The following is a 260,676-nucleotide window of genomic DNA, read 5'->3' as shown; positions in this document are numbered from 1 at the left end:
GCTCCCCCCCCTGCCCCCGCTCCCCCCCCTGCCCCCGCTCCCCCCTTCCCCCGCTCCCCCCCTTCCCCCGCTCCCCCCCCGCCCCCGCTCCCCCCCCGCCGCCGCTCCCCCCCTGCTGCCCCCGCTCCCCCCTGCTGCCCCCGCTCCCCCCCTGCTGCCCCCGCTCCCCCCCTGCTGCCCCCGCTCCCCCCCTGCTGCCCCCGCTCCCCCCCTGCTGCCCCCGCTCCCCCCCTGCTGCCCCCGCTCCCCCCCTGCTGCCCCCGCTCCCCCCCTGCTGCCCCCGCTCCCCCCCTGCTGCCCCCGCTCCCCCCCTGCTGCCCCCGCTCCCCCCCTGCTGCCCCCGCTCCCCCCCTGCTGCCCCCGCTCCCCCCCTGCTGCCCCCGCTCCCCCCCTGCTGCCCCCGCTCCCGCCCTGCTGCCCCTGCTGCCCCCGCTCCCCCCCTGCCCCCGCTCCCCCGCTCCCCCTCTGCCCCCGCTCCCCCCCGCCCCCGCTCCCCCCCCCGCCCCCCTGCTGCCCCCGCTCCCCCCCCCCCGCTCCCGCCCCCGCTCCCCCCCGCCCCCCTGCTGCCCCCGCTCCCCCCCTGCTGCCCCCGCTCCCCCCCTGCTGCCCCCGCTCCCACCTCGCCCCCGCCCCCACAGTTGGGGCCCGAGGGAGAAGGCAGTGATGCTGTCACCACTGTCCTGTGCTGTCTCCCCGCTTACTCCTGCAGTCAACAGGAAACTTTAAAGCAAAGGGTTGTGCCGAGCTGTATGATTATCGGAGATTGGGGGTTTATTATTTGGCCCTGATTGACCGGCGTTAATATCTTTATTAAATTTCTCCTCCTTCTAGGTGGTCCCTCCACAGTCAGTGCTGACGCTGACCCCCGCCTACAGTCTGCCGCCTGGATCCGCCCTCCCTGCTCACACCGCTCGGCACACAGGTAAGGCCAGAAGGCCTATCTCGCCCTCTCTCTCTATCTCGCCCTCTCTCTCTTTATCTCGCCCTCTCTCTCTTTATCTCGCCCTCTCTCTCTTTATCTCGCCCTCTCTCTCTTTATCTCGCCCTCTCTCTCTTTATCTCGCCCTCTCTCTCTTTATCTCGCCCTCTCTCTCTCTCTCTCTCGCCCTCTCTCTCTCTCTCTCGCCCTCTCTCTCTCTCTCGCCCTCTCTCTCTCGCCCTCTCTCTCTCTCCCGCCCTCTCTCTCTCTCCCGCCCTCTCTCTCTCTCTCGCCCTCTCTCTCTCTCTCGCCCTCTCTCTCTCTCTCGCCCTCTCTCTCTCTCTCGCCCTCTCTCTCTCGCCCTCTCTCTCTCGCCCTCTCTCTCTCTCTCTCTCTCTCTCGCCCTCTCTCTCTCTCTCGCCCTCTCTCTCTCTCTCGCCCTCTCTCTCTCGCCCTCTCTCTCTCGCCCTCTCTCTCTCTCCCGCCCTCTCTCTCTCTCTCTCTCGCCCTCTCTCTCTCTCTCTCGCCCTCTCTCTCGCCCTCTCTCTCTCTCTCTCTCTCTCGCCCTCTCTCTCTCTCTCTCTCGCCCTCTCTCTCTCTCTCGCCCTCTCTCTCTCTCTCTCTCTCTCGCCCTCTCTCTCTCTCTCGCCCTCTCTCTCTCTCTCGCCCTCTCTCTCTCTCTCTCGCCCTCTCTCTCTCTCTCGCCCTCTCTCTCTCGCCCTCTCTCTCTCTCTCTCTCGCCCTCTCGCCCTCTCTCCCTCTCACTCCCCTCGCTCTCTTCCCCCACTCCCCATCTCTCGGGTGATCACAGCCAGGATAGGGGTGACACAGTTGGCCTCAGTATCCCTGGACGAGGGGTGACACACAGTTGGCCTCAGTATCCCTGGACGAGGGGTGACACACAGTTGCCCTCGGTATACCTGGACGAGGGTTGGCGTTGGAAGGTGTGTGTGTTGGTGAGGATGGATGGTCCCGGCCGTGATGTCCCCTGTGGTGGATGAGCTGCTGACACCCACTGTCCCGGCTCACTCCCGGAGAAAGGAGCAAGGGTGTGGATATATTTCCTCTTCTGATTTCCCACCCTCCGAAACCGAGGTACTACGCCTCCATTGTCAGTCTGGGGGAGGCCAGCTCAGTGAGCACAGGCCGGGGATTGAGCCTGGACTTTGCTGGTGTGGGGACCATCACAGTGCTCATCCTGCACCAGTGGGGGAACTGGTACATTTGCTGCACCGTGTCCCAGTGATTTGTGCCGTGCCCCCCCATGGGTTGTGCCGTGCCCTCGATGGTTTGCCCCGATGGGTTGAGCCGTGCCCCTGATGGTTTTCCCCCATGGGTTGAGCCGTGCCCCTGATGGTTTGCCCCCATGGGTTGTGCCGTGCCCTCAATGGTTTGCCCCCATGGGTTGAGCCGTGCCCCTGATGGTTTGCCCCCATGGGTTGTGCCGTGCCCTCAATGGTTTGCCCCCATGGGTTGAGCCGTGCCCCTGATGGTTTGCCCCCATGGGTTGTGCCGTGCCCTCAATGGTTTGCCCCCATGGGTTGTGCCGTGCCCCCGATGGTTTGCCCCGATGGGTTGAGCCGTGGCCCCGATGGGTTGAGCCGTGCCCCCGATGGTTTGCACCAATGGGTTGTGCCGTGCCCGCGATGGTTCCAATGTGTGTGGGGAGGGTGCAGGTTAAACTCGATGAGAACCCTCCAGCAATGTCCCGGTGTCTCCAGGAAATATAGATTAATCCCGGGGACACTGCCGCGATCAGCCCAGGGAGAAGAGTCACAGGCTGCTGTCGGAGTGGATTCACTGCTAACTAAAACTGCCGACCACTGGCGTCAATGCCTTGAATCCTGCTTCCTGATCCCACCCTGCGACAAGTCGCGGACCCCCGTTGCTGCCGCGGCTCCAAGCTATGTCGGTGCACATCTCCCCTGAATCCTGTGGTCGGTGATTTTAGGGAAGGAAGCCTGCCGTCCTTATCAATCACACTCCACATTACCAGTCCATCCCTGTGACTCTTCTCCCTGGGCTGATCGCGGCAGTGTACCCGGGATCAATCTATATTTCCTGGAGACGCCGGGACAATGCTGGAGGGTTGGCGATGGGGTCAATTCCAGCATGCCGCAGATCGGGGCACGGCTCAACCAATCGGGGCAAACCATCGGGGCACGGCTCAACCCATCGGGGCAAACCATCGGGGCACGGCTCAACCAATCGGGGCAAACCATCGGGGCACGGCTCAACCCATCGGGGCAAACCATCGGGGCACGGCTCAACGCATCGGGGCAAACCATCGGGGCACGGCTCAACCCATCGGGGCAAACCATCGGGGCACGGCTCAACCCATCGGGGCAAACCATCGGGGCACGGCTCAACGCATCGGGGCAAACCATCGGGGCAAACCATTGGGGCACGGCTCAACCCATCGGGGCAAACCATCGGGGCACGGCTCAACGCATCGGGGCAACCCATCGAGGGCACGGCTCAACCCATCGGGGCAAACCATCGGGGCACGGCTCAACCCATCGGGGCAACCCATCGAGGGCACGGCTCAACCCATCGGGGCAAACCATCGGGGGCACGGCACAACCCATCGAGGCAAACCATCGGGGCACGGCTCAACCCATCGGGGGCTAAGCCACTCACAACTCGACAGCTCTACAAACCTGTGAGCATCCTCACCGTTCCATACATTCCATCGTCTAACCAGAATTAGCAACCGGACCAGGATGACGTGCGCTGCTGCAGTCGTCCTGCCCCGCCCCTCCCCCCACCTCCCCTTCGCCCCTCCCCCCACCTCCCCTTCTCCCCTCCCCCCACCTCCCCTTCGCCCCTCCCCCCACCTCCCCTTCTCCCCTCCCCCCACCTCTCCTTCTCCCCTCCCCCCACCTCACCTTCTCCCCTCCCCCCACCTCCCCTTCGCCCCTCCCCCCACCTCCCCTTCTCCCCTCCCCCCACCTCCCCTTCACCCCTCCCCCCACCTCCCCTTCTCCCCTCCCCCCACCTCTTCTTCTCCCCTCCCCCCACCTCACCTTCTCCCCTCCCCCCACCTCACCTTCTCCCCTCCCTCCACCTCCCCTTCGCCTCTCCCCCCACCTCCCCTTCGCCTCTCCCCCCCACCTCTCCTTCGCCCCTCCCACCACCTCTCCTTCACCCCTCCCCCCACCTCTCCTTCGCCCCATCCCCCACCTCTCCTTCGCCCCATCCCCCACCTCTCCTTTGCCCCTGCCCCCACCTCCCCTTCGCCCCTCCCCCACCTCCCCTTCGCCCCTCCCGCCCCTCCCCCCACCTCCCCTTCGCCCCTCCCCCCTCCCCTTCGCCCCTATCTCCCCTTCGCCCCTCCCCCCACCTCCCATCCCCCCACCTCCCCTCAGCCCCACCTCCCCTCCGCCCCTCCCCCCACCTCCCCTCCGCCCCTCCCCCCACCTCCCCTCCGCCCCTCCCCCACCCCCCCTCCCCCCACCTCCCATCCGCCACTCGCTCCCACCTCCGCTCCGCCCACCTCCGCTCCCCCCACCTCTCCCCACCTCCCCCCCCCACCTCCCATCCGCCCCTCCCCCCACCTCCCCATCACCCCACCCCCCACCTCCCCTTCGCCCCTCCCCCCCCGCTTCCCGCCCCTCCCCTCCCTCGCCCGCCCACCTCCCTGTGCCACCCGCTCTGTTCTCCGGGCGATATTGTTCTGGGACTGAACGTAGCTTCAGCTCCCCCGCACGGTCACGTCACGTTACTGCTCCCCCCCCACCCCCCAATGGTCAATGCATTCTGTTCAGGAATAAGCCGCTGCTTCTTGTTCCAGGCACAAACCCTCCGGAGATTGCCGGGGCTGAGCTGATCAGCTTGGAGTTCGACCCTCTCAGCAACATGACCTACAACACAGAGTAAGTCTCCAATCAGTCCCTCCTGGGTTAGCGGGGCAGTGGGGGCCACTGAGTCTTTCAAATATGTTCATTCTCTGGCTGTGGGCGTCGTTGGCAAGGCCAGAATTTATTGTCCAACCCATCGTGGCCCCGAGACGGTGATGCCGGGTCATCTTGAACCGCTGGTAGCAATTTGATCCAACGGAGTGGCTCGCTCAGCCCGCTACTGAGCGCAGTTAAGAATCGAGCACATTTGGTGTGGGTCTGGACAGGATAAGGACAGCCGGCTCCCTTCCCTAAAAGGACATTAGTGAATACGATCAGTTTTCCCAACAATCTGACAACTTTTCAGGGCCTTGTTTAACGACACCTCCGACAGTGCAGGTTCGAGATAGTGGCCGCTGTACCCCCATCAACCTCGGGTCGATTTTGATTGGACCAAAATGGGTGATACGTGAGTTGCTCAATGGAATTCAATTCGAAGAAGTGTGAGGTAATGCATCTGGGGGGCTCTAACAAGGTAAGGGAATACACATTAAATGGTAGGACACTGATAAGTGTAGAGGAACAAAGGACCTTGGAGTGCAGGTCCACAGATCCCTGAAGGTAGCAGGCCAGGTGGTTAAGAAGGCATACGGAATGCTTGCCTTTATTGGCCGAGGTGTAGAATACAAGAGCAGGAAGGTTATGCTTGAACTGTATAAAACACTAGTTAGGCCACAGCTGGAGTACTGCGTACAGTTCTGGTCACCGCATTACAGGAAAGATATGATTGCACTGGAGAGGGTACAGAGGAGATTTACGAGGGTGTTCCCTAGACTGGAGAATTTTAGCGATGAGGAAAGATTGGATAGGCTGGGTTTGTTTTCTTTGGAACAGAGGAGGCTGAGGGGAGACCTTATTGAGGTGTACAAAATTATGAGGGGCCTAGATAGCGGATAGGAAGGACCTGTTTCCCTTGGCAGAGGGGTCAACAACCAGGGGGCATAGATTTAAAGTCATTGGGGGGAGGTTTAAAGGGGATTTGAGGGGAACTTTCTTCACCCAGCGGGTGGTGGGGGTCTGGGGTGGAACTCACGGCCTGAAAGGGTGGTAGAGGCAGAAACCCTCACCACATTTAAACAGTACTTGGATGTGCTTGAAGTGCCGTAACCTGCAGGGCTACGGACCGAGAGCTGGAAAGTGGGATTAGGCTGGGTAGCTCTTTGTCGGCCGGCGCGGACACGATGGGCCGACTGGCCTCCTTCCGTGCTGTAAATTTTAATGATTCGATGTCACCAAACAAGAATTGGCACAACAATTGCCTCAGAGGAGGTCCACAGTTGAATGTTAACACTTAGCAACGAAACGACAATATTATTGTCTGTAGCTGTAAGGCACTCGAAGTACTGAGCTCTCCAGATTAATGGGCCAGTCATCACACAGACAGAAATAAGAGTGTCCGTTAACCAGTAACAGAGGCCTCGTGCTCTGCTGGTTCGGGAACCGGTCACAGGGCCAGTGAGTCACAAAGGCAGCTGTCTGTACTGGGGTGAGATAAGGAGGGATGGGACACAAACACCGGCTCGGACCCGTTGGGGGTGAATGGCCTGTGTCTGCACTCTACATTCTGTGCAATTCGATGTCTGGAAACGATTATAAAAATTGTGGGAAATTGTCCTGAATAAATTATGCAAATGCGAGCCAGGATGCAGTGCCCTGCAGGTTAATGGAGTCAAGGGAGATGATTACCATGGAGAAAGGGATGGACCTCAACTACATCACATTCATTGCCAGAGAATAATGGGTTGTTATCGGGACGTATCCTGAGAAACGTGACTAGCTGCTGCAGGTATCGATCATTGAGCGAGAATACCAACCCGCGACACGTGGACTGTCGCAACACAAATAGAAGATGAATGAAAATATGAAGGAGAGTGCAAACACGGAGTTTGATCCTGGGTTCCAGAGCCACATCCATCACACGAGTGTTTATACAGTGCGGTCCAAATCGCTGCATTAGGTTTCAGTCTGTGCCACACCCCAGGAGCCTGTTCCAGTACTGGTTACTCGGGTTTAAATCCTGTCGATTCATAGTGATGCTGCACACAACGAGGCCATTCAGCCCATCGAGCCTGCGCTGGAGCTTTCCGATCCGATCAGTTCCCGGCCCCACCCACTGCCCTTTCCCCACAGCCCATTTTCTCCCATTCAAGGAGGGAGGGTAAGCTGAGGGAAATGCGTTTTGAGAGCCTGGGTGAGAATGAGTTAGTGTGGAAGACTGCACGCCAACACTCCCAGCACCCCCTGGGCCCAGTGCGGCCCATTCACATTCCTGCACAAGCGTGGCTTTTCTGCTTAAACACCAGTGCACAGCCGCACCGCTTCACGGGAACATCAGTGGCTCCCTCATTCACAGAGTGGCACCTCCGACAGCGCTGCCCCTCCCCCCGACAGCGCTGCCCCTCCCCCCGACAGCGCTGCCCCTCCCCCCGACAGCGCTGCCCCTCCCCCCGACAGCGCTGCCCCTCCCCCCGACAGCGCTGCCCCTCCCCCCGACAGCGCTGCCCCTCCCCCCGACAGCGCTGCCCCTCCCCCCGACAGCGCTGCCCCTCCCCCCTGACAGCGCTGCCCCTCCCCCCTGACAGCGCTGCCCCTCCCCCCTGACATCGCTGCCCCTCCCCCCGACAGCGCTGCCCCTCCCCCCGACAGCGCTGCCCCTCCCCCCGACAGCGCTGCCCCTCCCCCCGACAGCGCTGCCCCTCCCCCCGACAGCGCTGCCCCCCCTCCCCCCGACAGCGCTGCCCCCCCTCCCCCCGACAGCGCTGCCCCTCCCCCCGACAGCGCTGCCCCTCCCCCCGACAGCGCTGCCCCTCCCCCCGACAGCGCTGCCCCTCCACCCTGACAGCGCTGCCCCTCCCCCCTGACAGCGCTGCCCCTCCCCCCGACAGCGCTGCGCTGCCCCTCCCCCCGACATCGCTGCCCCCTCCCCCCGACAGCGCTGCCCCTCCCCCCGACAGCGCTGCCCCTCCCTCCGACAGCGCTGGCCCCCCCTCCCCCCCGACAGCGCTGCCCCTCCCCCCGACAGCGCTGCCTCCCCTCCCGACGGCGCTGCCCCTCCCCCCGACGGCGCTGGCCCCCCCTCCCCCCCGACAGCGCTGCCCCTCCCTCCGACAGCGCTGGCCCCCCCTCCCCCCCGACAGCGCTGCCCCTCCCCCCGACAGCGCTGCCTCCCCTCCCGACGGCGCTGCCCCTCCCCCCGACGGCGCTGCCCCTCCCCCCGACAGCGCTGCCTCCCCTCCCGACGGCGCTGCCCCTCCCCCCGACGGCGCTGGCCCTCCCCCCTGACAGCGCTGCCCCCCCCTCCCGACAGCGCTGCCCCCCCCCGACAGCGCTGCCCCCCCCCCCGACAGCGCTGCCCCCCCCCCGACAGCGCTGCCCCTCCCCCCGACAGCGCTGCCCCTCCCCCCGACAGCGCTGCCCCTCCCCCCGACAGCGCTGCCCCTCCCCCCGACAGCGCTGCCCCTCCCCCGACAGCGCTGCCCCTCCCCCCGGACAGCGCTGCCCCCCCCACCCCCCCCCGACAGCGCTGCACTGGGAGTGTCAGCCTCGCTTGTGGGGAGTAGTACTTGAGCCCTCTGACTCAGAGGTGAGAGTCACTACCCACTGAGTCACGGCTGACACCATCGGTGATATGGAGAACAAAGTGAGAGAGAGCTTGAAGGAACACGGAGTAATCGGCAAATGACTCAGAGAATGAGCTGCCAACAACAGCAGCTCAACCGATGAGGAGGCCAGGCGAGGGGCCAGGTGGTGGTGATGGTGGCCTGTTTGGAAATGCACGATGCCAATGTCTGATTCACCCAAGAGCTGGAATTCCCCTGATGTGCAACAGGCAACAAGCTCACCGGGTCGTGTATTACTCCAGAGTTTAAACTCCCAGACCCCTCGATTGTACCCCAGCCTGTAACTCACTCCCGGGTATCTGTTATTCTATATATAAACCCCCGAACCCCTCGATTAGATTCCAGCCTGTAACTCACTCCCGGGTATCTGTTATTCTATATATAAACCCCCGAACCCCTCGATTAGATTCCAGCCTGTAACTCACTCCCGGGTATCTGTTATTCTATATATAAACCCCCGAACCCCTCGATTAGATTCCAGCCTGTAACTCACTCCCGGGTATCTGTTATTCTATAAATAAACCCCCGAACCCCTCGATTGTACCCCAGCCTGTAACTCACTCCCGGGTATCTGTTATTCTATATATAAACCCCCGAACCCCTCGATTAGATTCCAGCCTGTAACTCACTCCCGGGTATCTGTTATTCTATAAATAAACCCCCGAACCCCTCGATTATACCCCAGCCTGTAACTCACTCCCGGGGATCTGTATTTTGGTTGATTTGCTGGATTCCTCTTCTGATTGCAGGGCTATTTATGAGGATTTGGATGTTGTTTTAAACAACGGCAGAGCTCAGCACGACAGGAACTGATGAGAGACGCTGGCCCCACACTGCTCTTGCTGGTAAGTGGTTGTGGGTCTGCTCCGTTCCGTGGCAGGGTTTGGTGTTTTGCACAGGCGGTGTATCAATATGCCATGCTGAAGTCAGATTCTGCTTCACATCCAACATGGTCAATTCCTGCTCTCCATGGTGAGGTGAGGTACATCTTACATCAAGTCTACAGCCCAGAAACCGCCCAGTGGGCCCACCGCTCCGTGCCAGGTCTATGCTCCACACCAGCCCCCTCCCACCCCTCTCCATCTCACCCCATCACCATATCCTTCTATTCCCTTCTCCCTCATGTGTTTATCCAGCTTCCCCTTAAATGCATCGATACTATTCACCTCAACCCCTCCCTGTGGCAGCAAGTTCCACATTCTCACCCCTCTCTGGGTAAAGAAGTTTCTCCTGAATTCCCTGTTGGATTAATTAGCGACTATCTTATATTATAGTGAAGCCCTCATCCATGCCTTTGTTACCTCTAGACTTGACGACTCCAACACACACATTCTATCCTTCGTAAACGAGACATGATCCAAAACTCGGCTGCCCCGTGCCCTAACTGGCAGCAAGTCCCGCTCACCCATCACCCCGTGTGCCCACTGCCCCCTGCTCTAACTCGCAGCAAGTCCCGCTCATCCATCACCCCGTGCGCCCACTGCCCTGTGTCCTAACTCGCAGCAAATCCCGCTCATCTATCGCCCCCTATGCTCACTGACCTACATTGGCTATCGGTTAAGCAACACCTTGATTTCAAAATTCTCATCCTTGTTTACAATTCCCTCCATGGCCCTCGCCCCTCCCTATCTCTGTAATCTCCTCCAGCCCCACAACCGCCACACCCCCCCCCCCCCCGAGATCTCAGCGTTCCTCGAATTCTGCCCTCTTGATTATAATCGCTGAACCATCGGTGGCCGTGCCTTCAGCTGCCTGGGCCCCAAGCTCTGGAACTCCCTCCCTAAACCTGTTCGCCTCTCTACCTCTCTTTCCTCCTTCAACACGCTCCTTAAAACCTTCCTCTTTGACCAAGCTTTTGGTCATCTGCGCTAATTTCTCCTTATGCGACTCGGTATCAAATTTTTTATCTCATAACGCTCCTGTGAAGCACCTTGGGACATTTCACTATGTCAAAGGCGCTATATAAATACACGTTGTTGTTGCTGCACTGTTGGATGTACAGTCTTTCGGATGAGGCAGCTCACCACCACCTTCTCGAGCAATTAGGGAAGGCCAATAAATGCTAACCTTGCCAAGGCCCTGTACAACTGTAGCAACACCTCCCTGCCCCTGTACTCAAATCCCCTCGCTATGAAGGCCAACATGCCATTTGCTTTCTTAACCGCCTGCTGTACCTGCATGCCAACCTTCAATGACTGATGTACCATGACACCCAGGTCTCGTTGCACCTCCCCTTTTCCTAATCTGTCACCATTCAGATAATAGTCTGTCTCTCTGTTTTTACCACCAAAGTGGATAACCTCACATTTATCCACATTATACTTCATCTGCCATGCATTTGCCCACTCACCTAACCTATCCAAGTCACTCTGCAGCCTCATAGCATCCTCCTCGCAGCTCACACTGCCACCCAACTTAGTGTCATCCGCAAATTTGGAGATACTACATTTAATCCCCTCGTCTAAATCATTAATGTACAGTGTAAACAGCTGGGGCCCCAGCACAGAACCTAGCGGTACCCCACTAGTCACTGCCTGCCATTCTGAAAAGTACCCATTTACTCCTACTCTTTGCTTCCTGTCTGCCAACCAGTTCTCAATCCACGTCAGCACACTACCCCCAATCCCATGTGCTTTAACTTTGCACATTAATCTCTTGTGTGGGACCTTGTCGAAAACCTTCTGAAAGTCCAAATATACCACATCAACTGGTTCTCCCTTCTACTGAAAACATCCTCAAAAAATTCCAGAAGATTTGTCAAGCATGATTTCCCTTTCACAAATCCATGCTGACTTGGACCTATCATGTCACCTCTTTCCAAATGCACTGCTATGACATCCTTAATAATTGATTCCATCATTTTACCCACTACCGATGTCAGGCTGACCGGTCTATAATTCCCTGTTTTCTCTCTCCCTCCATTTACTGTAAAGCGCTTTTTTTCTCTTCCCTAGTGTGGAAACATCTTTCCTCTCGAACCCTTTCATTATCTTAAAGACATCAGAAATGGTGGACCTTCAGAAGAACGATACCCGCACTCCAAGGGTTAAGTTACGAGGAGAGGTTACACAAAATGGGGTTGTATTCCCTGGAATTTAGAAGGTTAAGGGGTGATCTGATCGGAGTTTTCAGGATATGAAGGGGAACAGAGAGGGTTGACAGAGAGAGACTATTCCTGCTGGTTGGGGAGTCTGGGGCTCGGGGCACAGTCTAAACATTAGAGCCAGACCTTTCAGGAGTGAAATTAGGAAACACTTCGACACACACAGGGCGGGAGAGGTTTGGAACTCTCTTCCACAAATGGCAAGTGATGCTCGATCAATAGTTAATTTTAAATCAGAGATTGGTAGACATTTGTTAACCTACATATCGATTGGTCAAATCAAATCGCACAGGGTAGCCTGGAGGAGGAATTTATAGAATGCATACGGGATTGTTTCTTAGAACAGTATGTTACAGAACCTACAAGGGAGCAAGCTATCTTAGATCTGGTCCTGTGTAATGAGACAGGAATAATAAACGATCTCCTCGTAAAAGATCCTCTCGGAATGAGTGATCACAGTATGGTTGAATTTGTAATACAGATTGAGGATGAGGAAGTAGTGTCTCAAACGAGCGTACTATGCTTAAACAAAGGGGACTACAGTGGGATGAGGGCAGAGTTGGCTAAAGTAGACTGGAAACACAGACTAAACAGTGGCACAATTGAGGAACAGTGGAAGACTTTTAAGGAGCTCTTTCATAATGCTCAACAAAAATATATTCCAGTGAAAAAGAAGGGCGGTAAGAGAAGGGATAACCAGCCGTGGATAATCAAGGAAATAAAGGAGAGTATCAAATTAAAAACCAATGCGTATAAGGTGGCCAAGGTTAGTGGGAAAATAGAAGATTGGGAACATTTTAAACGATAGCAAAGAATGACTAAAAGCAATAAAGAAAGGAAAGATAGATTACGAAGGTAACCTTGCGCAAAACATAAAAACGGATAGTAAAAGCTTTTACAGATATATAAAATGGAAAAGAGTGACTAAAGTAAATGTTGGTCCCTTAGAAGATGAGAAGGGGGATTTAATAACGGGAAATGTGGAAATGGCTGAGACCTTAAACAATTATTTTGTTTCGGTCTTCACTGTGGAAGACACAAAAACCATGCCAAAAATTGCTGGTCACAGGAATGTGGGAAGGGATGACCTTGATACAATCACTATCACTAGGGGGGTAGTGCTGGACAGGCTAATGGGACTCAAGGTAGTCAAGTCCCCTGGTCCTGATGAAATGCATCCCAGGGTATTAAAAGAGATGACGGAAGTTATAACAGATGCATTCGTTATAATCCACCAAAATTCTCTGGACTCTGGGGAGGTACCAGCGGATTGGAAAGCAGCTAATGTAACGCCTCTGTTTAAAAAAGGGGGTAGACAAAAGGCAGGTAACTATAGGCCGGTTAGTTTAACATCTGTAGTGGGGAAAATGCTTGAAACTATCATGAAGGAAGAAATAGCAGGACATCTAGATAGGAATAGTGCAATCAAGCAGACGCAACATGGATTCATGAAGGGGAAATCATGTTTAACTAATTTACTGGAATTCTTTGAGGATATAATGAGCATGGTGGATAGAGGTGTACCGATGGATGTGGTGTATTTAGATTTTCAAAAGGCATTCGATAAGGTGCCACACAAAAGGTTACTGCAGAAGATAGAGGTACGCGGAGTCAGAGGAAATGTATTAGCATGGATAGAGAATTGGCTGGCAAACAGAAAGCAGAGAGTTGGGATAAATGGGTCCTTTTCGGGATGGAAATCGGTGGTTAGTGGTGTGCCACAGGGATCGGTGCTGGGACCACAACTGTTTACAATATACATAGATGACCTGGAAGAGGGGACAGAGTGCAGTGTAACAAAATTTGCAGATGACACAAAGATTAGTGGGAAAGCGGGTTGTGTAGAGGACACAGAGAGGCTGCAAAGAGATTAAGATAGGTTAAGCGAATGGGCTAAGGTTTGGCAGATGGAATACAATGTCGGAAAATGTGAGGTCATCCACCTTGGGGGAAAAAAAACAGTAAAAGGGAATATTATTTGAATGGGGAGAAATTACAATATGCTGCGGTGCAGAGGGACCTGGGGGTCCTTGTGCATGAATCCCAAAAAGTTAGTTTGCAGGTGCAGCAGGTAATCAGGAAGGCGAATGGAATGTTGGCCTTCATTGCGAGAGGGATGGAGTACAAAAGCAGGGAGGTCCTGCTGTAACTGTATAGGGTATTGGTGAGGTCGCACCTGGAGTACTGCGTGCAGTTTTGGTCACCTTACTTAAGGAAGGATATACTGGCTCTGGAGGGGATACAGAGACGATTCACTAGGCTGATTCCGGAGATGAGGGGGTTACCTTATGATGATAGATTGAGTAGACTGGGTCTTTACTCGCTGGAGTTCAGAAGGATGAGGGGTGATCTTATAGAAACATTTAAAATAATGAAAGGGATAGACAAGATGGAGGCAGAGAGGTTGTTTCCACTGGTCGGGGAGACTAGAACTAGGGGGCACAGCCTCAAAATACGGGGGAGCCAATTTAAAACCGAGTTGAGAAGGAATTTCTTCTCCCAGAGGGTTGTGAATCTGTGGAATTCTCTGCCCAAGGAAGCAGTTGAGGCTAGCTCATTGAATGTATTCAAGTCACAGATAGATGGATTTTTAACCAATAAGGGAATTAAGGGTTACGGGGAGCGGGCGGGTAAGTGGAGCTGAGGCCACGGCCATGATCTTGTTGAATGGCGGAGCAGGCTCGAGGGGCTAGATGGCCTCCTCCTGTTCCTGTGTTCCCGTGATGGCGAGACTCTCTCTTTGAAAAAGATACTGAAAGTGAGACTCCCTCTTTAAACAGCAAGTGCTAATGTTCTCGGAGATAACTAAGTTGGATGGATTTATGAAAGATGAATGCCAGGCAAATAAGTTAACATTTTTTCAATTGTTATACAATTGTAGCCAGATATTAAATGGGTTAGATAAGAGATTTTCTTCTTCACATCCCGATCCCAGAGGTGAAATATCAGTGTCTCAGACTGTGGCAGCTAGTATACATGTTAAGGGCCAAATTACCACCTGAAATGTAGATTCTATTTGTTACTGGGTACATAAGAAACAGGAGTCGGCCATTCGGCCCCTCGAGCCTGCTCCACCATTCCATAAGATCATGGCTGATCATTCACCTCAACTCCATTTTCCCGCCCGATCCTCATATCCCTCAATTCCCTCAGTGCCCAAGAATCTATCGACCTCAGTCTTGAATATACTCATTGACTCAGTATCCACAGCCCTGTGGCGTGGAGAATTCCAAAGATTCATAATTTCTCCTTATCTCCATCCTAAATGGCCGATCGCTTATGCTGAGACTAATTCTCGACTCTCTAGCCAGAGGAAAGAACCGTGTCATAATTCTATACGTTTCAGTGAGATCACCACTCACACTTCTAAACCACAGAGAACACAGGCCCAATCTACTCAACTAGAAGGGTAGCAGAAAGTGACAGGAAGCTGAATGAAACAATATTGTCTCTGTTTCCCTCGAACAGCTAACAGAGATTGTGGAAGAATCGGAACCAAAGGCCACTTGAGAAAATGGAGGCAGATCGCCCTTGAAGACGCGGAACGATGCTGAGCAGAGAGCTGCTGATTGTCACCGCAGTGGTGAAGCCCGCAGTTCACCGGTCGGCCGTGGGTCTGCACAGGCCCCGAGTGACACTCCGAGTACACTCAGCCTTTACACTAACAGGGGTCTCGTCAGTAACAATTTGCACACAGCCATCAAGCTACTGTTAGTGGGAGTATCACCAGTTCCTCAACCCAGTGCCAAGATTCCCCGTCATGTAGCACTTCCCACAGGTCGAAACCTTGCCTCTCGCCCCATCACCACTCCTGTAAAAACTCACGTTAATTAATGTCCTGGTCATATCCCGTAATCCTTCACTTCCTGTTCTAAAAAACACAATGAACAAATCCCCAATTTTTATAAAGCTTTCAATATTTTGCAGCACGGCCTTTTATGGAAAGGGGAGGAAAAGAGCGGGACTCTTAGTGAAGGAGAGGAAAAGAGTTTTAAAAAAGGAAGTTATGGCCACACTGCCCCATCCAGAGCTCCATTCCACGGGTCCATTCCCGTAGAGAAATCAAATTTCCAGTTCACATCTGTGTTCCTGATCTTCGCAACATCCCAATCCCCACATTCATCTCCGTCTTGGGATTGGCTGAATTAGTCTGTACTTGTGGGATTTGACTCAGCCGCACACCCTCCGTACACTACCTGAGTCAGAAGGTTGTGGGATTAAGCCCCATTCCACAGATTTAAGCACATAATCCAGGCTGGCTCTCCCAGTGCAGTACTGAGGGAGCGCCGCACTGTCGGAGGGTCAGTACTGAGGGAGTGCCGCACTGTCGGAGGGGCAGTACTGAGGGAGCGCCGCACTGTCGGAGGGGCAGTACTGAGGGAGCGCCGCACTGTCGGAGGGGCAGTACTGAGGGAGCGCCGCACTGTCGGAGGGGCAGTACTGAGGGAGCGCCGCACTGTCGGAGGGGCAGTACTGAGGGAGCGCCGCACTGTCGGAGGGGCAGTACTGAGGGAGCGCCGCACTGTCGGACGGGCAGTACTGAGGGAGCGCTGCACTGTCGGAGGGGCAGTACTGAGGGAGCGCCGCACTGTCGGAGGGGCAGTACTGAGGGAGTGCCGCACTGTCGGAGGGGCAGTACTGAGGGAGCGCCGCACTGTCGGAGGGGCTGTACTGAGGGAGCGCCGCACTGTCAGAGGTGCTGCCTTTTGGATTAGACATTAAACCAGATCTGCGCCCTCAGGTGGACATAAAAGATCTCTCGGCACTATTTGAAGAAGAGCAGGGGAGGGGAGTTATCCCCGGTGTCCTGGGGCCAATATTTACCCCTCAGCCACCATCACTGAAACTGATTATCTGGTCATTATCACATTGCTGTGTGTGGGAGGTTGCTGTGTGCACATTGGTTGCCACGTTTCCCACATTACACTACACTCCAAAAGTACTTCATTGGGGTTATGAAGCGCTTTGGGACATCCTGAGATCGTGCTGTATCAATGCAAGTTCTTTTCTTTAAATGGAGTTGGTATTTTTTTTTTTTTTAAAGTCCTTTTGATTATATCTTCACATAAAGAGGAATGGACCCGTGGAATGGAGCTCTGGATGGGGCAGTGAGGCCAAACACTCAACCATTTAAATCATTGGATGTTGAGATTGGGCGTCGGTGGGATATTACTGGATGGATGAACTAAGATGGGCCGAATGGCTTCTGTAGTTATTTTAAAATGAGCGTGTAGTTGCACAAAATAAAATGGCATTATATCTCGTCTGTAGTTTTCTACTTTAATATTAACGCACGTCACCACAAATATTTTCAGAAACATTTTCTGATTTACAGCTGCCTTTTATTGTTTGGAAGGGGGTGGGATACTGTGCTGGGACCCCCGCCCACCGACCCCACCCCAACTACCGACCCTGCCATTTCCGTCTGTCTGTCTTCCCCAAGCCCCCTCTCTCTATCTCTATCTCTATCTCCCCTCACTCTATCTCCTTCCCTCTCCATCTCCCTCTCCATCTCCCTCCAGGGGGGGCGGTACTGCGCCTGCGCACTGCCGGGCGGAGTTTGCGAAACTACAAGTCCCAGCGGGCGTCGCGCTTGCGCCTGCGCAGAGCCCGGGAGAGGAGCGCGGGCCCAGGCCACAGGTGGGCGACGGCGTGAAAGCGCGAGCGGGAGGGGGGGCACCGGGCCCGGCTCGCGTCCCCGCCTCACCCCGGCATCGGGGGGCACTGGGAGACCCCGGGGGGGGGGGTCCCCATTACCCGGGGGCAGGTCTGGGGGGTCCCCATTACCCGGGAGTGTGTCCGGAGGTCCCCATTGCCCGGGGGTGGGTCTGGGGGGTCCCCATTACCCGGGGGTGTGTCCGGAGGTCCCCATTGCCTGGGGGTGGGTCTGGGGGGTCCCCATTGCCCGGGGGTGGGTCTGGGGTCCCCATTGCCCGGGGGTGGGTCTGGGGTCCCCATTGCCCGGGGGTGGGTCTGGGGTCCCCATTGCCTGGGGGTGGGTCTAGGGTCCCCATTGCCTGGGGGCAGGTCTGGGGGGTCCCCATTGCCCGGGGGTGGGTCAGATTGGGCCCCATTGCCCGAGGACGGGTCAGATTGGGCCCCATTGCCTGGGGGTGGGTCAGATTGGGCCCCATTGCCCGGGGGTGGGTCTGGGGTCCCCATTGCCCGGGGGTGGGTCAGATTGGGCCCCATTGCCCGGGGGTGGGTCAGATTGGGCCCCATTGCCCGGGGGTGGGTCAGATTGGGCCCCATTGCCCGGTGGTGGGTCAGATTGGGCCCCATTGCCCGGGGGTGGGTCAGATTGGGCCCCATTGCCCGAGGACGGGTCAGATTGGGTCCCATTGCCCGGGGGTGGGTCAGATTGGGCCCCATTGCCCGGGGGTGGGTCAGATTGGGCCCCATTGCCCGAGGACGGGTCAGATTGGGTCCCATTGCCTGGGGGTGGGTCAGATTGGGCCCCATTGCCCGGGGGTGGGTCAGATTGGTCCCCATTGCCCGGGGGTGGGTCAGATTGGGCCCCATTGCCCGGGGGTGGGTCAGATTGGTCCCCATTGCCCGGGGGTGGGTCAGATTGGGCCCCATTGCCCGGGGATGGGTCAGATTGGGCCCCATTGCCCGGGGGTGGGTCAGATTGGGCCCCATTGCCCGGTGGTGGGTCAGATTGGGCCCCATTGCCCGAGGACGGGTCAGATTGGGTCCCATTGCCCGGGGATGGGTCAGATTGGGCCCCATTGCCCGGGGGTGGGTCAGATTGGGCCCCATTGCCCGAGGACGGGTCAGATTGGGCCCCATTGCCCGGGGGTGGGTCTGGGGTCCCCATTGCCCGGGGGTGGGTCTGGGGTCCCCATTGCCCGGGGGCAGGTCTGGGGGGTCCCCATTGCCCGGGGGTGGGTCAGATTGGGTCCCATTGCCCGGGGGTGGGTCAGATTGGGCCCCATTGCCCGGGGGTGGGTCAGATTGGGCCCCATTGCCCGAGGACGGGTCAGATTGGGCCCCATTGCCCGGGGGTGGGTCCGGAGGTCCCCATTGCCCGGGGGTGGGTCAGATTGGTCCCCATTGCCCGGGGGTGGGACAGATTGGGCCCCATTGCCCGGGGATGGGTCAGATTGGGCCCCATTGCCCGGGGATGGGTCAGATTGGGCCCCATTGCCCGGGGGTGGGTCAGATTGGTCCCCATTGCCCGGGGGTGGGTCAGATTGGGCCCCATTGCCCGGGGATGGGTCAGATTGGGCCCCATTGCCCGGGGATGGGTCAGATTGGGCCCCATTGCCCGGGGATGGGTCAGATTGGGCCCCATTGCCCGGGGGTGGGTCAGATTGAGCCCCATTGCCCGGGGGTGGGTCAGATTGGGCCCCATTGCCCGGGGGTGGGTCTGGGGTCCCCATTGCCCGGGTGTGGGTCCGGAGGTCCCCATTGCCCGGGGGTGGGTCAGATTGGGCCCCATTGCCCGGGGGTGGGTCAGATTGGGCCCCATTGCCCGGGGGTGGGTCTGGGGTCCCCATTGCCCGGGGGTGGGTCAGATTGGTGCCCATTGCCCGGGGGTGGGTCCGGGGGTCACTATTGCCCGGGGGTGGGTCAGATTGGGCCCCATTGCCCGGGGGTGGGTCCGGGGGTCACTATTGCCCAGGGGTGGGTCTGGGGTCCCCATTGCCCGGGGGTGGGTCAGATTGGTCCCCATTGCCCGGGGGTGGGTCTGGGGTCCCCATTACCCGGGGGTGGGTCCGGAGGTCCCCATTGCCTGGGGGTGGGTCTGGGGTCCCCATTGCCCGAGGGTGGGTCTGGGGTCCCCATTGCCCGGGGGTGGGTCAGATTGGGCCCCATTGCCCGGGGGTGGGTCAGATTGGGCCCCACCGTGGTGAAATTTGTGACCATGAAGCTGTTGGACTGTCGTAAAAACCCAACTTGTTCATTAATGTCCTTTCATGAAGGACAGCTACCATTCAATATGATCATGGCTGATCATGCAACTTCAGTACCCCTTTCCTGCTTTCCCTCCTTACCCCTTGATCGGGGGAAGTAGTATTGAGGGAAAAAAGACAGAAGGAAAATTTGCAACCAAAAGGAGGATGGAAAATGGAGGGGAGAGCGTGATCACCTCGCAGATAGCAAATATATTCTTGTATCCTTATCCAGGAGTGTGAGCAAGGTGTTTGCAGATATAGCAGCGGTATACTATTCTTGGATATGCTTATACTTTACAAGCCGTTAAAAGGTGTTGAATATAAAAGTGTTTGGCACAGAACAGGTTAACAAATGTCTCGGCTTCAGGAGTGGAAGCAATGACAGGATAAGAACATAAGAATTAGGAACAGGAGTAGGCCATCTAGCCCCTCGAGCCTGCTCCGCCATTCAATAAGATCATGGCTGATCTGGCCGTGGACTCAGCTCCACTTACCCGCCCGCTCCCCGTAACCCTTAATTCTCTTATTGGTTAAAAATCTATCTATCTGTGACTTGAATACATTCAATGAGCTAGCCTCAACTGCTTCCTTGGGCAGAGAATTCCACAGATTCACAACCCTCTGGGAGAAGAAATTCCTTCTCAACTCGGTTTTAAATTGGCTCTCCCGTATTTTGAGGCTGTGCCCCCTAGTTCTAGTCTCCCCGACCAGTGGAAACAACCTCTCTGCCTTTATCTTGTCTATCCCTTTCATTATTTTAAATGTTTCTATAAGATCACCCCTCATCCTTCTGAACTCCAACGAGTAAAGACCCAGTCTACTCAATCTAGCATCATAAGGTAACCCCCTCATCTCCGGAATCAGCCTAGTGAATCGTCTCTGTACCCCCTCCAAAGCTAGTAAATCCTTTCTTAAGTAAGGTGACCAAAACTGCACGCAGTACTCCAGGTGCGGCCTTACCAATACCCTATACAGTTGCAGGATGTGGGAAAGGTGCAGGGAATGGGTGCAAAGAACTTGGCTTGGTCACGTACTGTCCTGAAATGTCAGAGTTCCATTGAGGAGAAAGTGTTAATGCTGCTTTGCAGTTCTTGAACAGAAAGAGGAAGTACCTGTATCAGAAACTACAGATCAATCCCAACTCAAATCCACCGTGCTGCATCCAACTTTTTCTTTAATTTCCAACATGTTTTGAAACATACAAAATTCTGCCAGGGATTGACAGGGTAGATGCAGGGAGGTTGTTTCCCCCCGGGCTGGGGAGTCTAGAACCAGGGGTCACAGTCCCAGGATAAGGGCTCGGCCATTTAGGACTGAGATGAGGAGGAATTTCTTCACTCAGAGGGTGGTGAATCTTTGCAATTCTCTGCCCCAGAGGGCTGTGGAGGCTCAGTCGTTGATTATATTCAAGGCAGAGATCGATAGATTTTTGGATATTAAGGGATATGGGGGCAGTGCAGGAAAGTGGCGTTGAGGTAGAAGATCAGCCTTGATCTTATTGAATGGCGGAGCAGGCTCGAGGGGCCGAATGGCTGACTCCTGCTCCTAATCCTTATGTTCTTATGTAACATGATTGTCTCCTGAGTTTTGTATTTAATACCTGGTTGCCTGCAACATCATCTGTTACCACTGCAGAGTTCTACTGTACGGCTGTCGTCCAATGCTGTTAGCAACTTTTCCCATAGAGGTCCTCGGTGTCTCATTGCCCAGGTGTTGCTGTATTTCATGGGACAGGAACAAGGGTGTTGCATGTATTGTGACTGAGAACGCACTAAACCAATTACCATACCCTGTCTGCATTATAACCTAGCAGGAGGGTGCAAAATACTGTTTACATAATTACAGTGTCCCGGCTTCACACTCTGAAACAAATCTGTACTTGTTTAGGAAGTTCTAGTGCACAGAGGACACGGTTTTTGATATAATCTGTTGTGAAATAAACAGGCTGCAGTGTGTCTCACACAACAACATCTTGCATTTATTTAGCGCAGTAAAATGTCCCAAGGTGCTTCATGGGAGCGTTATCAGACAAAATTTGACACCGAGCCACAAAGGAGATATTAGGGCAGGTGACCAAAAGCTTGGTTAAAGAGGTACGTTTTAAGGAGCGTCTTAAAGGAGGAAAGAGAGGTAGAGAGGTTTAGGGAGGAAATTCCGGAGCTTGGGGCCCAGGCAGCTGAAGGCACGGCCACCAGTGATGGAAATTGAGGATGCTCAAGAGGCCAGAATTTGGAGGAGCGCAGAGATCTCGGAGGGTTGTGAGGCTGGAGGGAGGTTACAGAGTTAGGGAGGGGACGAGGCCATGGAGGGATTTGAAAACAAGGATGAGAATTTTAAAATTGAGGTGTTGCCAAACTGGGAGCCAGTGTAAGTTAGCGAGCACAGGGGGTGATGGGTGAGCGGGATTTGGTGCGAGTTAGGACACGGGGCAGTGAGCACAGAGGGTGATGGGTGAGTGGGACTTGGTGCGAGTTAGGACACGGGGCAGTGAGCACAGGGGGTGATGGGTGAGTGGGACTTGGTGCGAGTTAGAACACGGGGCAGTGAGCATAGGGGGTGATGGGTGAGCGGGACTCGGTGCGAGTTAGGACACGGGCAGCGAGCACAGGGGGTGATGGGTGAGCGGGACTGGGTGCGAGTTCGGACACGGGGCAGTGAGCACAGGGGGTGATGGGTGAGCGGGACTCGGTGCGAGTTAGGACACGGGGCAGTGAGCACAGGAGGTGATGGGTGAGCGGGACTTGGTGCGAGTTCGGACACGGGGCAGTGAGCACAGGGGGTGATGGGTGAGCGGGACTCGGTGCGAGTTAGGACACGGGGCAGTGAGCACAGGAGGTGATGGGTGAGTGGGACTCGGTGCGAGTTAGGACACGGGGCAGTGAGCACAGGAGGTGATGGGTGAGCGGGACTCGGTGCGAGTTAGGACACGGGCAGCGAGCATAAGGGGTGACCGTAAATTTAGGGAGAGTAGAGTGTGAGAGGCCAGCCAGGAGTGCGTTGGAATTGTCAAGTCTGGAGGTAACAAAGGCACGGATGACACGCAGTGTATTACCCACAGGATAACATGCCTCCTTAAAACCTAGCTCTCTGACCAAGCTTTTAATCACCTTTCCCAATATCTTCTTCAGTGGCTCAGTGTCACTTTGATTACACTCCTGTGAAGCACCTTGGGACATTTGACCACGTTACAAGTGATATATCAATGCAAGTTGTTGTCATGTGTTTTATTCTAATGCATTTTCCCTGTGACCTCAACCTTGTGGAACTCCACACCTCCCTCTTCCCTTCCTTCTAAAATCAACAAGCCGGTAAAATCCCAACTTGCTGCCATCTGCCCACTACTTTGCCTCTCCTCCATCTACTTTGCTAATCTTTTCAGCTTTTTACTATGGGCCTTCAACAATAACTTGATTTCTTGATAAAACCTTTCTCACACTGCTAGTTGACATCCTAAAGCGTGGCATCGGGAGGGGGCCGTGGAGGGATTTGAAAACAAGGATGATCATTTTAAAATGGAGGCGTTGCCAAACTGGGAGCCAATGTAAGTCAGCGAGCGCAGGGGTGATGGGTGAGGCTGAGTTGAGGCCAAGATCAGATCAGCCATGATCTATTGAAATGGCCTCCTCCTGCTCCTATTTCTTATGACATACACGGAGTCAAGACCGAGTGTGATCTTCAAGTGAAGCAAGATTAGAGCGTGGGGAAATGGAACCAGGGTTCACAGATATTTTGTCCCCATTGTAGATTTACATACAGCCCAGAAACAGGCCATTGGGCCCACCGCTCCGTGCCGGGGTTTATTCTCCACACCAGCCCCCTCCCACCCCTCTCCATCTCACCCCATCACCATATCCTTCTATTCCTTTCTCCCTCATGTGTTTATCCAGCCTCCCCTTAAATGCATCGATACTATTCATCTCAACCCCTCCCTGTGGCAGCGAGTTCCATATTCTCACCGCTCTCTGGGTAAAGAAGTTTCTCCTGAATTCCCCATTGGATTTATCAGTGACTGTCTGATATTTATGGCCCTAGTTCTGGTCTCCCCCACAAGTGGAAGCATCTCTACATCTACCCTATCGAACCTTTTCATAATCTTAAAGACCTCTATCAGGTTGCCCCTCAGTAAAAGCAACACCTCGATTATTGTATCATGCAACTACCAGGATGATAGAAGACAAACTAGATGGACCTTGTCTTTTGTTGTCTAGCAATTCCGAGGGTCCTATAATAACTGATGAGAGATCGTTGGCCATGATCTGCCCTATACTTGGAGTTTATATTTTATTATAGTTAAAAGCAAAACTTGCTGCTTGGGGAAGCAGAGAAGTGGACTTGACTGAAGGATTGATTGGTAGATCCCTGGGATGGGAGGGCTGCCCTACGGGGAGAGATTGAGCAGTTTGGGCCGATACTCTCTGGAGTTTAGAAGAATGAGAGGTGATCTCATTGAACCATCCAAGATTCCGAGGGGAATTGACAGGGTAGATGCTGGGAGGTTGTTTCCCCGGGCTGGAGAATCTAGAACCAGGGGTCACAGTCTCAGAATAAGGGGTCGGCCATTTAGGACTGAGATAAGAAGAAATGTCTTCACTCAGAGGGCTGTGAATCTTTGGAATTCTCTACCCCAGAGGGCTGTGGATGCTGAATCATTGATTATGTTCAAGGCTGAGATCGATAGATTTTTGGACTCTAGGGGAATCAAAGGATATGGGATCGGGCGGGAAGGTGGAGTTGAGGTCAAAGAGCAGCCATGATCTCATTGAATGGCGGAGCAGGCTCAAGGGGCTACTCCTGCTCCTATTTCCTCTGTTCTTATGATAGGAGTTTCTCTACAACACAGGCTGAGGAGCTGGGAGAGGCAAAACAGGTGCTATAGCGCCACTACTGGCAGGAGAGTGTGATTACAGCGTGACATGTTTACACAGCACTTTCCATAGGAATTTACAATGGAAAAAGCTGATAGGAAGTGTACGCAGAAGCAGGATTTTTATATCGTGGATAGCTATACAGAGATACAGCAGATTTCCCTTGTATGGTGGGAGGAACGGAGGTACAGTCTAGACTCCCTGCCCCAACCTGTGCACACTCCTTGTGCTGGCTGTAAGTGCCACTGTCTTGCTAGACATTCAAATTCCTTTCTTTCGTAGGATCTTTGAACTGATTGGCTCGAGGAGGGGCCTTCCACAGTGACATTAGCCAGGCTTCAACAAAGGTGGGTGCTGACACTACCCCCGAGGATCCAGGTGTTTTCATGACCAGGTACCTGTATTGGGACAGTCTTTACACAGTGTCTTATGTTCTTTTGTGAGAATCTATAGTATGTTATCTGTGAAGCGCCTTGTGATGGTTTATTATGTTAAAGGTGCTATATAAATGCAAGTTGTTGCAGTGACATGTAGTGGCTGAGAGCTGATACTGAAGTTGGCTGGCTGGACTTGTAAAACGAGACACATTTACTTGCACGCAGATCCTGAGCTTGTAATGCACTCTTACACGTTGCTCATCCTCCATTGCACTATTCATGACTTCCCTTTTCATCCATGTTGGTTTTACCGTCCCCACCACCACAGGACATTCCAAAGCGTTTACAGCCAATGAAGTACTTTTTTTTGGAAGTGTAGTCACTGTTGTAATGCAGAAAACGCAAGAACCAATTTGTGCATAGCAAGCTCCCATAAACAGCAATGTGATAGTGACCAGATAATCTGTTTTTGTTATGTTGACTGCGGGATAAATATTGGCCAGGACACTGGGGAGAACTCCCCTGCTCTTCTTCGAAATAGTGCCATGGGATCTTTTATGTCTACCTGGGAGGGCAGATGGGGCCTCGGTTTAATGTCTCTCCCAAAAGACATCCCCTCCAACAGTGCGGTGCTCCCTCAGTACTGCCCCTCCGACAGTGCGGCGCTCCCTCAGTACTGCCCCTCCGACAGTGCGGCTCTCCCTCAGTACTGCCCCTCCGACAGTGCGGCGCTCCCTCAGTACTGCCCCTCCGACAGTGCGGCGCTCCCTCAGTACTGCCCCTCCGACAGTGCGGCGCTCCCTCAGTACTGCCCCTCCGACAGTGCGGCACTCCCTCAGTACTGCCCCTCCGACAGTGCGGCACTCCCTCAGTACTGCCCCTCCGACAGTGCGGCACTCCCTCAGTACTGCCCCTCCGACAGTGCGGCGCTCCCTCAGTACTGCACTGGAGTGTCAGCCTAGATTTGTGTGCTAAAGTGCCTGGAGCGGGACTTGAACCCACAGCCTTCTGACTCAGAGGCGAAGATGCTGCCCACTGGGCCACGGCTGACAAGCGTGAAGGTCTTTCGGATGTCCCGAGGACGTGAGAATGTACAAATGAATGTTCTCGCTATAGATGTACTGTTCTGTGCGGGAGAGGGCACTGAGGCACACAGCACCAGGCGGGAGTGAATCTTTCCCTTCTACCCAGTGTGTGTTCATAGAATCATCGAAAAATTACAACACGTGGCCATTCGGCCCATCGTGTCCGTGCCGGCCGACCAAGAGCTACCCAGCCTAATCCCACCTTCACGCTCTTGGTCCGTAGCCCTGTAGGTTACGGCACTTCAAGTCCATATCCAAGTACTGTTTAAATGTGGTGAGGGTTTCTGCCCCTACCACCCTTTCAGGCAGTGAGTTCCCCAGACCCCACCACCCTCTGGGTGAAGTCATTTGTCCTCATGTCCCCTCTAATCCTTCTCCCAATTACTTTAAATCTGTGTTGTATGTGAAAGTCACAAGTCAACCTCAACTTCGAGGGACTGCCTAAGAGATTATTTTATCAACCGCAAAATCAGATTGATGTTAACTGAAACTTGCTTATTCATTCTGCAGTCCCCAAACGAGAGATTAGCCTCACTTGACTTTGGGCAGTCCTGTGTCTGGAAAGAAATTAAATGTAGTAACTGGAGTCGTGTGGAGTTCACATAAAGGATTTGGGAGATTATTGAGTATGAAGTAGTTTCGAATCCTTTCAAATCTCAGTTACAGAGCCTAATAAAGGGTGCCCTGACCAATATTTATCCCCAACCAACATCAATAAGCAGCAGATAATCTGGTCATTTGTTTAATTGCTGTTTGTGGGGTGTTGCTGTGCGCAAATTGGTTTGCCCCCTCCCTGTGCTACAACTAGTGACACTTCAAAAAGTCCCTCATTGGCTGCGAAGCGCTTGGGGACGCCCTGAGGTGATGGCAGGCGCTATATGAATGCAAGTTGTGTGTGAGAGCTGTCCCAGGCGGGTCCAGCAGCGAGCAGGCACAGCTCAGCGGATAAGCTGCAGCACAACGTCTGCTGCTCAACTTGGCTGGCCCGTGTCGTCAGGGGCCGCCTCCCGAGCTGTAGCCAACCCCTACCTTGTCCTTACTGTCTGATCCACCGTCCCACGGCTCGTCCGTGCCATGCCCGAGGCAGCAGCCGGCCGCTGAGGCACCGAACCGCCGGGATCCCCCCCCCCCGCCCAACACAGCGGGCTCTGTCTCTCGGCCCACTCTCCACCATGTCTTTACAGCCAGAGAAAACGGAGCGCTTTGATGGCTTGTCCCTTTTATACTGGTACGTCTGTGTGTGTGTCTGTCTCTGTGTGGCTCTGTGTGCCTGTGTGTGTCTCTGTCTTTGTGGCTCTGTGTGTGTGTGTCTCTGTCTTTGTGGCTCTGTCTGTGTCTGTGTGTGTGTGTGTCTGTCTCTGTGTGTCTCTGTCTTTGTGGCTCTGTGTGTGTGTGTGTGTCTGTCTGTGTGTGTGTGTGTCTGTCTTTGTGTCTCTGTGTGTGTCTGTCTTTGTGTCTCTGTGTGTGTCTGTCTTTGTGTCTCTGTGTGTGTGTGTCTTTGTGTCTGTGTGTGTCTTTGTGTGTGTGTCTCTGTGTGTGTGTGTGTGTCTGTGTGTGTGTGTCTGTGTGTGTGTGTGTCTGTGTCTGTGTGTGTGTCTTTGTGTCTGTGTCTGTGTCTCTGTGTGTGTGTGTGTGTATCTGTGAAGTCTGTGTGAGGCTGGTGTCTGTCGGTGAGGTCCGTGTCTGTCTGTCTGTGAGGTCCGCGTCTGTCTGTCGGTGAGGTCTGCGTCTGTCGGTGAGGTCCGTGTCTGTCTGTCTGTGAGGTCTGCGTCTGTCTGTCGGTGAGGTCCGCGTCTGTCTGTCGGTGAGGTCCGCGTCTGTCTGTCTGTGAGGTCCGCGTCTGTCTGTCTGTCTGTGAGGTCCGCGTCTGTCTGTCTGTGAGGTCCGCGTCTGTCTGTCTGTCGGTGAGGTCCGCGTCTGTCTGTCTGAGGTCCGCGTCTGTCTATCTGTGAGGTCCGCGTCTGTGTCTGTCTGTGAGGTCCGCGTCTGTGTCTGTCGGTGAGGTCCCTGTCTGTCTGTCTGTCGGTGAGGTCCCTGTCTGTCTGTCGGTGAGGGCTAGAGCAGGCGGCAGGTTTAACTGATGACATTAAACAGTAAAGAGTTGCCCAGCGGAGGGCTCAGTCATACACTGGGTCTGGCCTGCTTGGCCCAGCCAGTGCAAACTGTGCCTGCGGCCTGGGTTCCCCGAGAATGGAACCAGTTCGAATGTTCCGCGATCCGGGCAAAGAAAGTTGCACCAACTGATCTTTGCTACACCCAGATTCCGAAGTTATTATAAATGTGTTGATCCTGACAGCATCTCTGTTCGGATCATCGGTGTGACCTATCGGAATTGATCTCGCAATTGCTTTCAGTAAATCTCCCCTCCTTCGTCCCCCATCAGTGGGGAGGTGGGGTGGGGTGGGGCGGGAAGGGGAGATGCCTGGGTTATTGAACAGTTCCTGTACAAAGTGTGTGGGACTGATGGATTCACAGCAGCTGGGCATGCAGCCTGGCTTTGTACCTTCCCCCTGTATGCCCCTCTGCCATCCCACTGAACTGTTTGATGGGTTTATGGGATAATACAGCGACCATTGGCATATTCTTTTGGAAACACGTAGCTCTCTGAACAGGAATAGACTGCTTTAGGGCACTCCGCCTTGCACTCAGATGAACTCCAATGTGTTACAACATCTACAGGATTCAAATAAGTTGGGAGTTAGAGAAAGCCACTGTCAGATTAAAGTTAATCATAAAGTGATGGTAATACACTACCTGCCTGTCAGTATCTGGAAAGAGGTTAATGTTTTGGGCAGAGACCCTTATTGAGAACCAGAACACCATTTGTTGATGGACCTGTTGTGTATTTGCAGCAATCGCACCTTATTTTTATCTCCATAATCATCCTGTGATTTTCACAATCGGAGCTTTTATTCTTAAATAATTTAACTTCTCAGCGATTTCTCCAAATCTGTGTGCAAATGTTTTTAAGTTTAGGAGTTTTTGGAAATAGGTACAGTGACATCCGTTATTTACCACTGATACTGGGGCTGAAAGGGTTAAATTCTGAGGACAGGCTGCATAGACTTGACTTGTATTCCCTTGAGTATAGCAGACTAAAGGGTGCTCTGACTGAGGTGTTTAAAGGGGTTGAGAGGGTAGATGGAGAGAGACGATTTCCTCTGGTGGGTGGAATCAAGAACAAGAGACATCATAAATTGGAGCGAGGCCGTTCAGGAGTGAAGTCCGGAGCCACAGAGAGCAGCGGCAATCTGGGGCTGTCTCTTCCCCCCAAAGCCAATGGTACTGACGATTTGGCCCAGGAGTCACTTGAAGTCCTTCCCCATCTTTTGTGGCTCCCACCAGACCCGTGTCTGTGAGCTGGTGTTCATGGCTGGCCTGGCTGTGGGATGTGGAGCAGGCTGGGGTTCGCTTCTCTTCGTTTCTCTTGCCCTCCAGCACAGGAAGGCGAGGGGATTCTATTGGGAGGGCTTTCACCTTTGTACTGCGGGTGAAAGGATCCGATTTAAACAGGCCCACTGGTCCGAGAGTATTTTCATATAGAATCATAGAAACATACAGCACGGAAGGAGGCCATTTCGGCCCATCGTGTCCGTGTCAGCCGACAGAGCTACCCAGCCTAATCCCACTTTCCAGCTCTCGGTCCGTAGCCCTGCAGGTTACAGCACTTCAAGCACATCCAAGTACTGTTTAAATGTGGTGAGGGTTTCTGCCTCTACCACCCTTCCTTTCAGGCAGTGAGTTCCAGACCCCCACCACCCTCTGGGTGAAGAAATTTCCCCTCAAATCCCCTCTAAACCTTCCACCAATTACTTTAAATCTATGCCCCCTGGTTGTTGACCCCTCTGTTAAGGGAAATAGGTCCTTCCTATCCGCTCTATCCAGGCCCCTCATAATTTTATACACCTCAATAAGGTCTCCCCTCAGCCTCCTCTGTTCCAAAGAAAACAAACCCAGCCTATCCAATCTTTCCCTATCATTAAAATTCTCCAGTCCAGGCAACATCCTCGGAAATCTCCTCTGTACCCTCTCCAGTGCAATCACATCTTTCCTGTAACGTGGTGACCAGAACTGCACGCAGTACTCCAGCTGTGGCCTAACCAGTGTTTTATACAGTTCAAGCATAACCTCCCTGCTCTTGTATTCTATGCCTCGGCCAATAAAGGCAAGTATCCCGTATACCACCTTATCCACCTGGCCTGCTACCTTCAGGGATCTGTGGACCTGCACTCCAAGGTCCCTCTGTTCCTCTACACTTCTCAGTGTCCTACCATTTAATGTGTATCCTACCATTTATTTTCTCCTTTCGCTGGCCTCTGCCCAGCGCGGGCCCAGAGTCGCGTGGCTGTAGCTCCCTGGAAACAGATCCACAGCCTGTGCAGTGGGTTGCAGATTCCAAGACTGGCCCTTGGGGATTTTTACACACGCACCGCTTGAGCAACACGTGGAACAGACCCCTGGTGAGGTACTGGAGACACAAACCCTGGGGCCATTTCAGAAAAGGTTGGCTGCTGTGACTGGGAGACTGTAGGCTTTTTGGAGGGACGAGCTCAAACGACCTTCCCCTTCTACTCCTACCTTGTGACTTTGTGACTGCGGCCCACGACAACAAGTTAGTGGTTGGCTCTGCTCAATGTGCAGAGGGGAAGGGAGCGATTTCTTGCTGCACTTTGAACTTGCAATTCAGGATCTTCATTTTTGTGCAGTATTGCCATAAATCGAACATTCCAAGTCCCCCACTCTGACACAGGATCACACATCACCTATACCAACTTCCAGTGTCACGGTTTCACACTGATTCATTGCCCTGTCAGCTGGCAGTGCCTGCAGCGTCACCTTCTTCGGCAGCACCTCCCAAACCCGCGACCTCTACCATCTAGAAGGACAAGGGCAGCGGGCGCATGGGAACACCACCACCTCCACGTTCCCCTCCCGAGTCACACACCATCCCGACTGGGAAATATATCGGCCGTTCCTTCATCGTCGCTGGGTCACAATCCTGGAACTCCCTCCCTAACAGCACTGTGGGAGCACCTTCACCGCACGGACTGCAGCGGTTCCAGAAGGCGGCTCACCACCACCTTCTCGAGGGGCAATTAGGGATGGGCAACAAATGCCGGCCTTGCCAGCGACGGTCACATCCCAGGAGTGAATAAAAAGGAGCAGGTGCGACATGCAAGAAGAAACCTGTACCAGCCTATGGTTAGTCCCCCTCACAGTGGCATCTAAAGCACCGTATCCTGGGATTCGTGACTGGATTCAGGAGAGGGAGGGAAGAAAATTGGAGTGGGGTAGAAGGACTGCAGTAACATGCAGGGGTTGTTGAAGGAGGGGTTCTGACTGGAAGCTGCCCATTGTCCCCAAAGGGAGGCTAATGACCTTGGCCGTATCACAATAGCCAGGCCAGGGGACGCAGTATAAGGCAAAGGGTGCAAAGAGGCACATTTTTATTCATTCTCTGGCCGTGGGCATCCCTGCTAAGGCCGGCATTTATTGCCCATCCCTAACTGCCCCTTGACAAGGTGGAGGTGAGCCGCCTTCTTGAACCGCTGCAGTCCGTGTGGTGAAGGTGCTCCCACAGTGCTGTTAGGGAGGGAGTTCCAGGATTGTGACCCAGCGACGAGGAAGGAACGGCCGATATATTTCCAAGTCAGGATGGTGTGTGACTGGGAGGGGAACGTGGAGGTGGTGGTGTTCCCATGCACCTGCTGCCCTTGTCCTTCTAGGTGGTAGAGGTCGCGAGTTTGGGAGGTGCTGCCGAAGAAGCCTTGGCGAGTTGCTGCAGTGCATCTTGTAGATGGTACTCACTGCAGCCAGGGGGCGCCGGTGGTGGAGGGAGTGAGTGTTGAAGGTGGTGGATGGGGGGCCAATCAAACGGCTGCTTTGTCCTGGATGGTGTCGAGCTTCTTGTCACTGTGAAAGTATCGGAACCGTTTATAGATTCTCTGGTAGATTTTTTTGAAACATGCGTAACCAGTGGTGTATATGTATTTTCTTTAGGACTATTATGGGTCCCCATGGAATCAATCGAGCCGTATATCGAGTTGTATTCTCTGACTGTGAGAATGGCCTGGGTAAGTGTAAACCTCTCTCTCTCCTAGGATCCATCTCAATTACAGGACAAAGGGACTCTTGTTGGAAAGGGCGATGCAGTGAGAATTGCGAACTAATGCTTGTTCATCATTAGCGTGTGGAGTCTGTAACCAGTGCCAGCAGCCAGTTACATGTAGCTTTAAGTTTGTTGGAAAGTCCGCCACGTGCTTTAACCCGAGTGAGCGACGCCCGAACGAGGTCGGCAGCCATTTCCTTCATAGAAACATAGAAAATAGGTGCAGGAGTAGGCCATTCGGCCCTTCTAGCCTGCACCGCCATTCAATGAGTTCATGGCTGAACATGCAACTTCAGTACCCCATTCCTGCTTTCTCGCCATACCGCTTGATCCCCCTAGTAGTAAGGACTACATCTAACTCCTTTTTGAATATATTTAGTGAATTGGCCTCAACAACTTTCTGTGGTAGAGAATTCCACAGGTTCACCACTCTCTGGGTGAAGAAGTTTCTCCTCATCTCAGTCCTAAATGGCTTACCCCTTATCCTTAGACTGTGACCCCTGGTTCTGGACTTCCCCAACATTGGGAACATTCTTCCTGCATCTAACCTGTCTAAACCCATCAGAATTTTAAACGTTTCTATAAGGTCCCCTCTCATTCTTCTGAACTCCAGTGAATGCAAGCCCAGTTGATCCAGTCTTTCTTGATCGGTCAGTCCCGCCATCTCGGGAATCAGTCTGGTGAATCTTCGCTGCACTCCCTCAATTGCAAGAATGTCCTTCCTCAGGTTAGGAGACCAAAACTGTACACAATACTCCAGGTGTGGCCTCACCAAGGCCCTGTACAACTGTAGCAACGCCTCCCTGCCCCTGTACTCAAATCCCCTCGCTATGAAGGCCAACATGCCATTTGCTTTCTTAACCGCCTGCTGTACCTGCATGCCAACCTTCAATGACTGATGTACCATGACACCCAGGTCTCGTTGCACCTCCCCTTTTCCTAATCTGTCACCATTCAGATAATAGTCTGTCTCTCTGTTTTTACCACCAAAGTGGACAACCTCACATTTATCCACATTATACTTCATCTGCCATGCATTTGCCCACTCACCTAACCTATCCAAGTCACTCTGCAGCCTCATAGCATCCTCCTCACAGCTCACACTGCCACCTAACTTAGTGTCATCCGCAAATTTGGAGATACTACATTTAATCCCCTCGTCTAAATCATTAATGTACAATGTAAACAGCTGGGGCCCCAGCACAGAACCTTGCGGTACCCCACTACTCACCGCCTGCCATTCTGAAAAGTACCCATTTACTCCTACTCTTTGCTTCCTGTCTGACAACCAGTTCTCAATCCATGTCAGCACACTACCCCCAATCCCATGTGCTTTAACTTTGCACATTAATCTCTTGTGTGGAACCTTGTCGAAAGCCTTCTGAAAGTCCAAATATACCACATCAAATGGTTCTCCCTTGTCCACTCTACTGAAAACATCCTCAAAAAATTCCAGAAGATTTGTCAAGCATGATTTCCCTTTCACAAATCCATGCTGACTTGGACCTATCATGTCACCTCTTTCCAAATGCGCTGCTATGACATCCTTAATAATTGATTCCATCATCTTACCCACTACCGATGTCCGGCTGACCGGTCTATAATTCCCTGTTTTCTCTCTCCCTCCTTTTTTAAAAAGTGGGGTTACATTGGCTACCCTCCACTCGATAGGAACTGATCCAGAGTCAATGGAATGTTGGAAAATGACTGTCAATGCATCCGCTATTTCCAAGGCCACCTCCTTAAGTACTCTGGGATGCAGTCCATCAGGCCCTGGAGATTTATCGGCCTTCAAACCCATCAATTTCCCCAACACAATTTCCCGACTAATAAGGATTTCCCTCAGTTCCTCCTCCTTACTAGACCCTCTGACCCTTCTTATATCCGGAATGTTGTTAGTGTCCTCCTTAGTGAATACCGAACCAAAGTACTTGTTCAATTGGTCCGCCATTTCTTTGTTCCCCGTTATGACTTCCCCTGATTCTGACTGCAGGGGACCTACATTTGTCTTTACTAACCTTTTTCTCTTTACATATCTATAGAAACTTTTGTAATCCGTCTTAATGTTCCCTGCAAGCTTCTTCTCGTACTCCATTTTCCCTGCCCTAATCAAACCCTTTGTCCTCCTCTGCTGAGTTCTAAATTTCTCCCGGTCTCCGGGTTCGCTGCTATTTCTGGCCAATTTGTATGCCACTTCCTTGGCTTTAATACTATCCCTGATTTCCCTTGATAGCCACGGTTGACCCACCTTCGCTTTTTTATTTTTATGCCAGACAGGAATGTACAATTGTTGTAGTTCATCCATGCGATCTCTAAATGTCTGCCATTGCCCATCCACAGTCAACCCCTCAAGCATCATTCGCCAATCAATCCTAGCCAATTCACGCCTCATACCTTCAAAGTTACCCTTCTTTAAGTTCTGGACCATGGTCTCTGAATTAACTGTTTCATTCTCCATCCTAGTGCAGAATTCCACCATATTATGGTCACTCTTCCCCAAGGGGCCTCGCACAACGAGATTGCTAATTAATCCTCTCTCATTACACAACACCCAGTCTAAGATCGCCTCTCCCCTAGTTGGTTCCTCGACATACTGGTCTAGAAAACCATCCCTTATGCACTCCAGGAAATCCTCCTCCACCGTATTGCTTCCAGTTTGGCTAGCCCAATCTATGTGCATATTAAAGTCACCCATTATAACTGCTGCATCCTTATTGCATGCACCCATAATTTCTTGTTTGATGCCCTCCCCAACATCACTACTACTGTTTGGAGGTCTGTACACAACTCCCACTAACGATTTTTGCCCTTTGGTGTTCTGCAGCTCTACCCATATAGATTCCACATCATCCAAGCTAATGTCCTTCCTAACTATTGCATTAATCTCCTCTTTAACCAGCAATGCTACCCCACCTCCTTTTCCTTTTATTCTATCCTTCCTGAATGTTGAATACCCCTGAATGTTGAGTTCCCAGCCCTGATCATCCTGGAGCCACGTCTCCGTAATCCCAATCACATCATATTTGTTAACATCTATTTGCACAGTTAATTCATCCACCTTATTACGGATACTCCTTGCATTAAGACACAAAGCCTTCAGGCTTGTTTTTTTAACACCCTTTGTCCTTTTAGAATTTTGTTGTACAGTGGCCCTTTTTGTTCTTTGTCTTGCGTTTCTCTGCCCTCCAACTTTTCTCATCTCCTTTCTATTTTTTGCTTTTGTCTCCTTTTTGTTTCCCTCTGTCTCCCTGCATTGGTTCCCATCCCCCTGCCATATTAGTTTAACTCCTCCCCAACAGCAATAGCAAACACTCCCCCTAGGACATTGGTTCCGGTCCTGCTCAGGTGCAGACCGTCCGGTTTGTACTGGTCCCACCTCCCCCAGAACCGGTCCCAATGCCCCAGGAATTTGAATCTCTCCCTGCTGCACCACTGCTCAAGCCACGTATTCATCTGAGCTATCCTGCGATTCCTACTCTGACTAGCACGTGGTACTGGTAGCAATCCCGAGATTACTACTTTTGAGGTCCTACTTTTTAATTTAGCTCCTAGCTCCTTAAATTCGCTTCGTAGGACCTCATCCCTTTTTTTACCTATGTCGTTGGTACCAATGTGCACCACTACAACTGGCTGCTCTCCCTCCCTTTTTAGAATGTCCTGCACCCGCTCCGAGACATCCTTGACCTTTGCACCAGGGAGGCAACATACTATCCTGGAGTCTCGGTTGCGGCCGCAGAAATGCCTATCTATTCCCCTAACAATTGAATCCCCATCACTATTGCTCTCCCACTCTTTTTCCTGCCCTCCTGTGCAGCAGAGCCAGCCACGGTGCCATGAACTTGGCTGCTGCTGCCCTCCCCTGATGAGTCATCTCCCTCAACAGTACTCAAAGCAGTGTATCTGTTTTGCAGGGGGATGACCACAGGGGACCCCTGCACTACCTTCTTTGCACTGCTCTTCCTGCTGGTCTTCCATTCCCTATCTGGCTGTGGACCCTTCTCCTGTGGTAAGGCCAACTCGCTACACGTGCTACTCACGTCATTCTCAGCATCGTGGATGCTCCAGAGTGAATCCACCCTCAATTCCAACTCCGCAACGCGGACCGTCAGGAGCTGGAGGTGGATACACTTCCTGCACACATAGTCGTCAGGGACACCGGAGTCGTCCCTGAGTTCCCACATGGTACAGGAGGAGCATAACACGCGACCGAGCTCTCCTGCCATGACTTAACCTTTAGATAGGCAACAACAATGCTAAAGTTTACTCACTGTTAAAGAGAAGAAAGAAAAACTACTCACCAATCACTTACCCGTTTGGCTGTGACGTCACCTTTCTGTTTCTTTTTACTTCTTTTTTTGCCTTCTCCCTGTAGCTGCACAAGCACTCCTTTTATAGGCCTCACCAACCCCGGACTCGCGCTGTTCCAACTGCCGCCACCTCACTCTCCCGCTGGGCCTTTTATAGGCCTCACCAACCCCGGACTCGCGCTGTTCCAACTGCCGCCACCTCACTCTCCCGCTGGGCCTTTTATAGGCCTCACCAACCTCTCCAACATTGTCTCGACCAAGATGTGGCCTGATCCCTGGTTCAATAACAATTACTACTTGCATTTATACAGCGTCTATAGTGTAGTAAAAACATCCCAGGGTGCTTCACAGGTGCGTAATTGGACATAATTTGACATCGAGCCACATAAGGAGATATTGGGGCAGGTGACCAAAAGCCTGGTCAAAGAGGTAGATTTTTAAGGAGCATCTTAAAGGAGGAGAGAGAGGCGGAGAGGTTTAGGGAGGGAATTCCAGAGCTTGGGGCCCAGGCAGCTGAAGGCACGGCCACCGATGGTGGAGTGATTTATAATCAGGGATGTGCAAGAGGGCAAAATTGGAGGAGCGCAGAAATCGCGGGGTGGGGCGCGGTTGTGGGGCTGGAGGAGATTACAGAGATAGTGAGGGGCGAGGCCATGGAGGGGTTTGAAAACAAGGATGAGAATTCCAAATTTCTGAGGTGTTGCCGGAACGGGAGCCAATGTAGGTCAGTGAGCACAGGGGGTGATGGGTGAGCGGGACTCGGTGCGAGTTAGGACACGGGGCAGCGAGCACAGGGGGTGATGGGTGAGCGGGACTCGGTGCGAGTTAGAACATGGGGCAGCGAGCACAGGGGGTGATGGGTGAGTGGGACTCGGTGCGAGTTAGAACATGGGGCAGCGAGCACAGGGGGTGATGGGTGAGCGGGACTCGGTGCGAGTTAGAACATGGGGCAGCGAGCACAGGGGGTGATGGGTGAGCGGGACTCGGTGCGAGTTAGGACACGGGGCAGCGAGCACAGGGGGTGATGGGTGAGCGGGACTCGGTGCGAGTTAGAACACGGGGCAGCGAGCACAGGGGGTGATGGGTTGAGCGGGACTCGGTGCGAGTTAGGACACGGGGCAGCGAGCACAGGGGGTGATGGGTTGAGCGGGACTCGGTGCGAGTTAGGACACGGAGCAGCGAGCACAGGGGGTGATGGGTGAGCGGGTCTTGGCGCGAGGTCGGACACAGGGCAGCAGAGTTTTGGATGAGCTTGAGTTTATGGAGGGTAGAACCTGGGAGGCCAGCCAGGAGAGGTCTGGCAGTAACAAAGGCATGAATGAGGGTTTCAGCAGAGTAAAGAAATGGTTCTTTCTCTGTTTTAGGTATTAAAGTTATCGGCGGGTTTAAAGAACAAACCGGCGAGGAATATGGAATCTACGTCAAGCGTGTTTTGCAGAGAGGAATAGCCGCAAGCGACGGTAAGTGCAAAGTGTTTGAGGCAACAAACTCATCCTTGAAATATTTTACTTGGTACAAAGTCACGAACGACTTTTCAAGATTCTCCGGCAGTATGTGTCGGTAATGGGGCACGTTCTAGTGTCAGTGCATTTGTGTCGCGCTGCCTGCGATAACAGGGCTGTTTCGCTCCACTGGTATTGCAGCACTAAATCATTAGTATCGAATCTTGTAGCCGTTTGGCCCATCGTGCCTGCGCTGGCTCTGAAAGAGCAATCCCATTAGCTTAGGTTTCCAGCCTCTGCAGTATTTTGCTTTTGTATTCAATTAGTTTCCCCCACAGCCTGGCAAATTTCTCCTTTTCAAGTATTTATCCATTTCCCTTTTGAAAGCTACGATTCAATCTGTTTCCATCACCTTTTCAGGCAGCGCATTTCAGATCACAACAACTCGCTGCCTAACAACAACATTCTCCTCATCTCTCCTCTGGTTCTTTTGCCAATTACCTTAAAATCTGTGTGCTCTGGTTACTGATCCTCCCGACATTGGAAACCGTTTCTCCCTACCTACCTTATTAAAACCCTTCATGATTCTGAACACCTTGATTGAATTGCCCCTAAACCAAGGAGAACAACCCCAGCTTCTCCAGTCTCTCCACATAGCTGAAGCCCCTCATTCCCCCACCGTACCATTCTTCAACGGCAGAGACGGGAATAATCCGCGGGACCGAGGACCTCATCACATTTTCCTTCCTGCCTCAAAAGGCAACGAATCCACGGAGATGCTGGTCTTAACCTGGCTGCAGTTTGGAACATTGCAAATTGTGAGGGGTGGATGTACGGAGATAATCCACATCAGCAGAGTGGCCCGTTCGACACCACCCCTCGCCTGGTGTCTGAGTGCCCGAGCGGTCTCTGTCAGCCGTCCCTGGACGGCGATCGGGAGCAGGAGGCCGATCGTACCTCCCCATGGCCGCGCTGACCGAGACCAGCTCACTTGGCATGCACAGTGAATCCAACCTCCCAGTCCGCATGCCCCAGTAACGCACCACACGGTGAGAATATCCATTGGCAAGTCAAGGAGCACGATTGGTGAGAATGTGGAACTCACTGCCACAGGGAGGGATTGAGGTGAATAGTATCGATGCATTTAAGGGGAAGCTGGATAAACACATGAGGGAGAAGGGAATAGAAGGATAGGGTGGGAGGGGGCTGGTGTGGAGCATAAACACCGGCAAATGAAAGTAAGAAACAGCAGCAGGAGTTGGCCATTCGGCCCCTTGAACCTGCTCCACCATTCAGTAAGATCATGGCTGATCTTCTACCTCAGCTGGACTTTCCTGCTCGATCTCCATATCCCATGATTCCCCAGATTCCAAAAATCTAATCGATCGCAGCCTTGAATATATTCACAGCCCTCTGGGGCGGAGAATTCCAAAGATTCACTACCCTCTGAGTGAGGAAATTCCTCCTCATCTCAGTGTTAAATGGCCGAGCCCTTATCCTGAGACTGTGGCCCCTGGTTCTAGACTCCCCAATCCGGGGGAAACAACCTCTCAGCATCCACCCTGTCAATCCCCCACAGAATCTTGTACGTTTCAATGAGATCACACCTCATTCGTCTAAACTCGAGAGTATAGGCCCAATCTACACGAGTTCTCCTCATTGGACAGTGCTCTCCTGGACTAGTTGGGCCGAATGGCCTGTGTGTGCTGTGAATCCTATGCCAACCTAGTTGTTGGTGGCTGAAGGAGAGGGAGGTGAATATCTGGTATATGTTGCAGAGTGGGATCCTCACACTGCCAGTCAAGCTTAAAGGGACAGTGTGTCCTCCTGAGTTGCCCTGTGGTTTTAAATGTTATATAAGGGAGGCAGCTGCTCCACACTCAGTCTTTGCTACTCCTATTGTAAGTTCACCGAGTTCCCGAAAACCCTCCGTTAGCCCTGAAGCCCCATCCCGTGTGTGCAGTGAGTGACTCAACGCAACCTCATGTCTTTGATCGAGTGTGAAAGCACAGAGCCAGTCCGAGAACTGTCACCGAGCCAGGGTAACTGAGGATCTTGTAACCGCGGGCCGATGTGTAGTCACATTCCAACGCTCCAATCTCCCGTTTCCAGGGCGGACGGACGGTCAGAACTAGTGTCGTTCCTGCCGTTGGTATCCATAATGTTTAAACTTGTTTTTTATTCCTTCCTGGGGATGTGGGTGTCTCCAGCATTTATTGCCCATCCCTAACTGCCCTCGAAGGTGGTGGTGAGCCGCCGTCTTGAACCGCTGTTCTTTGTAGGTTTGGTACAACTGAGTGGCTTGTTAGGCCGTTTCAGAGTCAACAAATTGCTGTGGACCTGGAGACACATTTACGCCAGACCGGGTAAGGACGGCAGATTTCCTTCCCTAAGGGACATTAGTGAACCAGAGGGTTTTTATATCAATCCTGTAGTTTCATGGTCACCAATACTGATCCTGGCTTTTTATTCCAGATTAATTTAATTAACTGAATTTAATTTCCCAGCTGCTGTGGTGGGATTTGAACACATGCCTCTGGATCATTAGTCCAGGTATGCTACCGTTGCCTATGAGCAAGTGGGACCTATGAGGAGAGGGTAGTCTGTGCCAGGGTCTGGCTTGAGGCTTGCGGACATTGGGCCTCAGCCTGGCTTCTGAATGGAGAGTGTCGGACCCGGATCTGAGCCTGGGCCTGGGCCTGGCTTGAGTTGAGGGTGGTTTGGACCTGGCTTTATGAGTAGGGATGTTTTCCATTCCGGTCAGTCTGCACCAGCTGCAATGTTCCTGTTGATTCGCCAGTGAGTTCTGCTGTGAGGCCAGGGAGCAAACCGTCGGGCGGAGGAGCTGCAACGACGCAGGATAAGGGGTGTGTTGGGACCTCTGCAGGACTCGCGGTAATATAGAGTCAAGACGTTGCCAGTCACAACCCAGCTCCAATACTTGCTTCTGTTTCAGGTCGCTTGCAGGCTGGGGACTTAATCCTGGAAGTGAACGGCGAGGACCTGGCGGGTGTTACAAATGAGAGGTACACAACCTGCCGCCAAACGGTCTCCAGTAATGTTCGTCGCTGCACCATTGGTGGCTGTGCCTTCAGCTGCCTGGACCTAAGCTCTGGAATTCCCTCCCTAAACCTCGCCGCCTCTCTAACTCTCTCCTTTAAGATGCTCCTTAAAACCTCCCTCTTTGACCAAGCTTTTGGTCACCTGCCCTCATATCTCCTTTTGTGGCTCGGTGTCAAATTCTGTTTGATAATCGCTCCTGTGAAGCGCCCTGGGATCTTTTACTACAATAAAGGGCACTATATAAATGTACGTTGTTGTTGTAGTAACGGGCCAGGGACACCTGATCCAGTGTCGTTTAAATCCCCATCTCTTCTGAAGGGGGCGGACTCTTGGTGGAATTTGGGTGTCTGGGGGCCAAAACCCGTTTACATGTGATCCTCGATAGTGTCAGCTGGATATTCGACTGTGGAGGACTCACGGCGGAACCTGAATCTGCCCTGGCGACCTGCAACGGCATGCCGACCCTTCCAGCCAAGATAGCGGGCAGGCCGTCTGTTATCTGGGCTCCTGCAGTGCAATGGTACGTTGCCACTGGGGAACGGCATGAGTATAAAGCCAGGAAGTGTCCGCCTTTCCCTCTGTGTGCCTCAGTTCAGTGGTGGGATCAAGGCAGGCTAGAATACAAAGGGGAGAAAGCTATGCTGCAGTTGTACAGAGCTCGGGTCAAACCCCATCCGGAGTCACAGCGTCAGTCCTGGGCCCCACGCCCCAGGGAGGGTACATCGGCCTCGGAGGGGGAGCAGCGGAGGGTCCCCAGATTGTTACCGGGGCTTAGAGGGTTAAATTATACGGACAGGTTGCACAGACTAGTATTGTATTCCCTCACGTATAGAAGATTATGAAGTGATCTGATTGAGGTGTTTAAAATGATTAAAGGATTCGATAGAGTAGCTAGAGAGAGTCTATTCCCTCGGGTGGGGGCAGTCCAGAACAAGGGGGCAGGACCTTAAAATTAGAGTCAGGCCATTCAGGGGTGATGTCAGGAAGCATTCCTTTACACACAGGGCAGTGGGAATCTGGAACTCTTCCTCAAGAACCTTTTTTTTTCTAGCCAAGGGTATAAAAGGATATGGAGCCAAGGTGGGTGGGATGGAGTTAGGATACAGATTAGCCATGATCTCATTGAATGGCAGAGCAGGCTCGAGGGGCTGAATGGCCTCCTGTTGCTATTTGGGAACTCGCTACATGAGCCTTTGATCTTGCAATACTTAGTGCCACGCACAGGATCTTCAGCTGCGGCTGTCTTCGTTCATTGAACGGGCCAGCTTTGTTGTTGCGGGCGGAGTGGAATATTTGTACTCCTCCGACTGTGGGGCTGAGAAAGAACAATTTTCTGCCTTTTCCCACTGACTGCTGGGCTGAGCTGGACCACTCCCAGAAGGTCACGTGAGGTCAAACTCCCTTCAGTTGCCCAGAAGTCTGGGACTGAGCAGACACGTCTGAGCCCCATGTGTCAGGGGATTGAATTACAAATTGGAGTTAGGTCACAGGTCAGCCACAGGCAACCGGGGATGGGCAATAAATGCTGGCATGAATTAATATATTTTAAAACAACTCATTGAATGGCGCAACAGACTCGAGAGGCTGAATGGCCTCCTGCTGTTCCTCTGTTCCTACAAGACTGGAGAGTCTTGTGCTCGTCACCCTTGGAAGGTGACTGAGAGAGAGCCTGGTAGAACAGCACACGGTGAGGATTGCAGCCGTTTTGAGAAGCACTTTCACCACCATCTTCTCTGGGCAACTCGGGATGGACAATAAATGCCGGCCTTGCCAGCCATGCCCAATATTTCCCCAGAGCAAATTTATATTTTAAGATAAAGAGAGATAGCAAACATAACAGAAAAGTTAAATCCAGAACGTTACTTCAAGGTAAGACAAGGGAGGGTCAGTTCAGGACTGGTGTCGGGAAGGTTTTCTGCATGCAAAGCTTGGAATTTACTCTGGGTCAGGTAGTGAAAGCAAGAACTTTGGAGTCACTTACCAGACAGTTGGATGTTGTGCAGGTTTCCCAGATGGGTGAGTTAAGCTAGACCGAATGGACCGTCTTCATCCACATCTTGTGAGCGATGGGTCTAAAATTCCTGTCTGAGCTAATTGTGGTCAAATTTAGCGACAGCTAGAATTTCAGCCCTGTATGTTGCTTCGTCTCTCCCCAAACTCGGAAAACCTCCCTTGGCTAAACTGCTGAGACATTGCCACTTCCCACCCCAGCCATCTTACAGCCTCTCTGAGACCAGTGTTGTACAGAGGTCTCCTTACAGTGAGCAACCTGCCGGTCCAGACCAACACATTACAGAGGTCTCCTTACAGCTGCCTTCTCATCTGTTCCAGGGCTGTCGACATCCTCCGCATGGCCTCGGCATCCAGTCACATGTCTTTGCTGATCGCACGGGACGATGAGGCCAGGTAATGAAGGACAACTTCTGTCTACCCTTCCTGAACTATTAATGTTTTTATACGGTAAACGATTAGAACCTGGTACATATTGTGCCAAGATATGTTGCCATCTTTAAATCCAACCTCTGCTCACTTCCCCTGGGTGGGAAGGACAAAGAACCATGTTGTTAGCTTCTCCAGCAGCTCAGCTGGTTACAGTGGGGTCTAACTATAGGCCCTACAGAACAGAAAGGACCTCGCTTCCAATCTCCGGCTCTACCTTAATAATTAATTAATTAGAAATCAGTTTACGAGTTAAGCTGATTAGTGTGTTTAAGCTTTGTTTCTGTCTCTTTATTCCATTCCTTCTAAGCACGAGCTCAGTAATACAATTTAAATCCGCCTAAATACTGGTGTTGTGGAGAGAAAGGATTGTCATATCCTCCAGCATAATCTTTCTGTCCTTTTTGGAGCAAAGGTGTGCCTGTTAGAAACATAGAAAATAGGTGCAGGAGTAGGCCATTCGGCCCTTCGAGCCTGCACCATCATTCAATAAGATCATGGCTGATCATTCCCTCAGTACCCCTTTCCTGCTTTCTCTCCATACACCTTGATCCCTTTAGCCGCAAGGGCCATATCCAACTCCCTCTTGAATATATGCAACGAACTGGCATCTCTGCGGGAGGGAATTCCACAGGTTACCAACTCTCTGAGTGAAGAAGTTTCTCCTCATCTCAGTCCTAAATGGCTTACCCCTTATCCTTCTGCTGGATGTAAGGGATCCTGTGACACTATTCAAAGAGCAGGGAGCTGCTCCGCTCCCTTGGCCAACATTTCGCCCTCAAGTTCAACCAAACCCACCAAAAACACATCAATTGCTTATTCATCTTAACCAGTTAAGGGTAATGGGTAGCAAGAGATGGGGAAGGCAAATGGAATGTTGGTCTTTATTGTAAGGGGAATAGAGTATAAAAGCAGAGAAGTCCTGCTACAACTGAACAGGTTATTGGTGAGGCCACACCTGGAGTTATGGTCTCCGTATTTAAGGAAGGATATACTTCCATTGGAGGCAGTTCAGAGAAGGTTCACTAGGTCGATTCCGGAGATGAGGGGGTTGACTTATGAAGATAGGTTGAGTAGATTGGGCCTATACACATTGTAGTTCAGAAGAATGAGAAGTGATCTTATTGAAACGTATAAGATAATGAGAGGCCTTGACAAGGTGGATGCAGAGAGGATGTTTCCAGTCATAGGGGAAATTAAAACAAGGGGGCACAGTCTCAGAATAAGGGGCCGCCCATTTAAAACTGAGATGTGGAGGAATTTCTTCTCTGAGGGTTGTAAATCTGTGGAATTCGCTTCCTCAGAGAGCTGGGTCATTGAATAAATTTAAGGCAGAGATACAGATTTTTGAGCGATAAGGGAATAAAGGATTATGGGGAGCGGGCAGGGAAGTGGAGCTGAGTCCATGATCAGATCAGCCGTGATCATATTGAATGGTGGAGCAGGCTCGAGGGGCCGAATGGCCTACTCCTATTCCTTAAGGGATGGAGATCAAAAGTGGGAAAATGGAGTTGAAGCATAGCAGAGTTGTGATCGAACTGATATCTCTGAGCTACCGATCTGCTCAACCACACCCTCACCACCACCTTTGATGCCCTAGTCCCTGTTAAAACCATTACTCTCTGTCACCCTGGCCGTTTCCCCGGTACAGCCCTGATCTTCACTCCCTTAAGTCCAAGGAGGGCCGAGTTGAACGAATATGGCGGACAACTGGTTTAGCCATTCACCGCCAGGTCTGGCTTGTCCACATAAAGCATTATCGGGTCGTGCCCTCTTGCCAAAATCACTCACTATTTCAGAATCATTCTGGGATATAAAATGTAAAGATAAACCCGGGCTTCTATTCCGTCTTTTTAAACCCCTCTCCCCAGTCTCCACCCTCCCCTCCGACAATCAGTGTGAGGGGCTCATGGACTTCTTTGTCTCTAAGTTTGAGACCGTCCGTTCAGCCGCCTCTGCCTCTTCCCTTCCTTCCCCTAGCCCACCGGGCCAAACTTCCTCTGAGGCTCTGCCCTGCCCCAGCCCTGAACTCATATCTCTCTCCAGTTTCTCTCCGAACTCACCTCTGACCGCTCCGAGCTCATCCTGTCCATGAGACCCACTTCCTGCTCCCCTGACCCTATTCCCACCAAACTGCTGACAACCCAACTTCCTTTTCTGACTCTCACGTTAGCCGACATTGTTAACAGTTCTCTCTCTTCAGGTACTGACCCCCTCTCCCTCAAATTTGCCGTCATCACCCCTCTCCTCAAAAAAAAAAACAACCCTTGACTCCTCCGTACTTGCAAACTACCCCATCTCCAACTTCCCTTTCCTCAAGTCCTTGAACGTGTTGTTGCTTCCCAAATCCGTGCCTGTGTTTGAATCCCTCCAATCTGGTATCTGCGCCTGCCACATTCCCTAAATGACTCTTATCAAAGTCACAAATGACAGGCTAACTGTCCCTCCTCGTCCTCCTCGACCTGTCTGCAGCCTTTGACACGGTTGACCACTCCATCCTCCTCCAACGCCTCTCCACCATCGTCCAGCTGGGTGGGACTGCACTCGCCTGGTTCCATTCTTATCTCTCATCGTAGCCAGAAAATCTCCTACAATGGCTTCTCCTCTCGCCCCCGCATCGTTACCTCTGGTGTCCCCCCCAAGGATCTGTCCTTGGCCCCCTCCTATTTCCCATCTACATGTTGCCCCTTGGCGACATCATCCGAAAACACAGCGTCAGTTTCCACATGTACGCTGATGACACCCAGCTCTACCTCACCCCCACTTCTCTGTACCCCTCCTCGGTCTCTAAATTGTCAGACTGCTTGTCCCACATCCAGTTCTGGATGAGCAGAAATTTTCTTCAGTTGAATATTGGGAAGACCGAAGCCATTGTTTTCCGTCCCCGCCACAAACTCAGTTCCCTAGCCACTGACTCCATCCCTCTCCCCAACTTCTGTCTGAGGTTGAGCCAGACTGTTCACAACCTGGGTGACATATTTGACCCTGAAATGAGTTTTCGACCTCATATCTGCAGCATAACTAAGATCGCCTATCTCCGCCCCCTGCCTCAGCTCATCGGCTGCTGAAACCCTCATCCATGTCTTTGCTGCCTCTGGACGCACTCCTGGCTGACCTCCTACATCCTACCCTACGTAAACCTAGAGATGATCCAAAACTCGGCTGCTCCGTGTCCCAACTTGCACCAAGTCCCGCTCATCCATCACCCCTGTGCTCGCTGACCTACATCGGCTTCTCGATTTCAAAATTCTTTTCCATATTTTCAATCCCTCCATGGCCTCTCCCCTCCCTATCTCTGTAATCTCCTCCAGCTCAACAACCTCCTGAAATCTCCTAGCTCCTCTAATTCTGCCCTCTTGAGCATCCCTGATTATAATCGTTCAACCATCGGTGGCCGTGCCTTCAGCTGCCTGGGCCCCAAGCTCTGGAACTCCCTCCCTAAACCTGTCCGCCTCTCTACCTCACTTTCCTCCTTCAAGATGCCTTCTTCACGACGCTCCTTAAACCTACCTCTTTGACCAAGCTTTTGGTCACCTGCGCTAATTTCTACTTGTGCGGCTCGGTGTCAAATTTTTTTAAATCTCATAATACTCCTGTGAAGCCCCTTGGGATGTTTCACTACGTTAAAGGTGCTATATAAATACAAGTTGTTGTTGTTGAATGGCGGAACAGGCACGAGGGGCTGACTTCTCTTCCTATATTACTGTTTGGGGTGCAGGATGACTGCAACCATTGCCTATCCCCAATAGTCACTGTATTTCAGAGTCAATACTCTGAGGGGATGGGGAGGGGGCTGGGGGGGTGTGGGTGGGAGGAATGGGGGGGACTGGGGGCTGAGTGCAGTGGGGGGGAGGGGTTGCAGGATTCCGGGGGTGGCGGGTCGCGGGCGGGGGCCTGAGGCTGTGGGGGGCGTACGTGGCCGGGGTGGGGGATAGCTCCGTGGGCTGGAGGAGCCAGTGCGGTTTCCTCTGCTCCTGGCTGATTAGGACTGAGGTCCCGCTCCATCCTGACAAACCCGTAGCCTCTTCATTCGGCAGTCAAACTGGATCAGGATTAGGCCGGGATGAAGATTTCTATGAACTTTGGATAAAAATAGCCCGTCTATAAATCTCTATCCCACGACTTGTTTAATCATCGACTCGGGCACAATCTAATCAAGGGCAGCAAGCTAACAGATATCCCACTAAAGTGATTAGATAAACAAAAGCAAAATACTGTGGATGCTGGAAATCTGAAATCTATAACAGAAATTGCTGGAGACACTCAGTGGGCCAGGCAGCATCTGTGTAGAGAGAGACGGAGTTAATGTTTCAGGTCGGTGACCTTTCATCACAACCTTTATTTCAAATTTCCACATTCCACAATATTTTCCTATTTTAGTGATGTTGATTGAGGGATAAATATTGTCCAGGACACCGGGATAACTCCCCTGCTCTTCTTCAAAATAGTACCATGGGATCTTTTATGTCCACCTGAGAGAGCAGACGGGGCCTCGGTTTAATGTCTCATCCGAAAGAGGGCACCTCTGACCGTGCAGCATTCCCTCAGTACTGCCCCTCCGACAGTGCGGCGCTCCCTCAGTACTGCCCCTCCGACAGTGCAGTACTGCCCCTCCGACAGTGCGTCACTCCCTCAGTACTCCCCCTCCGACAGTGCAGTACTGCCCCTCCGACAGTGCGGCGCTCCCTCAGTACTGCCCCTCCGACAGTGCGGCGCTCCCTCAGTACTGCCCCTCCGACAGTGCGGCGCTCCCTCAGTACTTCCCCTCTGACAGTGCGGCGCTCCCTCAGTACTGCAAGGGAGTGTCAGTCTAGATTTTTGTGCTCAAGTCTCTGGAGTGGGACTTGAACCCACAACCTACTGACTGAGAGACTACAGTGCGACACACTGAGCCACGCTGATACCAAATTGTAATTCCCCAGCTCTTCTCCCGCTCCCCTCCTGCCAGCTGACAATAGTTTCAGCTGTGATTCAGTGGGTAGCACCCTCGCCTCTGAGTCAGAAGGTTGTGGGTTCAAGTCCCACTCCAGAGACGTGAGTGCCGACGGAATCTAGGCTGACACTCCCAATGCAGTGCTGAGGGAGTGCAGCACTGATGGAGGGACAGTACTGAGGGAGCGCCGCACTGTCGGAGGGGCAGTACTGAGGGAGCGCTGCACTGTCGGAGGGGCAGTACTGAGGGAGCGCCGCACTGTAGGAGGGGAAGTACTGGGGGAGCGCCGCACTGTCGGGGGGGCGGTACTAAAGGAGAGCCGCACTGTCGGAGGGGCAGTACTGAGGGAGTGCCGCACTGTCGGAGGGGCAGTACTGAGGGAGTGCTGCACTGTCGGAGGGGCAGTACTGAGGGAGTGCTGCACTGTCGGGGGGCGGCGGTACTGAGGGAGAGCCGCACTGTCGGAGGGGCAGTACTGAGGGAGTGTCGCACTGTCGGAGGGGCAGTACTGAGGGAGCGCCGCACTGTCGGAGGGGCAGTACTGAGGGAGAGCCGCACTGTCGGAGGGGCAGTACTGAGGGAGCGCCGCACTGTCGGTGGGGCAGTACTGAGGGAGCGCCGCACTGTCGGAGGGGCAGTACTGAGGGAGCGCTGCACTGTCGGAGGGGCGATACTGAGGGAGCGCCGCACTGTCGGAGGCACTGTACTGAGGGAGCGCTGCACTGTCTGAGGGACAGTACTGAGGGAGTACGGCATTATTTCAAAGAAGAGCAGAGGAGTTCTCCCTGGTGTCCTGGAGATAATGTTAATACCTCAATCAACGTTACTGAAACAGATTATCTGGTCATTATCACATTGCTGTTGTGGGAGCTTGCTGTGGCAAATTGGCTACCGTGTTTCCCACATTACTACACTTCAAAATGACCTCACATTGACTGTAAAGCATTTTGGGATGTTCTGAGTTTGTGAAAGGCGCTATATAAATGCAAGTCTGTTTCTCTTTTACTCAAAGCTGGGGCCATCCTGGCCTGTGTATCTCAGTTACACACAGGGTGGTGCACTGATCATTAAGGGAGTCTGACCGTTGTATTTTTAAAAAGTTCTGAGCTGAAAGTGTGTCCTGCCCAGTGGGGTCCACGAGTGGTGATTGTGTGTATTCATAGTGTCACAGCAATGAAAATACAACTGAGGGGTTATACCCCCCACCAGGGTGGTGGGTGATCTGATGGAGGGCTTTAAGATTATGAAGAGGTTCGCTGGGATAGACATAGTGAAGATGTTTCCACGTACGGACCAGACCGGAATTAGGGACCATCAATGTAAGACAGTCACTGATAAACCCAATGGTGAATTCAGGAGAAACTTCTTTACCCAGAGAGTGGTGAGAATGTGGAACTCACTGCCACAGGGAGGGGTTGAGGTGAATAGTATCGATGCATTTAAGGGGAACCTGGATAAACACATGAGAGAGAAAGGAATAGAAAGATTGGGTGAGATGGAGAGGGGTGGGAGGGGGCTGGTGTGGAGCATAGACCCCGGCACGGAGCGGTGGGCCCACTGGGCGGTTTCTGAGCTGTAAATATTTATGTAATTCTTTGTAATAACCAGGAGGGCAGAAAGCTGCAGAATAAAACCTGACCCGGTTCTGCGATTCAGTAAAGGTTCCAGGTTGTGTATTGTTACCCGTTGGTTCCCTGTACCTGTTTGCACCATCAGTCGCCTTAGCGCGACCTTCCCCTCTTCAACTCAACCGTTGGTTGGTGGACCTGTCGACCCCACTGCCCCCTCACCGACAGGGGCTGGCTCTGCCCCTTGGACACTGGGCTGTTCAGCGATGGCTAACCATTGCTGCACCTCGCCCCACTCCCAGTGCCACTCCTCTCCGTCCAGCCGTCGGCCGCTGAAAGCCCGCTGGCTGTGACTGGTGGGGCCGAGGGAAGGATCCAGACGGAATGGGGTGTCACGGTCGTTGAATATCCACCGGCTTAGGCCGCAGTGCAATGTAACCCCTCATTTTTTGGTGGGGAGAGGGGGTTTTGCGGCCCCTGTAAGGGGCTTCGTGGCCCATTCACAGTTTCACCCATGCGCAAAATTTAACATTGGAAGAGCCAGTCCCGGGCTGCGTGGCTAGACAGCTCGGAGGGAACGATGCCGCGATTCCCGGCAGTAACAGACGCATTTTTAGAGGGTTGCGACAATCAGTTGCTGGGGCTACTGAAATAAGACCTGTATGGGTGTGGTTTGTCAATTTTACACTTGGGAGTAGAAATGCATTGTGCCGCTGAGGTGACTACACAGCATTAACGGCCAAGCTGTGAGAGACAAACTCCAACACATGCAGTGCAGTGACCAGTGCCTGAGGCTCCCACAGCTGTCCTCGATATCCAGGCAGTGTGCCTCTGTCACCCGACAAAACACCGATCTACATGGGGAGTGCAATCCTAATGTTTAATCAAGCCAACATCTCAATTGGCTTAACGTGGTGGCTGATCCCTCCTAGTGCAGCATTAACAGGGAAACAGCAGATTTATCTCGGGCAATCACTCGAGAAATGGGATAAGCAGGTGGCTTGAGGACAGTGCACCCGGTGACCTGCCAGTGTCCGCGTTTACCCTCCCACATCTCTGCGCTCCTCCAATTCTGGCCTCCTGAGCATCCCCCCCATTGGTGGCCGTGCCTTCAGCTGCCTGGGCTCAAGCTCTGGAATTCTGCCCCTAAACACACTCCGCCTCTCTCTTCTCCTTAAAACCGACCTCGTCACCTGTCCTAATATCGCCTTACCTGGCTCGGTGCCATATTTTGTTTGACGCACCTTGGGATGTTTTACTACATTAAAGGCGCCATGTAGATGCAAGTTGTTACTGTTGTTGGGTGGTGACGTGTCATGTATTTAATTTAATTCTAATTAAATCGAAATTATCATGAAGTTGATTCAGAATCTAGTCCTGTGGCATCTTTAAACAGTTCAGGCACTACTTGGCCGCTTGATGGTAATAAAATGCGATGCTGTGCGCGTACAGCTTAGCTTTGCCGAATCTATTTTTAAGCTCTTATCAAAAAGTTATTACATTATTAAGCAGGTGGATCTGCCAATTCAATGCGTGTGTTTGGAGGGTTCGCAGTCGATCGAGGGGTCGGTATTGGTGCTGGGGATCAGATCTGCACGCAGTTTCCACTCAATACGCGAGCGCTATGCTGCAAACACGTCACAGATCAGTCGGTACCAGTGGAGAGATCAGACAAGTTAATGAATTGATAAAGGGTTACACCCAAAACTCTCGTTTCTGTTTCTCTCCACAGAGCCTGACCGATGCACTGAGTGCTGCCGGCGTTTTATGTACGATTCACATTTGTGGATTTTTTGTTTTTATTTGTTCTGCTTCTGTGACTGCCTCACTCCGGGCTAACAAAACGTTGCATCTCTTGGAACCTATTGTGTGCCTGATATCAATAGCTCTCTTATCAATGTCTTCAGTTTCAGTATCCAGTACTCTGAGACAGGCACAACATAGGCAAGGTTCAGTGTAAGGTTTCATCTACTTAACGCATTAATAACTCACTGCTCAGGTACAGCACGGGGTTAGATACAGAGTAAAGCTCCTCTACACTGTCCCATCAAACACTTCCAGGGCAGGTACAGCACGTGGTTAGATACAGAGTAAAGCTCGCTCTACACTGTCCCATCAAACACTTCCAGGGCAGGTACAGCACGGGTTAGATACAGAGTAAAGCTCCCTCTGCACTGTTCCATCAAACACTCCCAGGGCAGGTACAGTACGGGGTTAGATACAGAGTAAAGCTCCCTCTGCACTGTTCCATCAAACACTCCCAGGGCAGGTACAGCACGGGTTAGATACAGAGTAAAGCTCCCTCTGCACTGTTCCGTGAGCCAGGATTCCTGCTCCAGTGACCCGTTGGGAAGTGCAGGGTGCGGATGTCAAGTGAGAGCCGGATTAGTCGTGCTTATGATATCCAGCACAATTGCATTTCTTGTGCTTGTTTTGCCGACCGTCAAACATGAAGAATGGTCGCTTGGGGGCGATAACTATACAGGGGGAGTGAATGTGAAGGAGGTTGGTCCATTGGGATTGTGTACAGTGGCAGTGAATGGGAAGGGGTTTGGGACCATTGGGATTCTGTACACTGAGAGTGAATGGGAAACATGGAAACATAGAAAATAGGTGCAGGAGTAGGCCATTCGGCCCTTCGAGCCGACACCACCATTCAATAAGATCATGGCTGATCATTCACCTCAGTACCCCTTTCCTGCTTTCTCTCCCTATCCCTTCATCCCTTTAGCCGTAAGGACCATATCTAACTCCCTCAACAACTGGCATCAACAACTCTCTGCGGTAGGGAATTCCACAGGTTAACAACTCTGAATGAAGAAGTTTCTCCTCATCTCGGTCCTAAACGGCTTACCCCTTATCCTTAGACTGTGTCCCCTGGTTCTGGACTTCCCCAACATCGGGAACATTCTTCCCGCATCTAACCTGTCCAGTCCCGTCAGAATTTTATATGTTTCGATGAGATCCCCTCTCATCCTTCTAAACTCCAGTGTATAAAGGTCCAGTTGATCCAGTCTCTCTTCATATGTCAGTCCAGCCATCCCGGGCATCAGTCTGGTGAACCTTCGCTGCACTCCCTCAATAGCAAAAACGTCCTTCCTCAGATTAGGAGACCAAAACTGAACACCATATTCCAGGTGAGGCCTCACCAAGGCCCTGTACAACTGCAGTAAGACCTCCCTGCTCCTATACTCAAATCCCCTAGCTATGAAAGCCAACATACCATTTGCCTTCTTCACCGCCTGCTGTACCTGCATGCCAACTTTCAATGACTGATGAACCATGACACCCAGGTCTTGTTGCACCTCCCCTTTTCCCAATCTGCCGCTATTCAGATAATATTCTGCCTTCGTGTTTGCCCCCAAAATGGATAACCTCACATTTATCCACATTATACTGCATCTGCCATGCATTTGCCCACTCACCTAACCTGTCCAAGTCACCCTGCAGCCTCTCAGCGTCCTCCTCACAGCTCACACCTCCACCCAGTTTAGTGTCATCTGCAAACTTGGAGACATTACACTCAGTTCCTTCATCTAAATCATTAATTTATATTGTAAAGAGCTGGGTTCCCAGCATTGAGCCCTGCGGCACTCCACTGGTCACTGCCTGCCATTCTGAAAAGGACCCGTTTATCCCGACTCTCTGCTTCCTGTCTGCCAACCAGTTCTCTATCCACGTCAGTACATTACCCCCAGTACAAGTGCTTTGATTTTGTACACCAATCTCTTGTGTGGGACCTTGTCAAAAGCCTTTTGAAATTCCAAATACACCACATCCACTGGTTCTCCCTTTTCCACTCTACTCATTACATCCTCAAAAAATTCTAGAAGATTTGTTAAGCATGATTTCCCTTTCATAAATACATGCTGACTTGGACCAATCCTGTCACTGTTTTCCAAATGCGCTGCTATTTCATCTTTAATAATTGATTCCAACATTTTCCCTACTACTGATGTCAGGCTAACTGGTCTATAATTACCCGTTTTCTCTCCCTCCTTTTTTAAAAAGTGGTGTTACATCAGCTACCCTCCAGTCCATAGGAACTGATTCAGAGTTAATTGACTATAGGAAAATGATCACCAATGCATCCACTATTTCTATGGCCACTTCCTTAAGTACTCTGGGATGCAGACCATCAGGCCCCGGGGATTTATCGGCCTTCAATCCCCTCAATTTCCCTAACACAATTTCCCGCCTAATAAGGATATCCTTCAGTTCCCCCTTCTCACTAGACCCTCGGTCCCCTCGTACTTCCGGAAAGTTCTTTGTTCCCCATTATAAATTCATCTGAATCTGACTGCAAAGGACCTACGTTTGTCTTCACTAATCTTTTTCTCTTCACATATCATCTATAGAAGCTTTTGCAATCAGTTTTTATGTTCCCGGCAAGCTTCCTCTCGTACTCTATTTTCCCCCTCCTAATTAAACCCTTTGTCCTCCTCTGCTGCATTCTAAATTTCTCCCAGTCCTCAAGTTTGCTGCTTTTTCTGGCCAATTTATATGCCTCTTCCTTGGATTTAACACGATCCTTAATTTCCCTTGTTAGCCACGGTTGAGCCACCTTCCCCGTTTTATTTTTACTCCAGACAGGGATGTACAATTGTTGAAGTTCATCCATGTGATCTTTAAATGTTTTCTATTGCCTAGCCACCGTCAACCCTTTAAGTATCATCCGCCAGTCTATTCTAGCCAATTCACGTCTCATACCATCGAAGTTACCTTCCCTTAAGTTCAAGACTCTAGTCTCTGAATTAACTGTGTCACTCTTCATCTTAATAAAGAATTCTACCATATTATGGTCACTCTTCCCCAAGGGGCCTCGCACAACAAGATTGCTAATTAGTCCTTTTTCATTACACATCACCCAGTCTAGAATGGCCAGCCCTCTAGTTGGTTCCTCGACATATTGGTCTAGAAAACCATCCCTAATACACTCCAGGAAATTCTCCTCCACCATATAGCTATCAGTTTGGTTAGCCCAATCTATATGCAGATTAAAGTCGCCCATGATAATTGCTGTACCTTTATTGCACGCGTCCCTAATTTCTTGTTTGTTGCTGTCCCCAACCTCATTACTACTGTTTGGTGGTCTGAACACAACTCCAACTAGAGTTTTCTGCCCTTTGGTATTCCGCAGCTCCACCCATACAGATTCCACATCATCCAAGCTAATGTCCTTCCTTACTATTGCGTTAATTTCCTCTTTAACCAACAACGCAACCCCACCTCCTTTTCCTTTCTGTCTATCCTTCCTAAATGCTGAATACCCCTGGATGTTGAGTTCCCAGCCTTGGTCACCCTGGAGCCATGTCTCCGTGATGCCAGGGGTTTGGATCCATTGGGATTATGTACGTTGAGAGTGAATGGGAAGGGGTTTGGGTCCATTAGAAGTGTGTACAATGGGAGTGGATGGGAAGGGGTTTGGGTCCATTGGGATTGTGTACAATGGGAGTGAATGGGAAGGGGTTTGGTCCATTGGGATTGTGTACAGTGGGAGTGAATGGGAAGGGGTTTGGTCCAACTGTCAGTAATCTGCCAGGCTAGGGGTCTCGTTACTCTGTTTGTGGTTGGAGCAGTTTTGCCCTTTACCTTACACACTGTCTACAGCCCTTTGCCCTATAGCCCTTTACTCTACAGCCCTTTACTCTACACACTGACCTACCATTGTGGAAACAGATTATTTCTTGATTTACAGGATTAAAATGGAGAAACAAAACGTTGGGAAATTAATTTAGTGGCTTGTATGCTTTTATGAAATAGCTTTGCAAATCTGCCCAAAGCACATAAACTGTTAACCCTGTCAGCAGCCAATGCTGGGCTTGCTGATGTGAGCAGGACCTCACTATGGCTGCTCCCTGCGATGGGTAGCTGGGTGAGTGCAACGTATTCCCCGAATGGAGGCTGGGGCTTGGCGATGGGCCTGGGCTGGGGAGGGGCAGGATCAGCCAGGGTCCCTGCCAATGCTCCCTCTCCGCACAGACCACTCACAAGCTCTCCAATACCGTGCGTGCAGGGTCGCGCAGGAAATTTAACGGGACCGGGCATTGAAAAAAATGGCCACGCACAACGAGATTTGAGAGGAAACATTGGTTCCTGCTCCTCATTGCTGTCTCGTCAACTCCCGCTGTAAACTGGGCGGGAGTATAGCGTTGGGATGCCCTCCATGCACGAATGGCCTGTCGGTACTCACAGATGAGGCTTGTGCACATAAACTGGTTACAATAACAACTGAAAATGCTGAGAGAAACAGACGTCAGAACCCATGAGCTACTTGCATAGAATTACATTGAATGTACAGCACAGGAACAGGCCATTTGGCCCAACTGGTCAATGCTGCAGTTTATGCTCCATCTAACCCAATCAGTATAACCCTCCATTCTTTTCTCTCCCATGTGTTTATCTAGTTTCCCCTTAAAGGCTATTCACCTCAACCCCTCCCTGTGGCAGCAATTTCCACATTCTCACCCCTCTCTGGGTAAAGAAGTTCCTGAATTCCCTATTGGATTTATCAGTGACTGTCTTATATTTACGATCCCTAGTTGTGGCCTCCCCCACAAGTGGAAATACCCTCTCTACGTCTACTCTATCACATCCTTTTGTAATCTTAAAGACCTGTAGCATAGAAACATAGAAAATAGGTGCAGGAGTAGGCCATTTGGCCCTTCGAGCCTGCACCACCATTCAATAAGATCATGGTTGATCATTCCCTCAGTACCCCTTTCCTGCTTTCTCTCCATACCCCTTGATCCCCCTAGCTGTAAGGGCCATATCTAACTCCCTCTTGAATATATCCAATGAACTGGCATCAACAACTCTCTGCGGTAGGGAATTCCACAGGTTAACAACTCTCTGAGTGAAGAAGTTTCTCCTCATCTCAGTCCTAAATGGCCTACGCCTTATCCTAAGACTTTGTCCCCTGGTTCTGGACTTCCCCAACATCGGGAACATTCTACTCTCATCTTACCGTCAGAATCTTGTATGTTTCTATGAGATCCCCCCTCATCCTTCTAAACTCCAGTGTATAAAGGCCCAGTTGATCCAGTCTCTCCTCATATGTCAGTCCAGCCATCCCGGGAATCAGTCTGGTGAACCTTCGCTGCACTCCCTCAATAGCAAGAACGTCCTTCCTCAGATTAGGAGACTAAAACTGAACACAATATTCCAGGTGAGGCCTCACCAAGGCCCTGTACAACTGCAGTAAGACCTCCCTGCTCCTATACTCAAATCCCCTAGCTATGAAGGCCAGCATGTCATTTGCCGCCTTCACCGCCTGCTGTACCTGCATGCCCACTTTCACTGACTGATGAACCATGACACCCAGGTCTCGTTGCACCTCCCCTTTTCCGAATCTGCCGCCATTCAGATAATAACATTCAGATAGCAGACAGACACCAGTGGCGATCAGCATTAAGGGATCGAGCATGGGGCCTTTTCAGAGCGGGATTGTTAGCGGGCTGATGAGAAGCCCTTTTGGTCTGGAGCCGTGAGTGATGCTAAACAAAAATAAAAGTGTTAAGATAATAGGATTTTTTGGCATGATCGGGGTGGGGGCGGGGGAGCATGAAACCAGGATATTTTCAGCTCTAATTGCCGTCTTGTTCCCTTAGGTGTGAGTTTGCAGAGCTGATGGAGAAGTACGGGTCCCACAGCAATGCTGGGTCAGCATGCAGTTCACCCACTCCCCACGCTGCCGGTGAGAGTCAGAGGGGCAACAAATAGTAGCGATGTCTGACCACGGGAAGCCGCATTCGATCATCCACTGACAGATTGAAAATCCTCTTTGCTTTGTCCTTCAATAGCTCCATAGTACAGGAGCGAGAATCTGAGCGATTGAAATAACATCCAGCAGCAGGGGTGGTGAATATCGGGAGCAGTGCAACTGGACAGTGACAGAAAGTTTGAGAGGGAGACAGGTAGATAGTTGGCAAAGGAACTGATTGAGGGTGGAAGGGAGACAGTGTTGTTGGGACTTTATAGATGGAGGCCAATGATTTATTCCAGTATATTCCAATCCTTTAGATCAGTGTGCATGTACCATGCAATATAATGGCTCTTCTAGATCACTGTGCATGTACCATGCAATATAATGGCTCTTCTAGATCAGTGCAATCCTGCACATGTGTCAGATATTGTTCGAGGTTCATGGAATATTTTCTCACATAGGATACCGTTTTAAGATTAGTATTATAATATGCAATGTAGCTGGCTGTTCTAGATCAGTGCAGTGTTGATGGCTGCCCCTCTAATCTAGAACAATGTGCTGTAGATGGCTGCTCTAGATCAACGAGGCACTCTGCTGTAGATAACTGTTCTAGACCAGGGAGGCACTGTGCTATCGATGGCTGTTCTAGATCAGTGTGACAAAGTGCAGCGCAACTGCCTTTTCTAGAGTAAAATGGGTGATGTTATAAATGTGACATTAGCTGATCCTTTGATATGTTGCTGGCTGCTGTGTTTACTGATCTTGAGCCTGACCATAATGAAGAGTGTGGGTGAGCAGCTCAGGCTGACTTTCCCATCTCTTGCCTCAGACATTGACGTTTATATTGCGTGCTTTTCATGTAGAAACATCTCACGGCGCTTCCGGATAGATTGAAGACCCGCTGAGCAGGGCATGGGGAGGGTCTAAGGGAAGCGGTTGATGGGCGTTGGGGCAGCTTTCACAGATGGGAAGAGGAGGACGACGGTTTCGGGGGGGGGGAGAGAGTTTCAGAGCGTGGGACCTGGGGGCTGATGGTTGTGGGGGGGTGGGGGGGCAGGGAGTGGGGGAAGGCAACACTGGGCAGGCCAGAGTCAGGGGAGGGGAGGGTGTGGGTTGTGACGCAGGGGTGGAGCGAGACCTCTGGAGGGCGTTACAAACAAGGACAGGGATTGGTGCAGCTGAGGTAAGGTGCAGAACAACCAACACAACTTAAAACATGAAATCTTAAAAACAAAGGGCTAAAAATTCCGTCCAACCCGGTTTGAGGTGGTCCCACCATCTGGTCGCTAACTTTAGCGCTGGGCGATGTTTATCACCTCCAACTGGGATATTCAGTTTTAGTGCCCCAGGAGGGGAGCACTAAGGGACCCCTCTTAGAGCGCTAACCCTGATTCCTGAGGCGGGAGGGTTGCTGAGGCTATCGGCATCCCAGCGCCTCGAGGGGAGGGCAGCTGGGCCACCCGAACAGTTAAGGAAAAGCCAAGACAGCTAAACCCCAGTGTGCAGCATCTAGGAGAGATGCATTAATGGGGGGGAAAATATGGCATTGTAACTGCCCACCTGGTCCTCCGCGGACATATTGCCCCCGGCAGCTTCTCCGTCACGCCCGCTTTCCCGGCGGGCGAGAGCAGTCAAGTTCATGACCACGACGCTACGTGGGCGTTGCACACTCGGTAACATCACTCAGCGGGCGGCGCTCATCATCATCATAGGCAGTCCCTCGGAATCGAGGAAGACTTGCTTCCACTCTAAAAACGAGTCCTTGGGTGATTGAACAGTCCAATACGGGAACCACAGTCCCTGTCACAGGTGGGACAGACAGTGGTTGAAAGAAAGGGTGGGTGGGGAGTCTGGTTTGCCGCACGCTCCTTCCGCTGCCTGCACTTGGTTTCTGCATGCTCTCGGCGATGAGGCTCGAGGTGCTCAGTGCCCTCCTGGAAGCACTTCCTCCACTGAGGGCGGTCTTTGGCCAGGTACTCCCAGGTGTCAGTGGGGATGTTGCACTGAAGGTCGCGGGAGGCACTGGCAGCCTGGTGCTCGGGCGGTAATGGGTGGCGGCCCGGTATCTCGGGCGGTAATGGGTGGTGGTCCGGTATCTCGGGCGGCAATGGGTGGCGGTCCGGTATCTCGGGCGGTAATGGGTGGCGGCCCGGTATCTCGGGCGGTAATGGGTGGCGGCCCGGTATCTCGGGCGGTAATGGGTGGCGGCCCGGTATCTCGGGCGGTAATGGGTGGCGGCCCGGTATCTCGGGCGGTAATGGGTGGCGGCCCGGTATCTCGGGCGGTAATGGGTGGCGGCCCGGTATCTCGGGCGGTAATGGGTGGCGGCCCGGTATCTCGGGCGGTAATGGGTGGCGGCCCGGTATCTCGGGCGGTAATGGGTGGCGGCCCGGTATCTCGGGCGGTAATGGGTGGCGGCCCGGTATCTCGGGCGGTAATGGGTGGCGGCCCGGTATCTCGGGCGGTAATGGGTGGCGGCCCGGTATCTCGGGCGGTAATGGGTGGCGGCCCGGTATCTCGGGCGGTAATGGGTGGCGGCCCGGTATCTCGGGCGGTAATGGGTGGCGGCCCGGTATCTCGGGCGGTAATGGGTGGCGGCCCGGTATCTCGGGCGGTAATGGGTGGCGGCCCGGTATCTCGGGCGGTAATGGGTGGTGGTCCGGTATCTCGGGCGGTAATGGGTGGCGGCCCGGTATCTCGGGCAGTAATGGGTGGCGGTAAGCAAATTAATTTTGAGTCCAGGACGCCGCTCAGTGTTTTTCTTGTTGCTGCGTTTAGGTAACCATTTGGAGAGCACATCGTCCACATCCTCGTCCAGCTCGCCGAGTCCTCAGCTCTTGAGCCCGAAAGATATTGTGACCAACAGCAGCGGAGGCTTCACAGTGACCACGCCGGCAACGACCGCCAGGTAATAGTCTGCTCGGCACCAGCCCCACTGCGGGCCCATGGAGCCTCGAGCACCGTGACGTTTGAGAAGAGAAAACCCGATGGTTCTGGCTCTGACGGAGCCAGTTTTTCTATCTGTCCGTTCCATGTTAGCACTGGGAGCTGAGCCGTGTACTGGCCGGTTGCCTGAGGAAGCGTTCAGCTCCATCTCTAGCTCACAGCTGAAAACACGCAGCCGTGGTGCTGGCTCTTACAGCACAGGCGCAGTTAACCCTCCCTCGCCCGTCGGCACGTGTAGATCACCGACTGCCTGCTCCGGCCTGCGAGGTCACCAGGCACACGCAGCCGTGACCTCTGATCACCAGGCACACGCAGCCGTGACCTCTGATCACCAGGCACACGCAGCCGTGACCTCACGATCCACAGTCCACACCTTCCCCCTTCCAACTTCAAATACTTCTGTTCTCTTTCAGTCGGGTCACCCAGCCGCTGACCAGCAGGGAATTACCCCGCTCACACTCACTCCCTCCCAGCTCTCGCCATAACTTGCTGATCATTTGTGTTTCCCAACATCACTTGGGGCAGTGCCTGGGCAGCGATCAGCGGCTCTCCGTGTGGGTAACGGGAGTGGTATCCTCCCATCACCCTGTGATAATCACCCTGTGCCCCCCGGCCCCTCACCCTGTGCCCCCTGACCCCACACCCCCCCCTCACCCTGTGCTCCCTGACCCCACATCCCCTCACCCTGTGCCCCCCGACCCAACTCCATCCTCACACTGCGCCCCCTGACCCCACCGCCCTCACACTGTGCCACCTGACCCCACTCCCCCCTCACCCTGTGCCCCCCGACCCGACTTCCCCCCTCACATTGTGCCCCCTGACCCCACCGCCCTCACACTGTGCCACCTGACCCCACTCCCCCCTCAATCTGTGTCCCCTGACCCCGTCCACTCACACTGTGGCCCCGACCCGACTCCCCCCTCACACTGTGCCCCCTGACCCCACCGCACCCACACTGTGCCCCCTGACCCCACTCCCCCCTCATACTGTGCCCCCTGACCCCACCGCCCTCACACTGTGCCACCTGACCCCCCCGCCCACCTAATGCTGTGCCCCCCCCCTCACCCTGTGTTATAATCACACTGCCCCCCCCCCACCCTGTGTTATAATCACACTGCCCCCCCCCCTCACCCTGTGTTATAATCACACTGCCCCCCCCCCCCACCCTGTGTTATAATCACACTGCCCCCCCCCCCCCCCTCACCCTGTGTTATAATCACACTGCCCCCCCCCCCCACCCTGTGTTATAATCACACTGCCCCCCCTCCCTCACCCTGTTATAATCACACTGCCCCCCCTCCCTCACCCTGTGTTATAATCACACTGCCCCCCCCTCACCCTGTGTTATAATCACACTGCCCCCCCCCCTCACCCTGTGTTATAATCACACTGCCCCCCCCCCCTCACCCTGTGTTATAATCACACTGCCCCCCCCCCCACCCTGTGTTATAATCACACTGCCCCCCCCCCTCACCCTGTGTTATAATCACACTGCCCCCCCCCCCCTCACCCTGTTTTATAATCACACTGCCCCCCCCCCTCACCCTGTGTTATAATCACACTGCCCCCCCCTCACCCTGTGTTATAATCACACTGCCCCCCCTCCCTCACCCTGTGTTATAATCACACTGCCCCCCCCCCTCACCCTGTGTTATAATCACACTGCCCCCCCCCTCACCCTGTGTTATAATCACACTGCCCCCCCCTCACCCTGTGTTATAATCACACTGCCCCCCCCCCTCACCCTGTGTTATAATCACACTGCCCCCCCTCCCTCACCCTGTGTTATAATCACACTGCCCCCCCCCTCACCCTGTGTTATAATCACACTGCCCCCCTCCCTCACCCTGTGTTATAATCACACTGCCCCCCCCCCTCACCCTGTGTTATAATCACACTGCCCCCCCCCCTCACCCTGTGTTATAATCACACTGCCCCCCCCCCTCACCCTGTGTTATAATCACACTGCCCCCCCCCCTCACCCTGTGTTATAATCACACTGCCCCCCCCCCCTCACCCTGTGTTATAATCACACTGCCCCCCCCCCCCTCACCCTGTGTTATAATCACACTGCCCCCCCCCCCCTCACCCTGTGTTATAATCACACTGCCCCCCCCCCCCTCACCCTGTGTTATAATCACACTGCCCCCCCCCCCTCACCCTGTGTTATAATCACACTGCCCCCCCCCCCCTCACCCTGTGTTATAATCACACCGTGCCCCCCCCCCCCTCACCCTGTGTTATAATCACACTGCCCCCCCCCCTCACCCTGTGTTATAATCACACTGCCCCCCCCCCTCACCCTGTGTTATAATCACACTGCCCCCCCCCCTCACCCTGTGTTATAATCACACTGCCCCCCCCCCCTCACCCTGTGTTATAATCACACCGTGCCCCCCCCCCCTCACCCTGTGTTATAATCACACTGCCCCCCCCCTCACCCTGTGTTATAATCACACTGCCCCCCCCCCTCACCCTGTGTTATAATCACACTGCCCCCCCCCCTCACCCTGTGTTATAATCACACTGCCCCCCCCCTCACCCTGTGTTATAATCACACTGCCCCCCCCCCTCACCCTGTGTTATAATCACACTGCCCCCCCCCCTCACCCTGTGTTATAATCACACTGCCCCCCCCCCCTCACCCTGTGTTATAATCACACTGCCCCCCCCCCTCACCCTGTGTTATAATCACACTGCCCCCCCCCCCCTCACCCTGTGTTATAATCACACTGCCCCCCCCCCCCTCACCCTGTGTTATAATCACACTGCCCCCCCCCCCCTCACCCTGTGTTATAATCACACTGCCCCCCCCCTCACCCTGTGTTATAATCACACCGTGCCCCCCCCCCTCACCCTGTGTTATAATCACACTGCCCCCCCCCCCCTCACCCTGTGTTATAATCACACTGCCCCCCCCCCCCTCACCCTGTGTTATAATCACACTGCCCCCCCCCCCCTCACCCTGTGTTATAATCACACTGCCCCCCCCCCCCTCACCCTGTGTTATAATCACACTGCCCCCCCCCCCCTCACCCTGTGTTATAATCACACTGCCCCCCCCCCCCTCACCCTGTGTTATAATCACACTGCCCCCCCCTCACCCTGTGTTATAATCACACCGTGCCCCCCCCCTCACCCTGTGTTATAATCACACCGTGCCCCCCCCCCTCACCCTGTGTTATAATCACACTGCCCCCCCCCTCACCCTGTGTTATAATCACACTGCCCCCCCCCTCACCCTGTGTTATAATCACACCGTGCCCCCCCCCCTCACCCTGTGTTATAATCACACTGCCCCCCACCCTGTGTTATAATCACACTGCCCCCCCCCCCCCTCACCCTGTGTTATAATCACACTGCCCCCCCCCCCTCACCCTGTGTTATAATCACACTGCCCCCCCTCCCCTCACCCTGTGTTATAATCACACTGCCCCCCCCCCTCACCCTGTTTTATAATCACACCGTGCCCCCCCCTCACCCTGTGTTATAATCACACCGTGCCCCCCCCCCCCTCACCCTGTGTTATAATCACACCGTGCCCCCCCCCCTCACCCTGTGTTATAATCACACTGCCCCCCCCTCACCCTGTGTTATAATCACACTGCCCCCCCCCTCACCCTGTGTTATAATCACACTGCCCCCCCCCTCACCCTGTGTTATAATCACACCGTGCCCCCCCCTCACCCTGTGTTATAATCACACCGTGCCCCCCCCCCCCTCACCCAGTGTTATAATCACACCATGCCCCCTCCCCCCGACACTCTGTTATAATTACAGTGTGACCTCCTCCCCCGGAATTTATTGGCCATCCCTAATTGCCCTCGAAAGGGTGGGGGAGGGTCTCCCTGAGCGGCTGCAGTCCGTGCGGCAGTACTGCTTTGTTGCGGTCTGGTACAACTGAGTGTCTCGCCTGGCCATTGCAAGGGCAGTTAAAGAGGCAACCACATTGCTGTGGTTTGGAGTCCCATATCGGCCAGACCGGGTACGGGCGGCATATTTCCCTAACTTGTGGACATTGGTGAACCAGATGAGTTTTTGCGACAGTCTGGTAGTTTCATGGTCACAGTTACTGACACAGGCTTTATATTCCAGATTTATTTAATGATCTGAATTTAAATTCCCCAGCTGCCGCGGTGGGATTTGAACTTGTGTCTCTGGATCATTAGTACAAGCCTCGGCATTACTTGCCCAGTCAGATCACCACTAAGCCCCCGTACCCCTTCAGTAAGAGTTAACTGTTGCTTTTGGGTCGAAGAAAATGCCGGGGTTTAGGTGGCAGAGTGCATGTGGCATATGCCACGTGACCAAGCCGAGGGGCGTTGGCGTGTTATGAAGAGCAGGCCTTGTAGGTGAAGGGGTGACAGAGCACATTGGAGCCCTCACAACCCCTGGCTCTAACTCATCATTCTCGGGATGTGCACGTCCCTACTTGCCCTGAACAGTTAAGAGTTAACCACGTTGGTGGGACTGGAGTCACATGTAGGCCGGACCGGATAGGGACGGCAGACTCCCTTCCCGGAGGGACATTAGTGAATCCGTTGGGTTTTTCTGACAATCTGACAGTTTCCTGGTCACTTTTACTGATCCCAACATTTTTTTTTAAACTTAATTAAATTTCTCCGACATGCCAAGTCGAAATTTAAACTTTGGTTCTCTGGATTATTCGCCACTAAACTACTGTATGCTCTCTCCTAAACTTACTAGGGCACAAAGGTAGGGGGTGGTGGGGAGAAGAGTGCTTGTCCCTCTCGCTGTAACATAGAAATATCCATGTTTGCAAAAGCCCAGCCTCTGTATTAGACGCGTTGATTTGCGCTGTGATTTCCCCCTTCATTCAGCAACTCTGCCGTTCAGCTGATTGCCGTTCCCAAGGTGACCGGCCTGGGCTTGAACATCATGGGTGGGACCAACAAGCCCGAGGGACCCATGGTGTGTGTGCAGGAAGTGATACCTGGTGGAGACTGCCATAAGGTCAGTGCGCGCGGGAGTTATTCCATAAAGAGTGCGTGAATGTTTAGTCTGGGGGCGCCGTATGCTTTGGATCAGCCAGTTAAGTGACTTTGGAATTAACAGGAGTTGGCCGTGCAGTGCCCGCTGTTTTTTTTGTTTTATTTTATGGTCAGTATTTAACCTACAAACCAGCTAGGGTAAAAATAAAAGAAAGAACTGCATTTATATAGTGCCTTTCATGTAGTAAAACCTTCCAAGGCGCTTCACAGGAGTATTATTGGACAAAATTTGACTCCGAGCCGCATAAGGAGATACTCAGACAGGGGACCGAGAGCTTGGTCCCAGAGAGAGTTTTTTAAAGGAGGAGAGACAGGTAGAGAGGCGGAGAGGTTGAGGGAGGGAGTTCTAAAGCTTAGGAGCCAGGGAGCTGTAGGGACGGCCGTCAATGGTGGAGCGATTATTTTTGGGGACGCGCAAGAGGGCAGAACTGGAAGAGCGGAGGGATCTCGGGGGGGGGGGGCAGGAACTCCCCACACCCTCAGTGGGACGCAGCATACCATCCACAGAGCAATCCCTGGTCCCTCGGTCAGAGACCGGCTGGACCCCCGCCCCTGCTGGTCATGGGGGTTCGAGGCCAGGAGCGTGGGGAATGGCTGCTTTTTTTACAAGAAGTGTAAAAGCAGCTCCCCAAACCAGACCCCGTCCATATTACACACAATGCCAGCCGTGGCTCAGTGGGCAGCACTCGCGCCTCTGAGTCAGAAGTTCGTGGGTTCGACTCCCACTCCAGGGGCTTGAGCACATAAATCCAGGCTGACACTCCCAATGCAGTACTGAGGGAGTGCCGCACTGTTGGAGGGGCAGTACTGAGGGAGAGCCGCACTGTCGGAGGGGCAGTACTGAGGGAGCGCCGCACTGTCGGAGGGGCAGTACTGAGGGAGCGCTGCACTGTCGGAGGGGCAGTACTGAGGGAGCGCCGCACTGTCGGAGGGGCAGTACTGAGGGAGCGCCGCACTGTCGGAGGGGCAGTACTGAGGGAGCGCCGCACTGTCGGAGGGGCAGTACTGAGGGAGCGCCGCACTGTCGGAGGGGCAGTACTGAGGGAGCGCCGCACTGTCGGAGGGGCAGTACTGAGGGAGCGCCGCACTGTCGGAGGGGCAGTACTGAGGGAGCGCCGCACTGTCGGAGGGGCAGTACTGAGGGAGCGCCGCACTGTCGGAGGGGCAGTACTGAGGGAGCGCCGCACTGTCGGAGGGGCAGTACTGAGGGAGCGCGCACTGTCTGAGGGACAGTACTGAGGGAGTGCCGCACTGTCGGAGGTGCCGTCTTTCAGATGAGACGTTAAACCAAGGCCCCGTCTGCTCTCTAAGGTGAACGTAAAAGATCCCAGGTGCTATTTCGAAGAAGAGCAGGCGAGTTCTCCCCACTATCATGGGGCCAATATTTATCCCTCAACCAAAATCACTAAAGATTATCTGCTCATTTATCTCATTTATCATTTTGCTGCGTCAAAGGTGCTATATAAATGGAAGTTGCTGTGTGTGGGACCTTGCTGTGCAGAAATTGATTGCCGCATTTTCTCCATTACAGCAGTGACCACTTCAAAAGTGCATCATTGGCTGTAAAGTGCTTTGAGTCGTCCTGAGGTGGTGAAAGGCGCTATATAAATGTGAGGCTTTCTTGGTGTCCTGATGCATGTACACTTCAGTTTGCTTGCCGTGCTCATGCTAGCTGTTACCACTGGAGGGTGGTGTTGCCCTGCTCAGTATAATGCGCGGCCGCTGGATTGTGTTTTCCGTACAGAAACAGACAGAGAAGTGGAATACGATCCCCAAACACTGGCAAAAATCCCGGAATCCCATACAATAAAAATGGTACTTGACTGGTTCAGACAAAAAAAACAGGTCTTATTTCATTCATGGACTTCTCCCAAAGCCACATTTATTAGTGATTCCGCTGCTTCTTTAAACAAGGTGGACCAATCCCCTTTGTTGGAGCCTCACTAGCTGAGCAAGGGGGCAGGTTTTAACTGTGAGCCATGGCTCAGGGGGCAACACTCTCCCCTCGGAGTCAGAAGGTCGTGGGTTCAAGTTCCACTCCAGAGATTTGAGCACAGATATCCAGGCTGACACTCCCAACGCAGTACTGAGGGAGCGCCGCACTGTCGGAGGGGCGGTACTGAGGGAGCGCCGCACTGTCGGAGGGGCAGTACTGAGGGAATGCTGCACTGTCGGAGAGGCAGTACTGAGGGAGCGCTGCACTGTCGGAGGGGCGGTACTGAGGGAGCGCTGCACTGTCGGAGAGGCAGTACTGAGGGAGCGCTGCACTGTCGGAGGGGCAGTACTGAGGGAGTGCTGCACTGTCGGAGGGGCAATACTGAGGGAGCGCTGCACTGTCGGAGGGGCAGTACTGAGGGAGCGCTGCACTGTCGGAGGGGCGGTACTGAGGGAGCGCTGCACTGTCGGAGAGGCAGTACTGAGGGAGCGCTGCACTGTCGGAGGGGCAGTACTGAGGGAGCGTTGCACTGTCGGAGGGGCAATACTGAGGGAGCGCTGCACTGTCGGAGGGGCAGTACTGAAGGAGCGCCGCACTGTCGGAGGGGCAGTACTGAGGGAAGTGCCATCTTTTGGATGAGACATTAAACCGAGGCCCCATCTGTGCTCTCAGGTGGACGTAAAAGATCCCATGGCACTATTTTGAAGAAGAGCAGGGGAGTTCTCCCTGTATATATGGGACAATATTTATCCCTTAACCAACATCACTAAAACAGTTTATTTGGTCATTATCACATTGCTGTGTGTGGGAGCTTGCTGTGCACCAATTGGCAGCTGTGTTTCCCGCATTACAACAGTGACTACACTCCAAGAGTACTTCATTGGCTGTGAAGCGCTTTGTGATGTCCTGAGGTTGCTATAGCAATTCTTTATTCTCTCTTGTGCAAGTGTCACTGTTTGACCTGGACACTCGGAGCAAAAGTGACCTGAGTTATAGTTTGCTCCGAGCCCAAGGTGATAATCCTCTTCCCTGCCCCGTTCCATTTCGATCCCTCCAGTGGTAACCGGGGACCGGCTGTGGGGAATGCAGGGATAGCCACCGTGCTGTTTGATCCCACGCTCTCCTGCGGGCATATTTGATCACAAAGGTGCATTCAGGTTCGTTTAGGTTAATCATTGATTTGAGAAGAGCAGTAACTGGTCGCTCTTCCCCAGACTAGGGAGAGGAAAGGTCAGTTGGGCACCACATGAACTTTGACTGCTGACCCGATCCTGGCCCGTGGGGATTGGCCAAGGGCAGTTGCGGATGCGGTCTATGGTCCCGTACCCTGCCAGCCATCAGTCACCTGCCGGAGGGGTGGGGCCTGCCGGAGGGGTAGGGCGGCCGGCCACGGGGCAGGGCACAGTGGGGTCAGCACCTTCAGGGAGGAACTGGAGGGAAAACTTTGTGTGTGAGTGGGAAAGTGAGAGCACACCAGCTGGTATATCACCTTGCTGCTATCCATATCTGGGCCGTTAGTAGCCGAAAAGTACAACATCCCCACCAACACCTGGGAGTCCCTGGCCAAAGACCGCTCTTAGTGGAGGAAGAGCATCCGGGAGGGTGCTGAGCACCTCGAGTCTCGTCGCCGAGAGCATGCAGAAATCAAGCGCAGGCAGCGGAAGGAGCGTGCGGCAAACCAGTCCCACCCACCCCTTCCCTCAACCACTGTCTGTCCCACCTGTGACAGAGACTGTAATTCCCCTATGGGACTGTTCAGCCACCTGAGAACTCACTTTTAGAGTGGAAGCAAGTCTTCCTCGATTTCGAGGGACCGCCCATGATGATGATAGATTGGGCCTATACTCTCTGGAGAAGAATGGGAGGTGATCTCATTGAAATATATAAAATTCTGTGAGCGAATTGACAGGGTAGATGCTGAGAGGATGTTTCCCGTGGCTGAAGACTCGAGAACCAGAGGGCACAGTCTCCGGATAAGGGGTCGGTCATTTTGGACTGAGTCTTCACTCAGAGGGCTGTAAATCTTTAGAATTCTCCTACCCCAGAGGGCTGTGGATGCTGAGTGTATTCAAGGCCGAGCTCGATACTATTTACAATATACATTAATGATTTAGATGAAGGAATTCAGTGTAATATCTCCAAGTTTGCAGATGACACTAAGCTGGGTGGCAGTGTGAGCTGTGAGGAGGATGCCAAGAGGCTGCAGGGTGACTTGGACAGGTTAGGTGAGTGGGCAAATGCATGGCAGATGCAGTATAATGTGGATAAGTGTGAGGTTATCCACTTTGGTAGCAAAAACAGGAAGGCAGAATATTATCTGAATGGCGACAGATTAGGAAAAGGGGATGCAACGAGATCTGGGTGTCATGGTACATCAGTCATTGAAAGCTGGCATGCAGGTACAGCAGGTGGTAAAGAAGGCAAATGGTATGTTGGCCTTCATAGCTAGGGGATATGAGTATATGGGCAGGAAGGTCTTCCTGCGGTTGTGAGGTCACATCTGGAATATTGTGTTCAGTTTTGGTCTCCTAATCTGAGGAAGGACATTCTTGCTATTGAGGGAGTGCAGCGAAGGTTCACCAGATTGATTCCCGGGATGGCAGGACTGACATATGAGGAGAGACTGGATCGACTGGGCTTGTATTCACTGGAGTTTAGAAGAATGAGAGGGGATCTCATAGAAACATACAAAATTCTGACGGGACTGGACAGGTTAGATGCAGGAAGAATGTTCCCAATGTTGGGGAAGTCCAGAACCAGGGATCACAGTCTAAGGATAAGGGGTAAGCCATTTAGGACCGAGATGAGGAGAAACTTCTTCACTCAAAGAGTTGTGAATCTGTGGAATTCTCTACCGCAGAGAGTTGTTCATGCCAGTTCGTTAGATATATTTAAAAGGGAGTTAGACATGGCCCTTACGGCTAAAGGGTTAAAGAGGTATGGAGAAAAAGCGGGAAAGAGGTAATGAAGTTGTATCAAACAAGAAATTAGGGATGCATGCAATTCAAACAAAAAATTAGGGATGCATGCAATAAAGGTACAGCAGTTATCATGGGTGACATTAATCTACATATAGATTTGGCTAACCAAACTGGTAGCAATGCGGTGGAGGAGGATTTCCTGGAGTGTATTAGGGATGGTTTTCTAGAGCAATATGTCGAGGAACCAACTAGGGAGCTGGCCATCCTAGACTGGGTGATGTGTAATGAGAAAGGACTAATTAGCAATCTTGTTGTGCGAGGCCCCTTAAGGAAGAGTGACCATAATATGGTAGAATTCTTTATTAAGATGGAGAGTGACACAGTTAATTCAGAAACTAGGGTCCTGAACTTAAGGAAAGGTAACTTCGATGGTTTGAGGCGTGAATTGGCTAGAATAGACTGGCAAATGATACTTAAAGGGTTGACGGTGGATAGGCAATGGCAAACATTTAAGATCACATGGATGAACTTCAACAATTGTACATCCCTGTCTGGAGTAAAAATAAAACGGGGAAGGTAGCTCAACCGTGGCTAACAAGGGAAATTAAGGATAGTGTTAAATCCAAGGAAGAGGCATATAAATTGTCCAGAAAAAGCAGCAAACCTGAGGACTGGGAGAAATTTAGAATTCAGCAGAGGAGGACAAAGGGTTTAATTAGGAGGGAGAAAATAGAGTATGAGAGGAAGCTTATCGGGAACATAAAAACTGACTGCAAAAGCTTCTATAGATATGTGAAGAGAAAAAGATTAGTGAAGACAAATTTAGGTCCCTTGCAGTCGGAATCAGGTGAACTTATAATGGGAAACAAAGAAATGGCAGACCAATTGAACAAATACTTTGGTTCTGTCTTCACGAAGGAAGACACAAATAACCTTCCGGAAGTACTAGGGGACCGAGGGTCTAGTGAGAAGGAGGAACTGAAGGATATCCTTATTTGGATGGGAAATTGTATTAGGGAAATTGATGGGATTGAAGGCCGATAAATCCCCAGGGCCTGATAGTCTGCATCCCAGAGTACTTAAGGAAGTGGTGCTAGAAATAGTGGATGCATTGGTGATCATTTTCCAACAATCTATCGACTCTGGATCAGTTCCTATGGACTGGAGGGTAGCTAATGTAACACCACTTTTTAAAAAGCGAGGGAGAGAGAAAGCAGGTAATTATAGACCGGTTAGTCTGACATCAGTAGTGGGGAAAATGTTGGAATCAATTATTAAGGATGAAATAGCAGCGCATTTGGAAAGCAGTGACGGGATCGGTCCAAGTCAGCATGGATTTATGAAGGGGAAATCATGCTTGACAAATCTTCTGGAATTTTTTGAGGATGTAACTAGTAGAGTGGACAAGGGAGAACCAGTGGATGTGGTATATTTGGACTTTCAAAAGGCTTTTGACAAGTTCCCACACAAAAGATTGGTGTGCAATATCAAAGCACATGGTATTGGGGATAATATTTGACACGGATAGAGAACTGGTTGGCAGACAGGAAGCAGAGAGTCAGGATAAATGGGTCCTTTTCAGAATGACAGGCAGTGACCAGTGGAGTGCCTCAGGGTTCAGTGCTGGGACCCCAGCTCTTTACAATATACATCAATGATTTGGATGAAGGAATTGAGTGTAATATCTCCAAGTTTGCAGATGACACTAAACTGGGTGGCGGTGCGAGCTGTGAGGGGGACGCTAAGAGGCTGCAGGGTGATTTGGACAGGTTAGGTGAGTGGGCAAATGCATGGCAGATGCAGTATAATTTGGATAAATGTGAGGTTATCCACTTTGGGGGCAAAAACGCGAAGTCAGAATATTAACTGAATGGCGACAGATTAGGAAAAGGGGAGGTGCAACGAGACCTGGGTGTCATGGTACATCAGTCATTGAAAGTTGGCATGCAGGTACAGCAGGCGGTGAAGAAGGCAAATGGTATGTTGGCCTTCATAGCTAGGGGATTTGAGTATAGGAGCAGGGAGGTCTTACTGCAGTTGTACAGGGCCTTGGTGAGGCCTCACCTGGAATATTGTGTTCAGTTTTGGTCTCCTAATCTGAGGAAGGATGTTCTTGCTATTGAGGGAGTGCAGCGAAGGTTCACCAGACTGATGCCCGGGATGGCAGGACTGACATATGAAGAGAGACTGGATCAACTGGGCCTTTATTCACTGGAGTTTAGAAGGATGAGAGGGGATCTCATAGAAACATATAAGATTCTGACGGGATGGGACAGGTTAGATGCGACTAGAATGTTCCCGATGTTGGGGAAGTCCAGAACCAGGGGACACAGTCTTAGGATAAGGAGAAGGCCATTTAGGACTGAGATGAGGAGAAACTTCTTCACTCAGAGAGTTGTGAACCTGTGGAATTCCCTGCCGCCGAGAGTTGATGCCAGTTCGTTAGATATATTCAAGAGGGAGTTAGATGTGGCTCTTACGGCTAAAGGGATCAAGGGGTATGGAGAGAAAGCAGGAAAGGGGTACTGAGGGAATGATCAGCCATGATCTTATTGAATGGGCCGAATGGCCTACTCCACCTATTTTCTATGTTTCGATGATAGATTTCTGGACTCGAGGGAATCAAAAGATATGGGGATTGGGCGGGAAGTGGAGTTGGTCGAACATCAGCCGTGATCTTATTGAATGACAGAGCAGGCTCGAGGGGCCGAATGGCCGACTCCTGCTCCTATTACTTATGTTCTTTTGCCCTGTCAAATCACAGCCCGTGGGGCCTTCAGTCAGGGTCAGGGATCCCCTGGCTCCACATCCCATAATATGGCGTTTGTATCACCCGCAGGACGGAAGGCTGAGAGCCGGAGACCAGCTGGTGTCCATAAACAAAGAGTCCCTGACGGCAGTGACCCAGGAGGAAGCCAGGAGCATTCTGACCAGACTGAAGCTGAGGTATGTACGGCGCAGGGACAGGCCATGCGGTACTGTCGGTCCTGTCACATTGCACATCCAGCTGTTTACATACAACTGCACAGATCGTACAGCACCGAAACAGGCCATTCGGCCCAGCCGGTCCGTGCCGGGGTTTATGCTTCTCCTCCCTCTCCTCCATCACACCCTATCACCACATCCCTCTCTTTCCTTCTCCCCCCAATGCTTATCTAACCTCCCCTTAAACACATCGATACTATTCGCTTCAACCCCTCCCTGTGGCAGCGAGTTCCACATTCTCACTGCTCTCTGGGTATAAAGTTTCTCCTGAATTCCCCATTGGATTTATTAGTAATTATCTTGAAAACTCAGCTGCCCATGTCCTAACTCGCACCGAGTCCCACTCACCCATCACCCCCTGTGCTCACTGCCCCGTGTCCTAACTCGCACTAAGTCCCACTCACCCATCACCCCCTGTGCTCACTGCCCCGTGTCCTAACTCGCACTAAGTCCCACTCACCCATCACCCCCTGTACTCGCTGACCTACATTGGCTCCCACTTAAGCAACGCCTCAATTTTAAAATTCTCATCCTTGTTTTCAAATCCCTCCATGGTCTCGCCCCTCACTATCTCTGTAATCTCCTCCAGCCCCACAACCCCCCTGCCGAGATCTCTGCGCTCCTCTAATTCTGGCCTCTAAAGCATCCCTGATTTCCATCGCTCCACCATCGGCGGCCGTGCCTTCAGTTGCCTGGGCCCTAAGCTCCGGTACTTCCTCCCTCAACCTCTCTGCCTCCCTTTCCTTTAAGGCGCTCCATAAACCCTGCCTCTTTGACCAACCTATCCTAATGTCTCCTTATGTGGCTCGGTATCAAATTTTGTTTGAAAACGTTCCTGTGGAGCGTGTTTGGGATATTTTACTACGTTAAAGGTGCTGTATAAATGCAATTATTTCTAGTTTTGGAATGATAAAAGGCTTCAGTAGGGTTAATGCAGCAAAACGATTTGCTCTGGTGGGAGGTGGGGGTAGAGTCTGAACAAGGGGACATCATAAAATCAGAGCCAAGCCGCTCAGGAGTGATGGCAGAAGGCATCTTCACAAGAAGGGTAGTGGCAATCTGGAACTCTCTCCCTCCTCCGTCCACCCCTCCAAAAAAATCTGTTGAGACTGGGGGTCAGTTGAAGCTGAATTTGATCATTTTGTTGGGTAAGGGTATAAAGGCAGGTAAATGGAGCTGATGTACGGATCGGCTGTGATCTAATTGAATGATGGGGCAGGTTCGAAGGGCTGAATGGCCTCCTGTTCCTATTCTTTGGCCTTTCCCAGCTCTTTTTATAGGTTCCCTTTTCAAATCCTTATCCATTCCCCTTTCGAGGCTGTTGCAGTCTGTGCTGATATTTTGGAGGCAATGCAGTCCCGCTTGTCTCGGGCTTGTTTGTGGAGAGATTTAAAACGCTCCCTTTCCTACAGGGGAAACACAGTCGAATGTTTTGTTTGAAGTGTGGATTTTCATCCATCTGTCTCAGGTCCGAGGGAGCGGTGGAGATTGGATTTGTGCGAAGGAGCCCTCCGCCCAACTCCGCCAGTAATCTGCCGAATCCCAGTGCCCAGGCACCCTCCTCTCCCACCGGCAGTGGGAATGCCGGGAAGCCTGTGGGATTCAGCTTCCTCTTACCCCCACCGAGCCACCATCCGGTGATGTCATCGACCCCGCACACCGACACCGACGATACGGCTTCAGCGAGAGCGAGTCAAGTAAGGAGGGGGTGCGCGGGGCACGGAGAGGGTACAGGGGCAGTGCTGGGGGTGACGGAGAGGTACAGGGACAGTGCTGGGGGTGCTGGGGGTGACGGAGAGGGTACAGGGACAGTGCTGGGGGTGCGCGGGGCACGGAGTGGGTACAGGGGCAGTGCTGGGGGTGACGGAGAGGGTACAGGGGCAGTGCTGGGGGTGACGGAGAGGGTACAGAGACAGTGCTGGGGGTGGCGGAGAGGGTACAGGGGCAGTGCTGGGGGTGCGCGGGGCACGGAGGGGGTACAGGGGCAGTGCTGGGGGTGCGCTGGGCACGGAGAGGGTACAGGGGCAGTGCTGGGGGTGTGCTGGGCACGGAGAGGGTACAGGGGCAGTGCTGGGGGTGACCGAGAGAGTACGGGGCAGTGCTGGAGGTGACGGAGAGGATACAGGGGCAGTGCTGGGGGTGTGCTGGGCACGGAGAGGGTACGGGGCAGTGCTGGGGGTGACCGAGAGAGTACGGGGCAGTGCTGGGGGTGACCGAGAGAGTACGGGGCAGTGCTGGGGGTGACCGAGAGAGTACGGGGCAGTGCTGGGGGTGACGGAGAGGATACAGGGGCAGTGCTGGGGGTGACGGAGAGGATACAGGGGCAGTGCTGGGTGTGACGTACAGGGGCAGTGCTGGAGGTGACGGAGAGGGACAGTGCTGGAGGTGACGGAGAGGATTCAGGGGCAGTGCTGGGTGTGACGTACAGGGGCAGTGCTGGAGGTGACGGAGAGGGACAGTGCTGGAGGTGACGGAGAGGATACAGGGGCAGTGCTGGGTGTGACGGAGAGGATACAGGGGCAGTGCTGGGGGTGACGGAGAGGATACAGGGGCAGTGCTGGGTGTGACGGAGAGGATACAGGGGCAGTGCTGGGGGTGACGTACAGGGACAGTGCTGGAGGTGACGGAGAGGATTCAGGGGCAGTGCTGGGTGTGACGGAGAGGATACAGGGGCAGTGCTGGGGGTGACGGAGAGGATACAGGGGCAGTGCTTGGAGTGACGTACAGGGGCAGTGCTGGAGGTGACGGAGAGGATTCAGGGGCAGTGCTGGGTGTGACGGAGAGGATACAGGGGCAGTGCTGGAGGTGACGGAGAGGATACAGGGGCAGTGCTGGGGGTGACGGAGAGGATACAGGGGCAGTGCTGGGAGTGACGTACAGGGGCAGTGCTGGAGGTGACGGAGAGGATTCAGGGGCAGTGCTGGGTGTGACGGAGAGGATACAGGGGCAGTGCTGGGGGTGACGGAGAGGATACAGGGGCAGTGCTGGGTGTGACGGAACAGGTACAGGGGCAGTATCCGTGCTGGGGTGTGGGGGGGTTACAGGGCGCAAGCTGCAGGCGGATTGCTGAGGGTTATAGAGTGGGGTGTGGGGGTTCTGGGGTCTGGTCAAGTGTTGGGCGTTACAAGTGGGGAGTTGGAGACTGCATTGTCAACATGTTTCAAACATGGTTTTCTTTTACAGGGCAAATCAGGATGTAAAAGGAGAGACCAGTCCCCTGTGTTGTCACCGATCAGCAGTCAGCCTGATCCGGCCTCTGCAGGTAAAGGTCGCTCTGTTGACACTTCAGGAAGTGACTGCTGCCAACAACCCGGAAGTCGTTGCGCAGGCGCTGTCTGTGCTTTTATGATTGTTCGCTTCGGGACTCACGGAGCTTGGGAAAAAATACTGGGATTGCGGAGCAGGTCTGGGGGAAATACCGGGATTGCGGACTGGGTCTGGGGGAAATACCGGGATTGGGGAGTGGGTCTGGGAGAAATACCGGGATTGGGGAGCGGGTCTGGGAGAAATACCAGGATTGGGGAGCGGGTCTGGGGGAAATACCGGGATTGGGGAGTGGGTCTGGGGGAAATACCGGGATTGGGGAGCGGGTCTGGGAGAAATACCGGGATTGGGGAGCGGGTCTGGGGGAAATACCGGGATTGGGGAGCGGGTCTGGGGGAAATACCGGGATTGGGGAGTGGGTCTAGGAGAAATACTGGGATTGGGGAACGGGTCTGGGAGAAATACCGGGATTGGGGAGTGGGTCTGGGGGAAATACCAGGATTGGGGAGTGGGTCTGGGGGAAATACCGGGATTGGGGAGCAGGTCTGGGAGAAATACCGGGATTGGGGAGTGGGTCTGGGAGAAATACCGGGATTGGGGAGTGGGTCTGGGAGAAATACCGGGATTGGGGAGTGGGTCTGGGAGAAATACCGGGATTGGGGAGTGGGTCTGGGAGAAATATCGGGATTGGGGAGCAGGTGGGGACCGGGTCTGGGGGAAATACCGGGATTGCGGAGCAGGTCTGGGAGAAATACCGGGATTGCGGAGCAGGTCTGGGGGAAATACCGGGATTGGGGAGCAAGTGGGGACCGGGTCTGGGGGAAATACCGGGATTGCGGAGCAGGTCTGGGGGAAATACCGGGATTGCGGAGCAGGTCTGGGGGAAATACCGGGATTGCGGAGCAGGTCTGGGGGAAATACCGGGATTGCGGAGCAGGTCTGGGGGAAATACCGGGATTGGGGAGCAGGTCTGGGAGAAATACCGGGATTGGGGAGCAGGTCTGGGGGAAATACCGGGATTGCGGAGCAGGTCTGGGGACGAAAATCAGAAATGTCGATATTGGCTTTCAGATTAATGCACAGAACGTTTCTGTGCAGCTTCCGGTCATTGGCCGCAGTTAGTCCGTACACTTTACCCCGTATCCCTGTGGGAACATACCGTGTCTTTGCAAACCATTCACTCCCTTCTCAAAGGTAGATCGTCCTCGCTCTTTCCCAATCTCCACCCCCACCCCGCCCCCTGCTCTTTCCCAATCTCCCCTATTTGTAAAACACAAATTTGCTGTCATCTTTTGCAGTACATGATTTGCACCATCTTCCCTCCTACACTCTGCAGCTTAGAAAGTTCCCTGTTGGGGCACCTGGCCCTTCATGTGTTCAAAGGAAACAAGAATTCTCAGTCAGCAAGGAATTGTGATGTCAGCTGTGTAATCGGCCAATAAATGGGATATTGAGCAGTGTATCTAACCCCGTGCTGTACCAAGCCTGGGTGTGTTTGATGGGACAGTGTAGAGGGAGCTTTACTCTGTATCTAACCCCCTGTACCTGCCCTGGGAGTGTTTGATGGAACAGTGTAGAGGGAGTTTTACTCTGTATCTAACCCCGTGCTGTACCTGCCCTGGGTGTGTTTGATGGAACAGTGTAGAGGGAGTTTTACTCTGTATCTAACCCCCTGTACCTGCCCTGGGAGTGTTTGATGGGACAGTGTAGAGGGAGCTTTACTCTGTATCTAACCCCCTGTACCTGCCCCGGGAGTGTTTGATGGGACAGTGTAGAGGGAACTTTACTCTGTATCTAACCCCGTGCTGTACCTGCCCTGGGAGTGTTTGATGGGACCGTGTAGAGGGAGCTTTACTCTGTATATAACCCCGTGCTGTACCTGCCCTGGGAGTGTTTGATGGGACAGTGTAGAGGGAGCTTTACTCTGTATCTAACCTGTACCTGCCCTGGGAGTGTTTGATGGGACAGTGTAGAGGGAGCTTTACTCTGTATCCAACCCATGCTGTACCTGCCCTGAGAGTGTTTGATGGGACAATGTAAAGGGAGCTTTACTCTGTATCTAACCCATGTTGTACCTGTCCTGGGAGTGTTTGATGGGACAATGTAAAGGGAGCTTTACTCTGTATCTAACCCATGCTGTACCTGTCCTGGGAGTGTTTGATGGGACAGTGTAGAGGGAGCTTTACTCTGTATCTAACCCATGCTGTACCTACCCTGGGAGTATTTGATGGGACAGTGTAAAGGGAGCTTTACTCTGTATCTAACCCATGCTGTATCTACGCTGGGAGTGTTTGATGGGACAGTGTAGAGGGAGTTTTACTCTGTATCTAACCCATGCTGTACCTGCCCTGGGACCCAGCACCAAATATGACCATGTGTAAGAGAGCATGATAGAGTTTTGGTTGTGATCCATCAGATGAGCTAACTGGTTCTCCCTATTCCTACCCTGATGGATGTGCCTTTTGTTCTATATTTATTTCACATTTCCTATGTCCGTGAATCTCTCCTTTTTCGAGAACTGCTGATCCTCCTGCTCGCACCTTTCTATTCCTGGTTAACAATCTATATGTTTTGATCAATATAGGAGCAAACATTTTGCATCAAAGGCACTCACCATTTCTTGCAACCAAGGCAAAAAAAAATATCCAGCTGAATTATAACCTTGATGAAATGACAGGTGATTTAACACTGGGCTGTTCGGCAGTGAAAGGAAATGAATTCAATGTTTTTCTTTTCGCTGAAAGGGGCTGAATGAATGGACTAATTCCATGTTTTGGAGCGAGGTTTGTGCCGAGGCTGCAGCACATCACAACAAAGGAGATGCTCGCTCATATTTCCCTTTGTCAAAGTCGCTCCAATCAATAGTTAGCACAGGCTGCAGGTAATGAGAAACCTTTGCACGTCTCGCAGTGTATCTGGTTGCCTTAGCAACTGTGCAATTTCAGGTCGCAAGTGGGAGTGAGAAATGCGAGGGCGTCGCCCTCCCCCCACCGACCGCACCACCCGTCTCATTCCGTGTAGCTGTCAGTGTTTCTGCCCACCATCTGCGCACAGCACCATCCACGCACTTATTCAAAGCTGGGGGAGGGGGAGTAATGAATAAAGCTTTCAGCTGAGAATGGAATTGTGCGTTTCAACATTGAAAGTAATTGGGGGGAGGTTTAGAGGGTATTAGAGGGGAAATGTCGTCACCCAGAGGTTGGTGGGGGTCTGGAACTCACTGCCTGAAAGGGTGGGAGAGGCAGAAACCCTCACCTCATTTAAACAGTACTTGGATGTGCACCTGAAGTGCCGTAACCTACAGGGCTATGGACCAGGAGCTGGAAAGTGGGATTAGGCTGGGTAGCTCTTTGTTGGCCGGCGCGGACATGATGGGCCGAATGGCTTCCTTCCGTGCTGTAAATTGCTATGATCTAGCACCAGTTCCTCAAGTCAGTGCAAATTTTTAGTCTAGAGTGCAGAGTGTACAAGGCACCACGGAATGTACGGGGGTGGGGGGGGTGGGGGGGGTGTGGTGGCAGAAACGTATCCGTCGACAGTGCGGCGCTCCCTCAGCGCTGCCCCTCCGACAGTGCGGCGCTCCCTCAGTACTGCCCCTCCGACAGTGCGGCGCTCCCTCAGTACTGCCCCTCCGACAGTGCAGCGCTCCCTCAGTACTGCCCCTCCGACAGTGCGGCGCTCCCTCAGTACTGCCCCTCCGACAGTGCGGCGCTCCCTCAGTACTGCCCCTCCGACAGTGCGGCGCTCCCTCAGCGCTGCCCCTCCGACAGTGCGGCGCTCCCTCAGCACTGCCCCTCGACAGTGCGGCGCTCCCTCAGCGCTGCCCCTCCGACAGTGCGGCGCTCCCTCAGCGCTGCCCCTCCGACATTGCGGAGCTCCCTCAGCGCTGCCCCTCCGACAGTGCGGCGCTCCCTCAGCGCTGCCCCTCCGACATTGCGGAGCTCCCTCAGCGCTGCCCCTCCGACAGTGCGGCGCTCCCTCAGCGCTGCCCCTCCGACAGTGCGGCGCTCCCTCAGCGCTGCCCCTCCGACAGTGCGGCGCTCCCTCAGCGCTGCCCCTCGACAGTGCGGCGCTCCCTCAGCGCTGCCCCTCCGACAGTGCGGCGCTCCCTCAGCGCTGCCCCTCCGACAGTGCGGCGCTCCCTCAGCGCTGCCCCTCCGACATTGCGGAGCTCCCTCAGCGCTGCCCCTCCGACAGTGCGGCGCTCCCTCAGCGCTGCCCCTCCGACATTGCGGAGCTCCCTCAGCGCTGCCCCTCCGACAGTGCGGCGCTCCCTCAGCGCTGCCCCTCCGACAGTGCGGCGCTCCCTCAGCGCTGCCCCTCCGACAGTGCAGCACTTGCCCGGGACTGCGATTTAACTTCCAGTGTCGGGTGGTGCCTCTGTGGTGCGGATCTTCTGATTCAGAGGCAAGAGTACAAGGAACATCGGAAAATGATAAATGGAACATGCCTAATGGACGCACGGCCAGCCAGGAAGTGGGTGGAGGCTCCAAGGCCCAGTGGGTAGGAAGTCTGCCAAGGCCACAAGTGTAAGGGGAGTGAGGCACCAGGTGGGCTCAGTAGAGGTATCACTAAGCCACTGTAACCAAACATATAAGGGTGTGTACTGAGCAGTTTAGTGACGGATTAATAGGACAAGGACACAGTGTAAAGTACCCCAGCCTTTGATTGATTTTATCAGTGAAAGGAGGGATTTTAATCCTAACTCAATTGGTCATTGAAAGAAAGGAGAACGATGAGCCAGCGTAATGAGCAAAGAGTATTGGGCTGAGGGTTTTCTGCACTCAGATAGTCACGTACCTTTGCCAAACAATGAGGGAATTGTCAGTGGGTCTTCTGTTGGCGTAATGACCATTGTTAAGTTTATGCGTATCGACACACATTCTCTTTCTCTGTCAGTCGCCCTCTCTTTCTCTGTCTCTTTCTTGCTGCGTCTCTCTTTCTGTCTCTCGCTCTCTTTCACTCTCCTATCTCTTTTTTTTCTCTCACTCACCCTCTTCTTTTCTCTGTCTCGCTCTCTTTCTCCATCTCTCTCTCTTATTTTCTCTCTTTCTCTGTTTCCCTTTTTCTCGCTCTTGTATTCGCCCTCTCTCTCTCTCTCTCTCTCTCTCTCTCTCTCTCTCTCTCTCCCATTCGCCATCCCTCTGCTGTTTTCCCCCTAATCCCAGTTTTTCGTGTTGCTCCCTGCAGAGGGCAGGCAGTACACTAAAGGGGCTTTGGGGGAACAGGAGGTGAAAGCAGTAACGGTGATAACCACACTGGGATCAGCCCCTGTGCTCGCTGACTTACATTGGCTCCCGGTTACGCAATGCCTCGATTTCAAAATTCTCCTCCTTGTTTACAAATCCCTCCATGGCCCTCGCCCCCTCCCTATCTCTGTAATCTCCTCCAACCCCACAACCCCCCCCGAGATCTCTGCACTCCTCGAATTCTGCCCTCCTGAGCATCCCTGATTATAATCGCTCAACCATCGGTGGCCGTGCCTTCAGCTACTTAGGCCCTAAACTCTGGAACTCCCTCCCTAAACCTCCCCGCTTCTCTACCTCTCTTTCCTCCTTCAAGACGCTCCGTAAAACCTACCTCTTTGACCAAGCTTTTGATCGTTTGCGCTAATATCTACTTATTCGGCTCGGTGTCAATTTTTTATCTTGTAATCTCCCTGTGAAGCGCCTTGGGATATTTTTACTATGTTAAAGGCGCTAAATAAATAGAAATGATTGTTGTTGAATAAAATCGAATGTAACTCTAAGCTCCCTGAACTTTTCCTTCAGTTAAGGTGACTCCAGATTGGGCACACGGCGCTGTTAACCGAGGGAGATCACTGTCCCTCAATCCCAGCTTTCGTCTGAAAGTGGAGCAGTTGGAGTTGGTAAGTTATTAATTATTTAACCCTGACAGGCGACCTATTTGACCCTGTGTGACCCCTGGTTACCGACCCACTTGCCAGAGGAAACCTTGCCTCCCGATTTGCTCGATCAAAACCCCATTTCCTTTTGAGTACCTCTGTTGGGTCTCCCCTTAACCTTTTCTGCTGTGAGGAGAACAATCCTACCTTCTCCAACCTCTCCACATAACTGAACCTCATCCCTCATATCATCCTGGGTAACCTCCGCTGCACTCTCTCCAAGGCCTTGAGCTTGAGTATCATAAGGCTCAGGTTGGCTACGGAAAAGGACAGGGAGAAATCTAAGAGTAAAAATGTTTAACTGGGGAAGGCCAATTTCAGTGGGATGAGAACGGATCTGGCCCGGGTAAACTGGAACCATAGAATGGCAGGCAGAACTGTAGTGGAACAATGTAAAGAGGAGATGCTTTGGGTAGAGTCGAGGTACATTCTCACGAGGGCTCCCTGGCTGATGAAACAAATACAGAATACGATGACGCAGAAAAAGAGCACGGATGACAGATGTCAGGTTGCAAATACATCGGAGAATCAGGCTCAATATAGAAAGGTCAGAGGAGAAAATAAGAGGGTTAGAGAGAGGGTATGAGAATAGAAACATAGACATAGAAAATAGGTGCAGGAGTAGGCCATTAGGCCATTCAATGAGTTCATGGCTGAACATGCAACTTCAGTACCCCATTCCTGCTTTCTCGCCATACCCCTTGATCCCCCTAGTAGTAAGGACTATATCTAACTCCTTTTTGAATATATTTAGTGAATTAGCCTCAACAACTCTGCGGTAGAGAATTCCACAGGTTCACCACTCTCTGGGTGAAGAAGTTTCTCCTCATCTCAGTCCTAAATGGCTTACCCCTTATCCTTAGACTGTGACCCCTGGTTCTGGACTTCCCCAACATCGGGAACATTCTTCCTGCATCTAACCTATCGAAACCCGTCAGAATTTTAAACGTTTCTGTAGGATCCCCTCATGGCAGCAAACACAAAAGCTAATGCAAAAGTCTTCAATAGGCATATAAATAGTAAGTGGGCAGTGAGAGGAGGGTGGGGCCGATTAGGGACCAAAAAGGAGACCTACACGTGGAGGGAGAGGGTATGGCTGAGGGACTAAACGAGTCTTCACCAAGGAAGAGGATGCTGCCACAGACATAGTGAAGGAGGAAGTAGGGGAGACGGAGACAGACGCGCCGCGGATGGCAGAGGGGGAGTCGGTTGGATCGTCATGACTACAACATTCAGTGATGATGGTTCTAAGGTAATTCAACGGTCCACAGATATTCTTGAAACAGACAACAGAACTAGCTCCAGGGAGATCAATGTAGTGTAAGAGACTGAGAGAACATGCAGCTTCATCTCCGATCATGGCTTTAAAAAGGTGGCTCGTCAATTTCCTGACGAACTTCTCATCGATGCTTCTGCCATGATATCAAAACTGGAGAAAAACACCAGTGCCAAGCTTTTCATATTGGGCGACACATCATATGGCAGCTGCTGTGTAGATGAAGTTGCTGAGCATCGTGAGGCTGACAGTATCATCCATTATGGAAGAGCCTACCTCAGTCCTTGCAGAAAGCTCCCAGTGATCTATGTGTTTGGACAAAAGCCAGTGGGTGTGTATCAGTGTACTGCCTCCTTCCGAGCACTGTATCCAGACAAGTATACCCATGTTATAATCCCGTGTGATGTCATCGACTCGTATGTACTTGAACTACGGCAGCTTCTTCACCCCGAGTACAAGGACCTTGTTGTTTCAGTGATTTGTAGTGACAGAAATGGAACAACGGATCCATGCAGGACTGATGGCTTTCACAGTGAAAGTGTTGATCCCTGGTTCTACTCTCGGATCCTGCAGCCATGCATGCAACCAGCCAAGTCATCAAGTTATTTCTAAGTTTGGCCGGAGCTTCACCATCTGTGCCAACAGTGATGTGAAAGACTAAAGTATGTTCTACATTGGACAGGAGAGCCTGACACTGACTAACTTTATGCGATCAATGTTCCTTTTGCTCGTTTGATCCAGTGAAAGGGGTCAGGAGACGGGAAAGCCTGAATGTTAACAGGGCTTTGATGAAACGATACTACATGATCGAAAGAGCCAAGGGTGCTCCAGTTGTGGGGACTTTTGGCGTTGCTGATTATCTTTCTACAATTGACCATCTTAAATGGATCGTCAAGCAGGCTGACAAGAAAAGCTACACCTTTGTAATGGATAAACTGAATGCTGCCAAACTGGCTAATTTCTTGGAGGTGGACATATATATGTGCTTGTAGCCTGTCCCGAAAACTCTGTGCTGGATTTCAGTGAGTTTTATAGGCCAGTTATACGCCATACGAGATGGAGGTTGCTTGTAGTCAAGCGGGAATGGACTGGAGAGTACATTACTGACTTCAGGACCTGCTTCCAGGTTCCTGCTTCCATGTTCAATTTCCAGATGAGACCTTCAATGGTGAGACTGATGTCTCCATAATAACTGGAGACCTACGTGCAACCCACCTGCCAAAGTCAGAGTGGCAAAACAAAGCATTGAGCACCTCTCTGATCCACAGGAATGATGCTTTAGCAGTAACCCAGTCACACTCAGCAGCCTCGTTCTTAGCAACTGGGAGCTGGCAGGGACTGGAGCAGAAACTTGGGGAGACACCTGTGTCAAAAGCAGTGGAAGGGCGGAAGGGGATTGCGATTGCCTATGAAGAACAGGGCACTAGTTGAAGGCCACCTCGACTTGCGAGAGGACACCACCGCAGGTCGGGAGTATAAAGAGCTGGAGTGAACCACTGGAGCTTCCAGTGCGAGCCGACGCAAATGTGCGACGACTTTGAGGTGGGCAACTGGGTGACGTCATCAGGACCCAGGTCGCCATTTGGAGCGTGGGCAGAAGCATCGGCGGGGCCCTGGTACAGAGGAGGAGCGGGAAGGCCATGGCGAACTTGCGACGAGTGTTCGGGGCAAAGGAGTGATGAGGGACCGTGGCTGAGATTTGGTGGGTGATCATGGCGGCGGAGCGGCGCGACTTCGTGGCGGAGGAGCGGCGGGAGTTCGTGACGGAGGTGCAGCGGATGAGGGTACGGGGCCCAGAAGAGCCGAGGGCCTAGGAGCAGCACGGACCTGCCCACACTGCGATATGTGTGCGCCCTAGGTCCGTGCAGCAGAGCAGGTCTCCAGTTGTCCTGGTTAACCTTTGCCACTGGATAAAGGCCTAGCTCAGTCAAGCCCGTGTGGTGGCTAATGTGCAATAGTCACCACACGTTAAAAAAATCCACGCACAGGCATCTTCCACCCCTTCAATTGGAGTTCAGGACTGGAACAGAGTCGGCCATTTGGCCCCTGGAGCCTGCTCCGCCATTCAGTTAGATCATGGCTGATCTGATCTTGGGCTCAACTCCACTTCCCTGCCCGCCCCCCATAACCCTTGACTCCCTTATTGTTCAAAAATCTGTCTATCTCCACCTTAAATATATTCAATGACCCAGCCTCCAAAGCTCTCTGGGGCAAAGAATTCCAAAGATTCACGACCCTCTGAGAGAAGAAATTCCTCCTCATCTCCGTTTTAAATGGGCGGCCTCTTATTCTGAAACTATGCCCCCTAGTTCTAGATTCCCCCACAAAGGGAAACATCCTCTCTGCATCTACCCTGTCGAGCCCCCTCAGAATCTTATATGTTTCAATAAGATCACCTCTCATTCTTCTAAACTCCAATGAGTACAGACCCAACTAGCTCAACCTTTCTTAAGACAACCCCTTCATCTCGGGACTCAACCTCATGAACCTTCTCTGAACTGTGCATCCTTGGATGCTGAGGGAATTGAGGCTGGAAATCACGGAGGTACTGGCCATAATATTCCAATCCTCCATAGATACGGGGGTGATGCCAGAGGACTGGAGAACTGCAAATGTTACACCATTGTTCAAAAAAGGGTGTAAAGATAAACCTAGCAACTACAGGCCGGTCAGTTTAACCTCTGGAGTGGGGAAGCTTTTAAAAACCGTAATCAGACACAAAGTTAACCATCACTTGGACAAGTGTGGATTAATTAAGGAAAGCCAGCACGGATTTGTTAAAGGCAAATCGTGTTTAACTAACTTGATGGAGTTTTTTGATGAGGCAACAGAGAGGGTTGATGAGGGTGATACGGTTGACGTGGTGCACATGGATTTCCAAAAGGCATTCAACAAAGTGCCACATAATAGGCTTCCCAGCAAAGTTGAAGCCCATGGAATAAAAGGGATAGTGGCAGCCTGGATACGGGATTGGCTCAGTGACAGGAAACAGGGAGTAGTGGTGAACAGTTGTTTATCGGACTGGAGGAAGGTATACAGTGGTGTTCCCCAGGGGTCGGTACTGGGAACACTGCTTTCCCTGATATATATTAATGACCTGGACATGGGTGTACAGGGCACAAATTCAAAATTTGCAGATGAGACAAAACTTGGAAGTTTATAGTGAACAGTGAGGAGAGTGATAAACTTCAGGAAGACAGACCGGTTTGTGAAATGGGCGGACACGAGGCAGATGAAATTTAACGCAGAAAAGTGTGAAGTGATGCATTTTGGTAGAAAGAATGAGGAGAGAAAATATAAACTAAAGGGTACATTCTTGCAGGAGGTGCATGAACAGAGAGACCTGTGGGTATGTGTGTATAAATCGTTGAAGGTGGCAGGGCAGATTGAGAAAGCAGTTAAAAAGGATTGTGGGATCCTGGGCTTCATAAATAGAGGTATAAGAGTACAAAAGTGTGAAAATGATGATGAACCTATATAAAACACTGGTCTGGCCCTAACTGGAGTATTGTGTCCAATTCTGGGCCCCGCACTTTAGGAAGGATGTGAAGGCCTTAGAGAGGGTGCAGAGGGAGATTGACCAGAATGGTTTCAGGGATGAGGGTCTTCAGTTACATTGATAGACTGGAGAAGCTGGGGTTGTTCTCCTTGGAGCAGAGAAGGTTGAGGACAGATTTGATCGAGGTGTTCAAAATCATGAGGGGTCTGGACAGAGTAGAGAGAGAGAAACTGTTCCCGTTGGTGGAAGGGTTGAGAACCAGAGGACACAGATTTAAGGTCATAGGCAAAAGAACCAAGAAATCCGACATAAGAAAAAACGTTTCTGTGCAGCGAGTGGTTAAGACCTGGAATGCACTGCCTGAAAGGGTGGCAGGGACGGACTCAATTTTATCTTTCAAAGGGGAGCTGGATAAGTATGTGAAGGAAAACAAATTGCAGGGCTATGGGGAAAGGGAGAGGGAGTGGGACTGGCTGAGAGTCAGCACGGGCTCGATGGGCCGAATGGCCACCTTCCATGCTGTAACCTTTCGATGATTCTATGATTGACAGCCTTCCTAAACGTGCGGGCCCAGAATTGTACACTGGTCTCCAGCTGGGGCCGAGCCAGTGATTTGTACAGGATTAGCATAACTTTCTTGCTTTTGTATTGAATGCATTTATTTACAAAGCCAAGTATCCCTTACGCCCTGCCACCTTCAAGGATTTGTGAATATGCACCCTGGGGTCCTTCTGCTCTTGCAGCTCACTCAGAAGAGCAGCACTTAGATTATTCTGCCGCTCCATGTTTCTCCCAAAGTGCATCACTTGTCTGCATCGAGCAGCAGCTGCCGCGTGTAGCCAGCATTATAAATATATTGGATTCTGTCAGTGTGTTGCCGCTCCCTGGTTTAAAGCCTATAAAGCCACTGAGGCGCTCCGCAGCCCCCCTCCCTCAGCTGCTTGCAGTTAGTGAGCTGGCAGACTGCATCCAGATGAGGAGAGAAAGCAGGAGGCAACCCTTAACTCTTCATTGCCCTGCCACTGTCGACTGTGCTGGGCTTCTCTCTGCAGGCCGAGCCTCCCTCACGAGTTGCTTTGGTTGCTGAGGGTATCGGAGCAAAATGGTGCAACCTGATTTTACACTTCGGGTTCGGGAAATGCCTTTTTTAATCTCAAAGATTTGATTTTTATATTTAACAGCACGGGCTCGACGGGCTGAATGGCCTTCCGTGCTGTAACCATTCTTCGATTCTATACCTTATTGGGCTCTTGTACCTTAAGAAACTTACGGCAAAAAACATAAAGAAAGCAATCATTTATGATACACTGGGAACATTGACATTAGAATTGAACATCTTGGGTTTCTGCACTATTTAGAATCGCTTAAACAACAACACCACCTGATTTCCCAGGCATCAAGGGGGCGAAGTATGCCCTGCGCCCCGATTGGGGCAGGTCTTCCTGCGCCCGGCTTAGATGTCCCGCCCCAGCCGCTGAATTGGGCTTACTGTCCCTCCGAGCAAGTGCAGCTCAATCTCACGCCCTCCACCTCCTATAGGGGCAGATGCTGGGGCGAGCTGTGCAGCGCTACGCTGATGCTCCTCGCAGCGCTGACGTGCTTCAACGCCCCTCCCCTTCGCTTAAAGGGGAGGGCCGCCGCGCACTCTGACGGCCTGCACTGGACCACCCGGGCAGCGTGGTACTGGGAATCCCGGCACCTAAAACCGGAGTGCCGGGCTGCACCATGGCGGCCCGGACCACACTGGGGAGCAATTGTGGGAGCCAACCGGTGAGCCGGCGAGAGTTTAAAGATGGCGGCGCGGGGCGCTGGCGACATCCCCTTTAACTTCCGCCCGGCGAGCGGATGTCGGCCAGCTTTGCTCGCACCAGCCTCGCGGGCCACGGGACAATATTCCCCCATGGGGCGGGAAGGGGTCGGCGCACAGTGATGACGTCATCACCGGTTGCACGGCGCGCCTTCGCAAACTCCCGAGCAATTTCCCAGCAGCCGGTTATGGGCCCCCCCCTCCCCAGGAGGCGAAAAGTGTCTTACGTCCCATTAGCCCCTCCCCTCTCCCCCCAGAGGAGCTCATGGGCCTCTGAAAAACGGGCGATTTTCCACCTCAAATGTCTTACCGTAGCCTAACCCCATAACAAAAGCTCTCTCCTCATGGTTGGCTCCAGCTTGTCAGGAAGGTACCTTGGGGGTGAAATTTGGCACCACCCCGTTTGGTCCTCAGTTCCCAACCTCTCGCAGTTCAGAACGGGAGCTGGGAGCAGCGTTGAGGGGCAGAGACAGGGACCCTGCTGATTTGCACCCCCGAGCGGAGAGGGCTGGAGGCTGCACCGAGGCTTGGCATGTGTTCCCCAGCCCGGGTCACCAGCTGCTCTCTCACCCAGGGGCTATTGCAGCAACTCTTGACTATCCCCTCCCCTCCCCTCCTGCTGCGACTCAGTACGTGGCTGCTGTTGGTTCTGGAGCCGCCCCCCCCCCCACCCACACCCAAACTTTATAAGCGGTAAGAGATAGAGTACCTCAGTATAGGAATGTGTCTGAGGGGTTTACAGAGACATTGGAAAAAAAAAAGAAGCAACTTGCATTTATATAGCGCCTTTCACAACCTCAGGACATCCCTAAGCACTTTACAGCCAATGAAGTACATTTTGGAGTGTAGTCACTGTTGTAATGTGGGAAACGCGGCAGCCAATTTGCGCACAGCAAGCTCCCACACAGAGCAATGTGATAATGACCGGATAACCTGTTTTAGTGATGTTGATTTGAGGGATAAATATTGGCCCCAGGACACTGGGGAGAACTCCCCTGCTCTTCTTCGAAATAGTGTCCTGGGATCTTTTATGTCCACCTGAGAGAGCAGGGCCTCGGTTTAATGTCTCATCCGAAAGACGGCACCTCCAACAGTGCAGCAGAGCCGGTCTAGATTTTTACAAGACGCAGAGGGGAGAGGGGAGAAAGGGAAACACAGACTGATGGTGTAAGAGTTAGACGAAGAACTGGACGCAGAAACCACAATAACTACATCGTGTGGGAAAGAGTGGACCCGGTTTGGAGAACACAAGAGGAGTAGGCAGCTACAAGAAGCGATGAATGTTTTTTGGCCCATGAACAGAACCATAGAAGATCTGCTGGTGTATGAATACAAGTTGTAAATATTATTGGGTTGTACTGCTAGGTGGCAAAGAAATTCAATCCTTTGCTACATATTTTCAGGGCAGAAAGGGCACTGTGCCTCACTCTGTATCTGAGGTTACAGGAACATTTCTGGGTGGGTTGTGCCATTTAACTTGGCTAATGAAGGATAATCGGCTCTCGATTTACGTGGCCAGGCTATTATTATATTGGTAATGAAAGCAAAAGCTCCTTTAGTGCTTTCAGGCATCGGCACAGCCCTCATCCACCAAGCACACTGCTGAGGAATCTTGGCAGTGGGACAGTCAGCAGGATGGGATATGTGTTATCTGATATCAGCTCTGCCCCATGTCAGCTGGAGAACTGGACGCAGCATTTTACTCCTCAAATAACCTCGATCGATACTCGCTGTCGCCGGCCCCGTCCGGAGGAACTCCCCTGCATTCCCCCTACTGTCTGAATTTGGTATTTTATTTAGTTCGTTGCCGGGTGAAGTCTGCTTGATTTTGGCAGACCTGGGTGCACGAATAGATTTCTACCTAATGGTGCTCCCTCTCTGCTGCATCCATCCGAAATCCACCAAAAGAAAGAAAGACTTGCATTTATATAGCGCCTTTCACAACCACTGGATGTCTCAAAGTGCTTTACAGTCAATGAAGTACTTTTGGAGTGCAGTCACTGTTGTAATGTGTAAAACGCAGCAGCCAATTTGCGCACAGCAAGCTCCCACACACAGCAATGTGATAATGACCGGATAATCTTTTTTTTTGTTGTATTGATTGAGGGATAAATATTGGCCCCAGGGATAACTCCCCTGCTCTTCTTAGAAATAGTGGCCGTGGGATCTTTTATGTCCATCCGAGAGAGCAGACGGGACCTTGGCTTAATGTCTCATCCGAAAGACAGCCCCTCCGACAGGGCAGCAGTCCCTCAGTACTGCCCCTCCGACAGTGCGGCGCTCCCTCAGCACTGCACTGGGATGTCCGCCTAGATATTTTGTGCAGGGACTTGAACCCACAACCTTCTAATTCAGGAGCAAGGATGCTGCCCACTGAGCCACAGCTGTCATTCACAGGGGAGCACCAGAGAGCAGGAGTATTGGCGATGGAAAGATGTGGGCCTAAAGCTCAGCTTGGCCCGACATCAACCCAGGGCGGTAAGTTTGTAAGCAGGCCAGTTGAGCCCGAGTGGGGCCGGGGACAGGCGGAGAGTAGAATCAGTTGCAAGGAAACTTGAAACTTGTTAAATTTGTCTTTCAAGTTTGGAATCTGATCTGTTCCATCCTTCCATTCCAGGCACTGGGATATCTCGGGATCGAGCCAAGCGAGGACCAGCAGCAAACCCTGCGGCACCAGCTTCAGATGGACTCCAAGGGTACAGTGGCCTACGGAGGTCAGTGCTCCTCTCGACCAAGTCTTTTCCCCCGATCCCGATCCCTCCTCCCCGACCCCAACCCCTCCTCCCTGACACCTTCTCCCCCCCCCCTCCTCCCCCACACCTCCTCCTCGACCCCTCCTCCTCCTCCTCCTCCTCCTCCTCCTCCTCCTCCTCCTCCTCCTAGACCTCTCCCTCAAACCCTCCTCCTCCTAATCCCCCTCCCTCAAACCTTCCTCTGACCCCTCCTCCCTCATCAGTTCTAATTCTGAGGCTCGATTCCCACCATCCCACCCCATCACCACAGGTCAGTTGTTGGCAGACTGACGGTGAATCCACGCTCTGGCCTGTTTCCCCATAATTGGTTTGATTGGAGAGTGTGAGGGTGAGAGTGAGCGGTGTGTTGTTGACCACCATTTCACCCCCTCCCGCACAGATGAAATGCAGTAAGCTCGCTTCACAATAGCAGCGGCAACTTGCATTTATATAGCGCCTCTAACGTAGTAAAATGTCCCAAGGCACTTCAAAGGCGCGATTATCAAACAAAAATTTGACACAAGTTTTAAGGAGCATCTTAAAGGAGCAGAGAGAGGCGGAGAGGTTTTGGGAGGGAGTTCCAGAGCTTGGGGCCCAGACAGCTGAAGGCACGGCCACCGATGGTAGAGCGATGGAAATTCGGGCCAGAATTGGAGGAGCGCAGAGATCTCGGAGAGTTATCTGGCTGGAGCCTCTGTCTCAGTGCCTGGGGAACAGCTTCCTGCTTCTGGATAATGAGCCCGAATCAACGGGGTGTTTATTCCTGGTAAGGGCCCTCTCCACAAGTGATCTTAATGGAGAGACTCCCTCCCTAAAATGATTTCCTGCGTGGGTGGTACCTAGCAACCAAGGAGGGAGGAGATGGATCATTGACACAGCTTTGGGATCGCACCACCTCCCTGTCCTCCTGCCAATAAAGGGGTGACCATCGATACATTTGAGGGAATTCAAGTTGCACTGCAGAAAAGTAGATTATTTGTAAAGGTTCCTGCAGTGGATGCCCTCACTGAGAGGTCCTGTAGACAATGTCCCTCTTTCAGCAGTCTCTGGTCCAACTTATATATTTTCATACAATGGAAGGTGTGATACCTCTCCATATCGTTCGCTCCAGGCCACCCTTCATTACAGATACAGCAATCTTTATAGAATCATACGGCACAGAAGGGGGCCATTCCGCCCATCATGGCTGTGCTGGCTCTTTGACAGAGCTTTCACATTAACCCCACTCCCCCTGCCCTTTCCCCACGAGCCCCACTCTCCCCGCCCTTTCCCCGTTAACCCCACTCTCCCCGCCCTTTCCCCGTTAACCCCACTCTCCCCGCCCTTTCCCCATTAACCCCACTCTCCCCGCCCTTTCCCCATTAACCCCACTCCCCTCGCCCTTTCCCCGTTAACCCCACTCTCCCCGCCCTTTCCCCGTTAACCCCACTCTCCCCGCCCTTTCCCCATTAACCCCACTCTCCCCGTCCTTTCCCCATTAACTCCACTCTCCCCGCCCTTTCCCCATTAACCCCACTCTCCCCGCCCTTTCCCCGTTAACCCCACTCTCCCCGCCCTTTCCCCATTAACCCCACTCTCCCCGTCCTTTCCCCATTAACCCCACTCTCCCCGCCCTTTCCCCGTTAACCCCACTCCCCCCGCCCTTTCCCCATTAACTCCACTCCCCCCGCCCTTTCCCCATTAACTCCACTCCCCCCGCCCTTTCCCCATTAACTCCACTCCCCCCGCCCTTTCCCCATTAACTCCACTCCCCCCGCCCTTTCCCCATTAACTCCACTCCCCCCGCCCTTTCCCCATTAACTCCACTCTCCCCGCCCTTTCCCCATTAACCCCACTCCCCCTGTCCTTTCCCCATTAACCCCACTCCCCCCGTCCTTTCCCCATTAACCCCACTCCCCCTGTCCTTTCCCCATTAACCCCACTCCCCCTGCCCTTTCCCCATAGCCCAACAAATTTTTCCTCCCAGTATTTATCCAATTCCCGGTTTGAAAGTTACTATTGAATCTGCTCCCACCGCCCTGTCAGGCAGCGCGTTCCCGATCGCAACAACTCGCTGCGTAAAAACATTCTCCCCATGTTCTGGTTCTTTTGCCAGTTATCTAAAATCTGTGTACCTCTTGTTACTGACCCTTCTGCCACTGGAAACAGTTCCTCCTTATTTACTCTCATCAAAACCCTTCATAATTTTGAACCCCTCTATTCAATCTCCCCTTGGCCTTCTACTTAGAACCTGCATCACAGAAACCGGCCATTCGGCCCAACTGTCCAAGCCTCTGCTGGAAGGAGAACAATCTCGGCTTCTCTCGTCTCTCCACGTATCTGAAGCCGCTCGTCCCTGCTATTTCTGCGTTGCCTTGTTCGAGCTCTGCTGCTCTGAATCCCAGTTCCGTCGCTCGCCTGAATGGATTGAAATTGAAAGATTCTCTCCGCGATCTGGCCGCGTTGTACAATAATAAACCCTCTCCCCACTCCCCGGCCCGGCTCTGCTGCAGGAGACCCCCGCCGAGGTAATCTCGCTGGGAAGGACATTGTGTTGCAGCGTGAAGCCACAGAAACAGCACGGCCCCGAGATGTGTGTTTTCAGCAGCTCGTTAGAAATAATGGGCCTCCTGTTGTTAGTTTTTTCACTCGCATAAAAGCACCGAGGATGTCAGCTTTTATATTTGTAATCAGTGGTCATTGTGTGTTTGTGTTCCTGGCTGGGGCAGGGGCAAGGAAGGGGGGCTGGCCGGGGGGGGGTCTGGCCGGGGCAGGGAGGGGGGTCTGGCCGGGGGAGGGGCTGCTGGCCGGGGCAGGGAGGGGGGTCTGGCCAGGGCAGGGGCAGGGGCAGGGAGGGGCTGCTGGCCGGGGCAGGGAGTGGGGGGCTGGCCGGGGCAGGGAGTGGGGGGCTGGCCGGGGCAGGGAGGGGGTTTTTTGGCCGGGGCAGGTCTGGCCGGGGCAGGGAGGGGGGTCTGGCCAGGGCAGAGGGAGGGGCTGCTGGCCGGGGCAGGGAGTGGGGGGCTGGCCGGGGCAGGGAGTGGGGGGCTGGCCGGGGCAGGGAGGGGGTTTTTTGGCCGGGGCAGGTCTGGCCGGGGCAGGGAGGGGGGTCTGGCCAGGGCAGGGGCAGGGGCAGGGAGGGGCTGCTGGCCGGGGCAGGGAGTGGGGGTCTGGCCAGGGCAGGGAGGGGGGGGTCTGGCCCGGGCAGGGAGGGGGGGCTGGCAGAGGCCGGGTGGGGGGGCTAGCCGGGGCAGGGAGGGGGGGCTGGCCGGTGGGCAGGGGCGGGGAGGGGGGATTGGAGGCTCCCTGCAGTGACTGCAAGGGGAAGGTTGGTGCCCAATCACCCGGGAGCGTGCGGGATTGCTTCCGCACTTGTCTCTGTCGCCGCCCGACTTCTGCACAAGTGACCAGGGAAGCTCAAATTCAAAAACTATCATTTGTTTTTGAGCTCCGATTTTTGGTGTAATTGTTCCCGGTTCTCTCTGACCTCCTCCATCCCATCAAACACTCCCAGAGCAGGTACAGGGGGTTAGATACAGAGTAAAGCTCCCTCTACACTGTCCCATCAAACACTCCCAGAGCAGGTACAGGGGGTTAGATACAGAGTAAAGCTCCCTCTACACTGTCCCATCAAACACTCCCAGGGCAGGTACAGCACGGGTTAGATACAGAGTAAAGCTCCCTCTACACTGCCCCATCAAACACTCCCAGGGCAGGTACAGCATGAGTTAGATACAGAGTAAAGCTCCCTCTACACTGTCCCATCAAACACTCCCAGGGCAGGTACAGCACGGGTTAGATATCTAACGCATGCTTTAGCTGACTTAGAAATTCTTGTTGCGGTTGGCAAATCTGTTTCTAAGTAGCCATTACAAGGTGATGCAAGTGACTTGTGACTGAGCGTCAGATGGGCAGCAGCTGGTCTCCATCGACACCTCCCTGTACACGCATGGTTGAGCTCGATGGTACTCGTGTCGGATTTGTGAAGTCGAATCCCCCCATTCTGCAAATTAGCTGATCATAAATACAGGATAGTCACTACTAAATCCAATGGGGAATTCAGGAGAAACCTTTACACCCAGAGGGGTGAGAATGTGGAACTCGCTGCCACAGGGAGGGGTTGAGGTGAATAGTATCGCTGCATTTAAGGGGAAGCTGGATAAACACATGAGGGAGAAAGGAATAGAAGGATATGGTGATGGGGTGAGATGGAGAGGGGTGGGAGGGGGCTGGTGTGGAGCATAGACCCCGGCACGGAGCAGTGGGCCGGTTTCTGAGCTGTACATTCTGGGGTGGGAAATTCGCTCGCGCCTCTTGTGCCGTTGATCCGGGCGGCGCAGTAAATTTTGCGCCAGGAAATGGTTTGCGTTTCCAGCCGCAAAATTCACCAGCTGAGCCCTGAGGGTGGGGCGGAGCGCTAAGGGAGGCGCTAGGCCGGCTGAGCAAGTGAAAGTACCGAGCTAAACAGCCGGCCTCGGAGCGCCCCAAGTGATGCTTCCCCGAGGGAACAAAAAAACATTCCCAATACCTTACTGACGCCACCTCAACATAAATCGCAAAAATAATGAAATGAAGAAACAATGACACTTGCCTCGGGTAGACTTTCCTTTCCTCACTGCAGCTGCTACAGCTCGGACCGCCAGCTTTCCCAAGCGCTCCCACTAGGGCGTGCGACGGATTGCGCGTGAAACAAGTTTTGAAACTGTTGCAAGCAGGGGGTGTTGCACACCGGCTTGTCTCTCCCGGGCACTACTGCTCTGCGCCCCCTCAAACCCGGCACCGAATGTTCATGCGGGAAGCTGGACGCTGTCCGCTCGCCCGGAAGTGACTTCCACCGCCACTGCTGCCCTTTCGAGGCGCAAACAGAGGCGGCAACATGCCGCAAATCCAGCCCAGACTCTTGTGTAATGTGCTGTTTGAAATATATAATAAGGTCGAGAGCAGATCTAATCGAGGTGTTTAAAATGATAAGAGTTGTTGGTGGAGTAAATTTAACTTGAGGGCATGGAATGCTCAACTGGAAACATAGTGGGATTGGAATCTATCACGGCTCAATAATGGAAATGGAAAAATATTGGGGGGAAAAACTTGCGAGTGCGGAGAAAGTCCAAGTGAATGGAGTGAACAGCTGGCAGAGGTGTGGTGGGCCCCATTGCCTCTTTCTATGCTGCAGGCTATGATTCTCTGCCGTTCCTGGTAAAGCTGCTTATTCCAATATTGTTGTGGTATGTCTGTGAGCCGAGAGTTCATGCTGAATTTGTATGTTTAAATGCCCATTAAAAAGCTATAGTCCCTATTAACAACTTGCAAGTGTGTTCCAGTGTCCCCATAAATAGATTGGAGCTGGTTTTCTGTTTTTACAGATTGCAAAGCTCGTTGTTTCGTGTGTGTGTGGGTTTGGCAACAGCATCCTGTTGACTACGCCAGTGCATTTAGCAGCCAGTGATACCGATCCTTGTGTGAACGGCGGATGCAGTGGCTGCTTTCAATTAGATTTTTGAGGTAGCTCGGGTACTAGATGTGCTGCCCAGTCTGGTTCGAAGCCGTGCAGGCCTGCGCTGAGTCAGCCGGTCTTGGCCATGGCAGTAGTGGGTTGCTACAATTGCCGTCCGTGCCCCCTACTCGGGGAGAGGGCAGCCAGGAGTCCCGATCGCCGTCCAGCTGGAACGCAGATGTTGGGACGGTTGGGATTGACAGTGAAGCGCTCTGCGTCTGAACCGCTCCATTAACCTTCAATCACCGCTCATGGCGCGGTGCATATTTAAAGAATGGCCGCAGCATTGAGTTTTGGGAGCTGCTGCCTTCTGTGGAGCCTCCAGTCTGAATCAGCACCTTCAGCAGAGGAGAAATAATGGGCCGGATCTTGCATCGTTCCCAGTTAATAACGGATCGTGCCCCGGTTTGTTAGTTAGACCTTTTCCTGCACCTTTCAGCTGGAAACATTCTTTGCACCCTAACTTGCTGGACGGCGAGTTGATAACGGGGCGGCGAGGGCATCCGGGACCTCAATGAGCGACGGGACCGACCGCCTGGGGCCGAAATTGCCCTCCGTCCCACACGGGGCGGTTAGTTCGAATGAAATGAATATTCTCCGCCAGAATCCATGGGGCAGAGAACGGAGGGAAATTGCCCCGTTTTGGTGTTTTAATTCGTTGGGGCGGCGGAGGTGCGTCGGGAGCGGGGCAGAAGGCGGGTGGTGTCACCAGCGCCGTGCTGAGCACGTCGGTGCGACGCGTAGCCCCTTCAGTTAAAGGGGAGGGCCGCTGCAAGCTCTGCAGCCGCCAGGGAGGGTTTCGGACCGGGCTTCAGAGTTGGCCGACAATTAAAATACAATGACGGCCGCGGCGGAGCGCACACCCCTTTAAAGACAGACGCCGCCCAGCCACCAGCAGCTTCCCGGCGGGAAAGGCTGTCGGGGGCAACGAGTGGTCGCGGCTCCTCTCCTGCGAGGTGGAAAGGGATCGTTGTTGGGTCGTAAGGGGTCGTTGTGTGCCTGACGGGGCGTCCGTTTCCACCACCCGCAGCCCAGGGGCAATTTCGGATGAGTCGGACCACCCGCCTGCCCCCGGTCGGAAATGCCTTACTGCCCCGTTACCGCCTCTCAGAGGTGCTAATGGACCTTACAGAGGGGGGCAATTTCAGCCTCTATCTCCGTAACCCGTGAGATTTAAAGATTGAGAAAGAAACAGAGGAACGGCGGAGAAGGAAATTGGGTGAATTAGTCAAATCAGGTACACAGAGATATAAAGAGAGGGAAAGAAAGATTGGATGAAGAGAGAGAGAGAGATAAAAAAAGACAAAGAAAAAGAAAGAAAAGCCATTTGAAAATATGACATTTTTAAAATCTCCACCAACAATTTACTACATGCAGGAATGAGACTCAACAGTTTAAATTGTTCCCTCTCTGGGCCAGAGAGGCTGATTGACTGATTAATAATTATCCGAGAGGTACTTGCGCTGTTACTTATGAGCCTTAACTTTCTGTGGCTAGATTGATGTGTAAAACCAGTGAGTTCTTAAAAATAACTGGGGGCTGAGGATGAGATGCCATTTGTGCGAAGTGCAAATCCCGGAGATTCTCACCTCACGCCGTATCTCTTAACCCCGTGAACTTGCTGTCCGGTTTACGCATGAACAGCGTTGTGCCTTGTTAATACCCGTCATTTTTCCAGCAGTGTTCCCGCCCGATGTGTCTGCTCACATGTAACCGTTTCCCTCTCCCGCAGACTTTGTGCAGGCGGCCAGAGACTTGTTCCGGTTACAGCTGGACGAAACCGGTTCAGGGCCGGGAGCAGCGATGTTTGCTTCCAATGAGGTGGCCAATCTCCTTGAGACGACGCACTCCACACAGGTGAGGCTCCCACTGACAGCACAGACCCACTGCTCCCAATGTCTGATTCCAATGTTTTATTTATCCGTTCCTGGGATGTGACCGTCGCTGGCCAAGGCCGGCATTTATTGCCCATCCCTAATTGCCCCTTGAGAAGGTGGTGGTGAGCCGCCTTCTTGAACCGCTGCAGTCCGTGTGGTGAAGGTGCTCCCACAGTGCTGTTAGGGAGGGAGTTCCAGGATTGTGACCCAGCGACGATGAAGGAACGGCCGATATATTTCCAAGTCAGGATGGTGTGGCGGCTGGGTCATTGAATATATTTAAGGTGGATATAGACAGAATTTTGAGCGATTATGGGAGTAAAGGGTTATGGGAAGCGGGCGGGGAAGTGGAGCTGGGTCAATGATCCGATCAGCCGTGATCTTATTAAATGGCGGAGCAGGCTCGAGGGGTCAAATGACCTACTCCTATTTCTTATGTTCTTATGGTGTGTGACTGGGAGGGGAACGTGGAGGTGGTGGTGTTCCCATGCGCCTGCTGCCCTTGTCCTTCTAGGGGGTAGAGGTCGCGGGTTTGGGAGGTGCTGCCGAAGAAGCCTTGGCGAGTTGCTGCAGTGCATCTTGTAGATGGTACACACTGCAGCCACGGTGTGCCGGTGGTGGAGGGAGTGAATGTTGAAGGTGGGGGATGGGGTGGCAAACTGCCAAAATAGAGCCGCCTGTGAGTGAGCCCCTCCCCCACCCCCCGTGAATAGGCTGGGCATTTCCTGTCTTTAAGCCGATCGGAGATTGGATGAGAGTAGAGGGTTCTAGTTGTAAAGTTTACAGGAGCACTATCAGGAACATTGTCTTTTTCCGTAGGAATTGTATCGCTCGAATAAAAATGAAACACTTTTTAAACCCCTAAAGCTCAGCAATTATACCCCAGCCTGTAACTCACTCCCAGGTATCTGTTATTCTATATATAAACCCCCCGAACCCCTCGATTATACCCCAGTCTGTAACTCACTCCCGGGTATCTGTTATTCTATATATAAACCCCCTGAACCCCTCGATTATACCCCAGCCTGTAACTCACTCCCGGGTATCTGTTATTCTATATATAAACCCCCTGAACCCCTCGATTATACCCCAGCCTGTAACTCACTCCTGGGTATCTGCTATTCTATATATAAACCCCCCGAACCCCTCGATTAGATTCCAGCCTGTAACTCACTCCCAGGTATCTGTTATTCTATATATAAACCCCCGAACCCCTCGATTATACCCCAGCCTGTAACTCACTCCCGGGTATCTGTTATTCTATATATAAACCCCCGAACCCCTCGATTAGATTCCAGCCTGTAACTCACTCCCGGGTATCTGTTGTTCTATATATAAACCTCCCCGAACCCCTCGATTAGACTCCAGCCTGTAGGCCATGTCAGAGTATGTACTGACGTGCCTCTACACCATTCTGTAACCAATCCCAGATCGAGGGCATTCACCGGTCAGCCCTTTGAACTCTGCTCAACCTGCATTTTAACCCAGACCTGGGAAGAGCTGCACCAGTGTGACCTTTCTGTGTCTCTCACCCGCCACCTTTCTGATATCTCTGCACGAGATCGACCTTTCAGTGCCCGCTGTCTGTCCCATTGGGAATTAGGTGCTGACGCCCTGCACCTTTGCAAAAGGCACACTTGCAGCCAGCAGATTGAAGTGAGTTGCGTTCATCTCTTCAGGCTGCCCGCAGGTCCAGGGCCCAGAGGCCGATGTCCAGCTGCCCAGTTTCTTCGCTGCTTTTGATTTTTGGGTTGTTTCATCAACAGAATCCAAATATGAAATGATTTTGTGTGTTATCTGTTGGTGAAAAGCTCCTGCTGCTAAGAATGAATACCCTCTGAATGTTACAGATTGCACCATCCAGTTCAGTGGACACAGAGGACTTGGAAAAAATTACCCGAGAGAGGAGGGAAGCATTGAAAGAGCTGAAGAAAGTGAAGGTGAGATAAGGTTGCTGCAGCTTGGAATGGCGATCACGTCCTCCTGTGGGAGAGCCAATCTCCAACAGCTCATGTTTAAAAATCACATACCACTAATTGTCATTCATTTTAATAACCTGGTGTTTATTTTAAAATGGCCCAATGACAATGGTTCATAGATTGGTACAGCACAGGAGGCCATTCGGCCGATCGTACCTGTACCGGCTCTTTGGTACAATTAGTCCCACTGCCTCCTGCTCTTTCTCCACAGTCCCTCCCTTCAAGTATTTCTCCAATTCCCGTTTGAAAGTTACTATTGAATCTCCTTCCACCATCCTTTCAGGCAACGCGTTCCCGATCACAACTCGCTGCGTAAAAAAAAATATTTCCTCATGGTTACCTTTCGCCCATCACCTGTAATCTGTGCCCACTGCTTAACGACCCTTCTGCAACTGGAAATAACTTGTCCTTATAAATAACTTGTCCTTATTTACTCTTATCAAAACAATTTATAATTTTGAACACCTCTGTCAAATCTCCCATTAATCCAAGGTTCACTAGGTTGATTCCGGAGATGAGGGGGTTAACTTATGAAGATAGGTTCAGTAAGTTGGGCCTATACTCATTGGAATTCAGAAGAATGAGAGATGATCTTACTGAAACATAAGACAATGAGGGGTTTGACCAGGTAGATGCAGAGAGGATGGTTCCACTCGTGGGAGAATCTAGAATTAGGGGGCATAGTTTTAGAATAAGGGGTGGCCCATTTAAAACTGATCTCATAGAAATGTATAAGATTCTGACGGGACTGGACAGGTTAGATGTAGGAAGAATGTTCCTGATGTTGGACATAGTCTTAGGATAAGGGGTAGGCCATTTAGGACTGAGATGAGGAGAAACTTCTTCACTCAGAGAGTTGTTAACCTGTGGAATTCCCTGCCGCAGAGAGTTGTTGATGCCAGTTCACTGGATATATTCAAGAGGGAGTTAGATGTGGCCCTTACGGCTAAAGGGATCAAGGGGTATGGAGAGAAATCAGGAAAGGGGTACTGAGGGAATGATCAGCCATGATCTTATTGAATGGTGGTGCAGGCACGAGGGGCCGAATGGCCTACTCCTGCACCTATTTTCTATGTTTCTATGAAGACGAATTTCTTCTGAGGGTTGTAAATCTATGGAATACTCTGCCCCAGAGAGCTGTGGAGGCTGGGTCATTGAATATATTTAAGGCGGAGATAGACAGATTTTTGAGCGATAAGGGAGTGAAGGGTTATGGGGAGCGGGCGGGGAAGTGGAGCTGAGTCCATGATCAGATCAGCCATGATCTTATTGAATGGCGGAGCAGGCTCGAGGGGTCGTATGGCCGACTCCTGCTCCTATTTCTTATGTTTTTATATTCTCTGCTGTTAGCAGAACAACCCCAACTTCTCCAGTCTTGCCCCCTAACTAAAGTCCCTCATCCCTGGAACTATTCTCGTAAATCTCCTCTGCACCATCTCCAAGGTCTTGACATCCTTCCTATAGTGTGCCCAGAATTGGACACAATACTCCAGCTGGGGCCGAACCAGTGATTTATAAAGATTTAACATAACTTCCTGGCTTTTAGACTCTATCCCTCGATGTATAAAGCCCAGGATCCCATCTGTTTTATTATTAACAGCCTTCTCAACCTGTCCTGCCCCCTTCAGCAATTTGTGTACAACCACCCCCAGGTCCCTCTGTTCCTGCACCCCCTTTAACATTGTACCCTTTAGTCTGTATCGCCTCTCCCCATTCTTCCCACCAAAATGCATCAGCTCTCTGTGTTAAATGTCACCTGTCTGTGTCCTGAAGCCTGTTACTGTCCCCGCACTGTTCACTACATTTCCAGGTTTTCTCATCTGCAAACTTTGAAATAATACCCTGTGCACCCAAGTCCAGCTCATTAACATATATCGAAACGATCAGTGATCCCGGTACCGAGCCCTGGGGGACCCCAGTGTGTCCCTCCCTCCGGTCTGTAAAACAGCTGCTCACAGATACTCTCTCAGAAGGTTGTGGGTTTAAGTCCCACTGCAGGGACTTGAGCAGAAAAAAATCTAGGCTGACACTCCAGGGAGCGCTGTACTGTTGGAGATGCCGCCTTTCGGGTGAAACATTAAACCGAGGCCCCATCTGCTGTCTGTGAATGTAAAAGATCCCGCAGCACTATTTTGAAGAAGAGCAGGAGAGTTCTCCCCAGTGTCTTGGCCCAATATTTATCCCTCAATTAACATAACATAAAAAAACAGATGATCTGGACATTGCTGTGTGTGGGAGCTTGCTGTACGCAAATTGGCTGCCCCGTTGCCCACCGTTACATAGAAACATAGAAAATAGGTGCAGGAGTAGGCCATTCGGCCCTTCTAGCCTGCACCGCCATTCAATGAGTTCATGGCTGAACATTCAACTTCAGTACCCCATTCCTGCTTTCTCGCCATACCCCTTGATCCCCCTAGCAGTAAGGACCTCATCTAACTCCTTTTTGAATATATTTAGTGAATTGGCCTCAACAACTTTCTGTGGTAGAGAATTCCACAGGTTCACCACTCTCTGGGTGAAGAAGTTCCTCCGCATCTCGGTCCTAAATGGCTTACCCCTTATCCTTAGACTGTGACCCCTGGTTCTGGACTTCCCCAACATTGGGAACATTCTTCCTGCATCTAACCTGTCTAACCCCGTCAGAATTTTATATGTTTCTATGAGGTCCCCTCTCATTCTTCTGAACTCCAGTGAATACAAGCCCAGTTGATCCAGTCTTTCTTGATAGGTCAGTCCCGCCATCCCGGGAATCAGTCTGGGAATACAACAGTGACTACACTCCAAAAGTACTCCATTGGGTGTAAAGTGTTTGAGATGTCTGGTGTTCGTGAAAGGCGCTATAGAGATAGAAATGCAAGCCTTTCTTTGCTTGCTTTCGGTCCCTTAGCCAATTTTGTATCCGAGCTGCCACTGCCCCTTTAATCCCACGGGCTTTAATTTAGCTAACAAGTTTATTATGTGGTACTTCATCAAACGCCTTTTGAAACTCCCATATACACAACATCACTGCCCTCATCAACCCTGTCCGTTACCACGGAGGGTACCAATTCCTCTCTCTTTGCTGGCGGGCACTTCTCTTTATATGGGGGTCTCAATGAAAAACTTTACTACAGTATTTAAAAGAGACTCTGATGGCAAGAATTCCACTATCAAAGGAATCTTGGGGCGACTGGTCCCTTTGAACAGCTTCCAAGGGCAGTGAGACCCATGTTTTTAAAAGGAGTTCAGAACATGAGGAATAGGAGCAGGTGTCGGCCATACAGCCCCTCGAGCCTGCTCCACCATTCAATGAGATCATGGCTGATCTTAAAACTCAACTCCACTTTTCCGTCCTATCCCCATATCCCTTGATTCCTCCAAAGTCCAAAAATCTAGCGATGTCAGCCTTGAATATACTCAACGACTGAACCTCCACAGCCCTCTGGGGGGCAGAGAATTCCAAAGATTCACAACCCTCTGAGTGAAGAAATTTCTCCTCACCTCAGTCCTAAATGGCCGACCCCTTATCCTGAGACTGTGACCCCTGGTTCTAGACTCCCCATCCCGGGGGAAACATCCTCCTCGCATCTACCCTGTCAATCCCCCTCAGCATCTGGTATGTTTCAATGAGATCACCTCTCATTCTTAGAAACTATAGAGAGTATAGAGTTCTGCTGGTGGGAATCCCCAATCTCCTTTTGACGGTTTTAATGAGCATCTTAAAGAAAGAGGGAGGTTTAGGGAGGGAATTCCAGAGCTTCGGGCCCAGGCAGCTGAAGGCACGGCCACCAGAGGTGGGAGAAGGAAATCATGCATACGCAGGAAGCCAGAATTGGAGAAGTGCAGAGATCTTGGAGGGTTGTTGAGCTGGAGGAGGTTACAGAGATAGGGAGGGGCGAGGCCATGGAGTGATTAGAACACGAGGATGAAAATTTTAAATTTGAGGTGTTGGTGGACCGGGACTTGAAGCATCAGTGTGTGAGGGAGCCTGGAAGACCATGCTTGCCTATAGTGGGCGTGTGAAGCTCTGTCAGCGGGACAGCACCAACTGGGTTTTCTCTTCGGGCTTCTAGACCAGCCACAAGGTAGCAGGACAGGAAGATAAGGTGGTCACAAAGGCATACGGAACACTTGCCCTTATTGGCCGAGGTATAGAATACAAGAGCAGGAAGGTTATGCTTGAACTGCATAAACCACAAGTTAGGCCACAGCTGGAGTACTGCGTGCAGTTCTGGTCACTGCATTACAGGAAGGATGTGATTGCACTGGAGAGGGAACAGAGGAGATTTACGAGGATGTTGCCTGGACTAGAATTCTAGCGATGAGGAAAGATTGGATCGGCTGGGGTTGTTTTCTTTGGAACAGAGGAGGTTGAGGGGAGCCTTTACTGAGGTGTATATAATTGTGAGAGGGCTGGGTAGAGTGGATAGGAAGGACCTGTTTCCCTTAGCAGAGGGGCCAACAACCAGGGGGCATGGATTTAAAGTGATTGGTCGGAGGATTTGAGGGGAAATTCTTTAACCGAGGTTGGTGGGGGTCTGGAACTCACTGCCTGAAAGGGTGATAGAGGCAGAAACCCTCACCACATTTAAAAAATACTTGGATGTGCACTTAAAGTGTCGTAACCTACTGGGCTATGGACCAGGAGCTGGAAAGTGGGATTAGGCTGGGTAGCTCTTGGTCGGCCAGAACGGACACGATGGGCCGAATGGCCTCCTTCCGTGCTGTAAATTTCTATGATTCTATAGAGCTGAGCCATGATTTGAAGTTTGCTGGATTGCAAAGCAAATGATTCGCCTCTGTTAACGCTGGAACACTGGGTAGTGCATAGTGTGGGTCCACAGTCCGTCAGGAAATGTCATCTCTCCCAGGTCGACTTGACCAGAATGTGGTTGCACTCCAATTCTCGGGGTTTAAGCAGCAGTGATGTTGAGAGAAAGGACTGGAGATCAACCAACACTTGACCCCTTCCTCCCGTGGCTCAGTGGGTAGCACTCTCACCTCTGAGTCAGAATGATGTGGGTTCAAGTCCCACTCCAGAGACTGGAGCATATAAATCTAGCCCGAGGTTCAGTACAGTACTGGGGGAGTGCCACACTGTCGGAGGGGCAGTACTGAGGGAGCCCCGCACTGTCGGAGGGGCAGTACTGGGGGAGTGCTGCACTGTCGGAGGGGCAGTATGGTGGAAGCACTGCACTGGGAGGGGCAGTACTGAGGGAGCACCGCACTGTCGGAGGGGCAGTACTGGGGGAGTGCTACACTGTCGGAGGGGCAGTACTGGGGGAGTGCTGCACTGTCGGAGGTGCCATCTTTCGGATGAGACGTTAAACCGAGGTCCCGTCTGCTTTCCCAGGTGGATGTAAAAGATCCCACGGCACTATTTCGAAGAAGAGCAGGGGAGTTACCCCCGGTGTCTTGGCCAATATTTATCTCTCAATTAACATAACAAAAATAGATTATCTGGTCATTATCACATTGCTGTGTGTGGGAGCTTATTGGTTGCTGCATTCCCTACATTATAACTGACTGCACGTGGAAAGTATTTAATTGGCTGTACAGTGCTTTGCAATGTCCTCGGGTGGTGAAAAGCGCTGTGTTAATGCAAGTTCTTCTTTCTATTTCCCTCCCAAGTGGGATCAGCATTCACCCTGATCTCGCAATGATCTATTTTGGATCATACCTAGGGACTGGGATGTAATGACAAACCTTCCCCTCTTCCTCCTCCAATTAAAGCTGGTGGAACGCCCCTGGGTCCACTGTGAGCAGCCCAGTGGAAGCAAGCACTGTTAATGTTTTGGAGCTGTTCGTTCTTGGGGCATGTAGGTGACGCTAACAAGGTAGCATTTATTGCCGAGCCTTGTTAACCTGAGGACATTTGAAGTCAACCACATAGTGATGCCTCTCCTCGTTCTTCCTTCCAAAATGCAATATACACTAAATGGTACAATTTAAAATGGGGTGCAGGAACAGAGACTTGGGGGGTTTCCGCATACAAATCTTTGACGGGGGCAGGACAAGTTGGGAAGGGTGGTGGAAGGCTGAAAGTAACTTTCAAAGGGATTTGGATAAATACTTGAAGTGGGAAAATTTGCCGGGCTGTGGGGAAAGGGCAGGGGGGAGTGGGACTAATTGGATCGCTCTGTCAAAGCACAGGCACAATGGGCTGCATAGCTTCGTTCTGTGCTTTATGATTTCATCATGTGAGACTGGAATCGCCTGCAGGTCAGATTGGTGAATCGGTTGGCTTTTTACCGAAATCCAGCTGCTTTCATGGTACCAGCCCAAAAGTTAACACATTTATTGAATTCAGTTTCACAATTTGCCATGGTGGGATTTGAATTCACAAACTCTAGGTTGCTAGTCCAGTTTCATAGGCCACTAGACCACTCGGATATGAAGGGAGTTAAACCTGAGGCTGTGGGGGTTTGTCTGGGACGCGATGTAGGCCACCAAGTACAAGGGAGCTGGGTAAGCGGCACTTGGCACGGGGCAGCAGAGTTTTGGACGGGCTGAAGTTTAGGGATGGTGGAGAACAGGAGGCTGGGCAGGAGAGCGTTGGGATAGTGCAGTTTGGTGCTGACAGCAGCACGGATGGGAGTTTTAGTGACAGATAGGCTGAGGCAGGGACGGAGGCGGGCGATTATCATTTGTGACGTTTGTTTGGGTCATTTCAGTGCTGTGCAGGGATGAAAATCTGATCTGGAGTTGCAAGAGAAATGGAGGCAACAACACATTCAAGGAACGTCGGAGAGGAAAGGGAGGTTGGAGATGGGGCGGTAGTTTTCGAGGACAGAGGTGGGTTGTTTTGGGGGAAGGTGGTACTGATGGTGGTTGGAGGCAATATCTGAGGAGTGGGAACTATTTACATAGTCAGCTAGCACAGGAGCCAGCATTGGAAGCTGGGAGCTTATCTCTTCAATGGGAACAGGTGGTCAGGGTCATGAGCTGGATGAGCTCCGAGAGGGCATGAGGGGAGATGGGAGAGAAATTGGAGAAAGACATGGGCTCAGGGCGGGGGTGGAGAGCCCGGGGGAGGTCTGGTCCGGTGGGAAAGGTTGGGGGGTGGGGAGGGTGGGAGAAGCTGCTGATTGGATGGTCTCAATCAGTGACAAAGCAGTTCATCAGCTCCTTACACTTGTTGGAGGTGAGGGGGTCAGGGGGTTGGAGGTGAGGGGGTCAGGGGGTTGGAGGTCGGGGGGTGAGGGGCAAGAGGTTGGGGGTCATAGGGCAGGGGGTTGGAGGTTAGAGGGCAGGGGGTTGGAGGTCAGGGGGCAGGGGAGAGCGGTTTGCGAAGGATGGTGGCAGTTAGGGATGCTACTTGGAAGGAGGCAGTGAAGGGGATCTGGATGGGCCCTTGCAGAAGGTCAAGAGAGGCACAGAGGGTAGCTGTGGGCTTATCCATGCGGGATAACTGCCATTATTAGTTTGTTAGCGTGGTCTCAACTCCCATTATCAATTAATTAGTGAGCTTGCTGACTGGTGATTTATGCTGTGTGGTTTGCTGCTGCACTGAACAATTAGTGCAACCAGTCTCGTTTCATACCCTTGGCATAGCAGTGCTCTGACTTGGCAAGCTGCCAGCTTCTGCCTCCCAACCAAGGAAGAGAATCTAATCATAGAGGTTTACAGTGCAGAAGGAGGCCGTTTCAGCCCATCGTGTCCGCGCCGGCCAATAAGCGGCAACCCAGCCTAATCCCACTTTCCCGCTCTCGGTCTGTAGCCCTGTAGGTTACGGCACTTCAGGTGCACATCCAAGTACTTTTTAAATGTGAGGGTTTCTGCCTCTACCACCCTTTCAGGCCGTGAGTTCCAGACCCCCACCACCCTCTGGGGGAAGAAATTTCCCCTCAAATCCCCTCTAAACCTCCCCCCAATTGCTTTAAATCTATGCCCCCTGGTTATTGACCTCTCTGCTAAGGGAAATAGGCCCCTTTTATCCACCATAACTAGGCCCCTCATAATTTTATACACCTCAATGAGGTCTCCCCTCAGCCTCCATATTCCAATGAAAACAACCCCAGCCTATCCAATCTGTCTTCACAGCTTAGATTCTCCACTCCCGGCAACATCCTCGTAAATCTCCTCTGTACCCTCTCCAGTGCAATCACATCCTTCCTGTAATGTGATGACCAGAACTGCACGCAGTACTCCAGCTGTGGCCTAACCAGTGTTTTATACAGTTCAAGCATAACTCCCCACTCTTGTATTCTATGCCTCGGCCAATAAAGGCAAGCATTCCGTATGCCTTCTTAACCACCTTATCCACCTGGCCTGCTACCTTCAGGGATCTGTGGACCTGCACTCCAAGGTCCCTTTGTTCCTCTACACTTCTCAGTGTCCTACCATTTAATGTGTATTCGCCTTGCCTTGTTAGCCCCCCCAGATGCATTACCTCACACTTCTCCAGATTGAATTCCATTTGCCACTGTTCTGCCCACATGACCAGTACAGTGCTATCTTCCTGCAGTCTGCAGCTTTCTTCTTTATCAACCACACAGCCTATTTTAGTATCATCTGCAAACTTCTGAATCATACTCCCTACATTCAAATCTAGATCATTGATATGTACCACAAAAAGCAAGGGACCCAGTTACTGAACCCTGTGGAACCCCACTGGATACAGCCTTCCAGTCACAAACACCCATCAACCATTACCCTTTGCTTCCTGCCTCTGAGCCAATTTTGGATCCAACTTGCCAGTTTGCCCTGGGTCCCATGGGAAATGACTTTTGTGACCAGTCTGGCTTGTGGGACCTTATCAAAAGCCTTGCTAAAATCCATACACACTACATCAAACGCATTGCCCTCATCGACCCTCCTGGTTACCTCCTCGATTGTAATATTGATGTTACAATCTATTCAAATACAGGATGAGACAGCAGCTAGAATAGACATAAGAACATAAGAATTAGGAACAGGAGTAGGCCATCTAGCCCCTCGAGCCTGCTCCGCCATTCAACAAGATCATGGCTGATCTGGCCGTGGACTCAGCTCCACTTACCAGCCCGCTCCCCGTAACCCTTAATTCCCTTATTGGTTAAAAATCTATCTATCTGTGACTTGAATACATTCAATGAGCTAGCCTCAACTGCTTCCTTGGGCAGAGAATTCCACAGATTCACAACCCTCTGGGAGAAGAAATTCCTTCTCAACTCGGTTTTATATTGTCTCCCCCGTATTTTGAGGCTGTGCCCCCTAGTTCTAGTCTCCCCGACCAGTGGAAACAACCTCTCTGCTTCTATCTTGTTTATCCCTTTCATTATTTTAAATGTTTCTATAAGATCACCCCTCATCCTTCTGAACTCCAACGAGTAAAGACCCAGTCTACTCAATCTATCATCATAAGGTAACCCCCTCATCTCCGGAATCAGCCGAGTGAATCGTCTCTGTACCCCCTCCAAAGCTAGTATATCCTTCCTTAAGTAAGGTGACCAAAACTGCACGCAGTACTCCAGGTGCGGCCTCACCAATACCCTGTACAGTTGCAGCAGGACCTCCCTGCTTTTGTACTCCATCCCTCTCGCAATGAAGGCCAACATTCCATTCGCCTTCCTGACGATGGGTAACCTGAGCTCATCCAAAACTCAGTTGCCCCGTGCCCTAACTTGCCCCAAGTCCCGCTCACCCATCACCCCCTGTGCTCGCTGCCCGTGTCTAACTCACACCGAGTCCCGTTCACCCATCACCCCCTGTGCTCACTGACCGGCATTGGCTACCGGTCCGGTAACACCTCTATTTTATAGTTCTCGCTTTTTTACTCAAATCCCTCCATGGCATCGACCCTCCCTATCACTGTAACCTCCTCCAGCCCCACAACCCCCTCGAGATCTCTGCGCTCCTCCAATTCAGGCCTCCTGCACATCCCCAATCTTTGTCGCTCCACCAGAGCTTAGGGTCCAGGCAGCTAAAGGCGGCCGTGCATTTCAGCTGCCTGGACCCTAAGCACTGGAATTCCCTCCTCAACCTCTCTGCCTCTCTACCTCTCCTCCTTTAAGACGCACCTTAAAACTTACCTCTTTTTTGGTCACTTGTCCTAATATTTCTTTGTGGCTCAGGGTCAAATTTTGTCTGATAATGGCTCCTGTGAAGCACCTTGGGATGGTTAACTACGTTAAAGGTGCTATATAAATGCAAGTTGTTGTTGTTAGTGGAGAACCTTTGAAAGTGTACAGGAATTGTCAGTCTATGAGACAGAGGAAGTCAAGCCAGGTAACCCGTGATGATCATTTCAAGTCGATGGAAGGAACATCAGGTTACCTTTTACCCATTACTAACCAGTAGCTGTTGTTTTAAATGCAGTGTTAATTGAGAGTACTGTCAGAACCTCTGGAAGTGAAACTTTAATAGAGAGCTCTCTCCAGTGGTGGCATGGCTACACCTGTCTCCCAGCATCACCACCAGTGGCACTGTAGGACTCCATGTATCAAGGGTACAACTACTTGTGTATGACAGGAAAAGCTTATAAAGAAAGACTTGCATTTATATAGTGTCTTTCACAACCACCAGGCGTCTCAAAGTGCTTTACAGCTAATGAAGTACTTTTGGAGTGTAGTCACTGTTGTAATGTGGGAAACGTGACAGCCAATTTGCACACAGCAAGCTCCCACAAACAGCCATATGATAATGACCGGATAATCTGTTTTCGTGATGTTGATTGAGGGATAAATATTGGCCCCAGGACACGGGGGATAATTCCCCTGCTCTTCTTCGAGATAGTGCCATGGGATCTTTTACATCCACCCGAGAGAGCAGCCAGGGCCTCGGTTTAACGTCTCATTCGAAAGACAACACTTCTGAAGATGCAGCACTCCCTTCGCTTTGCATTGGAGTATCAGCCTAGATTTATGTGCTTAAGTCCTTAGAGTGGGATATGATGGGACGTCTAGTTTGGCTCTCCATTTGAGGACCTCCTGAGATACCGAGTGGAGAAATGAGGAGCCCCCGGCGACATCTCAGTGGGCCGGTCGATGTGAGATGTTCCAGGGTCTGGGACCCACAGATCTCAGTGGGCCAGTCGATGTGAGGTGTTCCAGGGTCTGGGGCCCACAGATCTCAGTGGGCTGGTCGATGTCAGGTCTGGGACTCTCAGATCTCAGTGGGCCGGTCGATGTGAGGTGTTCCAGGGTCTGGGACCCACAGATCTCAGTGGGCCGGTCGATGTGATGTGTTCCAGGGTCTGGGACCCACAGATGTCAGTGGGCCGGTCAATGTGTTCCAGGGTCTGGGACTCTCAGATCTCAGTGGGCCGGTCGATGTGAGGTGTTCCAGGGTCTGGGACCCACAGATCTCAGTGGGCCGGTCGATGTCAGGTGTTCCAGGGTCTGGGGCGCACAGATCTCAGTGGGCCGGTCGATGTGAGATGTTCCAGGGTCTGGGGCCCACAGATCTCAGTGGGCTGGTCGATGTCAGGTCTGGGACTCTCAGATCTCAGTGGGCCGGTCGATGTGAGGTGTTCCAGGGTCTGGGACCCACAGATCTCAGTGGGCCGGTCGATGTGATGTGTTCCAGGGTCTGGGACCCACAGATGTCAGTGGGCCGGTCAATGTGTTCCAGGGTCTGGGACTCTCAGATCTCAGTGGGCCGGTCGATGTGAGGTGTTCCAGGGTCTGGGACCCACAGATCTCAGTGGGCTGGTCGATGTGAGGTGTTCCAGGGTCAGGGACCCACAGATCTCAGTGGGCCGGTCGATGTGAGGTGTTCCAGGGTCAGGGACCCACAGATCTCAGTGGGCCGGTCGATGTGAGGTGTTCCAGGGTCAGGGACCCACAGATCTCAGTGGGCCGGTCGATGTGAGGTGTTCCAGGGTCTGGGACTCAGTCGCACTTCGGGCCGTTGCTCACCTTCCCCGTGTGGAGCAGGTGGGTGCAGTGTCGGTACCCCGTGCGGATTGGGTCGAGCGCCCGCTGCCCACTGTCTCCCAGGGAGGGCAGGCCGGGGGTCTCTGCTGGTGGGCCAGTGATGTGGTGTTGGTTCTTCATGTTGTGTGCGTATCAAGGGCGAATGTTTCTTACTGCGGAATCGAGTAAGTTTATTCATTTGAACGAACATTTTTGAATATTGAGGAACTAACTGTGGCTCAGTGGGCAGCACATGCGCCTCTGAGTCAGAAGGTTGTGGTGTAAGTCCCACTCCATAAATCTAGGCTGACACTCCAGTGCAGTGCTGAGGGAGTGCTGCACTGTTGGAGGTGCCGACTTTCGGATGAGACATTAAACCGAGGTCCCGTCTGCTTTCTCAGGTGGGTGTAAAAGATCCCATGGCACTATTTGAAGAAGAGCAGGAGAGTTATCCCCGGTGTCCTGGGGCCAATATTTATCCCTCAATCAACATCACTAAAACAGATTATCTGGTCATTATCACATTGCTGTTTGTGGGAGCTTGCTGTGCACAAATTGGCTGCCGCGTTTCCTATATTACAACAGTGACTACATTCCAAAAGCACTTCATTGGCTGTAAAGCGCTTTGAGATGTCCGGAGGTTGTGAAAGGTGCTATATAAATCCAAGTCTTTATTGTTTCTCCAGGACTGGCTCCTCTCAGCTGGCTACCTCCCAGTGCTTGCTCTGTCGGAAAAAAGCAGCTGCTCCCCCGCCCCCCCCACATTCCCCATTCCATCTCCGATTCCACCCCCTACCCCCCCATTCCATCTCCGATCTCTTTCTCCCCCGCTCCCCCCCCCCCCCAATTCCGGCTCCGATTCTCCCCCCCCCCCCCCACCCCCAGCCCCACTCCAACACCCTCTGGCAGCCATCCATTCTCTCTCCTCTCTCCTCCCTGGCCTCTGTTATTCTCCTGTAGCCTCCTGCTATGCTTCACCTTCCCCCTTTCTCCTCTTCCTGGCCTGTAACCCAGTACCACCGCTCCCCTACCCCCACCCCCGCAACCTTTAACCTTTCTCTACCGTTTCCCTCTCCCATCTCCAGCTCTACCTTCACGCTCCTGCCCCACGCCACAGGTATACCTGCCCTCCCCAGCTCGAACGCTGATCCCCCCCGCCTCACCTCCCTCCACCTCCACCCCGCCTCGCTGCTGTAATCCTGCTCTATTTTCCTCCCCCACCAGTTCTAACCCTGTCCTACCTGCCCCCTCCTGCTGTAACACTGGTGCCCCCCGCCCCCCCCCCCACCCCCAGCTTGAATCCTGCTCTAGTCACTCCTCATCAACTTTGCCCCACTTCCCCCTCTGGCCTGTAGTGACACATCCCCCTGCGCCCCCTCCCCCCCCCCCCCCCTGCGCCCCGCTCAGCCTGCAGAGTGCACTTGGTCCTCACTCCCACTGCACCGTGTCATTGTAACAGAGTCGTCAGGCTGCCTACGTGTGGTAGGGTCTGTGATGACACTGTCTCTGATATTGTCTTTCCAAGTTGGGTGAATGAGTGTGCATTCCAGTCTGAGTGTTGATGCGACAGTGCGTGTGCTCCACCTCTCCTATCTGTATCTTGTGACTCCGATAAGAACAAAGAACTAGGAGCGGGAGTAGGCCACACGGCCCCTTGAGCCTGCTCCGCCATTCAGTAAGTTCATGGCTGACCTTCGACCTCAACTCCACTTTCCCGCCCGATCCCTTGATTCCCATCGTGCCCAAAAATCTATTGCTCTCAGCCTTGAATATACTCAACGACTGAGCATCCACAGCTGAATACTTAGCTTGTTGGTCGCAGGGTGCAGCAATCCCTTTAAGGACAACCTGGTTAGGCTGGCCTTGGTGTGGTTTTCCTGAATGTATCTCTAACACCGAGTGATTGATGCACAGTTGCTCTGCAGCCCCTGCCATTACCACGGAGATTGCACTCAGCCCGTCAACAAATGCATTGCAGCGACATCATTTGGTTTCTGGGCTTATTCACTGTTTGCAGTTGCATGCAGGAATGTTTAGCTGACTGCCCAGCAATGATCATTTGTGGAAGAAGAGTTTTATTTGAGTCTCCACAGGCACTTTGTGAACTGAGGGAGAAAACATAAAATGTACATGATGTCATTTCCTGAACTGCCCTGGAATGTTCAGCTTTACTCCAATTTTACTGTGTTTTTTGACTAGTCTTTATTTTCAGTTTCTTCCTCTCCTCTCCCGAAAACGTTCACCTCTGGCTGAGGAATAGTTCCACGGCACCAGTCGCATGCTTCACTTCCCATCTTCATTTAATAGTCTAAACAGGGAGTGTTGGAAGGCTATCACAACTGAGCTCCATCTTGTCTTGCCCTGACATCTCTCTCTCTCTCTCTCTCTCTCTCTCTCTCTCGTTCTAGCTCTCTGTGTCTGTCTGTCTATCTCTCTCGCTCTCTGTGTCTGCCTGCTTCTATCTCTCTTTGTGACTGTCTGTCTATCTCTCTCTCGCCCTCACTTTTTCTCTCACTCTCACTCAAATGCTCTCACTCTCGCACGCTCTCAATACCGAGGGAATGCTGCACTGTCAGAGGTGCTGTGAAGTTTTCACTTCAGTATCGGCCATTTCCTTTAACACAGAAGGGATTCGAAGGGTAGATAGAGAGAAACTATTTCCTCTGGTGAGGGAATCCAGAACAAGGGGACATCATAAAATTAGAGCCAGGCCGTTCAGGGTGATGTCAGGAAGCACTTCTTCACACACAGGGCGGTGGGAATCTGGAACTCTTTCCCCCCCCCCCCCCCCCCCCCCCAAAGGCTGTGTGTTCTGGGGGTCAGTTGGAGCTTTCAAGCCTGAGATCACTCGATTTGTATTCTGTAAGGGTATAAAGGGATATGGAGCGAGGCAGGTAAATGGAGTTAAGATGCTGATCAGCCATTATCTAATAGAATGGCGGAGCAGTCTGGAGGGGCTGAATGGCCTATAGTGTTCCTGTAGTGGGTGCAAGGTGTCTGGACTAAGTACTTTTTCTGTTGTAAGCGTTTATAACTTTTCTCTAAGCCTTTATCCGAGGTTGTTTATTTAGCTCTTCTAACACTGAATCTTGGAGTGGAAATGTCCAGTGCTGTACAGGGAGCTAATACAATTGATTCCCCTGCAACGGCTGTGCCACTGTCTGTAGGGAAAACGGACAAGGCATTCCAGCCGGGATGGTAACTACAATGCAGGAAAACCCTCCCTTTGAATAGTGCAATGCTTATTCTGCCTTCCTGCCTTTAACCCTCTGCTGGTTGGTCAAAGGAGACACCAGCAAAGGTCTGGGGAGCAGATTACCTGTTTTTTCGGCATCAGGGAAAAAAGAACTTGCATTTATGCAGAACTTTCACGACCACCGGACATCCCACAGTGCTTTACATACAATTAAGTACTTTTTAAAATGGAGTCAATGTTGTAATGTAGGAAATGCTGCAGCCAATTTGCACACAGCAAGCTCCCACAAACAGCAACGTGATAATGACCAGATCATCTGTTCTTGTGTGTTGGTTGAGGGATAAATATTGGCCAGGACACCAGGGATAACTCCCCTGCTCTTCTTTAAAATAGAGCAATGGGATATCTTAAGTCCACTTGAGAGAGCAGACGGGGCCTCGGTCCAAAAGACGGCCCCTCTGCAAGTACCGCCCTCCCTCAGCACTGCACTGGGAGTGTCAGCCTAGATTTATGTGCTCAAGTTTCTGGAGTGGGACTTGAACCCACAACCTTCTGACTCAGAGGCGAGAGTCAAGGCTGACACCGAAAGGCCCCAGTGAGACAGTCGTTTGTGAGACCAGGCAGACAGAAGAACGAAAATAACTGAGTTACCTGGGTAAAGTTACCAAGAGAGAGATGAAATAAAAGAGCGAGTTTTGCTAACCTTTCACTGTTGCCGTGCATTTTGCTCAGAATGAATTGGCGGAGTCCGAGAAAAGGAGGAAACTACTAAGCGAGGAGCTGCAGAAAGTCAAACAGGTGAGGATTTACACACTCGCTCTACACACAAGCTGCTACAGAATTGTCTGCAAGGGTGGCCTGGGGGGACACAACACCCGGGAGGTAGTACTGGACAGGCTAACGGGACTCAAGGTAGACAAGTCCCCTGGTCCTGATGAAATGCATCCCAGGGTATTAAAAGAGATGGCGGAAGTTATAGCAGATGCATTCATTATAATCTACCAAAATTCTCTGGACTCTGGGGAGGTACCAGCGGATTGGAAAGCTGCTAATGTAACGCCTCTGTTTTAAAAAGGGGGCAGACAAAAGGCAGGTAACTATAGGCCGGTTAGTTTAACATCTGTAGTGGGGAAAATGCTTGAAGCTATCATTAAGGAAGAAATAGCAGGACATCTAGATAGGAATAGTGCAATCAAGCAGACGCAGCATGGATTCATGAAGGGGAAATCATGTTTAACTCATTTACTGGAATTCTTTGAGGATATAACGAGCATGGTGGATAGAGGTGTACCGATGGATGTGGTGTATTTGGATTTCCAAAAGGCATTCAATAAGGTGCCACACAAAAGGTTACTGCAGAAGATAAAGGTACGCGGAGTCAGAGGAAATGTATTAGCATGGATAGAGAATTGGCTGGCTAACAGAAAGCAGAGAGTCGGGATAAATGGGTCCTTTTCAGGTTGGCAATTGGTGGTTAGTGGTGTGCCACAGGGATCGGTGCTGGGACCACAACTGTTTACAATGTACATAGATGACCTGGAAGAGGGGACAGAGTGTAGTGTAACAAAATTTGCAGATGACACAAAGATTAGTGGGAAAGCGGGTTGTGTAGAGGACACAGAGAGGCTGCAAAGAGATTAAGATAGGTTAAGCGAATGGGCTAAGGTTTGGCAGATGGAATACAATGTCGGAAAATGTGAGGTCATTCACCTTGGGGGGGGGGAAAAAAAAACACAGTAAAAGGGAATATTATTTGAATGGGGAGAAATTACAACATGCTGCGGTGCAGAGGGACCTGGGGGTCCTTGTGCATGAATCCCAAAAAGTTAGTTTTCAGGTGCAGCAGGTAATCAGGAAGACGAATGGAATGTTGGCCTTCATTGCGAGAGGGATGGAGTACAAAAGCAGGGAGGTCCTGCTGCAACTGTATAGGGTATTGGTAAGGCCGCACCTGGAGTGCTGCGTGCAGTTTTGGTCACCTTACTTAAGGAAGGATATACTAGCTTTGGAGGGGGTACAGAGACGATTCACTAGGCTGATTCCAGAGATGAGGGGGTTACCTTATGATGATAGATTGAGTAGACTGGGTCTTTACTCGTTGGAGTTCAGAAGGATGAGTGGTGATCTTATAGAAACATTTAAAATAATGAAAGGGATAGACAAGATAGAGGCAGAGAGGTTTCCACTGGTCGGGGAGACTAGAACTAGGGGGCACAGCCTCAAAATACGGGGAGACAATTTAAAACAGAGTTGAGAAGGAATTTCTTCTCCCAGAGGGTTGTGAATCTGTGGAATTCTCTGCCCAAGGAAGCAGTTGAGGCTAGCTCATTGAATGTATTCAAATCACAGATAGATAGATTTTTAACCAATAAGGAAATTAAGGGTTATGGGGAGCGGGCGGGTAAGTGGAGCTGAGTCCACAGCCAGATCAGCCATGATCTTGTTGAATGGCGGAGCAGGCTCAAGGAGCTAGATGGCCTACTCCTGTTCCTAATTTTTATGTTCTTATGTCCCCTCAGGCAGACCCAGGCCATGTATAGCCCAGTTAGATGCCAAGTAGCTGACCAGCGGCTGCACTCGCTAGTCCGACATTTTCAGCCCATTCACTTCACTCCATTTTTACTGCAGTCTATTCTGGCGGGATCGGGGTTTCTGTCGATTAACAGAAAGAGAAGTACAGAAGAGGGAGGACCTTGGGACCATAGAATTGTACAGCACATTCGGCCCATTGTGCCTGTGCCGGCTCTTTGTAAGAACTGTCTAATTAGTCCTCCTGCTCTTTCCCCACGGCCCTACAAATGTTTCCTTTTCAAGTATAGATCCAATATGCCACTGTGTGGGACCTTATCCATATTGAATTTCATTTGTCCTGGTTCTGCCTGTTATCCAGGTTAGCTACATCATCCGATTCTCTAACAGCCTTCATTGAATTTACCCTATGGTGCATTACCAGTGGCATTGCATGATGTTTGCAAATGCATATTGTTATATATGCAGACTTTAGATATACTCTCTGTGTAGTCACTGTCTAGTTGCATAAGATGGAGACTTGTTACCTGATGTACTATCAATAAGGTTTACACTGTGTATATACTATGCTGGCACCACTAGAGGATGCAACTGGTGGAGACCGGGGTTTCCTGCCCCTGCGGCAGAGGCTGTCCACCAGAGGGCACTGTGTTGGGAGACCCGAGGGTCACCTGCATAGGTGTGCAGGGCCCAGTATAAAAGGCTGCTCACCATGCTTGTGCCTCTGGAGTTACGAATAAAGGACCAAAGTCACTACAGTTTGAGTACAACACATTGCCTTGTGGAGTCATTCATAAGTGCATCACAGACATAACACATACCGTGAGGATCGTACACCATTCAATGCAGTTTAGTATTGTTAAGCATTAAGGGTTGACCGAGCCAGGATTGTTCCTGGATAGACTGGTGGGGGAGGGGGCTAAGTGAAGCAAGGAAGCCTGCTAAGCACAGGGTGTGGGCAGTGTGTATTTTCTAGGGGGGCTTCAATGGGCAGTGTGGAATCTGGGCCCCTCTGCATTCATGTGTTGAAATTGCTGGAATTTCTCCCCGGCAGTGAAGCATAGATCAGATTCTGACGATAATGCTCCTCTCAGAGACACGTCCTGCCAAATCATCTCCAGCATTTCCAAAGGGAGAGCGACAGGGAGAGCTGCTGGTGAATAGTAAACCCCGCAGCTTGCTCAGCTGTGTAATAGATGTCTAGCGGAAACTGGCATCAGGATTCTGCCGTTGCTGCTTGTACCATGTAGGATACCGTTAGTTGTTTAAGAACATAAGAAATAGAAGCAGGTATCATCCACAATTTGGTGTCAACCGCAAACTTAGAAATTGTGTTTTTAATTCCAAGATCTAAATCGTTGATATAAATTGTGAACAACATGGTCCCAGCACTGATCCTTGTGGAACACCACGACCCACCTTCTGCCCCTGTGAATAGCTGCCCTTTACCCTCACTCTCTGCTTTCTGCCAGCTAGCGATCCATTCTGCTCCTTGTCCCCTGACTCCGCATTCTCTGACCTTGTTCATCAGTCTATTATGGGGTACCTTATCGAAGGCCTTTTGAAAATCTAGATAAATTACATCTACTGCATTCCCCTTGTCTACTCTCTCTGTTACCTCTTCAAAACATTCAATGAGGTTGGTCAAGCAAGACTTTCCCTTCTGAAATCCATGCTGACTGTTCATTATTATATTTTTTGTTTCTAGATGTTCCTCTATTCTCTCCTTTAGTTGGGATTCCATTATTTTTCCTACCACCGATGTTAAACTGACTGGTCTATAATTCCCTAGATATGTTCGAGCCCCGTTCTTAAATGTAGGTATTACGTTAGTTATCCACCAGTCCTCTGGCACTACACCTTTTTCTAACGATTTCTTAAATATGTGTGGTAATGCCTCTGCTATCTCTTCCCTAGATTCTTTTAAAATGCGTGGATGCAATCCATCCGGACCAGGGGTTTTATCCTGAGTTTGATTAATTTATTTAATAAATCCCCTCTTTTTATTTTAAATGCACTTTTCTCAGTACTGATCTCATCATCCACTATCATGTTCACCCCTTCTATCTCCCTGATAAATAAAGAAGCAAAATAATGATTTAATATTTCTGCCATCTCAGTATCGTTACCTGTGGTATTATCCTGTCTATCCCTTAATCGCCCTATTCCCATCCCAATCTTTTTTATTGATGTGCCTGTAAAATATTTTACTATTTTGTTTCTTGTTCCTTGATAATTTAATTTCATCATTCCTCTTTGCCTTCCTAATTGTTTTTTTGACTTCTTTCCTAATCCCTTTGTATTCTCCCTTATCATGCACTCCCCTGCTGTCTATGTACTTAATGTACGCCTCTTTCCTTACCCCCAGTTGTTCCCTTGTGGCTTTATTCATCCATGGAGTCCCATTAGTGTTTAGTTTATTCTTTCCTTTTAGCGGAATATATTGTTCCTGCACTCTGTTGAACACCGTTTTAAGTGTTTCCCGTTGATGCTCTATATCGTGGTTTGCCAATATTGTTGCCCATTTTATTTTCCCAAGTTCTATTCTCAGCCCCTCAAAATCAGCCTTTCCCCAATCTATTACCCTGGTTTTCGACATATGTCCTTCTCAATTATCATCTTAAAGTGTATTATATTGTGGTCACTATTGCCTAGATGCGCCCCTACTTTTACTTCTCTTACCTGGTCTGGTTCATTCCCCATTACTAGATCCAATAGCGAATCCTCCCTTGTTGGGCTTTTTACATATTGGGTTAGGAAGGAGTCCTGTACACATTGTAGGAACTCCATTCCCTTATCCCCTTTACCTACCTCTTCTCTCCAGTTAATATCAGGGTAGTTGAAATCCCCCATGATTATTATTCAATGTTTTTTACTCATTTCCCTAATTTGTCTGCATATTTCTTCCTCCACCTCCCTTCCACTATTAGGTGGTCTGCAGACTACACCTATTGGTGTGATTGATCCTTTATTATCTTTTATCACGTGGCTCCAGTTGGGGTGGAGTGTAGAATGCTGCATTGCAGGGAGTGTCGCAGTTGTGTGAGGCGGACTGGTTGGGCGGGTGCTCTTTACCTTTCCACCATTGTTCTTTGTTCGTAGGTTTATATGTAACTTTCAGGGCTGCTGACCGAGGGCTGTGCAGCTCTTTGTCGGCCGGCGCGGACATAATGGGCCGGAATGGCCTCCTTCTGCGCTGTAAATTTCTATGTTTCTATCTCTATCCACATGGATTCTATTTTTGTCTTGATGATAGCTGCGTCACTTTTTTCTCCTGCCATTATGTTATCCATAATAAGTACAGCTACTCTACCTCCCCTTTTTCCCTCTCTATCTTTTCTAAACATATTATGCCCTGCAATGTTTCATTCCCAGTCCTGATTTTTCTGTAGCCATGTCTCAGTAATCCCTACTATGTCTGGTTCCTCGCAACGCATGATTGCTTCCAACTCCCCTGTTTTATTATGGACACTGTGTGCATTGCTGTACAGACAGTTTAATTCATTTATAATAGGATTTCCTCTCATTTTATGTTTAACCATTTTTTAGACTCCTGTTCTATAACTCTATTTGCTCCCTTGCCGTCAATGTCCTCCCTTACTTTATTCTTTCCTATGCTCTCTTTTCCTGTTTTGTTTATATTTAGGCTGCTTATGTTTCTTATGAATCCCTACCCCCGTACTAGTTTAAAGCCTTTGCCACCTCCGTATTTACCCTAAAGCCTGCGACCTCAAGAATAGATGGTGGGTGGAGAAAGCACAGGAGATTCAGCAGCTGGCTGACAACCATAACGTACAAGGATTCTTCACCGCTGTTACGTCCACCTACGGTCCAAGCACCCAAGGCACCACCCCAATGCTGGCCCAGAACGGGGAGACACTCATCAAGGACATCTGCTCCACGACGGCATGCAGGCCGTGATCCTGGACCAACGGATCCACCACAGACCCAATCCACATCCGGACCAGGGTCAAGCAGGGCTGCGTCATCTCACCAACCCTCTTCTTGATCTTCCTCGCTGCAATGCTCCACCTCACACTCAACAAGCTCCTCGCTGGTGTGGAACTAAACTACAGAACCAGTGGGAACCGGTTCAACCTTCGTCGCCTCCAAGCTAGATCCAAGACTGTCATCGAACTACAGTATGCGGACGACGCTTGCATCTGCGCACGTTTAGAGGCTGAACTCCAAGCCATCGTCATCATCTTCACCGAGGCGTACGAAAGCATTGCCTTGCACTAAACATCCGTAAGATAAAGGTCTTCCACCGACTTGACCCCGCCACACAGCACTGCCCCTGCCGCCCCCGCCCCGGTCATCAGAATTCGCGGTGCGGCCTTGGACAACGTGGACCACTTCCCATACCTCAGGAGCCTGGTATCAGCAAGGGCAGACATCGACGATGAGGTCCAACACCGCCTCCAGTGCGCCAGCGCAGCCTTCGGCCACCTGAGGAAGAGAGTGTTCGAAGACCAGGCCCTCAAATCTGGCACTAAGCTCATGGTCAACAGAGCTATAGTAATACCCGCCTTCCTGTATGGCTCAGAGACGTGGACCATATACAGTAGACACCTCAAATCGCTGGAGAAATACCACCAACGCTGTCTCTGCAAGATCCTGCAAATCCCCTGGGAGGACAAATGCACCAACATTAGTGTTCTCGATCAGGCCAACATCCCCAGCATCGAAGCACTGACCACACTCGACCAGCTCCGTTGGGCGGGCCACATTGTCCGCGCCCGACACAAGACTCCCAAAGCAAGCGCTCTACTCGGAACTCCTACATGGCAAGCGAACCCCAGGTGGGCAGAGGAAACGTTTCAAGGACACCCTCAAAGCCTCCCTGATAAAGTGCAACATCCCCACCGACACCTGGGAATCCCTGGCCAAAGACCGCCCTAAGTGGAGGAAGAGCATCCGGGAGGGCGCTGAGCACCTCGAGTCTCATCGCCGAGAGCATGCAGAAATCAAGCGCAGACAGCGGAAGGAGCGTGCGGCAAACCAGTCCCACCCACCCTTTCCCTCAACCACTGTCTGTCCCACCTGTGACAGAGACTGTAATTCCTGTTTGGACTGTTCCGTCACCTGAGAACTCACTTTTAGAGTGGAAGCAAGTCTTCCTCGATCTTGAGGGACTGCCTATGATGATGATGATTTACCCTTCTCCTGTAACACAGTCCAGCCTGTGCTTTATCATCTGTATATAATGCAAGCTATGTTCACACAAGGCAGGAAGATTGTCTTGCACCAAGTTTGCCGTGGCTGTTGGCATTTGATCTCCCTGTCTGTGTCACATGTGAAATACATGGGAACCCTATGTTTGCAGGGTGAGTAGCTTCACTGCAAGGAACATTCTCATGCATAAAACATCAGAGTTGTTGGCAGAGTGAACAGGCAGAATGGAATCCCTGCGGAGACAGGGCTGTTTTTTCAAGTTCAAATAGCAGAGGGAGGTGAAGGGATTGTAAGGCACAGCAGATGTGATCTGGGGATCGTGAATAGCTCGCTATCAAGGAACTCAAACCTGGGAAACACCGTTTGTAAATACTGTTATTGATTGCTGATGGGAAGCAGCAGGTTTATTCTGCTCCAATAGTCCGTTAATACATCAGGAATGCAAATTGGAATTTGCTCTCATCGGAATAGCAGCGAGCGTGCAAAGCCGCTTCCTGTTGCTCAGTCTCTGGGTTCCTGCCTTCTCGCAGCAGGCCTTGGGGGAACAGGCTAATGGGATGCTGGCCTTTCTATTCAGAGGACCAGAATACGAGGGGTTAGAAGTTATGCTGCAGCTATACGAAGCCCTGGTTAGATCACATCTGGAGCGCTGTGAGCAGTTCTGGGCACCACTCCATAGGACGGATATATTGGCCTTGGAGGGAGTGCAGCGTGGGTTTACCAGAATGATACCCGGATTCCAAGGGTTAAGTTACGAGGAGAGATTACACAAATTAGGGTTGTGTTCCCTAAGGTAAACGTGTGATCTGATCGGAGTTTTCAGGATAGGGGGAACAGATAGGGTGGATAGAGAGAAACTGTTCCTGCTGGTTGGGGAGTCTGGGGCTCTGGGCACAGTCTAAACATTAGAGCCAGACCGTTCAGGAGTGAAATTTGGAAACACTTCGACACACACAGGGCGGGAGAGGTTTGGAACTCTCTTCCGCAAAATGCAATTGCTGCTCGATCAGTAGTTTTAAATCTGAGATTGACAGGCTCGAGGGGCTGAATAGCCTACTGCTGTTCCCATGGCACCCGGCTTCCCCCATTCACTCTGGGCTTGTGGCACTCATCCTCCCGGTGGACTTGTCTCATCGATCCCCATCTCTCGGGTCTGGGCATGCATGCGGCCTTTAGCAGCGATGCTTCCATGGGATGCTGACGTTGAAATAATGGGGGCTCTCCTCCAGCGCGCGGGTCAGGTCAGCCTTTGCCTCTGGGCAACACCAGGCCCACGTCATGCCTTTCAGTCTGTGTCTCGTGTCTTCAGTCAATGGGGAAGAGCTTCCATATGAACATAAGAAATAGGGACAGCAGTAATCCCGAGATTATTACCGTTTGTGGTTCTGCTTTTTAATTTGACCCCTCACCAGAACCTCTGTGTCCTACCTATTGGACCACGACAACTGGATCTCCCCCGTCCCACTCCAAGTTCCTCTCCAGCCCAGAGGAGATGTCCTTAACCCTGGCACCGGGGCAGGCAACACAGCCTTCGGGACTCACGCTCGCGGCTGCAGAGAACAATATCTATCCCCCTAATGATACTGTCCCCTATCACTACAACCTTTCTTTTTACTCCCCGCACTTGAATGGCCCCCTGTACCACAGTGCTGTGGTCAGTTTGCTCATCCTCCCTGCAGTCCCTGCTCTCGTCCACACAGGGAGCAAGAGCCTCGAACCTGTTGGACAAGAGCAAGGGCTGAGGCTCCCTCATCATTCCCTCCTGAGTCCCCATACCTGCCTCGCTCGTAGTCATACCCTCCAGTCCCTGACCAAATTTGAATTAATTACTCTAATTGGTGTGACTAGCTCCTGGATTGCGGTGTCCAGGTAACTCTCCCCCTCCCTGATGTGTCGCAGTGTCTGCAGCTCGGACCCAGCTCATCAACACGGAGCCCAAGTTCCTCGAGCTGCAGACACTTGCTGCAGATCTGGTCGCCCTGGACCTCAGTGGTGCCCACCAGCTCCCACATGTTGCCACAGTGACACGTTGGGGAGGGGCCGGCTGCTCCCTGCGGGGAGGGGTAGGGGCCGCTCCCTGCGGGGAAGGGGAGGGGTAGGGGCCGCTCCCTGCGGGGGAGGGGGAGAGGCCGCTCCCTGCGGGGGAGGGGGAGAGGCTGCTCCCTGCGGGGTAGGAGAGCGGTAGGGGCCGCTCCCTGCGGGGGGGAGGGGTAGGGGCCGCTCCCTGCGGGGAAGGGGAGGGGTAGGGGCCGCTCCCTGCGGGGAAGGGGAGGGGTAGGGGCCGCTCCCTGCGGGGGAGGGGGAGAGGCCGCTCCCTGCGGGGAAGGGGGAGAGGCTGCTCCCTGCGGGGTAGGAGAGCGGTAGGGGCCGCTCCCTGCGGGGGGGCGGGGTAGGGGCCGCTCCCTGCGGGGAGGGGGAGAGGCTGCTCCCTGCGGGGTAGGAGAGCGGTAGGGGCCGCTCCCTGCGGGGGGGGCGGGGTAGGGGCCGCTCCCTGCGGGGAGGGGGAGAGGCTGCTCCCTGCGGGGTAGGAGAGCGGTAGGGGCCGCTCCCTGCGGGGGGGGCGGGGTAGGGGCCGCTCCCTGCGGGGAGGGGGAGAGGCTGCTCCCTGCGGGGTAGGAGAGCGGTATGGGCTGCTTCCTGCGAGGAGGGGTAGGGGCCGCTCCCTGCGGGGTAGGAGAGCGGTAGGGGCCACTCCCTGCGGGGTAGGAGAGCGGTAGGGGCCGCTCCCTGTGGGGGAGGGGTAGGGGCCGCTCCCTGTGGGGGAGGGGGAGAGGCTGCTCCCTGCGGGGGAGGGATAGGGGCTGCTCCCTGCGGGGTAGGAGAGCGGTAGGGGCCGCTCCCTGCGGGGTAGGAGAGCGGTAGGGGCTGCTCCCTGCGGGGAGGGGTAGGGGCCGCTCCCTGCGGGGGAGGGGGAGAGGCTGCTCCCTACGGGGGAGGGGGAGAGGCTGCTCCCTGCGGGGTAGGAGAGCGGTAGGGGCTGCTCCCTGCGGGGAGGGGTAGGGGCCGCTCCCTGCGAGGGAGGGGGAGAGGCTGCTCCCTACGGGGGAGGGGGAGAGGCTGCTCCATGCGGGGTAGGAGAGCGGTAGGGGCCGCTCCCTGCGGGGTAGGAGAACGGTAGGGGCTGCTCCCTGCGGGGTAGGAGAGCGGTAGGGGCCGCTCCCTGCGGGGTAGGAGAGCGGTAGGGGCTGCTCCCTGCGGGGTAGGGGCAGGGGCTGCTCCCTGCGGGGAGGGGTAGGGGCCACTCCCTGCGGGGGAGGGGTAGGGGCCGCTCCCTGCGGGGGAGGGGGAGAGGCTGCTCCCTGCGGGGGAGGGGCCGGGCTGCTTTGATGCTCGCCACGGGTTGGTGCTCCCTCACAGGTCGGGGGTCGGCACTGACTTGGTGCGACAGTGAGTGGGCAGCCTGTGTTGCACCTCTCCCCATTTCTGTCACCATTTGAGCTCAGAGCTGTGGGGAAGGAGCAGGAGAAGCAGGACTAATCGAAAATTGGGTGGCAGTGTGAGCTGCGAGGAGGATGCTATGAGGCTGCAGAGTGACTTGGATAGGTTAGGTGAGTGGGCAATGCATGGCAATGAAGTATAATGTGGATAAATGTGAGGTTATCCACTTTGGTGGTAAAAACAGAGAGACAGACTATTATCTGAATGGTGACAGATTAGGAAAAGGGGAGGTGCAACGAGACCTGGGTGTCATGGTACATCAGTCATTCAAGGTTGGCATGCAGGTACAGCAGACGGTTAAGAAGGCAAATGGCATGTTGGCCTTCATAGCGAGGGGATTTGAGTACAGGGGCAGGGAGGTGTTGCTACAGTTGTTCAGGGCCTTGGTGAGGCCACACCTGGAGTATTGTGTACAGTTTTGGTCTCCTAACCTGAGGAAGTACATTCTTGATATTGAGGGAGTGCAGCGAAGGTTCACCAGACTGATTCCCGGGATGGCAGGACTGACCTATCAAGAAAGACTGGATCAACTGGGCTTTTATTCACTGGAGTTCAGAAGAATGAGAGGGGACCTCATAGAAACGTTTAAAATTCTGACGGGTTTAGACAGGTTAGATGCAGGAAGAATGTTCCCGATGTTGGGGAAGTCCAGAACCAGGGGTCACAGTCTAAGGATAAGGGATAAGCCATTTAGGACAGAGATGAGGAGAAACTTCTTCACCCAGAGAGTGGTGAACCTGTAGAATTCTCTACCACAGAAAGTTGTTGAGGCCAATTCACTAAATATATTCAAAAGGGAGTTAGATGAAGTCCTTACTACTCGGGGGATCAAGGGGTATGGCAAGAAAGCAGGAATGGGGTACTGAAGTTGCATGTTCAGCCATGAACTCATCGAATGGCGGTGCAGGCTCGAAGGGCCGAATGGCCTACTCCTGCACCTATTTTCTATGTTTCTATGAAACGCTCTTTCAAAGAGCCGACACACATACGATGTGTCGAATGGGCTCCTGCTGAGCTGGCCGATTCGATAAATAACAGGCAGCCGACTCGCTATCATTGCATGGTCAGGATCTAACCTGTTGTGTATTAATGAAATCTGAAATAGGGAAATGGAGAAATAGCAAGCTGGAGGAGAGCAAGCCCAGGTGACCCAATCCCTCCCCCCTCCACACACACCCTATAAACTGCATCAGCAACATGCTGTACTGAGGCCGTATACATATCTTGTTCATGGCCTTGTTAGCGGCTTACATAGTGTCAGCTGTGATTCAGTGGGTAGCACTCTCTCGCCTCTGAGTCAGAAGGTTGTGGGTTCAAGTCCCATTCCAGAGACTCGAGCACAAAAAATCTAAGCTGACACTCCCAATGCAGTACTGAGGGAGCACTGCACTGTCGGAGGGGCAGTACTGAGGGACTGTCGGAGGGGCAGTATTGAGGGAGCGCCGCACTGTCGGAGGGGCAGTACTGAGGGAGCGCCGCACTGTCGGAGGGGCAGTACTGAGGGAGTGCCGCACTTTCAGAGGGGCAGTACTGAGGGAGCACCGCACTTTCGGAGGGGCAGTACTGAGGGAGCACCGCACTTTTGGAGGGGCAGTACTGAGGGAGCACCGCACTGTCGGAGGTGCCGTCTTTCAGATGAGACGTTAAACCGAGGCCCTGTCTGCTCTCTCGGGTGGACGTAAAAAATCCCATGGCACTATTTCGAAGAAGAGCAGGGGAGCTATCCCCGGTGTTCTGGCTAATATTTTATCCCTCATTCAACACAACAAAAACAGATTATCTGGTCATTATCACATTGCTGTGTGTGGGAGCTTGCTGTGCGCAAATTGGCTGCTGCGTTTCCCACAATACAACAGTGACTACACTCCAAAAGTACTTCATTGGCTGTAAAGCGCTTTGGGACGTCCGGTGGTCGTGGAAGGCGCTATAGAAATGCAAGTCTTTCTTTACACTGCTGGCAGCACCTGGTACCGGGCACCTTCACGCACGGTTTTATTGGGGCAGGGGGAGGGGGAGGGGAGGGAGAGGGGGAGGGGGATTATTTAAAACCCTAGCTTTAATATTCTTCCAGCGAGCTTTCAGTGCAGCAGACTTTGACAGAATCTGTGACCGAGAACCTAGTCAGATGCAACCACGTGCCTGGAGAAGATAAACCCTGACCTGTACCGTGCGGGGAACATTCAGAGCAGTCATTCGTAAATTCAGTCGTGGCTTTCAAAAGGGAATTGGATAAGTACCTGAATGGGAATAAATGTGCGGGGCTCCAGGGAAAGGGCGGGGGAGTGGGACTGGCTGAGGTGATCTTACAGACAGCCGGCACGGGCTCGATGGACCGAATGGCCTCCTTCTGTGCTGTAACCATTCTCTGATTCAACGCCTCATAAAACAATACTGCATCTTGGTTTCTCTCCCAACCAGAAAACATTCAGGGTTGGGGGTGCAGCGGTGGGGGGTGGCAAGGTGGAGAGAAACTGCACGCACTTATTATGAAAGTGGATCTTAAATATTTAATTGAATAATGAGCTGCTGATGAACGGAGAACATGCTGATTGGTGAGGGCGATCCAGCCAATCGCTCGATCCATTCCCTCACACCCCAAGGTCGCAATCCAGCACTCCCTATTTATCAACATTCACTTTCCAGCAATGTCTGGGGTGGCCGTACTTCATGCTTTGAGCCTGGGGTGCCGGGTTTTGTGTGGGTTATTCGATGTTAATGGGCATCACAGATAGATGATGTAAAACTTGCACAATTTTTTAATTTGTTCCTGGGATGTGGGCGTCACTGGCAAGGCCGGCATTTATTGCCCATCCCTACTTGCCCCATGAGAAGGTGGTGGTGAGCCGCCGCCTTGAACTGCTGCAGTCCGTGTGGTAAAGGTACTGTTAGGGAGGGAGTTCCAGGATTGTGACCCAGCAACGATGAAGGAACGGCCGCTATCGTTCCAAGTCGGGATGGTGTGTGACTGGGAGGGGAACGTGGAGGTGGTGGTGTTCCCATGCACCTGCTGCCCTTGTCCTAGGGGGTAGAGGTCGCGGGTTTGGGAGGTGCTGTTGAATACTGTACCAGGGAACACAGGATAGTGATGTAGTGCTGAAACCCCGGCTCAAGAATTGCACCTACAGCAACAGTTAGCGCACAGCAAGCTCCCACAAACAGCAATGAAAGAGTGATCAAATAATCTGTTTTAGTGATGTTGATTGGTGGATAAATATTGGCCCCAGGACACCGGAAATAACTCCCCTGCTCTTCTTCAAAATAGTGCCACGGGATCTTTTACATCCACTGGATAGAGCAGACCAGGCCTCGGTTTAACGTCTCATCCGAAAGACGGTACCTCCGACAGTGCAGCACTCCCTCAGCACTGCACTGGAGTGTCAGCCTGGATTTATGTGCTCAAGTCCCTGGCGTGGGGCTTGAACCCACAACCTTGTGCCTCAGAGGCGAGAGTGCTGCCCACTGAGCCACAGCTGACACCAGTTCATGATGTTGCAAATTGCGTGTTGCTTTTTTGTCAAAGATCTTTGTCCACCTTTGTGGTATTCTTCTCTCACACTATATCTTCTCCAGCTTGATGACTGGAACCCTGTAGGAGCAGTGTACGAGCTCGGGCTGCTCCCCGCTTCCCCCATTCCTCACTCGGGGCAAAGCAACCTGGCGAACATCGCCACACCTTCCCCTAAACATGACGTTTATTTCAGTGAGGCGGCTTCCCACTTTAAACACACACCCCAAGCAGCTGGTGTTGGAAATGAATGAACCATGAGTGTAACTGACGCAACCAGTGTCCGCTGTGATCAATGTGGAATGTTTAGCGTAGCAAGGAGGGTCCCGCCAGCCCCTCGCACACTCACACAGGGCATCGCACTGTTGGTATCAGACATTCAGATGATGCAGTTTGGGTTCCGCTGCTGAGGGCGATGGAGCTTTTGGAAACACCTGGAAAGTGTTCTTTAATTAAAGGCTGTATGTGACAAGGGGCCTTGCTGTGGACAGAATTATAGGAGGCACTTTATTCCGATGTAATTATTGGGAAGCACCCTCCCTCCTCATCTCACCTCCGCTCGTCCTCCCCTCCTCCTCACCCTCCCCTCCTCCTCACCCTCCCCCCTCCTCCACCTCCTCCCCCCTTCCTACAACAGTAATTACACATCATTGACTCTGTGTGTCTGCGCTCCTCCAATTTTGGCCACTTGAGCATCTCCAAATTTAATCACTCCACCATTGGCGGCCATACCTTTAGCTGCCTGGGCCCCAAGCTCTGGGAATTCCCTCCCTAAAGCTCTCCGTATCTCTATCTCTCTCCTTTAAGACGCTCTTTAAAACCTACTACTTTGACCAAACTTTTGGTTACCTGCCCTAATATCTCCTCCTAAGACTCGGAGTCAAAATTTGTTTGATAACATTCCTGTGAAGCGCCTTGGGATGTTTTAATACATTAAAGGCGCTATATAAATGCAAGTTGTTGTTGCGTGTGTATGTCAGTGTGTGTGTGTGTATGTATGTCAGTGAGTCTGTATGTATGTATGTCAGTGAGTGTGTGTGTCAGTGAGTGTGTGTGTGTGTGTGTATGTGTGTCTGATTGTGTACGTCAGTGAGTGTGTGTATGTAGAAACATAGAAAATAGGTGCAGGAGTCGGCCATTCGGCCCTTCGAGCCTGCACCGCCATTCAATAAGATCATGGCTGATCGTGCCTTCCATACCCCTTTCCTGCTTTCTCTCCATACCCCTTGATCCCTTTAGCTGTAAGGGCCATATCTAACTCCCTCTTGAATATATCTAACGAACTGGCCTCAACAACTTTCTGTGGTAGAGAATTCCACAGGCTAACAATTCTCTGAGTGAAGACATTTCTCCTCATCTCATTCCTAAATGGCCTACCCCTTATCCTTAGACTGTGTCCCCTGGTTCTGGACTTCCCCAACATCGGGAACATTCTTCCCGCATCTAACCTCTCCAGTCCCGTCAGAATTTTATATGTTTCTATGAGATCCCCTTTCATCCTTCTAAACTCCAGTGAATACAGGCCCAGTCGATCCAAACTCTTCTCATATGTCAGTCCTGCCATCCCGGGAATCAGTCTGGTGAACCTTCGCTGCACTCCCTCAATAGCAAGAATGTCCTTCCTCAGATTAGGAGACCAAAACTGAACACAATATTCCAGGTGTGGCCTCACCAAGGCCCTGTACAACTGCAGTAAGACCTCCTTGCTCCTATATTCAAACCCCCTAGCTATGAAGGCCAACATACCATTTGCCTTCTTCACTGCCTGCTGTACCTGCATGCCAACTTTCAAAGACTGATGAACCATGATACCCAGGTCTCGTTGCACCTCCCCTTTTCCTAGTCTGCCGCCATTCAGATAATATTCTGTCTTCGTGTTTTTGCCCCCAAAGTGGATAACCTCACATTTATCCACATTATACTGCATCTGACATGTATTTGCCCATTCGCCTAACCTGTCCAAGTCACCCTGCAGCCTCTTAGCGTCCCCCTCACAGCTCACACTGCCACCCAGTTTAGTGTCATCTGCAAACTTGAAGATATTACACTCAATTCCTTCATCTAAATCATTGATGTATATTGTAAAGAGCTGGTATCCGAGCACTGAGCCCTGCGGCACTCCACTAGTCACTGCCTGCCATTCTGAAAAGGATCCGTTTATCCCGACTCTCTGCTTCCTGTCTGCCAACCAGTTCTCTATCCACATCAGTATATTACCCTCAATACCATGTGCTTTGATTTTGCACACCAATCTCTTGTGTGGGACCTTGTCAAAAGCCTTTTGAAAGTCCAAATACACCACATCCACTGGTTCTCCCTTTTCCACTCTGCTAGTTACATCCTCAAAAACTTCCAGAAGATTTGTCAAGCATGGTTTCCCTTTCATAAATCCATGCTGACTTGGACCGATCCTGTCACTGCTTTCCAAATGTGCTGCTATTTCATCCTTAATAATTGATTCCAACATTTTCCCCACTACTGATGTCAGACTAACCGGTGAGTGAGTGTGTATGTGAGTGAGTGTGTATGTGAGTTAGTGTGTATGTGAGTGTGTGTATGTGAGTGTGTGTATGTGAGTGTGTGTGTGTCAGTGAGTGTGTCAGTGAGTGTGTGTGTGTGTGTGTCAGTGAGTGTGTGTGTGTGTGTGTCAGTGAGTGTGTGTGTGTGTGTGTGTCAGTGAGTGTGTGTGTGTGTGTCAGTGAGTGAGTGTGTGTGTCAGTGAGTGAGTGTGTGTGTCAGTGAGTGTGTGTGTCAGTGAGTGTGTGTGTGTCAGTGAGTGAGTGTGTCAGTGTGTGTGTGTGTCAGTGTGTCAGTGAGTGTGTCAGTGAGTGAGTGAGTGAGTCAGTGTGTCAGTGAGTGAGTGAGTGTGTCAGTGTGTGTGTGTCAGTGAGTGTGTGTGTGTGTGTGTGTGTCAGTGAGTGTGTGTGTGTGTGTGTGTCAGTGAGTGTGTGTGTGTGTGTGTCAGTGAGTGTGTGTGTGTGTGTGTGTGCGGTGCCACCAGTTCTTTCACCTTTTGCCCAACCTCCCCCCTCCACACTCCCAGGAAACTAAAAGTGCGGTTGAAGAGAGCCGGTGCTTGCGGAGCCGGATCCACCTTGCTGAGGCAGCACAGCGGCAGTCCCGGGGCATGGAGATGGACTATGAGGAGGTGATCCACCTGCTGGAGGCTGAGATTACAGAGCTCAAAGCTCAGCTCGCGGACCAGCATGGGCAGACCAAGGCAAGAGTCAGTCTCATCCCTCGTTCCCGTAGCAACGCGGTGGTCATCGGGCCATGTTCGGTATTGGTTAAGTGCTGAGCCCATTGCAGCAAAGTAGGTCACAGGCTGTCAGTATATTACACAGCTATTCAAGGGAAGTCAGGCAAGAGACTCAATGTGACGGCTCCATCACTTGAGTGAGCTATTAACACAGGGCGAGCACGCTGTGCAACCCTCTAACTGGGTCACTCCCCATCCAGCTCCTCCAAACTAATTACTAACAAGTTTGTTGTGGGTTTGTTTTTCCTTTCATTTAAAGGAGTGCTTTGGTGAGCTGCTCACGTGTGTAGCACGGGGCCTCACGGGTCACACAGTTTTAAATCCACGTTCCCTGTAAATCTCAAGCCGTGGACACTAACCGATCTGGTTTTGTTTAACCCCCTTGACGGTGTCACAGGCGAAGCCGGCGTTTCTGAGAAGCTGGAGCTGGCTGAGCTGCCTCCTTGAACCGCTACAGTCCGTCATCCCCAACCGCTGTTGGGTGCCAGCACTTTGGCACAACCGAGCGTCTCGCTGGGCTGCTTCAGAGGGCGGTTAGGAGTCAGCCACGTTGGTGTGGGACTGGAGTCACATGTAGGCCCAGACCTGGGTATGGTCGGCAGGTTTCCTTCTAAGCTCCGTGAACGGGTTGGGTTTGTACAGCAGCTTTCATGGTCCCTTTTACTGATGCCAGCTTTTTATTCCCAGATTTCTGTGAACAAAGCAATCCCTAACGTTAGTCCAATACCACAATCCTTTTAAACTAGAGGAGCCAAGGGTTATGGGGAGCGGGCAGGGAAGTGGAGTTGAGGCCAAGATCAGATCAGCCAAAATCTCATTGAATGGCGGAGCAGGCTCGAGGGGCCAAATGGACTCCTCCTGCTCCTATTTGTTATGTTCTAGCGGGTTGGATAAACAGCCCCTCTGGTTGGGAAGACACCGCTGACTCACCCTGTGCAGGGGCGCGATATGATTCAGAGCCTCCCAGCACAGACTTCCAACACAATGGAACAGCAGCTCGGGCATCCCGGCACGGAGCTGGATTTCCGTAACCTCGGTTTAGTGGCTGGAACACCAGGGAGTGCAGCAAATCCACGGCATTGACTTTGGTGCCTGATTATCCAGGCTGCTCTTCCGTACGGGCAGGTTCCCCACCCAAGGGCAGGATCTTGGAGCCACGTCAGAATAAAGTTTGCTCTTTCAGTAAAACGGAGAGTGGGACGGTCGGTGAGGCAGTATGGGCCACGTGGGACTGAGCCAGGTCACCAGTTGGATTCTCTGTGTCATGGTGACGGTTGTGAGAATAGAATCACACAGCAATTGTCCCCAGGATACCGACCCTGCCGCCAGTGCAAACAGTTTCTTCTTTATTCTGTCAAAATCCACCATAATTTTGAACACCTCCGCTGATGGGGGTTGGGGGGAAATAAAAAGGTAAATGATGCGGCTGAAGTGAGAGCTCACAGTATTGGGTTACATTGTCACGGAAGGTGGTTCAATGGGCTGCACCACATTGCTAGTTCAGGGGGGAAGAATATCGAGCGATGGCTCCACTCCCCGATTACTGGCGAGAGGCAACTGCTGGAACGTGTTCCTGAATGGATTCGGTTCACTTGTGATTCTGCCCTCTTGTTCCCCCTTCCCCTCCACCAGAGGTGGAACAGGCTGCCAACTCGCTCTGGTTGGGTCTGGGCCTGAAGAATGGCTGTTCAGGAGGTGGTTGCAGCCCATAGAACGAACAGCAATGGCTTCGTGCCTTCAGGGGCAGAGGTTTCCGAGAGCATGTACACCCATGGTATAAAGTGTGGAATTCACGGGTGTATGTCGCCTTTACTAACCGGTATCTGTGCTGCAGGATGACTCCCAGGACCTGCGGAAGCGAATTGCCGTTCTCGACTGTCAGCTACGGAAATCGGAGATCGCGAAGAAAACCTTCGAGGTGTCCACTGAGAAACTGCTCCAGTTTGTGGAGGTACAGCACGTATCTGTATACACAGACCGGGGGTATCTGTATACACAGACCGGGGGTATCTGTATACACAGACCGGGGGTATCTATACACAGACCGGGGGTATCTGTATATACAGACCGAGGGGGTATCTATATACGGACCAGTGGGTATCTGCGTATACAGACCGGGGGGTATCTGCATATACGGACCGGGAGGTATCTATATACATACCGGGGGATAGCCCAGCCTATATCGTGGGTTTACAGTGGCAGTGCACCAGTATGTCCGCACATCTTCAGGCCACGTGTGTTTTATTCACAGTTGAGCAATGCTCCCTCTAATAGTGTATGTTGTGCAGGTCCCTTTATTTAAATGCCCTGTAAAGTTCTGCACATCTGCAGTATATCAAAGGGAAAAGGCTACGCGGGACCTCTCAGCTCACTGCGCAGCTGGGCACACTCTCAGCTCACTGGGCACACTCAGCTCGCTGGGCACACTCACAGCTCATTGCGCAGCTGGGCATACTCGCAGCTCACTGGGCACACTCTCAGCTCGCTGGGCAGCTGGGCATACTCGCAGCTCACTGGGCACACTCACAGCTCGCTGGGCACACTCACTGCGCAGCTGGGCATACTCGCAGCTCACTGGGCACACTCACAGCTCGCTGGGCACGCTCACTGCGCAGCTGGGCATACTCGCAGCTCACTGGGCACACTCTCAGCTCGCTGGGCACACTCACAGCTCACTGCGCAGCTGGGCATACTCTCAGCTCACTGGGCACACTCACAGCTCGCTGGGCACACTCACAGCTCACTGCGCAGCTGGGCATACTCGCAGCTCACTGGGCACACTCTCAGCTCGCTGGGCGGCTGGGCACACTCACAGCTCACTGCGCAGCTGGGCATACTCGCAGCTCACTGGGCACACTCACAGCTCGCTGGGCATACTCGCAGCTCACTGGGCACACTCACAGCTCGCTGGGCACACTCACAGCTCACTGCGCAGCTGGGCATACTCGCAGCTCACTGGGCACACTCACAGCTCGCTGGGCACGCTCACTGCGCAGCTGGGCATACTCGCAGCTCACTGGGCACGCTCACTGGGCACACTCACAGCTCGCTGGGCACGCTCACTGCGCAGCTGGGCATACTCGCAGCTCACTGGGCACACTCACAGCTCGCTGGGCACGCTCACTGCGCAGCTGGGCATACTCGCAGCTCACTGGGCACACTCTCAGCTCGCTGGGCGGCTGGGCACACTCGCAGCTCGCTGGGCATACTCGCAGCTCAGAGGGAACACTGCTGTTCAGACCTTTTATATTTCCAAAAAACAGGTCAAACTTACTTTCTCCCAATTTTCTGCTGTCTGCCTCGGAGCTGGCCACTGCCTGGCCCCGTGTGTTCCAGGTCCACACCCAGCTGGCCATTTACCCTGTGAGCCATTGGCTGCACCTCAGATGGTTTCTAGGTGTTTAGTTGGTAAAAGAGGTTCCAATAGTGACATTTAAGGGTAAACTGGATAACCAGGAGCAGAAGCTTATGCTCAATATTTCCCCTAATTTTTCACGCACGCGAAACTTAACATTGCCAAAGCCGGTCCCAGGCTGCGCAGGAGTGGCAGAGAGCTGTGCGGCCGAGGGAACGTTGGTTACACTGATAGGATGGGAAGAGGCTGGTGTGGAGCATAAGCCCTGACATAGACTAGTTGGGCTGAATGCCCTGTTTCTGTGCTGTATGTTCTATGTAAGTCGATGTGCCTTCGTCCCACAGCAGTACGATGTCGCACTGTCCTACTGCTGATTGTGACATATGTTTCTCTGCTCAACATCCAGGTGGTGCACGAGGTTCTCGCTGAGGGTCCGACTGTTGTAACTAATGTCGGGTATGTAAACACACTGTAGTGCTACCAAGAGTAACCGTGTATTGGGACAGGAATATGGCCAGCACTGTGATATTTAAACCCTGCGGTCTTCAGTGGGAGGAACCAGTGAAAAGACAGCTCTGCTCAAGTGAGGACACAGGAAGGAGAGACTTAGCTGGGCAGGGTTCCGTTCTGTGTGACTGCCGCACACCTTCGCATCCACTTCATTTCCCTGTTGGCACTGGCTGCCAGTTTGGGGGTTTGCGCAGGGGGAGCTGAGAGAGACTGGGACAGAAACGGCTCGATTTAGTTTAGCGCTTCCATCAAAATGGCAGGCAGAGAAATCTCGTGCAAACTTATTAATGTGCTTGTTAATAATATCATGCAATGCAAATACAGCTCCACGATTTCACGCAAAAATAGCATGACACTTGATTTGCCCAGAAATATCTCGCACCAAAATACTTCATGATTATAGCCGAGGTTAAAGCAAAAAGCTCCGTCTACCTCAGTCTCCGTGTATTTGATGTGATTGTGCACCAGCCGTGGCTCAATGGGCAGACCTCTTGTCTCTGAGTCAGAAGATTGTGGGTTCAAATCCCACTCCAGAGACTTCAGCACAGAAAACCTAGGCTAACACTCCCAGTGCAGTGCTGAGGTGCCGTCTGTTGGATGAGACGTTAAACCAAGGTCCCGTCTGCGCTCTCAGGTAAATGTAAAATATCCCATGGCTCTACTGGCCAATATTTATCCCTGAGTTAACATCACTAAATCAAATTATCTGGTCATTATCACACTGCTATGTGTGGGAGCTTGCTGTGCGCAAATTGGTTGCCACGTTTCCCACAATACAACAGTGACTACACTCCAAAAAATATTTCATTGGCTGTAAAGCGCCTTGGGATGTCCTGAGATCATGAAAGGCGCTATAAAAATGCAAGTTGTTCGTTTCACGTGTGCCTCTTGATTTGTTGGAATTCCTTTCACTCAATCTTAACCACCAACCTCGGCTTGCAATAACATGTAAGCTGCTCCCTGCTCCTTGGATCAGACGCATTCCTCAATGGTTCAGTGGTAAAGGCAGCCCTACAATCGAAGTGTGCAGACCGGAGGTCCCACACTCGCTCACGGGCCTGTGCTGAATCTCCCTGAGCCGCAGTGTCCCCGGAGTAAAGACAGAAAACCAGCTCGGGGTTGCTGCTACCGAGTGACTCTCGGTGGGGAAAGTGTGAAGACATTGTAGCATGTGGGACTTGCGTAACCCCCTTAACACTCGCCGTCTAACCTCATACATGAAGAGTGGCTGCATGGGCAAGATGGCCAGTGCCCGTGACTCCTGCAATGGCTCCTGGAGAGGATAGGGTATAAAACTGGGGCATGCTGAGTGACAGTGCCCACACTTTGATCCATCCGTGTGTGGAATAGCAAACATCTCCAATTTAAACCTTCTAAACAGCTCTAATTAAGTTGTTTACTGTGACAGCGCACTGCTTTCTTGCTTTGACCTATTTTTGCATCTGGGATTCCAAATTTGTTTTAGTCGATAATGCTCCACATTAACTCAATCTGATCAACCACAACAACTTTAATGGGGAAGTGTGCCCCACTGAGTCGTCTCACACTCTTATCTGCATTAAAGGGACATGCTTATGTCGCTCTGTTCTCTCTTGCTGCCCTGCTTCAGATGGTCACTTCGAGGCAGACTAGGAGCTGTAGTCTGACATGCCCTGGGCTCGGTTTCTGCATTATCGAACCTAGAGCCAGTTACTCTGTCCTGCCATGCACAGAGGCAAGTACTGATGTTCTATCGTTCTGATTATAAATCATTAATCCACTCTGGGGTTGGGGAATTTATTGAGTTCCATCAGATTAACGTTTTACGTTAAATGTTTAATGAGCTCCTTCCCCACAAATGGATATTTTGAGCTGGCAACTGAAGGTTCCGGTATGACTAGCTACGTGTGCCAAACCCCTCGCACACACGGCCCTTTGTACATGAGGTGGCTCCTTGTGTGGGGCAGGGAGACTGGGGCTGGGCGCAGGGAGACTGGGGCTGGGCGCAGGGAGACTGGGGCTGGGCGCAGGGAGAATGGGGCTGGGCGCAGGGCGACTGGGGCTGGGCGCAGGGCGACTGGGGCTGGGCGCAGGGCGACTGGGGCTGGGCGCAGGGAGACTGGGGCTGGGCGCAGGGAGACTGGGGCTGGGCGCAGGGCGACTGGGGCTGGGCGCAGGGAGACTGGGGCTGGGCGCAGGGAGACTGGGGCTGGGCGCAGGGAGACTGGGGCTGGGCGCAGGGAGACTGGGGCTGGGCGCAGGGAGACTGGGGCTAGGGGCAGGGCGACTGGGGCTGGGCGCAGGGAGACTGGGGCTGGGGGCAGGGAGACTGGGGCTGGGCGCAGGGCGACTCGGGCTGGGCGCAGGGAGACTGGGGCTGGGCGCAGGGCGACTGGGGCTAGGGGCAGGGCGACTGGGGCTGGGCGCAGGGAGACTGGGGCTGGGCGCAGGGAGACTGGGGCTGGGCGCAGGGAGACTGGGGCTGGGCGCAGGGAGACTGGGGCTGGGCGCAGGGAGACTGGGGCTGGGCGCAGGGAGACTGGGGCTGGGCGCAGGGCGACTGGGGCTGGGCGCAGGGAGACTGGGGCTGGGCGCAGGGAGACTGGGGCTGGGCGCAGGGAGACTGGGGCTGGGCGCAGGGCGACTGGGGCTGGGCGCAGGGAGAATGGGGCTAGGCGCAGGGCGACTGGGGCTGGGCGCAGGGCGACTGGGGCTGGGCGCAGGGCGACTGGGGCTGGGCGCAGGGAGAATGGGGCTGGGCGCAGGGAGAATGGGGCTAGGGGCAGGGAGACTGGGTCTGGGCGCAGGGAGACTGGGTCTGGGCGCAGGGAGAATGGGGCTGGGCGCAGGGAGAATGGGGCTAGGGGCAGGGAGACTGGGGCTGGGCGCAGGGAGACTGGGGCTGGGCGCAGGGAGAATGGGTCTGGTGCACCTAGCCGCATTCTCCCTGCACCCACACCCCATTGGCGCTGCCATTCCCGGGGTTCCATTCAGTGTACCACTGCTCCTAATGCTGGGACTCTACACTTGGACCGCTGTCCGACACAGGGTCACCTCTGCATCGCCCGGTGCTGGCACGGGTGGCAACAATGGCCAACGGTCACGGCAAGACGTCCACGAAGGGGTCATTCCAGGATCACAGCTTCAATCCCCAGTCTGTGCCCGAGCTACTTGTACGTAACCTACGATACCACGGTATACTAGCACCTGCGCAAATTGCCTCCCAACAAAAGTCAGCACCTTCTGGAGATGATGGGGAGGGGAGTGTGGGGTAGGGGGGAATTGGTAGGAAAGAAACAAGTCGTTGTATCCAGGTGCTGGGAGCTTATGTTGCTTCCCAGCCCTCCACCAGAGTAGCAACTAAGTAGAAAAAGAAAGCCATGCATTTATATAGCGCCTTTCATGACCTCAGGATGTCCCAAAGCGCTTTACAGACAAATAAGTACTTTTGCTATGCAGTCACTGTTGTATTGTGGGAAACGCAGCAGCCAATTTGCGCACAGCAAGCTCCCATAAAGAGCAATGTGATAATGACCAGATAATCTGGGCTTTTTTTTTGTGATGTTGATTGAGGGATAAATATTGGCCACAAGACACCGGGGATAACTCCCCCTGCTCTTCTTCAAAATAGTGCCATAGATATTTTACGTCCACGTGTGAAGGCAGACGGGGCCTCAGTTTAAAATCTCATCCGAAAGACGGCACCTCCGACAGTGCATCATTCCTCAGTACCGCCCCTCCGACAGTGCAGCACTACCTCAGTACTGCCCCTCCGACAGTGCAGCACTACCTCAGTACTGCCCCTCCGACAGTGCAGCACTACCTCAGTACTGCCCCTCCGACAGTACAGCACTCCCTCAGTACTGCCTCTCCGACAGTGCAGCACTACCTCAGTACTGCCTCTCCGACAGTGCGGCGCTCCCTCAGTACTGCCCCTCCGACAGTGCGGCACTCCCTCAGTACTGCCCCTACCACAGTGCGGCGCTCCCTCAGTACTGCCCCTCCGACAGTGCGGCGCTCCCTCAGTACTGCCCCTCCGACAGTGCGGCACTCCCTCAGTACTGCCCCTACCACAGTGCGGCGCTCCCTCAGTACTGCACTGGGAGTGTCAGCCTGGATTATGTGCTCAAGTCTCTGAACCTACGACCTTCTGACTCCGAGGTGAGAGTGCGACCCACTGAGCCATGGCCAATCACAGGATTTGAGCAAGCTGTGTTGGAGTAGAACTGAAACCTTTGGTAATATTGACTCCATAAAATCTCCTTAAAAGGCATTCTTTCAAAGCAAGCAAGAAAGAACTTGGATTTATATCACAAGTATCCGTAGTGCTTTACGTTCAGTTAATTACTGTGACAATCAGTGGTATCACACAGCAAGATCCCACAAACTGCAGATTAAATAACGGCTCAGTTTGTCTGTGTCTGATCCTGGACACTGGGAGAACCTCCTGCACTTCTTCAAATAGAATCTTGTGACAGAAAACCATATTTGCCCGAGTTTAATTCTGAAATCCTATTTATATTGTTAGGCACAGCACCTGAGGGAACTCGACAGGGTCGATGCAGAGAGGATGTTCCCCCTCCTGGGGGAATCTAGAACTAGGGGCCGTTTCAGAATAAGGGGTCGCCCATTTAAAATGGAAACGAGGAGGAATTCCTTCTCTGAGGGCCGTGAATCTTTAGAATTCTCTGCCCCAGAGAGCTGTGGAGGCTGGGTCATTGAGTATATTTAAGGTGGAAATTTTTGAATGATAAGGGAGTCAAGAGTTCTAGGGAGTGGGCAGGGAAGTGGAGTTGAGGCCAAGTTCTGATCAGTCATGATCTTATTGAATGGCAGAGCAGGCTCGAGGGGCCAAATGGCTGACTCCTGCTCCTATTTCTTATGTTCTTATGAGGGATTAACATTCAGAGCCACGCCAATTACTTCTCAACGGAAAAGCAATCAACTCCGTTCAGACAGGTTGGCTGCAAAGAGCTTCACAATGTGTTAAGTGTGAAGAGGGTCCAAGATATTAATCACTTACATGACAGGGACCATCACATCCAATTATAGACCTCTTTGCCATTGGCTCTCTATTCGTTATTAGCAGATAGCTATTGATCTAATGTCATTATGAGATGTCGTCGTCTATTGCTTTTTATTTCTGTATCAGTTCAGAATGGTTTAGATCATATTTCTGTGTATAAGCTTGCCTGAGAAAGAGAATCTACAGGGAGTGTGAGTTATGTAGCCAGCAGCCAAAGATCTGTGTGTTTATAGTTTTGTGTTGGCCCAGCAATGAAGACCAGATGGAGCAACAGCAAGTTTATGTTAAGACCGAAATTGAGTGGCATCTTTACATCTTTCTTATTTAATGTATTGAGCATATTGTATGTTTCCAGTGGTTACGTGGGCAGATACAGCAGGAGCAGCGAGGTCAGGGCGAAGGAGCAGCGAGAGACTGTGGAGGGACGTGATCGGGGCCCAGGGGAGGCGTGGGTTCGCGCCCAGGGGCAGCACGGACCAGCCCACACTTCGATATGTGTGCGCACTAGGTCCGTGCAACAGAGCAAGTCTCCAGTTATCTTGGGTAATCCTTGCCACTGGACCAAGACCTAGCTCTGTTAAGCCCGTGTGGTGGCTGGTGTGCAATGACCACCACACGTTAAAAAAATCCACGCACAGGCATCTTCCACCCTTCAGGATGTAGTTCGGGTTCTTCATTCAAAACACCTGTGAACTCATCCTTTTTTTTGGCGTGGAAGCAAGTCATCCTCATTTCGAGGGACTGCCTGTGGTGCTAAGAGGCTGCAGGGTGACTTGGACAGGTTAGGTGAGTGGGCAAATGCATGGCAGATGCAGTATAAACATAGAAATATAAAAATAGGTGCAGAAGTAGGCCATTCGGCCCCTCGAGCCTACACCACCATTCAATAAGATTATGGCTGATCATTCCCTCAGTACCTCTTTCCTGCTTTCTCTCCAGACCCCTTGATCCCTTTAGCCATAAGGGCTATATCTAACTCCCTCTTGAATATATCCAATGAACTGGCATCAATACCTCTGCGGTAGAGAATTCCACAGGTTAACAACTCTGAGTGAAGAAGTTTCTCCTCATCTCAGTCCTAAATGGCCTACCCCTTATCCTTAGACTGTGTGCCCTGGTTCTGGACTTCCCCAGCATCGGGAACATTCTTCCTGCATCTAACCTCTCCAGTCCCGTCAGAATTTTATATGTTTCTATGAGATCCCCTCTCATCCTTCTAAACTCCAGTGTATACAGGCCCAGTCGATCCAGTCTCTCCTCATATGTCAGTCCTGTCATCCCGGGAATCAGTCTGGTGAACCTGCGCTGCACTCCCTCAATAGCAAGAACGTCCTTCCTCAGATTAGGAGACCAAAACTGAACACAATATTCCAGGTGAGGCCTCACTTAGGCCCTGTACAACTGCCATAAGACCTCCCTGCTCCTATACTCAAATCCCCTAGCTATGAAGGCCAACATGCCATTTGCCTTCTTCACCGCCTGCTATACCTGCATGCTAACTTTCAATGACTGATGTACCATGACACCCAGGTCTCGTTGCATCTCCCCTTTTCCTAATCTGCCGCCTTTCAGATAATATTCTGCCTTCGTGTTTTTGCCACCAAAGTGGATAACCTCACATTTAACCACATTTTACTGCATCTGCCACTCGTTTGCCCACTCACCTAACCTGTCTAAGTCACCCTGCAGCCTTTTAGCATCCTCCTCACAGCTCACACCGCCACCCAGCTTAGTATCATCTGCAAACTTGGAGACATTACACTCAACTCCCTCATCCAAATCGTTAATGTATATTGTAAAGAGCTGGGGTCCCAGCACTAAGCCCTGTGGCACCCCATTAGTCACTGCCTGCCATTCTGAAAAAGACCTATTTATCCCGACTCTCTGCTTCCTGTCTGCCAACCAGTTCTCTATCCACGTCAGTATATTACCCCCAATACCATGCACTTTGATTTTGCACACCAATCTCTTGTGTGGGACCTTGTCAAAAGCCTTTTGAAAGTCCAAATACACCACATCCACTGGTTCTCCCTTGTCCACTCTACCAGTTACATCCTCAAAAAATTCCAGAAAATTTGTCAAGCAGGATTTCTCTTTCATAAATCCATGCTGACTTGGACCGATCCCGTCACTGCTTTCCAAATGTGTTGCTATTTCATCTTTAATAATTGATTCGAACATTTTCCTCACTACTGATGTCAGGCTAACCAGTCTATAATTACCCGCCTTCTCTCTCCCTCCCTTCTTAAAAAGTGGTGTTACATTAGCTACCCTCCAGTCCATAGGAACCGATCCAGAGTCAATAGACTGTTGGAAAATGATCATCAATGCATCCACTATTTCTAGGGCTACTTCCTTAAGTACTCTGGGATGCAGACTATCAGGCCCCGGGGATTTATCGGCCTTCAATCCCATCAATTTCCCTAACACAATTTCCCACCTAATAAGGATTTCCTTCAGTTCCTCCTCCTCACTAAACCCTCGGTCCCTTAGTATTTCCGGAAGGTTATTTGTGTCTTCCTTCATGAAGACAGAACCAAAGTATTTGTTTAACTGGTCTGCCATTTCTTTGTTCCCCATTATAAATTCACCTGAATATGTCTTCACTAATCTTTTTCTCTTCACATATCTATAGAAGCTTTTGCAGTCAATTTTTATGTTCCCAGCAAGCTTCCCCTCGTACTCTATTGTCCCCCTCCTAATTAAACCCTTTGTCCCCCTCCTAATTAAACCCTTTGTCCTCCTCTGCTGAATTCTAAATTTCTCCTAGTCCTCAGGTTTGCTGCTTTTTTTGGCCAATTTATATACCTCTTCCTTGGATTTAACACAATCTTTAATTTCCCTTGTTAGCCACGGTTGAGCCACCTTCCCCGTTTTATTTTTACTCCAGACAGGGATGTACAATTGTTGAAGTTCATCCATGTGATCTATAAATGTTTGCCATTGCCTATCCACCGTCAACCCTTTTAAGTATCACTCGCCAGTCTATTTTAGACAATTCACGCCTCATACCATCGAAGTTACCTTTTCTTAAGTTCAGGACCCTAGTCTCTGAATTAACTGAGTCACTCTCCATCTTAATAAAGAATTCTACCATATTATGGTCACTCTTCCCCAAGGGGCCTCGCACAACAAGATTTCTAATTAGTCCTTTCTCATTACACATCCCCCAGTCTAGGATGGTCAGCCCTCTAGTTGGTTCCTTGGCATATTGGTCAAGAAAACCATCCCTAATACACTCCAGGAAATCCTCCTCCACCGTATTGCTACCAGTTTGGTTGGCCCAATCAATATGTAGATTAAAGTTGCCCATGATAACTGCTGTACCTTTATTGCACGCATCCCAATTTCTTGTTTGATGCTGTCCCCAACCTCAATACCACTGTTTGGTGGTCTGTACACAACTCCCACAAGCGTTTTCTGCCCTTTGGTATTCCATAGCTCCACCTATCCTTCTATCCTTCCTAAATGTTGAATAACCCTGGATGTTGAGTTCCCAGCCTTGGTCACCCTGGAGCCATGTCTCAGTGATGCCAATTACATCATATCCATTAACTGCTATGTGCGCAGTTAATTTGTCCACCTTATTGCAAATACTCCTCGCATTGAGGCACAGAGCCTTCAGGCTTGTCTTTTTAACACCCTTTGCCCCTTTAGAATTTTGCTGTAATGTGGCCCTTTTTGCTTTTTGCCTTGGGTTTCTCTGCCCTCCACTTTTACTTTTCCTCTTTCTATCTTTTGCTTCTGCCCCCATTCTACTTTCCTTTGTCTCCCTGCATAGGTTCCCATCCCCCTGCCATATTAGTTTAACCTCTCCCCAACAGCACTAGCAAACACTGCCCCTAGGACATTGGTTCCGGTCCTGCCCAGGTGCAGACCGTCCGGTTTGTACTGGTCCCATATCCCCCAGAACCGGTTCCAATGCCCCAGGAATTTGAATCCCTCCCTGCTGCACCACTGCTCAAGCCACGTATTCATCTGAGCTATCCTGCGATTCCTACTCTGACTAGCACATGGCACTGGTAGCAATCCTGAGATTACTACTTTTGAGGTCCTACTTTTTAATTTAGCTCCTAGCTCCCTAAATTCATCTTGTAGGACCTCATCCTTTTTTTACCTATATGCACCACGGCAACTGGCTGTTTACTCTCCCCCATCAAAATGTCCTGCATCCGCTCCGAGACATCCTAGACCCTTGCACCAGGGAGTCAACATACCATCCTGGAGTCTCGGTTGCGGCCGCAGAAACGTCTATCTATTCCCCTTACAATAGAATCCCCTCTCACTATAGCTCTCCCACTCTTTTTTCTGCCCTCTTGTGCAGCAGAACTACCCACAGTGCCATGAACTTGGCTGCTGCTGCTCTCCCCTGATGAGTCATCCCCCTCAACAGTACTCAAAGCCGTGTATCTGTTTTTCAGAAGGATGACCACAGGGGACCCCTGCACTACCTTCCTTGCACTGCTCTTCCTGTTGGTCATCCATTCCCTATCTGCTGTGTACCCTTTACCTGCGGTAAGATCAACTCGCTAAACGTGCTATTCACATCATCCTCCGCATCATGCATGCTCCAGAGTAAATCCACCCGCACCTCCAGTGCAGCAATGCGGTCTGTCAGGTGCTGCAGGCAGATGCACTTCCCGCACATGCAGTCGTCAGGGACACTGGAAGCGTCCCTGACTTCCCACATAGTACAGGAGGCGCATAACACATGTCTGAGCTCTCCTGCCATGACTTAACCCTTAGATTAGATTAACTTAATTTGGCAACAATAATGCTAAAGGTTACTTACTGATAAAGAAAAGAAAAAGAAAAAGAAAAACTACTCACCAATCACCAGCCAATCACTTACACCCTTGGCTGTGATGTCACCCTTCGATTTCTTTCCACTTTTTTTTCTTCTCACTCTGCACCAGCTGGCCTCCTCGATGTGCCGACGCTGTTCTGCCGACGTTGGGCCTTTATAGGCCTCCCCCGGACTCCCGCACCGCCTCCTCGATCTGCCCTGTAAATAAATGTGAGGTTATCCACTTTGATGGCAAAAACAAGAAGGCAGAATATTATCTGAATGGTGACAGATTAGGAAAAGGGGAGGTGCAACGAGACCTAGGTGTCATGGTTCATCAGTCATTGAAAGTTGGCATACAGATACAGCAGGCAGTGAAGAAGGCAAATGGCATGTTGGCCTTCATAGCGAGAGGAATTGAGTATAGGGGCAGGGAGGTGTTACTGCAGTTGTACAGGGCCTTGGTGAGACCACACCTGGAGTATTGTGTACAGTTTTGGTCTCCTAATCTGAGGAAGGACATTCTTGCTATTGAGGGAGTGCAGCGAAGGTTCACCAGACTGATTCCTGGGATGACAGGACTGACATATGAAGAAAGACTGGATCGTCTAGACTTATATTCACTGGAATTTAGAAGAATGAGAGGGGATCTCATAGAAACATATAAAATTCTGACGGGATTGGATAGGTTAGATGCAGGAAGAATGTTCCCAATGTTGGGGAAGTCCAGAATCAGGGGTCACAGCCTAAGGATAAGGGGTAAGCCATTTAGCACCGAGATGAGGAGAAACTTCTTCACTCAGAGAGTGGTGAACCTGTGGAATTCTCTCCCACAGAAAGTTATTGAGACCAATTCACTAAATATATTCAAAAGGGAGTTTAGATGTGGCCCTTACGGCTAAAGGGATCAAGGGGTCTGGAGAGAAGGCAGTACTGTTGAGGGGGATGACTCATCAGGGGAGGGCAGCAGCAGCCAAGTTCATGGCACCGTGGCTGGCTCTGCTGCACAGGAGGGCAGGAAAAAGAGTGGGAGAGCAATAGTGATAGGGGATTCAATTGTAAGGGGAATAGATAGGCGTTTCTGCGGCCGCAACCGAGACTCCAGGATGGTGTGTTGCCTCCCTGGTGCAAGGGTCAAGGATGTCTCGGAGCGGGTGCAGGACATTCTGAAAAGGGAGGGTGAACAGCCAGTTGTCGTGCTGCACATTGGTACTAACGATATAGGTAAAAAAAGGGATGAGGTCCTACGAGACAAATTTAAGGAGCTATGAGCTGAATTAAAACGCCGGACCTCAAAAGTAATAGTCAGAGTAGAATCGCAGGATAGCTCAGATGAATACGTGGCTTGAGCAGTGGTGCAGCAGGGAGGGATTCAAATTCCTGGGGCATTGGAACCGGTTCTGGGGGAGGTGGGACCAGTACAAACCGGATGGTCTGCACCTGGGCAGGACCGGAACCAATGTCCTGGGGGAGTGTTTGTTCGTGCTGTTGGGGAGGAGTTCAACTAATATGGCAGGGGATGGGAACCAATGCAGGGAGACAGAGGGAAACAAAATGGAGACAGAAGCAAAAGACAGAAAGGAGATGAGTAAAAGTGGAGGGCAGAGAAACCCAAGGCAAAAAACAAAAAGGGCCACTGTACAGCAAAATTCTAAAGGGTCAAAGTGTAATAAAAAGGCAAGCCTGAAAGCTCGGTGCCACAATGCGAGGAGTATTTGGAACCCAGAAGAGGGCTCTGAGCTAGTTAGAGTGGGTGAGAGCTCAGATGAACAGGACCCCAAGAAAGAATGCAAAAGGCAGGAGGCAACAGAGCAGAGTAGCACTGGGGTAAGTGTATACCACAAGGTGATAGGAAGGGACAATATGTATAAATATAAAGGGGCTGCAGGAGGGGTCAAAACTAAAAATCATGGTTTAAAAACTAGTATTAAAACACTCTACCTAAACGCATGCAGCATTCGAAATAAAGTAAATGAGTTGACGGCACAAATCAGTACAAATGGGTATGATTTGGTGGCCATTACAGAAACGTGGTTGCAGGTGGCCAAGACTGGGAATTAAACATACAGGGGTATCTGACAATTCGGAAAGATAGACAAGAAGGGAAAGGAGGTGGGGTAGCTCTGTTAATAAAGGATGATATCAGGACAGTTGTGAGAGACGATATTGGCTCTAATGAACAAAATGTTGAATCATTCTGGGTGGAGATTAGAGATAGTAAGGGGAAAAAGTCACTGGTGGGCGTAGTTTATAGGCCCCCAAATAATAACTTCACGGTGGGGCGGGCAATAATTAAAGGAATAATGGAGGCATGTGAAAAAGGAACGGCAGTAATCATGGGGGATTTTAACCTACATATCGATTGATCAAATCAAATCGCACAGGGTAGCCTTGAGGAATTCATAGAATGCATACGAGATTGTTTCTTAGAACAGTATGTTACAGAACCTACAAAGGAGCAAGCTATCTTAGATCTGGTCCTGTGTAATGAGACAGGAATAATAAATGATCTCCGAGTAAAAGATCCTCTCGGAATGAGTGATCACAGTATGGTTGAATTTGTAATACAGATTGAGGGTGAGGAAGTAGTGTCTCAAACGAGCGTACTATGCTTAAACAAAGGGGACTACAGTGGGATGAGGGCAGAGTTGGCTAAAGTAGACTGGAAACACAGACTAAACGGTGGCACAATTGAGGAACAGTGGAGGACTTTTAAGGAGCTCTTTCATAGTGCTCAACAAAAATATATTCCAGTGAAAAAGAAGGGCGGTAAGAGAAGGGATAACCAGCCGTGGATAACCAAGGAAATAAAGGAGAGTATCAAATTAAAAACCAATGCGTATAAGGTGGCCAAAGTTAGTGGGAAACTAGAAGATTGGGAAAATTTTAAACAACAGCAAAGAATGACTAAGAAAGCAATAAAGAAAGGAAAGATAGATTACGAAAGTAAACTTGCGCAAAACATAAAAACCAATAGTAAAAGCTTTTACCGATCTATAAAACGGACAAGAGTGACTAAAGTAAATGTTGGTCCCTTAGAAGATGAGAAGGGGAATTTAATAATGGGAAATGTGGAAATGGCTGAGACCTTAAACAATTATTTTGCTTCGGTCTTCACAGTGGAAGACACAAAAACCATGCCTAAAATTGCTGGTCACGGGGATGTGGGAAGGGAGGACCTTGAGATAATCACTATCACTAGGGGGGTAGTGCTGGACAGGCTAATGGGACTCAAGGTAGACAAGTCCCCTGGTCCTGATGAAATGCATTCCAGGGTATTAAAAGAGATGCATTTGTTATAATCTACCAAAATTCTCTGGACTCTGGGGAGGTACCAGTGGATTGGAAAGCAGCTAATGTAACGCCTCTGTTTAAAAAAGGGGGGCAGACAAAAGGCAGGTAACTATAGGCCGGTTAGTTTAACATCTGTAGTGGGGAAAATGCTTGAAGCTATCATTAAGGAAGAAATAGCGGGACATCTAGATAGGAATAGTGCAATCAAGCAGACGCAGCATGGATTCATGAAGGGGAAATCATGTTTAACTAATTTACTGGAATTCTTTGAGGATATAACGAGCATGGTGGATAGAGGTGTACCGATGGATGTGGTGTATTTAGATTTCCAAAAGGCATTCGATAAGGTGCCACACAAAAGGTTACTGCAGAAGATAAAGGTACGCGGAGTCAGAGGAAATGTATTAGCATGGATCGAGAATTGGCTGGCTAACAGAAAGCAGAGAGTTGGGATAAATGGGTCCTTTTCGGGTTGGAAATCGATGGTTAGTGGTGTGCCACAGGGATCGGTGCTGGACCACAACTGTTTACAATATACATAGATGACCTGGAAGAGGGGACAGAGTGTAGTGTAACAAAATTTGCAGATGACACAAAGATTAGTGGGAAAGCGGGTTGTGTAGAGGACACAGAGAGGCTGCAAAGAGATTTAGATAGGTTAAGCGAATGGGCTAAGGTTTGGCAAATGGAATACAATGTCAGAAAATGTGAGGTCATCCACCTTGGGGGGAAAAAAACAGTAAAAGGGAATATTATTTGAATGGGGAGAAATTACAACATGCTGCGGTGCAGAGGGACCTGGGGGTCCTCGTGCATGAAACTCTTTTGAGTTTACCTGCGAAAACATAAAACATTAAACGGTGCCACTACAAAATCCTTGAGATGCTGCTGTAAGAACTGCTTGCAACCAGAGGCATCAGAAGTTCATTTCAACCTCAAGTAGAAATTGACAAATGTGATGGCTGGGAATTCCTTGTGCATGAATCCCAAAAAGTTAGTTTGCAGGTGCAGCAGGTAATCAGGAAGGCGAATGGAATGTTGGCCTTCATTGCGAGAGGGATAGAGTACAAAAGCAGGGAGGTCCTGCTGCAACTATACAGGGTATTGGTGAGGCCGCACCTGGAGTACTGCGTGCAGTTTTGGTCACCTTACTTAAGGAAGGATATACTGGCTTTGGAGGGGGTACAGAGACGATTCACTAGGCTGATTCCGGAGATGAGGGGGTTACCTTATGATGATTGATTGAGTAGACTGGGTCTTTACCCGTTGGAGTTCAGAAGGATGAGGGGTGATCTTATAGAAACATTTCAAATAATGAAAGGGATAGACAAGATAGAGGCAGAGAGGTTGTTTCCACTGGTCGGGGAGACTAGAACTAGGGGGCACAGCCTCAAAATACGGGGGAGACACTTTAAAACAGAGTTGAGAAGGAATTTCTTCTCCTAGAGGGTTGTGAATCTGTGGAATTCTCTGTCCACGGAAGCAGTTGAGGCTAGCTCATTGAATATATTCAAATCACAGATTGATAGATTTTTAACCAATAAGGGAATTAAGGGTTACGGGGAGCGGGCGGGTAAGTGGAGCTGAGTCCACAGCCAGATCAGCCATGATCTTGTTGAATGGCGGAGCAGGCTCAAGGAGCTAGATGGCCTACTCCTGTTCCTAATTCTTATGTTCTTATGAATGGGATACTGAAGTTGCATGATCAGCCATGATCATATTGAATGGTGGTGCAGGCTCGAAGGGCCGAATGGCCTACTCCTGCACCTGTTTTCTATGTTTCTATGTAAGGGTTACATAAGAACATAAGAAACAGGAACAGGAGTGGGCCATACGGCCCCTTGAGACTTCTCCGCCATTCAATAAGATCGTGGCTGATCTGATCATGGACTCAGCTCCACTTCCCTTCCCGCTCCCTATAATCCCTTATCCCCTTATTGTTCAAGAAACTGTCTCTTTCTATCTTAATTTTATTCAATGTCCCAGCTTCCACAACTCTGAGGCAGCGAATTCCACAGATTTACAACCCTCTGAGAGAAGAAATTTCTCCTCATCTCACTTTTAAATGGGCGGCCCCTTATTCTAAGATCATGCCCCCTAGTTCTAGTCTCCCCCATCAGTGGAAACATCCTCTCTGCATCCACCTTGTCAAGCCCCCTCACAATCTTATACATTTCGATAAGATCACCTCTCATTCTTCTGAATTCCAATGAGTAGAGGCTCAAACTACTCGACCTTTCCTCATAAGTCAACCCCCTCATCTCCGGAATCAACCGAGTGAACCTTCTCTGAACTGCCTCCAAAGCAAGTACAGGCAACTTTCGATTATCCGGGTCCCTCGGGGATTGGGCTATGCTGCGTAAACGATTTCTCCGTTAGAGCGAGTTGACATTAATGCTTACAGTACTGCAGGTGTGCTCTAACCAATCGCTGTAAGCGTATCTTCTAATCCTTGAATTCTAGTCCTCTAGATCTAAAGACCATTAGGCTTGTTGATTACTTCCTGTAACTGTTCATGGCATTTTAATGAATTATGAGAGGCAGTGGACCTGTGTGCGAGCAGCAGCGGGAGCTGAGGCAAGGCAGAGCACTTAAAAGCAAGACTCAACAGGCAACATTCAAAAGGAACATCAGAGTTTCAAAGTGACGTCACACACACGGAATTTTAAATGCCGTTACAACGGTTTCCCGTTGCATCCGTGCGCGGATAATCGAGAGTTGCCTGTATATCGCAGTTCCTCCAGCTCTGGCCACCTGCACATCCTTGATTTTCATCGCTCGACCATTGGCTACCATGCCCTCAGCTGCCTCGGCCCTAAGCTCTATAATTTCCTCCCTAAACCTCGCCATCGCTCCTCTTTTAAGGTGCTCCTTAAAACCTACCTCTTTAACTTAGCATTTGGCCACTTGTCCTAATATCTCCTTGTGTGGCTCACATTTAGATTGATAATGCTCCTGTGAAGCGCCTTGCATTTAAGGTGCAATATAAATGCAAGTTGTTGTTGTTGGATAGGAAAATGTGCTTCAGATCGCGGGGACACAAGTGCTCAGTGACTTTTAACCCAACACAATATCTATGGGGGAAACCACAGGGTGTAATGAGAATCTACATAATACTAAACCAGGGCACTTGTTGCCTCATAGCATATATTAGAACATAAGAACATAAATAGGAGCAGGAGTAGACCATTTGGCCCCTCGAGCCTGCTCCGCCATTCAGTATCATGGCTGATCTGATCATAGACGCAGCTCCACTTCCCTGCCCACTCCCCATAACCCTTTACTCCCTATCACTCAAAAATCTGTCTGTTAAGTATGGAAGAACGCCACAAGACTGAGTACTGTGAGCTAAAACTGATGTGACCTTAGTCTCTTTAATACAACTCCAGAATGCCAAAGCAGCATGGCAGACAACCTTTTATACCCCCTTGCACGAGGTGTGCAGGTGGCTTTTGGGCCTCCAACAGTTGCGCCCCCTGGTGGCAAGTCTTACACAGTTACAATGTTTACATACATAACACTGTCTATCTCCGTCTTAAATATATTCAATGTCCCAGCCTCCACAGCTCTGTGGGGCAGAGAATTCCACAGATTTACAACCCTCTGAGAGAAGAAATTCCTCCTCATCTCAGTTTTAAATGGGCGGTTCTTTATTCTGAGACTATGCCCCCTAGTTTTAGTTTCCCCTATGAGTAGAAATATCCTCTCTGCACCCTCATTATCTTACATGTTTCGATAAGATCACCTCTCACTCTTCTGAACTCCAATGAGTATAGGCCCAATCTACTCAACCTATCTTCATAAATCAACCCCCTCATCTCTGGAATCAACCCAGTGAACCTTCTTTAAACAACTTCCAATGCAAGTATATCTTTCCTTAAATATGGAGATCAAAACTGTACGCAGTACTCCAGGTGTGGCCTCACCAATACCCTGTGCAGTTGTAGCAGATCTTCTCTGCTTTTATACTCTATCCCCCTTGCAATAAAGGCCAACATTCCATTTGCCTTCCTGATCACTTGCTGTACCTGCATACTAACTTTTTGTGTTTCATGCACAAGGACCCCCAGGTCCCTCTGTACTGCAACACTTTGCAATTCTTCTCCATTTAAATTATAATTTGCTTTCTATTATTTCTGCCAAAGTGGATAACCTCACATTTTCCCACATTATACTCCATCTGCCAAATGTTTGCCCACTCACTTAGCCTGTCTATATCCCTTTGCAGATTTTGTGTGTCCTCACAATTTGCTTTCCCACCCAACTTTGTATCATTAGAAAACTTGGCTACATTACACTCGGTCCCTTCATCCAAGTCATTAATATAGATTGTAAATAGTTGAGGACCCAGCACCGATCCCTGTGGCACCCCACTAGTCACTGTTTGCCAACTGGAAAATGACCCATTTATCCCGACTCTCTGTTTTCTGTTAGTTAGCCAATCCTCTATCTATGCTAACATATTATCTCCAACCCCGTGAACTTTTATCTTGTGCAGTAACCTATTATGTGACACCTTATCGAATGCCTTCTGGAAATCCAAATACACCACATCCACTGGTTCCCCCTTATCCACCCTGCTCGTTACATTCTCAAAGAATTCCAGCAAATTTGTCAAAAATGATTTCCCTTTCAAAGAACCATGTTGACACTACTTGATTGAATCATGCTTTTCCAAATGTCCTGCTACTGCTTCCTTAATAATAGACTCCAACATTTTCCGAATAACAGATGTTAGGCTAACTGGTCTATAGTTTCCTGCTTTCTGTCTGCCTCCTTTTTTTAAATAGGGGCGTTACATTTGCGGTTTTCCAATCTGCTGGGACCAGCCCAGATTCCAGGGAATTTTAGTAAATTACAACCAATGCATCCACCATATCTGCAGCTACTTCCTTTAAGACCCTAGGATGCAAGCTATCAGGTCCAGGAGACTTGTTCACCTTTAGTCCCATTATTTTACCAAGTGCTACTTCTTTAGTGATAGCGATTGTATTAAGTTCCTTCCCCCCCCCCCCCCCTATAGCCCCTTGATTATCCAGTATTGGGCTGCTTTTAGTGTCTTCTGCCGTGAAGACTGATACAAAATATTTGTTCAACGTCCCTGCCATTTCCCTGTTCTCCATTACTAATTCCCCAGTCTCATCCTCTAAGGGACCAACATTTACTTTAGCCACTCTTTTCCTTTTTTTGCACCTGTAGAAACTCTTACTATCTGTTTTTATATTCGTGCTAGTTTACTCTCATCATCTATCTTCCCTCTCTTTATCATTTTTTTAGTCATTCATTGCTGGTTTTTAAATGTTTCCCAATCCTCTGGTCTCCTCCTAGTCTTGGCCACATTGTCTGCCCTTGTTTTCAATTTGACACCATTCCTTATTTCCTTATTTAGCCACGGATGGTTATCCCTTCTCTTAGTCTTTCCTTCTCATTTGGATATATTTTTGTTGGGCGTTATGAAATATCTCCTTCAATGTCTGCCACTGCTCATCAACCATCCCACACTTTAATCTATTTTCCCAGACCACTTTAGCCAACTCTTTCCTCATACCTTTGTAGTCTCCTTTGTTTAAGCTTAGGACACTGGTTTGAGAACCAACTTTCTCACCCTTCAACTGAATTTAAAATTCAACCATTTTATGGTCACTCATTCCTAGAGATCGTTTATTAATCCTGTACCAGATCTAAGATAGCCTGCTCCCTGTTTGGTTCCGCAACGTACTGGTGAAGGAAACTATCCCAGATACACTCTGTGAACTCTTCCTCAAGGCCACCCTGGCCATTTTGCTTTGTCTAATCAATATGATGGTTAAAATCGGCCATGATTATTGCCGTTCCTTTTTTACAAGCCTCCATTATTTCTTGATTTATACTCCGTCCATCAGTGTAGCTACTGTTAGGGGACCTATAGACTACGCCCACCAGTGACTTTTTCCCCTTATTATTCCTTATCTCCAGCCAAACTGATTCAACATCTTGATCTTCTGAGCCAATATCGTTTCTCACTAACGCACTGATCTCATCCTTTATTACCAGAGCTACCCCACCTCCTTTTCCTATCTGTCTGTCTCCTTCCGAATTGTCAAATACCCCTGAATATTTAGTTCCCAGTCGTGGTCACCTTGCAACCACATCTCTGCAATGACTATCAGATCATACCCATTTGTATCTATTTGTGTGTCAACTCATCTATTTTGAGATGTATACTGTGTGCATTCAGATAAAGAGCTTTTAAATTTGTTTTTTTACCATTTTTTCTGCTTTGACCCCACTTTCTGATTCACCGTTATGTTTATACATTTTGTCCCTTCCTGGCATGCTCTGGTTATCATTTCCCCCAGTGCTACCCTGCTCTATCGCCTTCTCCTTATTCTTTAACTTTTTAAATTTCCGCTCACCTGAATCCTCCCCCCACTAATTAGTTTAAAGCCCTCTCTACAGCCCGAGTTATTCGATTGGCCAGGACCCTAGTCCCAGCACGGTCTAAGTGGAGCCCGTCCCAATGGAACAGCTCCCACTTACCCCAGTACTGGTGCCAGTGTCCCAGGAACCAAAACCCATTTCTCCCACACCAGTCTTTGAGCAGCATGTTTAACTCTCTGATCTTATTACCCTATGCAAATTTGCTCGTGGCTCAGGTAGTAATCCAGAGATTATTACCTCTGTGGTTCTGCTTTTTAATTTGACCCCTAGCTGCTCATACTCTCTCAGCACAACCTCTTTGTCCTATCTGTCGTTGGTGCCCATGTGGACCACGACAACTGGATCTCCACCCTCCCACTCCAAGTTCCTCTCCAGCCCAGAGGAGATGTCCTTAACCCTGGCACCGGGGCAGGCAACACAGCCTTCGGGACCCACGCTCCCGGCTGCAGAGAACAATATCTATCCCCCTAATGATACTGTCCCCTATCACTACAACCTTTCTTTTTACTCCCCCCACTTGAATGGCCCCCTGTACCACAGTGCTGTGGTCAGTTTGCTCATCCTCCCTGCAGTCCCTGCTCTCGTCCACACAGGGAGCAAGAGCCTCGAACCTGTTGGACAAGAGCAAGGGCTGAGGCTCCCCCATCATTCCCTCCTGAGTCCCCATACCTGCCTCGCTCGTAGTCATACCCTCCAGTCCCTGACCAAATTTGAATGAATGAATGTAATTGGTGTGACTGGCTCCTGGATCGCGGTGTCCAGGTAATTCTCCCCCTCCCTGATGTGTCGCAGTGTCTGCAGCTCGGACCCAGCTCATCAACACGGAGCCCAAGTTCCTCGAGCTGCAGACACTTGCTGCAGATCTGGTCGCCCTGGACCTCAGTGGTGCCCACCAGCTCCCACATGTTGCCACAGTGACACGTTGCCTGCCCTCCATCTCTAATGTATTTAATTAGTTAAGATTTGAAGTTTTGAACGTTTAGTTTTTAATCCCAGCTCTTAATTTAAACCAATGCCCAAGAAAAGAGAGAAAAACTGACCAACCCAGCAACTAGTGAAATATCACTTACCTATTTTTACATTTTTAATTGATGATCTTTTTATAGTCCTGTAGTTCCCACCGATATTCAATGATAATCGAAGGTTTTGACTGTCAGCATTATAGTTCTGGGTTGATCTTTAACGGAAAGGGAGAAGGTAACGTTTTCAGGTCTAAGACCATTATTTAGAACCGCTCTCACTTGCCTAGCACCACCATCCCTTTTGTCATTTAATCTCTCCTGCTCTCCACCCTATCACAGACCCTGTGCTCGTTCCCTGCCCCACTTTCCCTGGCTCTGTACTTGCTTAAAATCCCTAACCCTCTCCAGTCCTGCCGACAGGTCACCGAGCTGAAACATTAACTCTCTCTCTCCACAGATGCTGCCTGACCCGCTGAGCATCTCCGCCGTTTTCTGTTTTGATTTCAGATTTCCAGCATCCGCGGTATTTCGCTCAGTCTGTTCAGTTCCATGGTATTTTTTTTTCCTTGGACCCCTCCAACCCCCAGTTTTATTTTGGGGGTCGGGGGGGGGGTGGGGGTGCGAGAGGCGAGTTACGACACAGATATTAACGCTGGTTCCCTTTCCCCTTCTCCACCTGTCCAGCGGGCTCGCTGCCAGAAGGTCTTCGGGGCCTCCCTCGTCTCACAACTTCCTCGCCCGACTTGGCCGCAACGGACCCAGGACTTCGGGCACACTTTCAACGGAAGCCAGAGAGCTGACCAAATCGGTTCGCGCAATCATTGAAGCCGACTGTGAGTAATCAGAGGGTGACAGCAGTTATAACTTTACCCAGAGAGCGGTGAGAATGTGGAACTCGCTGCCACAGGGAGGGGTTGAGGTGAATAGTATCGATGTATTTAAGGGGAAGCTGGATAAACACATGGGGGAGAAGTGAATAGAAGGATATGGTGATGGGGTGAGATGTGGAAGGATGGGAGGCTTGAGTGGAGCATAAACGTAGGCATGGACTGGTTGGGCTAAATGGTCTTATTCCGTGCAGTAAAATTCTATACAAGTGCGGCAAGACTATAAATGTGCCAACTTACCTTGAGTGCCAGTGGAGACAACAATTCCATTGATGGCAGTTGTGTTTGGCATGTAACGGAGAACAGTACTGGCTGGGAAGGGAGATTGGGAACAAGATGTCTGTTGGAACATCAAAACTAAAATATAAAATCACCTTTGCTCTGCACAGAGCCTTTGATTTGTCCATGTCCAAGCCAGCACTATGTTAGGCCTTGGTCATTATGGGGTGAATGGAGTTTGATTGCCCAGGCACTCGGGGGCCCTTGGGCAATGCAGGGAGATGCTCCCGACATTGGGCAGTGAGAAACCACGGACATTTTATCTCGTAATACTCGTGGGGCGTTTAACTATGTTAAAGGCGCTATATAAATACAAGTTGTTGTTGTTCTGACTGGCATCTGTCCATCTGTAACCTCCCTATTCCATTCCCTTTCCATATTTAACCCTCCCATCTCTGGTCCTTCACTGCCTTTTAATCCTCGCGTCATTCGATCCCCAAAACCCACTTTGCTAACCCTCAGTGCCCTCTCATCCCCAAAACGTATCTTCTCGAAGTCTGCTGAGTTTCGGTTTGAATATGTTTTGTTCTTTGGGTTAAAGATGTAGCACCCTCGCCTCTGAGTCAGAAGGCTGTAGGTTCAAGTCCCAGAGCGCATAAATCCAGGCTGACAATCCAGTGCAGTACTGAGGGAGCGCCGCACTGTCGGAGGGCAGTACTGAGGGAGCGCCGCACTGTCGGAGGGGCAGTACAGAGGGAGCGCCGCACTGTCGGAGGGGCAGTACTGAGGGAGCGCCGCACTGTCGGAGGGCAGTACTGAGGGAGTGCCGCACTGTCGGAGGGGCGGTACTGAGGGAGCCCCGCACTGTCGGAGGGGCAGTGCTGAGGGAGCCCCGCACTGTCGGAGGGGCAGTGCTGAGGGAGCCCCGCACTGTCGGAGGGGCAGTACTGAGGGAGCCCCGCACTGTCGGAGGGGCAGTACTGAGGGAGCGCCGCACTGTCGGATGTGCCGTCTTTTGGATGAGACATTAAACCGGGGCCCCGTCAGCTCTCTCAGGTGGATGTAAAAGATCCCATGGCACTATTTTGAAGAAGAGCAGGGGAGTTCTCCCCGGTGTCCTGGCCAATATTTATCCCTCAATCAACATCACTAAAACAGATTGGGCTAGAAATTGTATTTTTTCACCGAACGCTATCGCTGTGAGGCCGTAAATTCAAGCTTTAATTCGCGCAACGGTAAAAATTGGCATTGCACGAGGATTTGTGGCGCGATCCTCGCCACGTTTAGTCCGAGGCCAATACCGCTGCGAGTTGGGCCTTGGGAGGGCGGGAAAACACCTGAAAATAAATTGGAAAAAAGAAGAAAATATTCACACATTTACAAAACACTTATCCAGCGAATTTAAAAATAAAAACTTTAACGAACCTTTTTTTGCAGGTTTCTTATTTACCGCTGATCCAAGGGCTGCAGCCTTTTTCCGGGCAGTCTTCTGCGTCCTAAATACGGGTGCGCTCAGAGCCAAAAAACGCTATTTTATGTCTTGCACGATGGCGCTCCTCTCTCCAGCAGTATTTGAAAAGCGCCGCCGCAAGACTTCTCCGAATTTCCCGCCGGGTGGTTTTTCGGCAAAATATCGCCAAAAAACGGGCGCACGGTTGGCGAATTTTTAGGCCATAATCTGTTCATTGTCACATTGCTGTTTGTTGGAGCTTGCTGTGCGCAAATTGGCTGTCGATTTTCCCACTTTACAACAGTGACTACACTCCAAAAGTACTTCATTGGTTGTAAAGCTCTTTGAGACTTCCGGTGGTCGTGAAGGGCGCTATATAAATGCAAGTCTTTCTTTAAAGATACTTGCGCTGTAAGTGAACAGTTAACTTTCAGCGTGTGTGACTTTCTGCCTGCAGAGGTTGTACACGCCAGGGGCTAACACGCATTGCCCTTTGCCAGCGCCAGCAGCAACACCGCGTAGTAATGACTGAGGGCAGTGTGCAGGTCACTGGGAGCTGCTGCCAGACTCTCTCAGCCTTCAGCAGGCTGGCTGCAGCAGCATGGCACTTTGCTCGGTATTTCTACAGTCGGTTTTTTTATGAAGCTGTGTTGAGTTTGTGCATGGGATTATGAGCGGACCCGCGAGCCAAAGGCTCTGCTGGATTGTTGCACGGCAAGTAGAGGTGAGGAGGCGTGCTCACAACACTGGTGCACACGCCCGCCGTACGCTGCCAGGGTGACCTGCCCAGCTGGCTTTGAGCCACACGGTCCAGTTTGTCGTGGCCACTTGATGAAGATTGCAAACCAAATCGAAAAAGATGTTTTCCAGCACGGCATTTTTTTTAAAAACCCTCTTAACTACTTAAAATGGACAGCTCAGACACAGGCCATTGGACTCCACACGAGCCTCCTGTCACTCTCTTTACTTCATCTCATCCTGTCAATATATCGCTTCTAATCCTCCCACATTCCACCCTACATAAACTAGCAGTGATCCAAAACTCGGCTGCCCCGTGTCCTAACTCGCACCGAGTCCCGCTCACCCATCACCCCCTGTGCTCACTGCCCTGTGTCCTAACTTGCACCGAGTCCCGCTCACCCATCACCCCCTGTGCTCACTGCCCAGTGTCCTAACTCGTACCAAGTCCCGCTCACCCATCACCCCCTGTGCTCACTGCCCCGTGTCCTAACTCACACCCAGTCCCGCTCACCCATCGTCCCCTGTGCTCACTGCCCCGTGTCCTAACTTATACCGAGTCCCGCTCACCCATCACCCCCTGTGCTCACTGCCCCGTGTCCTAACTTATACCGAGTCTCGCTCACCCATCACCCCCTGTGCTCACTGCCCCGTGTCCTAACTTATACCGAGTCCCACTCACCCATCACCCCCTGTGCTTACTGCTCCGTGCCCTAACTCGCACCAAGTCCCGCTCACCCATCACCCCCTGTGCTCACTGCCCCGTGTCCTAACTCGCACCGAGTCCCACTCACCCATCACCCCCTGTGCTCACTGCCCCATGTCCTAACTCGCACCGAGTCCCACTCACCCATCACCCCCTGTGCTCACTGCCCCGTGTCATAACTCGCACCGAGTCCCACTCACCCATCACCCCCTGTGCTCGCTGGCCCGTGTCCTAACTCGCACCGAGTCCCGCTCGCCCATCACTCCCTGTGCTCGCTGCCCCGTGCCCTAACTCGCACCAAGTCCCACTCACCCATCACCCCTTGTGCCCGCTGACCGACACTGGCTCCTGGTTAAGCAACGCCTCGATTTCAAAATTCTCATCCTTGTTTACAAATCCCTCCATGGCCCTTGCCCCTCTCTATCTCTATAATCTCCTCCACTCCCCTCCCGCTCGAGATGTCTGTGCTCCTCTAATTCTGCCCTCCTGAGCATCCCTGATTATAATCGCTCCACTAGCAGTGGCCGTGCCTTCTGTTGCCTGGGCCCCAAGCTCTGGAACTCCCTCCCTAAACCTCTCCACCTCTCTACCTCTCTCTCCTCCTTCAAGACGCTCCTTAAAACCGACCTCGTTGACCAAGCCCTGTGCTAATTTCTACTTATACGGCCCGGTGTCAATTTTTATCGCATAATACTCCTGTGAAGCGCCTTGGGACATCTCACTACGTTAAAGGCGCTATATAAATACACGTTGTTGTTTAGTCTAGTTTATCTAGCTTCCTCTTAAAGACATCTCTGCCATTGGCTTCAACCACTCCCTGTGAGAGTAATGGGGCAGGGAGCTTCATGGACACGGGAGGGAACGCCGCAGGCAAGAGCAACGACATTCTCAGCATCTCTGGCTAAAGAATTTCTAAATACTTTGAATGCAGGAGTTGAGGATTCCCGTTTTAGGGTTGTGGTAAGGAATGAGTAACAGTAAGAGAGGGTGAAATGGGTCTTGATTCCAACACGGTCAAATCTACCTGTGACATAGGGCCTGCATGTACATCAAGCTGCCAGGGTTCGTGCACGAGGGGGAGAAATCCGGAGGCGCCCAGTTTGGGACACTAACTTTTAAAAGTTTGAAGAAAGTAGCACCAGGCGCGAATGTTGTTTAACTTTAAAAAGATTCGGCATTGGCTCTCCAGGAAGGAAGTGGAGCACTAAATCGAGCTAAACCAAGCGCTCCAGTTCCTTCCCAGAGCTCAGCCGGCAGCAAGCCTGGAAAGGGAGGGCCATTGCTGCAGGTCGGCCCCGCCGGCCCGATCAGCCCCCTGCACCACACCACAGGCGGGGAGGCGAGCCCTGAGGGGCTCTCGTCGGGGGATCAAGGGGTATGGCGAGAAAGCAGGAAGGGGGTACTGAAGTTGCATGTTCAGCCATGAACTCATTGAATGGCGGTGCAGGCTAGAAGGGCCGAATGGCCTACTCCACCTATTTTCTATGTTTCTATGATCGATCGCGGGGGAAACGCAGCGAGAAAAATTCAGAGAGAGCATGAGAGTTTGTTTTCTTGCCTACCTCGGCTTTAAATATCGCTCCCAAAGCGCCCGGCCTCCTGATGAAGGCCTTTTGCAGCTCCTGGTGTTGTCACCCGGCGATTCTGCACCCGGGAAGAACCGAAGTTTGGGTGCGGGGCGTTACCGGGGCGATGAGCACGGCGATGAAGTCACGATGTACTAGCGAAGGAGATCGGGGCACAGCGCTGTACCGCCGGTGCAAACTTCCCGCCGAATATGGCAAGAGTCGATCTGCTCGCCGCGCCCGGCCGGTAAGTGCATAGCGTCCCCCGCAGGCAATAATGGGAGGCACTAAGGATGGCAATTTCTACGCCTAATGGGCTCAAGTTTCGGCCTGAGTTGCTCCTATTTTTTTGGAGCAACTAGTTTAGAATGGAGCATCTTAGAAATTGCAATTCTCGGCATTTAGTTTGCCCCAGTTCTAGTGAATTAGAACACTTTCATTGTAGAACAGATTTTTTTTTTCAAAATGGGACGTGTCCAGCCACTTACGCCTGTTTTGCAAGTTTAGGCAGTGAAAACTTACTCCAAACTAACTTAGAATGGAGTAAGTGTAGATCTTTGTACGCTCAGAAAAACCTTGCCTACACTTACAAATCAGGCGTAGGGAAAGAGAGATGGGGGAGGGAGAGGCGGATGGAAGTTTACAAACATTAAACACTTCACTTTTACAAATAAAGAGCCATCATCAATAATAAATGATTTTAAAAAAATCAATAAATCAACCAATAAAATCAAAAAAATTAAAAAGTTAAAAATAAAAACAATAATAAAAATATCAATCAATAAATAAAAAATTAAGTTTCTACTCACCGACTGCAACACTGGGAGCCCTCCAACAGCGAGCTGGGATGGGACCCCCCACCCCGTAGTCTCTCTCTCTCTCTCTCTCTCTCTCTCTCTCTCTCTCTCTCTCTCTCTCTGTCAATGTCTCTGTGTTTTTGACAGCGAGGGGGGGGGGGGTGGGGAGGGGATAGGGGCGGGAGGGAGGGATGTGGAGGGGGGGTGGGAGAGAGAGGAGGGGGAGGGAGGCCTGAGTCTGATCTTCGCCCGGTGAGCCCATTCGGCCAGGGCTAGGGGCAGCGTGCTTGGGGCCCCTCCCACACAGCCTCGGGGGCGAGGAGCTACTGCACATGCGCGCACACTCTGGCGCGCATGTGCAGAGATCCCGGCACTGTTTTCGGCGCCGGGACCTGGCTCCGCCCTGAACAAGTTCTGCTGCGCCAAGGGCCTGGATTGACCCGATGGAGGGGAGAATACCAAGGTAAATAATAGGCGCCATTTCTGTTCTAAAAAGTCAGTACACCACACGGAGATGCGGCGTTCTAACCCTGGGGGCAAACTTGGGCCCAATATTTGGTTATGAAGTCATACACTGCAGCCTTTGCTGTGCGATTCTTGCAGTTAGCTCCTCGCTCTGGTTTTGCAGACCCCCTCCCTCCCCCCCCCCCCCGCCCTCCCCTCCACCCCCAGTTGGTACGAGGGCTGAGCTGTCCCTGTTTGAACAGAAGCTCGAGCTGCCCCCAGATTGAGTGCAGCACAGGTACCAGATCTGCAGCTGACCCCAGAGGATTCTGTGTGCACAATGCCAGCTCTTCCCCGACGCATCAAATGAGACGAGTCACAGGAAGTCAGCTGGCAAAGTATTTTAGATAGTTTGCTCCTCGGCCCCCCTCGCCCTCGGCGCCCCCCCTCGCCCTCGGCGCCCCCCCGGCCCTCTCACCCCCGGCCGCCCCACACCTAGGACCTACATTCTCTGTCACAGGTGGGACAGACAGTGGTTGAAGGAAAGGGTGGATGGGGAGCCTGGTTTGCCGCACGCTCCTTCCGCTGCCTGCGCTTGAATTCTGCATGCTCTCGGCGACGATACTCGAGGTGCTCAGCGCCCTCCCAGATGCTCTTCCTCCACTTAGGGCAGTCGTGGGCCAAGGACTCCCAGGTGTCGGTGGGGATGTTGCATTTTGTCAAGGAGGCTTTGAGGGTGTCCTTGAAACGTTTCCTCTGCTCACCTGGGGCTCACTTGCCGTGTCGAAGCTCTACGTAAAACGCTTGCTTTGAGAGTCTCGTGTCGGGCATGTGGACGATGTGGCCCGCCTAACGGAGCTGGTCGAGTGTGGTCAGTGCTTCAATGCGGTGTCTGCTATATATACACTGGGGATAACTCCCCTGCTTCAAAATAGTGCCATGGGATCTTTTATGCCCACTTGAGAGGGCAGACAGGACTCCTTGGTTTAACGTCTTATCCGAAACCTCCCAACAGTGCAGCACTCCCTCAGTACTGCACTGGGAGTGTCAGCCTAGATTTGTTGTGCTCATGACTCTAGTGTGGGACCTATCTTAGAAGCGAGGGTGCTACCAACTGAGCCATAGTTGACAGAGGGACTGGGCAATGGAGGTTTTAGGAGAGAGGGAGTGAGCGACGGAGGCTTTAGGAGAGAGGGAGTGAGCGACAGAGGCTTTAGGAGAGAGGGAGTGAGTGGTGGAGGCTTTAGGAGAGAGGGAGTGAGCGACAGAGGCTTTAGGAGAGAGGGAGTGAGCGGTGGAGGCTTTAGGAGAGAGGGAGTGAGCGACAGAGGCTTTAGGAGAGAGGGAGTGAGCGGTGGAGGCTTTAGGAGAGAGGGAGTGAGCGACAGAGGCTTTAGGAGAGAGGGAGTGAGCGACAGAGGCTTTAGGAGAGAGGGAGTGAGCGACAGAGGCTTTAGGAGAGAGGGAGTGAGCGACAGAGGCTTTAGGAGAGAGGGAGTGAGCGACAGAGGCTTTAGGAGAGAGAGAGAGGGACTGAGCGATGAAGGATTTTTGAAAGACAGAAGGATTTAGGAGAGTTAGCCAAAGGCACATGCAAATCACATTTTCTCCTTCCACCCCGCTCCAGTCACGTTTCCCAGCTGCACTTCCTGCACGTGGGCCTGGCATGGTATCTTATGGCACATGCAAAAATGTTGGGTTATTTTGAACAATACTGGACTGTCCTCCTCCTTTAAGTCTGATCCTGATTATGAATCAGACAGAAACACGCATCAAACCATAAGATACCATGCCAGGCCCACGTGGGGGAAGTGCAGCTGGGAAACGTGACTGGAGAGAGGTGGAAGGAGAAAATGTGATTTGAGCAGAGCTGTTTGCTCATCCGACAGCTCCCTCCGTTATAGTCACAGACAGCTGCCTCGGCCCCAGTGCTTGCAACATGGAGCGATTAGCTTTTACCAGACAAAGGATCCTCCAGGGAACAAGCCTGTCAGCTTAGTGTGGCACATGAAGTGTGAGGACTAAAACCGCTGCAGTGTAACAGGGACCGCAGCTCACAGGACGAGCTGCTGTCTACTCCATTCCAGACACAATATACCGACTTCGGGGGGCTCGAGTCTAGAAGGGAACTGCACTGAGAAAACTCTTCAGTATTTTTATAGCACATTGATCTATTAGAATAGGAGGACTTGCATTTTTATAGTGTTTATTCTGCAATTAGCCTACAATTAATTACTTTGTGCAGTGCAGTCAATATTGTTCTGTCAGCAAAAGCAGCAGCCATTTTATGTACAGCAAGATCCCACAAACAGCGATGATCGGCTCACCTGCTTTTGGTGGTGGTTGGGAAAGGGAAATTGGTTCCTGTGGTTACTTTAACATCCCCTGAACCGGCAGATTGGGCCTCGGTTTAACGCCCAATCTGAAGGATGGATTACCAGCCACTCCAGCACTCCCTTGGCACTGCACTGTAGTGTCAGGCCAAACTGTGCTCGGGTCTCTGGAATGGTGCTTGAGCCCACAACCTAGTTGTTGGGGTGAGAGTGCTATGACTGAGCCACACGGACATATTGCACCCATTTCTGGGCAAGCTGTTCCCGCACCTTTCTCAAGCTCCTGGTCAGACACGAGAAGATCTTGGATCCTACTTTCAGCTCCAATCCCTTCCCCATCAGCACCTATCCTATCCCTTTCTATATTACAAGGATTATTCAATGCACGTCTCAGAACGTTCTTCCATTGTTGCTTCTCTAGTGCAAATACTCTGTTCTACACACGCTATCTCCTCCTTGCACCGTCTGATGTTAGCCGTAGCTCAGTGGGCAGCACTCTCACCTTGGAGTCAGAGGTTGTGGGTTCAAGTCCCACTCCAGAGACTTGAGCACAAAAATCTAGGCTGACACTCCCAGTGCAGTGCTGAAGGAGCACCGCACTGTCTGAGGTGTCGTCTTTCAGATGAGACGTTAAATTGAGGAGGCCCCGTCTGCTCTCTCAGGTGGATGTAAAAGATCCCATGGCACTATTTCAAAGAGGAGCAGGGGAGTGTCAAATTTCCTCCTGTGGAGTGTTTTGGAGACATTTGACTATGTTAAAGGTTCAAGTTGCTGTGGTATAGAGTGCCCCAGGTGAGTTAGTTATTAGGTGCAGGTTGATTCACTGTCTGGTGTGCCGTCAGACGGAGCTCGTTCCCAGGCGAAGGGTAAATGAGCGGACTGTGCCTTGGAGCGTGTTTGGGCCTTGTACACATGTGTTTTTTTTAAAAATGCACAGCAGTTGCCAAGGACAGTGAATTAATGATGTGCAGACAGACCAGGCATGCACCACAGGATCAGCATATCATGCAGCTCCTGTTCTGTCTCGGCTGGGTGTAACGGCAGGTGGGTAGACCTTGCAGCAGGCAAAGTCTGCCTTAAAACCAGGAGGATGGGCAGGGAGCAACCCAAACAGCCGCTGTGACCACCGGCAAAAATCTCCCATCTACAAGTTCAAAAAGAACCTGTTGTTTTTATATTCCCTGAATTTCTTTTAACCCTTTGTGCCCTTTTTTGCGCTCTCTCATTGCCCAACCTCGGAGTTGGCCACTGCTGCTGCTATCCTGTAAACAGCCACTCGGAGGTGTATGTGAGCAGTCCGTCAGCAGCTCCGCTCCCCCGCCACCGCACAGCCCCCCACCGCCCCCCCCCCCCTCCAACAGTCAGCACTCTCCTGTGAACCCACTCCCTGCCCTTTGCAGTCTTCAAACGTCATCGTTCCCAGGAGAAAACTGGTAGCAGTGCTGAGGGACTGCTGCAATGCCGGAGGTGCCGTCTTTCGGATGAGACGTTAAACCGAGGTCCCGTCTTCTCTCTCAAGTGGACGTAAAAGATCCCACGGCACTATTTGAAGAAGAGCAGGGGAGATATCCCCGGTGTCCTGGGGCCAATATTTATCCCTCAATCAATATCACTAAAACAGATTATCCGGTCATTATCACATTGCTGTGTGTGGGAGCTTGCTGTGCACAAATTGACTGCTGCGTTTCCCACATTATAACAGTGACTACACTCCAAAAAAGTACTTAATTGGCTCTACATTTATACAGCAATTTTCACCGCCATTGGACATCTGAAATCGCTTTACAGCCAATGAAGTACTTTTGGAGTGTAGTCACTGGTGTAATGTAAAATACTTTGGGATATCCTGAGGTCATGTAGGGCACTATAGAAATGTAAATATTTTTATTATATTGGAGCATATTGTGAGAGTTCGCTCAATGACTGTCCTTAACCAAGGTTGAACAGGTAGCATTCAATGCAGCAGGAACATTCAATCAAAATATTCATTAGTTATGAGAATGAGGAAGCGAGGATTAAACGTGAGGCATTTGCGTTCTTGCACATAAATGTTCGCCTTCTGTAACATCAGAGTAGTGGCTGCGCTCAGCCCCCTACAAGGTTATAAGCAGCACAACAAGTGTTACTGATGCTTATGCCAAACTTTGTTTAGTGCCAGGAACATGAGCTGCTGCAGCTGCACCACAGCCTTCTGTATAAATCCAACACCACTGCACGGAATCGCACGGGCAAGGCTTCAGACTGTCTCCTGCCCCCAGCTTCTCTCCCAGTGTCCGTGAAGCCCCCTGACCTACTGCCCCCGCCCTCGGCGTCTCTCCCTCTCTCCCAGTGTCCATGAAGCCCACTGCCCCCGCCCTCGGCGTCTCTCCCTCTCTCCCAGTGTCCATGAAGCCCCCTGACCCACTGCCCCCGCCCTTGGCATCTCTCCCTCTCTCCCAGTGTCCGTGAAGCCCCCATCCTCGGCGTCTCTCCCTCTCTCCCATTGTCCGTGAAGCCCCCTGACCTACTACCCCCACCCCTGGCGTCTCTCCCTCTCTCCCAGTGTCCGTGAAGCCCCCTGGCCCACTGCCCCCACCCTCAGCGTCTCTCCCTCTCTCCCAGTGTCCGTGAAGCCCCCTGGCCCACTGCCCCCACCCTCAGCGTCTCTCCCTCTCTCCCAGTGTCCGTGAAGCCCTTGGGCCCACTGCCCCCACCCTCGGCATCTCTCCCTCTCTCCCAGTGTCCGTGAAGCCCCCATCCTCGGCCTCTCTCCCTCTCCCAGTGTCCGTGAAGCCCTTGGGCCTACTGCCCCCACCCTCAGCGTCTCTCCCTCTCTCCCAGTGTCCGTGAAGCCCCCTGACCCACTGCCCCCCGCCCTCGGCGTCTCTCCCTCTCTCCCAGTGTCCATGAAGCCCCCTGACCCACTGCCCCCGCCCTTGGCATCTCTCCCTCTCTCCCAGTGTCCGTGAAGTTTCCCAGACTGAGCATTTGCCTGGGACTCCCTCCCTTGCACGCAGTTATCTGCCAGGGTACCTGTGGGGAGTCTGCCATTGGTGCACTGGGACTAGTACAATTTCTAACCCAGACATTGGGGAGCCGAAATTGCCCAGCGGCCTGTCCGGGGGCGGTGACCTTCCGGGCCGGGTCAGTTAACGCCCGGGGCAGAAGTCCCGGCCCCAGTGTGGAATTGCCCTTAGTACCCCTCTAACAAGAAGGAACGCTGTCTCAGGCACTCCAATCTGTTGGAGGGGCGCTCCCGAGATGACAGCGCCGTGTCGCTGCGTAGCACTGACGCACCTCAACGCCTCTCCCCTTCATTTAAAGGAAAGAACGTAAGAAATAGGAGCAGGAGTCAGCCACCTGGCCCCTCGAGCCTGCTCTGCCATTCAATAAGATCATGGCTGATCTGATCATGGACTCAGCTCCACTTCCCCGCCCGCTCCCCATAATCCCTTAGCCCCTTATCGCTCAAAAATCTGTCTATCCCCACCTTAAATATACTCAATGACCCAGCCTCCACAGCTCTCTGGGGCAGAGAATTCCACAGATTTATCTCTGAACCCTGTGAAAGAAGAAATTTCTCCTCATCAGGGTTTTAAATGGGCGGCCCCTTATTCTGAGACTATGTCCCCTAGTTTTAGTTTCCCCTATGAGTGAAAATATCCTCTCTGCATCCACCTTGTCGAGCCCCCTCATTATCTTATATGTTTCGGTGAGATCACCTCTCATTCTTCTGAACTCCAATGTGTATAGGACCAACCTACTCAACCTATCCTCATAAGTCAACCCCCTCATCTCTAGAATCAACCTAGTGAACCTTCTCTGAATAGCCTCCAATGCAAGTATATCCTTTCTTAAATATGGAGACCAAAACTGTACGCAGTACTCCAGGTGTGGCCTCACCAATACCCTGTACAGTTGTAGCAGGACTTCTCTGCTTTTATACTCTATCCCCCTTGCAATAAAGGCCAACATTCCATTGGCCTTCCTGATTACTTGCTGTACCTACATACTAACTTTTTGTGTTTCATGCACAAGAACCCCCAGGTCTCTCTGTACTGCAGCACTTGGCAATTTTTCTCCATTTAAATTATAATTTGCTTTTCTATTATTTCTGCCAAAGTGGATAACCTCACATTTTCCCACATTATACTCCACCTGCCAAATGTTTGCCCACTCACTTAGCCCGTCTATATCCCTTTGCAGATTTTTTGTGTCCTCCTCACAATTTGCTTTCCCATCCATCTTTGTATCATCAGCAAACTTGGCTACATTACACTCGGTCCCTTCATCCAAGTTATTAATGTAGATTGTAAATAGTTGAGGACCCAGCACTGATCCCTGCGGCACCCCACTAGTCACTGTTTGCCAACTGGAAAATGACCCATTTATCCCGACTCTCTGTTTTCTGTTAGTTAGCCAATCCTCTATCCATGCTAATATATTACCCCCAACCAACCCCATGAACTTTTATCTTGTGCAGTAACCTTTTATGTGGCACCTTATCAAATGCCTTCTGGAAATCCAAATACACCACATCCACTGATTCCCCCTTTATCCACCCTGCTCATTACATCCTCAAAGAACTCCCGCAAATTTGTCAAACATGATTTCCCTTTCATAAATCCATGTTGACGCTGATGCTTTTCCAAATGTCCTGCTACTGCTTCCTTAATAATGGACTCCAGCATTTTCCCAACAACAGATATTAGGCTAACTGGTGTATTGTTTCCTGCTTTTTGTCTGCCTATTTTAAATAGGGGCGTTACATTTGCGGTTTTCCAATCTGCTGGGACCACCCCAGAATCCAGAGAATTTTGGTAGATTACAACCAATGCATCCACTTCGTTTAAGACCCTAGGATGTAAGGCATCAGGTCCAGGGGACTTGTCCGCCTTTAGTCCCATTATTTTACCGAGTGCTACTTCTTTTGTGATAACGATTGTAATAAGTTCCTCCCTCCCTATAGCCCCTTGCTTATCCACTATTGGAATGTTTTTAGTGTCTTCCACCGTGAAGACCAATGCAAAATTTTATTCAATGCCTCTGCCATTTACTTGTTCTCCATTATTAATTCCCCAGTCTCATCCTCCAGGGGACCAACATTTACTTTAATCACTCTTTCCCTTTTTATGTACCTGTAGAAGCTCTTACTATCTGTTTTTATATTTTGTGCTAGTTTACTTTCATAATCTATCTTCCCTCTCTCTATCATTTTTTTCAGTTGTTCTTTGCTGGCTTTTAAAAGTTTCCCAATCCTCTGGCCTCCCACTAGACTTGGCCACATTGTATGCCCTTGTTTTCAATTTGACACCATCCCTTATTTCCTTAGTTAGCCACGGATGGTTATCCCTTCTCTTACAGTCTTTCCTTCTCATTGGGATATATTTTTGTTGAGTTATGAAATATCTCCTTCAATGTCTGCCACTGCTCATCAACCATCCCACACTTTAATCTATTTTCCCAGTCCACTTTAGCCAACTCTGTCCTCATATCTTTGTAGTCTCTTTTATTTAAGTTTAGGACCCAGGTTTGAGAACCAACTTTCTCACCCTTCAACTGAATTTGAAATTCAACCATGTTATGGTCACTCATTCATAGAGGATCCTTTACTCAGAGATCATTTATTAATCCTGTCTCATTACACAGTACCAGATCTAAGATAGCCTGCTCCCTGGTTGACTCCGCAACGTATTGTTCAAGAAAACTATCCCAGATACACTCTATGAACTCTTCCTCAAGGCCACCCTGGCCAGTTTGCTTTGTCTAATCAATATGAAGGTTAAAATCGCCCATGATTATTGCCGTTCCTTTTTTACAAGCCTCCATTATTTCTTGATTTATACTCCGTCCATCAGTGTAGCTACTGTTAGGGGACCTATAGACTACGCCCACCAGCGACTTTTTCCCCTTATTATTCCATATCTCCACCCAAACTGATTCAACATCTTGATCTTCTGAGTCAATATTGTTTCTCACTAACGCACTGATCTCATCCTTTATTAACAGTGCTACCCCACCTCCTTTTCCTTTCTGTCTGTCTCCTTCCGAATTGTCAAATACCCCTGAATATTTAGTTCCCAGCCCTGGTCACCTTGCAACCACGTCTCTGTAATGGCTATCAGATCATACCCATTTGTATCTATTTGTGCCGTCAACTCATCTATTTTATGAATGCAACGTGCATTCAGATAAAGAGCTTTTAAATTTGTTTTTTTTAACATTTTTTCTGCTTTGACCCCACTTTCTGATTCACCTTTATGTTTATACATTTTGTCCCTTCCTGGTATGCTCTGGTTATCATTTCCCCCAGTGCTACCCTGCTCTATCGCCTTCTCCTTATTCTTTAACTTTTTACATTTCCGCTCACCTGAATCCTCCCCCCACTAATTAGTTTAAAGCCCTCTCTACAGCCCGAGTTATTCGATTGGCCAGGACCCTAGTCCCAGCACGGTCTAAGTGGAGCCCGTCCCAATGGAACAGCTCCCACTTACCCCAGTACTGGTGCCAGTGTCCCAGGAACCAAAACCCATTTCTCCCACACCAGTCTTTGAGCAGCATGTTTAACTCTCTGATCTTATTACCCTATGCAAATTTGCTCGTGGCTCAGGTAGTAATCCAGAGATTATTACCTTTGTGGTTTTGCTTTTTAATTTGGCCCCTAGCTGCTCATACTCTCTCAGCAGAACCTCTTTGTCCTATCTGTCGTTGGTGCCCATGTGGACCACGACAACTGGATCTCCACCCTCCCACTCCAAGTTCCTCTCCAGCCCAGAGGAGATGTCCTTAACCCTGGCACCGGGACAGGCAACACAGCCTTCGGGACTCACGCTCGCGGCTGCAGAGAACAATATCTATCCCCCTAATGATACTGTCCCCTATCACTACAACCTTTCTTTTTACTCCCCCCACTTGAATGGCCCCCTGTACCACAGTGCTGTGGTCAGTTTGCTCATCTTTCCTGCAGTCCCTGCTCTCGTCCACACGGGGAGCAAGAGCCTCGAACCTGTTGGACAAGAGCAAGGGCTGAGGCTCCCCCATCATTCCCTCCTGAGTCCCCATACCTGCCTCGCTCGTAGTCATACCCTCCAGTCCCTGACCAAATTTGAATGAATGAATGTAATTGGTGTGACTGGCTCCTGGATCGCGGTGTCCAGGTAACTCTCCCCCTCCCTGATGTGTCGCAGTGTCTGCAGCTCGGACCCAGCTCATCAACACGGAGCCCAAGTTCCTCGAGCTGCAGACACTTGCTGCAGATCTGGTCGCCCTGGACCTCAGTGGTGCCCACCAGCTCCCACATGTTGCCACAGTGACACGTTGCCTGCCCTCCATCTCTAATGTATTTAATTAGTTAGATTTTGTTTTAAGTTTTTAATCCCAGCCCCTAATCTAAGGCCCTTAATTTAAAGAAAGAATAGAAAAGAGAGAGAAAAACTCACCAACCAATCACTTCCCTGCCTTCCTGTGACGTTGAATGTAGTCGCCCTCTCTGACCCAATCCCTGCGGGGGAGGGGCTGCTCCCGGAGGGGGAGGGGGAGGGGCCGGGCTGCCCCCTGCGGGGGAGGGGCCGGGCTGCTCGCTGCGGGGGAGGGGCCAGGCTGCCCCCTGTGGGGGAGGGGCCGGGCTGTCCCTGTGGGGGAGGGGCCGGGCTGCCCCCTGCGGGGGAGGGGCGCTCCCTACGGGGGAGGGAGAGGGGCCTGGCTGCTTGCTGTGGAGGAGGGGCCGGGCTGTCCCCTGTGGAGGAGGGGCCGGGCTGTCCCCTGTGGAGGAGGGGCCGGGCTGTCCCCTGTGGGACAGGGGCGCTCCCTATGGGGGAGGGGCCGGGCTGCCCCCTGCGGGGGAGGGGCCGGGCTGCCCCCTGTGGAGGAGGGGCGCTCCCTGCGGGGGAGGGGGAGGGGGAGGGACCGGGCTGATCGCGCTGCTCCCTTTATCCTCCGCTGCCGGTGTGGTGTTCCCTCACAGTTCGGAGTGTCGCGCTGTGTGGGTCGCTGCGGACTCTACATGGCCCTTTGGTGGCCACTACTGGGCTACCAGGGACAATCTCGACCGGCCCAGCGGCCCGGCACGCAAAGAGGAATGTCGGGCTGCATGATAGCGGCCCGGTCAAGATGAGCGCCGCCATTGTCAGGCCGACAGAAAAGTTGGGTGACCAAAAAAACAGTGGCAGCCCGGGGGCACACATGGCCTCCCCTTGAAGGGGCGCCCTGGGCAGATGTTGGCTGCTGTCATCGTTTCCCGTGCCAGCCTCCTGTGCCGTCTGGCAATTTCCCCGAGGGGCGCAAAGGGGTCGGCGCAGAGTGGTGGAGGGTCACGTGCACGGCGATGATTTAATCGCCGGGCGTGCACCAGCGTGGGGCACAAGTCACAGGGCGAGGCGCAACTACAAATCACCCCCAAAATCTCGGGGGAAATTTCTCCGCCCACCCCGTTAGTGCCTACCGGCGGCGCAAAAAGGGGCAACTTCGGCCCCAGGAACTCTCAGCGGCTGGCAGTCGAGCTGGTGAAACTTGTGCCCATCTTACAGTTGTCTCTGACTGTGCCCTGCTGTTATGCTGCCTACATTGTGTTCCCACATTACAACACTGACTACACTTCAAAAGCATTTGATTGGCTATAAAGCAGTTTGGGAAGTTCTGAGGTCGCAGAAGGGGCTATATAAATTCAAATCTTTCTTTCTAACAAAATAGGTGCTTCAGTGTGATCTGGCTTCTGTTTTCAGTGTGTCCAGTTAAGACCGCCCAGGAACTCGAGGCTAACCCGTGGCTATTGGTGTGGCGGAATAATTACATGACTGCGTCTGACCACACGCCACATGGATGTTACGAGTGATCTGGTTTGTTGGAGCTCCCTCAGTACTGCCCCTCCAACAGTGCGGCGCTCCCTCAGTGCTGCCCCTCCGACAGTGCGGCGCTCCCTCAGTGCTGCCCCTCCGACAGTGCGGCGCTCTCTCAGTACTGCCCCTCCAACAGTGCGGTGCTCTCTCAGTACTGCCCCTCCAACAGTGCGGGACTCCCTCAGTACTGCCCCTCTGACAGTGCAGCACTCCCTCAGTACTGCACTGGGAGTGTCAGCCTAGATTTTTGTGCTCCAGTCTCTGGAGTGGGACTTGAACCCACAACTTTCAAGAGGAGCAGCTGGATCTTGAGCAGACTGGGGCTGATTTCCCCTCCCTAGTCCCGACAGCACTTGCAGAGACCCATTTGCCAGCCTGGCTGTGGTTGGCCAACTCAGCACAGACCAGAAATGAAATTTGGGGCTGGCCTGACCTGCCTGGCTCGGTCTGCTCTCTCAGGTGACCGTAACCCTTTCCACTGTACTATTTGAAGAAGAGCGGGAGAGATCCCCCCCGTTGTCCTGGGGCCAATATTTATCCCTCAACCAACATAACGAAAAACAGAATATCTGGTCATTATCTCATTGCTGTGTGTGGGAGCTTGCTGTGCGCAGATTGGCTGTGTTTCCTGCATTCATCATATATCATCATCATAGGCAGTCCCTCGGAATCGAGGAGACTTGCTTCCACTCCTGAAGTGAGTTCTTTGGTGGCTGAACAGTCCAATACGATAGCCACAGACTCTGTCGCAGGTGGGACAGACAGTCATTGAGGGAAGAGGTGGGTAAGGAGTCTGGTTTGCCGAATGCTCCTTCCGCTGCCTGCGTTTGATTTCTGCATGCTCTCGGCGACGAAACTCGAGGTGCTCAGCGCCCTCCCGGATGCACTTCCTCCACTTAGGGCAGTCTTGGGCCAAGGACTCCCAGGTGTCGGTGGGGATGTCGCACTTATAGAAACATAGAAAATAGGTGCAGGAGTAGGCCATTCGGCCCTTCTAGCCTGCACCGCCATTCAATGAGATCATGGCTGAACATGAAACTTCAGTACCCCATTCCTGCTTTCTCGCCATACCCCTTGATCCCCCTAGTAGTAAGGACTACATCTAACTCCTTTTTGAATATATTTAGCGAATTGGCCTCAACAACTTTCTGTGGTAGAGAATTCCACAAGTTCACCACTCTCTGGGTGAAGAAATTTCTCCTCATCTCGGTCCTAAATGGCTTACCCCTTATCCTTAGACTGTGACCCCTGGTTCTGGACTTCCCCAACATTGGGAACATTCTTCCTGCATCTAACCTGTCTGAACCCGTCAGAATTTTAAAAGTTTCTATGAGATCCCCTCTCATCTGAACTCCAGTGAATACAACTCCAGTTGATCCAGTCTTTCTTGATATGTCAGTCCCACCATCCCAGGAATCAGTCTGGTGAACCTTCGCTGCACTCCCTGAATAGCAAGAATGTCCTTCCTCAAGTTAGGAGACCAAAACTGTACACAATACTCCAGGTGTGGCCTCACCAAGGCCCTGTACAACTGTAGTAACACCTCCCTGCCCCTGTACTCAAATCCCCTCGCTATGAAGGCCAACATGCCATTTGCTTTCTTAACCGCCTGCTGTACCTGCATGCCAACCTTCAATGACTGATGTACCATGACACCCAGGTCTCGTTGCACCTCCCCTTTTCCTAATCTGTCACCATTCAGATAATAGTCTGTCTCTGTTTTTACCACCAAAGTGGATAACCTCACATTTATCCACATTATACTTCATCTGTCATGCATTTGCCCACTCACCTAACCTATCCAAGTCACTCTGCAGCCTCATAGCATCCTTCTCGCAGCTCACACTGCCACCCAACTTAGTGTCATCTGCAAATTTGGAGATACTACATTTAATCCCCTCGTCTAAATCTTTAATGTACAATGTAAATAGTTAATGGAAGGTGAGAATGAATAAAGCCAGCCCACTAAGTAAAATATTTGATCATAATTTCAATTATAGGCTACAGTGAAGATATAGATCTTAAAGCAACTGCTCAACTAATCAGATTGAAGATTCATTAATGAGCAGCACAAAGTCTGAACCAGGAAGTGCCAGTCCATAGAATCATAGAAACTTGCAGCTCAGAAGGAGACCATTCAGCCTGTGCTGGTTCTTAGAAAGAGCAGCCTTGCATAGTCCCACATACCAGATTTTGCGGTAAAAAATAACGGTGCCACTGATAGCCTCACCATTATTTTTAACACAAAATCTAGCCTGTTCCGTGTTCAGAAAGAAATGCTTTGAAACAAAATCACTTGAAAGTTATTAGGTCCTATGATTCAGTGACTGCATGGAGGTTTGTGGGGATTATTATGACATCACCTTGTGAGGCATCTCTGTTTACCAAGCAAGTGACCTTCATACATGTCAACCTAGAAAGAAGCAAAAGCTGACCAATAGCTTCAAAAAAGCTTATAGCTCAGAAACCTCCCTGAATATTGTGTGTATAAAATGTGAAGACTGCGGGGAGAATTTCCTCAGGGCTTCTTCCCAGTAAATTTGGCAAAAGTTTAGCAGCCCAAACTTCCACCAAAATTACAGCAACAGTTTACCATCCAGGCAGTCAAGGTGAAAATGATCCCCATCCTGTTAATTTGTGACCATATACCTACAGTAATCCAAACTGGCAGGACATTCTAGATTCACAAGAAAAAAGTGACTCACTATTACATCTTCTCCGTCCTTGATCCAATAGCATCCTACAGGATTTAACCATTTTAAATAAACAACTTTTTTTTAAAGCTGTTTCAGAAGGGATAGAGTGGCTCAATATCATTAAAAAATATTTTACAACTGAGTGCAGATGATGAGTTGCAGCAACACAGTAATGTGCCGCCTTTTAGGTGCTGACCGAACTGCAGTGCATTTCAAATAAAAAACCTGAAAGGCGATGTTATAGTTAGCAATAATAGTCAACAAACACTTAACGGGGGCTAAATTGGGCAATGTAGTGCCTATTTAATAAGCACTACACGGCCAAATTAAACTTAAAAATGGGGTCTGAGATGTAGCGCACAGTTCTGATGGGATGTGCGCAGGATGCCATCTTGGTAAAGGGGTTTGCACACATGCACCTAATGACCACTGGCAGCATGCAGAGCAGAAAGGTGATGACGAATCAATGTGCAATGCTAATTTGATGTCACCGCTGCCATTTTGCAACTCCCCATTTCATCCAACGCCTTGCACAGCTGAATACAACGTTAAACAGAATGAAGGACCCTGCACCAGTGCTATTTAAAGGCTTGAAGTACATACATGCTAGTTGTTGATATAATTGCATGTGTTTTTGGAGGATTCCTATACTTGGCTCTCTCACATATTCAGCCATTCCTCAATTTATTACAGCACAGATTCAGATCACAAAGGACTCCCACCACTTCTTGCAGCCACAATGCACCTCCCCTTTAAGAGGTGCCGTCTGCCTTTAAGTGCCCTGACCAATTCTGGCTGGCTCTGAAGCTGAGCTGGTATACAGTAGGAGTGAGGTTGGGAACAGCATCAAACAAGAAAATAGGGATGCGTGCAATAAAGGTACAGCAGTTATCATGGGCGATTTTAATCTACATATAGATTGGGCTAACCAAACTGGTAGCAATACAGTGGAGGAGGATTTCCTGGAGTGTATTAGGGATGGTTTTCTAGACCAATATGTCGAGAAACCAACTAGAGGGCTGGCCATCCTAGACTGGGTGATGTGTAATGAGAAGGGACTAATTAGCAATCTTGTGCAAGGCCCCTTGGGGAAGAGTGACCATAATAGGGTAGAATTCTTCATTAAGATGGAGAGCGATACAGTTAATTCAGAGACTAGGGTCCTGAACTTAAGGAATGGTAACTTCGATGGTATGAGACATGGATTGGCTAGAATAGACTGGCGAATGATACTTTAAGGGTTGACGGTGGATAGGCAATGGCAAACATTTAAAGATCACATGGATGAACTTCAACAATTGTACATCCCTGTCTGGAGTAAAAAATAAAACAGGGAAGGTGGCTAAGAAGGCAAATTAAGGATAGTGTTAAATCCAAGGAAGAGGCATATAAATTGGCCAGAAAAAGCAGCAAACCTGAGGACTGGGAGAAATTTAGAATTCAGCAGAGGAGGACAAAGGGTTTAATTAGGAGAGGAAGCTTGCTGGGAACATAAAAACTGATTGCAAAAGCTTCTATAGATATGTGAAGAGAAAAAGATTAGTGAAGACAAACGTTTGAATTTAACGTTTGAATCAGGTGAATTTATAATCGGGAACAAAGAAATGGCGGACCAGTTGAACAAATACTTTGGTTCTGTCTTCACGAAGGAAGACACAAATAACCTTTCGGAAATACTAGGGGACCGAGGGTCTAGTGAGAAGGAGGAGCTGAAGGAAATCCTTAAAAGGCGGGAAATTGTGTTGGGGAAATTGATGGGATTGAAGGCTGATAAATCCCCGGGGCCTGATAGTCTGCATCCCAGAGTACTTATGGAAATGGTCATAGAAATAGTGGATGCATTGGTGATCATTTTCCAACAGTCTATCGACTCTGGATCAGTTCCCATGGACTGGAGGGTAGCTAATGTAACACCACTTTTTTAAAAAGGAGGGAGAGAGAAAACGGGTAATTATAGACCGGTTAGCCTGACATCAGTAGTGGGGAAAATGTTGGAATCAATTATTAAAGATGTAATAGCAGCGCACTTGGAAAGCAGTGACAGGATCGGTCCAAGTCAGCATGGATTTATGAAAGGGAAATCATGCTTGCCAAATCTAGAATTTTTTGAGGATGTAACTAGTAGCGTGGACAAGGGAGAACCAGTGGATGTGGTGTATTTGGTCTTTCAAAAGGCTTTTGACAAGGTCCCACACAAGAAATTGGTGTGCAAAATTAAAGCACATGGTAGTGGGGGTAATGTACTGGCGTGGATAGAGAACTGGTTGGCAGACAGGAAGTAGAGAGTCGGGATAAACGGGTCCTTTTCATAATGGCAGGCAGTGACTAGTGGAGTGCCGCAGGGCTCCGTGCTGGGACCTCAACTATTTACAATGTACATTAATGATTTAGATGAAAGAATTGAGTGTAATATCTCCAAGTTTGCAGATGACACTAAGCTGGGTGGCGGTATGAGCTGTGAGGAGGACGCTAAGAGGCTGCAGGGTGACTTGGACAGGTTAGGTGAGTGCAAATGCATGGCAGATGCAGTATAATGTGGATAAATGTGAGGTTATCCACTTTGGGGGCAAAAACACGAAGGCAGAATATTATCTGAATGGCGGCAGATTAGGAAAAGGGGAGATGCAACGAGACTTGGGTGTCATGGTACATCAGTCATTGAAAGTTGGCATGCAGGTACAGCAGGCGGTGAAGAAGGCAAATGGTATGTTGGCCTTCATAGCTAGAGGATTTGAGTATAGGAGCAGGGAGATCTTACTGCAGTTGTACAGGGCCTTGGTGAGGCCTCATCTGGAATATTGTGTTCAGTTTTGTTCTCCTAATCTGAGGAAGGACGTTCTTGCTATTGAGGGAGGCTTTGAGGGTGTCTTTGTAACGTTTCCGCTGCCCACCTTTGGCTCGTTGGCCGTGAAGGAGCTCCGAGTAGAGCACTTGCTTTGGGAGTTTCACGTCTGGCATGCGAACTATGTGGCCTGCCCAGCGAAGCTGATCGAGTGTGGTCAGTGCTTCAATCCTGGGGACGAGGACGCTGATGTTGGTGCGCCTGTCTCCCAGGGGATTTGTAGGATCTTGCGGAGATATCATTGGTGATATTTCTCCATGTCTCTGAGCCATACAGGAGGGCGGGTATTACTACAGCCCTGTAGACCATGAGATTGGTGGCAGTTTTGAGGGCCTGGTCTTCAAACACTCTTTTCCTCAGGCGGCCGAAGGCTGCACTGGAGGCAGTGTTGGATCTCGTCGTCAATGCCTGCTCTTGTTGATAGGAGGCTCCTGAGATAAGGGAAGTGGTCCACGGTGTCCAGGGCCACGCCGTGGATCTTGATGACTGGGGGGTAGTGCTGTGCGGTGAGGACAGGCTGGTGGAGGACCTTTGTCTTACAGATGTTTAGCGTAAGGCCCATGCTTTCGTACGTCTCAATAAATACGTCGACTATGTATTACAACGGTGACGACACTTCCAAAGTACTTAATTGGCTGTAAAGCATTTTGGGACGTCCGGTGGTCGTGAAAGGCATTATATAAATCCAAGTCTTTTCTGTTTACCTTTGAGCAATTGTGGGGAATGGATTTGGAAGCCAGGCTGGGAGAGGGCAGCCTTGGAAGTATATCTGAGCTCTAGTTGAGTTGTGCTGGGACCAGTCCAACCTTGCGTTCTGATGCATGCTCCGTTTACCATGTGTGGGTCTCCGAACCTCAGAATGGTTCCTAGAGCGCTGTCCTGGGGTTTGTCTGTGCCACAGCGATAGGATTGCACTATCGGGACACTCTGTCAGACACCAACCGGCCTGCACTGTTGTGGGGTCAGTCAGTCGTACAGAGATGGGGCTGCACTGTTGTAGGGAAACTAGCATTTTAGATTTTAATATCAAGCAGCTTTTAATTAAAAGCAAACCTCTCTTACCTTGCTCCAGTCTCTCGAGAATTATTTATGTAATTATTCTTTTCTATTTAACCGTTATGGCCAGCGAATTATCAGTACTGAGAGCTGCTGTACCAAAGGTTAGGACTGTGCTCTTATATAATGCGTCAAAGGAAATGGGGCAGCTGATCACAGTGCAGCACATAATCCTTGGGTAGATTACACCCTGGTGAGTGTCAGTGATGTGACCATTGATACTGGAGCACTTAATCCACTCACACGTCAGCCTCCACTGTGACTCTGTAGAACAGAAGAGGACCGGACAAACAATATGTTCCCTGTGAGCTGCACTTTGTTCTCCGTGGCCTGTTTCTTTAACGACGGGGAAACCGGTGAACGGTCTGCGCACGACCTTTCCCTCACCGTGCGGCCGAACATTGAAAGCAAACGCCTTGACGCACACTTCACACGTCATCCGTTGGCAATCCTGTTCCTGACACGGGCTGGCCGCTGGTCTTTCACCCTCCACATATCAGCTTGAATCCAATCAAGGCTTATGTGGAATGAATTCCATAGAATGATACGGCACAGCACGAGGCCATTCGGCCCATCGTGCCTGTGCTGGCTCTGTGACAGATCGATCCAATTAGTCCCAACCACCCCACCCTCGCTCTTTCCCCATACCCCGGAAAATTTCTCCTTTTCAAGTATTTATCGAACTCCCTTTTGAAAGCTACGATTGAATCTGCTCCCACCGCCCTTTCAGGCAGCGCGTTCCCGATCACAACAACTCGCTGCGTAAAATAATTCTCCTCATCTCACCTGACTCTTTTGCCAATTACCTTAGATCTGTGTCCTCTGGTTACCGCCCCTCACACCCCTCGAAACAGTATCTCCCGATCTACATGATTTTGAACACCTATTAAATCTCCATTTAACCTTCTCTGCTCTAAAGGGAGCAACCCCAGCTTCTCCAGTCTCTCCACATATCTAAAGTCCCTCATTCCTGGGACCATTCCGGGAAATCTTCAAATGAGGACATCGCAACATTGTAAATGGTGGCCACAGCTCAGATACTGCTCCCCTCTCTTACAAAACCACCAGCATCAACCTGCTCCCACTCCAAAAATCCAGCCTTGACCCCACCCTCTGTCCTCGCAACCGCTCCCCCAAATTCTCCTTTCCTTCATGTCTGGCCTTTGGGGGCCCCCTGCCGTCATCGCGAGATTGGCGGCTGTGTGCCGAGCCTCTAAGCTCTGGAATTTCATCCCTAAAACTCTTCACCTCTCTCTCTTCCTTAAAACCTACCTCTTTGACAAAGTTTTTGATTACCTGACCTAATATCTCCTTACAAAAGCAAAACAACTGCGGATGCTGGAATCTAGAATAAAGACAGAAAATGCTGGAAATCTCAACGAGTCAGGCAGCATCTGTGGAGAGAGAAACAGAGTTAATGTTTCGGGTCCCCTCCCTCACCTCTTTTTCCGGTACATTGATGACTGTATCGGTGCCGTTTCCTGCTCTCGCCCTGAACTAGAAAACTTCACTCACTTTGCATCCAATTTCCACCCTTCCCTCACCATCAGATGGTCCATCTCCGACTCTTCCCTTCCTCGACTACTCTGTCTCCACCTCTGGGGATAGGCTTGCGACCAGTAGCCACAACTACTACTAGGCAGTCCCTCGTGACGAGGATGACACTCTTCATACCAAAAAAAGATGGGCTCACACTATAATCCCACTGACTCCCACAGCTCCCTGGACTACACGTCCTCCCACCCCGCTTCCTGTAAGGACTCCATCCCATTCCCCAGTTTCTCCGTCTCTGTTGCATCTGCTCTGACGATGCCACCTTCCATATTAGTGCCTCTGACATGTCTTCCTATTTCATCAATCGAGGATTCCCCTCCACCGTGATTGACAGTGCCCTCGACCGTGTCCGTTCTATTTCCCGCACCTCTGCTCTCACCCCTTCCCCTCCCTCCCAGAACCATGACAGGGATCCCCTTGTCCTCACCTTTCACCCCACCAGCCTCCACGTTCAACGGATCATCCTCCGCCATTTCTGCCACCTCCAGCGTGATCCCAACACCAATCACATCTTCCCCTCCCCTCTCAGCGTTCGAAGGGACTGTTCCCTCCACGACACCCTGGTCCATTCCGCAGTCACCCCCAGCACCCCCTCCCTTCCCATAGCACCTTCCTGTGCAAGCCCAGGAGATGCAACACCTGACCTTTTACCCCATCCCTTCCCACTGTCCAGGGCCCCAAATACTCCTTCCAGGTGACACAGCGATTTACTTGTATATCTTTCAATGTAGTATACTGTATTCACCGCTCACGATGTGGTCTCCTCTACATTGGGAAGACCAAGCGTAGATTGGGTGACTGCTTTGCGGAACACCTCCGTTCAGTCCGTAAGCGTGACCCCGAGCTTCCGGTCGCCTGTCACTTTAATTCCCCGACCCCACTCGCACTCTGACCTCTCCGTCCTCGGTCTCCTACACTGTTCCAATGAAGCTCAACGTAAGCTTGAGGAACAGCACCTCATCTCAGAATACGCGTACTGTGGTTGTTATATTAAAATTTACTCATTAAAATCTATCCATGTTTTTTTTCAAATTATTTCAAATAGAGATTTCTGGTCATTATTAAACTGCAGTTTGTAATATGTTATATACAATTGTAACCAGACATATCTGTGAAAAAATTTTTTTTTAAATTGAAATGAAATATGTAATGGAAGAATTTAGTTTTAGAACTTAGCACTTCAGTTTTGTGCCTAAACGAAAGATGAGGTGCTGTTCCTTCTGGACTCAACATCAAGTTCAACAATTTCAGAGCGTAACCACTGCCAATCCCTCCCCCCACCACCAGAGCCTGTTTCTTCTTCTCTCCTAGTCTCTAATAGCAGCTGGTCATTATCCCTCCATTCACACCCTATCTCGACTAATGTCTTTTTAACTTCTGTCATCAACATTTCAATTCGGCCCATCATCATTTTTGTCTCTAATCTCTCCTGCCTTCCACCCTATCACAGACCTTCCCTTTTGTTCTTCCCCTCCCCCTTTCAGTGCTTGTTAAGAATCTGTTCTTTCCGAACACTCTCCGGCTCTGACGAAGGGTCGCCGGCCCTTGTGTGGCTCGGTATCAGATTTTGCTCTATAACGTTCCTGCGATGTGCTTTGGGATATTTTACTATGTTAAAGGCGCTATATAAATGCAAGTTTGTTGTAAGGTGGGTGTGAAGAGCGGCTGGGTACAGGGTGGGATACCCCCGTGTGCGGTGACCTGTGAAGCTATGCCACAGCGAACAGTCAGTGCCTTTAGAAAAGGAGAGCAGTGGTGTATGAAAACACAAGGTTCCAGTGTCCATGTGGTCAGCACCAGGTTTGTCGCCCAGATCAGAGGGAGCAAAACCAGTGACCCAATAACAGCCATGGCAGCTTCCACCTTGAACTCACAAAGTCATCCACTTCCCTTCTGTTCCCCTCCGTCCGCCCCCCCAACCATTGGGGTTTGCACAATGTCCTCAGACCCTTGAGCACCCCGACTCTATCTCTGTGATTTTCCATCCGAGCAGCTCAAAAAAAGCTCCTCTCCCTGCAGTCAAGGCTTGGCAACTCCGGGAGTAGCGGGAGCCCGAGGAGGCCTTGGCTTTCACTGTTAGCGAGGTTACGGTGATCTGAGAACCAAGAGACGCTCGCGGTACAGGCTTTACTTGTAGAGGTGGATTATGTGACAGATTTCTGCTGCTTCGCGTTAAGCCCTTCCTCCCTTTAAGCTTTTTTGCTTTTTGAGTGTATGTCATTTGAGCTAAACCCCTTTGCAGGATCAGATCAGAACACATCCTCACTCGAGCACACACAGTGCCGGCTTCAAGCAGCAGCAACACTAATACTGGCATTGGTTAAGATGCACTGGATTTCTTGTTCCCAAATTGGCCTTGGGTTTTTCTGTTTTTTCCGCCTCTCTCAGGAGATTACACGGCACCTGTACGCTAACCGTGATGCATAAGGCCCACTCACAGTATTGGACAGGCCCGATCAGCAGCTACACCTGCCTGACATTTCATGTGCTCCTTACACTGAGGTTTTTTTAAGAAGCTATTTATGTTCAGCATCATGAAGGATGAGTGTTGGCAACACGGTTCGCTTTTGGCACCTGCTGTATCAGTGCTAAACACTCCCTGGTCAAGTGAAATACGGGTTAGATACAGAGTAAAGCTCCCTCTACACTGTCCCATCAAACACTCCCAGGGCAGGTACAGCACGGGGTTAGATACAGAGTAAAGCTCCCTCTACACCGTCCCATCAAACACTCCCAGGGCAGGTACAGCACGGGGTTAGATACAGAGTAAAGCTCCCTCTACACTGTCCCATCAAACACTCCCAGGGCAGGTACAGGGGGTTAGATACAGAGTAAAGCTCCCTCTACACTGTCCCATCAAACACTCCCAGGGCAGGTACAGGGGGTTAGATACAGAGTAAAGCTCCCTCTACACTGTCCCATCAAACACTCCCAGGGCAGGTACAGGGGGTTAGATACAGAGTAAAGCTCCCTCTACACTGTCCCATCAAACACTCCCAGGGCAGGTACAGCACGGGGTTAGATACAGAGTAAAGCTCCCTCTACACTGTCCCATCAAACACTCCCAGTGCAGGTACAGGGGGTTAGATACAGAGCAAAGCTCCCTCTACACTGTCCCATCAAACACTCCCAGATCATGTAATGGAGCTCATTCTCTCTTGCTCGCTGTGTTTCCTAGTTTCTTTCTCGTTTTACCTGTTGCTCTATCTTTACCTCATCTTCCTGTTTTGCTTTCGCACTGTTTCTCTATCTCTTCATTTCTGTTCATTGGCTTTTTCACGTTAAAGGCCGCTGAGAATGAAAGGTTAAAGCATCTTTAAAATATTGTTGCGTGCTATAACTGTTTGCTAATTAATAACTTACAAATGATTTTTAAAACAAAGCTTGGCCCGTAAGCTGAAGGGTATGTAATTGTGTAAATCGTGCTCTGACGCTGCCCATACAGCACCTGACGGAGAGAAGGAGGGGGGCCGGGAATCCTCGGCCAGGTATCTCCAGCCGAGGATGGGGTATTAGTGCACTCACCCCATCTCACAGTCCCCGTTCTGTTTCATAGAAACATAGAAAATAGTTGCAGGAGTAGGCCATTCGGCCCTTCGAGCCTGCACCATCATTCAATAAAATCATGGCTGATCATTCCCTCAGTACCCCTTTCCTGCTTTCTCTCCATACCCCTTGATTCCTTTAGCTGGAAGAGCCATATCTAACTCCCTCTTGAATATATCCAATGAACTGGCATCAACAACTCTCTGCGGTAGGGAATTCCACAGGTTAACAACTCTCTGAGTGAAGAAGTTTCTCCTCATCTCAGTCCTAAATGGCCTACCCCGTATCCTAAGACCCTTGGTTCTGGACTTCCCCAACATCGGGAACATTCTTCCCGCATCTAACCTGTCCAGTCCCGTCAGAATCTTATATGTTTCTATGAGATCCCCTCTCATCCTTCTAAACTCCAATGTATAAATGCCCAGTTGATCCAGTCTCTCCTCATATGTCAGTCCTGCCATCCCGGGAATCAGTCTGGTGAACCTTCGCTGCACTCCCTCAATAGCAAGAACATCCTTCCTCAGATTATGAGACCAAAACTGAACACAATATTCCAGGTGTGGCCTCACCAAGGCCCTGTACAACTGCAGTAAGACCTCCTTGCTCCTATACTCAAACCCCCTAGCTATGAAGGCCAACATACCATTTGCCTTCTTCACTGCCTGCTGTACCTATATGCCAACTTTCAAAGACTGATGAACCATGATACCCAGGTCTCATTGCACCTCCCCTTTTCCTAATCTGCCGCCATTCAGATAATATTCTGTCTTCGTGTTTTTGCCCCCAAAGTGGATAACCTCACATTTATCCATATTATACTGCATCTGCCATGCATTTGTCCACTCACCTAACCTGTCCAAGTCACCCTGCAGCCTCCTAGCGCCCTCCTCACAGCTCACACTGCCACCCAGTTTAGTGTCATCTGCAAACTTGGAGATGTTACACTCAATTCCTTCATCCAAATCATTGATGTATATTGTAAAGAGCTGGGGTCCCAGCACTGAGCCCTGAGGCACTCCACTAGTCACTGCCTGCCATTCTGAAAAGGATCCATTTATCCCGACTCTGCTCCTGTCTGCCAAACCAGTTCTCTATCCACGTCAGTACATTACCCCCAATACCATGTGTTTTAATTTTGCACACCAATCTCTTGCGCGGGACCTTGTCAAAAGCCTTTTGAAAGTCCAAATACACCACATCCACTGGTTCTCCCTTGTCCACTCTACTAGTTACATCCTCAAAAAATTCTAGAAGATTTGTCAAGCATGATTTCCCTTTCATAAATCCATGCCGACTTGGACCGATCCTGTCACTGCTTTCCAAATGCGCTGCTATTTCATCTTTAATAATTGATTCCAACATTTTCCCCACTACTGATGTCAGGCTAACCGGTCTATAATTACCCGCTGTCTCTCTCCCTCCATTTTTAAAAAGTGGGGTTACATTAGCCACCCTCCAGTCCATAGGAACTGATCCAGAGTGGATAGACTGTTGGAAAATCATCACCAATGCATCCACTATTTCTAGGGCTACTTCCTTAAGTACTCTGGGGTGCAGACTATCAGGCCCAGGGATTTATCAGCCTTCAATCACATCAATTTCCCGTCTAATAAAGATATCCTTCAGTTCCTCCTTCTCTCTAGACCCTCGGTCCCCTAGTACTTCCGGAAGGTTATTTGTGTCTTCCTTCGTGAAGACAGAACCAAAGTATTTGTTCAATTGGTCTGCCGTTTCTTTGTTCCCCATTATAAATTCACCTGAATCGACTGCAAGGGACCTATGTTTGTCTTCACTAATCTTTTTCTCTTCACATATCTATAGAAGCTTTTGCAGTCAGTTTTTATGTTCCCGGCAAGCTTCTTCTCGTACTCTATTTTCCCCCTCTTAATTAAACCCATGTTCCTCCTCTGCTGAATCCTAAATTTCTCCCAGTCTTCAGATTTGCTGCTTTTTCTGGCCAATTTATATGCCTCTTCCTTGGATTTAACACTATCCTTAATTTCCCTTGTTAGCCACAGTTGAGCCACCTTCCCCGTTTTATTTTTACTTCAGATAGGGATGTACAATTGTTGAAGTTCATCCATGTGATCTTTAAATGTTTGCCATTGCCTATCCACCGTCAACCCTTTAAATATCATTTGCCAGTCTATTTCCACCTGGCCGAATGCGCAGAGAACAAAAGGCTCGGCCACTGCCCAGTGCTGAATCAGCTTATCTCAGCGAGACCCTTTACAGATCCCCCAGCTAGGGGATAGGAACCGTCAGTCAGAATACCCTGCTTCATATCGTTGCTCATTGACTCCTGCTGGGGAGGCTGTGTATGGGCATCGGATGAAAAGAAAGACTTGCATTTATATAGTGCCTTTCATGACCATTGGACAGCTCAAATGCTTTACGATCAATGAAGTACTTTTGAAGTGTAGTCACTGTTGCAATGTCAGAAACACAGCAGCCAGTTTACACAGCAAACTCCCACAAACAGCAATGTGATAATGACCAAATAATCTGTTTTAGTGATGTTGATTGAGGGATAAATATCAGCCCCAGGACAGCGGGATAACTCCCCTGCTCTTCATCGAAATAGTGCCGTGGGATCTTTTACGTCCACCTGAGAGGGCAGATGGGGCCTCGGTTTAATGTCTCATCTGAAAGGCAAGATGAGTGTTGAGCAGAACAGTGGGAGAGCTCTCTGCTCGTCTCTGACTTGTGAAAGAAAAACTTCCATCTATATAGCGCCTTTCACGACCACTGGACGTCTCAAAGCGCTTTACAGCCAATGAAGTACTTTTGGAGTGTAGTCACTGTTGCAGTGTGGGAAACACGGCAGCCAATTTGTGCACAGCAAGCTCCCACAAACGGCAATGTGATAATGACCAGATAATCTGTTTTTGTTATGTTGATTGAGGGATAAATATTGGCCAGGACACCGGCGATAACTCCCCTGCTCTTCTTCGAAATCGTACCGTGGGATCTTTCACAAGCACCAGGACAGGACCTGGGGTTTAACCTTTGATCAATGGTCAAGCAAGTGTCTGAAAGAGAAAGCATGTTTGTCAGAAGTAGTGAATACAAACTGGCAGTATTTATTATCACCAAGTGGCACATTCTCAGCCTAAACCTTTGAAGTACATTACCATGCATGGCATGTGAGTGATGGCAGGATACAGCTGGCGGTTCTCTGTGGGTTAGTCGCAGTGCGGTGACTGTCACTCGGAATCCAGGAGGCCACATCCCCTGCCGTGCTTGAATTAGGCAGCTCCAGCAGCACCAGGATGGGGGATGTATGCAGAGCGGAGCGGATCACAGCGAAAGCTAGTTTATGATTGCATTATTCAGCGAGACTCTCGCGTTTGCTGCTCTTATGGGACGTCTCTGATTATCTGGGAGCTGACTCATGCATTGAAGAGAGAGGGAGGGCATTTTGCTGTAGGTCCTGTTTAATGTCTGCATGGAGAAAGGGTAAAGGTCAGCAGTGACTGGGGTCACCAACTCTGGTCAGACGTGTTCATGGAGGTTTCATCACATAAGCTCCCACTGCCCCGCCCCCACACTCCCGCCATTGGTCGCCTGACACTTCCATCCTCGCGGTGCCCCGCCCCCACACTCCCGCCATTGGTCACCCGACATGTCCATCCTCCACTGCCCCGCCCCCACACGACCACCATTGGTCGCCTGACACTTCCATCCTCAGTGCCCCACCCTCACACACCCGCCATTGGTCACCCAAACCGTCCATCATCGCAGTGCCCCGCCCCCACACTCCCGCCATTGGTTGCCTGATATTTCCATCCTTGCAGTGCCCCGCCCCCACGCTCCCGCCATTGGTTGCCCGACCCGTCCATCCTCGCCATGCCCCGCCTTCCCAGCCAACTGGAAAGCGAACAGGCTCTTGGTGACCTAACTGGATGATTCTTGACTCTCAGTCAAAGAGTCTTTCGCCCCCTCCCAAACCTCTCCGCCTCTCGCTCCTCCTTTAAGACGCTCATTAAAACCTACCTCTTAGACCAAGCTGTTGGTCATCTGTTCTAATGTTTCCTTACGTGATTCGGTGTCAAATATTGTTTTGATAATCGCTCCTGTGTAGCGACTTGGGCAGTTTTACTATGTTAAAGGCGCTATATAAATGCAAGTTGTTTGTAAGGGGCCTAATGCCTGTTTTCGGTGGCTGTCAGGACCGTCTGATAAATGGACTGACCCAATACCGTTTGGGTCCAGGACGACGGCTTTGGAAACTGGCATAAACAGTGCAGAGCAAGGGCCAGTTCCTACCCGAGTGTCTCCACCTGCCCACTGACCAGCAGGAGTTCACTGGGCAGGGATGTGAAGCGCGTATTCCAGTTCAAAGCTTTGCCCTGGCCAGAGCTCAGGCAACTGTGCATGCAATAAAGGTGTAGCAGTTATAATGGGTGACTTTAATATGCACATAGATTGGGCTAGCCAAACTGGAAGCAATACGGTGGAGGAGGATTTCCTGGAGTGCATAAGGGATGGTTTTCTAGACCAATATGTCGAGGAACCAACTAGGGGAGAGGTCATCTTAGACTGGGTGTTGTGTAATGAGAGAGGATTAATTAGCAATCTCATTGTGCGAGGCCCCTTGGGGAAGAGTGACCATAATATGGTGGAATTCTGCATTAGGATGGAGAATGAAACAGTTAATTCAGAGACCATGGTCCAGAACTTAAAGAAGGGTAACTTTGAAGGTATGAGGCGTGAATTGGCTAGGATAGATTGGCGAATGATACTTAGGGGGTTGACTGTGGATGGGCAATGGCAGACATTTAGAGACCGCATGGATGAATTACAACAATTGTACATTCCTGTCTGGCGTAAAAATAAAAAAGGGAAGGTGGCTCAACCGTGGCTATCTAGGGAAATCAGGGATAGTATTAAAGCCAAGGAAGTGGCATACAAATTGGCCAGAAATAGCAGCGAACCTGGGGACTGGGAGAAATTTAGAACTCAGCAGAGGAGGACAAAGGGTTTGATTAGGGCAGGGAAAATGGAGTACGAGAAGAAGCTTGCAGGGAACATTAAGGCGGATTGCAAAAGTTTCTATAGGTATGTAAAGAGAAAAAGGTTAGTAAAGACAAACGTAAGTCCCCTGCAGTCAGAATCAGGGGAAGTCATAACGGGGAACAAAGAAATGGCAGACCAATTGAACAAGTACTTTGGTTCGGTATTCACTAAGGAGGATACAAACAACCTTCCGGATATAAAAGGGGTCAGAGGGTCTAGTAAGAAGGAGGAACTGAGGGAAATCTTTATTAGTCGGGAAATTGTGTTGGGGAAATTGATGGGATTGAAGGCCGATAAATCCCCAGGGCCTGATGGACTGCATCCCAGAGTACTTAAGGAGGTGGCCTTAGAAATAACGGATGCATTGACAGTCATTTTCCAACATTCCATTGACTCTGGATCAGTTCCTATGGAGTGGAGGGTAGCCAATGTAACCCCACTTTTTAAAAAAGGAGGGAGAGAGAAAACAGGGAATTATAGACCGGTCATCCTGACATCAGTAGTGGGTAAAATGATGGAATCAATTATTAAGGATGTCATAGCAGTGCATCTGGAAAATGGTGATATGATAGGTCCAAGTCAGCATGGATTTGTGAAAGGGAAATCATGCTTGACAAATCTTCTGGAATTTTTTGAGGATGTTTCCAGTAGAATGGACAAAGGAGAACCAGTTGATGTGGTATATTTGGACTTTCAGAAGGCTTTCGACAAGGTCCCACACAAGAGATTAATGTGCAAAGTTAAAGCACATGGGATTGGGGGTAGTGTGCTGACGTGGATTGAGAACTGGTTGTCAGACAGGAAGCAAAGAGTAGGAGTAAACGGGTACTTTTCAGAATGGCAGGCAGTGACTAGTGGGGTGCCGCAAGGTTCTGTGCTGGGGCCCCAGCTGTTTACATTGTACATTAATGATTTAGACGAGGGGATTAAATGCAGTATCTCCAAATTTGCGGATGACACTAAGTTGGGTGGCAGTGTGAGCTGCGAGAAGGATGCTATTAGGCTGCAGAGTGACTTGGATAGGTTAGGTGAGTGGGCAAATGCATGGCAGATGAAGTATAATGTGGATAAATGTGAGGTTATCCACTTTGGTGGTAAAAACAGAGAGACAGACTATTATCTGAATGGTGACAGATTAGGAAAAGGGAAGGTGCAACGAGACCTGGGTGTCATGGTACATCAGTCATTGAAGGTTAGCATGCAGGTACAGCAGACGGTTAAGAAAGCAAATGGCATGTTGGCCTTCATAGCGAGGGGATTTGAATACAGGGGCAGGGAGGTGTTGCTACAGTTGTACAGGGCCTTGGTGAGGCCACACCTGGAGTATTGTGTACAGTTTTGGTCTCCTAACTTGAAGAAGGACATTCTTGCTATTGAGGGAGTGCAGCGAAGATTCACCAGACTGATTCCCGGGATGGCGGGACTGACCTATCAAGAAAGACTGGATCAACTGGGCTTTTATTCACTGGAGTTCAGAAGAATGAGAGGGGACCTCATGGAAACGTTTAAAATTCTGACGGGTTTAGACAGGTTAGATGCAGGAAGAATGTTCCCAATGTTGGGGAAGTCCAGAACCAGGGGTCACAGTCTGAGGATAAGGGGTAAGCCATTTAGGACCGAGATGAGGAGAAACTTCTTCACCCAGAGAGTGGTGAACCTGTGGAATTCTCTACCACAGAAAGTAGTTGAGGCCAATTCACTAAATATATTCAAAAGGGAGTTAGATGAAGTCCTTACTACTCGGGGGATCAAGCGGTATGGCGAGAAAGCAGGAAGGGGGTACTGAAGTTTCATGTTCAGCCATGAACTCACTGAATGGCGGTGTAGGCTAGAAGGGCTGAATGGCCTACTCCTGCACCTATTTTCTATGTTTCTATGTTTCTAACGGCAAACTGGGCCGGTCAATCTGCCCAGGACTCGGCCTGGGGCAGCTTGCAGCTCACAGTCTCCCCCTGCTGGGTGCGCGAGAAGGGGCGCCCGACTGCACGTGGGTGCAAGCTGATATTGGACGGCACTATAACTGCAGAGGGGAGAGTGATGTGTGTGCTAGCTGTCAGAGTGCCTCCAGATAGCACTGGCCCTTTGCCTTTAGCAGCCCTTGGTGGCATCCCTCCAGGACATTGTTGAAGAGGTTCCCGCTCCAGATGTTGGCAGGGGCTTCTCATTGAAGCACGAGTCTCTGGAACACATTCTCAGAAGCCCAGAGTGAGAGCGAGCACCTTATGTTTGCGGCTACTGGCCCGTGGGGGAATTTCCCATCCTGCTCACATCAGCAGCTGATTCAACTGAAAGACGAGGCCTGGAGGCTGGCACCTAAGCAATTGAATTACTCCATGCCAAAAGTCGCTCCAAATATCCGGTGTCTGTGTATAGCGGTGTGGAAGGTAACTGGAACACATTGCAGGTTCAGCTATTAGATGCATTCCATCCTGTGTCTGAATCACTCCATCCTGTTTGATCCCATGTGTGACACAATTCTCATCCTTGTTTTCAAATCCGTCCATGGCCTTGCCCCTCCCTATCTCTGTTAGTTCCTCCGGGAGTGTAACGTGGTGCGTGTAATGGTGGTGGCCATACTATCTTCTCCTGCGACCCACCGAGAAGCAAAGATGGAGCGAACGTCTCGTGACTCTTCGGCTCACCCTAGCTCGGAACCAGTGCACTACAGTCATCAGGTCGCAGGCCCCAACACTGGATGCTACAGATGAGACCAAAGAGGAATTCTACGCCAGCCTCGAACAATCCCTGTCCTGAGTCTCAACAGACGACAAGATGATCCTCTCGGCAATTTCAACACCAGAGTCAGAAAGGCCACAGGCTTCTGGGGAGGTGCGATCGGCAGAGAGGGAGTAGGGAAAACCAACTCCAGCGGGACCCTGCTCCTGACAAAATGCCTAGAGCATAGCCTTGTCCTCACCAACACCTTGTTCCGCCGGAGGGACAAGTCCAAGGCATCGTAGCAACACCCTCGTTCCAAGCACTGGCTTCTCGACAACGACATTGTCCGCGCGAGGGACCGCAAGGACGTGTGCATCACCCGCACCATGACAAGAGCTGACGACTACTGGACAGACCACTGCCTAATCTGTTCCGTCACAACATTAATATAGCCCCAAAACAACGACGGCAACAGAAACAATACCACAGGAAAATCAACGCCGGGGCACTCAAAGACCCAGCTAAGAGACCCCTATACAGCCAGCGCCTCACTGCCAACCTGGCGACCCTTGATGACCCCGAGACGCAGAGTGCCCGCAGCGTCTGGTCTACCCTTAAGGCCTCCATAACCAGTGCCTGCGAAGAGACGCTCGGTCACTCAACCAGGAAACACTGACTGGTTTGATGAGAATAACCAGGAGATCCAGGAGCTAATAAGCCGCAAGCGCAGGGCATTTCTGAACTTAAAGCAGCAACCCAACTCGGGAGCAGCAAAGCAGCTCTACAGACGGCTGAAGACCAAGGCCCAACAAAAAACCCACGACCTAAAAAACAGATGGTGGGTGGAGAAAGCACAGGAGATCCAGCAGCTGGCCGACAACCATGACGTGCGAGGATTCTTCACTGCAGTCAAGCACCCAAAGCCCTACCCCACTGCTGGCCAAGAACGGAGAGACACTCATTAAGGATAGAGTCAGGGCCCGTTGGAAGGATCATTTCGAAAATTTCCTTAACCGAGATTCTGCCTTCGACGCGAGTGTCCTCGACTCCATCCTGCAGCATGCTACCCACCACCATCTCAGCAAAACCCCAGCCCTACACAAGGTAGAAAAGGTCATCTGTCAGCTCAAAAACAACAAGGCAACAGGAGTAGATGGAATTCCCGCCAAGGCACTAAAGTATGGCGGAGAAGCACTATTGGCACGAATGCCTGACCTTATTTCTTTTATCTGGAAGGAGGAGCACATGCCAGGAGATCTCAGGGACGCCGTAATCGTGACCGTCTTCAAAAAAGGGGACAAGTCCAACTGCGGCAACTACAGAGGAATCTCCCTGCTGTCGGCCACTGGGAAAGTCATCGCAAGAATCCTCCTCCACCATCTTCTCCCTGTGCCTGAGGAGCTCCTCCCAGAGTCACAGTGCGGATTCCGTCCACCAAGGGGTACAACGGACATAAGAAATAAGAACATAAGAAATAGGAGCAGGAGTAGGCCATACGACCCCCGAGCCTGCTCCGCCATTCATTAAGATCATGGTTGATCTGATTAAGGACTCAGTTCCACTTCCCTGCCCGCTCCCCGTAACCTCTTATCCCATGATCGTTTAATCTTCACCGCAAGAGAAATACAGGGACCAGCACCAACCCTTGTACATGGCCGCCTTTGACCTCACAAAGGCCCTTGACACCGTTAACCGTGAGGGACTATGAAGCATCCTCCTCCGTTTCGACTGCTCTCAAAAATCCTCCGTCTGCTCCACGATGTACAAGCCGTGATGCTGACCAACGGATCCACCACAGACCCAGTCCACGTCCGGACCGGGGTCAAGCAGGGCTGTGTCATCGCACCAACGCTCTTCTCGATCATCATTGCTGCAATGCTCCATCTCACTCTCCCCGCTGGAATGGAACTAAACTATAAAACCAATGGGAATCTGTTCAACTTCTACCGCCTCCAGGCTAGATCCAAGGTTGTCCCATCCTCTGTCATTGAACTACAGTACACAGACGACTCTTGCGTCTGCGCACACTCGGAGGCTGGACTCTAAGCCATCGTCAACTCCTTCACCGAGGCGTACGAGAGCATAGGCCACACGCTAAACATCCGTAAGACAAAAGTCCTCTACCAACCTGACCCCGCCACTCAGCACTGCCCCCCGATTATCAAAATACACAACGCGGCCTTGGACAACGTGGGCCATTTTCCATACCTCGCGAGCCTTCTGTCAGCAAGAGCAGACAATGACGACGAGGTCCAACACCACCTTCAGTGCGCCAGTGCAGCCTTCAGTCGCCTGAGGAAGAGAGTGTTTGAAGACCAGGACCTCCAATCCGGCACCAAGCTTATGGTCTACAGGGCTGTAGTGGTACCCGCCCTCCTGTATGGCTCAGAGACTTGGACTATATACAGTAGACGTCTCAAAGCACTGGAGAAGTACCACCAGCACTGCCTCCGCAAGATCCTGCAAATCCCCTGGGAGGACAAACGCACTAACATCCGTGTTCTTGCTCAGGCCAACATCCCCAGCATCGAAGCACTGACCACACTCGACCAGCTCTGTTGATCGGGTCTCATTGTCCACATGCCCGACCCGAGACTCCCAAAGCAAGCACTCTACTCGGAACTCCTACACGGCCAGCGATCCCCAAGTGGGCCAAGGAACCGCTTCAAGGACACCCTCAAAGCTTCCTTGATAAAGTGCAACATCCCCACTGACATCCGGGAATCCCTGGCTCACGACTGCCCAAAATGGAGGAAGAGCATCCGGGAGGGCGCTGAGCACCTCGAGTCCGTCGTCGAGAGCATGCAGAAACCAAGCACGGACAGCGGAAGGAGCGTGCATTAACCCAGACTCCCCACCCACCCTTTCCTTCAACCACTGTCTGCCCCACCTCTGACAGAGACTGTAGGACCCACATTGGACTCTTCAGTCACCTGAGAACTCACTTTTAGAGTGGAAGCAAGTCTTCCTCGACTCCGAGGGACTGCCTATGATGATGAACTTCTTCCAGCCCCACAACCCCCCCCCCCCCCCGAGATCTCTGCGCTCCTCCAATTCTGGCCTCTTGCACATCCCTGATTATAATCACTCCACCATTGGCCACCGTGCCTTCAGCTGCCTGGGCCCCAAGCTCTGGAATTCCCTCCCTAAACCTCCCCGCCTCTTTGCTCCTTTAAGACGCTCCCTAAAACTTACCTCATTGACCAAGCTTTTGGTCTCCTGTCCTTAATATCTGCTTATGTGGTTCGGTGTCAAATACTGTTTGCTAAGTGCTCCTGTGTTGCACCTTGGGACATTTTACTATGTTAAAGGCACTATATAAATGCAAGTTGTGTGACATGCTGCAACCTATTGGGGGAATCTCAAATCTATAATATAAAATAAAGAAGTAGTTTCACACTGAGATTATAGGATGAAGCATCCTCCGGTAACGTGTCCTGTCATTAGGAGATAATTGTACCAACACAAGCTGCTTTGACAGAGTCAACACCACATCAGTCAAATAATAATTGTCTCCATCTTCTTTTAATTAATAAAAGTTAACAAAATTTGCGCTTAGAAATTGGGTACCTGCAGTGGCAGGTGTAAAACGGAAAATGAGGGCTTTGAGTTAATTGTCTACAATCCAAATGACATCCTCCTTTAATAATCGGCTATGTTAACATTCTTTTCAGTTGCTGCTAAATCTAGAAAAAAATTGCTAATGTAACCGGAAATGTAAATCTTGTCCGTCACCATCTGAGATAGAAAAGATAGGTTGAAAAGAAAATAGCACCTTGCCACATTCTCCGGATGTCTGTCCCACAGTATTTTACTTTTGAAGTTCAGTCGCTGTTCTTATGTAGACAAAGACTGCAGCCAATTGACAAATAACAGATGAGTGATCAGTAATCTATTTCTGATGATTTAATGCCCAGGAGGAAGCCATTCGGCCCATTGTCTCTGCTGGCTCTTTGCTCAAGAAATCTCACACTAATCCCACTGTCCTGCACTTTACCCAATTCCTTGCTTCAAATATTTATCCAATTTTTCCTTAAAAGACACCTCCACTGCAGATTCCGAGCGGGAGTTAAAATTCCCCCTTGAATTTTAAAAACCTCTGTAGGGGATGCGAATAAAGGCATCGCCCCACATCACCGGAGAGGAAACCAACAGAATGTGATATGGAGCCACATAAGGAGATATTGGGACAGGTTGGCTTTAAGGGGCATCTTAAAGGAGGAGAGAGAGGGGTGGAGAGGTTTAGGGAGGGTTTTCCAGAGCTTGGGGCCCAGGCAACTGAAGGCACGGCCGCCAATGGTGGAGTGATTATAATCAGGGATGTGCAAGAGGGCAGAATTGGAGGAGCGCAGAGATCTCGGAGGGTTGTAGGGCTGGAGGAGGTTACAGAGATAGGGAGGGGTTGTAGGGCTGGATGAGATTACAGAGATAGGGATGGGTTGCAGGGCTGGAGGAGGTTACAGAGATAGGGAGGGGTTGTAGGGCTGGAGGAGGTTACAGAGATAGGGAGAGGTTGTAAGACTGGAGGAGGTTAGAGATCTCTGGGGGTTTTAGGGCTGGAGGAGGTTAGAGATCTCTGGGGGTTGTAGGGCTGGAGGAGGTTAGAGATCTCTGGGTGTTGTAGGGCTGGAGGAGATTACAGAGCTCTCGGAGGGGTTGTAGGGCTGGAGGAGGTTAGAGAGATCTCGGGGGTTGTAGGGCTGGAGGAGGTTACAGAAATCTCTGGGGGTTGTAGGGTTGGAGGAGGTTACAGAGATCTCGGAGGGGTTGTAGGGCTGGAGGAGGTTACAGAGATAGGGAGGGATTGTAGGGCTGGAGGAGGTTAGAGAGATCTCGGGGGTTGTAGGGCTGGAGGAGGTTACAGAGATCTCGGAGGGGTTATAGGGCTGGAGGAGGTTACAGAGATAGGGAGGGGTTGTAGGGCTGGAGGAGGTTACAGAGATAGGGAGGGGTTGTAGGGCTGGAGGAGGTTACAGAGATAGGGATGGGTTGTAGGGCTGGAGGAGGTTACAGAGATAGGGATGGGTTGTAGGGCTGGAGGAGGTTACAGAGATCTCGGAGGGGTTGTAGGGCTGGAGGAGGTTACAGAGATAGGGATGGGTTGTAGGGCTGGAGGAGGTTACAGAGATAAATGTGAGTGCGGAGGAGGGTGAGAAAATACATGTGAAACAAGGTTGGGTGAAGATAAAGGTTTGAAGTGGGACTGGATCTGGCACTGGTGCAGGTTGTAAGTCACCTTGACCTGGGGAGCACGACAATGTCTGCTCTCTGGCCAGGCTGCATCACTGCTTGGGGCTTCCTGCAGCTCCTGACATTTAACAGTTCCCTCCAGTGCTCTTCCCGTTTGTGAAATAATTCTATAAATATTACATAAAGTATTTATGTCAGGCTGTGTTACTGTCAACTTTAACTTCTCCCACCCCACCACCCCCCTCCCATACCTTGTTGATTATGTTTCACTACGGATTTTAATTACGGTTCGTATTGAACTTTTCCTCTTACAGTGTGGAGACAAACCATCACGGGAGATGATGGGGTTGGGGGAAGAATCCAACATTGCCATCCCCAGGGGTGGGTGGGGTGGGGTGGGGGGGGGGGCGGTTTGTTATATCAGCAGCGGAATGGGGAGAGACGAATATCGGATCATGATCTGCCGTCCAATCGCCTCAAATAGGCATTAGGCATCCGCACCGGGCACTCGGTTTGAGCCCCGAACCACAGCATTGCCCCTACTCCATATCACCCAATTACCCCTCTCTATCACCCAGTGCCCCTACTCCATATCACCCAGTGCCCCTACTCCATATCACCCAGTGCCCCTCGCTATCACCCAGTGCCCCTACTCCATATCACCCAGTGCCCCTACTCCATATCACCCAGTGCCCCTACTCCATATCACCCAGTGCCCCTCGCTATCACCCAGTGCCCCTACTCCATATCACCCAGTGCCCCTACTCCATATCACCCACTGCCCCTCTATATCACCCAGTGCCCCTACTCCATATCACCCAGTGCCCTTCCTCCATATTACCCAGTGCCCCTCGATATCACCCAGTGCCCCTACTCCATATCACCCAGTGCCCCTCTGTATCATCCAGTGCCCCTCTGTATCATCCAGTGCCCCTCTATATCACCCACTGCCCCTCTATATCACCCAGTGCCCCTCCTCGATATCACCCAGTGCCCCTCGATATCACCCAGTGCCCCTCTGTATCACCCAGTGCCCCTCTATATCACCCAGTGCCCCTCTGTATCATCCACTGGCCCTCTATATCACCCAGTTCCCCTCGATATCATCCAGTGCCCCTCTATATCACCCAGTGCCCCCCCTCTATATCACCCAGTGCCCCTCTATATCACCCAGTGCCCCTCTATATCATCCATTGGCCCCCTATCACTCCATTGCCCCTCCTATATATCACTTCACCACCAGCAGAGTTGCCCTTCAAATGGGATAGAAAAGTGAGTACTGTGGTGTAACTGAGCACAGTCGTGATTGAGGAATGTCTCGTGAATTCCATTGCTGGAGATGTCTGTTCCTCCCAGCGAGTGATTACTCTGTGCTTCTCACTGCAGGTCTGCCCTATGGATGGGAAGAAGCTTACACAGCAGACGGGATTAAGTATTTCATCAAGTAAGTGCTTCAGAGAATGTGTGGGCTAGCCGTGGCGATTGGTTATGAATAGGTAACGCCGGGAAGTGCAGTGTTCCAGAATACCGGCATATCGTGGCGTGATTTGTTTGAAGTTCCTTTGTGCTGTGCCATAGATTGGTAAGAATGAAATTTGCAACCTCCCCAAAGCACTGTGCCGCACTCCTACAGGGATGTGCCAGACAAATGCTGCATCATTCTGGCAATTATATAGCACCTTTAACATAGTAAAATATACCAAGGCACTTCACAGGAGCGTTATCAAACAATATTTCACACCGAGCGGCATAACTAGGACCGGTAACTAAACGCTCAGCCAAAGAGGTTGGTTTTAAGGAGCATCTTAAAGGTGGGGAGAGAGGTGGAGAGGTTTAGGGAGGGAATTCCAGAGCTTGGGGCCCAGGCAGTTGAAGGCACGGCCACCGATGGAGCGATTAAATTCGGAGATGTGCAAGAGGCCAGAATTGGAGGAGCGCAGAGATCTCGGAGGGTAGTAAGGCTGGAGAAAGTTACAGAGATAGGGAGGGGTAAGGCCACGGAGGGATTTGAACACCAGGATGAGAGTTTTAAAATCCAGGCATTGTTGGACCGGAAGTCAATGTAGGTCAGTGAGCACAGGGGGTGATGGGTGAGCGGGACTCAGTGCGAGTAAAGACATGGGGCACATGGGGTGATGGGTGAGCGGGACTTGCTGCGAGCTAGGACATGGGTCAGTGAGCACAGTGGGTGATGGGTGAGCGGGACTCGGTGTGAGTTAGGGCACGGGGTGATGGGTGAGCGGGACTCGGTGTGAGTTAGGGCACGGGGTGATGGGTGAGCGGGACTCGGTGTGAGTTAGGGCACGGGGTGATGGGTGAGCGGGACTCGGTGTGAGTTAGGGCACGGGGTGATGGGTGAGCGGGACTCGGTGTGAGTTAAGACACGGGGCACAGGGGGTGATGGGTGAGCGGGACTCGGTGCGAGTTAAGACACGGGGCACAGGGGTGATGGGTGAGTGGGACTCGGTGTGAGTTAGGGCACAGGGGGTGATGGGTGAGTGGGACTCGGTGTGAGTTAAGACACGGGGCACATGGGGTGATGGGTGAGCGGGACTCGGTGCGAGTTAGGACATGGGCAGCAGAGTTTTGGATGAGCTGAAGTTTATGGAGGGGGGATGATGGGAGGCTGGCCAAATAAGTGTTGGAATAGTGATCGAGTTGTTGCCTTTGCTGTCGTCGGTGTCATAGCAACAGAGTTTGGAATAAGTTAGCAGGAAAGTCCAAGACACCAGACAGTACTGAAGGCAGTAGCAACAACAGCTTGCATTCACATAACACCTTGAACATTAATAAAAGATCCCAAGGTGCTGCACAGAAGAGGAAAAACAGTCACTGAGCCAAAGAAGAAGCGATTGGGAGGGGTGAGTGAAAGGTTAGTCATAGAGAGTGGTTTTGAGAAAGTTTCTGAAGCAGGAGAGGTTTAGGGAGGGAATTTGGGAGTAAGAGCCAGGCGGTATAGTGAGTGCAGAGGAATTGCACGACAGGTCAGAGAGTGTTCAGAGGAAGATAGAGCCACAGGACGTGGCAGATAGAGAGGACATAGAGGGATTTAAAGACAAGAATGAGGAGTTTAAAATAATGTAATTAGATGAGATTCTGGAGAGGGAAGGATTGGTCAGACTCGCTAGTTTGATGCTCACATGTCTCACTTGCTCTTGTTCATACTGTCTCTGTCACACTTTCCCTCTCACACTTTCTGTACTTCTCACACTCGCTCTTGCTCACACATTCATAGAGCCGTTCTCTCTTTGTTCACACTGTGCCTCGCATCCGCTCTCATTCTTTCTCCCTCACACTATTTCTTGCCCACACTGCCTCTCATTCACCTTCAATCTGGCGAGATGTGTCTTTGCCTCCTGTTGTTGATTCAGTATCTTCCTGCATGAAAGCAACCAACCCAGGCTCTACCGCTCCTGACTCCCAGCCTGACTTAGCCTGCTACCACCCAACCTGCCTCCAGCCCTCTGCTTACTCCCAACCTTGATTCCCAGGGGACGAAATTGCCCCTTTTTATTGTCCCACTAGTGCCTCCAGGGGGATGCGCTAAAGGGGCGCAAGACAGTTTTTGCCCGGGAGTTTGCGAAGGCTATGCCCCGGCAGTTAGTGCCCCGGGCCACCACACGACCGCCGATGACGTCATCACCGTGCGCGACGACCCCTTACTGCCCTGCCGGGACCCTTGGGTTGGGTTGGGTTGGCTCGACGATGGCGGCCGTAGTGTGGTCCGGCCTGCCTTTAATTGAAGGGGGGGAGGGTCCTTGAAGCACATTAGTGCTACGCGGAGCACCCAGGTAGCGCTGCTTTGCTCACCCCAGTAGCGCCCCGGTTACCGCCCCAAAGGAAGTGGAGCGCGGGAGATTCCTTTCACGGGTGGTAAGGGCAATTCCACATCGGGGCAGGACTTGATCGTCTGCCACTAAAAGTCCCGGCCTTGGAAGGTTACCCCTCCCAATCGGGGTGCAGGGCAATTTCGCCCCCCCCCGCAATTTTTCCGCCTCCAGACCAAACTCCTGGTTTTGGAAGCACTACCTTTGTTTTTTTTTTATGCGTTCCTGGGATGTGACCGTCGCTGGCAAGGCCCGGCATTTATTGCCCATCCCTAACTGCCCCTCGAGAAGGTGGTGGTGAGCCGCCTTCTTGAACCGCTGCAGTCCGTGTGGTGAAGGTGCTCCCACAGTGCTGTTAGGGAGGGAGTTCCAGGATTGTGACCCAGCGATGATGAAGGAACGGCCGATATATTTCCAAGTCAGGATGGTGTGTGACTGGGAGGGGAACGTGGAGGTGGTGGTGTTCCCATGCGCCTGCTGCCCTTGTTCTTCTAGGTGGTAGAGGTCGCGGGTTTGGGAGGTGCTGCTGAAGAAGCCTTGGCGAGTTGCTGCAGTGCATCTTGTAGATGGTGCACACTGCAGCCACGGTGCGCCGGTGGTGGAGGGAGTGAGTGTTGAAGGTGGTGGATGGGGTGCAGGAGTAGGCCATTCGGCCCTTCTAGCCTGCACCGCCATTCAATGAGTTCATAGCTGAACATGCAACTTCAGTACCCCATTCCTGCTTTCTCGCCATACCCCTTGATTCCCCTAGTAGTAAGGACTACATCTATCTCCTTTTTGAATATATTTACTGAATTGACCTCAACAACTTTCTGTGATAGAGAATTCCACAGGTTCACCACTCTCTGGGTGAAGAAGTTTCTCTTCATCTCGGTCCTAAATGGCTTATCCCTTATCCTTAGACTGTGACCCCTGGTTCCGGACTTCCCCAACATTGGGAACATTCTTCCTGCATCTAACCTGTCTAAACCCGTCAGAATTTTAAACGTTTCTATGAGATCCCCTCTCATTCTTCTGAACTCCAGTGAATACAAGCCCAGTTGATCCAGTCTTTCTTGATATGTCAGTCCCGCCATCCCGGGAATCAGTCTGGTGAACCTTTGCTGCACTCCCTCAATAGCAAGAATGTCCTTCCTGTACAACTGTAGTAACACCTCCCTGCCCCTGTACTCAAATCCCCTCGCTATGAAGGCCAACATGCCATTTGCTTTCTTAACCGCCTGCTGTACCTGCATGCCAACCTTCAATGACTGATGTACCATGACACCCAGGTCTCGTTGCACCTCCCCTTTTCCTAATCTGTCACCATTCAGATAATAGTCTGTCTCTCTGTTTTTACCACCAAAGTGGATAACCTCACATTTATCCACATTATACTTCATCTGCCATGCATTTGCCCACTCACCTAACCTATCCAAGTCACTCTGCAGCTTCAAAGCATCCTCCTCGCAGCTCACACTGCCACCCAACTTAGTGTCATCCGCAAATTTGGAAATACTGCATTTAATCCCCTCGTCTAAATCATTAATGTACAATGTAAACAGCTGGGGCCCCAGCACAGAACCTTGCGGTACCCCACTAGTCACTGCCTGCCATTCTGAAAAGTACCCATTTACTCCTACTCTTTGCTTCCTTTCTGCCAACCAGTTCTCAATCCATGTCAGCACACTACCCCCAATCCTATGTGCTTTAACTTTGCACATTAATCTCTTGTGTGGGACCTTGTCGAAAGCCTTCTGAAAGTCCAAATATACCACATCAACTGGTTCTCCCTTGTCCACTCTACTGGAAACATCCTCAAAAAATTCCAGAAGATTTGTCAAGCATGATTTCCCTTTCACAAATCCATGCTGACTTGGACCTATCATGCACCTCTTTCCAAATGCACTGCTATGACATCCTTAATAATTGATTCCATCATTTTACCCACTACCGATGTCGGGCTGACCGGTCTATAATTCCCTGTTTTCTCTCTCCCGGGCTGCTTTGTCCTGGATGGTGTCGAGCTTCTCGAGTGTTGTTGGAGCTGCAACTCATCCAGGCAAGTGGAGAGTATTCCATCACATTCCTGACTTGTGCCGTGTAGATGGTGGAAAGGCTTTGGGGAGTCAGGAGGTGAGACACTCGCCGCAGAATACCCAGCCTCCGACCTGCTCTTGTAGCCACAGTATTTATGTGGCTGGTCCAGTTAAGTGTGAATTCTCAGGAAGGAAAGGAGAGAGAAACAGATCGCTCAGTAATACGTTGGTTCGTGCCAGGCTAATGCAAATATTTGATAAAGGAATGTCAGGACAAACATGAAGAATATACAGGAGAACTACAGAAAGGCTAAGAAAAAAAATTAGCAAAAATTTTCGAGCTTTCTGAGGCCATAGTAAAAGGATAAGGAAGGGTTGCTGCAGAGAATGAGGGAGGGAATGGCAGAGATCCGAGGAATTGGATATTTAGATTGCACAACCAGCAGAGTGAGTGCAGAATAGTTAGTGGAGGATGTTATTCAGAGAGAGATTGTACTTCTTCGGAGAGAAATTCGGGTTGTTTACGCCCCCGAGGGGCGTTAACGGGGCATAACCACCTTCTCCCCCAAGGGGCGGGGCCGCTACCGAATCCCGTCGGTGTCCCGGGCCGCTGCGCTGGCGGTGACATCTCCATCACCGTGCACAACGACCCGTTCCCGCCCCGGAGCCAAAATTCGGGAGCACCCTGTAAGGCCGCCGCGGGCGATGTCGGCGCCAGCTTCGTGGGTCGTGAACCCGGCTTCAGGCCGCTCGCGGGCCGAAAATTAAAGGAGAGGTGTGTTAAAACAGCCGACTTACTGGTCGCGGCCTGGCCCTCTTCAAGTCGCAGGGTCCGTGCCGCGATGTTGCAGCCCCGCTCTCCGCCCCAGTGGTGCAGTGGTGGCCCCTTCTCCCCAATGCAGAGTCCGTAGCGTGCCCTCCCCTTTTACCGAAGGGGAAGGCCCTGTGCTCCTGCCAGGGCTATGTGCCTCTCAACGTAGCGCTGGAAAATTCTCTACGGTAATTGCCCCAGTCCCGCCCCCGAGAGGAAGTGAAGCGCACGACATTGCATTCCACTTCCTCTCTGGGGCGGCACTTGCCCCCTTATTTATTTGTTCTCTTGGTGTGGGTGACGGTGGCATGGCCTGGCATGTTGCCCTTCCATAGTTGGCCTGACGAGTTGCTGGTGGGCTGTCTTCTTGAAATGGCTGCAGTCCTTGTGGCGTGGAGCAGCGTGACGGCCTAGCCCAGCAGGCTGAGCGGCCCCCGGCCTGCGAGTACCATCGGGGCAGGCCAGGGAGCAGAAGGAGCAGCGTGGAAGCCTACCACCCCAGGGAGCAGCACGTGCTGGAGCAGCAGAGCAACGGCAGCGAAGAGGGACGTCATCAAGGTCCAGGTGGGTGATTGGAGCGTGGGCAGGTACAGCAGGAGCGGCGAGAGACTGTGGAGGGACGTGATCGGGGCCCAGGAGAGCCGCGAGTTCGGGGCCCAGAAGAGGCGAGGGCCCAGGGGCGATATGTGTGCGCACTAGGTCCGTGCAGCAGAGCTGGTCTCCAGTTATCTTGGTTAACCCTTGCCACAGGACCAAGACCTCGCTCTGTCAAGCCCGTGTGGTGGCTGGTGTGCAACGGTCACCCCACGTTAAAACAATCCACGCACAGGCATCTTCCACCCTTCAACATGTCGTTCACGACCTGGAATTTTAGGACCTTCAGTGAAACACCTGTGAACTTTTTGACGTGGAAGCAAGTCATCCTCGATTCGAGGGACTGCCTATGGTGATGATGATGGTCATCCCAGGAAAGTGCTGGGTGGGGAATTCCAGGAGCTTGACCCAACGATAACATACATGTCCAAGTGAGGGTGGCTATGTGACAGAGAGGGGAACTTGGAGGTGATGGTGTTCCCATGATGTTGCTGCTCTTTTCCTTCTCCGTGGGAGAGTCTGGAGCTTGGTGAATTGCTGCAGTGCAACCCATCGATAGTACATGCTATCTCCCCTCAGCCTTGGCGAAATGCTTGGAAGAACTGTGACATACCAAATGGATTCCTTATAGAGGACCCCACAGTACAACCTGAAGGATCAAACCTTCCTCGCAAACACTGGACAACCATCAACTGCCTCAGATCTGGCCATGGTAGATGCTGCCACCTTCTCCATGGATGGAAGCTTTGGGAGTCTTGTGTCGGACATGCGGGCGATGTGGCCCGCCCAACGGAGCTGGTCGAGTGTGGTCAGTGCTTCGATGCTGGGGATGTTGGCCTGATCGAGAACACAGACGTTGGTGCGTCTGTCCTCCCAGGGGATTTGCAGGATCTTGCGGAGATATCGTTGGTAGTATTTCTCCAACGATTTGAGGTGTCTACTGTATATGGTCCACATCTCTGAGCCAGACAGGAAGGCAGACACAAGACTCCCAAAGCAAGCGCTCTACTCAGAACTCCTGCACGGCAAGTGAGCTCCAGGTGGACAGAGGAAACGTTTCAAGGATACCCTCAAAGCCTCCTTGATAAAGTGCAACATCCCCACCGACACCTGGGAATCCCTGGCCAAAGACCGCCCTAAGTGGAGGAAGAGCATCCGGGAGGGCGCTGAGCACCTCGAGTCTCATCGCCGAGAGCATGTAGTAACCAAGCGCAGGCAGTGGAAGGAGCGTGCGGCACTTTGGTGGCAAAAACATGAAGGCAGACTATTATCTGAATTGTGGCAGATTAGGAAAAGGGGAGGTGCAACGAGACCTGGGTGTCATGATACATCAGTCATTGAAAGTTGGCATGCAGGTACAGCAGGCAGTGAAGAAGGCAAATGGCATGTTGGCCTTCATAGCAAGGGGATTTGAGTATAGGAGCAGGGATGTCTTACTGCAGTTGTACAGGGCCTTGGTGACACCACACCTGGAATATTGTGTTCAGTTTTGGTCTCCTAATCTGAGGAAGGGCATTCTTGCTATTGAGGGAGTACAGCAAAGGTTCACCAGACTGATTCCCATGATGGCGGGACTGACATATGAGAAGAGACTGGATCGACTGGGCCTGTATTCACTGGAGTTTAGAAGAATGAGAGGGGATCTCATAGAAACATATAAAATAATGACGGGGACTGGACAGGTTAGATGCAGGAAGAATGTTCCCGATGTTGGGGAAGTCCAGAACCAGGGGTCACAGTCTAAGGATAAGGGATAGGCCATTTAGGACCGAGATGAGGAGAAACTTCTTCACTCAGAGAGTTGTTACCTGTGGAATTCCCTACTGCAGAGAGTTGTTGATGCCAGTTCGTTAGATATATTCAAGAGGGAGTTAGATATGGCCCTTACGGCTAAAGGGATCAAGGGGTATGGAGAGAAAGCAGGAAAGGGGTACTGAGGTGAATGATCAGCCATGATCTTATTGAATGGTGGTGCAGGCTCGAAGGGCCGAATGGCCTGCTCCTGCACCTATTTTCTATGTTTCTAAACCAGTCCCACCCACCCTTTCCCTCAACGACTATCTGTCCCACCTGTGACAGAGACTGTAATTCCCGTATTGGACTGTTCAGTCACCTGAGAACTCACTTTTGGAGTGGAAGCAAGTCTTCCTCGATTTCGAGGGACTGCCTATGATGATGATGATAGATGAAAGATTAATGCCTCCCCATCATGTGACTGTGGAGCTCCTAATCAGACCCTGGAGCACAACATCGAGCACTGCCCTCAGAGGGAATTCGCAGGCAGCCTACAAGCTGTTATACCGGAAGCTTTGGCTTGGATATCTGACTTAGATATTTCCATTTGCCTTGCTGCTACCATACGAAAGAAGAAGTGTACATGCTGCAGCCACAGTGATGGAAGGGGGTGGATATTGAGTTTGGAGGCATGTGTGCTGATTAAGTGAACGGCCATGTAATAAAGAGGTTTTTCAAACATAAGGTAGACAAATCACCAGGCGCTGATACTTTATATCTGAGGGAAGCTAGGGAGGAAATAGTGGAGGCTTTGACTGTAATTTTCCAAAATTATTTGGGGATTGGTCCGGAGGACCCAGGTTACCGGGCTATAATTATGAAGAGCAAGGTCCCACAAATAGCAATGAGATAAATGACGAGATAATCTGTTCTAGTGATGTTGGTTGAGTTATAAAAGGAGAGAAAGAAGGGAGGGAAAGAGGGAAATGTGGAGGGAGGAGAGGAAGAGAGAGTGGAGGGAATAAGTGGCACTGACAGAATGTGAGGATAGGTGAATTAAGGTGATGGTTGCCTGAAATCCATATTGCCAGTCAGAGTACAGAACACAAAGAGCAGAAAATCGAACTAAACTATTTAAAACGAACAATGCTGGGGAAATTGTTAAAAGAAATGATTGAAAGGTGAAGGAAGGGAAAGTGAATGAACAACCTTCACTGGTATACCTGACCATTAAAATCATAGAACAGGAGGCCATTTAGCCCATCATGTCTATGCTGGCTTTGAAGAGATACACAACCAGTCCCATTCCACCTGCTCTTTCCCCACAGCCCTGCAAATTTCTCCTTTTCAAGTTTTTATCCAACCCCCTTTGGAAAGTTACGATTGAATCTGCTCCCACCGCCCTTTCAGGCAACACGTTCCCGATCACAACAACTCGCTGCGTAAACACATTCTCGTCTTCCCCTTTATCTTTTTGCCAATTATCTAAAATCTGTGTTCTCTGAATACCGACTCTATCCCTATGTACTCTATCAAAATATGGAATATAAAAGTAGTCATTTATTTAATACATACTTGGACACAATAAGTAAATACAATTAGCTGACTGGATCTAGCTGAAGTGCTCAACAAAACTAGCAATAATCACACGCTCACTGCCCGGTGTGGTGGTTAGACATTTCTGACAGTACACAGAGCGGTTGCCAGTGATTCCTTTCAGTTGTTTCCTGAAGTTGTTCCTTCTCTCTTCTGTATTCTCCCCCCCTGTTCGTTTGCTCATTAAAGGAGTTATACTGAGTCACGATCCGGGGCGCGAGAGAAACCATCTGGACAGCACATGACCGGCAGAAGCTGCATGGGGTTTCCAGCTGGGCCCAGCGAGAGACCTCCTTGTTTTGATTGAGTTAGTGAACTGGCGGGAGCCTGTTAGGTTACCATCTGGGCCGGAGGGGAGCCAACTCAGTGTGTCAGATGAGCTGCTAGAAGCTGCATCGAGTTACTGTGGGTCTGGTGCCACGTGACTGAGGTGCCAGCAGCTGTTTGAAGTTACTGAAACTGGGTTAAAGGACAGTCCTCTGGTTTTTCAGTGGCTAATTCAACCATGAAACAATCAGTAGCTGACAACTGAGACCCAGCCCTGATTTAACGGTCTGTGAGGCGTGAAAATAGGCAGATAGGCTGTAAATGTAATGGGACAGGGGCGTTCCATAACTCAATCTGCAGGTGTACACAACCTTCCGTCACGTACAACCGTGGCTCAGGGGTCAGCACTCGCCTCTGAGTCAGAAGGTCGTGGGTTCAAGTCCTATTTCAGAGATGTGAGCACATAAATCTAGGCTGACACTCCAGTGCCAGTGCTGAGGGAGTGGCACACTGTCAGAGAGGCAGTACTGAGGGAGCGCTGCACTGTCAGAGGGGCAGTACTGAAGGAGCGCCGCACTGTCGGAGAGGCAGTACTGAGGGAGTGCCGCACTGTCGGAGAGGCAGTACTGAGGGAGTGCCGCACTGTCGGAGGGGCAGTACTGAGGGAGTGCCGCACTGTCGGAGGGGCAGTACTGAGGGAGTGCCGCACTGTCGGAGGGGCAGTACTGAGGGAGCACCGCACTGTCGGAGGGGCAGTACTGAGGGAGCGCCGCACTGTCGGAGGGGCAGTACTGAGGGAGTGCCGCACTGTCGGAGGGGCGGTACTGAGGGAGCGCCGCACTGTCGGAGGGGCGGTACTGAGGGAGCGCCGCACTGTCGGAGGTATCGTTTTTCGGAAAAGACATTAAACCGAGGCTTTGTCTGCTTTCTCAGGTGGACATAAAAGATCCCATAGCACTATTTCGAAGAAGAACAGGGCCCCCGGTGTCCTGGGGCCAATATTTATCCCTCAATTTAAAACCGAGTTGAGAAGGAATTTCTTCTCCCAGAGGATTGTGAATCTGTGGAATTCTCTGCCCAAGGAAGCAGTTGAGGCTAGCCAGTGTCAGTAATGGTGACCATGAAACTACCGGATTGTCATAAAAACCCATCTGGTTCACCAATGTCCACGAGGGAAGGCAATCTGCCGCCCTTACCCGGTCTGGCCGATATGTGACTCCAGACCCACAGCAATGGGGTTGAATCTCTGCAGTTTAATAAAGTGGCTCACCACCCTCTCGAGGGCAATTAGGGATGGGCAATAAATGCCGGCCTTGCTACATCCCATGAATGAATAAATGTTTTTAAAAAAGAATCCTCCTTTTCCTCTCCCCAGCAGGATATCGCTCACACACAGGAAGGCAGATCCATTGCCACAAGTCCGGCTCCTGTGAAGAGAAAGGGAGAGGAGATACTTTTTTTCAAAAAATCGTAATTTCTTTGCAATAGGAGAAACGTGGTGAAATAAGCAGGGCAAGCTGTGTGTTGCTGATCCCTCTGAAGTTCAGGGGCATAGTTTGTGTTTATTTTGGGTGCTGGTATACTCATGAATTTCCTGTTTTGACGAATCGTGACAAATCAGGGTGATCATGGATTGCCCGCAGGACAGATTCTGGTTTTTGATTTGTACTGTGTGTCTCCGGGGCTGCCCAGTCTGCAGTGTGGCCTCACATACCTTGCTACGGAGCGTTTCACTGACACCTACCACACGGAGCGTTCTCTCTTGTATGCAGTGAGCTGTGTAACATGTGCATTGTGTTCCAGTCACTGCCCCCTGCATAGGATGTATGTGAATATAGCACGATCGGAGCAGCATCAGTCACATCGCCTTCCGTGGCTGAATAGCTGCGAACGTTGACTCGCTAGGCTCAAACATGAACAATAAACATTCAGAAAAAGAATATATATACATCCAATATATCCTCACTGATATACCCCACACCCCTCACTGTAACACTGATATACCCCACACCCCTCACAGTAACACTGATATACCCCACACCCCTCACTGTAACACTTATATACCCCACACCCCTCACTGTAACATTGATATACCTCACACCCCTCACAGTAACACTGATATACCCCACACCCCTCACTGTAACACTGATATATCCCACACCACTCACTGCAACACTGATATACCCCACACCCCTCACTGTAACACTCTCTGATATACTCCACACACCTCACTGTAACACTGATATACCCCACACCCCTCACTGTAACACTGATATACCTCACACGCCTCACTGTAACACTGATATACCCCACACCCCTCACTATAACACTGATATACCCCACACACCTCACTGTAACACTCTCTGATATACTCCACACCCCTCACTATAACACTGATATACCCCACACTCTTCACTGTAACACTGATATACCCCACACCGCTCACTGTAGCACTGATATACCCCACACCCCTCACTGTAACTCTGATATACTCCACACCCCTCACTATAACACTGATATACCCCACACCCCTCACTGTAACACTGATGTACCCCACACCCCTCACTGTAACACTGATATATCCCACACCCCTCACTGTAACACTGATATACCCCACACCCCTCACTGTAACACTGATATACCCCACACCCTTCACTGTAACACTGATATACCCCACACCCCTTACTGTTACACTGATATACCTCACACCCCTTACTGTAATACTGATATATCCCACACCCCTCACTGTAACACACTGATATACCCCACACCCTTCTCTGTAACACTGATATACCTCACACCCCTCACTGTAACACTGATATACCTCACCCCTCACTGTAACACTGATATACCTCACACCCCTCACTGTAACACTGATATACCCCATAACCCTCACTGTGACACTCTGATATACCCCACACCCCTCACTGTAACACTCTGATATACCCCACACCCCTCACCGTAACACTCTGGTAAAGCCCACACCTATTATGACCAGGAGTGGGCCATTCAGCCCCTCGAGCCTGCTCCTGCATTCTATTAGGTCACGGCTGCTCTGTGCCTCAACCCCATTTACCCGCCTTTGCTCCTCATCCCTTGTTACCCTTACCCAAGGGGGGTGGAGAAGAGTTCCAGATTTCTACTGCCCTATGTTGGAAAAAGTGCTTCACTCCAGATGTTAAGATAATGCCCCCTTCTTCTTGATTCCCCACTGTGCTGTAACAATCTCTGATATATCCCACATCACCTCCTGTGACAGTCTTTGATATATCGCACCCCTCGTACAGTAACAATGATCGGGGGGCAGTGCTATGTGGCGGGGTCAGGTTGGTGGAGGACCTTTGTCCTTCGGATGTTTAATGTAAGGCCTATGCTTTCGTACGCTTCAGTGAAGATGTTGACGATGGCTTGGAGTTCAGCCTCTGTATGTGCGCAGACGCAAACATCGTCTGTACTGTGGTTCGATGACAGAGGTTGGGACGGTCATGGATTTGGCTGTGAGTCGACGAAAGTTGAACAGGTTCCCACTGGTTCTGTAGTTTAGTACCACTCCAGCGGGGAGCTTGTTGAGTGTGAGGTGGAGCATTGCAGCGAGGAAGATTGAGAAGAGGGTTGGCGCGATGACACAGCCCTGCTTGACCCCGGTCCGGATGTGGATTGGGTCTGTGATGTCGTGGAGCAGGCGGAGGATGGTGACAAACTTTTGGGGCATCTGAAACGGAGGAGGATGCTCCATAGACCCTCGCGGTTGATAGTGTCAGAGGCCTTTCTAAGGTCAAAGAAGGCCATGTACAAGGGTTGGTGCTGTTTCCTGCATTATTCTTGCAGCTGTCGCGCCGTAAGGATCATGTCCGTTGTGTCCCGTAATGGCCGGAATCCGTACTGTGATTCCAGGAGGAGCTCCTCAGCCACAGGTTGAAGACAGTTGAGGACTATTCTGGCGACTACTTTTCCCAGTGGCCGACAGCAGGGAGATTCCCCTGCAATTGCCGCAGTCGGACTTGTCCCCTTTTTTAAAGATGGTCACGATTACTGCATCTCTGAGATCTCCCGGCATGCTCTCCTCCTTCCAGATGAGAGAGATGAGGTCATGTATCCGTGCCAATAGTGTCTCTCCGCCATACTTTAGTGCCTCAGCGGGGATTCCATCCGCTCCCGTTGCCTTGTTGTTCTTGAGCTGACGGATGGCCTTTTCTACCTCGTGCAGGGCTGGGGTTTTGGTGAGATGGTGGCGGGTTCGGGTTAGGCTGCGGGATGGAGTCAAGTCAACATCTTCACTGAGGCGTACAAAAGCATGGGCCTTACACTAAACTTTCGTAAGACAAAGGTCCTCCACCAGCCTGACCCCGCCACACAGCATTCCCCCGCAGTTATCAAGATCCACAGCACGGCCCTGGACAATGTGAACCACTTCCCATACCTCGGGAGCCTATTATCAGCAAGGGCAGACATCGACGACAAGGTCCAACACCGCCTCCAGTGCAGCCTTCGACCGCCTGAGGAAGAAAGTGTTCAAAGACCAGGCCCTCAAATCTGGCACCAAGCTCATGGTCTACAGGGCTGTATTGATACCCACCCTCCGGCATGGCTCAGAGACATGGACCATATACAGTACACACCTCAAATCGCTGGAGAAACACCACCAAATATTGCAAGATCCTACAATTCCCCTGGGAGGACAGACGCACCAACATTAGCGTCCTTGACCAGGCCAACAGCCCCAGCATTGAAGCACTGACCACACTCGATCAGCTCTGTTGGGCGGGCCACATTGTTCGCATGCCAGACACGAGACTCCCAAAGCAAGCACTCTACTCGGAACTCCTACATGGCAAGTGAGCCCCAGGTGGGCAGAGGAAACGTTTCAAGGACACCCTCAAAGCCTCCTTGATAAAGTGCAACATCCCCACCGACACCTGGGAATCCCTGGCCAAAGAGTGCCCTAAGTGGAGGAAGAGCATCCGGGAGGGTGCTGAGCACCTCGAGTCTCGTCACCGAGAGCATGCAGAAAACAAGCGCAGGCAGCGGAACCAGTCCCACCCTCCCTTTCCTTCAACCACTGTCTGTCCCACCTGTGACAGAGACTGTAATTCCCGTATTGGACTGTACAGTCATCTGAGAACTCACTTTTAGAGTGGAAGCAAGTCTTCCTCGATTTCATAGAAAATAGGTGCAGGAGTAGGCCATTCGGCCCTTCGAGCCTGCATCGCCATTCAATAAGATCATGGCTGATCATTCCCTCAGTACCCCTTTCCTGCTTTCTCTCCATACCCCTTGATCCCTTTAGCCGTAAGGGCCATATCTAACTCCCTCTTGAATATATCCAATGAACTGGCATCAACAACTCTCTGCGGTTGGGAATTCCACAGGTCGAGGGACTGCCTATGATGATGATGATGATGACTGTAACAATCTCTGATATATCCTACATCACTTACTGTAACAATTTGTGATTTATCGCACCCCTCACATTACAGGAAAGATGTAATTGCTCTGGGAAGAGTACAGAGGAGATTTACGAGGATGTTGCCTGGACTGTTCAATAAGCTGGGTTTGTTTTCTTTGGAGCCAAGGAGGCTGAGGGGAGATTTGAGGTGTATAAAATTACGAGGGGCCTAGATAGAGTACATAGGAAGGACCTATTTCCCTTAGCATAGAGGTCAATAACCAGGGGGCATAGATTTAAAGTAAAGTCATTGTTAGAATCCTCCTCAATTGTCTTCTCCCTGTGGCTGAGGAGCAACTCCCGGAGTCACAGTGTGGCTTTCGTCCACTACGGGGCACAACGGACATGATCTTTACGGTGGTAGGAGGTTTAGAAGGGATTTGAAGGGAAGATTTTTCACCCAGAGGGTGGTGGGGGTCTGGAACTCACTGCCTGAAACGATGGTGGAGGCAGAAACACTCACCCACATTGAAAAAGTACCTGGATGTGCACTTGAAGTGCCGTAACCTACAGGGCTACGGACCAAGAGCTGGACAGTGGGATTAGGCTGGGTAGCTTTATTTCGGCCGGCACGGACATGTTGGACCGAAATGGCCTCCTTCTGCACTGTAAATTTCTATGATTCTAAAATGGAACAATAAGCATGTCGCAACTGTAACAGGCCCACAAAACCGAGCAAATGTCTGTCTAAGCCACTCTCCCCAGTAATTTGGTGTGACTGTTCTCCAGCTGGCAGTGAGGCTGTTGAATAATCAGAGACGTGCATTTCTCTCCCCAATACAGTGCCCTCTTGTAATGTCCATCACAAGACACTGACAGCAGTTGTAATTTGAAGCTTTGAGTCAATATTTTCTTGTAATCAAAGCAAATATTTTCTTCAGACAAAAAAATCCTTTGAATTAAAAAAAAACTATTTGGGTCACTTGACATCTCTTTGTGGCCATAACAACGTGCAAAAACTCTCGCCTTGTTAAACTGCCCGCCAATTACAAATACAGACACATTATAAACTAAATGGCATAATTTTAAAGGGGTGCAGGAACAGAGAGACCTGGGGGTGTACACAAATCGCTGAAGGGGGCAGGACAGGTTGATAAATAGAGTAAAAAAGCAAAGAAGTTATGATAAACCTTTATAAATCACTGATTAGACCCCAGCTGAAGTACCATGGGGGGGAGAGGGAGTGAGAGAGGGGAGGGACTGAGGGAGGGAAGGGAACGGGGAAGTGAAGGGGAGAGGGAGTGAGGGACTGAGGGAGGGAAGGGAACGGGGGAGTGAGGGGGAGAGGGAGGGAGTGAGGGAGGGGAGGGACTGAGGGAGGGGGATTGAGGGGGAGAGGGACCGAGGGAGGGGAGAGATTGAGGGAGGGGAGAGATTGAGGGAGGGAGAGGAGGGACCGAGGGGGGAGAGGAACCGAGGGGGGAGAGGGACCGAGGGAGGGGATGGACTGAGGGGGGAGAGGGAGAGAGTTAAGGCGATTGGCAAAAGAACCAGAGGTGACATGAGAATAAACTTTTTTGCTCAACGAGTGGTTAGGATTTGGAATGCACTGCCTGATAGGGTGGTGGATACAGATCAATAGTAGTCTTCAACAGGGAATTGGATAAAATTGAAGAAAAATGTGCAGGACAGCGGGAAAAGAGCGGGGAGTGGGACTGGCTGGATCGCTCTTCGAAAGAGCCAGTGCAGACTCAATGGGCCGAATGGCCTCCTGTGCTGTACCATTCTAGGATTCTATGACACTTACAGGTTAGTTGCTGGATTATTTCTTGTACACGTTTATGCAGCTTTCCTATATTTGGCTAAAGTTTGACTGCTCTACTGGGAGTGGTCTGGCTGGTACTGAAGTATATTTCTGTTCATTTAAAAGCTTCTGCTGAAACAAGTTGCCTCCAGACATGGGTGGCCTGGCAGGGCTTCCTCTGGGAATTGAGTATGACTGGGAGAATGAAGAGAGGCCACGCAGAGCAGGACAAACTACTAGAAGAGGGAGGAGGAGGAGGGGGGAGAAGAGCTCTCAGCAGGCGGCCATACCTGCCGAGGGTCTTTAGAGAGCAGTTCTCTTGCCTCAACTTCAGCAAAGACCAACGCTCGAGATGTCTTTGCTTCACAAAAGAAGTGGTGACTGAATTCTGCCAGTTGCTGCAACCTCAAAGCCAGGCAAGGCCAGCATTGGTTGCGGATGTCAGGGTTGAATAGCTGCCAGTGTCTGTGAGCTGCGAGTTGTGGCTGTGAGGTTTGCAGCAGTGTGAGGGTGAGGTAAATCAGATGAATTGAAAGATTGAGTACTGATTGATGGAGATTGTTGATAGGTGGGTGATGGGGGTGTAGTGAGTTCAGCAGTGGATGAGACTAGTGGTGCAGTTGGTAGGATGTGACATTTGAAGATGAACTCGCTCACCTTGACAACACATGTCAGAACGTTAAACTTCTTCCTATACTGTGTCCTGGCATTGACCACCCCCGCTACTTCCCACTGCCTCCTGAGCATCTGTCTGGAGGGCCTCTTGCCCCCACACCCCCGCTAATACTGAATGTCTCTCCTCGCCACGTCCTACACAAAGACCTCCAGGGCAGTGTCTGAAAACCGATGATTGCTCTCTCACATCTTCAGCTATTCTTCAAAGTATCACTGCACAGATTCACTTTTCAAGAAACTCCCATCACTTCCTGCACCTCCCCTTTAAGAGATGCAGGCTGCCGTTATATAGCGCGATGACTTGTGATATCAGGGCTTTTTGCTGATGCGTGTAGCCAGTGAACAGTGCGGAGAGCGCTGGCTGCACACAGCAATCTTGTAAAACAACAAGCAGCACCAATTTAACGTGCTATCTATAACGCAATTAGCGGGTGTGGACTAACCACGTACTGTGGGCCCCACGCTCCTTTTCACTGGTTAGCCCACCTAACCCCCATGATGTCTGTCGGTATCTAACAATAAAAGACAGATTAACATTTTAGATTCCCCAAAACACTTAAATTCCTCTATCTGAGGAGTTATTGGATAGGCAGTTTGAGTGCATTTCCACAAGCCCCAGTTGCAAACTCTTGATTTACGGTGCATAATTTGCTGCATTATCCAGCATTTGGATAAGGATTTTTCATGTTATGATGTGTGCTATATTTATGTGTGTGTGTGTAACAGTATGGATGTGTTTGACAAACTTATGAATGAAATTAGATCTTTTAAGATCTTCTTGCCAACCAGTTCCACCCACACCCAGTGCCCTCCAATCCTCCAACTATACATCCCGTCAAGACCACTCCTCTGGAACTGGCCAATCTCTGATCCACCATCATCAGCTTTAACCACTATGTTCCTGTTCTTTGGAACTCCCTCCCTCAGTACCTCCATCTATCCCCCTCCCTTGTTGCTTTCAAAAGTCACCTGTAAACACTTCTGTTCAACCAGGATAATGGAGGCGAAGACAGGGACACATTTAAGAACTCATTGCAGTGTTGGAGTGGTGTGATTTTAGAGCTTCAATTTTATGGGTCAAATGTACTGCTCTAGCTGTAACTATCCTGTACCTAATCGATCCCTGGCTCCCTCTGTCCAATCGATGCCTGGCTCTCCCTCTGTCCAATCGATCCCTGGCTCTCTCTCTCTATCCAATCGATGCCTGGATCTCCCTCTGTCCAATCGATCCCTGGCTCTCTCTATCCAATCGATGCCTGGATCTCCCTCTGTCCAATCGATCCCTGGCTCTCTCTTTCTATCCAATCGATCCCTGGCTCTCTCTCTCTATCCAATCGATGCCTGGATCTCCCTCTGTCCAATCGATGCCTGGCTCTCTCTCTCTGTCCAATCGATGCCTGTCTCTCTCACTCTCTCTCTCTCTGTCCAATCGATGCCTGTCTCTCTCTCTCTCTCTGTGTCCAATCGATGCCTGGCTCTCTTTCTCTCTCTATCCAATCGATACCTGACTCCCTCTGTGCTTTGTCTATCTCTAGTTCCATCTATGCCCATCTCCCTCTGAGGCCTATGGGTGTGTGGCGCAGTGTGCAGTATAGATGCCTGGTCCCTGTGTCCTATTGCTCCATGGCCCCTTGTCCTATCGATGCTTGGCCCAATGCCGTGCAGATCCCGGTTTGGATATTGTTGTGAAAGTAAAAGGGTGCTCGGATTTCTGACACTGATCTTCATTCCTTCAGCCACGTGACTCAGATGACGTCATGGATCCACCCGGTGACCAGCGCACTGAGCCTGCCGCGCGCGGAGGGGAGCACGGAGGCTGCTCCGCGGGAGCTTCCGCAGTTCAAGAGCTGACAGAGAAACGGAGACGGCGAGAGTGAGAATAGATTTGTTTCTTCAAAACCGACCCCCATAAATCACACCCAGCAGCAAGATCACACTGTGAAGGTCCTTGGACAGCACACACTGGAAAATGTCTGTCGATGCACTCAGTCCTTTATCAGCAAAATAAGGCTTGGATTACTGGGCATCTACTACCTTTTGTTAGAACGCTGACCTTTCATCTCTGGGTCGAGCTCAAATTCAGGCCAGTTATGGGGTCGGGGGTCAAGGTCCTACATGGACTGAGTTTGTGCACCCTCAGTCCAATCCCTCATTGGCACCTGTCCATTATACAAAAATTGCCCATTTTTTACATCACATTTTTTAGCTCCTAATAACCACAGCAGCGCTGTTGGAATCTGGATAATGTAGCACTGCTGCAGTAGAGTTAAGGTTAAGGCATGTTACTGGGAGATTTATCTAACCCATTCTGTACCCACTCTGGGAGTGTTTGATGGGACAGTGTAGAGGGAGCTTTACTCTGTATCTAACCCCGTGCTGTACCTGCCCTGGGAGTGTTTGATGGGACAGTGTAGAGGGAGCTTTACTCTGTATCTAACCCATTCTGTACCCACCCTGGGAGTGTTTGATGGGACAGTGTAGAGGGAGCTTTACTCTGTATCTAACCCATTCTGTACCCACCCTGGGAGTGTTTGATGGGACAGTGTAGAGGGAGCTTTACTCTGTATCTAACCCATTCTGTACCCACCCTGGGAGTGTTTGATGGGACAGTGTAGAGGGAGCTTTACTCTGTATCTAACCCCCTGTACCCACCCTGGGAGTGCTTGATGGGACAGTGTAGAGGGAGCTTTACTCTGTATCTAACCCCCTGTACCCACCCTGGGAGTGTTTGATGGGACAGTGTAGAGGGAGCTTTACTCTGTATCTAACCCCGTGCTGTACCTGCCCTGGGAGTGTTTGATGGGACAGTGTAGAGGGAGATTTACTCTGTATCTAACCCCATGCTGTACCTGCCCTGGGAGTGTTTGATGGGACAGTGTAGAGGGAGCTTTACTCTGTATCTAACCCATGCTGTACCTGCCCCGGGAGTGTTTGATGGGACAGTGTAGAGGGAGCTTTACTCTGTATCTAACCCCGTGCTGTACCTGCCCTGGGAATGTTTGATGGGACAGTGTAGAGGGAGCTTTACTCTGTATCTAACCCGTGCTGTACCTGCCCTGGGAGTGTTTGATGGGACAGTGTAGAGGGAGCTTTACTCTGTATCTAACCCCCTGTACCTGCCCTGGGAGTGTTTGATGGGACAATGGGAGAGAAATGTTACTTTCCTCGACACTGACACCCCTCACCTTAATGACCTCTTCTTCTTGAACCCTCCCTATATAATGCCTAATAAAAAATAATAATTCTGTTTGTGGAGTGTTAATTTTTTGGAACGGTATGTGCTGTACCTTTCACCCTCTGTGAGATCTGTTTTGTATAATCCAGGCTGACGCTCCCCAGTGCAGTACTGAGGGAGCGCCGCACTGTCGGAGGGGCGGTACTGAGGGAGCGCCGCACTGTCGGAGGGGCGGTACTGAGGGAGCGCCGCACTGTCGGAGGGGCAGTACTGAGGGAGTGCCGCACTGTCGGTGGGGCAGTACTGAGGGAGTGCCGCACTGTCGGAGGGGCAGTACTGAGGGAGCGCTGCACTGTCGGTGGGGCAGTACTAAGGGAGTGCCGCACTGTCGGAGGGGCAGTACTGAGGGAGTGCCGCACTGTTGGAGGAGCAGTACTGAGGGAGCGCCGCACTGTCGGAGGAGCAGGACTGAGGGAGTGCTGCACTGTCGGAGGGGCAGTACTGAGGGAGCACCGCACTGTCGGAGGGGCAGTATTGAGGGGGTGCCGCACTGTCAGAGGGGCAGTACTGAGGGAGCGCCGCACTGTCAGAGGGGCAGTACTGAGGGAGAGCCGCACTGTCGGAGGGGCAGTACTGAGGGAGTGCCGCACTGTCGGAGGGGCAGTACTGAGGGAGCGTCGCAATGTCAGGGGGGCGGTTCTGAGGGAGAGCCGCACTGTTGGAGGGGCAGTACTGAGGGAGTGCCGCACTGTCGGAGGGGCAGTACTGAGGGAGTGCCGCACTGTCGGAGGGGCAGGACTGAGGGAGTGCAGCACTGTCGGAGGGGCAGGACTGAGGGAGTGCAGCACTGTCGGAGGGGCAGCACTGAGGGAGTGCAGCACTGTCGGAGGGGCGGTACTGAGGGAGCGGCGCATTGTCGGACGGGCAGGACTGAGGGAGTGCAGCACTGTCGGAGGGGCAGTACTGAGGGAGTGCAGCACTGTCGGAGGGGCGGTACTGAGGGAGCGTTGCACTGTAGGAGGGGCGGTACTGAGGGAGCGCCGCACTGTCGGAGGGGCAGGACTGAGGGAGTGCAGCACTGTCGGAGGGGCAGTACTGAGGGAGTACTGCACTGTTGGAGGTGTCGTCTTTCGGATGAGATGTTAAACCGAGGTCCCGTCTGCTCTCTCAGGTAGACATAAAAGATCCCTAAAAGCTGATAATCTGGACAGTGCAGGTAAGTGGAGTTAGAAGATCAGTCGTGATCTTACTGTCTGGTAGAGCAGGCTCCAGGGGCTGAATGGCCTGCACCTGCTCCTAATTATGATGTTATTTTCACATTGCTGAGTGGGAGCTTGCTGTGCGCAAATTGGCTGCTGCACTCCCAAATTACAACAGTGACTACACTCCAAAAGTATTTTCTTGGGACATCCTGAGATCACGAAAGATGCTATAGAAATGCAAGTTCTTTGTGCGAGCCAGGATGATACCGTTGCAAGACCTTGACAAGCTTTGATTGTGGGGTGGAGATGATGTGTGGCTGTTAGCTCTGGAAGCTGTTCACAGGCCATTGCTGTTTCTTCAAACAAACTGATATTTCCACTGGCTCGGTTCAGCAACCCCTCCTGTGTGGAAAATGACAAGAACATCATATAGATGTGTGTTTTTCCCATTAATGTGTCTGGCAAAGAGCTAAAGTCAGCTGCCCTTCACTATACAGAGAGAGAATGAGATCAGTTCCAAGCTCCTCACCTTTACAAGAAAGAAAACAATCCAGATGAACGGAGAGATCCACATACCAATGACTTTTGACTTGCTATTCAACCAAACGGGCCATCGCAGCCTCACCCAGGAGGTGTCTGTGGGTTCACAATTAGGACAGGAAACCCTGGCTAATCTTCCCCTTCTTACCACAGGGCACTGAGGCCAATTTTAGCACCCGCGCAACTGCTGCCCAGCTAACTGAGCCCAGACCAGGGGCATTGAAACCGTGACCCGGTGCGGTCTCAATTTATTTTGTTGAGTGACGGCTTTCTTCTGTTGCCAGTGCATGTGTCAATCAGCGAGGTGCAGGGTCCGAGGTGTTTGTCCAGGGGACTGCAATGTCATTGAAGACACTCCTTGGCTGCTGTTACAACGGTTAACCAGCGGGGCAGGCAGTTAGTGAGATAGGGTCACTCCTCAACGTCCAAAAGAAACCCTGCACACGACATGGCCTTGGGAGGAACTGAGCAGCATTCCGAGCAGCTCCGAACGTGACGCTATGCTGTCAGCCCCGCCACCCCTCATCAAAGACCGGAACCCTTCCCTGGGCACAGCTCCAAGGGCCCACCCTGCAACATTGCTACAAGCTCAGCTGCTCCTCCGACTGCGGCAAGCTAGGCTCAGTATCATGTGTTGTCTCAGGCTTCTGCCTGCTCCGCTTCCATTCACTGAAGTTCCAAAATGACAAAAGCTGTTTGGTTACTTCCTTTCGGGTAGATTTCCTGGTCTTGCTGAACCATCGGTGGCCGTGCCTTCAGCTGCCTGGGCCCTAAGCGCTGGAACGCCCTCCCTAAACCTCCCCGCATCTCCTCATTTATGGCGCTCCTTAAAACCTACCTCTTTGACCAAGCTTTTGGTCACCTGTCCTAACATCACCTGATGTGGCTTGGTGTCAAATTGTGTTTTATAATGCTCCTTTGAGGCACCTTGGGAAGTTTAATACTGACCCACACAGACTGTGGTGTAATGCTGACCCACACAGGCATTTTCTTTTATTCATTCACGGGATGTGGGCGTCGCTGGCAAGGCCGGCATTTATTGCCCATCCCTAATTGCCCCTTGAGAAGGTGGTGGTGAGCTGCCTTCTTGAACCGCTGCAGTCCGTGTGGTGAAGGTGCTCCCACAGTGCTGTTAGGGAGGGAGTTCCAGGATTGTGACCCAGCGACGATGAAGGAACGGCCGATATATTTCCCAGTCAGGATGGTGTGTGACTGGGAGGGGAACGTGGAGGTGGTGGTGTTCCCATGCGCCTGCTGCCCTTGTCCTTCTAGGGGGTAGAGGTCGCGGGTTTGGGAGGTGCTGCCGAAGAAGCCTTGGCGAGTTGCTGCAGTGCATCTTGTAGATGTTGCACACTGCAGCCAGGGGGCGCCGGTGGTGGAGGGAGTGAGTGTTGAAGGTGGTGGATGGGGTGTCAATCAAGTGGCTGCTTTGTCCTGGATGGTGTCGAGCTTCTCGAGTGTTGTTGGAGCTGCACTCATCCAGGCAAGTGGAGAGTGTTCCATCACACTCCTGACTTGTGCCTTGTAGATGGTGGAAAGGCTTTGGGGAGTCAGGAGGTGAGACATTTGCCGCAGAATACCCAGCCTCTGACCTGCCCTTGTAGCCACAGTATTTATGTGGCTGGTCCAGTTAAGTTTCTGGTCAATGGTGACCCCCAGGATGTTGATGGTGGGGGATTCGGCGATGGTAATGTCGTTGAATGTCAAGGGGCAGTGGTTAAACTCGCTTGTTGGCGATAGTCATTGCCTGGCACTTGTGTGGTGCGAATGTTAGTTGCCACTTATCAGCCCAAGCCTGAATGTTGTCCAGGTCTTGCTGCATGCGGGCACGGACTGCTCCATTATCTGAGGAGTTGTGAATGGAACTGAACACTGTGCAGTCATCAGCGAACATCCCCACTTCTGACCTATGACAGAGGGAAGGTCATTGATGAAGCAGCTGAAGATGGTTTGGCCTAGGACACTGCCCCGAGGAACTCCTGCAGCGATGAGATGATTGACCTCCAACCACGACCATCTTCCTTTGTGCTAGGTATGATTCCAGCCAGTGGAGAATTTTCCCCCAGATTCCCATTGACTTCAATTTTACAAGAGCTCCTTGATGCCACACTTTGCTCAGCAGTCACTCTCACCTCACCTCTGGAATTCAGCTCTTTTGTCCATGTTTGGACCAAGGCTGTAATGAGGTCTGGAACTGAGTGATCCTGGCAGAACCCAAACTGAGCATCGGTGAGCAGGTTATTGGTGAGTAAGTGCTGCTTGATAGCACTGTCGGTGACACCTTCCATCACTTTGCTGATGATTGAGAGTAGACCGATGGGGCAGTAATTGTCTGGATTGGATTTGTCTTGCTTTTTATGGACAGGACATAGCTGGGCAGTTTTGCACATTATCAGGTAGATGCCAGTGCTGTGGCTGTACTGGAACAGCTCGGCTAGAGACGCAGCTAGTTCAGGAGCATAAGTCTTCAGTACGATAGCCGGGATGTTGACGGGGCCCATAGCCTTTGCTGTATCCAGTGCGCTCGGCCGTTTCTTAATATCACGTGGAGTGAATCCAATTGGCTGAAGATTGGCTTCTGTGGTGGGGACCTCAGGAGGAGGCCGATATGGATCATTCACTCGGCACTTCTGGCTAAAGATGGTTGCAAACACTTCAGCCTTGTCTTTTTTACTCGCGTGCTGGGCTCCGCCATCATTGAGGATGGGGATATTCATGGAGTCTCCTCCTCCCGTTAGTTGATTAATGGTCCACCACCATTCACGATTGGATGTGGCAGGACTGCAGAGCTTTGATCTGATCTGCTGGTTGTGGGATCGCTTAGCTCTGTCTATAGCATGCTGTTTCTGCTGTTTAGCATGCATGTAGTCATGTGTTGCAGCTTCCCCAGGGTGGAACCTCATGTTTAGGTGTGTCTGGTGCTGCTCCTGGCATGCTCTTCTACACTCCTCATTGAACCAGGGTTGGTCCCCTGGCTTGATGGTAATGGTAGAGTGAGAGATATGCCGGGCCATGAGGTCACAGATTGTGGTGGAATACAGTTGTGCTGTTGCTAGATCTGTTCTGAATTGATCCCATTTAGCTTGGTGGTAGTGTCACACAACACGGTGGAGGGTGTCCTTGGTATGAATACGGGACTTCGTCTCCACAAGGACTGTGCAATGGTCATGGCTATCAATGCTGTCATGGACAGATGTATCTGCGACAGGTAGATTGGGGAGGATGAGGTCAAGTAGGTTTTTCCCTCGTGTTGGTTCTCTCACCACCTGCTGCAGGCCCAGTCTGGCAGCTGTGTCCCTCAGGACTCGGCCAGCTCGGTCAGTAGTGGTGCTACCGAGCCACTCTTGGTGATGGACATTGAAGTCCCCCACCCAGAGTACATTCTGTGCCCCTGCTACCCTCAGTGTTTCTTCCAAATGGTGTTGAACATGGAGGAGCATTGATTCATCAGCTGAGGGAGGGCGGTAGGTGGTAATCAGCAGGAGGCTTCCTTGCCCAAGTTTGACTGAAGCCATGAGACTTCATGGGGTCCGGAGTCAATGTTGAGGATTCTCAGGGCCCCTCCCTCCCTCTCGACTGTATACCACTGTGCCCCCAACCCTGGTGGGTCAGTTCTGCCGGTGGGACAGGACATAGTCAGGGATGGTGATGGAGGAGTCTGGGACATTGGTTGAAAGGTATGATTCAGTGAGTATGACTATGTTAGACTGTTGCTTGACTAGCCTGGGACAGCTCTTCCAATTTTGGCACAAGTCCCCAGAAATTACTGAGCAGGACTTTGCCGGGTCAACTGGGCTGGGTGTGCCGTTGTCGTGTCCGAATCCAATGTATATTTCAATGTAGCGGTTTGGTACAACTGAGTGCCTCGTTGGGCCATTTCAGAGGGCAGTTAAGAGTCAACCACATTGCTGTGGGTCTGGAGTCACATATAGGCCAGACCGGGTAAGAACATTAGTGAACCAGATGGGTTTTTTATGACAAACTGATAGTTTCATGGTTACTTTTATTGAACTGAAATTCTGGATTATTCGTCCAGGCTTCGGGATTTCAAATTCAGTGACAACCACTTCACTAAATCTGCTGCAGCCCCGTGTCACCATGGTGCTAAAAATGTTTTCCAACAAAAGATGAGGTGATTGTCGCCTTCTTGTGCCATACCATTCCCGCACAGGTGCTTCCAAACTGTCCACACCTCCTATTTCTCACTACATGTTGCCTCATTATCCGAAAACACATCAGATTCCACATGTACGTTGATGACACATAGTTCAACCTCATCAGCGCTTCTCCCGACACCTCCACTGCCTCGGATTTGTCTCGCTGCTTGTCCGACATCCTGCATTAGATGAGCAGATATTTGCTCCAATTTAATATTGGGAAGACTGAAGCTATTGTCTCCGTTCCCTAGACACTGACTGCATCCCTCTCCCTGGCTACTGTCTGAGGCTGAACACAACCTGTGCGTCCACTTTGACCTCGAGCTGAGCTTCTGACCCCATATATGCTCCATCACCAAGACCCACTACATCCACCTCTAACATCACCCGTCTCCGTCCCTGTCTCAGCTCATCTGCTGCTGAAACCCTCATCCATGCCTCTGTCACTCTACACGCGATTATTCCAATGCGTTCCAGGCCAACCTCCCATCTTGTACCCTCCGTAAACTTGACATGCAAAATACTCTTGCTAATATCCTAACTCACGCCAAGTCAAGTTCACCCATCACCTCTGTGCTCGCTGATCTATATTGGCTCCCAGTCTGACAACGCCTCAATTTTAAAATGCTCATCCTTGTGTTCAAATTCCTCCATGGCCTCACCCTCCTTACCTCTGTAGCCTCCTCCAGTCCTACAACAATTCTGGCCTCCTGAGCATCCCCAATTTTCATCACTCCATCATCGGTGGCCGTGCCTTCAGCTGCCTGGGCCCCAAGCTCTGGAACTCCCTCCCTAAACCTCTCCGCCTCTCTCTCCTCCTTTAATTCGCTCCTTAAAACCAACCTCTTTGACCAAGTCTTTGGTCACCTGTCCTAATATCTCCTTATGTTTTTATTTGATAACGCTCCTCTGGTGCGTCTTGGGACATTTTACTACATTAAAGGCGCTATATAAATGCAAGTTGTTAAAAGGAGGGGAGATTTAGATTGCATTATCGGTAAAATCTATCTGTCCTAAATCTATTTCTGATAGCTTTTAGCCGTATGTGTAGCCGATTGAAAGGAGGATTAATCCAAACGTCTGCTCATATCCTGTTTAAACGATGCAGCTAATCTGGTTTGAATCCCAGCCATTTAGACTTCTTTTTGATGTGTATATATGACAGAGCAGCGGCTCAGTGATCCTTGGATTTAGATCTAAAGTCAATATTAATCAAGGAGCAAATGAGCGTAAGAATCCAACCTGGGGCGGTGTTCATATAAAGCAGTGGGATATTAAAATACAAGATGCGTGGTTTCCTGACATTCCACCAACTCGCAAAACCACAGCATTTCCGGCCTTTGAAAGCCACTGTTTTTGATCGTACCATTCTATTCCCAGCTCATTAACCAAACCCTCCCACCAGCTAGTAACTTCACACAGCGGTTACTGCTGGCTGCACGAGTAGCCGCCGCTAGATCACTGTTCCCTGTCACATTTTTTTCAGGCCGTGTGGCCCATTCAAAATACCCCAGCTTTTCTATTGAAAGGTCGGCTGTGTGGGACCCCTGGCCGCACAACTTACAAGGAACATTGCTCCAGACACGGCCTGCGTGCGAAGTGGGTAAATGCAAAGCTAATCTGCGGGAACCATATTTCAGTGAGTGATCAATCTGAAACAGGCTCCCGAGGGAGATGGCGGAAGCAGTTAGTGCTGATTCATTCAAATGTAAATGAGATTCTTTTAAAAAAAAAATCACATTTTGTACTCCAGTATGGGAGTCACTTGAGACGTGACGTGTGGTAAGAGTGTCAGGTGACTTTGGACCTATCTTCTTCTTGGGCAGTCCCTCGGAGTGGAGGATGACTTTGCTTTCACACTAACACCAGTTCTCAGGTGACCGATAGACCAATGCAGGACCTACAGTGTTTGCCGCAGGCGGGGCAGGCAGTAGTTGGGGGGACGGGTGCGTGGGGGGCTTGAATTGTCGTACGCTCCTTCCGCCGTTTGTACTTGGCTTCCGCGTGCCCCCCCCCGGTGAAGAGACTCGAAATGTTCGGGGCTTCTCGGATGCTTCTCCTCCACTTTAAGCGGCCTTGGGCCAGGGATTCCCAGGTGTCGGTGAGGATGTTACATTTTTTCAAGGAGGGTGTCCTCGAAGCGTTTTCTCTGCCCAGCTGGGGCTCGCTTGCTGTGACATAGCTTGGAACAGAGCGCTTGTTTCGGGAGTCTAGCATCAGGCAGGCGGACGATGTGGCCCACACACCGGAGCTGGTCGAGCGTGGCAGTGCCTCGATGCTGGTGATGTTGGCCTGAGAGAGAGCGCTGACGTTGGTGTGCCCATCCCGCCAATGGATTTGCAGGATTTTGCAGAGGCAGCGTTGGTGGTACTTCTCCAGTGCTTTGAGGTGTCTACTGTACATAGTCCATGTCTCTGAAGCATATAGGAGGGCGGGTATCACTACTGCTCTGTAGGCCATGAGCTTGAGATCCTGATCTTCGAACACTCTTTTCCTCAGGCGGCTGAAGGCTGTAGTGGCACACTGAAGGCGGTTCCCCAATGGCAGGTTTCCTCGCCTCATGTCTGGGTCTGTTGTAAACTCATTGATAGAGACTGGTCGCTGTGATTGGTCAACAACTCCATTATCGTTGGATCATGCGACTACCAGGATGCTAGAGGCGAACTAGATGGACTTTGGTCGTATGTCATCTCGCGATTCCTATCTTCCTATACCTGGACTATGTCTGACTCTTCAGGAGTGGGGATCCTGGGCGAGCGTTTAGTTTGTGGCGCCTACATTTTACTGGACAGTGATACTAAATACAAGTGTTAGGCTTGTCTCTGAGTCAGAAGGTCGTGGGATCGAGTACCACTCCAGAGACAGTACCATAGAATGATACAGCATAGAAGGAAGCCATTGGGCCCATAGTGCCTGTGCTGCTCTTGAAAGGGGTGTTCTATCAGTTCCACTCCCTGCTCTTTCCCCATAGCCCAGCATTTATTTCCTTTTCAAGTGTTTATCCAATTCCCTTTTGAAAATGATTATTGAACTTTCGCTAAGTGCATGCCTGAGCACAACAACTCTCATTCTGTTGCCAATTACCATAAATCTGTCAGCTGGTTACCAACCCTCATATCTAGGCTGACTCTCCCAGTGCGGTGCTGAGAGGGTGTTGCACTGTTGGAGGTGCCGTCTTTCGGATGAGACGTTAAACCGAGGTCCCGTCTAGTGGACATAAAAGATCCCATGGCCACTATTTCAAAGAAGAGCAGGGGAGTTCTTCAGTGACAGTGTTTTTGTATTTTATTTGGATGGGGTAGAGGAGCAGTGTGACATGGCAGGTGTTTGACATGATGCAGAGGGGATAACTGTGCCACCAGCCCCACCTATTGGTAAATCACAGCCAGGACTCCTGCCGTCTCCCGCTAACCATGGCCAGCAGGTGAGGCTCCTGGCCTGGGGAGCTGGGACTCGGAACATTTCCGATCAGCGGGCTGGTCGTTAGGAAGAGAAAGCATTGCTCCTCCTCTCCTGGTGTGAAGACGCTGTCCCTTTAATTCCAAACTACCAGGGTTCCTCGCTGACGGTGGCAGTATCCATGGGGGCGTCCAGAGCTGTCAACAACGCAGAGCGAGAGAGCTTTACACACAAGCCCTCTCTACCCACACACAAAACAAACTCTCAAAATCACATTATCCTGAAGTATTTTAACCGCATTTATTTTCCCCTCGTTCCAGTATTCTCCCATCACTCTCTAGATTTAAGTGGCATGATGAGTCCCTCCGAAATGGGTCTTGTCTATTTCTGCCTACATTCTGTCACTATTCATTTTTCAACGGGAGAGCTCAGGATCAGGATTAGTCGTGATGGGTCTCCCTCCTTCTCCTCCTCTGACAGTCTGTATCTCTGCTCAGACAGTGTGTTAACAGAGCCTTTGAGAACAAGAAGGTCCCCAGTTCTAGTCCCTGGTCTTGATGGCAGTCGGGATGACAAATCGGGCATTAACTCATGCCAGGGCATTACTGTGCTGTGGCTCAATGGCCCACTTGGCACCACAGTCACCAACTGAGGCATCAGGACAATAATGATTGAGGAATCAACCAAATTAACAATTAAAATTGCTAATTGAGCGTGCTGGGACTTTGTAATCAAGAAATACAAATCATAGAGTAAGAGGGAGGTTTCCTGATACAGTCGACAGCATCACATACACAAGATGCACTGCAGCAACTCGCCAAGGCTTCTTCGGCAGAACCTCCCAAACCCGCGACCTCTACCACCTAGAAGGACAAGGGCAGCAGGTGCATGGGAACACCACCATCTCCACGTTCCCCTCCCAGTCACACACCATCCCGACTGGGAAATATATCGGCCGTTCCTTCATCGTCGCTGGGTCACAATCCTGGAACTCCCTCCCTAACAGCACTGTGGGAGCACCTTCACCACACGGACTGCAGCGGTTCAAGAAGGCGGCTCACCACCACCTTCTCAAGGGGCAATTAGGGATGGGCAATAAATGCCGGCCTTGCCAATGGTGCCCAGATCAGGGGTACAGTAGTGTGGTTATGTTACGAGACTAAATCTAGCATGATGTGAGATCAAATCCCATCCTGGGCAGTTTTTGAATTTGAATTGTTTAAATAATCTGTAAATAAAACGCTGGTATCTAGTACCATGAATCTGAAAGATTGTTGTTAAAAACACACCTGGTTCACTAATGCCTGTTAAAGGGACCATGCCCCCAAAACATTAGGGGGAGCATTGCCCACCACGATCTTTTCTGGGCATCTGAGCATAAGTTTCCCAACAATATTCTTCCTGGTGCAATGTGTCTACAAGGCTGTTTGTTTGGACGAAACCAGAGGACTCAGTGAATCCAATTACTTTAAAGAAAAACTTGCATTTCTATAGCACCTTTTCCAACTTCAGGACATCCCACAGTGCTTTACATCCAATGAAGTGCTTTTTTGAAGTGCAGTCATTGTTGTAATGTAGGAAACACAGCAGCCACTTTCTGCACAGCAAGCTCCCACACAGCAATGTGATAATGACCAAAAATCTGTTTTTAGTGATATTGATTGAGCGATAAATATTGGCTAGGACACCAGGGATAACTCCTCTGCTCTTCGAAATATTGTCATGGGATCTTTTACATCCACCTGAGAGAGCAGACAGGGCCTCGGTTTAACATCTCATCCGAACGACGGCACCGCTGACAGTGCGGCACTCCCTCAGTACTGTCCCTCCGACAGTGTGGCACTCCCTCAGTACTGCCCCTCCGACAGTGCAGCACTCCCTCAGTACTGCCCCTCCGACAGTGCAGCACTCCCTCAGTACTGCCCCTCCGACAGTGCAGCGCTCCCTCAGTACTGCCCCTCCGACAGTGCGGCGCTCCCTCAGTACTGCCCCTCCGACAGTGCAGCACTCCCTCAGTACTGCCCCTCCGACAGTGCGGCGCTCCCTCAGTACTGTCCCTCCGACAGTGCGGCACTCCCTCAGTACTGCCCCTCCGACAGTGCGGCGCTCCCTCAGTACTGCCCCTCCGACAGTGCGGCGCTCCCTCAGTACTGCCCCTCCGACAGTGCGGCGCTCCCTCAGTACTGCCCCTCCGACAGTGCGGCGCTCCCTCAGTACTGCCCCTCCGACAGTGCGGCGCTCCCTCAGTACTGCCCCTCCGACAGTGCGGCGCTCCCTCAGTACTGCCCCTCCGACAGTGCGGCGCTCCCTCAGTACTGCCCCTCCGACAGTGCGGCGCTCCCTCAGTACTGCCCCTCCGACAGTGCGGCGCTCCCTCAGTACTGCCCCTCCGACAGTGCGGCGCTCCCTCAGTACTGCCCCTCTGACAGTGCGGGGCTCCCTCAGTACTGCCCCTCCAACAGTGCGGCGCTCCCTCAGTACTGCCCCTCTGACAGTGCGGGGCTCCCTCAGTACTGCCCCTCCAACAGTGCGGCGCTCCCTCAGTACTGCCCCTCCGACAGTGCAGCGCTCCCTCAGTACTGCCCCTCCGACAGTGCGGCGCTCCCTCAGTACTGCCCCTCCGACAGTGCGGCGCTCCCTCAGTACTGCCCCTCTGACAGTGCGGGGCTCCCTCAGTACTGCCCCTCCAACAGTGCGGCGCTCCCTCAGTACTGCCCCTCTGACAGTGCGGGGCTCCCTCAGTACTGCCCCTCCGACAGTGCGGCGCTCCCTCAGTACTGCCCCTCCGACAGTGCGGGGCTCCCTCAGTACTGCCCCTCCGACAGTGCGGCGCTCCCTCAGTACTGCCCCTCCGACAGAGCAGCGCTCCCTCAGTACTGCCCCTCCGACAGTGCGGCGCTCCCTCAGTACTGCCCCTCCGACAGTGCGGCGCTCCCTCAGTACTGCCCCTCCGACAGTGCGGGGCTCCCTCAGTACTGTCCCTCCAACAGTGCAGCGCTCCCTCAGTACTGCCCCTCCGACAGTGCGGGGCTCCCTCAGTACTGCCCCTCCGACAGTGCAGCGCTCCCTCAGTACTGCACTGGGAGTGTCAGTCTGGATTTTGTGCTCAAGTCCCTGGAGTGGGACTGTGAACCCACGACCTTCTGACTCCGAGGTGACAGCTACCCACTGGGCCCCGGCTGACCTATATACATTGGGATTGCCTCCACCTGCACAGGCCTTGCAGTTTGGAGTCCAGCCATGCTCGACGGCAACTGTTACAACCTGAGTCGGTGCTTCAGGAGCGCACCGAGAAAAAGATGAGGGCCGCCTCCTCATAGTGGCCTTTGGGTCAGCTGAGAGGGAGGCCTATTTCACAGTCAGTTTGAATCTGATCTCAGAGTAGGACGAGAGCAGAGAAATCACTGAAGGGGGTGAAGACGGAACTGAGCAAGCAGCTCGCCGGGAACTGCCTGAGCAGTTGCCTAGAAACACAAACATGGTGCATTAGAATGGATAGAATTAAATTAGCAGCAGCTCGTATCATAAAACAAAAAGAGGATTAAAAATGAAGGAGATGAATAATAACAAGATCTGGAGTGTTCTGAGTGTACAGGCAACAAATAAACGACTTGTATTTATATTGAGACTATGGCGTTTCGCAGGTGTGTAATCAGACACAAATGGACGCCAACCCAAAGGAGGAGATATTCAGAGTAGTGACGAAAAACTTAGTCAAAGAGCTGATACAGTCGACAGCATCATGCACCATCTACAAGATGCACTGCAGCAACTCGCCAAGGCTTCTTCGGCAGCACCTCCCAAACCCGCGACCTCTACCCCCTAGAAGGACAAGGGCAGCAGGCGCATGGGAACACCACCACCTCCACGTTCCCCTCCCAGTCACACACCATCCTGACTGGGAAATATATCGGCCGTTCCTTCATCGTCGCTGGGTCACAATCCTGGAACTCCCTCCCTAACAGCACTGTGGGAGCACCTTCACCACACGGACTGCAGCGGTTCAAGAAGGCGGCTCACCACCACCTTCTCAAGGGGCAGTTAGGGATGGGCAATAAATGCCGATCTTGCCACCAATGCTCACATCAGGGGTACCGTAGTGTAGTGGTTATGTTACTGAAAAAGTCTTGCTTTTTACAAGAAAACGGAGTAAATCACAGTGCGAGGGATTCTCAGGGAAAGAAAGTCTGTTGACAAATTTTACATTGAAGCAGCTGGCTTGACGAGGTATTGTTGATGTCATGTATCCTACATGGTTACAAGGTGTGCCACCAGAGGGCACTGCAGTGGGAGACTTGTAGGTTACCTGTACAGGTGTGCCAGGCCACCAGGTGTGATCCTCACTCTGGAGTTACATTAAATGAACTAAGATCACTACAGTTCAAGTACAACACATTGTCTCGTGGAGTCATTATCAGAGCATCTGAAGACATAACAATTGGCGACGAGATTACGGACCTTCACGCGAAAATGGCTAACCTTGGTACGTTGCAGCAGTTCGCCGATGATAACAATTGGGAAGCCTTTGTGGAGAGGCTGGACCATTTCTTCACAGCAAACGACCTGGCAGGTGACAATCTGGCCACACTGGCTGATAAGCGCAGAGCTATCCAGCTAACCAGTTGTGGGCCCACCGTCTATGGCCTCGTCAGGGACTTGCTGGCACCAGCGAAGACAACAACCAAGATGTACGAGGAGCTTGTAACGCTGATCCAAAAACAACTCAAGCCCAAAGAGAGCATACTCACAGCCAGACACCGGTTTTATACACACCGACGGCCCGAAGGCCAAGAGATCGCAAAATATGCTGCAGACCTCAGGAGGCTGGTGGCACCGTGTGATTTTGGCGAGCACCTCACCGATGTGCTGCGGGATATCTTTATCATCGAAATCGGCCATGAGGGCCTTCTTCATAAGCTACTATCTGCGGATACCACAGTCACATTGCAGAAGGCCACCTCCGTGAGCCAGGCATTCATGACCTCGACCTGCGGCTCTAGGCGGATGACTCATCCTCAGGACTCAAACCTGGCAAGTATTGTACACAGAATGGTGCCTTTTCGAGGCTGGACTGTAGAACGTAAATCTCCTCAGGGGAGAGCGAGAACAGGCCCCCGAGTCCCTTAACTCAGAGGGGGGCTAATCGAGTAGCACCATGCCGGCGTTGTGGAGGGAATCACAGGGCTCACCAGTGCCATTTTAAGGACTATGTATGTAAAGGCTGCAGCACAAAGGGCCACCTCCAGCGAATGTGTAAAAGAAATATTACTCACTGTGTTGATGAAGAGTCTGCAGATGGCCATGAATCCAGCGCGGATTATGAAGCGATAGTCAGAGAGGCAGCTCAGCCCCACGATGAGGTATATAGCATGTTTACCTGCACCACCGAATGTTCACCGTTGAGGATGGAAGTCGAGATAAATGGTGATCCAGTCTTCATGGAAGTGGACACAGGGGCGAGCCAGTCAGTAATGAATCAAGAAGCCTTTGAGGGACAATCTGGCTGAACAACCCAAGTTGGTCCCGGTTCAGGCAAAGCTGCGCACCTACACCAATGAACTTATCCCAGTCGTTGGTAGTGCAGATGTAAAGGTACTCCATGACGGCACGGTGCACAAGTTACCCCTGTGGATTGTTGCAGGTGAGGGACCAACGCTACTTGGAAGAGAGGATGAAGAAGATTCATTGGCGCTGGGAAGATTTCACTCCACCAGTGATTGACATCTTCCGCACTCCCACCAAAGCAGCCCCCACCTGAGGTTGGATCCGGCACCAGAGAGCAGACCAGCACAGCACCCGCGGCACAGACCGCTCAGCATGACTGCGTGGAGCTGATCCAGCTGAGACAACCCAAATGCACCGTCCAGGCTCCAGTGGCAGGACTTCAAAGGAAGAAAATCGGATCCAGTGGCGACTTCCCAGCTTCGGTGGCAGAACCCGGGGAGAAGAGGATCACAGCAGTCGACATCATGGATGGAAGAAAGATGGCGCCTGAACCACGAGGTGAGGCACTGAAGAAAAAGATGGCGACGGCCAGACCACGAGGTGCAGCGCTGATGGAGCAACACGTGGCACCAAGCGAAGAAGAGGATTGGGGTAAAGATAGCAAGGCTCTCTCTGAAAGGAGGCCTGCAACTCACCACATTTAAAGGGACAGTTCCACACCCTCAATCAATGTAATAGCAACTGTGAGTTAGATGTAAAATGTGTAATTGATGATCAGATTTGTGGACATGCAATAAGCAAGGAAAAGTTGCACGATTGCGATCAGAGCTACAGGTTATTTACTATAAGTAATGAAACGTTGTGCGATGTAGGATTTCAACTGCTTACAGTCAATGCAGCGGGCAAACACCCATCGGGAGCACATAAGTCGAGTGAGCTACCCAATGCTGTAGCCAGCGTCCCTGGGACCAGAGTGATACACTATGCAGTGTGGCCACAAGCAGTGAATATATACAAGGTGCAGAGCAAGTGCTCTCAGGAGGGCAACGGCATCAGTATCAATACCCTGCCCCCGATCAGCTCCACCTCTCAGACACCCGATGGCACCAACCGCCACCAACCTGAAAGAACAAACTGCGCTAAGGCGCAGCCCCCAAACCCTATCACCACCAAGGCTACACCCGGGAACGAAGGGTCACCCACAATGGTTCTTCCAAATGGGACTGGGACCAGCCAGGATCCCAAACCAAATAACGCCCAGGCAAGCGAGCCAGCAGTTCCCTGCGCACTGCTAGACGACTGCTCCTCAGGGAACAGCAGCAACCCGGAGCGCAAGGAGAAGACAGGGAGGCTACAGACATCTGTGAACCTGCCCGATGCTAGGAGCAATGGCAAAAGGCCCCGAGAGCAGACAACTTGAGCCAACTGGGTTCCCACTGCCAGCAGCACTGGGCACCGCGCCACCACCAGACGACCTGGACACCATCCAGCAGTTCTGGCACTAGTCTGTCCTCACGCACCGGTGCTGACCCCAGCACTGACCCAAAGCATATTCCAAGTATGTACCTCACCATTCAACTGTACTTACCTCTCTATGGTACCACGAATGTAATGCTGTAAATGCAAAATTTTTTTTGGACTAGAATGTATATGAATGTAATGAGCCAACGGCACAACCTGTAGGTGGGGGGGAGAGAATGGAGTGGTTATGGATGCACAAACAGAAACCACCACCACCTCTACTGCCAATGAAACACCACCTACTCACCCAAGATGGAAGTGACCCTCCAAGGGTTAACCAGATAGAGCTAAGCCCAGAGCACAGTCAATGCAGGAAGGCGATTTGCACTAAGGACTTGGGGGAGAGTGATGTCATGTATCCTGCATGGTTACTGCTTGTACTATTACAAAGTGTGCCACCAGAGGGCACTGCAATGGGAGACTTGTAGGTTACCTGTACAGGTGTGCCAGGCCACCAGGTGTGATCCTCACTCTGGAGTTACATTGAATGGACTAAGATCACTACAGTTCAAGTACAACACATTGTCTCATGGAGTCATTATCAGAACATCTGAAGATATAACAGTTGCCCTGAGTTCCCTCAGAATTTCTACCGGTCCACCAGTCATGCGAGGTAAAAACCCGATTAACGTGCGCAGACGGGGTCTCCGGCCAAGTTACAGCGGCAGAAAGTCTGAGGAAATTTAGGGCCCAATGTGTTGAAACAAAAAACGGAAAGTTATGGAAAAATACAGCAGGTCCATCGGCGGCTGAGAGAGAAAAGGCAGGTTAGCGTGTTTTATTTATCACTGAGCGAGAGAGAGAGAGAAGCCCAGAATGAATCCTGAAATACGTGCTCCATTCATTGACCAGAACGGATATATGGGAGCAGGAGGAGGCCATTCAGCCTGCTCCACCATTCAATTCGATCATGGCTGATCTGATGCAGGTCAGAAATATGTAACAAAATTAGTCTCTGTAACTCTATTTCTTTTTGGCCAAATGGGGAAGACTGTTAATCAGTGCGGGTCTCTCCTTCACCCAAAGGTGGAGTGGAATGGGGAGCAATCCCGAGCACCGTGATTTGAGGCTGCGAATTAAACAGCTCTCGAAAGCCTGCACTCTCACACAGCACCTTGTGTGACAGGATGGTGTTACATCGCAGCTTACAATGTAATTAAAATTAAAAGGCCTCAAAGAAGATATCAAATTCAGGGTCAATCAAAATGTGAAATGAAAACCATTCACATCCGTGAAACACAGAAGACCTGACAATTTTCATGCTGTGATTTATTATATATTTTTGCTGCAGACTGGATTTTTCAGGCAAATGTTAAAATGTTTCCCTGGCAAGTTTTTAAATATTTCCTCCCGCTCTGCCCCCACCTCCTGGATCGAATTCATTAAGTCAGTCAGCTCTGTAATTAACTGGAAACTAGAACATTCTGTACTGAAGCATCGACATGACTGATCTTACCTGAACCAGTCTTCGGAACCTTAATAACCACCGAAGTAAGGGTGTGGCTGTTACTCAGGGAGGGAACGGTATACCCCGCAGGCACTGCCCTCACCCAGCTCCCTGGGGACAGGTGACGCAGAAGCCCAGGAGAGCAGGACACTCACATACCCCCCCCCCCCCCACCTCACCTCCTCATGGTGTGCAGAAGGAGAGAGGGGGGGGGGTGAAACAGATGGACCTATCTACTGTACATCGGTTTTTTGAAATGAAAACTGCAACTTTGGCCAGAAGCAACGGATTTTTACATCCCGCCCAATCTGCTTTTCCATTGACTTTGGTTTCAGTGTTGGCCTTGGCTCAGTGCGTAACATTGCACTCAGGAATCGCAAGTACAATTTCAAAATTTATAGAAGACACCAAATTGCCAAATTGGCCGGGGGGAGGGGGGGTAGTTAATACAGAGGAGTACGGCAACAAAATACAGGAGACATTAATAAACTTGCAGAATGGGCGTGTAATTGGCTAATGAACTTCAATAGTTCAACAAGTGTGAGGTGGTAGATTTTGGAAGGAAGAATAAATAGGGCACATACTGCTTGGAAACAAGTGTCTAAATGGGGCAGAGGAGCAGAGGGATCCAGGGATACAATAGATCACTACAAGCAGCGACGCGGGTTAATAAGGCCATAAAAAGCAAACCAAACTCTGGGTTCATTTCTAGAGGGATAGAAGTGAAAAGCAGAGAAGTTATGTTAAACTGGTACAGAACCCTGGTTAGACCACACTTGGAGTACTGGGAACAGTTCTGGTCTCCAGATTATACACAGGATTTGGAGGCATTGGAGATGGTGCAAAAAAGATTTACTAGAATGATACCAGAATTGGGAGGTTATACCCATCAGGAAATATTGAACATGCTGGGGCCCTTTTCTCTACAAAAGGGAAGGTTGAGGGGTGACCGGGTAAGAGATCTTTAAGATTATGAAAGGGTTCGATACGGTAGGCACAGAGAAAATGTTTCTCCTTGTGCGTGTGACCACAACTAGGGCCATAAATATAGGATAGTCACTGATAAATCCAATCGAGAATTTAGCAGAAACATTTTTAATCACAGAGTGGTGAGAATGTGGAACTCGCTGCCACAGGGAGGGGTTGAGGCGAATAGTATCGATGCATTTAAGGGGAAGCTGGATAAACACATGAGGGAGAAAGGAATAGAAGGATATGCTGATGGAGTGAGATGAAGAGGGTTAGCTTCTAAGTCAGAGGTTTTGGGTTTGAGTCCCACTCCAGAGACTTGAGGGTAAAAATGGCTGACAATCCAGTGCAGTACTGAGGGAGTGCCGCACTGTCGGAGGGGCGGTACTGAGGAAGGGCCGCACTGTCGGAGGGGCAGAACTGAGGGAGCGCTGCACTGTCGGAGGGGCAGTACTGAGGGAGTGCTGCACTGTCGGAGGGGCAGTACTGAGGGAGTGCCGCACTGTCGGAGGGGCGGTACTGAGGAAGGGCCGCACTGTCGGAGGGGCAGCACTGAGGGAGCGCCGCACTGTCAGAGGGGCAGTACTGAGGGAGCGCCGCACTGTTCAGAGGGAAAGTACTGGGGAGAGCCGCACTGTCAGAGGGGCAGTGCTGAGGGAGCGCCGCAGTGTCGGAGGGGCAGTGCTGAGGGAGCGCCGCACTGTCGGAGGGGCAGTGCTGAGGGAGCGCCGCAGTGTCGGAGGGGCAGTGCTGAGGGAGCGCCGCAGTGTCGGAGGGGCAGTGCTGAGGGAGCGCCGCAGTGTCGGAGGGGCAGTACTGAGGGAGCGCCGCACTGTCGGAGGGGCAGTGCTGAGGGAGCGCCGCAGTGTCGGAGGGGCAGTGCTGAGGGAGCGCCGCACTGTCGGAGGGGCACTACTGAGGGAGCCCCGCACTGACGGAGGGGCAGTACTGAGGGAGCCCCACACTGTCGGAGGGAACGTACTGAGGGAGAGCCACACTGTCAGAGGGGCAGTGCTGAGGGAGCGCCGCACTGTCGGAGGTGCAGTACTGAGGGAGCGCCGCACTGTCGGAGGGAACGTACTGAGGGAGAGCCACACTGTCAGAGGGGCAGTACTGAGGGAGCGCCGCAGTGTCGGAGGGGCAGTGCTGAGGGAGCGCCGCACTGTCGGAGGGGCACTACTGAGGGAGCCCCGCACTGACGGAGGGGCAGTACTGAGGGAGCCCCGCACTGTCGGAGGGAACGTCCTGAGGGAGAGCCACACAGTCGGAGGGGCAGTACTGAGGGAGCCCCGCACTGTCGGAGGGAACGTACTGCGGGAGAGCCACACTGTCGGAGGGGCAGTGCTGAGGGAACGCCGCACTGTTGGAGGGGCAGTACTGAGGGAGTGCCGCACTGTCGGAGGGGCAGTGCTGAGGGAGCGCCGCACTGTCGGAGGGGCAGTACTGAGGAAGTGCCGCACTGTCGGAGGGGCAGTACTGAGGGAGCCCCGCACTGTCGGAGGGAACGTACTGAGGGAGCCCCGCACTGTCGGAGGGAACGTACTGAGGGAGAGCCACACAGTCGGAGGGGCAGTACTGAGGGAGCGCCGCACTGTCGGAGGGGCAGTACTGAGGGAGCGCCGCACTGTCGGAGGGGCAGTACTGAGGGAGCGCCGCACTGTCGGAGGGGCAGTACTGAGGGAGCGCCGCACTGTCGGAGGGGCAGTACTGAGGGAGCGCCGCACTGTCGGAGGGGCAGTACTGGGGGAGCGCCGCACTGTCGGAGAGCTGCACTATCGGAGGGGCAGTACTGAGGAAGCGCCACGCAGTCGGAGGGGCAGTGCTGAGGGAGTGCCGCACTGTTGGAGGGGCAGTACTGAGGGTGTGCTGCACTGTCGGATGGGCAGTACTGAGGGAGTGCTGCACAGTCGGAAAGGCAGTTGTAATGTCTGTAAGCTTGTAATATTTGTAGCTCCACACTGTGGATGTGGACGTATTGTGTACTGCAACTGCAGAGTTAATAATAAACAGAACCAGGCAGATTTCCGGAGGCTTCCAAGAGAGCTGCCTGCCATGTTGGAAGCTGTGTGTGTTTGTGCTCTGTGAATATATCACATTTGGCGATTGAGATGGGATTTTTCGGATGATTTAAAGCTTAAATTCTGTTGGGGAAGGATTCAGCCAGCCGACAGAGAGACTTTGGAAGTTTCTGTCTTTGGAAAAAGCTACAAAATCCGAGGTAAAATACAGCACACGGTGTGAGCAGCGAGAGATTAAAATGGCAGGTGTAATCGGACATTTGGGGGAATATAGACACGACAGGGAACGTTTTAAAGCGTATGTGGATCGGCTAGAAATGTATTTCATTGCAAATAACGTAATCGAAGTTCCAGACAATGCAGTCCAGAACCGGGCTGTGTTGGAACGTAAGAAAGCGATCTTCTTATCGGAGGCAGGTCCGGCATTGTATGTCACTCTTGTAAATCTGCTTGTGCCTGACAAGCCAAAGGACACAATGCTTAAAGAGATTTTAACGAAGCTGGAGCAGCACTATAACCACAAACCGTTAGAAATTGCTGAAAGCTATCGTTTCGGGATTCTGAATCAAAAGGCTGATTAAAGTATCAGTGATTACATCGTAGCGTTAAAAAAGCTATCGATGCACTGTAATTTTGGAAACTTTCAAAACCGAGCATTACGGGATCGTTTTGTTTGTGGGGTAAAAAATGATGCGATCAGAAGGAAGTTATTGACGACGGATGACTTGACTTTTGAGATTGCTTGTCAGACAGCGAGGTTGATGGGCATGACCGAACATTGTTCCCGAGAATTAAATAATAATTACGGTCATCAGTCAACCGAGGTAAATCACCTGCAGGTTCAAAGTAAAAGGCGGTGGGAACCCAAAGTCTCAGAAACTGGAAATTCTAACAGAGCGTCGAAGTTGTGCTCTCGGTGCCTGGGACAACACATTGCTCAAAGTTGTCCATACGTGAAGGCAGAGTGTTTCTTCTGTAGGAAGACTGGGCATCTTGTGAAGGCATGCCGACTGAAGGGTAAACCAGCTTTTAAAGCTATGAGTCCAGCGTTCAAAGCTATGAGTAGAAATCCCAAGAGATTACATAGCATGGAAGAACAACAACAGGATGAGATGTTAGAGTTACACGTCATCAGGAGCACGAGGTTAACGGACAGCGATTCGGAAAGCATCAAAATCCACATAGATGTTGCGGGATTCAAGATACCAATGGAAATTGACACGAATGCATCCGTGAGTGTAGTACCGGAGTCACTGTACCGCGACAAATTGCGTGATTCTCAACTGGAGAAATCCAAGATAGAGCTGCGAGGCTACTCGGGAGAGAAAATTCCTGTGGTAGGTTGTATCACCGTACCGGTGAAATATAAAGATCAATTTCAGAACTTGCCTCTAATAGTAGTGGCAGGAGACAAGCCTGCCTTACTAGGAAGAAATTGGTTGAGCTCACTGAAGCTGGATTGGAGTAAGATTTTCTGTGTGGAAGCAAGATTTTCATCAGCGGATGAGGTTATCAAGCAGTATCCGAAGGTGTTCTACGAAACGGGCAGTCCGATCCAAGACTTCAAGGCCAGTATCAGGGTACAGAAGGACACTAGATCGGTTTACTACAAGCCACGTTCTGTACCATATGCACTCAAGGAGAAAGTTGAGCAAGAACTCAAAAGATTAGAGACTGAGAACATTATTTATAAGATAGATCGATGTAATTGGGCTACACCCATTGTTGTTGTACCTAAGTCCAATGGTAAGGTAAGATTGTGTGGTGAGTATAAAGTAACTGTAAACCAGGTTCTAGAGGGTAATGTCCCCAATACATTGCCGAATATAGAAGATTTGTTCACAACACTGACAGGTGGTCAGATCTTCTCAAAACTGGATCTTATGAATGCCTACTTACAGCTTGAACTAGATGAGGAGTCCAAGTCATGTTTGACTATAAATACTCATCTAGGCCTATATCAATTTAATAGGCTACCATTTGGAGTGTCTTCCGCCCCTGCCATATTCCAAGGGGTGATGAACCAGATTTGGCAAGGTATTGAAGGGGTAGTATGTTATTTAGATGACATACTAATTTCAGCTCCAAATAGGCAAATTCATAATAACATATTGAATGACGTCCTCAAGCAGCTAGAGAAGCACAGAGTACGAGTGTTTGCTCGTAAGTGTGAGTTATTTAGGCCCCAAGTTTCGACATGATTTGCTCCTGATTTTTAGGAGCAACTGATATAAAACGGAGTATCTTAGAAATCGGAATTTTTGTCATTTAGTTTGCTCCAGTTCTAGTCAGTTAGAACAGTTTCACTTTGGAACAGATTTTTTTTTTCAAAAGGGGGCGTGTCCGGCCACTTACGCCTGTTTTCAAAGTATCGGCAGTGAAAACTTACTCCAAACTAACTTAGAATGGAGTAAGTGAAGATTTTTGTACACTCGAAAAAACCTTGTCTACACTTTAGAAAATCAGGCGTAAGGAATGGGGGGTGGGGGGTACAGGGGGGTTTAAAGGGAAGTTTACAAATATTAAACACTTCAGTATTACAAATAAAGAGCCATCATCAATAATAAATGATAAAAACATCAATAAATCAACCAATAAATCAATCAAAAAAAATTAATAAGAAATAATTTTTTTAAAATCAATAAATAAAACATTTTCTACTTACCGACTGCAGCACCGGGAGCCCTCCAACAGCGTGCTGGGATGCCCCCCCCCCCACCCACCCCCCAGTGTGTCTCTGTCAGTGTCTCTATCTCTGTCTGTCTGTGTGTGTCTCTCACTCTCTGTCTGTCAGTGTCTGTGTTTCTGACAGTGAGGGGAGGGGGAGGAGGGGGGTAGAGGGAGAGAGGGGGAAGGGGAGGGATGGGGGAGAAGGGGGAGGGGGAGAAGGGGGGGAGGAGGAGAAGGGGAGGGGGGGAAAGGAGATGGGGGGAAAGGAGATGGGGGTGGAAGGAGATGGGGGGAAAGTGGGGGGGGGAAGTGGGGGGGGGGGGGGGAAGGAGAAGGGGGAGGGAGGCTGAACGGGCCGGGCCCGGCCGGGCCCAAGACTTCGGGCAGGGCCTGTCCCCCGCACCAGATTTACAGGTAGGTGGCGTTGGGTCGGGTCGGGTCGGGGGGGGCGCGGGTCGGGGGGGGTGGTGGGAGGGAGGGAGGTTCGGTTCGGGTCGGGGGAGGGAGGGAGAGGGAGGTCAGGTCGGGGGGGGAGGGAGGTCGGGTTGGGTCCAGTCGGTGGGGGGGGAAGCGGGAGTCGGGTCGGGGTCCGGTCCGGGGGCGGGGGGGGGGAGCGGGAGTCGGGTCGGGGTCCGGTCCGGGGGCGGGGGGGGGAGCGGGAGTCGGATCGGTGTCGGGGTCGAGTCCGGTCCGGGGGCGGGGGGGGGGGGAAGCGGGAGTCGGGTCGGGGTCCGGTCCGGGGGCGGGGGGGGGAGCGGGAGTCGGATCGGTGTCGGGGTCGAGTCCGGTCCGGGGGCGGGGGGGGGGGGGGAAGCGGGAGTCGGATCGGTGTCGGGGTCGAGTCCGGTCCGGGGGCGGGGGGGGGGGGGGAAGCGGGAGTCGGGTCGGTGTCGGGTCCGGTCCGGGGGCGGGGGGGGGGGAGTCGGATCGGTGTTGGGGTCGAGTCCGGTCCGGGGGCGGGGGGGGGGGGAAGCGGGAGTCGGGTCGGGGTCCGGTCCGGGGGCGGGGGGGGGAGCGGGAGTCGGATCGGTGTCGGGGTCGAGTCCGGTCCGGGGGCGGGGGGGGGGGGAAGCGGGAGTCGGGTCGGTGTCGGGTCCGGTCCGGGGGCGGGGGGGGGGAGTCGGATCGGTGTCGGGGTCGAGTCCGGTCCAGGGGCGGTGGGGGGGGGAAGCGGGAGTCGGGTCCGGTCAGGGGGGGGCGGGGGGGAGCGGGAGTCGGGTCCGGTCCGGAGGTGGGGGGGGGGGAGCGGGAATCGAGTCCGGTCCGGAGGCGGGGGGGTGGGGGAGGAAGCGGGAGTCGGGTCGGTGTCGGGTCCGGTCCGGGGGCCGGGGGGGGGGGGAGCGGGAGTCGGGTCCGGTCCGGAGGTGGGGGGGGGGGAGCGGGAATCGAGTCCGGTCCGGAGGCGGGGGGGTGGGGGAGGAAGCGGGAGTCGGGTCGGTGTCGGGTCCGGTCCGGGGGCCGGGGGGGGGGGGAGCGGGAGTCGGGTCCGGTCCGGAGGTGGGGGGGTGGGGGAGGAAGCGGGAGTCGGGTCGGTGTCGGGTCCGGTCCGGGGGCCGGGGGGGGGGGGAGGAAGCGGGAGTCGGGTCCGGTCAGGGGGGGGCGGGGGGGAGCGGGAGTCGGGTCCGGTCCGGAGGTGGGGGGGGGGGAGCGGGAATCGAGTCCGGTCCGGAGGCGGGGGGGTGGGGGAGGAAGCGGGAGTCGGGTCGGTGTCGGGTCCGGTCCGGGGGCCGGGGGGGGGGGGAGGAAGCGGGAGTCGGGTCCGGTCCGGGGGCGGGGGGGGGGGGAGCGGGTGTCGGGTCCGGTCCGGAGGCGGGGGGGGGGAGCGGGAATCGAGTCGGGAGGAAGCAGGAGCTGGCCGTGGGAGGAGCCTTATTCACGCAGCCCCAGTGAGGCCATTGGGCCAGGGCTAGAGGCTGCGTGCTTCGGGCCCCTCCCACACAGTTTTGGGCCCACTGTAGCGCGCATGTGCAGAGGTCCTGGCACTGTTTTCAGCGCAGGGACCTGGCTCCGCCCCCTACTGCTCCTGCTGCGCTGCGCCGAGCTGCAAACGACCAGCAGGGAGCTGGAGAATCTGGAAGTTTTTTTTAGGCGCACTTTGTGGTGCGAAAAACGGGCGTCCAGGTCGGGACTGCGCCGATCTAGACGCGGCTCGAAACTTGGGCCCTTAAAAACTCTGTGGAGTACTTAGGGTACAGAGTAGACAAAGATGGTTTACATCCAACCATGGAAAAATTGGATGCAATTAGAAATGCACCCACTCCCAGGAATGTCACTGAACTTCGTTCATTCTTGGGTCTTTTGAACTATTATGGGAAGTTCCTACCAAATTTGGCTACAGTGTTACATCCACTGAATGAACTATTGAAAAAACAGGTCCATTGGAAGTGGTCAAAAGAATGCGATACAGCATTCAAGGAGTGTAAAAGCCAATTGGTAGAGAGCACCATGTTAGTTCACTATGACATATCTAAGGAAATTAAGCTAGCATGTGATGCATCTCCGTATGGAGTTGGGGCAGTGATCTCTCATGTATTAAGTAGTGGGCAGGAGAGACCAATTGCTTTTGTTTCACGCACTCTCAGTGCCAGTGAGTGTAATTATGCACAAGTTGAAAGGGAAGCTTTGGCATTAATTTCTGGGGTCAAGAAGTTTCACAAATACTTGTATGGTCGTAAGTTTACCATCGTTACGGACCATAAGCCCCTAACAACAATCCTCCATCCAAAGTCCCCAGTTCCAACATTAGCTGCAGCCCGAATGCAGAGATGGGCTTTGATTTTGTCAGCATATACATATGATATTGAATACAGACGATCAGCTGATCACAGTAATGCTGATGCAATGTCTAGATTGCCTTCCCCATCACAAGTTACATCTGATAGGGAAGAAGTGTTTTATTTTTCATACATTGATGAACTGCCAGTCACAGCTGAAGAGATTGGTAGAGCAACCAAACGTGACCCAGTGATGTCAAAGGTGTCTGAGTATATTGCAAATGGATGGCCAAACCAGGTAACAGACAAAGATATTCATCCATTCTTCATTCGTAGGAATGAATTATCAGTCGATAAAGATTGTATCATGTGGGATGCAAGAGTGGTTATACCAAATAAATTTAGGTCCAAATTATTAGGAGACCTCCATGACCAGCACCTGGGAATAGAAACATAGAAAATAGGTGGAGGAGTAGGCCATTCGGCCCTTCGAGCCTGCACCACCATTCAATGAGTTCATGGCTGAACTCTCCCTAGTAGTAAGGACTACATCTAACTCCTTTTTGAATATACTTAGTGAATTGGCCTCAACAACTTTCTGTGGTAGAGAATTCCACAGGTTCACCACTCTCTGGGTGAAGAAGTTTCTCCTCATCTCGGTCCTAAATGGCTTACCCCTTATCCTTAGACCGTGACCCCTGGTTCTGGACTTCCCCAACATTGGGAACATTCTTCCTGCATCAAACCTGTCGAAACCAGTCAGAATTTTAAATGTTTCTATGAGATCCCCTCTCATTCTTCTGAACTCCAGTGAATACAAACCCAGTTGATCCAGTCTTTCTTGATATGTCAGTCCCGCCATCCCGGGAATCAGTCTGGTGAACCTTCGCTGCACTCCCTCAATAGCAAGAATGTCCTTCTTCAAGTTAGGAGACCAAAACTGTACACAATACTCCAGGTGTGGCCTCACCAAGGCCCTGTACAAATGTGTTTGACCAAGAGTTTTGCACACAGTTATTTATGGTAGCCAGGTCTTGATAAAGATATAGAGTACATCGTGAGTCAGTGTATGACATGTCAATCGGTAAGCAAGCAACCACCACCAGTACCATTACAGCCATGGAAATGGCCTCCCAGGGTGTGGCAAAGGCTACATATTGATTTTGCTGAGTTCGAAAGACAACAATTGTTCATTGTGGTTGATAGCCATTCGAAGTGGGTTGAGGTGTTTCCAATGTGGAAACTAACAAGAAGTAAAACATTGGACATTTTGCGAAAATTATTTTCTCCATTTGGCCTCCCTGAAGAAATTCTTTCGGATAATGGACCACAATTTCGTTCAGAAGACTTTGCACAATTCACGAGCAAAAATGGTGTGAAACATATCAAGGTTCCACCATACCATCCTGCTTCGAATGGTGCAGCAGAGCGCACTGTACAAATTGTAAAACGTGCCCTCATAAAACAAATGTTAGATCCAAATCCAAGGAAACGACAGTTGTCATTGGATCACAAATTGGCTAATTTTTTGATTACATATCAAAATACTCCTCATACAACTACTGGTAGAACACCAGCAGTGTTGTTTCTCAAATGACAGCCACAAACCAGATTCTCATTGTTAAAGCCAAATTTGGCACAGTCCGTAGAAGAGACACAATTAAGACAGAAAGAGAATCATGATCGAGGCAGAGTAAAAGAGAGAAGTGTGAAATTAAACCAGAAGGTGAGAGTGAAGAACCATCACCATAAATGGTTAAAGTGGTTACCAGGAAGAGTGGTGAAGATATGTGGTCCTCGCACATATTTGGTAAAGATGTTTGATAATGGACAGGTTAGGTTTGTTCATATTGATCATATTTTACCTACAGACATGGAAGGAGTTGAAGGTGGGAATGATTCAATTATTTCTGACTCATCAGATAGTTTTGATATACCAGTAGCAAATCCTAGATCCAATGTACTGGACACAAATCCAGGAGAGAATCAGAATGAAAGTCTGAGTCCGAGTCAGGAAAACAAAGAGCCTGAAGTTAGAGTGAATTCAAATGAAAATCAAGAAAATTCCGTGGAGGAAAACGTTCCTCAGGATGAGCCTTGAATGAGTGTGAAATGTTTGGAAGGTTCTGTTTGAGAGCGAAGGTATCCTCTTCAAAACAGAAAACAAGTGGTAAAGTTAAATTTGTAAATATGGAAAAAAAAGTTTATATCCTGTGTTATGTATAAACATGAAAGTTATATATGATGTTTGTTATGATGGCTTCTTCATTAAGGAGGGAGAAGTGTAATGTCTGTAAGCTTGTAATGTTTGTAGCTCCACACTGTGGATGTGGACGTATTGTGTACTTCAAGTGCAGGGCTAATAATAAACAGAACCAAGCAAATTTCCAGAGGTTTCTGACAGAGCTGCCTACCATGTTAGGAGCTGTGTGTGTTGTGCTCTGTGAAAATATCACAGCAGTACTGAGGGAGTGCTGCACTCTCGGAGGAGCCATCGTTTGGATGAGACATTAAACCGAGGTCCTGTCTGCCTGCCCTCTCTTATGTGGGTGTAAAAGGTCCCACGGAATTATTTCTCAAACATTGTCTGGTCATTATCACATTGCTGAGTGTGAGACCTTGTATATTTGCTGCCGTGTTTCTTACAACAGTGACGACACTTTAAATACATACTTCATTGGCTGTGAAGCGCTTTGGGTCATCCTGGGGGTGTGAAAGACGCTACAGAAATGCAAGTCTTTCTTTCAATAGAAAGTCAGGCGTGATGTAAAACTGCCTGCTGATTCGCTAGCGCTCAATTTAGTGCTCTCACCCAAAACCAGTTTCACTATCTCTGAGTGCCCCCCTCCCACCCCGGCATGTTCCTGAGACACACCGCCAGGAACGTCCCAGCTTTGATCCCAGGCCTGTGCCCCTGACCGAGGACAGTGAACCTGTGAGGCAAGTGGGCTTTGGGCAAGGACCCAGCCACGATGGCCCCCGTGGTTAAATAGCCCGCGGGGGAGCCTCTCAGAGAGCCGGTGGGCGGGAGTGCTGAAGCTGGAGTGTTGTATCTGTGCCGTTGACACAAGTTGCCTTTGAGTTTGGTTCTCCGCAGGGAAGGAGGGAATTGGTGAATCCATCCCGCATCTGGGCCCCTCCGTCAAGTGAGATCCCATGAGGTGCTAGGTGAAGGCTGGAGAATATTCGGAGGTTAGAGCCAGGAACAAACAGACCCTCCACGACACTGACGATGTTTTGCTAAAGAAAAAAAAATTATTTTGTAAAAACAAAGGATTGCAAAATCTGTTATTAATAAAAGTCTAGACCAAATGCGGAAAAAATATGGGGACTAGGATATTAGTGTAGAGCCTTGGAGACTGCTTCATTAAGTGCAGAAGACAATCAGCTCGCTCCACCGGGGCTGCTCTCGCTGCTGACTGACGTGACTCCGCTGCCCCAGGCTTTCAAATCCAGGAGTTTATTTCTCACGCTGGACGTGGTGAGTTTCTCCGCCCCGTGCCGCCCTGAAACTGACAGCCCCCAGTGCCACTCTCTGGGTGTTGCCGCTGGTAGCCTCAGCATCTGGGGGTGGTGGGGGAGAGCGAGAGGAGGGAACAACCAGCCAGGGGGGGTTCCCGCTGCCGATCGCTGTCCTGGAAGGTAAACCAGGGGGGTGGGGGGGGGGGGGGGAGTTTTGGATCCGACGCCCGTTATACATCCCGCCTGATGTTTCGCTCCATCGACTGCAATGGGGCTGGGGGGGGGCTGTAAAATGGACCTGAACCCACTCACCATTGAGCCTAATGCTGCTTTTAGCCATCCTTGATTTTAGCAGATTCGGTTAAAATCAAGGATGGCTAAAAGCAGCATTCGACTCGATTGTGATGCATCCCTTGGTCAATCAGCGTCTTAGATTGGCTTGTTACGAATGGCCACTTGGACAAGGTACCCAGCTGGCAGCCAGCGCTAGTGGGACCCGTGCCCCGGCTCAAGGCAAACGCCTTCAGATGCCAAAGGGGAGGCCAATGGAGGAAAATTTCCTTCTGCACTGTTTCCTCTGTCAAAATGTTTCAGAACCAGGTGGTTGGGGGGAAATCTGGCAAGTTTATACTTCAGGATTTTCCCCCCGCACCCAGGAGTGGGGTCGTCACTTCCCTTCAGTGCAATGCATTGTAGATAACATGACATCACTGTAGGCAGCGGAAGGCATGGCCGCCAGTGGTGGAGCGATTAAAATCGGAAATGCTCAAGAGCCCAGAATTGGAAGAGCGCCAAGATCTCGAAGGCTTGTAGGGCTGGAGGAGGTGATAGAGATAGGGAGGGAGCGAGGCCAAAGAGGGATGAGAATTTTAAGTCACTGTCGGACCGGGAGGCAACGCAGGTCAGCGAGCACCTGGGTGATGGGTGACCAGGACTTGGGGCGAGTTAGGAAATGGGCAGCAGAGTTTTGGATGATCCTAAGTTTATGTAGGGTGTAAGAAGGGTGAACGGCCAGGAGAGCGCTGGAATAGTCAAGTCTAGAGGTAACAAAGGCCCGGATGAGGGTTTCAGCAGCGGATGGAATTCCAGTTAGGGGAAACATCTAAGAAGCATGTGGAGGGAGTGACTGTGGAGCTTTCTAGATGGTTAAGCTAAGATGGGTTGAACAACCAACCAGCTTACGGGCAGACACTAGCTGGAGCAGCTTAACCAGTTATTCAGCTCATTGCTGTGTTGTTGCTGAACTAGGATAGGCTCTAAAAGCAATTTGTTTGTGTGAAGCACTTTGAAATGTTTCTGAGAGACTTGATAAGGTGTTGTATAAATACAAGCTTTGGCCTTTCACACTAATATAATACCTGGACCCTGTACTGAGCTACAAAACAACTCAGTAAGGAGATAGTAAATCAATGTTTCTCTGAGGTGAGCTGAGCAAGTTCCTGGATTCTAAACTCACAGGCGTTGATTATAAATTCCTTGGTGGGACCACTCTAAGTCTTGGGTTGACTGGATGGTTTGTCCTGTTGCAATTGTAATCACCGTGTCTAATTAGCCCCTCTGGCTGAGAGTGAACACTGTTAAGAGATGGATGTGCTGGTTATATTTAAGTTGCCCACGTGGAAGATTAATTATGCAGGAATTGGCCAGGTGGAATACGGATATCATTCTTTACAGCTCTTCATTGTCGGGGACTGGAACTGTGAGACTGGGCTCCAGAACAACCCAGGCTCAGATACTGATTGAGATGTGGGGATTCAGCACCACGGCCTACTGGGACTCAGCTGTGTTCTGTTTCACAGCCCCTGCCACCTCCCAGTATTCCAATACCCAAGCATTTCACTCAACTGTGTGTAAGCTGTGGGAAATGCAGAAGGAGGCTCTTCCACCATCTGAATTGAAGTCGCAGTTTCCTGTTCTCTCCCCAAACTAATCCCATTTTCCTCCTTCCTTCCATATTTTTCTTTCAATAATTATCCGGTCCCTTTTTGAATGCTGTGAAAACCCTTTGTATGGAAAATGGTGTGTGGAGGTACTGGCTTAGCCTGTAATAACTCGCCAAGGCTTCTTCGGCAGCACCTCCCAAACCCACGACCTCTACCCCCTAGAAGGACAAGGGCAGCGGGCGCAGGGGAACACCACCACCTCCACGTTCCCCTCCCGAGTCTCACACACCATCCTGGCTTGGAAATATATCGGCCGTTCCTTCATCGTCGCTGGGTCACAATCCTGAAACTCCCTCCCGGACAGCACTGTGGGAGCACCTTCACCACACGGACTGCAGCGGTTCAAGGCGGCGGCTCACCACCACCTTCTCAAGGGGCAATTAGGGATGGGCAATAAATGCCGGCCTTGCCAGCGACGCCCACATCCCGGGAATGAATAAAAACTACACTGACTCCATAGACCGTGCAGAGTAAAATGGGAACAGAGACATAGGGGCTGAAATTCAGCCTCCCAAAAAGGGTACTTCCCGCCAGAAAGCGGCGGCCAGGCAGCAGAGTCGAGCGGCCGCTGACTTCCGGTCCAATAGCCACCACGATCGAAATTCACCTCGGGGATTTTTCTGGTGGTCCCCACTTCTGCCCCGCTGACTTCCGACCGTCCTCAGTGCGTCATCAAAGCGCGCACTGCCGATCTCCCACACCTCCATCACACCTCCTGCCAAATTTAGATCGAAAAATCATAAATCCACCACACTTTTTCTGTCGGTGCACCTTGTTTTCTGTGTGTGGGACTTGGCTGCACGCGGCCATTAAAGGCGAGGGCCCACTGCCGTGGCTGCCATGTTTATTTTGCCGGCCGACTTCCCGATCAGCCGGACAATTATGCCTGCCGACGGGCAGCTTGGCATCCCCTCTTGAGTGCCAGACCGCTGGCCCGGCCGAAACCCTCCCTGGTGGCCCAGGGGGCCAAAGTTTCTGAATGCCGAACGCTCTCCCCTTTAAGTGAAGGCGGGAGTGAGGTGACGCACACACGCGCCGTGATGTCATCTCTGCTCCGCTGCTGAGTGACAGCGACGGAGTCTGAGTCCCGCCTCCACTTCCATCCCTCTGCAGCATTTACCGCCGCACTTCAACCTCATTCTGACCGGCTTATGGTCCGCTCCAAAAAAATTGCCAAAGAGCTGAAAATCGATCAAGAGTCCACTTTGTCTATCGCGGCAGTAAAAACACTTAGAAAACGGTAGGTGTGCCAGGTTTCCGACGGGGATGAATTTCTACCCCATATTCTCATGATTCAAACCACACGTTTACAATGTTAGAACATAGGAATGGAAGGAGGCCATTCAGTCCCTCGAGCCTGTTCCGCCATTCAAATCAGATCGTGGCTGATCTGCATCTTAACTCCAACTTAACTTGGCATTGCGAGCTGAATCTTTTAATTGTAAGCATGCGTTGCACTCCACTCCATCTCACAGTGCGATAAGGCAGACTCTGGACTCTCACGCAGGTTACAGACCATCGCACACTCCGTCAGAGGGACAGCGATTGTGTGACTGATAACAACGAAGTCTGGGATTGCCGTGAGCCAATCCCTCACACGCAGGCCTTCAGAATTGGCACGACTTTCAGCCTGTCCTTCAGCAGTTCCTCTTGAGAGGTAAGGTAGCAGGAACAAGGCGATTTAGAAATCATAGACACTCTGACACAGGATGCAACCATTGTCCTCATTATTCCCTGGCCGATCTGGTCCACCTCAGAGCCTCGTTCACAGCCTCAGGCCATCCCAAAGCACATTCCCGATTTTAATCACCCCAGCATTGGTGGCCGTGTCTTCAGCTACCTGCTCTGGAAGCTCTGGAACTTCTTCCCTAAACCTCTCTACCTCTCCCTCCTCCTTTAAGGTGTTCCTTAAAACCTACCTCTTTGACCAAGCTTTTATTCACCTGTTTTAATATCTCCTGGCCAGCACACTGTGGAGAGCTCCCCTGCTCTTCTTCGGAATAGTGCCATGGGATCTGTTACGTCCACCTGAGAAGATAGAGGGGCCTCGGTTTAACGTCTCGTCCGAAAGACTGAGGTTGTGAGGAAGCACCTGGCAGAGCCTAGGCATTTCTTGTGGTACAGGTGTGGGTAGGGGGAGAAGCTGGGTCTCAACCCCCTCCACTAACCCCCTCCTCCAATCCCCAACCTCTCCACTAACCCCCTCCTCCAATCCCCAAACCCCTCCACAAGACTCCAACCCCCTCCTCCTCCAATCCCCAAGCCCCTCCACTAACCCCCTCCTCCAATCCCCAAACCCCTCCACAAGACTCCAACCCCCTCCTCCTCCAATCCCCAAGCCCCTCCACTAACCCCCTCCTCCAATCCCCAAGCCCCTCCACTAACCCCTTCCTCCAATCCCCAAGCCCCTCCACAAGACTCCAACCCCCTCCGCCTCCAATTCCCAAGCCCCTCCACTAACCCCCTCCTCCAATCCCCAAGCCCCTCCACTAAACCCCTCCTCCAATTCCCAACCCCTCCACTAACCCCCTCCTTCAATCCCCAAGCCCCTCCACTAACCCCCTCCTCCAATCCCCAAGCCCCTCCACAAGACTCCAACCCCCTTCTCCTCCAATCCCCAAGCCCCTCCACTAACCCCCTCCACAAAACCCCAACCCCCTCCTGGACGCATTCCTAGTGGTTTCATCACAATGACCTCCTGCCTCCAACCACCCTGCCCCCCCCCTCCCATTGGTCACCCCAACAAGTCCATCCTTGCTGTGCCCCGCCCACAACACTCCTGCTATTAGTCACCTGACATGTCAATCCTCATGGTGCCCTGCCATTTCAGCCAATTGGAAAGCGAAAAGACTCCTTGTTACACGATTGGACGATTGTTGACTCTCAGTCGAACAGCCTTTTTTCCCATCTCCAATATTTTTATGACTAATAAACAGAAGTGTTCAAAGAAAATGAAGAAGACAATTTATTTTAAAGCTCCTATGATGTTGGCTCCTGGGTTCGCAACAGTACTCTGAAGATTAATCTTCAAATCCTGGCCACTCCAGAGCAATTCAGACCAAGGAGACATCTGCATGGTAAGTTCTGTACAACTGCTCTATCTGCACAACTGAGGTCCACGAAGGTATTCTCATTGCAGACACTAATCAGGCTGTTGGGGCCTCTGCAGCCCATGCTAGTGTCTCTATTCAACTTTACCACAATGCGAATGCTACAGTGCAGCTACATCACCTGACAACCCTTGGGCCTGTGTTTTATCGTATGACTGAATAGAGTCTTCAGGCGCTTTCTGAAATGTCTCTCAGTCTACAGAAGGTGCAGCTCCCACTGCCACAGGTCTGGGGACAGTACAGCTGCTCACGCTCCCAACTTTCTGCCGTTTCCCCCTAACTTCCCGCGCCTTTTCAGCAGGCGGTGTTCCAGCGGCATGTTAACGAGGTCCGGCCTCTCGCCTACTAGGCCGCTTTGCTGCCACAGAGGTTAAAATCGCCCACGCGGCACTCCCCCTCCCCCGGATTTCCGACCTCACACTAACCAGGTGCCCCGTGAGTGAGGGTCCGTGACCTGGGAGCGAGCAGCTCCGGGAGACATGAATGGTGAGGGGCGGGGGAAACAAAGACTGGAAAATGTGGTCTTTCATTGGGATACTAAAGGCAGCTCCCACCAGGCGACACACAAACTCAGGCCAAATCTATTCCAGGATCTGGCTTGCTGACAGCAGCCAGGGGCTCACATTCTGTAACTGAACCACAGCATGCAACATCAAAGAGCAGCCTTCCAGGAAAGGGAGGCCACATGACCGGCAAGCTTCTCCCTTCGACCTTTACAACGGGCTGCTCACTGCATTTTTGATTACACACCCACTTTCTTTGGGTACTTGTCTCCTCTATTACTGTCCCTCCTCATTCCTGTTTACAAAGCATTACACACAATGTACGGCCCAGAAACAGGCCATTGGGCCCACCGCTCCGTGCCGGGGTCTATGCTCCACACCAGCCCCCTCCCACCCCTCTCCATCTCACCCCATCACCATATCCTTCTATTCCCTTCTCCCCCATGTGTTTATCCAGCTTCCCCTTAAATGCATCGATACTATTCACCTCAACCCCTCCCTGTGGCAGCGAGTTCCACATTCTCACCGCTCTCTGGGTGAAGGAGTTTCTCCTGAATTCCCCATTGCATTTATTAGTGACTGTCTTACATAAGAACATAAGAACATAAGAATTAGGAACAGGAGTAGGCCATCTAGCCCCTCGAGCCTGCTCCGCCATTCAACAAGATCATGGCTGATCTGGCCATGGACTCAGCTCCACTTACCCGCCCGCTCCCCGTAACCCTTAATTCCCTTATTGGTTAAAAGTCTATCTATCTGTGACTTGAATACATTCGATGAGCTAGCCTCAACTGCTTCCTTGGGCCGAGAATTCCACAGATTCACAACCCTCTGGGAGAAGAAATTCCTTCTCAACTCGGTTTTAAATTGGCTCCCCCGTATTTTGAGGCTGTGCCCCTTAGTTCGAGTCTCTCCGACCAGTGGAAACAACCTCTCTGCCTCTATCTTGTCTATCCCTTTCATTATTTTAAATGTTTCTATAAGATCACCCCTCATCCTTCTGAACTCCAACAAGTAAAGACCCAGTCTACTCAATCTATCATCATAAGGTAGCCCCCTCATCTTCGGAATCAGCCTTGTGAATCGTCTCTGTACCCCCTCCAAAGCTAGTATATCCTTCCTTAAGTAAGGTGACCAAAACTGCACGCAGTACTCCAGGTGCGGCCTCACCAAAACCCTGTACAGTTGCAGCAGGACCTCCCTGCTTTTGTATTCCATCCCTCTCGCAATGAAGGCCAACATTCCATTCGCCTTCCTGATTACCTGCTGCACCTGCAAACTAACTTTTTGGGATTCATGCACAAGGACCCCCAGGTCCCTCTGCACCGCAGCATGTTGTAATTTCTCCCCATTCAAATAATATTCCCATTTACTGTTTTTTCCCCAAGGTGGATGACCTCACACTTTCCGACATTGTATTCCATCTGCCAAATCTTAGCCCATTCGCTTAACCTATCTAAATCTCTTTGCAGCCTCTCTGTGTCCTCGACACAACCCGCTTTCCCACTAATCTTTGTGTCATCTGCAAATTTTGTTACATTGATGGCCCTAGTTCCGGTCTCGCCCACATGTGGAAACATCTTCTCCATGTCTATCCCAACAACCCCTCTCATCGGGGTCAAGTTTCGGCCTCAGTTGCTCCTGTTTTTTTGGAGCAACTGGTGCAGAACGGAGTATCTTAGAAATTTGAATTCTCGGCATTTAGTTTGCTCCAGTTCTAGTCAGTTAGAACAGTTTCACTTTGGAACAGAATTTTTTTTTCAAAAGGGGGCGTGTCCGGCCACTTACGCCTGTTTTCAAAGTTTAGGCAGTGAAAACTTACTCCAAACTAACTTAGAATGGAGTAAGTGAAGATTTTTGTACGTTCGAAAAAACCTTGTCTACATTTTAGAAAATCAGGCGTAGGTTACAAATCAGGCTTAGGGAATGGGGGGGGAGTTTAAAGGGAAGTTTACAAACATTAAACACTTCAGTTTTACAAATAAAGAGCCATCATCAATAATAAATGATAAATACATCAATAAATCAACCAATAAATCAATCAAAAAATATTAATAAAATTTTTTTTTTAAATCAATAAATAAAAAATTTTCTACTTACCGACTGCAGTACTGGGAGCCCTCCAACAGCGTGCTCATACGGCCCCCCCAGTATGTCTCTATCTCTCTGTCTGTCTGTGTGTGTGTCTCTCACTCTCTGTCTGTCAGTGTCTGTGTTTCTGACAGCGAGGGGAGGGGGAGGGGGAGAAGGGGAGGGGGAGAAGGGGAGAAGGGGGGAGGGGGAGAAGGAAGGGGGGAGGGGAGAAGGGGGGTGGGGGGGAAGAAGGGGTGGGGGGAGAAGGGAGGGTGGGAGGGGAGGGGGAAAAGGGGGGTGGAGGGGAGGGGGTGAAGGGGGGTGGGGAGGAGGAGGGGGGTGGGATGGGGAGGATGAGGGGGGGAAGAGGATGGGGGTGGGGGGGGGAAGAGGAGGAGGGGGGTGGGATGGGGAGGATGAGGGGGGGAAGAGGATGGGGGTGGGGGGGAGAAGAGGAGGAGGGGGGTGGGGGGAGAGAAGGGGGGTGGTGAGGAGGAGGGCGGTGGGGGGTGAGGGGTTGTGAGGAGGAGGGGGGTGAGGAGGAGGAGGGTGGGGGGAGTGGGAGGAGGAGAAGGGAGGGGGGAGGAGCGAGGGGGGGAGAGAGAGAGGGGGGAAGGAGAGAGAGAGGGGGGAAGGGGGGAGAGAGGGAGAGGGGGAGAAGGGAGGGAGGGAGAGAAGGAGGCTGAACGGTCGGGCCCAAGACTTCGAGCTGGATTTACAGGTAGGTGGCGTCGGGTCTCGGTTGGGGGGGGGCGGGGGGAGGTCCGGGGGGGGGTGCGGAAGAGTCGCGGAGTTCGGGGGGGCTGGGAGAGTCACGGGGGGGGGGGCGCGGTGGTCGGGTCGCCGGGGGGGGGTGGGGGGAGTGGAGGTCGGGTCGGGTCCGGTCGGGTGGGAGGAGCCTTATGCACA

General features: G+C 51.3%; 2 protein-coding genes and 1 pseudogene across 8 annotated transcripts in view; all 3 read left to right on the top strand.

Annotated features, from left to right (window-relative positions):
* Positions 1-15,933, top strand: part of LOC139226234 (TOM1-like protein 1) — a 60,091-nt gene extending 44,158 nt beyond the window's left edge. Inside the window, exons 13-16 of the mRNA XM_070856856.1 lie at positions 832-922; positions 4,713-4,794; positions 9,188-9,283; positions 15,010-15,933. Of these exons, the coding sequence (XP_070712957.1) occupies positions 832-922; positions 4,713-4,794; positions 9,188-9,251 (237 nt within the window). The 3' untranslated portion in view covers positions 9,252-9,283; positions 15,010-15,933. The remainder of the gene's footprint in view (positions 1-831; positions 923-4,712; positions 4,795-9,187; positions 9,284-15,009) is intronic.
* A 1,196-nt stretch (positions 15,934-17,129) lies between these two features.
* stxbp4 (syntaxin binding protein 4) lies at positions 17,130-222,666 on the top strand. 7 transcript variants are annotated; one of them, XM_070857963.1, is made up of 23 exons: positions 17,130-17,181; positions 24,590-24,701; positions 31,770-31,843; positions 37,550-37,645; positions 40,584-40,653; positions 43,022-43,096; positions 57,241-57,326; positions 60,114-60,231; positions 65,120-65,255; positions 72,990-73,096; positions 74,604-74,832; positions 76,319-76,397; positions 82,171-82,268; positions 91,504-91,600; positions 98,821-98,945; positions 100,816-100,905; positions 116,689-116,754; positions 133,647-133,823; positions 135,697-135,813; positions 137,624-137,673; positions 158,879-159,027; positions 202,094-202,151; positions 221,156-222,666. In XM_070857963.1, the coding sequence occupies exons 2-23, from the start codon at positions 24,694-24,696 to the stop codon at positions 221,268-221,270; spliced, it is 2,220 nt and encodes a 739-aa protein (XP_070714064.1). In that variant the 5' UTR covers positions 17,130-17,181; positions 24,590-24,693; the 3' UTR covers positions 221,271-222,666. The 7 variants fall into 7 exon arrangements, with proteins under 7 accessions (XP_070714064.1, XP_070714067.1, XP_070714061.1 ...); XM_070857960.1 differs by having other exon boundaries at positions 17,131-17,181; positions 60,114-60,243; positions 65,123-65,255; XM_070857965.1 differs by having other exon boundaries at positions 17,163-17,181; positions 24,590-24,654; positions 60,114-60,243; positions 65,123-65,255.
* LOC139226868 (2-(3-amino-3-carboxypropyl)histidine synthase subunit 2-like) lies at positions 83,524-85,011 on the top strand (annotated as a pseudogene).
* Positions 222,667-260,676: the final 38,010 nt, after the last annotated feature.

The sequence above is a fragment of the Pristiophorus japonicus genome, chromosome 16 (assembly GCF_044704955.1).
Source record: "Pristiophorus japonicus isolate sPriJap1 chromosome 16, sPriJap1.hap1, whole genome shotgun sequence".
In the NCBI taxonomy this organism is placed as follows: Eukaryota; Metazoa; Chordata; class Chondrichthyes; family Pristiophoridae; genus Pristiophorus; species Pristiophorus japonicus.
Note: the sequence above shows the minus strand (reverse complement) of the source record. Positions and strands in the feature narration are given on the sequence as shown.

Coding starts and splice junctions, on each gene's coding strand:
- stxbp4 (XM_070857960.1), top strand. Junction 82,269..91,503: donor AAGTGGAGCAGTTGGAGTTG/GTAAGTTATTAA, acceptor CTTCCATTCCAG/GCACTGGGATATCTCGGGAT. Junction 100,906..116,688: donor AAGAGCTGAAGAAAGTGAAG/GTGAGATAAGGT, acceptor CATTTTGCTCAG/AATGAATTGGCGGAGTCCGA.